This window comes from Lepidochelys kempii, chromosome 7 (assembly GCF_965140265.1).
Source record: "Lepidochelys kempii isolate rLepKem1 chromosome 7, rLepKem1.hap2, whole genome shotgun sequence".
In the NCBI taxonomy this organism is placed as follows: Eukaryota; Metazoa; Chordata; order Testudines; family Cheloniidae; genus Lepidochelys; species Lepidochelys kempii.
Genome location: NC_133262.1, coordinates 73,501,867 through 73,790,224, shown reverse-complemented (window position 1 = coordinate 73,790,224; position 288,358 = coordinate 73,501,867). Strand labels below are relative to the sequence as shown.

Sequence of the window (288,358 nt, the reverse complement as noted above, 5' to 3'; positions counted from 1 at the left end):
TGCTGATTTCTATAGAACAGCCAAACCAGAGTAACCATTCTCAGGTTTTGATTTTTTGCCAGCTATTTACAATGAACATGTTTTTTTCTCTCAGTTAACACTAATTGTCATAGGCATAAAGACCATACTCCAGAAAGTGGCATTCCAGTACATGAGCACAAATATAAAATCAAGTCCTATTTTATATATACATGAAAGACACCAGATTTCATTGTTATGTCATACTTTTCCGCTGCCCACATTTGATTGTTTCATCCACTTGTTGCATCTTGTTATAAAACTAGATTGTGAGTTCTGTGGAGCAGGGACTGTTTCTTTACTGCTTGTTTGCACAACCCTTAGCACAATGAGGCCTTGACCATTGGCAACTAGGCACAACTGTAATACAAATTATTACTGAGTCATAAGAGGAAGTTTTCCCCACAAGATGCAAGCTGAACTACTTAGGGTCATGTTTTAGAACTAGGCTCCATGTTAACTGCTATGCTCAAGCATCTATAAACCCATTAGCATGGAATTCCACCTAAACAGAGAGAGAGAGAGACACACACACACAAATACTCAGCTCTCATTTACCTATTGCAGTTACCGGGCATTCACCATCACTGTATTCTGTTGAGCAAAGAAACCTATAAAAACCCTATAGCTTTTTCCAATGTCTAAGGTATATCTGTATATCTCCTAGTGTTGAAAATGGCTTGGTTTTGAAAAATAAAATACTTTAAGTAGGCCATTACTCCTGGAAGTGAACTGATCCTATCGAAAAAATACTGCTGCTTTTCAAATTTTTTTGCTACCCCTGCAAAAAAATCTTATACTAAATACCAACCCAAGTGCATTGAAAAAATATTATCAGTAATTAAATTCTTGTTACAGTGTAATAAACCTTGTCACATGGAGTGTTTACTTTTCATAATATTACCTTAGTACCACTGAAATGAAGTGCCTGCTTGCACCATTGATTTAAGTAGGAATAATTCACAGTGCTACTGGGTAATGCTGTTTATAAAGGTACTTGAAACAAAAAATAATATTGTGTGCCTTGTTTGATTCTGTGAGCTACTCTGGCCGTAGTATCACACTGGACTATTTCTACTCCAAAGTGTTTTGTACTACACAGCGTCCCATTACAATGAGACTAACGTTTACAACACCGATTTCCATGGGACCGCTTAGAAAGACATTACACAGGAAGAATAATGTGGGTGTCAGTGCATTTTATATAGTAATAGCAACATTATGTGAGCAGTTAGAGCAGCTGATTTGCTCCAGGTTATTTTGACTACTGTAAACAAAGTCCTAGTGAAATGAGTAGGGCATCTGCATAACTGATTGCAACAAAACTTTGAATAGTAAGAATGACACCATGTAATTTTGTGCAGAAAGATACTGCACAGTACAAATAGCATGGTTACTAGTGCATCCCATGCATCATTCTGTCAGCATATTGAATAACAGTTGCAAATGAAAGAAATTCAAACCCCAAAAAGGGGGGGAGGGTCTGACTTGAACCAATAAAGCTACCACTCTGTTTTTTACTCACCCATTGTGGCAAGATACGATCATTTTGAGGTCCCAGAGAGAAGAGGATGACATAAGCCTTAACAGCTAGGTGAAAAAGGGTGATTTTTCAATGTAATTGTAACGTTTATTCCATATTCCCTCTGGTCTCCAGTGTGTGATCAGAACTGCAGGAAATTATTCTAAATTTAGGTGCCCACTGCCCATCAGTGGGCATCTCCAAGAAAATCTGGGTCCTACACTTTTTTCAGGCACTGAAGATATGCTGTGGTGCCTAATGATCTGTACCAAATAGATTAAAGTCTGACCAGAATCCTTCCTGTGGTTTCAACACAGTTTTCACAGTGAATTATTACTTTGGAAATATTCTTTCCTGGAGGTACTGCTATTCCTGCAGGATTAAAAGGGAAAAAAAGAAAACTACCAAGTCAAGAAGTATTCTCTAGTTTGGTCAAGTTCCTCAGAACAATCTGAGCCATTGGACTTGCTGTCCACAAGACTGTCAGCTTATATCCCAATGTGATCAAAGTAGTTTAAAGCTTTTACTTTTGAGAAGAGGAGACACTGTTGGAAGCACTTGTTCAGCCAGCCAACTACTGTCATTTCCATGAATATGAATAAACTTCAATATAGGATATTGACATTTTGAAAATGTAGGAAGAGCTGATCCTTCAGTTAGTCTTTGACAATAATAAACCCTTCTATTCCATAGTTTGTGACTATGTATTTTTCCCCAGTCACAAGCACCTTTCTTGCCCCATTTTCAAGAATGTCAGGCCTGATCCAAAGCCTACTGAATGAACGTCATCTATGTCAATGGGCTTTGGATCAGTTCCCCAGACAGGTTTATTTTGTTGCTGTCTTGGATTTATGTGACAGCAAAGAAGCAGGCATGGTGGCAAAAAGATGTCAGAAGGAATTGTTTGGGGTTTATGAAAATGAATATTTGATGCAATTTTGTAACCATAATTTGCATGTACACAAGTTACACATAAATACATATGTATGAATGCAAATTTTCACAGAGGAAAAGATTATTTTCCCTGTTCTGTAATATTAAGGGTAAGACTAGTGATGAATCATTTTTTAAAATATTGTTGGGGTATATAAATAGCTCTCTTTTCTAGAATAATTATTACTCAAAAACCCTGCTGCTGAAATAACCCAGGCAATAATCAACCTTGGCTTCTTCATCAAACCCCAATAACATCTTTTTAAAGTCTTATTTGTAAAGGCAAGCTGATTAATCTCAAACATTTTCCTTTGCAATAAAAGCTAATTGAAATGATTTACCGATGTAACTACTTGTCAGATCTTATAAACGCTAGGAAAATGCTCAGCCAGTTACTTAGCTACCCCATTTAATCCACATGTAAAACCTCAGTGGAATCAAAGACTGTGAAATAAAACAGCTGTTTTTCAAACCACTTTCCCAGTTTTCTCCCTACTTTCAAAACTTACTTCTCCATTCATCCACACAATAGGGGGTTAACATGATAATAAAGTATTAAACACAACAGCAAACTACAAGGACAGCATCCTCGCCATTCTGAATAGACTTCTCACCCAGTCCTTATTTTAGTCTAGCTGTATTTGATCCTATCTGTGACTGGGAAAATCTAAACATATGTAAATCAAACTATCCCTCACTCTGTGAATCAAAACTCGCTTGGGGGGGGGGGGTAGAGAAGCCTGAAGCCTCTGCCTGGGGTGGGGGGGAAAGCCTAAGCCCCTTTTAAAGTGGGGGCTTCAAAGCCCCTGCCATTGCACAACTTCTCACATTTATTGCAGTCCCCGCACATTGCAGCACTAAGCCTCTTTATTGATGGATGTTTAATATTTCCTTCCATTTTCAGCCCTCTCTCTCCCAGCAACAAGTTAGGACAGACCTTAGAGATGGCACAAGGTGGCTACGGGCCAGCCTAAACGTTTGGGCACCAATAACGTGTTTTGGTTTAAAGAAAAGGAGGACTTGTGGCACCTTAGAGACTAACCAATTTATTTGAGCATAAGCTTTGGTGTAGCTCAAGAAAGCTTATGCTCAAATAAATTGGTTAGTCTCTAAGGTGCCACAAGTCCTCCTTTTCTTTTTGCGAATACAGACTAACACGGCTGCTACTCTGAAACCTGTGTTTTGGTTTCTTACCGAAGACTGCTCAGACTGTGTCTCACCATTCACATTCTTTGAAGCAATCTTTTGAGTTACTAGACCTCACGCACACACAAGCACCCCTGCTCTGCGCCAGTCCAAGGCGGTCTGCGGGCATGGGGAGTTCAAGTCAGGAGACAAACGAAACGAGAATGCAAAACTAGCCCAACCCACACTCACTCTGAATCCTGCGGGGACATCGCACAGTAACTACCAGGGCCCTTTAATTCCCGTAGAAAGGAATTGTTCCCTTACACACTTGCAGGCTCCACTTCCGACCATTCTCTCATCGGTGGCTTAGACTTCCCTGTACCGCACTGAACTGCCTTTACATCACAGAGTTATGGGAGGGTAGTTTGGCCCCTCGCTCTCCCCCTCCCCCCCCCAATAAATAACATCCGAAGCACCTGCCAGTGAGCGGGGCTTTCAGGTGCCCTTCGCTCTGGCACCTGTTGCAACTCCAAGCCCCGTGCTCACATTCTCCCTTCCCCACGGAAGGGCTCCTCAGCCGGATCGCCCTTCCCCAGAGCGCAGGTTGCGAGGCCGAGAGAGGTCGCCTCTGTGCAGCGCCTGAGCTGCCTTCCTTCCCCCAGCACACCCCACAACGCCTGACATCCGCCACTGCTCTGGCCCTGCGGCCAAAGACCAGGCGCCGCCGCCCGGACCTGCCCAGCGAGACACGGGGCACCAGGCCAGATGCCCGTGTTGCGTGCACCGCCGGACACACGTGCGCTGCCCTGCCCTGCCTGGCCGCTCACACGCGCTAGCGAGCGGCTGCTGCTCGGGAAGGAGTTTCACAGGAATGACAGCTCTCCGCGAGCAGGCACCTCAGCGCCGGGCAGCCTCCCGCTCCGGGCTCTTTCCTTGTGAAACAGCGCCAACCTTCGGCCGCCGGAAAGTTTCCAGCCCCAGCAGAGCTGCCCGCGCCTCGGGAAGAGAACCGCCTGGGCCACAGGGCTCCCGGCGCCCGCCTCCAGCCCGATCGTGCACCCAGCGCACGGGGCTCCAGCAGCCCTGTCAAGCTTGACAGTAAAAGACAGGAGCGGGGGGGGGGGCGACAGTAAAAGACAGGAGCTGGGGGGTCCTCAGCTGCTCTTTGGCGCCAACACCCCTCCCCCCTTCCCGCGTATTATTAGAGGGGGAAATAACGCCCACGGGCGGGAAGGCGAGTCAGCCCGGGCATACCGCCCCTGACAAACACCTGCAACAGACGCGCGAAGCAGAACTACCGTCTCCCCCGGCCCAGCAGCCGGGGCTCTGCGAAGCCCTCGCCGCGGGTCTGAGCCGAGCCGAGCCGAGCCAAGCGGAGCCCCCGCCGGGGCGCTTACCTTCCTGCACCGCATGGAAGGGGTTGTTGGCCTCTATGAGCTTGATGGAGTACGTGATTTTCTCGCTCTGTAAAATGTCGTCATTGAGGTTCAGATCGGACACCGCCTGCTTGAAGACTTCGTCGTCCTTGGCAGCATTTCCTTCAAAAATGGCACCTGTTGACATGACCACATCAAAATTTGATCTTTCTCAGGAGGACAGAGGGGTGGGGGACTTAATGGAGAGACGGGGAAAGTTAAGGCTCCCTAGCCTTGTTTATTTTCCCCTGCCTAAAGTTTCATTTATATACATTTATATAAATCAGCTACCTCTCTCCCCCCTGGAGTGCAGTGTTTTAACACGGCCAGTTCAGTGTGGCCCTGAGAACGTTGTTGAGCTCGGGTCCATGGGAGAATTTGAAAACAAGTTAACAGAAAACAGCTTCCTTGCTCCCAGGTTTATCGGTGACCGTACAGAGGCATTTGTTGTTCAGGCGCATTAAATCACACACACACGCAAAGTCTTCATGAAGCCTTTTCTTGCCCAATAGGTTAAGTATGCTTCACCAACCATCACTTACTGGTTTTTAACCAAATCCCCTAGAAAAAAAATTGCTTTGTGAGTTTGAATGTAATAGAAAAGGAGAGGTGTTAGAAAAACAACCAACTTTTGCTCTGGGTTTTTTCTGCTGTTCGCCTGGTTTGTCATTGTTTTGGGTTTTGAATCTCTGCTGCATACACAAACACACACTGATTTAGAGTCAGCCTGTGTGTTCAGTAACCTGAAAGCTTCTAATTTCAAGCCGTGTTTATGCAGTTAAGGTGAAAACATCTGGCGAGCTGGGTTACGTAACATACTCTGACTACGGGAGCGTGTGTGTGCACTTTAGATTTACTATTTTGTTATGCAGATCAAGGATTTTTTAGGTTAAAGGATTAAAAAAAGGTCACTTCCCTCCCTGGTACAATATTGCTTATTCACACTAGTTCTGTGTCCTGAAGTCTTACAAAGATTCGCGTGTAAATTCACAAATCCAGGTTCAGGGGGCTCCTCCCCTTCAATCTTTTGAAGCCCTTATTTCGGAAGAGGCGCTAAAATATCACTAAGGCTGAAGTGTGGGGCAGGTATACGAGCCACGAATCTATAGCTGGCCTTCACCTTGTCCATTGGCAGGCAAAGAGGCAGAGAGGCTTTGTGGACGTCTGGCCGCCATCAGCTGCTGTGTCTCTGGACTCCCCGCTCTCCAGCTCCACTGATGAGAAATGGGGCGCGCTTTCCTCCTCTTCAGCAAAGCGCGAAAAAAGTCAGAAATCTCCAGTTTGCATCCAAGGTGAACAACGTGCTCCTGGTGCAGCTGAAATCCTGTAAGTGTGTCCAGCGCCTGAGAGGATGAGACGCAACCAGGGCTTCCCCGCCGCCCTCCCGCCTCGCCCCCTCGGAATTCGCGGGTAGCTCAGAGCTTTCCTCGCACAGCGGGCAAAGTTGACTCGGTCTCTTTTCTCGGCTAGATCCGCAATGCTGTGGGCTCTGGCCCTGGCCTCAGCCTCCTGGTTGTTTTACAGGGCTGGTGTCTGAGCATCCTCGTTCTCCCCGCCGCCACCACATCAGCTGGTGCAAAATCGGTCCCCCACCCCCAGAGACATTCCCCCACATGCTCGCCCCCGCGCCCTCACGCGTGGCGCCTGGAGGGAGCAAACTTGTTACATTTCGTGTCCATCAGGGCACAGGCGCGCGCTCTGTAGCTCCGGACTGAACTCCCACCCAGCCTCTCTTGCTCCATGGCTTCTCTCTCTCCTCCCTGAGGATTTTCCTCCTCCTCCTCTAAAGGCGGATGGGAATCATTGCTCTTCATTTCTCCGCCACTCTCCATCTCCTCCCCTCTCATCTGCCAGAAGCCCGAGGGGTTTGTGGAGGATTTTGTCCCTCTCTTTCCCCCACCCCCATCTTTATTCGATACCCGCCAAAAGGTGACTGCAGAGCCTTTGCCTTTTGCTGGCCAGACTTTCCCTGGACATTCCTCTACCCTGCTCCTAGAAGCCACAAAAGTTATCTGTCCAGCATGCGCCATTGCCCCAGCCTCTCCTTCTCCCTCCTCCTCCTAGCCAGGTTTCTCCTCGCTGGAGATTTCAAGCCTTGCAGCCCAAAGGTTTTAATGAGCCCTTATTCAAACCACAACAGTTGTGCGCGCACACACACACACACACAGCTACTGCGCATCTAGCATCTCCTAACCCTTTCCCAGCCAACTTGTCCCTCCTGCATTCCCGTTATAGTAGCATCTGCTATGACTGGGGAAGGGGACGGTGGGGGGATTTTTGGAAAGTTTCCCCTACAGGATGGTTCCTATTCTGTCTTGCCTTGTTTACTGAGGGTGGCGGCGGACGAGAGAAAACCTCGCACGCAAACAGGTCTGAGCCCAGCATCTAGTACAACCAGAGAAACGGCAGCAGCAAACCTGCGTCCTGTCTCCAGAGAAACCCCTGCAGCGATTCAGTACTAACGTGCTTGCAGCATCCTTGCAACCAAAAGGGACCCCAGCGTCGCTTCCTCATCTCGCTGCTAACTTTGCAATTCGGAGGATTCGGGTGGCTTTTGTGCCCCCCTCTCTGGGGAGTTAATGGGGCTCGCTCGCCCTCTGCCCGTGACATGATGGGGTTTTAAGGAGACACCATCCCTTTCTTGTATTTGTTGCTTTCTCCCCCCTTCACCCCCCCCCTTCTTACCAATGTGGATGATGGAGTCCGCCCGCACTGAAACGCACTGAAATATCCAGGGGAAAAGCCAGAGCATCACCACTTCCATTTCCAGCCTCTCGCGGAGCACATCAGCCCGGATTTGATGGAGAGACAGAGATGGGGGGAAAAGAAGAAGGGGGGAAAGGTACCCAGATTAAAAAAAAATCAAAAAATCCCAGACCCCGAAACCCCAAGGATTTTCCAAGATTGAGACGATGGAGAGAACGGGGAAGCAGGGGGACGACAGCAAGAAAAAGGTGGGGGCTAAAAATGTGTGCAGATGGATAGATCCTGGGTGTCTGCGAGGAAGCAGCAGCAGGGCAGAGACTTCAGCAGCAGCTCCTCACCACTCCGTGTGTGTCTGAGCCCCAGCGCACAGCAAACTGCGGAGGACCGCCCCCCCCCCCCAGCACCACGTGATTGCAGAGACTCACCACTCAATATAGTCTGGGCGAAACACACAAGGAGATGGAGAGAAGAGCGTAGAGCAGGGAAACAGTGGAGCCCAGTTCCACCCAGGAGCCTAGCCAAAAACGGGGGCTGGAGGGGGTGGCACGAGGAGATGGGGAGAGAAGAGCGAGGATGGCACAGGATGGGAGAAAAGGTCTGTGGCGACAGGGGGGGCTAAGGAGGCTTTCAACAGGAAGGGGAGTTTGAGATATGAGAGGAAGATCTCTGCCAATCAGTGAAACTGACTACAATCTGACCGGCAGAGAGCAGAGTGGGACGAAGAGGCGCTCTGACACAAAGGGGGGAATCTTAGCTGATCCCAGCAGCTCCACGGTTGCCATCACTTGCGGGGAACAGCTTCCCCCCCACAGGCTAGTGCGGATTCTATGGAGATGCCCGTATCCAGCAGCTGCCCAGGCTTGCTTTACTCCCAGCAGACGCTATCCACTCGTGCTCCTCCATTCAATCCAGCTTTCCCAGTGCTGAAGAGGATGCTGGCTCTAATCTTCCCCCAGGACTCTTGTGTCCCCCTCTCCCCGGCAGCACTGTGGAGGGGACCGAAGTTCAGAGCGCCGTTAACAAAGATTTGGGAGCCTCCATAGAGGGAGTTTAATTCCTTGAACTACCTGGAAATCTTACCGACCTTTTCCCTGGCCAGTCTGGAAACTTAGCCTCTGAATCTCAGCCCTGCTGCTTTATTTGGTTTCGGCATTTGCCCCCACCCGCCCTCTCGCAAGGGAAGCGCTGGCTAAAAGTTTGACGCTGGAGTGATCGGCTGCATTAAAAATTGGGGGGTTCTGCTTCACCTCAAAGGGGGGGGGACTTATTCATCAATGACGTCATTAGTGTCAAAAATAAACAGCCCAGGGGGAAGGGTAAGGGTGAATGGAAGCCGCAGATTTAGAAAATCTTAACACTTGGTTCCAGGTTTTTAAACTTCAGTGACAAAATTGTATCGTGTTGCAAAGTAAAAAGGAACAAGAACGCGCGTGGCTGGTGTAATAAAGATGCTGCTGAGGAGGGTATGAAATTCCAACGTTCCTGTTCCAATCTCAAGTCCAGGATTTTATTTTCCGTTGACGATCGAAGTGAAAACGTGATATTTACCCCCACCCTGGGAAAGTGGCACCACAAAGCTGTCCTCTCTCTCGCTTTAAGCTTTCAATGGAATCTAATTCCTAAATTGGACATGCTCAGAAGACTAATTCATCCCCTAAAACAAATGCATCAGTGATTGCAGGCATCCAAACGTGATAAGAGTTTAAATATGACAAGGATCCCGGGGAAACAAATTCATTCAGGAGCCTGAAACGTAATTAAAACTACTGCCAGGAAAATGAGTTGAGAGCAGGATGTTACTAAGATGATTAAATCGCTCTGGGGCTGAAGCCTAGACTGCTTTAGCAATGGATACATGTAATGGCAGTGTTTGGACATTTTGAGGCGGGACCAAGGATGGTCAGTCATCCTGCAAGTGCAGAGACTAGGAGTAAAGCGTTAAAGTTAGATCTTTCTTCCACTGAAGTCAATGACACTTCACTGGGAGCAGGATCTGGCCTCTGCTTGTTTGCTATCATGGAATCTGTCTACAGCCTACCTAAAATAGGGGCTTTTCTACATAATATTTGGGTGGTCCATTTCCCTCATCCTTTATTGCACCAGTAATTTCAAATCAATGGAGCATACATTTTATAACCAACACCTTGTTCAGTGTAGAGAGCATTCTTCATGCAGAGCGTAGTACCATGAAAACGCTTGACACAAAGGGGTAGCTAAAACAGGTAAGCTTTACTGTCCTGGATGAGGGAGGAAAAACGAATGGATGGAGTAGAGTAAAGGAAAAGGAAGATGAAATTGAAATCGTGCCAGGGAGGATCCCTGTTCATTGATCTGGGTCAGCTTGCTATTGAGTTTGTTATAGTCACAGCTTTTGATCAGGAAGAGACAGGGGGTAAATGAAACAAGATACACTTTTTTAAATAAATCACATTCTATCTTACAGTGTTTTGGTTTTACACATGCAATTTCCCATTGATCAGTGCAAAATGATTAAATACCATACTCAGTAATCCATGGAATAAAAACATTTAATCCAGATCATTGGCTTCTAGGACAAAGATCAATAGAAACTTTCCTTATCTGACTACTTTAGCAAGTAAAAATTCATTCTAATTTACATTTGTTTCAAATCAATATGCACTTACTGACCGATACTGTGAAGAAGGGCACAGAGCTATTCTTCTGGTCACTTATGAAATTAAACACCGATATTCACTGCAGTCATGTGTACTACTACACTGTAGTATGTGTACGGGATTTATGAGAAGAAAATAATTCCATCTTATAACCTCTTTGCCTTAGTCCCTCTATCTGGAAAATGGGGTTAACAACATAGCATTGTGTGGGAGGTAGTTCACTCAAGTTTGTAAAGTGCCATGGGATCCTCAGACAGAAGGCCCTACAGAATTACAAATGTCATCCTATGTATTTATGAAGGCATCCCAACACCATTCATTTAGACTTCAAGCTGTTTGGAGCAGGTTTGTCTCCTATTGTGTGTTTGCACAGTAGGTCCCTGACCTCAGCTGGGGTCTCTAGGCACTACTGTAATAAGTAAGTAATAAAACAGTAATGCATAACTTTGCAACTATAACTAATGAAGAATCCACCAGCCAAATAAATTAGAAGGGAAATCAAAGTGCAAGCTACTTCATCCACATAAAGGATTGATTCCCAACAGGGAAGAGTAGGGAAAGAAAAGAAGGGAGCTCAAACTATACAAAAATAGGCCAACTGAAGAGATACCAATATGAATGTACTTTTGTCTCTGCTAACTGACAATGTGAAAGAAAGACAAATAACTTCCATAAAAAAGAGCTTTACAATTTAAGTAAATGTACAACCTCAGCTAATAAAGGAAACCAGAACTCAAACTGAAATTGTGCTCAGACTGCTAATTGTGCCCCCAAGCCAGCACCTGTATTTCAGTGCCCCAGTCTTCCCTTTGAAAACTGGTCAGCCTACAAGGAGAGGGCAGAGGGAAATAAGAAGAGGCAAAACCTGCAGCCACATCACTTGCAGTCAATAGGACTCTGCATGGGTGCCGGGGCCTATCCTCACAGAGCTCAATGCAGGTTTGGGGTCTGTATGTAGACTCATTCAGTCTTCCCAAAGCCCTCCAAAGCTACCCATGAAAGAGGAGAAGCATGAATGTTTGGTCCAATCCTGCTAGCCCATCACATGCAGGAGCATGATTGATTTAATAGGACTTCTGCACTTGGAGGACTTGTAAGATCAACACCTTAATGTTGGATTTTTTTTTTCTCGCTTTAAGTCAAACACTTACGATTATTGACCAACCGCTTGTATTTAACTTCTGTTTGGATGGCTTTGCTTTCACAATGCTCTTTACAAAGGGTAACAAAATAGGATTAGAATTATGTACATCAGAATTTGAATTCTTTAAGCACCATATAAATGGAAGGTCATTTCAGTTCCTCCATTCATCATCTGATCAGAAGAGCACTCGCATTTTGCTACGGCTATCCATAGTTCAGACACAGCACTATGTACTAAAAAGCGAATCCATTTGCAGGCATTTTGCATAGTAAGAATATTATTACTCACCATAATATTCCATCATCATTGTGTAGGGGCTGAGCCATTACATGAGACACCACAGAATTTTCTGTGTCAGTGGAAGATTAATGTATCATTAGAAATAGGTAATGTAGCTACTGCACTATTCAAAGTTCAATACGCTGGCAACAGAGGTGAGGCTGAGTGCCATTATAAAGTTCACCTGCCTCTGCAAACCACCTTGGTGATTTTAAGCTAACCCATCATAAGATATTGCTGTACAGAGTTCTGTTGTCGGAATGAATGTGAAATGAAATGTATGCTGATGGGCTAGCCTACTCTACAGGCACAGTTTGAATGAAGCTCTGCAAAATTCATTGAAGTAGAATTCTTGAACGTCTCAGAAAGGTGAACTGAAAGGCTTACCAGCCGCAGAGGTCTAGACTTCAGAACTCTCTCTCCCTCTCTCCTGCCACAGCAAATGCCATCACTGGACTTTACAGCTAGTTCCAACAGTGCTGCCAAACCTGCAACTGCCCAAGGTGCCTATACCATGGGGGGCCCACCGATCTCAGCATGATGAAAATGCTCCACAGTGTGCACAAAGCTGTTGATGAAAGAGAGCTCTGCAACAGGGGCCCTTGCTAAAAAAGGCAGCTAACACCTAAAAGTAAATGGTGTGGCTGCAACTTCCAACTTTTCTTCCTCCTCCCCCTACCTTCCATCCTCCCCTTGTGGCTAAACCATATTCTCCCAAGTGAAAATGGGGATGCTGTTCAATGTGGGGTGTTTGGGGGGAAATTATGAAAGTTGATTGGGAAGTGGGGGGAAGGGGAGAGAGATGCACCAACTCTCCCCTCTCTGACTACCCTCCCCTTTGCAGAATGAATAACTGCAACACTTTAAAATAAAAGGCAGGGGTGGGAGAATACACGATTGATCCCCCTCTTGTTCCTTCACAGCTCTGTCCCAGTCCTCACTTTTTCTCACCCTTCCCCTGCCACCATTCAATCTAGTGCTTATCGTCCTAACTCCCCCTGTTGTCTACCACCCACAAGTTACCTCTGATTCCTGCATCCCACCAATTCCCCCACATTCACTCGACCTTATTCACCAATTTGCTTGTTCTTCCATTGATCCACACACTCAACTCTATTGTTCACGATCAGGGAAATTAATGCGCTTCCCCAGCTGTCATCGGGGTGCTTCTGGCCAACAGAGCATTTGCCAGCTCTAGTACAGATACTGGGCAGAGGTGGGGAGGGGCTGCTCAGTCCCCTCATTGTCTGTTGAGCTCTCACTTAGCTGGGGAGACTGGCGAGGCATCATCTTCCCCAGTGACATGCCCTGGCAATCCCACTCCAACATATGGAAGGGGGCAGAGTCAGGAATTCTAGCTGAAGGAAAACGGCAGCTCAGCTGTAGAGTAGCCCCAAAGCTATTGGGGGGAGGTGGGAGTTAGCGGGAGTGGCTGTCCTTTGGGATTTCCTCCCACAGTGGAGGCACAGACCATGGCTAGGCTATGGAGCTATCACTGGGACCTCAGGATCTGACCCATAAAAAGTTTATATTTTTTATCCCACTCTGCCCCATCAAAAGAGATAGGAATTGCTACTACTAGCTCCTCTTGAGTTTCCTATAATGTGAAGCAAGTATCCCAGCATATTAGCTGTTTGTTCTAGGGAGTATAAATCCTCCTAGATCTGTGCTAATTAAAAAAAAAAGAAATCAAGATTATTTTGTTTACTGCATTTTAATTTATTTTTGCAAACAACAGAAAGTAGGTTTTTTTTAACTATTTCGCAAATTAGAATTTTATTGTGTTTTCCAGTAAAAGCTTTATTCCTAGGTGGGAACAGTACTGCAGAAACCAAATCCCATTATATAGCCTCAAGTTTGATGGACAGGATTCCTGGAATTTTTTTAGATCCACCTCCCCCTTTCCCGATTTCCCCAATTTTAAATTGCTTTGTTGCCGCTTCCTTTATTTTGGTGAACCCCACTTTTCTTTTTCCAAGGTTGTTCACGTAGTGAGATAAATCTTGCAGGAGGAATAATGGACTGGATTTTCTCTGTGAGGAAGGGCTTCTGAATCAGATTTTTCATACAATGCTTGATGTTCTTGATTAAATTTGTTGTGTGTGTACTAACCAAATGAAAGTTTGCTACAGCTGCTATGATGCTCAAGATGATGTCTTTTAACATGATAGCAGTTTGCCTACCTTATTTCCAGATTTCTAACTGGTTTGATTCAACAGAATGCACACTTGCCTTTAGCATGTATTTGATTTAATTCACATTATGTTTGGTTAATTCCATCAGTTCAATATTTGTTAACTCAGGCTTGGAAGTATTTTTCGTTCTCCCCCACCTCAAGCTGTGCCACTTGATGCCCTATTTTTTATTTATTTATGTTTTTGAAGCAGACTTTTTTGCAACAGGCCCTCTCATGTAGGCTTTTCCAGCCTCCCACATTTTTCTAGGAGCATACATAGATGCTTAATTTAGTCCAGGGAGAAATATGGCTTTATGTGGTATATTTAATCTCCATCTAGGCATTTGTGTTTTAGAAACACTTAGGTTCAGAAGAAACTCAAAAGGAGCATGGTTATTCACAACTGTTTCCTATCTAATCTATCTATCTATCTATGGTGTTTTGCAGAGCTTTCAACAAAATACATTTGATAGCCTTTATTTAATTGTCATTAAATAATCAAAATTGACAGTATGTTTTATGTAGAGCTACAGCAAGTATAGCCCTTATCTGCAGACTTATGCCTGCCAGGCCCTAAATTACAACCCTGATATTGCTGTCTTTTTAGCTTGTATAGTACCATTAATGGCACTGGGTGTTGATCTGTCCAGAAGGTTAAAGGTCAACCATATATTAACATAGTAGAGGTTATCCTTGTTTTTCATGTGGACAGGCGGCCAAAGAATCATCTGTCATTTCCTTAGGCACATTAATATTACTTATAACTGCTGGATAGAGCTTCTGCTTTCACTATCAGCATATTGATCTTTATTGTTTTGTTTGGACAGAGAACCTACATGGCATGTTTCTGGTCTCTGATTAGAAAATCCTTAAAATCAATTTTCTACTGCAAATATCTATTTTTGAATACCTGGGTTTTGAATTGTTATGCGGGTAGGGGTGGTGGGAAGAGTGTGGTGGGAGAAGGGTACAGTTGCCATTTTTAATCCAGAGAAATACATGAGGATCAAAAACTAAATAATGAAAGTATTTTAATTTTATATTAAAATGTTTTCTGAATTAATCCCATGGTACTCAAAATTTTGAAAAGGAAGAAATATATATAATTCCTCTGTTTCCCCCCTCCCCAAGATATTCAGAATTTTATCAAGGGGAACTATCACGCACAACCATTCAGAAGTGCTGAAATATCTGCTCTCATCTGTCATACTAATCACACCATCTAGTATTTAAAAGTGTTAAAACCTTTTTTAAAAAAAACAATATAGGTGCCTCAAGCTATGTAACTAACTCCATATTTAAGGGCTGAAGAACTTGATCCAAATCCCATTCAAGTTAATAGACAGACTCTCACTGCTTTCAATGGGTTTTGGATTACACCCTAAATGAGCAGCCTGATTATCGGATGTGCAGAGTACCCACAGCCCCTGGAGTCTAAACAGATGGGGCAAACAAAGAGAGAAGTCATGCTTTATTACATATTCATAACTCTAGAACAGGCAGAGGTTCATACTAGAGAAGGGGGGACAATTTCTAAATAATAGTTTATTTCCCCAAAAAGTGCAGTTTTGGGTTGACCAAAAGTATTTGCAAATACATGTTGATTTGGTCAATGGTTTTGGACAAAGGAAAATTTTTTTCCCCATTTTTGGTTCAGCAACTAAACCAAAAACAAAAAAACATTTGTTCTCTGAGGTCTAACTTATATCAACCAATTTCACATGGGACTGTTATTTCTACGTAAGGGAGAACATGTTATGTTTGACACCTACATCACTTCATCACAAATATTTTCTTCCTATAGAAAGGACGCCATCCACCTTAGAAATCATAGTGTTCAAATCCACTTCTGTGTTTATTTTTAAAAACAGTTATTACCTTAAGATTGATCTAAATTATAGGGTGGCTGTGTTGTCTAAAGGCAAACAGCAGGCCACGAATAGTGCTCCTACATTTATTTTGATTTATTCATTCATTCGGATTTATCCTGGGACCATGGGCAAGTCCCAACATTGCTACTTTGTTTGCACACTTATAAACTGGATATACTGCCACATTGTGTTACCACCAAGTCCTTGAAAACTTCACATGAAAGATACAGAAGGGTAAAGTAGTTTTACCTCCACTTCAGGAAAATCTGATCCTTTCCTACCGTCAAATCAAAATACATTGTTTTTACTGACTACTAGAATGGACCAATTTTTCAATCTGACAAGGTCTCTCTTTGCACTGGTAGTGCCATGTTGTGTAGTCTTCTCTGTTCAGTAAGTTTTTGCAGCACCTACTTTACAGATGTTGTACAAACAGGATATTTGCCTTTCCGTGCCCACATGTAATTCTACTAATATTAATGGCAGTCACCATGTGGCTCAAGAGAAGAATATCTGTCTTGCTAATTTTTAGAGGTGACCTAGATCACATGGAGTGTTTCTGCTACCTGATTGGAAGAGCAACATTCCTAGTCTGGTTTGCTGTGCTGATAAATTCACTAATTCAAAATTGCTTTTTCACATGTATACTATGCTACTCACTTAAAATTAGCTGTTTCCACAGACACTCCTGCTGTGAACTCATTCAAGCATTCACATGTTTTTCATAGTTCGGACCACATCTTAGGAGAAAGGTTGTCTCCCCATCCATTCACAACCATGCAGAACCTCTCCTTTCCCATTCATGATCATATAAGCTCATCCTTTACATGGAAATGTATAAGTATTTAAACGACTTTTCAAGTACAGCTTAGCACGTAGACACAAGAGGAGAACCAGCACCATATGACCACCTAGCTCCACTCAGGCCCCTGACTGGATACCATTGCCTTAGAATATCCAGAGTGAACACATGCACACGCACACCCCTGAAGAAGCAAGTCCATTTAAAAATTCAAAAGACTATTCAGACATTGTTTGTAGGGTTTATCCAGCTGTGGTGTGCTGTGCCTGAGGATTCTTGATTACACTTCCCTCGGGGACTGATGCCCATTCACCTCTTATTTACTGTATTTTGGGTAGCATCTTGAAGTGGAGCTAGAGGTATTACTCCACACACAACATAGTCGAATCCACCTACTCTTGGAGAGAAGGTATAAGAGGCCCAAGATAAGCCGACTCAGAGGCCCAGTAAAACTTAAGTGAACCTGGGGTAACAGGACGGGTGGAAATGGAGCAGGAGGTAAAATACACTTGGAAAAAACCTGTCGCACTATGATTGAAAGCAGGTTGTACTTCAAGGCTCTGGGGCTCACTGTGTAAACTTTTAAAATAAAAACCATGTGGTTCATAAACCTTAACTCTGCAGCAGAGTGTGACAAGTCAATGCAATGGGCAGCACTCCTACACTGACCGGCACAAGTCACTGAATTGTTTCATTTACCCAGTCTTTAATGGAGCTAGTACTTGCCCATCTCAATGGGAGGCTGTGGGGCCTCTGTGATTACCATTTTTGAAAGCTCAAAGATTTTATTTTATCTTTAAGATTCACTAATATTTAGCAAAAAAAATGTAAGCTTTAACCATACTATTTGTGACCCAGAGTGCCTGAAAATGACACTGAAAATGCCAATGTCAGGGCAGGCTGCAAAAGGGAGAGCAGCCCATATTCCATACAGCGTCACACCAATATTATAAAATTGCAAGGAATCTGACCAGATATGCCATGTTAGGTGTCAGGGAAAATGATTTGCCAAGTATGATGATCTTGTTTATATATTTGTATCACTTTTGTATTGCGAATTATAGATATGTATGGTATATCTGTATTGCAAACTTGTGCTGTGTCTCTGAGTGACACCGCCAGACAGATTGGTATCAGCATTGCCTAGCCTGTTTGATGGCCCATCAAGGGTCATCAACAATACAATGAACCCATGGAAAGGAGCCAGGGGATACATCTTATGAGTAAGCAGGACTAGCAGGGGCATACCTATGGACAGCGGACACCAAGGCTTTTACATGCCATGTTCTGGGCAGCTTGTGTTTGGGACAAAGGAAGTATAGGCCACCTGGCAAAAGATTATTAAAGGCAGCTGCATCTCCTCCATTTTGTCTTCATTCCTGCTTCTTCCCTCTGGAGTAACTTTTCTACATACTGAAGCGCTGAACAAAGCACTGAACGACCCATCCAAGCCATGGATGTGTTCCAGAGGACTTTTCAAACCAGCAAACTCTACAATACTGATAAGAACCTGATATATGGACTTTGTAGTCTTATGTATGTATCTGACTGCTTGACCATTTAACAACTCCCTTCTTTCTTTTAAAATAAACCTTTCGTGTTACATACTAAAAGATTGGCTGGCAGCATGGTATTTTGGGTAAGATTCAAACTAATATTGACCTGGTAACGTGACTGGCCCTTTGGGATCAGAAGAACATTTTGTATAAGTGAGCAGAATTTTTAAATAATTGCTGGACATATGTGCTGACTGGGAGCCGAGAACAACATCCGGACAAACAGTAAGAGAAAAAAATGGTTGCCCAAGTATTCACTTACTCCAGCTTTCTCAAAGTTAGGTAAAGCAAAATAAAGACCCTATTTCAGGGCAGCATTTAAGTATGTTTTTATGTCCCCTTGACTTCAATTAGAGTTAAGCACATGTTTAACTGATTTCCTGAATAGGAGCCATAGTTTGATGGCCCAGCTCAGTCATTTTAAAATACAGCAAATTCATCTTGTACTTCAGGAGTGACATCCTTGGATAAATCTGCAGTTCACACATAGGAAAGTTCCCATACTCATACTTTCCTTTTCCAGCATACAAGGGAAGTCGCTGATCTCGTGAATTGAAGCTTTGTGGATTTAACATAGCAGTTGTCATGATGTTCCCTTGAGGGTCAAACCAAACCCCAGTTCTGAATGCAAAAATGCTCCAACAAGTCCATGTACAGTTCAATTCCTTGTGCAAAATTGGAGGAAAAATAACTTTCAAGCACTACTTGATGGCAATGTGTCCTTCACCCTACCTTAAAGACATAAGTCTATCTGCTGGACTACAACATATCACTGATGCCTATTTGTGCACATTCTAACCTGTCCTGGAGGCTGAATATCAGCTAGCACTAGCAGATCCAGTAGAGTTTCAGGGCTGGTCTTCACTACCGCGCTAAATCAGTGCTGCTACAATCAATGCAGCAGCATCAATTTAGAGGGTCTTGCGAAGAGGCGATAAGTTGACAGGAGAGCGCTCTCCCATTGACGTAATTAATCCACTTCAATGAGAGGCGGAAGCTATGTTGACTGGAGAGCATCTCCTGCCAACATAGTGCGGTATAGACACAATACATTAAGTTGATGTAAGTTACGTAGATCCTGGGGTTGTGTTTTTTACACCCATGAACAACATAACTTACGTCGACTTAAGCAGTAGTGTAGACAAGGTCTCAGTCTGGTAAATTAGGATAATTGTTCCAAAAGAATGTGAGCCACTAATTTATATGAACTAGATGAAATTAATTGCCTAGAATTAGCCAGCATTAATGTCTTCATTGACTATCTAAATAACTGTCTGTTTGGGGATTGAAAGGAGAAGGATGTTGAGCTGGTCACTCCTTAAATCCCTCTGGACCTTCTGGAAATATAGTTCAATCCTCATTGTCCAAATGTTATCTGGGATATCAAATAAATTCCTATAATCAAGGTTTTGGACAATGGAGTGAATTTTCAGTGTAAGTGATGGACATTGCGAGACACACCCATGTTTCAGCTAACAGAGTTTTGGATACTTCAAGTTTGGCTAATCAGAGTTCTAGCCACATTACTAGCCAAGTACATTACAATGTGCCAGTGTTTAGTCTGGAAGGCCAAATGTCACTTTCTGATACAAACATGTTAAATTCACTCTCATCACTAATTTAGAAGTTGACAAGTTCTTGGGGGGAGAAATGGTTGCAGGCAGCATGCTCTTCTTTCTTTCATTATAGAAACTACTTTCTTTTGCTTGTTACTAAGCTCTCAGTTGCTAGGCATCACACCTTCAGAAAACAGGCTTGTTTTGTTATGAGGTAAGTTTATTAAATTGAGTTCTGACCTTTTAGAGCATATGCAAGCAGCGTCTTCCACTTTCTGGAAGCACAAGCAAGATCACATATTGCTCTGACTCTTGCAAAACCTAACCTGTTCTTAAAGGCACAGCTCCTATTAACCACATTAAAGACCAAAAAAAACAAATTTTCAAACTGATCTCTAAATACCATATTTTAAACTATAAAACCATTACAACAGTTAGTTATTCTAGGTTCCCCTTATTTAATCAGCCTCATTAGATGTCATGCTTCCTCCATTCCAAAAAAATTTAAATTCTTTCCTTTACTTTCAGCCCCCTGGTGATTTGTGGCTTGTGATTTAGCCATAGTGTACTCACCTGGTTTCTACGTTGATGGAAATTTCCTAGTTTACTCCTATGTAGGCCAACAATGTTGGCAGCTTTGCATGCAACCTTCAAAGTTCGTGGGGAAAGGAAGCATTTACTCCATAGAAAGAATAGCTCTATAGCAATGCTGAGCTTTTCTCTGACGTCAGGCTCTCCTTTAAAGCCATGCTGCCATTAATTACCCTTGTGGTACTCCCCTCTTCAAGAGTGTGCAGACATGGAATAGAAACTAATGCCATTCCTGATAGCATCAACTCCAAATGGAATTCTGCTTATACAGCTATGGGATTGAAACCTACTTCAAGTTCCCAACCCTGTCTTGTGCCCATCCTTTCCACAGAGAGCTGACTGGGTTGAGGGGCAAATGGCTTTTGTGAGCTGCTCCTCTGCACATTTGACCATTTTTGCTCCCCTGCACACAGGGAGGGAGCTTCAGGCCCTATATTTACTTTACTCAGCATGATTCCCTTCACCTTCCCCTGAACCCTAAGCATCTTAATTTAGTGCATCAAAAAAAATCACTCTACTTTTCCTGTCACACAACTATTTTCATTCTCAAAACTTATAAGCTATAAGTACCAAGAACATGAATACCTCAAGTACACAGTGACCTTTATGGTAATATGTTACAATAAATTTAGATTCCGTTTCAAGCCCTGTTTGGAGTGCTGCCTCTCAGTGAGGATTCTTATTAATCACTTGCACTTCTAATGGACTTACCCTTTATAAACCATTTCTGTTTTATCTTCCACAGCTGATTTGCAGTCTAAGAATTTCAACTTCACCACTTAGGACTGGGCACACACACATTTAGCTGATGCAGGCTCCCTTCAAAGAAGTGGCTCACCTAAGATCAGGACCCAGAGAAATAAACCAGTGATAATATGTTGGTGCGACAAAGTCATTAAAAACCAGATACTGACTTTTTAGGAATATGCAGATTGAATATTAAACCAATTCCTGAAGTTCCCAAGGCTATGTCTGGAGTCAGCCCTTCATTCTTTGGGCCAGATGGTGGCTGATCCCTGAGCTGGGAGGTAAGGAACATTCTCTACCCTTAACCTTCCACACACTGGCCAGCCACAATTTCAGCCTTCTCTCTGTCTCACCTGAGCTCACAGGCTGTTCCTCCAGACAAATGCTGATCAGCCGAAAGAGACAAGCAAGGCTGTAGTCACATCCCCACTACAGCTATTACACAGGCCAGCTGAGCTGGATGGCCACAGCAAGGAGCATAGGGTGCACCACACTGTAAACAAGATCCGCAGTGGGCAGGATTCCCCCGAACATTGGAGGCCTCTTGGAGACAGCGAACCTGCTTTAGGCACAGTCCATCCTAGAGCTCACAGTAGCAGTGTAGTTCTGCACTCTTGAGTATTGGGGACAGCCTACAGGGGTGATTGAGCCTTACATAATGACATAACATATGTTACATAAAAGAACGACAAAAGACTAAGATCAAAGTAGGCCTGTGCTACCATGTAATTTCCTGGGGGAATCCCCATTCTAGTGCATTGACTGTCCCAAGTCCTGCACCCTGTGAGAACTGTAAACCAGTCTGATTGCCATCTCAGCACCACCAGATGCTGGAGAGCAACTCCTGGCTTGATTTGCTATGGTCATTTGATAACTGACATTCAGCCTCCAGGACAGGTTAGAATGTGCACAGTTAAAAAATTAAATGATTTTCCCTAACATACAGCAAACAAGTTATCACTTAGGGAGGAAAAGAAGATCCTTTACACCAATAGATACCTATGAAACACATGCATCCCCCATTTAAGTCCATTTGACTTATCTAAAAGTCAAGAATTAATTTGGCTCAGTAGATTTAGCATCGAAATGCCTTTCCAGTTTTGTTTTCACCCAGCTGTAACGTAAAGCTATATTATAAAATTTTCAAGTAAACCCCCCCTTTTTTTTAAACTACCCCCAGACAAACTCATCCTGCTAGCTGAAAATGGAGTTGTGCGCTCTCTCTCCTGCATCATCATCAACAATAATAAGATTTGGATGGCTCTAGCGGGGCTGCACTGGTGACAAAATTTGACACTGCCATTGGAACCATATTAACAATTCTTTGGATGATGCATAAGACAGAATAGAATTCAGCTTCCTGTCCAATAGTTAATGCTTGCTCCATTAAGACAACAGAAGCTTAAAAGACAACCCTTCCTTTGGAGCTTGATTATCAGCTCCACAGATAGATGTAAAAAAAAAAACCAAAAGCAGATCCAAGTAGGCTGAAAACAGTGTGGCTTTTGTGGGCTCATTCCTCCTCTTCCCCATGGACACCTCCTTGGGAAAATGTATAGTCAGAATCTATGGCTGGGCATTGTTTCCCTTCTTCCACAAACATTATTGGACTTGTATGGTTAAGTTAATGCTGAAACTCCTTCCCATCTATAATGTGGAACCCCTACCCAGAGTTGGCTTCCAGAGGACCCAAACAATCTGAGAAAGCCCCTGGCTGCATAGCTCCCACAGGAGAGACATACTCCAGAGGCTGCCAGCAGGGGTTCAGCTGGGAAGGAAAGTAGAAGTGGAATTCTCAAAGATTCCACCCGTAAGTTTCCCTCTATCCGCTCAATATGCCACTCATGGTAGTCAGTGCAAAGCCTCATAATATGATCATCTGTCAGGTGCTTTGTCTAGCAGTGAAATAGCAAGCAATTAAATTGTCATTAAGCTTCAGCGTTAACACCCCATTGATACAAATGAGGCAGTTTGCTCGTCTCTCACAGAAAACAGAAGCGTACAATACTGTGTTCACACTGTACTCAGAGCCAGTTTACGGATATATTCTAATAATGCTGATTATGATTTGGCCTTTTTTTAAAACTCTCCACTTACTCCCAATATAAAAAAAGAGTCATAAGATTAATTATGGGTGCTAGGGACTTGACCAATGGAAAGCCACTGATTGACTTGATTCAGGCCATGTATTTGATATGTCTTGTCACATCTGAAACTGAATAGACTTTGGGATTACACCCGTTATCTAAAGTCTCTACTCTGAACAGGGTCAATTGCTTGAACGCCATTCCTCCTGCATCCCCATGGCCACATCTTGTAGAACAGCATTTCAGAATGCATATGTTAGGTCATGCATCGGGATTGCTTTCAAGCTATCTGCAGACTGAGGCAAACATCACTGCACAGCTTTGCATTAGGTTCACAATCTGGAAAGTCTCTTTGTGCCTCTTAAACAATATAGGCTTAAATTTAAATGTTACTGTATATGTATTTCTGGAGTACAAGATGGCAGCCTTCAAAACAAGTACCACCTCATCAAGTGGCAACAATTCAACCCTTGAGAGACCCACACAGAGCTTTTGGGAAACAGATGACCTGCTTATTTTGGGGGGCTGATTCCTTGCTAAGGAATCACCAAGAATTGCTGAGTGCGCAAACTTGAAGTATCTACAGAGCCTGATGTAAGCAGACGGGACTATGAATGCAGAGGGAGGTGATGTACTGAGTAGAGGGGGAGGAGGAATCATTTTTACCTCACTTCTATGCTCACAAGCACACTTTTGACTTGCCATTCTATTGCCTTTTAATGGGATGGTTTAGTCAATTACATCTTACCTGACTAAAAAAGCATGTTACTCTCTCCTTACTAGAAACTATAAATAATTGTAATATAGTTAAATATAGTGAAGGAAGGTAGAGTAGCTTTATACCAAAGTACCTCATAATGACAGAATATAAGATAATTTTCTTAAAGCTACAACATAATATGTACAAATTTTGTATCTTAACATCCTTTTAGACTGGTATTTCTACATTCCAAGTATTCCCAATACAATCTTTTGACATTTCTACTGCACAGCTGGTTACACCATCCATAAGCAATCTCTATCTACCTGGCATTATTATTATTATTTTAAAAGCAATCTCTTTCCCTGCATTTCAACTAAGACCTATGTTAAACTTGATTGCCAGTTACCACCCTCCTTTCTAGAAATAAAAAGCATGGATTTCCAGCTGCTTGAAATTCATCCTTCATGTCAAATCATAGTGAGAAACAAAATAATCATAATTCCAGTCTCCATACATTATAGGAACATAATCATCAGAAGGCAAAAATGTATTTGCATTCTTGGTGTCCAACTTAGATGTGAAGTCACAAAGGAACACAGCTCTGTAATAATACTGTGTATGTTACACACAGAATTACCACTAAGAGACAAAAAAAGATATTACTTGCCTACTTATGATTAATAGATGTAACTAGCAGTCAAAGAATATTATTCCTACAGTGTGTTCATTTTGCACTTGATAATCTCTATTTGTAGGACAATGAAGTGTGGGATTTATAAAATGCCATCTGTTGGTTTCTTTTCAATGTATAGGATTTCTGATCGCTCAAGAGCTGCAATTCAGTACCAAGAATGCTACAACATGTAATACGAAAGCATTCTTTGGTTAGGAATATGGGAGTCATTAAACATCAAGAGGCATATTAGATAGAAGATAGATGTACTTCTGCATCTAACCTATTTAAAAGATAGATGTATCTTCTGCACCTAACCTATTTAAAAGCAATTTACCATTTGCACATAATTGATTTTGAACAGCTATTCAAATATACAGGACAATTCCTTAGCACGACAGACATGACATGATATATTTCAATGACCCACAAATGTGACAGAAGTGGATTTGCTCTTTGATCTCTGAAAGAGAATGGGTCTCTTGAGAAAAGCTTACATATCAGATGTAAAACTGCCACAGGCAAAATGGTGACAATTCCCATTGGTATCCTAAGTCCTTACCAAAAAAAAAAACAGGAAAGAAAAAAAAGTGTATTTCTTAAAGCATAAATACCTTATGAGCAAGACCTCTCTGCTCTAAGTACTAACTCTATTGAGTGTAATTTGTCAATACCTTGATGACACATGACTATCCTGTTCTCAAATATTAGCTATTAAAACAAGGAGATTATAATGAAGGTGAATGCTACAGAGTATCAAAACTAATAAGTGTGATCGTCATTGACTTCTGTATTTGATAATGTTATCAGAAAGTCCCCATTTTCACAGCTTACTTTCCCTTGAACATAAACTGCTCTTCTAATGCAGTAATGAAATTGTGATGGATTCTTTTTTTTCCCCATGTCACAGTGTATTCGTATCATCATAAAACTGGAGTGGGTTATTTCTCTCACTAAGGGTCTGATTCTGATCATCAATTTCAAGAGGAGTTGCAGGTGCTCAGCCCTCCTCAAGGAAAGCATCAACTCTGGAAAGAGATGTCCCTCTAATGCATCAGTTCCCAGACTGGGGAGGGGAGCTCCCCCCTGCGGGGGTGTGAGGCTGTAAAATTTTCATAACGAAAAAAATGTTATCAGCGTAAAAACAATTTATTGATTTATTTATTTAATAGACCAACAATAAATTATACATATTCTGTATACATAATAACTATTCATAAAATTGTCCCATTACAGGCCTATATTAACTAAAATAAAGTATTAACAATCTTCTCATTTTTGATTACGAATATAGGTAGACAAGAATAAAGGTATAACAAAGTACAATAATAATAAAAATACAACTATAAATAAAAGTATATAACTGCAATGTTTTCAAATTTCATACCACAAAATATGAATAGTTTTTATTTTTTTGCCTTTCGGCATGTAGGAGTGCTGTTTGGGTTGGTGGGGAGGCCGAAGAACAATGTAGAAAGCAATGGAACTTTTTAAAACTTCCTAGCTCGCTCGCGAGAGTGTTTGAGACTGTTCTATCATGGGAGTGGTTACCTCCACCACTCACTGCGCAAGACCAGCTACTTGCCAGACTGGTGGTGGGGTAAATATAGGGCAGCACACATCCATACATAATAGTAGTAGTAAATAAATGTTTGCAATAACTCAAATTAACTTCCGCCCGTTATTATTCACGAATCAGGAAAATTATTTTTATAGATTTTTTATTAGTATATTATGGCCGCGATTAAGAAAAGGAAGTACAATGAAGACTACATTATGGTTTCACCATCATGGAAAAAAATGGGATTGATCATCCTCCATGCGTAGTACGCCATACAGTTCTCAGCAATGATGCCTTGAGACCTAGTCATCTTGAGTGACACTTGACAAAGAACCACAGAGCTTTGAAAGACAAACCAAAAGAGTTTTTTGCTGCTAAAATTCCAAATTTAAAACGCACAAAGCTGGACACTACTGGAGCTTTTCATCAAGCGTTGGCCAAAGTGGTAGAAGCATCTTATGAACGGTCATTGCTCATCGCTAAAGCCAAAAAAGCGCACATAATAGGAGAAACTCTTATGAAGCTTTGCTTGTTGAAAGCAGCTGATATTGTGCTTGGTGCTGAAAGCAAGAAAAAAATATTGGAAATTTCACTTTCCAACAATTCCATGAAACACCGCGTCAATGATATGGTGAAAGATCTAAAACTTCAAGTTGGGGAGGCAGTGAAAGTTTCTCCTTTTTTTGCAATTCAATGCAACGATACCACTGATGTAGCACAATGCTGTCAGTTGCTTGTGATATGTTCGATTAATTAATGATGGAACTGTGAAAGACGAACTGCTTTTTTCGAAGGAATTGATGACCATATCAAAGACTTCTGATGTTATGAAAACAGTTTCCGACTTTTTTGAAGAAAATGGACTTTCATGGGAAAAACTGGTTGGTGTATGCACAGACGGCGCTCCAGCGATGCTTGGCTCTCGCTCTGGATTTGTGACATTAGTGAAAGAAAAAAACCCAGCCGTAACCATGACTCACTGCGTCATACACAGACAAGTGTTAGCTGCTAAAACCCTTCCAGATGACCTATGTAACTCATTGAATTTGGCCATCAAAGTTGTTTAGTATGTGAAGAACAGCACTTTTTGCAGCTCTTTGTGTGGGTTTGGGAGCAGACCATAAAATTCTTTTGTTTCACATGGTGGTACATGGCTTTCCAAAGGGAACATGCTTTCGAGATTAATTGAACTGAAAGATGAAGTGGAAATTTTCCTCAAGCTACAGAAAAAAGAAGAGTTATATCGTGAGTTATATACAGACCAAACATTTCAACTTTCACTGGCATACCTCGTGGACATTTTTGAATCTTTGAACAATCTCAGTTTGAAGCTACGAGGAAACAATGCTGCAAACACTATAGCACACCACGATGCCATCAAAGCTTTTACAGGGGAAAAAATCAAGCTTTGGATGCCTAACTTTTCATCTTTTCCAACATTTTCATCACTCACTGAAAATGAAGGTTTCCAAGAACTTTGTAAAGAGGATGCGACGAACAAAATGGTGTCATCTGGACTGCCTTGCTGATGAATTCATCCGCTATTTTCCAGACAGCTTTTCTGGAAACCCCATTCATAAATTAGCATGTAGTCCATTCAACATTGATGTTGATTCATTGCCAGAAGTATTGCAAGAACAAGCACTCAAAATGAAATATGATTCAAGTGCGAAAGATATTTTAGAAAACTTAAGGCTGGAGGAATTTTGGATAAAATATTTTCCAATTTACCCGAAAGTTGGAGAAGAAGCGCTATGTATTATTCTTCCGTTTTCGTCGAAATACCTCTGTGAAAAAAGCTTTTCAAGTTTAGTCATAATAAAAACGAAACAAAGGAATCAACTGGATGTTGAAAATGATTTGCGTTGCGCACTTTCATCTTTCAAACCTAGGATTCCCCAACTCGTGAAAAAATGCAGCATCATCCTTCACATTAAATTTGTTTTGTTTATGCTATTTCTTATTTTAAATTACATTTTTATTAAATTTTTGTGCCAAGAAAAACTATGTGCTTATTTTTAATTTTAAATAAAAAAAATACCAAGTTTTTGTTTATTTTTAATTTTACATTATGAATTTAATTTGTTAAAAGGAGGTTGGATATGGTAAAGGAGAGGTGGGGAAGTGAGGGTTTCTCGAAAATTGAAAAGGGGGCGTGATGCTGAAAAGTTTGGGAACCAATGCTCTAATGCATTGTATTGGATCATTTTCCTTTGCCAGTTTCTTAGTGGTATAGAATTGTGTCTTCTGCTTTCTGTTAAAGTCTCTTCATTTTGTTGTTACCTCATCCTTCCAACCAATCCCTACCATATTTGACATTCTGTCTGACACCTAGATGGTCAACTCTGAGACTATTATTCATCTGTACAGCATGTAGCACAAAAGGGCCCTGGTCACTGAGCTGCTATGAGAATATAGATAATCATGCCTTCCATCCCAAAAAGGTTCCAAAGTATTACAAGTACACGATTCATTTCGCCCCTGGTAGAGATTCAGCCATATTATTCTAGAGTAAAGTCTAGTCACTGTTTAATAGTTCCCAACTGTCCCCAGTGCTGAGGGCAGGAAGTGAAGAAAAAAGTAATCAGTGAAAAGTGGAAGGATAATTTCTGAACATAAATTTCACCTTTACCTTCCTCCCTTCCCCCCCCTTCCCCCCCCCAAAAAAAGAGCAGCATGGGCTTTCAATCTGAACTCATTCAGTTTAAGGAAAACAGACAAGAAGGAACAAAAATACTTCATGACAGAGCATATGACTCACTAACAGCAACCACACTGAGCCACCTCGGATAGGTGCCCACAAAGCAGACACACACTTCCCACATTTAGAGAATACAGTTCACAGGAAAAACTAGAATTTGGCCAGCACACTTATTTGATGTGAAAGGAGTGGTTGATAATTTTCTATTTAAGTTCACATCCTTGGGATGAACCCAAAAATTTAAGTCTTCAAAAAACAATATGTTTCCTCTCCTTTTCTGTCAAATCCTGGTAAACCTACAAGAGTTTAATGAAACCATAAATTCCTCCATGGACTCTATGAAAATTGAAAGGGTTCTCCTGAAACTTAGAGAGCTTTTTATGAATATAAGCCAAATCTGGAGTTTGTAACTCACTCATTTTATTTTAAGTTTTAATTGCCAAAATGCACAGATGGAGCCAACTCACAGATTTAATAGATTTTACAGACTTCTACTCTTGTGAAAGGCACCACAGAATCTTTATGATCACAAGTGGCTAGGGTATGGTTCTAACCCAGAAAGGTACCACTGCAGCAAAACACTTCCCTCCACAAAACCATAATGGAACAATGACTTGGGATGCCACTTTCTGAATCATTAAAGTCAGTGCTTTAATTTATCTTCATCTCCCATCCAAGCACTGAAGAGACCCAACTTTACTTTGCATGCGATATTTGACAGGGTAAAAACAAGAGGTAGTACAACCGAGGTAATGATAAGAGGGGGATGTGGGAACCAGGACAAAAAACACTTTCAGGAGGCACGACTAATTCTAAGATGCAAATTGAAAGACATTACCTGTAATTGGCCAATGTGCCCATACTTTTAAATTAATTTGAACAAAATTTAATGAACGGTGATTGGTTTTAGGTGTTGTAAATAAGCAACAAATCCTCTGCCTTAAGTGGAAACACAAACAATAATAGATCCTGTTTCCACTTCTTTGGAAAGAATATAGCCATGATTCAACTTAGCCTTGGTAATATTTGTTATGTTTATTCTCATATTCCTTGTCAAATTAAGGCAGGCTATTACCTCTGCTATTTAAGCAGGGGGGTGTTGGTGTGGTTTTGCCTAAGTTAAAAGTGTTTTGTCAAGAACAAATCATGCCAAACCAACCTAATTTCTTTATTTAAGAGGGTTACTAGCCTAGCGGGTAGGAGAAAAGCAGTAGACATGATAGAACTTGATTTCAGTAAGAGTTTTGACACAGTCCCGCATGACATTCTCATAAGCAAAGTAGGGAAATGCAGTCTAGACTAAACTACTATAAGGCGGATGCACAACTGACTGAAAGGCCACACTCAAAGAGTAGTTATCAGTGTTTTGCTGTCAAACAAAGGTGTATCCATTCGGGTCCCACAGGTCTTAGTCCTGGGTCTGGCGCTATTCAGTATTTTCATTAATTACTTGGGTAATGGACCAGAGAGTATGCTTATAAAATCTGCATATGACACCAACCTGGGAGGAGTTGCAAGCACTTTGGAAGACAGGCTTAAAATTCAAAACGACCTTAATAAATTAGAGAATTGGTCTGAATCCAACAAGATGAAATTCAAGACAAGTACAATGTATTTCACTTAGGAAGGAAAAATCAAATGCACAACTACAAAATGGGAAAAAACTGGCTAGGTAGTAGTACTGCTGAAAAAAATCCAGGCATTATAGTGGATCACAGATAGAATAAGAGTCAACAGTGTGATGCAGTTGTGAAAAAAGCTAATATCATTCAGAGGGGTATTAACAAGAGTGTCGTATGTAAGACATGGAAGTAACTGTCCTGTTCTACTCAGCACTGATGAAGCCTCAGCTGGAGTACTGTGTCGAGTTCTAGGCACCACATTTAAGGAAAGATGTGGACAAATTGGAAAGAGTCCAGAGGATATCAACAAAAATTATACAAGGTTTAGAAAAGTTGACCTATGAGGAAAGGTTAAAACAACTGAGCATGTTTAGTCTTGAGATAAGAAGATGACTGAGGGAGGATCTGATAAGAGTCTTCAAATACGTTATAAAGAGTACTGTGGTCAATTGTTCTCCATGTCCACTGAAGGTTGGACAAGAAATAATGAACTTAATCGGCAGCAAGGGAGATTTAGGTTAGATATGAGGAAAACTTTCCAATTATAAGGATAGTTAAATTCTGGAATAGGCTTTCAAGAGAGGTTGTGGAATCTCCATCACTGGGATTTTTCAAAAACAGGTTGGACAAACACCTGTCAGAGCTGGTCTAAGTTTACTAGGTGCTGACTCAACACAGGGGGCTGGACTTGACTTCTTGAGGTTCCTTCGAGCCCTCCATTTCTATGGTTGTTACAGTATTTTCCAGTCCTGTATTTTCTTTCATTCCTTTCGGCTGCCAGTGCCTAGAATTCTAATCCACAGATTTACTGATACATTGTTAAATATTATAACATCCTGTTTAAAGTTAAAGTTGGACAAGGTTAGAAGAAGCAAAGAATAGTGCATTCTACTCTCCATTGGGAGAGCCAGCTTTTTAACTAGACCAATCTCAAAGGTGGGAGGGAGGGAACTACTCTAGAGCTCAGGCAAGAGGCTCACTGACTTCAGGGAGTCCAATTTTGAGCAGTACTGAGTACCTGCCACCTGCAGTGAAGGCAATGAAAATCTTGACATTAAACTTCACTGGAAATATAATCAAGTCTATTTACCTAAATGCAAGCTGAAGGTACTTGACATTAAACTTCACTGGAAATATAATCAAGTCTATTTACCTAAATGCAAGCTGAAGGTACTTAGGAATTCTCTGCATATGGCCAAAGGGGAAGAGGCAGAATGAGTCTATATCCTGATGGCTAAGGCAAACACCTAAGGCAGGAGATGTAGATTGAAATTCCTCCTCTGAAGCAGGCAGATAAAATATTTGAAACCACATCTTCCAGGTGAGTGCCTTAGCCGCCAGGATCTGGAGTCATTCTCCCTCTCCCCCTTTGGCCCAATAAATATTCAAGTACACATACACAAAATGGAACAACTTCAGCAAGAGAGATTGAGAGCATAATAGCCTATAGCCTGCAGTTAGGATGCTCAGCTGGATGCCTTTTTATTCCGAATTCTCTTCCTATCCATATTCCTCCCTTTTATTTTACCCAAATCGACAACATGTTCAGGTCCTTCTTGGGGGTTGCTGGTAACAAACCCAGAATCTCCTTCCAAAGATAACAGCTGTCTATCAAAACAACTGATTTTAGATTTCTCAGCTTTAGAATATTACCATCAGGCAATAATTCTTAGCCAACCAGCAGAGTGGCTCATTCCCCTCATGCCACAGAGCTCTGAATTGGCTCCAGCTAGAAGCAGAATTGATTGCTCTTTTACCCCTTTCCAATGCACTGCACACTATGTCTACTAAATTTAAATATCACTCCCTTCTACATACTAAGGCTACTATCTGAGGCAACTCAAAACTGTGTATTGCAGGCAACGCCATCATTTGGCCAGATTGGATTAGGAAAGGAATTTTGACCACCATTCAGTTTATTGAAAGGTGATACTTTCCTCCCTTTTACAATATTAAAAAAGAGGTTCAATCTAGAGACTAAGAAGGAGTGGCAATCTATCCAATTTAAATATGCAGACTTCCCTCCGTTTGGCCCTGACACTTTCGCTACCCCGATCCACCTGCACTGCTTTCATTTCTCCAAATATTACCCAGATTGCCAAAACCTCTGGCAACACTATATGCACACTCGGCCAGCAAATTTGAACTAAACACGGATCCCCTAAAAAAGAAATGGGTTGAAGAACTAGGCCAATTATTGTCTGCTAACCAATGGAAACAAATTTTAGCCGATGCTCTGAACTGCTCCTGGGACCTCCGTTTAATTTAGCGGAAAAATCATATGGAGGATGCATTGGACTCCTCTCTGACTATTTAAAACAGGTGCCGCTAAGTGAGACCAGTGTTGGCACTGTGATTTGGCAGGTGCTAACTTAACCCATGTGCTGTGGGAATGCTGCTATGTGCATAGGTTTTGGGCAGAACTGGACTGCAGAGTTAATTTTTTCCTATCAAATAAAATTGTGTTACAAGCTAAACATGTAATTTTAAACCTAATGGATGTTAATTGGAAGCTGAAGAAAGTCTTTCAGCACTAGTAATTCTAAAAGACTAGTACTACAAAAATGGAAATTGAAAAAGTAACCAACAATTGAGGACTGGAGCATAATCATCATAAGCATGGCCACCCTGGAAAGAAGTGTATACTGGAACAAAAACACCTAAGAAAAATTCTCAGATATGAGATGCTTTCCTGGAAGTATCTGACTGCTCCTAGTAAGTTCATGGCCCATCCCCACCTCACCTCCTCCCTACCCACTTCTTTCCATTCCCATCTCTATTCCCCGCTCAGAATTTTGCTTCTATTCTTTATCATATTTTAATATTTTTTTCTTTAACTAGTTGGATTTTTATCAACAAAAATTGTTTGTTTGTAACTTGTGTAATGCAACTAATAGATTTATATTTTAACCATTTCCTATAATTAAATGTTTAAAGTGTGGCTAGGGATAGGTATCAAATGGTTCATATATCATGAGATGTTTACGTATATTTTGTCATGTCATAGATGTGTTTAAAAATTAATACAAAGTTAAGAAAAAAAAAGGATGTTCAGCTAGGAAATCCGATTTCAAGCCCCTGCTCCAAAGCAAGGACTCAGATATGCCATGTCCCAGGCAAGTGCCAAAATCACTAAGCTAAAGGTTGCAAGGGGGAACTTATATTTTTCTGCAGTTGGCCCTGGAAACTGTTTCCCAGACAAAACTAAATCAGGTCAAGTTCATGATTAGTTTCAGGTCAACCAAAAACCATATTTTTTGGTGAATAAACTATTAGTCCAAAAAAATTGTGTCCTGTTCCAACTATAATACTCTTTTGTCCTCTACCATTGGTGAAGTGGCCCCTACCGGTCCTCTTCACTACCTTGTTCTCACAGATCACACTGGTTTATGGATGATATGTGGCAAATCAAGCAAGAGTGCTGGTGGCAGAAGTCTTTTGTTGAGGCTGATCAGTTGCAGTATTTCATTTGTGTTTTTGTTGTTGGTTTGTTTTTTTTAAGTTATGTTGTGGGTGTGTGAGAGGCAAAGAAACAATGTTATCTTCCTACACCATAGCATTTGCAAAATCTTGGACATCAGATTTGTTTTGGACAGTAAATAGCCTGGTAAATCCAGAGTGTCTCAGTTTTACAGCTGGCCACTCCTGTTGTGAGGAAATTGATTTATTTGTGGTCAGGCTTCATCAGACTATGGATGGGCTGTCTGTTATTGTAGTGGCAGAGCAAAAAGTCTTGAGGGAAACAAGAGCCTCAGCTTCTCTGCTAAAGTTTCAGCCACGGATACTGTCAAGGTTCCTCCCCCACTCTGAACTCTAGGGTACAGATGTGGGGACCTGCATGAAAAACCTCCTAAGCTTATCTTTACCAGCTTAGGTCAAAACTTCCCCAAGGTACAAAATATTCCACCCGTTGTCCTTGGACTGGCCGCTACCACCACCAAACTAATACTGGTTACTGGGGAAGAGCTGTTTGGACGCGTCCTTCCCCCCAAAATACTTCCCAAAACCTTGCACCCCACTTCCTGGACAAGGTTTGGTAAAAAGCCTCACCAATTTGCCTAGGTGACTACAGACCCAGGCCCTTGGATCTTAAGAACAATGAACAATCCTCCCAACACTTGCACCCCCCCTTTCCTGGGAAATGTTGGATAAAAAGCCTCACCAATTTGCATAGGTGACCACAGACCCAAACCCTTGGATCTGAGAACAATGAAAAAGCATTCAGTTTCTTACAAGAAGACTTTTAATAAAAATAGAAGTAAATAGAAATGAAGAAATCCCCCCTGTAAAATCAGGATGGTAGATATCTTACAGGGTAATTAGATTCAAAAACATAGAGAACCCCTCAAGGCAAACCCTTAAGTTACAAAAAAGATACACAGACAGAAATAGTTATTCTATTCAGCACAATTCTTTTCTCAGCCATTTAAAGAAATCATAATCTAACACATACCTAGCTAGATTACTTACTAAAAGTTCTAAGACTCCATTCCTGGTCTATCCCCGACAAAGACAGACTATAGACAGACACACAGACCCTTTGTTTCTCCCCCTCCTCCCAGCTTTTGAAAGTATCTTGTCTCCTCATTGGTCATTTTGGTCATGTGCCAGCGAGGTTACCTTTAGCTTCTTAACCCTTTACAGGTGAGAGGAGCTTTCCCCTGGCCAGGAGGGATTTCAAAGGGGTTTACCCTTCCCTTTATATTTATGACAGATACTCACTGAGGTACTGGAAGTGTTGAGAAAACTTGGTCCACAACAGTCCTTTGGATCGAGGGTGAAAGCCACTAGGGAAAGTACTGAATCCTTTGCTTGTGGAAACTGTCAACACTTCTCAGTGGAGGACAAGCTGCTTATTGCTTTGAAGGAAGCATTAGTGCAGCCTTTGCTCCATAAGTCATCACTTGGCACTGACAGTCTATTGATCTAGCTATATCATGGCGTCTCGCCACAATCTTTGCCAAGAAGGGATAGCTCTCACAGTAGCTACATGCCTTTGGTCTTCCTGATCCTGACCAATCTGTGCATAGAGCTGGATTTGGAAGAGAGACCTCATTGGTTGAGGATCTCCTTGCAAGGGATGAAGATCAGGTGGTCCATGCTGGTATTTTTAGATGAGCTGCCTTTGATAGTTTATACGCTGAGTCACCTACAGGCCCTGGCTGGTGTGGAGGGCCCTCAGTGGCTTCAATCTTATCTCTCAGATCTCAACTGGTAGTTGTGGGCAGTTGTTCCTCTTCCTAAAGAGCTCTCAAAGACTGAGGTGCTGCGGGGTGTGTCACCCTGTTACTCATTCTGGTCAATGAATGTGTAGGGCTCACAGGTGTGTTAAATAGGAGGAATGAGGCCTAGTGTTTTTGGTAGGCTGATGACTCAGCTGTATGTCTGTCTCATCCAGCATGGATGATGCAGTTCAGCACATCAGACAGTTTCTAGCTGAGATTGTGGCATGGATTGGAGCAAGCTAATTGAAGGTCAATTTAGACATGAATGGAAATGGTGGCTGTGGGAAGCCGCTATAGGAAATGCAGAAGTAACCTCAGTCACTTTTCTACAGGGAGTACAGCTGCTACTAGTTACTAGGGTTCATAATTTGGAGAAGGGTGTATTTTAACACCCTCATTGCTGCTTGGCAAATCATACAACAGCAGTTGCCCAGTCAGCTTTTTACCACCTGCATCTGGCTAGAAGGGTGAGACCTCCTTTACCTAACACAAGACTCTGGAGTCATCCAATGAAATTAATAGGCAGCAGGTTTAAAACAAAATTAAAGTACGTCTTCACACAATGCACAGTCAACCCGTGGAACTTCTTGTGATGAGGTGTTGTGAAAGTCAAAGCCATAACTGGGTTCAAAAAAAGAAATAAATGAGTTCATTGAGGTCCATCAGTGATTATTAGCCAAGACAGTCAGGGACACAACCCCATGCTCTGGGTGTCCCTAAACCTCTGACTGTTATAAGCTGGGATGGGATGACAGGGGAAGGATCATTTAATAATTTCTCTCTTTTGTTCATTCCCTCTGAAGCATATGACACTGGCCACTGGGCTAGATGGACCATTGATCTGACCCATTATGGCCATGCTTATGTTCTTATAACCTATCCTTTCAGATGTGGACCTTGCCACTCTTATCTATGCCTTTTTTACCTCAAGATTAGACTCCTGCTATGCACTCTCCATAGGGCTACATCTTAAAACCATGCTGAGACTGAAACTGGTACAGAAAGCAGCAGTTCACTTACTAAATGGAAACACATGACACCAGTGCTCTGGGACCTGCACTGCCTGCCCATCAGTCTTCGGGTGGAGTTTAAGGTATTAGTTATGACATATAAAGCCCTGAACAGCCCAATACAAGGGAGCAGCACCTCATGCCATACTGCCATAGCTGTGGTCAGAGATGCTCGAACTGGATCCCCCTGTAAAAAAAAGGAAGGCCCATCCAACAGGGCACTCTCTGGAGCTTGCTTCCTCCTGAATTTGGTGGCCTTCCAGGCACTCTGCAAAAGACACCTGTTTGATAGGCTTTTTGGAGAGGGCAGAGAGTTATGCTTCCCAGAATTATTAAGGGGTGCAAAGGAGTTTCTATAAACGCCTGGCTCGTTCAGTTCCCACTGAGATAAATTATTTCAGTGTTGCTGGCATTGTGTTGCATTATTAATGTGTGTTAGGATGCCTAGAGCCTTGGACAGGCATCTTTTTATTATTTTAAATCTAAATAAATAGAGACGTAAACCAAGTCACCTGCTAACATTCAATTCCCAATGCATGTTGACGCCTTCCTTTTGAGTTTTTAGCAAAATACCTAATCTTCCTGGTAACCTAGATTTGATATTTTATGCAAAAAAATTCAAGAATAATTTTCAAGAATACAACTGGCTTGTCAGCTCCCTTCCTGGCAAGTACTGAACCCTTTCATAGAGACATTTTGAATGGAAGGCTAAGAAGCAGCAGTGCAACAGTGCCATCCCCTGTCCACAGAAATCATTGTCTCTCTCAAAAAGGCAGAGGTTTAAAATCCTCTTCAGAAACCTGCTCAGTCTGTACAGAACAGCAGCATAAAAGCAATTGTGTGAGCATCTTATTCAATGAATGTGGCAGGGAGTGTTGTGATATTCGCTGCACATATGGAATGCTGATTGTAAATGAATTTCTTTGTGATTAGCAACCAAGGGCAAGTTGCATAAAAACCTATAAGAGCCACTTCAAAAGTCTGGAGGTGATACTCAGTTTCCAAGGAATCATCCAGTATAAAAGTTGGATGGGAGGCTGCATCCCTCTTTTCCAAAGAGTGGAAAGGTGTGGTACTCCAAACTCATGGGATGTTCTAAAATCCACAAAGAGTGAATTAACCATTAGAGTGGATGAAGAAAAACTAGAAGCAAGTCATTTTACCGATCTAAAGAGTGAGATGTGCAGTGATGGTCACACCATGCTAGATGTCAAGCACCAAATATCAAAAGCATCAAACAACTTTCATAAACTTGAAAAGATGTGGAGAAAGTAGCATGATTGTCCCTGACACAAAAATATAAATTTGTCACACCGGCATCATGAATGTCCTCCTTTACCAAGCAGAGTTATAGAAATCTACAACTGAAATTGATAAGATCTATTCATTCCAAAGTAAATGCTTATGGAAGATCTCAGAGTCCATTGGATAGGGTTTCTTGCATCAGAAATTCTAAGCAGAGCAAACCAATCTGAAGCATCAAGTACGGTAAGATGACGACAATGGACTTATTTAAGACAACGCTCAAAAACTTTTCCCTTCAGCAAACAGAAGTTGGTCCAAAAAGGGATATTACCTCATGTACTTTGTCTCTCTCATATTTAGGTCATGTGTTATGGATGCCACCAAACACAGTTTCCAAGTGATAATATTGACACCACCTGGAAAGAGAAAAAAAGAGGGCAACCTAGAGAAACATTATGCAGAACAATAGAGAAAGAAGCCAGATCCACCAACATGACACTCAGAAGCCTGAACAGACCAGTGCAAGACCAAAATAAATAGCAGAATCTGGTAGATGCCATATGTGCCTGATGATGCAGAGGATAATAAAAAACTTCTCTGCAGGCTTGTTAGGAGATGCTGCTGCACGGGGCCATATCTCCAGATCTATGGAGCCCTAGAATTCACAAAGGGGTTTCATGGGGTTAGAGGAAAGGGCGGGATCTCACTGTCAGGCAGACAACTCCTTTTTCTGACAGATTTTTGACTAGGAGAGGAAGAAAGTAATGGAAAATCAGCTAAAATCAGACAGGCAATCAAATCCAAAAGTAGTAATGCAATTTATTGATCATGCACAGTTAGCAATTCCTCAGGTTTGGCAATGGAATTGCAAGCTGATTCTCTGTTTCAGGGGGAATGTCGCTACAGTTAGGAACAACTCGGATATCAGCATAAATTGCCTCCTCCACTGGAGGAAGTGAAGAGCGGAGGAAGAGAAAAGAGCAGGTGGAAGGAAACAATGGAAGTGTTTATAAACATAACACTAAAAAACAATACAAAAACATGTAAAATACTGTACTAGTGAACACTGATATCCCAAGCCACTACAACATTAAGTGCATCTGAAACTAGATTTATTTTTCATAGCTCCCTCCAGCCTTCTCTACTTTCAATACAACGTTAGACTGGAAAGCTTGATTAATAACAAACCTCCTTTCCAAGGAGCTCCAGTCTTCTCCTTCCTCCAGGATAGTGAAATCTTGGTGCCTCAAACATTTGCTATTACATGGCAACTTTAATGGAACCCTAAAACTTTGTAGCCCATCAAGCTCCTATACACCCATTGCTGTGATCATCTTGACTCAGCAGAATCTAAATACCTTTCTTTAAAAGCAGCCAAAAGATTTTTGTTTTGTTATTTTAAACACTTAGCAAAAAGAAAAGGAGTACTTGTGGCACCTTAGAGACTAACCAATTTATTTGAGCATGAGCTTTCGTGAGCTACAGCTCACTTCATCGGCATCCGATGAAGTGAGCTGTAGCTCACGAAAGCTCATGCTCAAATAAATTGGTTAGTCTCTAAGGTGCCACAAGTACTCCTTTTCTTTTTGCGAATACAGACTAACACGGCTGTTACTCTGAAACCTGTCATTAAACACTTAGGTTTTTTTTCAATGTACATCTTCTTCTGATCTGGTATGGGGGTGCAACCCCTTAAAGCACAGACACACTGGAATTCAGAAATGATGGCTCTTTCAATTTTCATTAGGTAAGTGCTGGTGTAGTAAGATGGAAGACTTTGCTGCTTTCATGCAATTACTCCACAATTCTCTCGTGTCTTCCCTGAGAAGAGAAGGCAGCAGATGCATGGAAAGCAATGGGAGAGAAGCATTTAAGGAACTCCAGGAAAAAAAGCCAAACTTTTGTTTCACTCCACTGTCTCAGCTTTCCTTAAGCATTCTTCCAAGAGGCCTCAGACCTCCCATTTCTGGTTTTGGGACACTACTATAATCTAGAATAGTAGATACCCATTCAGCACATGAGTTTCGATTTTTTTAAATGCTCTAATTCCAATGTGCAGTTATGATTAGCATAAAGCTCATAGAGAAGTGATTTCTTGCGGGGAGGGGTAACTGAAAAGATAACAAGACACATGTCGCAGGGCCAGTACATCCCATCACCCTGGGGGTGGGGCAAGGGCATGATATCCCCACAAAAAAGCCAATAGGGTTTTGCCTAGCCTCGGGGTTGCATAATCCAATGGCCAGAGTCCATAGGACTCCCCTCAGATGCAGGATAGTGTATTGACTCTGGTCATTGGACCACAACCCCCCTCGGATGCAGGGTAGTGTTGCCTAGTGGCCAGAGTCAATACAACAGCCCTCAACTGTAGGGTAGTGTGGCCTAGTGGCCAGTACCTGGGATCCGTCACCGGGGTGGGGTGGCCCCAGTAGGGGTCCCGTGCCCATCCAACTCCAACGGGCCCCAACCCAGGACCCTAACAGCGGCAGAGCAGTCCACCACTGGGTCAGCAGGGAACCCCAACAAAAATGCTGATCACATGAGAGTGGGAGGTACCAAGCCCTGACCCTCCCTAGGTCACTTCCTACTGGCTTTCCTGCAGCAGTGGTCCATAGGGTATCGGGGTGTCTAGGCTCCTCCACGTAGGATGCTCCCTGGGGTTCCGATGGCAGCAGGCCTCTGGTGTAGGTCTCGGGCTCTTTGGCTCCCGTAGGTAAGGGCTGTAACAGCTCCTGGACTGGAGCCTCTACCAAGCATCCTTTCTCCTTGGCAGTCAGCCCAGACTGAGCTGGGCTTCTCCCTTTTATACTGCAGCAGCAGTTGGAGCATGCCCAGCACGGTCAAGGGGGCGTGTCTTCGGCTGCTAAAAGCACTGCCTTAACCCCTTCTGCTCCAGTGTGGGGCAAGTTCATCCCATCACAATACATTAAAACACATTCTAGATACAGAAGCTAGATGGGTTAGGATTGACAGGAGGATATCTAGACTAAGTAGTTGAGTTTTACTCAAATCCAGCCTGGTCTGGGAACAAACAGGAGTTGTCACCAGCTTATAGATACCCAACAGCTGAATGTATATTAAACAAATTGGACTCCATTTTGTAATGGACAGGTGGCCACATCACGATTAGCTCTAAGAGTATGTCCACAAAACTTTACCTGAAATTAATTAACTCCTCAAATATTTGAGTTTTACTGTTGGATTAACAAACATTAACTACCTTGAACTTACTGGCAATCCATTAACCCAAGGTAAAATGTCTAGTGTAGACAGACCCTTTGTTGAAAGTCTCAGCAATGTGGGTAAGAATTTAACGGGCATGGAGAATAAATTACCCACTTATCCACAGTCGAAGTAGCTCTTCCAAAAGGCTGAGTATACTGGTGGGAAAGTTGGCACAGCATCCACAGAGTGGAAAAAGACATTTCAGGTTTGTAAATCCATTTTTATGACACATCAAGGGGGGAGGAAAGATTGCTAGGAGTCACCAGGCAGTGCTGGTAAAGTTGTTGATCTCACCAGGTGAGCATATGTTGTTCATAGCTTTCATGATTTAGTTTATTTGGTTGGGACCTGTGGCAAGCAGCAAGGGAGTTTGATTTCTGCCTTAATCTCTTTAACTAGATAGAATCTTGAAGCTGAATTGCTCTTTGGGGACCAGACATTGGTTTCATTGCATGCTCTTTGTGACCACCTCTGTTCAGAACTGGGTATAATGGTACAATTCATTTATTTTACATTAAGAATATACCTAAATTCTGTGTCACACATTTCTCCTCCAACAGGAAGTCAACCTGAAAGGCCCAACAAACTGCTATTGCTCAGTGGAGGGGCAGTAGTCAGTTATTCAAGACCATACCCCATGAAGCATATTGTATCACAAACATGAGAACAAACGAACAAACTGCATTACAAAGTAAGGTATATGTCATGGGTTATGTCTCCAATCAGATGTTGAAGATATGTCTGGACCTGAGAAATAGCCACCAGATTATTACAATTTCCAGCAGGTCAATCTCATAGGTTATTCTGTGTGATACAAAAGGAACTCTGAATATAGTGTTTTCCCCATGGGAAACATTTGACTGTGGGGGTCATTAGATAGCAGAGAGACCACATTTGGGGACATCCAGGGAAACGCTTTTCCCTTAACACAAACTGTGAAGTTTTTAAAGGTTACAGAGTAAATATATGCCACCTGCATGTCTACCTTTGCCAATATCTTTTGTGTTTTAAGTTCCATCCATGAGTAGTACAATGTATTTTGCTGTACTGGCTCAATGCCAAACAGAGGTCTACGTGGAACTAATGAAATTTCCCTTATTTGAAATGACTCATCCTGTGCATAAAATTGACTACGAGAAACCAGTCAGAGACATTGGATTAACATTTATAAATTCATAAAAAGATGAAACAGCAGCTTCAGTGAAATAATCTCAGTTTCTGAAAATCATAGAAAATATTCCAGTAGTGAGAGGATACATGATTATATTTTCAAACAGCAGTAATCAGAAGACCTTGATATACCTCTTTTGTTTGCTCTCTGCACTTTTAGAGAGAAGGACATATCAGATCAGGATAGAGTGAAATAAAGAAATGTAGTGCCAAATCAGATCAGTATGGAAATTAAATTTGGTAATGTGATGACCAAATTTATCTTTGCTCTCTTCTGTAGATATCATATAAATAATATTAAATATAATATAATAAATAATAATAATAAATTCTAACTTTTATATGGTGTGATGGGTTCCCCCAGGGTGCCACCTGCAACTGGGGTAACACTGAGCCTGCCTCACCCACCAGCCTGGGCTCCCTCTCACATTGTGCTGCTGTGACAAGTTGCTAAGCTCTCCAAGCTTGCTCTTTCACCCACATACACACAGGTAGGATATACCGAAGTTCTTTAACCAGCCCTGCATGGGAGGGCGCAGCTAAGGTACCTTCCAGTTCCTAAGGCATGCACCCCCCTTTAGAGGGTAAATCCAAAATTATACAGTCTTGCACTGCACAGGGAACTGTACAGCGTAAGCTCATAACATTCGCCCCCTCCCTAAATGTGGAGAGAGATATGCAACAGCTTTCTGCTCCAAGTTATAATTTACACACACTGGTTTTAGACAAAACAAAAACAAGTTTATTAACTACAAAAGATAGATTTTAAGTGATAGCAAACAGGTCAAACCAGATTACCTAGTAAATAAACAAAACCGCAAACTGAACTTAACATACTAGATAGGTAGGATATGAATTAGCAAATTCTCACCCTGAGTAATAAACAGGCTGGCAGATTATTAAGGCACAAGCTGCCTTGGCTTTCCCAGGTTTTCATACACAAGCTAGCAATTCCTTAGCCTGGGACCATCACTTCCCACAGTTCAGTCTTTGTTCCTCAGATGTTTCCAGGTGTGTTGGTGTAGGGAGAATGAGGTCCCATCATGATGTCATTGTCCCCCTTTTATATATTCTTCCAACTTGCTGAAAAGCTCTTTTGCTGTCACCTGGGTCAAACAGTTCCCATTGTGTAATGCTCTCTGAGAGATTTCTGTTGTACACAGTTCCGAGGGTAATCCTTGTGCTTGAGTGCATTTCCTCAATGAGCCATTAACATTGTTTGGCCTTTTTACTGTTGTACCTGAAAGGCTGTTGTGGGCGTTTTCAACCTCACAACATGTTTCAGTGGCACATACACAGCCAAACTTCAAAACTTCACGTACAATGATAGCACATACAATCCAACGAGATATTAATGTCTAGCAGATCAAGACTTTTAGAATGATACCTCACAAGGCACACTTTGTACAAAACATATCTTAATTACGTGACAGTGGTGAATATTGGGGTGCTAGGGTGTCACATATGGTACCACTCAAAGATGTTATGGCATTCAGACAGTTTAGCAATCTGCAAATACAAGAATCACCTGGACAGTCAGAGGTGAAATGCAGAAGCTTTTTCAACAACTCACTTGCTGTGAGGAAACAAAATAGTATTTCCTGACAAAATCTTGGTGTAAATTTTAGATGGATAATTCATTTCAATAGTAAATTCAATTTGGACAGGACATTCTTAGGTTTTATTGTTTGTGAAAATGAACCTAGTTTGGGTCCAGTTCTCTGCTGGCAGGTTCACTGAAAGTTGATGGGGTTATGCTAGTAGAGAATTTGGCCCCTCAAATCTAAAAAGTGACATTTTAGTTCAAGGGAAATCCAATGAGATTGACAAAGAGAGTAAAATATCCAGCGGAGCATAGTGAGCCTATCTCCTTTGTGGTTTTGATTAATTATTTGAATTGCTGTAACATCCACAGGCCCTAATCAAGAACAGGGTCCCCGTTGTGTTAAGTGCTATGTACACATGTAATAAAAAGACAATAGTCCCTGCCCCAGAGAGCCTACAAGCAAAACAGGCTGCAGCAACTCAAAGGGCAAAATGGCTGCAGCCAAGCAGAGCTTTTAGGAATTTTAAAAAGTTCAGTACAAGCCTTACAAAAAACAAGCCTTTCACTTTCAAAACCAACACGTCAAAACCAACAAGGCCCACACACACATCCCTTGCTAGAAGTGCCATGGGATCTTTCAAGGCTTGATGGGACGGAGGGGTATCAATATTTTAGTTTACATCTCATCTAATACACAATCACGTGGGTTCAAAAGGCAATGAGCCTACTCTGTTTCTGCAGTTTGTCCAATGTATTTTATAAGGATTCAACTAATTTACATACATGAAAGTATCCTTAAGAGTCACAGCACCTGAGTAATAGAACATTTAGGTTTCATTACTGTAAATATTTAAGCACTTGCCTAACATTATGCTTGAGGAGTTCCATTAAAGTCACTGGAAACTATGTGCACAAAATTATACTCATACATACGTCTTCACATGATTGGGATCTTAGTTTGGATTGTGAACAATTGACCTCAGTCAGCGGCATTATCTTCAATTTATCATCTCCCTTTCTATGTCAATATTCTGGAATAGTAGCTGTTTTAGACTTCCTTTCCCTTCAGCATCAGGAAAGACCAAGTCAGCCCCACTTCTCAGTGATAGTAGTTAATAAGGGAATTGGGTAGAAATGAGTTTTTAAATTCTGCCATGTAGCTAAGCAAGAGGATCCCAGAGAAGAACACAAAAACCAACTACTTATTCACCGTTGGAAGGGTTTTAAAACAAAATCCAACACCTCTTACTGTCTGCAGTAGTCCACTCCCTCCCATCTGATCAATGTCAGAAAGTTTAATCAATGTATCTTACAAGTCATTTCTTGCACTTCTCAGCGAGTCATGTTTTTACTTTAAGTCCCAATTGATGCCCCTCTCCGCTGCCCTACCACCTTTTATGTCAGCAACAGCTCTCCTTCTCACAAATTACAGAACTATAAAAGGTGGGAGGCAGTGGAGAACCAGGCCCCTTGTGCCTAGGAGTGAACTCCATTTTTCACATGTTTTATTAAAAACATAAACACACACACACACACACAGCTAGACCCAATAGTGAGTTCCAAACCAAGGCACCTCCCACATCTAAGTTCCCTACAGCTGGGGCTAAAAATACCATTTCAGTCATTTGGAACCTATCAAAAAGAACAATGGGCCAGATTCTCAGTGGCTGTAAATCCACACAGCTATCTATTGAGCTACACTAATTTATATATGGCCCAGTATTTCTACTGGGCTGAGCTGGGATATTGGAGGATTGTGACACCCTGCTGATCAAGTACCAAAAACAAAGGAGTAAGATTTTAAAGCCAAACAAATTGTGTTAGGAAAGTATTTATATCTGTTTGGTGAAGTCAACATCTTTCCCTATGTTGTATTTCAAGTCGTCCCAGTATTTCTACCTATTTGATATAAGAGAGGATTTTAAATGGCATGGAGGGAGACCAAGAATCAGCTAGTTGAGGTTCCAAACAGTCAGAAAATAAAAGGCAGTATTAATCAGAAATTCTATAACTGGGCATCTGTAATTCAATACATTTGAAAGTGGTTACATTTTACAGAAACACAAAGCATGGAAATAGCATATTGCTCTTTCCCCCTACCCCACTCTGCCCTGATTTATGGACAGAGCACTTTTGGTCTCTCTGGAGATCAAATGACCTATACTAGTGATCACTCTGCAAAAGTAGATATTGGCAATCCAGAATTTTCACTGACTCTCCAGATATGCAGGTTACCAGCTTTTCTTCCAATGACAGGAAGACACTTTTAAAAAATGACAGGCCAAAGATTAATCAACTATTAAAGACTTTTTACATTACTGGACTATAAATAACTCCGAGTGTACATTTAATCTAACTTCTCATAATTCCAAAAGCTGTCTACAGGTTAAACACTTGACAAAGTTACTAAACAAAGACAAGTCCTAGACAAAGTCCTAAAGTCCTAGACAAAGTTACTAAAGAACAAACACTCAGACAATGAGCAAACCCAAATTAGCTCCTATCCAACCTCTTCCTAGCGAAACACCTGCAATCATATGCCCCAAATCCCATATCCTGGAATAGAGCTCCTAAAACTGTTTCTGAGAATAATCAATAGCAGAAAGCACTTGAATACCCCTTGAAGCCTCTATAAGCACATGAGAAAACAGAGTGCTACATAGATATTTTTCTTCCATATAAACAAAATTAACCTTGAGTTTTTCTTAAGAGGCCCTAAATGTGATTATCAACCACCATACTTTATGGAGCTATCATTACACCTGCTGATTTTTCACATTGATCTACCATTTCATACATCCCAAGATGGCAACTTATTCAGTGTTCAATCCTTTACCATATGTCCTAGAAATCGACTCACAGAAGCAACTCTTTGACATGGAATTAGAGTATAGAACATAACAACCAATAATTAAAATAAAATTGTGGTGGGAAAAAAACAACCTTCAATTCCCTGTGTATTATTATAGGTGGTCTTCATAAACTGGGATTCCTGAGCGTGACTACTGGTGGCTTTCCTCTTTGTTACTTTCCTTTGTTGCACTATATAATGAACAAAATAAAGACAACCATTGTCTGTGTTCCACATTCTCCACACACCTATCTTCTCTTTAGTTTTCCAAAGGACATTAGTATGCAAGTTAAGTGTTTGAGAATTTTATGAACTCTTGAAGAATCATGTCAGCCTAGTCAATGCCCCCCCCCCCGAAAAACCCCACCCCACCCAACAACAAACAGTGTTCTACCAAATGCTATGTAGGATTCCCACAAAATTCATTCTGCCAATCTGTGAACAAGCTCCCCTAATCCACTCCTGCAGGGAGCAGCTGTAAGAGAGAAAAGCATGAAGGAGTCAGGCCCTTGGGGAAATAAAACAAACAATGGCAGAGGTGGAGTGTCCCTGAGCCTACTCAGAACCGAGAGAGTCTTTGATCAGTTTGGATTCTATTCCTCATCCTCCTCAGGTGGTGGAAAAGTGAGAATTAAGTGGATGAAATATTCAGGGAGATCCTCCTAAAATGTTCAGGACTCTTTGACTTAGCTGTCAACTATGCTCTTCTCATCTCAGGGTCCCTTTAATTCCCCAGAACTCCTATGTGGTATGTCCTTGGACAGCCACACGAATTTAGTAAACCACATAAGCACCTCCTTAAGTTTAAGCATGTGAGTGGAGGGGAAATAGAATTGCTAAGTAACCAACCCCATATTATTTGCAACCTATCTCAAGAATGAGCCCCTGACCTGAACTCTAGGATTTTAGGATGTGAGGGATAGAAAGTTTTTGCTTCTTGAGTGTTTGAGTCTATACATCAAGAGATTAGACCCACTAAGAAAGACTCAAGCACCTTCACTCCCGCTGCTTTATCTTCCTTCCCCAAATGCACACTTCTAACTAGTTTGTTTGTAGGCTACAATAAAAAATACATTTAACACAGAGCAAATCCACCTAACGCATTTTAGCACGTCATCTACAGAAACACTGATTTAAACTTACAATAAAGAGTCATAGTTATTAGAAGTTTGGCTACGCCAGAAGACAGGCAAGGAACAATGGTAAGTAAGGTTAAAAAATTAAACAAGCTCACTCAGCTGCTCACAAATGGGTCAAATCAGGTGATAGCAAATTGAATGTTCATAGGTTGTTTTCTAGTCTCTAGGGAGAAGAGAAGTAGAGACAGTACAGCACTGGTTAGTTTCCATGCAATTTATTTTATGCCACAATTATTATGTCAACAAAATGTTCATAGCAGCACCACTCCATTCCTTCTGAATAGATCGTTAAGCAATTCTTGTGTATCTGCTGCATTTAGACTGTCACTTAAGAAATTGCCTTTGCTAGGGACTTTCAGATCTATGCAAAAGTCGTGATGATCAAGTTACCAAAATTGAGCACACACTTTCATCAGTAAATGCAGAAAGAAGATTGAGTATCCAGGCAACGATTCTTCTGCTGCTGAGACTCACAGCTGCTAGAGCAAGAGGGAAAGGAAATTGCTAAATTCTACAGATGGTGGCAGGAAGCTCCTAGATAAGGAGCTATAAACTGTGTGCTTCTGTAAAATAAAAGCAGAATTTGAGCTCCATTTTACACCTCTACCAATTTATTTAGTGTTTTTACCTTTTTGATGTGCATTTTAGTTCACTGGAAAAGTGCCAGACTGACAGTCCTGAAAACTGAAGTCTTATTTAGCCACAGAACAGACACCACATGGGCAAAAGCAGCGCAAGCTTCCCCACATCATCTAATTATCCTTCACCCTAAGGATCATGGCTAGGATGATCAGATATTCCACCTTCTGAACCTATTAGTTTCTCAGCTTCTTTAAAGAGGCTGTCAATAGGGACACCCCACCCCACTTTTATAGTTCCCTATGATGTGAATAACTTAGAGTCATGATTTGATAGGTGCACATTTAATGTGTCGTTCAGTATAAAAGTTCTACCCATGTAAATATGGGTTGCTGCATCTCATCTCAGGCCCCTCAAATGCAGCCCTCATCTTGGTCCTCTGCTAAAATCAAACAGGCACTATCTGCAGCTCCTATTGGAACACACCACCCAACTGAACACTTGAACTGGTGCCTTTTGCCTTCAGCTAGATGTTCACTTCCTTAGAGCAGCTGACAGTAATTATTCCCAGTAACAGTAGATATATTAAAGTTCATTTTAAAAAGCTTGGTTTATTTAACATAAATAGAGAGAATGCTTGCAAATAAGAATTAAATGGCATACATGTGGCTGAATTTAGGATCAAGCATAAGCCAAGTTGATCAAGCTACAAGCACTGAATAGTACCTACAGCATCTGTGTGAAATGCTCTCTGTCATGACCTGAACCTGGAAAACCTGCCTAACCAGTATCGTCCCATCCAGGAACTGTGTGTTATTTCTCCATCCTCACACAGCCACAAGTCCTATCATATAGCCCCTTTCCCACCATCCATCTTTTTGGCTGAGTTCAGATGATCTGACATACACATTACATTTTTGTCCTTCCTACTCACCTCAAACTGATTTTGTAAAGGCTCTCCACACCCTCCCCTGCTCCAGGAAGTCCCATCCATCCCCCCCCACCCCTGTCCCCAATTTGTGCAAATGATTTTGGCATATCTGCCTTTCACAGCTCGATCTCACTTGGCATTCAGGACAATAGACTTTCTTTGTTCATCTTTTTCCAGCAGTGGGTTAGGCAGGAAAACGAGAATTCAGGGGTGGTATGGACTATGGTACATTGAATTTTATGCTCAAAAGACTAACCTCCAAGTTCACTTTGTGTAACAGACTCAGAAAGGAAACAGAATGTCTAAGTAAGGATAGCTAGAGGGAAAGACGGGGCTGAAAACACCCACTTTCCATAAATGTATATCTGAAATGTTTTAAGCATTTTAACTAGTCAATGATCATTTAGTCACTGCTCTCCAGCCATGAAAGACCCATATTCACTTTATATTTAATTCAGTTCAAAGACATCTGGTTTTGGATATTTTTCTATTTTATGATGCTGCAACAATTTTAATTAGTTACTGAATTTATTTAATGTGAGAACATGCAACTCCCTGGTAGGAGTTGTTGCAGGGAAGGTGGAAGGCCTGGTGGAGTTAAGTCACACTTGTCAATGAGGTACATAAGATGCAATAGTTAGAAGGAGAAAGCATTTCCTTTCCTTTGATGCCTGCCTTTAATGGCCTTTTGCCCATGGAATCTTTCTTGCTTGTTAGGAGAGGGAGAGTTTTCGTTCCCCCATCACTGCTCAGTTTTGTCCGCCCACCTCTCAACATCCTACTGAATGGTGCATGGAGCTGTTGTATTAGCTGCATTTTGTTCCGTCTTCCTGAGCCCAAGAGTCATAGAATCGTAGGACTAGAAGGGACTCCAGTCAGCTTCTTTGGGTTCAGTTGTGGAGGGAGTGTTGTATTTGGGGCTGTGGATGGCCCTTCCCCAGCATCTTCCATCACACTGGCATCAGCTCCAGCATCTGTGGTCTCTATAATGCCTACAGAGGGGATGGCCTCTCTCAGCTCCCACTCTTTCCTTTCTATCCATTTTTCTTTCTGGGATTTACTTTTCTTTGGCTGGGAGATAAGAATATCCCCAACATCTCTTTTGGGGGGTCTTCCTCAGGCTCCTCTGTTAAAGGAAGTCTCTCTGCAAGAGCTTGGGGAAATATGACCAGTCTCAGCCCAATATTGTGGGGTAGGGAAACTGGAGAAATGCATACTCTCATCCAGTCTTGGTTCCTATCAACAGTTAGTCTTATTGTCATGCTAGGACAATCAAATAACTCCATGAATATATTTAGTTGGGATTGGGTTGGGTTTTTTTGCTTCCGTTTTCCGCAGTGATCGTTAACTGCACTTCTGGTACCACATTATCACCACAGAACCCCACTTCTGGTACCACATTATCGCCTTCTCTTAGCATGGTCTCTCAAGGGGCGGGGGAGGTCTTATCTTCTTCTGACTGACCCTCCTTAGTTTGCTCTGTCAGGTCAGTTCCTGGACCATCATCTCCAAGTCTATCAGCCCTTCAATTTTAGGGCTTGCAGTCTCTTTCAGTGCAGGGATGTTATCCCTTTGCTGTTCCAGGCCTTTGTGCCTCCCTTTCCTTCTGTGTACTCTCCCCTTTATAGCAGGCCTTGTTTCTCCTATTGGGTGCAGCTGTGTGTGCCTGCATCCATGATTGGCAGCTCTGGCAGCTGCGCTGGGGGTGTGATCAAGCTGCTTGGTTGTAAACAGAGGAGACTCTCCTCCCCCATCTCTGTCTATACTCAGTATGGGATTGGTAGTCCCTATTACAGATGGTTATACTCTAGAGCAGTGGTTCCCAACCAAGGTATGTGTACCCCTGGGGTTACGCAGAGATCTTTCAGGGCACATCAACTCATCTAGATATTTGCCTAGTTTTACAAACAAGCTACATAAAAAGCACTAGCAAAGTCAGTACAAACTAAAATTTCATACAGACAATGACTTGTTTATACTGCTGTATATACTGTACATTGAAATGTAAGTACAATATTTATAACTATTTTATAACTATATGGTAAAAATGAGACAGTAAGCATTTTTTCAGTAATAGCGTGCTATGACACTTTTGTATTTTTATGTCTAATTTTGTAAGCAAGTAGTTTGTAAGTTTTTAGTTTGTAAGCAAGTAGTTTTAAGTTTTTAAACTTGGTGGTACGTAAGACAAATCAGACTCCAGAAAGGGGTACAGTAGTCTTGAAAGGTTGAGAGCCACTGCTTTAGAGGAGATTTTCTATTAATTTCTACATACATTTCTAGAGACAGGGTAATTTCTGTGAAATACTATTGGTTTCATCCCTATAAAAGTTGTACAGACAGAGAGCAGGGATCAGTAGCCAGGTTCAGAGCTCTAAAATAACCCAAAAGTTTGGTTGTACTGGGATGCGGGGTCTTGTTTGGGTAACAGGTCCCTCTCTGGTGGAAATAAAGGGGGGAAAACCAATAACCCCATAACCACTACCTTCTCTCTCACCCAAACAAACTGGATATTTTTCCAGATTCAAATGCTCACTTTGAGGCTGGTACAAATATTTGCCCTGAAGGAAAGGATTCTTATTCTATTATACAAATTGGTGAGCCCATCCATACTATTAAAAAGAAAAATCTATTCTAATTTGACTAAGTAGCTTTTTTAAAAGGGACAAGATACCCAGAAGACATTTTAAGATGTTAAAATTCAGTTTAGTTGCAGACTTATTCATGTCTAGACTAGGTGATGTTTACCTTAATGTTGAGTGCCCTCATTCTTTTCAAAGAAGATGCCTGAGATTTTGTAAAACTGACTGCTGTTCATGGGAGGGATGAGACATCATGAGGAACACTTGATGCAATCCAGTTTACTGCACCCTGAGTCAGCTGGGAACAGCAGTTTCTGTGCAGCATTTTGCTGCGTGAAGCCAATAATCTTCTGTTATCTGCCAATCTATTTTGGCTATGTATTTTACAAAATAAACTGTTTTCTCATTCTGAAGCTGTAGTGGAATTTGACCTATTTATTTGCTCAGCAACCAAGAGGCTGACAGAATGTCTGGCCACCCAAATACATATATTTTGTAGCAGATATGGATACAGCATATTCTCTCTCTCTCCACTGATAGATACCACAGATGTAGGAAAAAAGGTTCCTGAATTTTGTACCCTGTCCCATATTGCTCCTAAATTATCTTGCATCGAAGCCTCTCAAAACTCTGTTTTGGATTTTATTAGCGCCGCCATGCAATTAAAATGATTAATCGCACTGTTAAACAATAATAGAATCCCATTTATTTAAATATTTTGGATGTTTTCTACATTTTCAAATATACTGATTTGAATTACAACATGGAATACAAAGTGTACAGTGCTCACTTAATATTTATTTTTGATTACAAGTATTTGCACTTTAAAAAAACAAGAATAGCATTTTTCAATTCACCTAATACAAGTACTGTAGTGCAATCTCTTTATCATGAAAGTTGAACTTACAAATGTAGAATTAGGTACAAAAAAACTTGCATTCAAAACTAAAACAATGTAAAATTTTAGAACCCGCAAGTCCACTCAGTCCTACTTCTTGTTCAGCCAACTGTTCAGAAAAAAACAAGTTTGTTTACATTTGCAGGAGATAATGGTACCCTCTTCTTGCTTACAGTGTCACCTGAAATTGAGAACAGGCGTTCTCATGGCACTGTTGTAGCCAGCGTTGCAGGATATTTACGTGACTGATGCGCTAAAGATTCACATGTCCCTTCATGCTTCAACCACTATTCCAGAACACATGTATCCATGCTGATGACGGGCTGTGCTTGATAACAGTCCAAAGCAGTGCGGGCCGACGCATGTTCATTTTCATCATCTGAGTCAGATGCCACCAGCAGAAGATTGATTTTCTTTTTTGGTGGTTTGGGTTTCCGCATCAGAGTGTTACTCTTTTAAGACTTCTGAAAGCGTCTTCCTCACCTGGTCCCTCTCAGAATTCGGAAGGCACTTCAGATTCTTAAACCTTGGGTCAGGTGCTGTAGCTATCTTTAGAAATCTCACATTGGTGCCTTCTTTGCGTTTTGTGAAATCTGCAGTGAAAGTGTTCTTAAAATGAACATGTGCTGGGTCATCATCTGAGACCGCTGTAACAGGAAATATATGGTAGAAGGCAGGTAAATCAGAGCATGGGACATACAATTTTCCCCAAGTTCAGTCAGAAATGTAATTAACGCTTATTTTTTTAATGAGCCTCATCAGCATGGAAAGTGTCCTCTGGAATGGTGGCCGAAGCATGAAGGAGCATATGAATGTTTAGCATATCTGGCACATAAATACTTTGCAATACCGGCTACAGAAGTGCCACACAAATGCCTGTTCTCGCTTTCTGGTGACATTGTAAATAAGAAGAGGGCAGCATTATCTCCCTTAAATCTACACAAACTTGTTTGTCTTAGCGATTGACTGAACAAAAAGTAGGACTGAGTGGACTTGTAGGCGCTAAAGTTTTACACTGTTTTGTCTTTGAGTGCAGTCATGTAATAAAAAAAAAATCTACATTTGTAAGTTGCACTTTTAAGACAAAGATTGCACTAAGTACTTATATGAGGTGAATTGAAAAACACTTTCTTTTGTTTATAATTTTTACATTGCAAATATTTGTAAGCAAAAATAATACACACTTTGATTTCAGTTACAACACAGAATACAATATAAATGAAAATGTAGAAAAACATTCAAAATACTTAACACATTTCAATTGGTATTCTATTATTTAACAGTGCAATTAAAACTTCAATTAATCACAATTCATTTTTTTTAGTTAATTGTGTGAGTTAACTGCGATGAATCAATAGCCCTAGTTTTCATACCTGCTCCAGAACTATGCAAAGAAACCAAAGTTAAAGAGAACAGTTCAGCAACATTTGATTCTGAAGTCAGGGCCTCATTGTCCTAGGCACTGTACAAACATACAGTGACAGTCCCTGCCTCACTGAGTTTACAATCTAAGGCCCCAGTCCTACAATGAGCTACTTGGAGCCCCAGGTATCTCATTGCAGGATCAGGGACCAAAGATATGCAATAGCAATGAAGCCCAGCATGTTGGAAGAGGGATACCATGTAAAATAGTCAAGTTAAGGAGGACAGTGTTAGAGCTACCTTGATCTACCCACCCCGTTTCAGAGCTCCCATGGCCCCAAGGAGGGCAAACAATTTAACAAATTGTTTATATTCTAGTTTTCTTTTTTGCCTTTAGAAAAGCACAAGTAGTTTATAATGAACAGAGGTGAGAATAAAAGCGCACACTGCAATGTTCCTGAAACTACAAGATACACAAGATTTGAACGCTCAATCTTTGAAATACAAAGTATTCACTGCCAGCTGTTGTAATTACCATGTGTTAAATTAGCTACTGTAGGAGGGTTTCTCTAATGTCTCAGGAATACACGTGTATTGGGAATTACAAGGAAAAAAAATCAAATAAAGCTACAGAGTGTTCAAGCAAAGCCTGTCTCCTCAGCCTAGGACTGGAATGGCATATAGATTATCTTGGTAACAGCTATTGCAGGTTAATGCTGGTTACTTGAGAAACTAATGGGAAGAAGTTTGCATAGTGCTTCCTTACCATTATGCCTATGTGCAGCCAACAGTAAGTCTCACTTTCATCAGCACCAAATTTAGCTCAGTAGTTTAATGAGCAAGGGGAAAAAATACAAACTGAAAAGACATGACTTTTTGGCCAAGAGCACAGACTGTGTTTGTTATTCAGTACATGTGGGAGACTGCCTGTAAGGTCTAGAGCTTCAGCTACAAGAGAAGCTATTGCAACGTTAACACTTGCTAACTATTGCAACAGATCTCCAGTTCTAAGAATAAGAAAAAAAACCACACCTATGGCACATCCAACACTTCTGGTTGGCAGCTCTTGACAAGTGCCAACCGTTAACAATGGAGAAGACTGCATTATGAGCTTATGTTTTCTTCCAGGTTTCAGTCACATTTTGATAGTGTAACCCAGAATAGTGTCTTACACTGCATATGGTTATTGTACTGAAACTGCCAGAGTGTCACATTCATTTTAAAATGAAAGGCTCACATTTTCTCTGTAAGCGGGAATTAAATGATCCCGTGTGCTCAGCATCTTTGCATAAATAAATACAAAACAACTCCGCATTTTGGAGGGTCATAATAGCAAATCTCAATTGTTTTTCTGGAGCATGCATATGTGCATACACAGATATAGGAATTACCCTTGCAATACCCTTAAAAGAAAAAAGAAAAGCCTGAAGAAGCAACAGCATTTTCAATGCTAAAAATATTTTGTCCCCTCTTTCCATTGTTCCAGCATGCAGTGTGACTTGTTAGTCCTTCAGCATTCCTTAACTTTTTACAGGATCAAAAATACAGGAAATCTTTACTGGAACTAATGGAACTTATGATTACTGCAATATCAGTTTTTATTTTGCATCCAATAAATATTTGTTTTAGTTAATGGCACTGGCCAAGTTACATTTGATAAACAATGAATACTCCAACATAGTTTTCTCATCAATCAAGCAATATAAAAGGTCGATCCAGTGATTTAATCTCCTTTTGCTGCAAGCTGTCCAAAACACAGTGCTTTTTAACAAGACATTTTTGTTCTAAGAGTACACACTCCATCCAAGTCTTGTCATTAATTTGAAAAATTACATGCATGATACCCAGTTCCTGGGAAACATGAAGCTATCTTACAACTATTCTTTAGAAGTGAATTTCTTTTAAACAGAGTTAGGATGCACATTGGCACAATAGCTGCCAGAGCAGGAAAATGGATCCCCCAAATAACTTGTAGTTTCTTGAGAGATTTTTCTTTAAAAAAAGTTTCATTTCTAATTTTAAATTTAAACAGAGTGAACAATTCCTATTATTTGATCACATCTATTACAAAAAATATAGTATTTCTCAAAGCTTGTGTTTTTCCACTTTCCAATTAATTCAAGAAAATCAGGAGGCATTTTTCCTTTACTGATAAAAAACACACACACCACCCCCAGTCTATTCAATGGTTTAGTGGTCAGTCTGGCATCTTTTGTCATAACAGAAATTTGTGTTCTCTGTTCATCCACCATCACAGCATGGCGAGTAGCCATGCGTGCATCCCAGTTCTGCCCCGCTCCAAGTTTACATCAGCCCTATTTGGAGAACCCCCTCTAGAGAAAAGATACAGTTTTGTCAACAGGCCAGTTCAGTTCTTGGCTTCTTCTGCTAATCAAAGGCCCAACTGCACAATCTTTTCTGACGCAGGACTCCTGCTGAAATCAAAATTTTGTCTATCTCAAAGATGGCAGCATCTTTTGTCATCACTGATGTCCATTAGATGGTTTAGTCCTTTCCCCTGTCAGTGCAGGATTATACCTTGAAACCAAATAATCTCTATTTATGTGAACAGAAGGGAGCAGAAGGCAAGAGGACATGGCCTGGGCTTACCATTTCCTCCCTGTATGCCTATGGAAGCCCCTCTTCTGGCCTACCATCCAGCTTGAGCTCTGCAGAGCCGAAGTTGTGAGTAGTTGGGAAATGGATCCAGGAAGCAACCAAGTTACATGGTCTCTTCCCCTAAACTGGGGGATTGCTCACTGGAAATTTACACAGGAGATTATATTCCTTCAGGCTTGATGAGCAGTGGTGTGAGATAGGGAAATGAGACCTTTGCTCTTCAACCTGCATGCATGCGGGCTTTCAACCAGTGAGCAACAGACATTTTTAATACTTTTGTTTTCCCCACATGGCTGGAATCATTGGAGATGGAACAGACAGAAAGTAAGTTAAATCTTTGCCAAAAATGGACCAAGTCAAGCCACCTGAATCTCTTAGTCTGGAAGGGAACCTGGTAGAGAAGTAGGGAGAAAGGCTACAGTGCTTCCAAGTTTTCTTGGAAGCAAGTAGTATTAGAAAGAAAGTCAGAGTGAGAGAAACCCTCCACATCACTACATGTGGCAGTCCCAAAGGCATTGTAGGTCTACCAGTGGGAGTGTAAAAGGAATGAAAAACTGCTCAATGAAATCGTTCCAAAGTTTCAAGAATAGGTTGATCCCTGCCAAAAGGTCACATGTGTAAGGTACATTTCCTTGACCAGGGGAGAGGATAGTCCATTATATTACAGACCTACATAAAGCTAAAGCCACATGAATTTGAACAGCTAACAGATGGACCAATCAGAGACTGGATTGTCTGTGTTACAACTGCTAACCAAGTCAAAGCAAAGTTATTGCAAGAAAGAACTTGACTTTACAAAGAGCAGATATTTGCAAGGTTACTGAAATCTGTACTTCTCAAAGTCAAACTAAAGTGCATCTAATTAAAAATAAAGGCATGAAGATAGAACAGAAGAGTAAACAAAAAGCAGAGATCAAGTTTATTCATAGTAAACATGGAAGCAATCATAAAACGTAATGGCATCCAGTAGAGAGGGTGCAAATTACACAATGCAGGGAAAAAAACAGCCATTTTGTAAGAGTAACATTCATAGTACAAATGGAAAACAAACACAAAAGCAAGATACATTCATGAATGTACCACTGGAGGGCAAAGCTCTGATGATGATTGATAAGAGAGTTCTTTGCTGGCACTTTTAATAAATTTACAAAGTACGGTTCAATAACAGATTAGTTTCTGACACTGGAAATAAGTATATTTTAGAGTAGATACTGATCCTAGTGCACACTATAGAATAGCTGGGATTACAAAGAGATTAGCTATAGCCCGTAAGAGCTGGTAAATAACTAATTTTTTTGTTTGATAGCCAAACCTCCAAACAAAAACAAAATAAAACCCTAATGTGTTTTTGTTTAGAGTCAAATGAAACATTTTGTTTGAGGTGCTTTTCAAGTTAAATCTAGCTGCCTTTCTAAACAAATGTCATTTCAAAACAAAATGTTTTGACTCTCAAAAAATAATACTTTGACTGAAACTATTTGCTGAGTTTGATCCAAATTCGTGAACAAGTTTGGCTGACCCAAAACTGAACTTTTTGGTGAACAAACAATTCATTAAAAAAATTTACCCAGCTCTACAGCCATTGTTAAAATACAAAAAGTGAAGCTTGTTTCATACAGTAAACACAAAAATTAGCCCCTTAAGCAAAGCCATGGTGCCAGGTCAGTATAAAAGCAGATAATCCTGATAGTTTGAAACAGTGGCTCAGGAAGTCCCATCTGTGACTGAGTTCAAGAGCAATCTGCAAATGCAGATTATCAAATGAATGCACACATTTTCTATTAAGAGGATGCAAAAGGTTTTCTTAGAGTTTGATGTAGTACTCATTGGGCTGGAATGCCTTAAGGATATGATACCATTTATCACAGATATAAAAACCAATGTGTTGCCAGTTACATGCACCATATTCGGTCCAGTTAGCACTGAATGAATATGTAAAAGCTGAACTTAATTGTAAAATTAAATGTTAATATGCAAATACAGAGCAACTGATCAAGTTCATAGACGGACACCATAGTAAGACCAAACCAGCTCAGGATTTTAGTGATACCAGGCAAGTGCCACTTTGTGAGAACAGCTGAGAAGGTCATGTCTGCATTTCAAAATAGACAGCATGCTCACTCTTGCACAAAATCTGCAAGTCAGAATCTCAGCTAGTGCAAATCAGGTTAGCTCTACTGACGTTAGGGGAGCTATAATGGTCTACACCAGTAGTCACTAACCGGTTGATCGCGATCTACTGTTCGATCCTAGAGGATCTCCCTGTCAATTTTGATCTCCAGTGGTGTAGCGTGGCTGCACTAAGGCAGACTCCCTGCCTACCCCAGTGCCACGCCGCTCCTGGAAGCGGCCAGGGCAGCCCCTCAGCCCTGGGGACGAGGTGGCAGGGGTGTCCCTCCACACGCTGCTCCTGCTTGCAAGCACTGTCCCCACAGCTCCCATTGGCTGGGAGAGCTGTGGGGGTGGTGCTTGCAAAGAGGGGCAATGTGCACAGTTATGTGCTTCTTGCCCCCGCCAGGGGCCACAGGGGCGCATTGACCCCTTCCGGGAACGGTGTGGGCCCGGGATAGGCAGGGAAACTGTCTTAGCTTCACTGCACCCACCGCCAACTGGGAGCCGCCGGAGGTAAGTGCTGCCTGGTGGGAGGCTGCACCCCAACTCGCATCCCTGAGCCCCCTCCCGAGCCAGCATCCTATATTACCTCCTGCACCCCAAGCCCCACCCTGAGCCCCCTCCCAGAGCCAGGATCCCAAACCCCCTCCTGCACCCCAACACTCTGCCCCAGCTCTGACCCCCCTTCCAAAGCCAGCACTATGTGCCCCCCCACACCCTAACCCCCTGCCCCAGCCCTGACCCCCCTCGCAGAGCCAGCACCCTACACCCCCGTCTGTATCCCAATACTGTGCCCCAGCCGGGAGCCCACTCCTGCACCCAAACTCTCTCCCAGAGCTTGCACACTCCTCATCCCCTCCTGCACCCCAACCCCCTGCCCCAGGCTCAGCCCAGAACCCCCTCCCACACTACAAACCCCTTGACCCCAGCCCAGAGCCCGCACCTCCTTCCGAACCCCAATCCCCTGCCCCAGCCCATTGAAAGTGAGTGTGGGTGGGGGAGAGCAAGCAATGGAGAGGGGAGGATGGAGTGAGCAGGGCGGGGCTTTGAGGAAGGGGCAGGGCCTCAGGGAAGGGTAGATCCTGGGTTGCCCTTAGATTCAAAAAGTGATCTTGGGTGTAAAAAGATTGGAGACCACTGATTTACACCAAGAATCTGGTCCTGAATCTTCAATTCCACTTTTGATAACTATAGATTTAAGGGACTCCTTGCCCCTTTTCAGAAGAGCCTTAGTACCAGAGGTGAACCAAACCATCATGTCCTGGATCCTTGAGGATCCAGGGTAGAAGAACACAATGTTCTGCCTCCAAGAAATCTCCAGAAGCGGGGGGCAAACCATTGTCTGGAATGGGAAGACTGGGTGTGAAACAGAAGACAGTAGATAGATTAAAATAAACTGATATGGTGACTGATAAAGTGAGAGAGACTGTTTGGTGTTCTACTGCTTCCCTTGGGAGGCTATTCCACAGCTTGGATAGATCTCAGAATATTCCTGATATTCACCCCAAATTTTTGTTCCCATCCCAAATCCAGATCAGTGTTTGTTGTGATGCCATTATGTTCTCACTAGGAAAAGAACTTAAAACACCAATAAAACCTTTGACCAGCCAGCTGATTATAAGGAGTTCTGGTGGATTCAGAGTAATGACCTATTGTGGAAATGAACACTTTGTATTGCTTTAGAAGTCCTCCCAGCAATCCAGTTCCCCTATTCCCTATCTCCCACCCCCATAAGAAGGATTTGGGCAAGAACAGAGGAAGACATAGCCCTAGGAAAGTTTTCTTTGAAGTCATGCACAAATCATGCATTATGTAGGAATCCTTTTATTTTAATTTCAATATTCAAACTCTCACCTGACCTGAAAAGCTCAGTAGAAGACTTTGAAGTTGTCCATCATGAAAATCTGTTGTAACAAATTAACCCATTTGCCTTTCATGAGCAAATTTTAAAGGGTCATGTACTTTATACAGTATGTACCTCCATACATTTGTATCCAAGAGAGCTCATAGAATATAGAAGTATAGGACTGGAAGGGACCTCAATGGGTCAACTAGTCCAGTCAAAGCAGAATTAAGTAATAACTACACCAGGTATTTGTTTAACCTGTTCTTAAAACCCTCCAATCACAGAGATTCCACAATCTCCCTGGCAATTTGTTCTAGTGCTTAATTACCTTGACAGTTAGGAAGTTTTTCCTAATGTCCAACCTAAACCTACCTTGCTGCAATTTAAACCCATTGCTTCTTGTCCTACCCTCAGAGGCTAAGGAGAACCATTTATCAGCCTTCTCCTGACAACTACTGTACATAAAAGGTTATCATATCCCCCTGTCAGTCTTCTCTTTTCCAAAGTAAACAAACCCAGTATTTTCAATCTTTCCTCATAGGTCATGTTTTCTAGACCTTTAAATCATTTGGGTTGCTCCCCTCTACTTTCTCCAATTTGTCCACACCTTTCCTGAAATGTTGCACACAGAACTGGACACAAACTCCAGATGAGGCCTAATCGGAATGGTGTAGAGTGGAAGAATTACTTGCAACACTTATTTTTGTTATCTTATTTATTATTGTCTTGCTTACAACACTTTATTTATTTATTTAGTATGAATGGAATTTGGCCTGTGTATAACATTTGCTTTTGCCCCTACATGTCTCATCAATAAATAAGACTTTGTAACCACAGTTAGTATTGTTGCTTTCTGTTGGCCTCAGAAAGCTTCGCTAGTTACTTTTCTGTCACAGAACACAACTGGAATTTTGGCCTGCCCCACTCTTTGTTCCTGGATGTGTTTCGGAGCAGTGGAAGCTCATACAATTAAATGATAGCAGTGGTAAAATTTGAAAATTGGCATGCATTTGCAAGACTCTCTAGGCACGGTTGCCAGCTATTTCTGAAGTATAGGAGGACTCCCTTCCTTCTTTGAGGAGGGGAGGGAAATCTAATTGGCTCTTTCATTATTTCCTTTTTAAAAGCCCAATTAGCAATTGTCCTAAATCTTATTATAGAAGAGGAAGTCATAAGGCATTTTTTAAATTAACCCCCTGAGACACTGGGACTGTACAGTATTCAGCACAGTATGCTTATAGCCTGCTGGCTACACTGTATCTGATTACTTCATAGATCATAAGAAACAGAACCCATACACTAGTGGCCTTATATTGCACTCCCGGGTGTTCAATATCAAGTGATTCTTCTTTGGAAATGAAAATTCTTTTTCATTAGTAAAATCACAAGTGTTGGGAGCTTTTGCTTTTCTACTTTCTCCTCCCCCATGTGTGCTATTCCAGGCACACCCTTTGACAATGAATCATTGACAAGAGAAGCCATGAAATCAACTGCCTGCCTTGACACACGTGCCACATTTGGGTTCAGTGTGAGGAGTTAACGCAACAATTTTTGCGCCCTACACAGGTGCAGTTCAGATGGTGCTGTCATCATCTGATTTTAGAAATAGAAACAAAACAAGTGATAGGAAGTGTCAGTGAGAATTCAGGCACCAACAATCCACAAGAGAGATCAAAGGAGAAGAATTATACCCTTACCAGCCATTTTATTGACTTCAGAGATTTGAGGAGTCTGTTACTCACCCAGCACGCAAATTCAATGATCCTATGAGAAGAGATTAATATTTAGCATGAATTGCATTCTGTTAGTAACAATTTTACAAAATTTTAGTCTAAGGTCATATTACCATTCTCACAGAATTCATCTTTGGTAAAACCATGATAGTGTTCACTCTAATAGTCCCGCTGTTTAGATACAGCAGCTTTTGCTAGTGCTTCTAAATACCTGGAGTGCATTTTATATTTTTGTTTCTGCAGTACTCTGTACAGCTAACTCATCTGAGATCTCTGTGCACCTTTTATTATTCCCTCAACTTTCTCAGGTTCCCTCAGAGATAGCAGATATCTAGAATTAGCTTGAAGTGTGGTTACACTCTGAAAAGTTATTCAAAACGACATCATTAGATTCCACTTTTATTATGTCTCATCAGTTTGCATATCATATTTGTTTTGTTTATAGTCTTTTTTCGAACAATCAGCCATGTAAACTCAACTTGACTTGCAGATCTCAGGCTATGTTCTTTCTTGCTCATCACCCATAAACCTGACCCTATTGACATATAGTTAAGGAGCACTGAGCTCTACAACTTGAGGTAAACATACTGCAGTTGGACCTCAGTTAACAATGCAATTGATTATGCAATAAGCCAAAGAGAATCCTGCTCGTTCTCCAATAGCTATTTGAGTTCTGAAATGCAGAAAGTAAAAATAGCAAAACTCAAAACCCCATGTTTGGCATCTCTCAGGTAAGCAGATCTGCCACGTATGGAAGTGCCATATTTATATATTCCCTGGGGTGTTCCTACACTTGAATTTTTAACATTCAGACTAGATTGATTTATTCTGTGGGTAAAGCAATACCCTTCTAAGAATTCCAAAAGAATGTGTATTCTAAGCCTTGTCCCTACAACATTCAGATCACAGACAAATTATGTTCACAGCCTGACAAAGCAAAAACTTGAAAGTTATTCATATCCTGGGCAAGGGTCTCTGTCAGGCAGTGATGATTTTACACACTCCATTTGCTGAAATATCCAAGCATGTCATAAAAAATTAAGGTGAAAGCTCCTCTTTAACTCTGGCTTTTGACAGCCCCAAGCAAGACCCTTAGCAATATTTTGAAGGTGATTTTTGCCTGTGACCGTAATAGAAACATGTTATAGAGACACTCTGATGTTGATTTACTGAATGCAAAAAAACTAGGTTAACACAGTGCTACCATGGCACAGTTAAGGAAGCAAACACATTTTGAGAGAAATTTGAACATGAAACTCTTCCTTGATTATTACAGTGGTTTTTATGTGAGCATGTTTCTAAAATATCATAATAGTCACCATTTTTCTGCCATCTCGGGTACACACCATGCATTTAACCTAACACAAGTAAGAACTTGAAGACTACTGCAAAGAACACATGCAAAGGGGCAGAGTTAAGTCACAAATCCAGCATTAGGAGACAAAATTGGAGGGAATATCTTTTATTGGACCAACTTCTGTTGGAGAGAGAGACACGCTTTTGAGCTACACAGCTCTTCACTCCCAGCATCTCAGCAAAATGGAAGGTGGAACACATTGTTTAGCTTAGATCATTCAAGGTAGAGTGGCCTGTTCACACCTCAGCAGTCACTCTACCTTGAATGGTCCCTTACCATATGTGCTCACTAATTATGGTAAGCAATCTGTTCCACGTTGTATTTTTCTGTGATGCTGGGAGTACCTTTCTCAGACCCGAAGAAGAGCTCTGTGTGGCTCGAAAGCTTGTCTCTCTCACCAACAGAAACTGGTCCAATAAAAGATATCACCTCTCCTATCTTGTCTCTCTATTATCCTGGGACCAACATGGCTACAACGACACCGCATACAAATTCAGCCTGATGCATTCCTACCATCTAAGCATTTAACCATGCAAATTCACACTTGATTAAATAAAACGTTGTATTAATATCAAAGGTTTTCTCTTTTTTTTATTAAAGGAATAGGGGAGGAAATTGGAGTCCCTAGTCTTCTAGGCACTAGTTATCCAGTTAGCACCTAAAAACATCCTTCCTGAACCAGGCACTTGTAGATTTCACATGCTCTAGCTGGCGAGAAGAAACTAGTGCTTTCATATTGCAGGTATCAGGGCTACTACCGGATCCACATGGAGCTCCATTGAAGTTACTGGAGCGTCACATGGGTACAAGGGTCCACGTACATGGATCTGAATTGCAGAATGAGAACCTATGTATACATTTCCATGCAGCCTTAAGTTTAATAAACCAACCACCATCCAAACCCCTTGTGCTCCCCACATATTGGACATGCCTTGATAAGGATTTGCAGTTTAAACACATCTACTGCTTTATGCTATCTTGGACTTCTTAAATCACTTTAATCTCTTAGATCTTTTAAACATGTACAAAGCTTTCTATAAAGAACCTGGAGTTCTCCACTAGACGCAGGCACAGCTTTAGCAGACTAGGACTGAAAACAAAGCTTTCCTTCTCAATAGGTTTTAAATGAGCATTCAGCAAAATACTCACACTGTCATTTTTTTTAACCTTGTGTCACAGATCAGATGCTCATTTCACTGCAAACCAACTGTAGAAATCAGCCAAGTTCAGCCACCTCTCCCCATACCTCTTGCAACAAGAGTTCTTCACACAACTGCTCCTGCTTAGCAGCAGATTACAGAACTCATGCTGGGTTAATTAACAGGCCACCTGTGTCATGAAAGACACTGGCTACTTCTTAGCCCCTTAATACAGCCCTACAGTGTGTAATGGAATGGGGTTCATCTCTAATGCCACTCATTCTAGTGAGCCCGAAATGAGCAATGTGATGCTGGCAGATCAGGTGCCTGCTCATGCCAAGGCCCTAGGCTTCAGCTGAACACTAACAAATACATAGGTAAAATCAAATCGGTCTCTCCTGTGTGTTAATGTTATTAAAACAGGTATTTGAGTTATAAAAATGTGTCTGCAAAAAGAAAAGGAGTACTTGTGGCACCTTAGAGACTAACCAATTTATTTGAGCATAAGCTTTCATGAGCTACAACTCACTTCATCGGATGCATACTGTGGAAACTGCAGCAGACTTTATATATACACAGAGAATATGAAACAATACCTCCTCCCACCCCACTGTCCTGCTGGTAATAAGCTGTCATGCTCAAATAAATTGGTTAGTCTCTAAGGTGCCACAAGTACTCCTTTTCTTTTTGCGAATACAGACTAACACGGCTGTTACTCTGAAACCTGTCAAAAATGTGTCTGGTTTTCAGTCTTTATGGAATGCCTGTAAAATGCTGCATGCATTAATCTCAAATATCTATATCCCATGTAATAAGGTAATATTTAAAGCCATGTCTACACTACCAGTTATGTCTGCAAAATTGATGTGACTCAGAGGTGTGAAAAAACCACACCCCTGAGCAACATAAGTTGCACCAGCATAAGCGTAGGATGCACAGTGTTATGTCAATGGGAGAGCTTCTCCTGCCGACATGGCTACCACCGCTCGCTTGGGGGTGGTTTAATTATGTCGCTAGAGCTACACAAGACCTTACAGCGGCACAGATCCATCGGCACAGCTGTGTCACTATAAGGTCTCTAGGGTAACCATAGCCCTGGCTATATCTACACTGCACTTTTGCTGGTGAAACTTTTGTTGGTCAAGGGTGTGGAAAAAAAACACCCTTGACCGACAAAAGTTGACGGACAAAAAGTGCTGGTGTGGAGAAGACATTCCAAACAAAAATATTGAAAAGTTATCTTCGTTGTTGGCCATACTATGTAGAAATTCACTAAAAGTCCCCTCTCTTTCAGGCAGTTCTCAGAAGAAGCGAAGAAAAACAAAAGCTACTCCACCCCTCGATATTTAATTCCTTCACAAGACACAGTCATTTCCTTCTAGAAGTTGTATCGGACAAACTTAGCTATATCACTTTAAGTTCCCTCTGAACGCTGACCTTGCATTTACAGAGCCATTCAAATCTTCCATCTCTGGTTTGCCATGTATTCCATATCAGCTGAACTGGAATCCCGGGAGATATTCATTAATGAGCACGGACAGCCTCAGATATGGTCACCAGGAGAGACTAGACAGCAGAGGCTAATGCCAGGTGTAGTGTTAGGCAGGAAAGGGGAGCATTCCCCTGCATACAGCACTGCCATTGTGTCGCAGATATGATCAGCGACACCCTATTTTTCTCTAGTGCTGGACTTTCCCCAGTAGAGGAGGTGGTTTCTTCTCTTAACCACCCATCCATTAGAAAGCTTGGTCACCGGCTGCTCAGTACAATGAAACAACTGCGAGTGTAAAAAAGGAATTGCTCCTGGAACCATAGGGCTGCGCAAAGTATTGTCCATCCCCAGTCTTGTCAAAAATAAGAGTATTCACATGCATTAGAATAAAAATCAGTTAGACTAATAGAAGGTAGAAAGGACACATGGTTGTAATTCTCATACTGTTTGAGCAGTTTGGGCATTTTTTTAATTGATGCTTTGGCTGAGCTTTTAGCCAGTCATCTCCTAGGGATGTAAGTCAGGGCTATTAAGTGCTGCTCAGTTACAGGCTGATTCATGTTCAGAGGGTTTTCTTTTCCACAATGCTGTAGTCTCTCATCTTGAATTGGCATTGCACTAGGGAGATCAGAGTGTGTAATCTACAGCAGCAGCATCTGAGTGATGTCTTCATGTTTACCTCTATGAATGTCAGTCACTCTGCATGAACAGTATTCAGACTTTATCACCAGTTCAGACACACTGAAATTGAGCTCTGAATAAATGCTAGGAAGAGGAAGCCTGTAATATGTGAGAACAGTTAACTCAAAGAAAGCACAGCTTTTTGTCAATTGCAAAGCTAGCATTTGCTATCCATTTGAGTCTGCTTCCTCCGTAGAAAAAACAATGGCATGACGGCAGCTTATATGATTACAGTGTGTGTGTGTGTGTGTGTGTAATCTATGCTGTAGCTCAGTGATTCTCATACTTACATCCATGCACCACATGTGGTCACCATAAGTCCCTCTATCAAAATGGGGAAACATCTGTCAGTTTTCAAACAAAAAACACTTTCTGCTAGTAGCGGCCAGTCCAAAACTCTCTATAGAGCCCTTTTCATCTAGCTCTACTCAAAAATAAGTGTCTTTCTCTGCACTTTGATCAGATCAGATGATCAGATTTGTGAATAACTCTAAAATTGCCGGGATAGCATATACTGGTGGACAAAACCAAAGTACAAAGTGTCGTGGATAGGCTAGAGCCATGGCAGCTGCCAAGCATTAGGAGAGATTTGGCATTAATAAATACAAAGGTCTATAAATCAGTGGTAAGAGAGAGCACAGATACAAACTGGAGGGATGTAATCAAACAAGGTATTTTAATTTTAACTGCTTAAAGGCAACTTATAAAAGGGGAAAAAATAGGTTTGTGCCCCTTGTCCTCCCATGATGTAGGAAAAAATCCCAAAAGGTTTTCTTTAAAAAAAAAGAAAAATCTGCTTTTTTTTACATTAAAATATTAGGAACATCAGGTCTGCTCTTCCCTGATTTGGCTGAAGATTTTCTTTGGACAACCCAGAGATATGGAGCAGGATGCTTCTCAGCTCTTAAGTGAAGAAGTGGAGGTGTTGAATATTTAACAAAGATGCCCTTTTCTCCCTACTGTTATCTGGTATTGGAGTTTAAAGGGGTTAACAAAAACAAATAGAAGGATTTCTCAGTGTCAGATACTGAGTATAAGAAATATGTTCTGTGGACCAGGTTGTGTACCCAGGCTCATCCTGCTGCTATCTTCTAATTAAGAAGGAGAGAGAGAGAATGAATGCAATTAGGCTACAACTTTCTTCCCCACACTCTTCAAAATAAAAGAAGAAGAAATTTACACACAGAGGAAACTGCAACATCCTGGACTTAAATGAAATGTTTGTGAAAGAAATATGAATGGCAGTTATATATTGAAGACCATATCATGCTTAGAGATGAGATCAGAAAAGAACAGGAAGAAATAGCCTTAAATGAAAAGGAAGGAATGAAAGTAATTGACAGAGGAGGCTTAAGAGAAAGCACAAGTGGGATCATTAAACTGAAAGTGAACAAAATAATATGTAAATTAGTTATCACTAGAATTAGATGCTACAGTACATGCAAAGGACAAGCGGCCTAATAATGTACTCTGGGACTGTAGAATTAAGGTTCATGATTCAATATGAACGAGCCAATTTTTTTTAAATTTACAGCCTAGATATCTTTAAAATGTCATTGGACTTAGACAAACATTGACATCCTCATGCATGGTATTTGGAAGAAATAATGATCTGATCACAAATAAGAGATCAATAAGGAGCTGAAGTGCTGCACTGATGTGTCAGAAAGAACCTACATAGAAGTTTGGAAGAGATAGGAGTCATCATGGATTCATAAGAGGCAGATTAAAACTAATAAAAGTGAATACTGGGAGGACGTGAGAGAAGGGGTTAAGTGGGGGTCAGACCTGACATGATGTACTTGTGTTTTTAAGCAAAGTTCCTGTACAGGAGCACACAAAAGATTCACTGACAGAATTGACTTTAGCATAGCTCTAGGGTACCTCATGGGAAGTAGTAAGGGGCTAGTGGAGTGCCACAAACAGGAGAGTAATAGTCTCCAAAAATCAACAGGCTGTCCTACTCATTGCTAGCCCATGTGTTCCTAGTGGGTTAAGATACTGGAGGAGGTTTGAATATATATCCTTCTTATCTACTGAGGTATTTATACAACCCTCACCCCCATTGTAGTTAAGCACTTCAAATACCCCTGTCAAGCTTGGAATTATTATCCCCCTTTTACAGATGAAGAACTGAGGCACATGGTAGCTTAAGCAATTTGCCGAAATGTGTGGCTGAGCTGGGAATCGAAATCTGGTTTCCTAAATCCCAGTCCAGTCCCTTACGCACTAAAACAGTGATTCTCAACCAGGGGTACATGTACCCCTGGGGGTACATAGAGGTCTTCCAGAGGGTACATCAACTCATCTAGATATTTGCCTCGTTTTACAATGGGCTACATATAAAGCACTAGTGAAGTCAGTACAAACTAAAATTTCATACAGACAATGACTTGTTTATACTGCTCAAGATACTATACACTAAAATGTAAGTACAATATTCATATTCCAATTGATTTATTGTATAATTATATGGTAAAATGAGAAAGGAAGCAATTTTTCCAGTAACAGTGGGCTGTGACATGTTTGTATTTTTAGGTCTGATTTTGTAAGCAAGTACTTTTTAAGTGAGGTGGTACGCAAGATAAATCAACCTCTTGAAAGGGGTACAGTAGTCTGGAAAGGTTGAGTCGCTGCACAAAAACATTCCTCCGACTTTCTATGAGGCTCAAAAGGGATCCATTGTCCCCACATAATATATCAGTGACCTGGAGCAAGAAACAAACTCCAAACAAATCTGCTGACCATACCACTGTGGGGAGAGAGTCAGTGTAATAACATTCACAATAGCCACACCAGGTGCATTGGCAGTAATTCAGTTTAGAGCAATGTGAGGCAATGAGAATAGATTCCAACAGTTTAAGTTAGGTCACACTGTGGGACAAACGTACAGGGCTAAATCTTCATTTAAAGAAGCACCCAGCAATAATGCACGCAAACCCTTTTTGTTGTTGTTCCACGTATTTTCCCCTGACAACTGGAAATTAATACTGTTCAAGATGTAGTCAATATGTTGCAACTAGTTAGAGGACTATTGTCACATTAATTCTAAAATCAGTGATGCAAGATATTTGCTAATTGGACACAGCGGATACCACGTTAAAGGAGCCCTTCCAGAACTATTTTAATTACTTTATTTACAATGAACATGTGGCTGGGGAAGGTGGAGTATCTCCATAGTAGAATATGTTCTGCCCAAGAATGCATGTGAAGATATTGCAAAGGTTTCTCCCCTGTTGCGATTAATTCAATGGAGGTTCTGCAGAATGCTTTGCTGTCTTGTTAAAGCCATCATTTGGTTTCCTTGTAATCAAAGCTGAAGTGTCTGGTATTCTGCAATCATTTTGTTCCTCCTTTTTTACTGCATTATGTGATGATACTCTGCTAACAGATTTATATAATTATTACACCAATGCCTACTGATATCTCCAGCAGGATTCACAGAGTAACACATTGCTAGAGAAAGTGAATAAGGAAGTGTTATGTACCCCTTCACATAACATGAAATTCAGGGATAACCCAATTAAATTAGCAGGCAGCAGGTTTAAAATGAACATAAGGAAGTACTTCTTTACACAATGCATAGTCAACTTGTACAACTGGATGCCAAGGGGATGTTGTGAAGGCCAGAAGTATAACTGGGTTTAGAAAAGAATTAGAAAAGTTCATGGAGGATAGGTCCATCACTAATTATTAGCCAAGATGAACAGGGACAGGGACAGAAGCTGGGACTGGACAACAGGACATGGATCACTTGGTAATTTCCTGGTTCTGTTCATTCCTTCTGACACATCTGGCACTGGCCACTGTTGGAAGACAGGATACTGGGCTAGACTGACCATTGGTATGACCCAGCATGGCCGTTCTTATGTTCTAAATAATCTATGTTCTGTATGTCTTACACGAGGTTACAAAAAAATCAAAATCACTCTCACATGTAGCATAAAATAAAAAGCTAAGTAAAACCTATAATATACATAATTAAAAATGCTTCTTTACTTGTCTACCAATTAACAATTTAACTATCAAATTAATAAAAACCTTAAAGAGTACCTGATACTGAACAGAAAGCTTTGAGATGAGAAACGAGTCTGCTTCTCTTCTGAGAGGAGGGGAGAATTTTCTATAGTGTTGATGCAGGTAAACAGAGTTCACCCACTTCTAACTTGGGGAATATGGAGTTTAGGTTAGGTTAGTTTACTAAAAAATAATTTACCACTACACCACTGGTATAAGTTTTGTTTATATTATGAAGGCAGTTAGCATGAAAACAGTGTAATTATTTAACATTTCATCTGCTCTGACTGCTTATTCTCCCAACTGAAGTCAGAATCATCTTGTGACACAACCATTTCCACACCAACTATTCGTGATATCACACATTGATTAGGACTTCAGATTGGGAATTAGCAGCAGAAACAGATAAACTCTTAAAAACTAAGATCCTGTTTTCAAAAAATAAACAGAGAGAAGAGAAATTAAGGGAACATAGGATACTTCAGCAGAATGGCCTCTAAAAAGAGTGCTTTTCAAAGCTTCCCAAGAGGCATCAGCGGCTCCTTAAGAACATTCATGGTTGTATGATGAAATAGGATTTTTTACAGAAGTGAAATTCTTGTGACAAGGTGTTTATTGCTAGCAGTAATGTGCTCAGCAATTTAATTGGTTTCTTTTATGTCTGAGGCTAACATACTATTTTGCTAGGGAAACTTTTTAAAAGTTTGCCTAAACTCTGCTGGATATACTCACACTCAGCCCCTCCTCTGCAAATAAATGGGCACAAGAGCTTCAGAAGTATGCTGAACATATGCCAACACATTAATGCAATCTTGTCTCTGGAAAGCTGCTTTATTCCTATTAGAGAAGCAGGTGCTGTAATAAGAAACACTGTTTTAAACACTTGCTTTGAAAAGTCTGTTGCTGTGGCAGAGAACATGGACTGAAGGGGAGTGGAGGGGAGGGGAGGAGGAGGAGGGCAATGAAATCACACAAGGAGGGAGAGGAGTCAACTTAGAAAGCATATTCCACCTCCTGCAGGAGTACATCCCTGCGCCTAATTAGAAAGCTAACATAAAGTAATCATTTGGCCACAAGCATTTGACAAAGAAGGGAAGAGCAAGGGGAGTATGGTTTAGTGGTTAGAACACAGCACTGAGAATAAGAGTCCCGCCACTAATTCACTGTGTGATCACGGGCAAGTCACTTAAACTTTGTGCCTCAGTTTCCTCTGTGACAGTTCGGGGATATGTCTGTTTCAGATTGTGAATTCCATTTTGTTTTGTGAATCATTGTAACCCTCACTCTGGATTGGAGGATCCATTCTATAGCAGAGATTTTATACCTAGTGGACAGACCACATCAGAGTAATCAAGGCCCTCAACATTAAATGACTCTTCCCTACTGGATCAATATATTTTCTACTAGCAGGACTGTTGACTTTGAATGTCTCTATACTTAGAAGTCTGGGGGAGCATGGTCCTGGCCCCTCCTCTCACACAGACTATAGCACCTGTGCAAACAGGGAACAGAGTTGGTTTTAATAGGAATGCGTGTCTAAGCAAGGGAGGTCATTCCACTGCCACAAGCAAGATGTCTGTGTCAAGAAGTTGCTAGACACTGGGTCTGCACCTGTGAGTGCTCCTGAGAGATCCAGAGGTAAGAACCATGATCAGTCACTATCCAGATCTTGGGAATATAAGTGCACGGAATTCAGCAGTTGGATCCCATTACAACAGACTTGTGTTCATCCAGAAAGCAGATCTAAACCAGGTTGTGACATCCCCGTCTGTAAAATGGGGAATCATAATACTTTCCTACTCCCCAGAAGTAGGAATATTTGGGAAGCATTTTGAGATCCTTGAGCCTTGATGCTCTAGGAATACAAAGCATCACTGTTATAAAGAAAGAATCCATTTTAAGTGCTGCCAGACAGGTGCATTGGAGTATCACTGAGGGTGTGGTGATGTTTCCTTAAGGAAAGTGTACTTAAGGAAAGTAACCTTAACTAACATTAAAGCAAGGGTTTTGTTTTTGAAGTTCCTTACTCTTTTAACTTCATTTTTATTGGTTTTATATAAAATATAAATACATAACAAAATAAGACATATATAAATACATACACCAGATGGAAATAGCATATAAATAACAAAATGCAAAGCTCATTATTTGTAAACCCAGGAAAAAACAAAACAAAAAGCCTGAACCCATAGTGGTCATGCAGTTCATCAATTATTAGAATGACTAAATAGCTAAATAAGTGAGAACATAACCTTTGAGTATTGGGGACTACTGTATACTAACTGCAAAAATATGCAACAGTTTCATGTGTAACCAGACATCCCCATATTTTTTCCTGGCATTTCTATTAGACAGATTCGTTTTTTCCATTAATGCTGTAGTAGAGAGATCACTAAACCAGTGTGCGTATGAGGCGGGATTGCACATTTCCATTTTTTCAAAATAACTTTTGGCCACTAAAATAGTAACTGCAATCCATTTCTTAATGTTAACTGGACATACCAATTCTCACCCAACCTTAACTATGATCTTACTACTGCAAGACCGTAATTTGAGGCCCCAGATCTATCCGATATGGCCCCATTACCACAGTATCTGAGCACCTCACAATCTTTAAAGTATTTATCCCTACAACAACTTTGAGGTAGGGAAGTGCTCTTATCTCCATTTTAAAGCTAGTGAACTGAGACAAAGAGGCAACTGACTTGCTTAAAGTCATATAGGAAGTAAACTCAGGTCTCTCAAATCCTAGGCTAGTGCCTTAATCACTGGATGGTCTTTCCTCTCTGGTCATACAAGTGGCATAGATGGGGTTTCAACATCAAAGTGTGTTTCTAGAGGTAAAAGATTGTTGGAGAAGATCCATTTTCAAAGCCTCTCTCTAGATCCATAGATACATCACCTCAAGCTGCATCCTCATGCAACACCCTGGATGTGGCATCAGAGCACACGAGAGAGTGTTCTGGGACCTGTCTTTCAGTTCACTGCTGGTACTCAACTGTTTGGCTTGTATGATGGTTGTACTACCAAGCTGATGACCTCGGGAAAGAACTTTTAGATAAATGTATGACAAACAGGCCATAAAAGATGTCTCAGATTTGACAAGTGAAAATCTCAGGAGCAATCAATTACTTGTCATGGCAAAACTTTCACAGTTTAGAACACTTTAAACAACATCTTCCTCAAACACAACAGCAACTCTTACATATTAACACAAAGAGCAGCAGTTCAACACTATTGGTTTTCTGTTGCTATAACAGCTACAGTAGCCAGCTGTGATGATATTCTATCAGTTCTAGAAGCTATAAAGTGAATCCATATCAGTAACTGGCTCAGATATGCCAAGCTACAGAAAATACTTACTCTTTTATAAGTTAAATGGAAATCACTCTCCTTACAATGTGTTAATTGTATCCTAAGTTAATTGTATCCAATTTGCAAATGAATTCCAATTCAACAGTTTCCCGGAAGTCACCTACTACAGGACAGGCCTAACAAAGAAAATAACAGAACGCCACTAGCCGTCACCTTCAGCCCCCAACTAAAACCCTTCCAACGCATTATTAAGGATCTACAACCTATCCTGAAGGATGACCCAATGCTCTCACAAATCTTGGGAGACAGGCTGGTCCTTGCCTACAGACAGCCCCCCAGCCTGAAGCAAATACTCACCAGCAACCACATACCACACAACAGAACCACTAACCCAGGAACCTATCCTTGCAACAAAGCCCGTTGCCAACTGTGTCCACATATTTATTCAGGGGACACCATCACAGGGCCTAATAACATCAGCCACACTGTCAGAGGCTCGTTCACCTGCACATCCACCAATGTGATATATGCCATCATGTGCCAGCAATGCCCCTCTGCCATGTACATTGGTCAAACTGGACAGTCTCTACGTAAAAGAATAAATGGACACAAATCAGATGTCAAGAATTATAACATTCATAAACCAGTCGGAGAACACTTCAATCTCTCTGGTCACGCGATTACAGACATGAAAGTTGCAATATTACAACAAAAAAAACTTCAAAACCAGACTCCAGCGAGAAACTGTTGAATTGGAATTCATTTGCAAATTGGATACAATTAACTTAGGCTTGAATAGAGACTGGGAATGGCTGGGTCATTATGCGAGGTAACCTATTTCCCCTTGTTTTTTCCTACACCCCCCCCACCCCCAGACGTTCTTGTTAAACCCTGGATTTGTGCTGGAAATGGCCCACCTTGATTATCATACACATTGTAAGGAGAGTGATCACTTTAGATAAGCTATTACCAGCAGGACAGTGGGGTGGGGGTAGGTATTTTTTCATGCTTTGTGTGTATAAAAAGGTCTTCTACACTATCCACAGTATGCATCCGATGAATTGAGCTGTAGCTCACGAAAGCTTATGCTCAAATAAATTGGTTAGTCTCTAAGGTGCCACAAGTACTCCTTTTCTTTTTGTGAATACAGACTAACACGGCTGCTACTCTGATACTTGACGTTAGTGTTCTGAAAATCTAGCCAATGAGTATTGCTATAGTTCAGTCCACTGCTGGCTCTATTCAAGCCCCACCAATAGGGTCAGCTTCTAACTCAGAGGAGCAAAGGAGTGACTAGGTGGCAGAGAGTGGGAGCCTATATGTGCAGTTTTAAAGCAACTTGTATGTGGTGCAGTAAACTAGGGAATATGAATGGGTACAAACCGTTTACTTTTTAAAAGGGAAGTAAACTTCTGAGGATGGATGTTCAGAAGTAATGATGCATTTTCTCTCATGCACTTCTTTCTCTGCCATGCACTGTGTATGTTGCAGGAGCCTGCAGATATCAGGGTTATAAAACTACAGTGTATCACAAGCACAAAGATAATGGTATAGACTTTGCCTTAGGCAAAGGATGATAAATGACCCCAGCAAAACACTTTTGTTGCAGACTATTACACAACAAATATATATATGTACACACACATACACAAAACAACAGAGATTAAAATTCTGAAAGAAACATCTTGGCAAAAGGAAGCTTAATGAACTACCTCATTTCAGGTTTCAGAGTAACAGCCGTGTTAGTCTGTATCCGCAAAAAGAAAAGGAGGACTTGTGGCACCTTAGAGACTAACACATTTATTTGAGCATAAGCTTTCATGAGCTACAGCTCACTTCATCGGATGCATTCAGTGGAAAATACAGTGGGGAGATTTATATACACAGAGAACATGAAAAAATGGGTGTTACCATACACACTGTAACGAGAGTGGTCAGGTAAGGTGAGCTATTACCAGCAGGAGACCCCGCGGGGAGGTGGGGGAGGAACCTTTTGTAGTGATAATCAAGGTGGGCCATTTCCAGCAGTTGACAAGAACGTCTGAGGAACAGTGGGGGGCAGGGGGGAATAAACATAGGGAAATAGTTTTACTTTGTGTAAAGACCCATCCACTCCCAGTCTTTATTCAACCCTAAGTTAATTGTATCCAGTTTGCAAATTAATTCCAGTTCAGTAGTCTCTCGTTGGAGTCTGTTTTTGAAGTTTTTTTTGTTGAAGAATTGCCACTTTTAGATCTGTAATCGAGTGACCAAAGAGATTGAAGTGTTCTCCGACTGGTTTTTGAATGTTATAATTCTTGACATCTGATTTGTGTCCATTTATTCTTTTACGTAGAGACTGTCCGGTTTGACCAATGTATATGGCAGATGGGCATTGCTGGCACATGATGGCATATATCACCTTGGTAGATGTCCTGGTGAACGAGCCTCTGATAGCGTGGCTGATGTGATTAGGCCCTATGATGGTGTCCTCTGAATAGATATGTGGACACAGTTGGCAACAGGCTTTGTTGCAAGGATAGGTTCCTGGGTTAGTGGTTCTGTTGTGTGGTGTGTGGTTGCTGGCGAGTATTTGCTTCAGGTTGGGGGGCTGTCTGTAAGCAAGGACTGGCCTGTTTCCCAAGATCTGTGAGAGTGATGAGTCGTCCTTTAGGATAGGTTGTAGATCCATGATGATGCATTGGAGAGGTTTTAGTTGGGGGCTGAAGGTGATGGCTAGTGGCATTCTGTTATTTTCTTTGTTGGGCCTGTCCTGTAGTAGGTAACTTCTGGGTACTCTTAACACCACTTTCTACAAGCCATTACTCTCTGATTCCACTGAGGACTACCAAAAGAAACTACACCATTTGCTCAAGAAACTCCCTGAAAAAGCACAAGAACAAATCCGCACAGACACATTCCTGGAACCCCGACCAGGGATATTCTATCTGCTACCCAAGATCCATAAACCTGGAAATCCTGGACGCCCCATCATCTCAGGCATTGGCACCCTGACAGCAGGATTGTCTGGCTATGTAGACTCCCTCCTCAGGCCCTACGCTACCAGCACTCCTAGCTACCTTCGAGACACCACTGACTTCCTGAGGAAACTTCAATCCATCGGTGATCTTCCTGATAACACCATCCTGGCCACTATGGATGTAGAAGCCCTCTACACCAACATTCCACACAAAGATGGACTACAAGCCGTCAGGAACACTATCCCCGATAATGTCACGGCAAACCTGGTGGCTGAACTTTGTCCTCACCCATAACTATTTCACATTTGGGGACAATGTATACCTTCAAATCAACAGCACTGCCATGGGTACCCGCATGGCCCCACTGTATGCCAACATTTTTATGGCTGACTTAGAACAACACTTTCCTTTGCTTCGTCCCCTAATGCCCCTACTCTACTTGAGCTACATTGATGACATCTTCATCATCTGAACCCATGGAAAAGAAGCCCTTGAGGAATTCCACCATCAACCTCATCCTGGACCACTCCACACAGGAGATCCACTTCCTGGACACTACGGTGCTAATAAGCGATGGTCACATAAACACCACCCTATACCAGAAACCTACTGACCGCTATGCCTACCTACATGCCTCCAGCTTTCATCCAGACCACACCACACGATCCATTGTCTACAGCCAAGCTCTACGTTACAACCGCATTTGCTCCAAACCCTCAGACAGAGACAAATACCTACAAGATCTCTATCAAGCATTCTTACAACTACAAGACACAGATTGACAGAGCCAGAAGAGTACCCAGAAGTCACCTACTACAGGACAGGCCCAACAAAGAAAATAACAGAATGCTACTACCCATCACCTTCAGCCCCCAACTAAAACCTCTCCAACGCATCATCAGGGATCTACAACCTATCCTGAAGGATGACCCATCACTCTCACAGATCTTGGGAGACAGGCCAGTCCTTGCTTACAGACAGCCCCCCAACCTGAAGCAAATACTCACCAGCAACCATACACCACACAACAGAACCACTAACCCAGGAACCTATCCTTGCAACAAAGCCCGTTGCCAACTGTGTCCACATATCTATTCAGAGGACACCATCATAGGGCCTAATCACATCAGCCACACTATCAGAGGCTCGTTCACCAGGACATCTACCAAGGTGATATGTGCCATCATGTGCCAGCAATGCCCCTCTGCCATGTACATTGGCCAAACTGGACAGTCTCTACGTAAGAGAATAAATGGACACAAATCAGACGTCAAGAATTGTAACATTCAAAAACCAGTCGGAGAACACTTCAATCTCTTCGGTCACTCCATTACAGACCTAAAAGTGGCAATTCTTCAACAAAAAAACTTCAAAAACAGACTCCAACGAGAGATGCTGAACTGGAATTAATTTGCAAACTGGATACAATTAACTTAGGGTTGAATAAAGACTGGGAGTGGATGGGTCTTTACACAAAGTAAAACTATTTCCCCATGTTTATTCACTCCCCTCCCTCCCTCCCACTGTTCCTCAGACATTCTTGTGAACTGCTGGAAGTGGCCCACCTTGATTATCACTACAAAAGGTTTTTCCCCCCTCCGCTGTCCTGCTCATAATAGCTCACCTTACCTGATCACTCTCGTTACAGTGTGTATGGTAACACCCATTGTTTCATGTTCTCTGTGTATATAAATCTCCCCACTGTATTTTCCACTGAATGCATCTGATGAAGTGAGCTGTAGCTCACGAAAGCTTATGCTCAAATAAATTTTTTAGTCTCTAAGGTTCCACAAGCCCTCCTTTTCTTTTTACCTCATTTCAGGCATCCTGTGTATCTATGACAAATTCAATGTTTCTTTTTTATTTTATTTTAGCAAGAAGAAAAAAGGGAAAAAAAGACTGTAACTAACTTTCTTAGAGATGAACAGCAAAGCTTTAAAAACAAAGCTGTTTCAGATCCCAGATCACTAACAGAATGTGTGCATGTGTGTGGGGGGGAATAAGAAATATGTTTTAAAAACAGAGGCCAAGATTTTCAAAAGTGACTTTCTTTTGTTAAAGGGGGGGTGGGTCTCCTCCTCCCCACCCAATTCTGGTGCCACTGACGTGTGTTAGGATATAGATATTCAGGCCTGTCTGTAAAGGCCTATACTCTAAGAATTTAGGTGTATTCTTATCACTTGGCTAGTGATAGAGGTATAAAAGAAAGAATCAAAATCACTGTCTGTTGGCGTAAGGGCCTTCTCTTACTGTGACAGTCTGAGGCCCTGTTCTTAGGCTAAGGCCTTTGGCTAAGCAGCAGAGGCAGCCATAAGCTGGGAAGCAAACAGTCACATCCTCACATTCCAAACTAGTCACACTAAAATAAGGTGCTATTCGGCTGTTAGGAATACAATCCTGTCCTGATAGTTCCTATCACCTCCAGAGAAAGGGAAGTGCCTAGAAAATGTAAAAGGAAACTTAGTTTGATAGCATCCTGTCTGGCAAGAACTCACTTATCAATGGCTGGGATGTGAAATCCTCACTTCTGTATTGTCTTGTCATTATAGTTCCCACTTTGCTGTTGTTTGTCTGTATAATCTCTGTCTGCTCTGTGATTGTTCCTGTCTGCTGTATAATTAATTTTGCTGGGTGTAAACTAATTAAGGTGGTGGGATATAACTGGTTACATAATCATGTTACAATATGTTAGGATTGGTTAGTTAAATTTCAGGAAAATGATTGGTTAAGGTATAGCTAAGCAGAACTCAAGTTTTACTATATAATCTGTAGTCACTGAGGAAGTGACTGGGTGTGGGTGGGGGTGGGCATGTGGGCGTGTGAGATGGGAACAGGGAATGGGGGTAAGAAAATTGGAATCATGTTTTGCTAAAGGGTAGGAATGGGAACAGGGACACAGGTGTAAGGCTTTGTGGTGTCAGAGCTGGGAAGGAGGATACTAAGGAAGGAAACTGGAATCATGCTTGCTGGAAGTTCACCCCAATAAACATTGAATTGTTTGCACCTTTGGACTTCGGGTATTGTTGCTCTCTGTTCATGCGAGAAGGACCAGGGAAGTAAGTGGGTGAAGGAATAAGCCCTCTAACAATGTGCAACCCCCAATACTGTCATTATGAGCTGCATTCCCAGAACAAGAGCAGCATCTGGGCCCAAGGAGTTACCTGCAAAGGGAAAGACAGCTGTCTGTACATTTCATAAGAAGCCAGTGCATTAGTGTACAGGTAATTAAGTTGGCGGAAGCACTTATTAAAATAAATGTGATTTGAAATAAGCATTGTAGCTAACCTTTATGTCCCTCTCTCTTAAACACACACACACTCTAAACTGCTAGATACATTGTTTGCTACATCTAGTTATTTGAGGGAAATTCTCATGGGATATTTCAGTTTTGAATCTCTGGTCACTTCTGTCTTTCAAAGTTCCTGCAGAACTGTGAATCGACACAGCTTTCCTCAACAGGTTCAGTCAACAGTACAAGGCATCAACCAGCATAGTTATGTTGCGGCAGTGTTGACTAGGTTATCAGGAGACATGGATTATATTCCCAACTCTGCTGCTGGTTTATTGGGTGATCATGGGCAAATCACTTTTCCCCTCTGTGCCTCAGTTTCTCTATCTGTAAAATGGGGATAATGATGCTTGCTTCCTTTGCAAAGCTCTCGAGATCTACAATGAAACGTTCTGCATAAGAGCTAGGTATTGTTATTACTTTCAAATGTCTTTTTCATACGGCATGTCATTTCAAACACTAATTTCAATGATCTGCTCTTTTTACTAGTCTGGGGTATGACAGTACAGGCTTCCTTAACATGTAAATATTGCCTTGCTTTCAGGGGAAAATAGCATTATTGCTCCAGCTTTCTAACAACTATGCAGCCTCACACAATAGGGTCCTAGTTCGTGACTACAGCTCATAAGCACTATGGAAATATAAACAAATAAATAAATAAATATTAGAAGTCTGATTCCGGTGGCAAGTGTGTTATAATCTAATAAATCTTGTATCCTATATCAGGGGACTATATCCATCTCATGCAGGGGAATGAACTCAATTAATAGGCTCTCTCCATTTCAGACTTCTGTGATCAGGAGAGTGATACTGCATTGTTAAAAAAATTGCAGCTCCAAAATGACATATTACTGCTTTTTTTTTTACCTTTTAAAAAAGGTCACTTATTTCCCAGCTACTCGCAATGCATCTTCCTCACTTCGATTTAAAGAGGACAAACTGGTTGAATTTCTCTTTAATTTTTGCCAGGAGCTTTATATTTTGTGTTTGATGCCTCAGTATAGGGCCTGCTAACTAATTTCACAAAATTATGGTGCAGCTGCTTTGATTTGGCTGAGCAATAGCTCTCACAAAAATAATTGGTGTGATCATGACCGTAGCAAATGGATAGGAATAGAATAAGAGGTCTGATATACATGCCCAAGTGCCTCTCCCTATCCTTAATCCTGCTTCCTCCTTGGCACAGCACCTCGATTTTCCCATCCTGTGCAAAGAGTAAACTAGAACTGGGAAAACAAAGTAATCATCAGCTGTTGACTACTGGGTGGAGAGTGTAGGTGGCTCTAGTTGGCACCATGCTGGCCCAGGGTAGTGTAGGCTTAAAGACAAACTACATTTTCACCTCTAGGGAGGATCTTACTGTCTAAACTAGGATAAAGGCACACTGATGGACTAATTCAGTTGAGCTTGTGCTGCATCCTGTGCGGTTTCTGTTCTTCTACAGATAAACATGATTTCAGGCTTGAGAGCTGTCAAATTAACCACCTTTCACAAGAAAATAAAATTTAAAATAAACTTTTTTCCCATTTCAAAGCCTACTTCATAAATCCATCATTTTTTTTACTAACTGCCGTAGAGTCACATGGGTGCAGAATTTGGCTCTTTCAATCAGATCTGTCCTCCAGCTCATATGCACCTTAAACACTGATCAGAGAATCGCAGAATATCAGGGTTGAAAGGGACCTCAGGGGGTCATCTAGTCCAACCCCCTGCTCAAAGCAGGACCATTCCCAACTAAATCATCCCAGCCAGGGCTTTGTCAAGCCTGACCTTAAAAACTTCTAAGGAAAGAGATTCCACCACCTCCCTAGGTAACGCATTCCAATGTTTCACCACCCTCCTAGTGAAAAAGTTTTTCCTAATATCCAACCTAAACCTCCCCCACTGCAACTTGAGACCATTACTCCTTGTTCTGTCATCTGCCACCACGGAGAACAGTCTAGATCCATCCTCTTTGGAACCCCGCTTTCAGGTAGTTGAAAGCAGCTATCAAATCCCCCCTCATTCTTCTCTTCTGCAGACTAAACAATCCCAGTTCCCTCAGACTCTCCTCATAAGTCATGTGTTCCAATCCCCTAATCATTTTTGTTGTCCTCCGCTGGATGTTTTCCAATTTTTCCACATCCTTCTTGTAGTGTGGGGCCCAAAACTGGACACAGGACTCCAGATGAGGCCTCACCAATGTCGAATAGAGGGGAACGATCACGCCCCTCGATCTGCTGGCAATACCCTTACGTATACATCCCAAAATGCCATTGGCCTTCTTGGCAACAAGGGCACACTGTTGACTCATATCCAGCTTCTCATCCACTGTCACCCCTAGGTCCTTTTCTGCAGAACTGCTGCCTAGCCATTTGGTCCCTAGTCTGTAGCTGTGCATGGGATTCTTCTGTCCTAAGTGCAGGACTCTGCATTTGTCTTTGTTGAACCTCATCAGATTTCTTTTGGCCCAATCCTCTAATTTGTCTAGGTCCCTCTATATCCTATCCCTACCCTCCAGCGTATCTACCACTCCTCCCAGTTTAGTGTCATCTGCAAAGTTGCTGAGGGTGCAATCCACGCCATCCTCCAGATCATTAATGAAGATATTGAACAAAACCGGCCCCAGGACCGACCCTTGGGGCACTCCGCTTGATACCGGCTGCCAACTAGACATGGAGCCTTTGATCATTACCCGTTGAGCCCGACGATCTAGCCAGCTTTCTATCCACCTTATAGACCATTCATCCAGCTCATACTTCTTTAACTTGCTGGCAAGAATACTGTGGGAGACCGTATCAAAAGCTTTGCTAAAGTCAAGGAATAACACGTCCACTGCTTTCCCCTCATCCACAGAGCCAGTTATCTCGTCATAGCCTCTCGTCTAAGTGCTTCAGAATTGATTTAGCACTCTCGGATGCAGTGCATCCGGCCTCATGGACTTAGGAACCACTTCATTCTCCACAGAGGGCTGGTCACCTCCTCCCAATGCTGTGCTGCCCAGTGCAGTACACAGATCACTTCTGTTGGTCTCTTTGCTTTGAATTAGGGGCCTGTTGCAGCACAGTGAACATTTATAAACTCAGATCTCCTGAAAAGTAATCTGCTTTTCCAAACAAACATCAATAAAGGGATACATTAAGGACTGTGGTACATGGATAGCAGGACCTCTGTACCAGTCTGTTTACCGTTATTCGTGTGGCTGGAGCTGCTACCTCAATTTTCCTCTTCTGGATAAACAGAAAAGAATTACACATCTTCTGGGGTAAACAAAAGTCTAAACTAGTCTCACAGATTCTGAAACTTTCACCCACTCTTCCCTAGAGAGTCAGGGATATAGCAATAGTGGCCATTACTGGTTCAGAGAGTCAGGAGGGAGCTCACAAGCTCCAGTCTTGGGAGCCCCTAAAAGAATAGCTGGCATCAGGTCTGACAACCGCTCTCCCCAATGCTACTTCCTCTGCTCTGTCAGTCTCTTAATTCCGTTGCAGGAATTGGCTGTCTGGTTCTCTACCCGAACTAACATCGCCTCTCCCAGGGTCCCTTACTTAACCACCCGGTTGTCTTTTTAGGCCTCTTTCTGCATCCTCTCCATCCTTTCTGCTGAAAAGACACAGATCCTGCTCACAAATATTTTTTCTTCTTTCCCCAGTCTCTCATCCCAAAAGGGAGTTTATTTATAGTCCTGCCCCCTTTCCCAGCATTCCTTACAGCTCTCATGATCTTTCTATGAACTACAAGCCCCAGAATGCCTTGGTGCTTGACTGGACTAAGACCAAGTCTGTCCTGGGTCTGTAGCCTGCCTTAAAGCATCTGCAGACACTGTTAAAGCCTCCTGTCAAGGTTCCTTCCCCACTCTGAACTCTAGGGTACAGATGTGAGGACCTGCATGAAAGACCCCCCAAGCTTATTCTTACCAGCTTAGGTTAAAAACTTCCTCAAGGTACAGACTTTGCCTTGTCCTTGAACCCTATGCTGCCACCACCAAGCGTGTTAAACAAAGAACAGGGAAAGAGCCCACTTGGAGACATCTTTTCCCCAAAATATCCCCCCAAGCCCTACACCTCCTTTCCTGGGGAAGGCTTGATAAAAATCCTCACCAATTTGCATAGGTGAACACAGACCCAAACCCTTGGATCTTAAGAACAATGAAAAAGCAATCAGGTTCTTAAAAGAAGAATTTTAAATTAAAGAAAAAGTAAAAGAATCACCTCTGTAAAAATCAGGATAGTAAATACCTTACAGGGTAATCAGATTCAAAACATAGAGACTCCCTCTAGGCAAAGCCTTAAGTTACAAAAAGACACAAAAACAGGAATATACATCCCATTAAGCACAACTTATTTACCAGCCATTTAAACAAAACAGAAATCTAACATTTCTAGCTAGATTACTTACTAAATTCTAAGACTCCATTCCATTCAGCACAACCTATTTTACCAGCCATTTAACAAAAGGAAATCTAATGCATTTCTAGCTAGATTACTTACTAACTTAACAGAAGTTCTGAAGAACATTCCTGACCTGGTCCCCGCAAAAGCATCACACAGACAGACAGACCCTTTGTCCCTCCCACCTTCCAGCTTTGAGAGTATCTTGTCTCCTCATTAGTCATTTTGGTCAGGTGCCAGCAAGGTTATCTTAGCTTCTTTACCCTTTACAGGTGAAGGGATTTTGCCTTTGGCCAGGAGGGATTTTATAGTTCTGTATACAGAAAGGTGGTTACCCTTCCTGTATATTTATGACACCTCCTTATCTTGGTGAAAAAAGCCCCTCCGTCCTCTCATCTTTCCAGTTCTTCCTAGAAAATTCACTTGCTCCGCAAGGGCCATAAACATTAGATGCTCTAATTCTGCTGCCCTTTGTACCTCAACATTTTAGACTAAGGTGACAAAATGAAATTGTGCAAAGTTAATACTTTCCTCTGGGTCTCCCAGTGCCTACTGTTTTATCTGCACCTAACTTTTGGTGTCAGCCTTTTTTGGCAGGCTATATCTTTATGGGGGTCTTGAAAGGTACAGTGACCACTGAACCATCTGTCACTGCTGTGTATAAATAATTAAATATGCATTGGAGCAGGAGGACTGGCACCAGGGTCTGTCACCTCACAAGTGAATCCCCAAACCACTCACAGAATATCAGGGTTGGAAGGGACCTCAGGAAGTCACCTAGTCCAACCCCCTGCTCAAAGCAGGGCCAATCCCCAACTAAATCATCCCAGCCAGAGCTTTGTCAAGCCTGACCTTAAAAATATCTAAGGAAGGAGATTCCACCACCTCCCTAGGTAACCCAATTACCACTGTACTAAGTCATCAGTCTCTCTTTCTTCCTCTTGGCCAATGACTATTTAAGCATGTATATATAAATACATAAAAAGTGGAACAGCTTCAACAATTGAGATTGAGAGAACCCTGCCCCATATACCCCATAGCCCTGTGGTTAGAACACTCACTTGCAAGAGGGAGACCCCGTTCTAGGGTGACCAGATGTCCCGGTTTTATAGGGACAGTCCCGATTTTTGGTCTTTTTCTTATATAGGCTCCTATTACCCCCCATCCCGTCCCGATTTTTCACACTTGCTGTCTGGTCACCCTACCCAGTTCATATCCCTTTTCCCCATGAGGTGAAGGAGAGAAATTGAACTTGGGTTTCTCGCACCCTGTAGGAGTGCTCTAACCACTGAGCTAAGACTTATAGGGGAGGGCAACATCTTCACATGCTCCTGTGTTGTTTTCTGCAGCACCCCATCCAGTAGACTTCTTCTGAGACTGCCCACTGGATCGGGCCCCACAGGTGAGATAGGCAAGGGAACACCTCGTCTGAGGATCCTGCTGGGGCATAGGCATGAGATAGCTACCTCAGTGTAGGTGCATGGGGGCCTGTGTGCATGCACACTGGCAAATTTTTAGGTGCCCAGAGGAATTTGCCAGCAGAAATTTAGGGAGTTAGGGATTTTAGGCACCTAGAGCGTTAGATAGTAGCTGAGAGAAGGGTTCGAGAATCAAAATTTTGGATTTAGGCACCCAAAACTACATGTTAGGCACCTAAATCTCTTTGTGCCCTACATTTCTAGTCCTCCTGATTGTGGAGAAAAGCTTGAAATTGTGAAGCAAGTGCACCCTACAAAACCTTACAGAAACCAGCAGGCAAAGGAAAAGAACCCAACGCTTATTTATTTTTTAGTTTTATGAATTTGGCCCTTAGCCATCATATAGGACCAATTTACGAGAGGTGTGGTTAAAAGTATTTTTCAGTTTTCTCTTCCTGCTGTTTAGAATTATCCTGTGTCAGCCTGAAAGAGAAATCTACCTATTTCTGGAACTTGTTTTCCATCCATTGACGTATTATTACAGGACTTCAGGACTGCTTGTTATCAAAGGTTTGCTTAGGAACATTGGTTTGTAATTGAAATATTGCTCAGAAGAAAAAGTAGGCTGAATGCTCAACTTTTTAACTATTCACTTAGGGGGAGATTTTCAAAAGCACCTAGCGGATTTAGGCACATAAGTCCCATTGACTTTCAATGCCGTATGTGCTCCTAAGTTCCATAGGTGCTTTTAAAAATCTTTTTTTTAGTTTTTCAGTAAATCTGCGTTGACGGGGTTCGTGCCCCTATTGTGTTTCCTTTTCAGACATTCTATTGAACAAGAATATTTGCAGCAACAGCACTTTTTACTGACTAGTGGAGAATATTCATGGAATTCATAGAATGTTGACTTAATAAACGTGAGAATTCACACTGGAAACAATTCCAAAAGTTACGCGCCTCCAAATCAGGAGGCTGAAACACACTACGTGACCTAAGTATCCAGTCAAAACTCTTTGAATGTCTCCTTGTGTACTCACCACAAATTGATCATGAACACACCACAGGCCAAGACTTAGTGGTCAAAATAATACGTCAGGTAATTTCAAATCGTTACCAATAACAAATTTTAGATCACTGTGATCTGTAACCAGAAAGTTCAGGAACGGACCAAGAGCCAAAATAAAACAAATGATTCATCCACTTCCATTGAGGAGGGTGGGCAACACTGTGAGTCAAATTCACACTTGTGGCTGTCAAGGGGTCTAATTAGTACTCTCCTGAGCCAGTGGGGCACTCTGCTGGAACACAGTGGAAAAAGGCAGCTCCAAATCCTAGCTAAGGCTCCTGGTGGTGTTCTGATTCAGCAGATGGAGCTGGGACTACTAGCAGGAGGGGAAGAGTGGAAGTCTATCAGGTGCATGTACCCAGGTGCCCCTCAGTACGTCAATCACTGTTCTAACAATCCTTTGTTGAACAGCAGAATGCATCCAGGATGTCTCAGTGAATCAAAAAAGAACTAGATAAGTTCTTGGAGGATGGGTCCATCAATGGCTATTAGCCAGGATGGACAGGGATGGTGTTCCTAGCCTCTGTTTGCCAGAAGCTGAGAGTGGATCATTGTTGATGATTACCTGTTCTATTCATTCCCTCTGGGGCACCTGGCATTGGCCACTGTCAGAAGACAGGATATTGGTCTAGATGGACCATTGGTCTGACCCAGTATGGCCACTCTTATGTTCTTAAACCAGTATCCCCGACTCACTGAGGTGGGGATCTTCCCATATGAGTGGGCATAGGAGAGCAGGGATTGGTCATTGTTTATGAAGCTGCCATTGGTATATTGCTTGTGAAGTTGCCCACTTAGCCAGCCCATCTCTAGGCATCCATTAATGCAACATTCACCCAACTATGTTGTAGTCTGTATTAGTGGGGTGGCAGATTACAGTCTATCACAGACAACATGGCCCTCGTACATTACAATCACTGTACGAGATTGACGTGTATTACAGGGGCTAATCTGCCAGCACCCTGATGTGAATGCCTTCTCCACGGTCTCTGACACATAACCATGTCCAATACATCAAGTTCTCCCCCAACTGGCTGATTCTCCCTCTGCACTCTCTGACATACAACCCAATGGTCTGCAATGAAACTATCAATGATTCTTAGTCATTATTTTTAGATAACATTCACAGCCACCTAAAATATCCACCAAATTACAGTGGGCTGTGGGGCAGGCCTAGCCCCATCTCCATGAATGCTACAGTCCCCAGACAGTGGAGTCCTGGTGTACAAGGGATGGGGCTTAGCACACCTTGAGAGTGCAGAACCCAGCTGTGCACAGGGGTCTGGTGGTAGTGAATCATGAATGAGTTGGGAAAGGGCCAGGGGATCTGCCACTGACCTTATGTTGCAGTCCTCCCGGGCCCACAGCGAGGCTGCAGTAGGGGTCCACAAAGCTACTCTAGCCCCGTGGCCAAAGTAGCAATGGAGTCACTGTGTGCAACCCCACCCTTTTACCTTGCTTCTCCCCAACACCTAGCTCAGCTACTCAGGCTTGCTTCTGGGTTTAAGGTTTGCCTCTATGTTCAGAACAGGTTTGAGCCAGCCAGCTTCATGTTATATCTTTATTACATTTTGCACAAGGAACAGAAATGTGTTAAATATTCAGAGCCCCAAAATAATAGTATTGTTATTATTTAGCATTTTTACATAGTGGTTTTCATCCATAGAGCTCAAATCACTTTACAAAGGAGATAAGTATTATTATCCCATAGGTGGTCTCTTCACTTCTCACTTTCAAAAATAAAAATCACTGCTGGCCTGAGAGTTGTCAGGCCAAAAATCAGTTATTTTTACAACCTGTAGGATAGATCTTCAGCTAGTGTATATTGGAAGAGCTCCACTGAAGTCGAATGAGTTATGTTAATTTAACCTGAGAATCTGGCCCATCATGATCCCATGATGTTTCCCAAATACAACATAAAAACATGTAGGTTTTTTCCCCACACACATGTGGAGCATATTAAGCACACACCAGAGTCAGTGAAAATTTGCTGGGAAAAATACACCGCTTAAATATGTAGCTAAATTAGCTACATCAACCCTGATTCAGCAAGCTATTTCAGCACATGAATATTCCCTTTGACTTCTTGATGTCAATAGGTCTACTGATGTGATTAAAGTTAGGCATGTGTTTAAGTACCCTACTGAATCAGGGCCACAGTCAGAGACTAGAATTCAAATAAAAGGCTTGTAACTAAAAATATTCTGAGCCATACAATAATTAAATTTGTGTTCAGTATACATAAAGAATGAAAAGATAATACAACATGCTACACATAGGTATATAAGGTTGTAGAAAAAAAAAGTGGTATATTTTAACATTTGTGAAACAGCATGTGATTCTGTAATTATAACGAATATCATCGTGAATATACACACAGGGACAGAGTTAAGGTCATGAGCGTGCTAACTTACCTGTGGCATTTCCTACTTTGCGTGATTGACCACATGATCAAATTTGTAACTGTCTTTTAATGTGGTTTTCTACAGGAAATACAGAATCCATCAGCCAGAAACATCAGCAAAAGAAATTCAGCTGCCTGCGTCAAAAACACAAACAAGTCTTAAATGATTTCAGCAATTTATGATGGTTGAACAAAAAAATCACCCATTATTTTGGAACACAGTTTGTAGAATGGTTTTTACAGCTTATATGGGAAGTGTTTCTTTTCTCCTCCTCCTAATTATCATTAAGGATTTAAGATGCAATTTGGCCTCTGATCTGCTAATTTAAACTAAAGCCATGGAAATTAGTAACAATGGCCCAAGGAAATTGAACGATTGAAATAAACAAGCAACTGACTGAGACGAATGCCAACCTCCCCCTGGTCAGCTAACCATGATCAAAGAGGAAACAGATCAATTGTAAGGTCATTAAAGGACAAGAGAAACACAATGGATATTGATGTAAGAGAAAACAAGCTTGGAAAAGTCTAATTGCAATACAACCACTTTAATAGAAAGCTGTTCAAGTGGGACAAGGCCCATCACATGCCCTTGGATACAGAGGTCTCCTATTATTAGTGTACATGCCTGATTAACTACTTACTCACCCACTTGGCTGCAAACAGCTATCATTCTGTAACTGATCCCAGTGGGACCACCGGGGTTCATCTAATTCAGTGCAGTTATTGAATGTTTCATTATGGCGATCAGCAGTCATCCATGTGCCGAAGAAACTCATCGTATGTCGCAGAAATGCTTTGTGGCCCTTGCTTTAAAATGCTTTCAAGTGGGAGAGTGTTTTGTGAAATAGGGTTCCTTTGAAAAAAAAAACAACTGATTGATGAGTGATTTCATCTGTTTCAATAGGTAGCCATTAGGACTACAAAAGCAGCTGGGCCTGCTATACATCTTTTCATTGATCCGCCTTCATTTTGTGGGAGAGGTAAAGAATGGAATGCATTTCAAATTATGTTATTTTCTATCTGATTGCAGAAGGGGGATAGAAAGAGAGGATGCCTTGTGTTGTACATTGGCTTCAGTAAATTAGTGTTGTTGATCGAAAAATATTAAAAGAACAAAATGTAACAAAATTCTAAGAATCATTTATCCCAGGAAATGAACCTCTAATGTCTGTATTCTGTTCCACTAAGAAGTCCAGAAGAGACGGAATTGAGGTAGATTCTGGAATTCAATTTACTAGTTAATTTGTTGGGGCAAGTTTACATTATGGCTGGGAGGCCTGTCACCATTCCTGCCATCTGAGATTTGTGCTTTAATACGACAGGCTATTTTGATTTAAATTGTATCACTGATGTTGTTCACAGTGGCTAGAGTATAGCTGTAACTTAGATATAAAGGTTTCTTTGTGATAGATTTACCCATTTGGATGGGGGGTGGGGGGAGGGAGGGGGCGGGAAGTGTAATGATCCAACCTTTCAAAACAGAATCCCAATCTTAATTTCCTTTGTTAGATTCTCCCTGATTTGATATTAGCAGCATTATTAATAAACCAAGTCCTGAAACTACGTGTTCTGTAAATGTTAACACAGAATCAGTAAGATAAATACATTTTCACTGTTTCAGGGAAGATTGCAATGGAAAAAGCCCTATGATGAATATCTGGCAGGAATGGGATAATGCAGCCAATATAGAGTAGCCTAAGGATTGAAAGTGACCAGGGAATAAATAGCAATAGACTAGTTCTCATTTTCCTTGCCTGTGGTCTACATGATAATAAATCTTTCTTGAAAGAGAAATTGCACCTACCCATTTTCCCCCAAAAAAGGATGAGTCACTCAAGGTGACGCAAGGTCAACAGTAATTTATCTACATAACTGTCAGGCATCCGAATGACACATTTTATCAGCCTGTTTGCTTAATGGTGCAACATGATAGATCTGGTTATTTCCATTTGTACTTTTCGTTTTTCTTGTATGCCAACAGGCAGCTTTTGTAAAAACACAAAACACATACCAATAGTATGTGGAGAGTTTAAAAAATAAGCACATAAGGATTTCATTACCCACCTAGAGGGTAAAGGAAAACCTGGCCTAAAGGAAACCTCCAGCCAGCTGATTTCTAAGCCCTTTGGGGAAGTGACCACATGCTATTCAAGTCCAAAAGAAAGAATAATATGGACAAATCCATCTGGTAGACATTAACCTTGATTAAACAAAAATGTTGATTTTCAATGCTCTTCTGGGGAGTTATAGCACTAGAACATCCTGTGCTACCAGACACATCACACTTCAATGTACTCCTGCTTAGAGCCTCCTCTTAGTTTATTTTCCTGCTTCACCCCATTCCTCTCGCCTCTCACCATTGTGATTTACACCAGGTTAGATTCTGTTAGACTCGATGGGCAAATGAGGAGGCAGTGGATAAGACAGCGTAAACTGCACTTGGGTAAGTGGTTTAGGGAGTGTGGGTGAAATCCTGGCACTACTGAAATCAATGGGAGCGTTGATGGGGCCAAGATTTCACCCAGTGAATCCAAGTTTATGTAAATTACATGCTGAAGTGCCCAGAAAGTGTAAGTCACAGTCACAAGCTGTACTCATTAGTGGACCCTCCTGCTAGCCATTTTCAGGATTAGCTCCAGCCAGCCATTGCACCCTCCCCAGCAGGGTCTCTCCCATCACCCTCTCACTCTGCAGCCGTTCTCACTCCAGGAACTGCAGCCTCCACTTTGTGACTCAGCCCTCTGGCCAGGTCACGATGTGGTTTCCCCCTTCTAGGGGGATTGTAACAAAGTCTATCCCAGAACAAATCACTCAAGGCAGTCCACTGTCCTCTGCCTGGTATGTGTCACGTCCCTGGTGGCTGACAGGGGAATCCAGGCATGCCCTCTACTCTAGGTTGCAGCTCAGGGGCCCTCTGGTTAGTAGCCAAGGCCTACTCTCTTCAGAAAGAACAACTATTTTCCAGTGAGACACTGGCACTGTGAGATCACCACTGAGTTTTGGTGGAATAATATAGCAGCAGAGCCACCACAACTGATCTGATCAAGCTATTTTTTTTTTAAATCCTCTCGATATTTTCCCCTGCCCAGGGATCTCTCTGTCTTGAAGGCCCTGTCTCAGGTGTCACCTTGTCACTTGTGTTTGTTCTCAGATCATCAAAAGATTTTTGCAACAATTCACATGTCAGACCTGACTGATTTGCAGAGGAGGGTAGAGAACAAAAATTCCAAAGGGATCTGAGAGTTGCAAGGTTCGATGATGAAAAACAGCTGCAGGATGATATGCATGTGCTTTGGATTTTGAAATTAAGCTAGTAGGAATATTTTAGGTCTCTTTAAAAAAATACCACCACCTTAGCTGTATGTGCAAGAATGCTTTCTAATGCCTGATTCACTGGCCCCTCAAATTACCAAAGATTTCAACAGCTAACATTCTTCACCACTGAGAGTCGCAGACAAACACCAGTCTGGACTCTTAATGCTTCTGGGAATCCATTCTGGTCCACCATGTCCCATGTGCATGTGGAATGCAGGCTTCCTTGTCAGTTATGTATGGATATGGGGCCTGAAGGATAATACCTGGCACTTATCAAATGCCTCTCGTCCAAAGATCTCACAGTGCCTTATGAAAGGGTTGTATTTTAATACAGAGAAGGACGGCGATAGGCTAAGGGTAAGGTTTGTGTATAAGGACCATGTTGACCAACTCATCTACACCCCAAGAATATCCCAGGAGAGAGTCACCTGCCTGAGGAAGGGATTGGTGTTTGGGGAGGAGGTCAGACAGCAGTAGCGTAAAGGGAACCCTTTCCCTCAGCTCCAGAAATGAACAGTTTATTCTCACTCAAGCTTTAGACCCACCAAGGGACAAGGAGGCCAATGATAGCTCCTTTTCAATCTCCTGTGGTGCTCCCCTTTCCTAGGCAGTCTATTAATTGAATAAGCAAAGCATGCCACAGCTATCATAGCCCCCTCCTGCCTTCCTGCATTTCTGAAACAGACCACGCTTCCCCCCACCTTGTGCTCATTTCCATTCAAAAGCAGGTGGAAATGAGAGACAGCAGAAGGGTGGGGAGGTGGTATCTTTACAACTGATTCTCACTGGATTAATCAAAGTGGATGTTGGCTGTCTCTTGTTTTCTTCCTGAACAGCGTCTAATAGGATTAATTTGAAGGCTGCGGATGCAAGTTGCCATTCTTTTTCCAAGTGAGGCACAGAGGGGCATGGGGCAGGCTGATGAAAGGCAACCTGCCAGCCAGTTCTGCTTCATGCTTCTCCACCAATTAGTCTTTCAATGTCTGTTCAAAACAGGCAGGTTACCAATAAGCTTGTTAGTTTAGCATCATTTTCTATGTATTTTCTCTGCAAAAAGTCACTCAATTTGATGCTCAGGAGCTGACAGTTGAGAGTCAGAGATGGAAGGGAGGGGAAACACAGGCATAAATATCACACATACATATACACACGCACACACATGGGCCAGTTTTGTTCACATCAATATCAATAACAAAATTCCCCATTGACTACCACTGGAACAAGTCCACATAAAGAAGGTGTATATCACAGATAAAGTCAGCAAGGAGCTGTCCAAATTCTCTCTGTGACTGCGCGTAGGCAGCTGAAGAGCCTCTTCATGCAGCTGGAAGGAAGAAATTACCTTGAATAAAATCTATTGATGTTAAAAAAGCTTTTGTTTGAGGAGAGAGGTCTGGGTAAACTTGCTCTGAACGTGGACATTGCTCCACACTTGAATCCCAAGAGACACTTTCCACCGTTGATACATTAGAAACACTGACTCTAATCCCAAAACTGTATTTTTAGAAACCAATATGATTGTGATCATCAGTCCACTATAATTATAGAAATGTTTAAATACACTTATAAGGGTGTTAGTTCCTTCTCCAATCCCCAAAATGTTACTGTTTATAATAATTTTACTGTTTTGTACTAATACCTTGGAAGTTGGACACTGAAATTTATGTCCTTAGTACAGTTTTCCACTTGCACGGTGAAGACTCTGCTATGGAAGGATTGCTCTCTACCACTGGGTGTTGATTTTATTTATTTAAGACTTGAAGTATTTGCTTTGAACAAAATAACTACACACATGGGGCAGATCATCAATGGGTGTAAATCAAAGTAAATGGAATTGCACAGATTTACACCTGCTGAGAATATGGCCCAAAGACTAGCAGGGATCCTGCAACAAGAATGTCAGAGAGGGAAGCAGCTTGCAAGAGGGGCAACAAATCAGATGTCAAGCCTAATAATTCTGGCAGCGTCACTTTAACACAGAAAAAAATCTCTAAAAAGATTCTGAGCTAAGTGCACAGAACTCAGGAAATTCTGAGTTAAGGCTCCTTATTCCAGCATTCTGCCTCCGTATTGTAATAAAATCATACATACCATGAGGCCAGCTCATCAGAACTGGAAAATATTGCTAGACATGTCTCTCCTAAACAGCTACACCGTGTCATAACACTTCAGTTGTAAAGAGATGGCACTGAAAGGCTAAAAAAAAAACCAAAACAAAAAAAAAAACAGCAACCTTGCTGTGGTGGACGGATATTAATATCTTTCATAGGTTCTGCAGAATTTTCCTACCTGGTGTGCTTCATTTCAGAATCTATGGCTATCATTCAAAAACATCTGCTTCTTCTTTCTATGGTGCACTCCACGTCACAAAAGCAATTGCAAAGCTTTTCTGGGGAAATATTTACTTTTTCCATTCCCCACCACTCCCAAAGAAATCTCAAATGTTGGATCTTTGATGTCTGTTGCAAGAGTAATGAAGCATTTGCCTTCATGTAAGACATTGAATAAAACTGTAGGGGTGGGCTGCAGTACAGATCACAAAATGCAGTCTTTAAATCTGCCCTTAGGGCACCTCTATTTTACAAGAGGATCCTGTGATGGATGGATGTAGCTAAGAAACTCTGCTGCCTTAGTTTTCAGCATAGGGAACTTTTCCATTTCTAAGAACTCTGCCTGTGTGCAAAGACAACAGCCATTTTGTTTTCAGAGTAGTCACAGTCTCTTCTGGAGGTTACATGCACTCTTTGCTCTCTCATAGAGACTTCAGTTGTTACTTTTAATTTTAAAAAGCCATTTTAGAGCAATTTAATTATATGGAAAGGGTGAAAAGGTAGTAACAAGCTGTTTGTTAGCTAGATACACAGGAAAAATGTGAGATTCATCAGAAAAAGAAAATGTCTATTTTTAATTATTGTTAACGACCTAACAGATTTACCTTAAAATCCTTGGAAAATTCAGTCTTCACTCATATCTGGGCTGCAAACTTGGTTAAGATACTCTGTCTTCATAAAAAACAAAGATGAAATTCCTACCTTAAGTGGAAAAATTCATTGCAACCTGAACTACAGTGTTACAACTGGCACTTCTATAAGAAGTGAATTATAGGGCTATTATGCTACTGAGTTGTTCTGGTCTATCTGCTTACCCCCATCAAGACCAATTTTAATCTGCACCTTCACTGAAAGAAAGACTAAATTAGGAGCATATTTCTGTTTAGATACAGTTTTCTTTAAAATAGAACATTAGAGTTCAAAGCAGCCTGGGCAGAGGACGAAGAACTATGTATAACTGCAGCCAAGTCAGCAGTATTACAGTGTAAAAGATCCCACACACTTCTAATCTAAAAACAGAAATGCATGCCTAAATTTTAGCAGCAATTCACCCACAGTCAGGGTCGTTTTCATTCTCTAGTAAATGTGCCAGGTGACAGAGGAAACAACAACAAACCAAGTCATGTATCCCACTGAGTTACTCAATAATAGACATTAGAAAATGATGCAGGTGAGGGTGAAACCTGTTTAAATGTCAAAAGCCTTTAGTGTTACAATATTTCAGCAAACTTCATGAGAAAGAAAACACAATTTCACTCTTCTCTTTGTTCTGCCCTTCCATGGCTCTGATTGTGACTCAGAAAATTATAAACATTTGCAGTCTCATTTATTTAGAAATCAAAATACAGTAAGATGATGCTCCTATACATATGACACGTTGCACCTTTCATTCCTAAGAATTCCAAATAGTGTACAAATTATAGTCCTAATGCTGCCCCCACTAAAGTCAGAGAGAGTTTTGCCACTGACTCCAGCAGAGCAGAAACAGGCACAAGCACATGAATCAGTTTGCCCACCCCTCAAGAAAGACAAGCTGTTTAGTACACCGTAGTTTAGGGCAGGAAGGAGGAGTGGATGTCTCCTATTGACTTATGGAGGAAATGACAGTAGTTTAATGGAATTATCCTGTTTAGGAATTTGCCAGGACACCAGAGCCAGCTAGTACTTCTGTTCTTGCAAAAAGTCCCATGAGATGTTTAATTGCAAGTCAAGAGCTGTGAGGGTAATTGTAGGAGGGAAGGAAACACATCCACTCCAGAAAAACCAACAACCCTTCCAGCCTGCAAAGGGTGAAGCACAGCAAAATGGGGAGATCGGCTGGCCAGCCCAGGAAGCCCCGTGATCAGCTGTGCCCCACAGAGGCTGCAGAAGCTTCCCTGCAATGCTTCTCCTCAGGCACCTAGGGCTAATATGGAGACAACTGGCCAGGTTAGCCTGGCTGCCTCTACTCCTGCCTTCACTATCTCTGCTGGCTCCCAGGCAGCAGCAAACACTCAACACTAAAAAGATGGGGGAAAAGATGGCAACGGTTGGTCTCTCACTCTCCAGAGGTCTAGCCCGAGTGTCTATTCTCCTCCAGCCCTCACTTCCCCAAGTCAGACCACAGACCCTTCAGGCCCCCAGAAATTTCCCTATTCCCCCCACCCCAACACCTCAGGCTCCAGGTTTTCCCATGTGCCTCACAAACATCGACAAAACCCCTGCATCTAAACTCCCTCTCTGCTTCCCATGGTACCCTAATCCACCAATGGCCCAGGCTTCCCAGCCCCCTCCACTACCTCCAAGCTGCTCCTTGCACCAAAATTCCTAGACACAGATACTCTGAGATGGAAGAGACAGGATTGGTTATGAAAGCCTTTAATAGAAGGGGGGGTAGTTGGTTTGTTTTGGGGGATGAGTTATGCGTAAACACCTTTGAGGAAATACATCTGCCATTAGCTACTGAGATTTATAACTTGGGGGGGGTGACTTTAGACCCTCAGCTGCTGGAAGATCATATTACCACAGTGACCCATTCATTTTTTTACCATCTGTGTCTGGTTAAGAGGTTGCAACCTTTCCTTTCAGATGTAATCATTACCACCATTATCCATAATCTTGTTACTTCAAGATTAGACTGTTGCAATGTGCCCTCCATGGGACAACACCTTCCAACCATTCAGAGACTGAGGTTATGCGGAAGGCAGCAGTTCACCTACTAAGTGGGGTGTGTTGCTGGGAGCACGTGACACCAGTGCTCTGGGGTCTGCACTGGCTGCCCACTGGTCTCTGTGCAGAGTTTAAGATGTTGGTTATGACCTATAAATCTCTCAATGGCTTGGGACAGACCCGCTCCAGGGATCACCTCTCTCCAGGCAGACTGCCACAGCTGCGGTCAGCAGCAGTGCTCTGGCTGGATCCCCCTTGTTACAAAAGCTAGGTAGCTGGCAGGGTGTGCTCTGTAAGGAATTTCAGACTCTGGAACTTGCTCCCTCACCCCTTAGACTGAAATGGCTCACATTTGATGAGCTTCTGGGCTCTCTGCAAAAGACACCTGTTTGATCAGGTTTCCAGAAAGCATGGAGGGTGTGCTTCCTACAATGAGAAAAGAAAAGGAGTTTTTGTAGGTGGCTGGCTGAGTTCCTGTTGAGATGATTACTGGTATGATCCAAGACTGGGATACAGTAGGTTTTTGTGGAGGATGGTAGCCATGTTAGAGAGAAAGATGAGCCTGGAGGTGTGAGCATGCGGAGGGGATGGTGGACGACTAAAGGAATAAAAGAAATAATATCAATGCCACTACATCAGAACGTGCTGGCACCCAAGGATCTCTGCACTCCTTCACAAGAGATAACTACAAATAACATCTCTCCAAAAGGAGGTGTGAGCCCTCCATAAACTCCTGCGCAGCAGCATTAATTCCTCACACACCAACTCAACTCCCATAACCAGAGGCAGATTTACAGTGAAACACAGGATGCCCTGGCATGGGGCCCCCCAATGCCCCAGGGCCGGGCAGCTGCAGGGGCAGAAGCTTGGTCCTGCCGGCTCCTGAGGCACCTGCTGCAGGCTCTGCCCCCACTGGCAACGAAGCTCGCCCCTCCCCCGCCTCTTCCCCCGAGCATGCCTTGTTCCTGCCCTGCCCCTCTCCTCCCAGCACTTCCCCTGGTGCCAAACAGCTCTTTGCCAGTGCTCAGGTCGCTCCAAGAGGAAGGAGGAGGAGCGAGGCCACAGCACAGTCGGGGAAGGAGGCGGAGAAGGGGCGGGGCCTTGGGGAAGGGGGTGGAATCGGGGAAGGACAGAGCAAAGGCAGGGCCCCTGCACTCCCCCTACACATACCCCCCCCCCGCCCCTTGCCATGAGCCGCTCAGGGCAGGGGGCTGGGAGCACCCCCATGACCCCAGCCCCCTGTCCTGACTCCTGCACCTCCCTCACACACCCCAGCCCCCTGCCCTCCCTGATTCCTGTACCCCCCTACATCCTCCCCCACCCTGAGCACCAAATGGGAGCTCCTGCACATACACCCCACATTCCCACCAACACCCCTCACACCAAAGGGGAGCTGCCCAGGTAAGCACTCCACACCCCAACCTCCTGCCCCAACCCTAACTCCTGGCCAGACCCTGCACCCCAACCCCCGGCCCGCTCCTGCACCCTAACTCCCTCCCCGACCCTGCACCCCGAGCCCTGACTCCTGCACTGCCTCACATACCCCCAGCCCCCTGCCCACCCTGACTCCTGCACCCTTCCCACATCCCCACCTGCACCCCTCGCATCAAATGGGAGCTGCCCCAGGTAAACGCTCCACACCACAACCCCCTGTCCCAGCCCTGAGCCCCCTCCTGCACCCTAACTCCTGGCCATACCCTGCACCCCAGCCTGCTCCTGCATGCTAATTTCCTCCCAGCTCCTACACCCCCAGCCCCCTCCCGCACCATAAGTCCCAGCCAGACCCTGTACCCCGACACTTTTTTACAAAGCACTCTTATCCAAAGCTCTTTACAGTAGTTAGCTAACGGTACAAACAATATTTGGAAAGTTCATTAAGCGGTCTGCCGAGACCCTCAGCGATTTTCAGGTGGTCAATGCAAATATAAGTTAGACTACAAAAACAATCAAGGTACCTCACTTTATTTTCATTTACTTCCTATTACTTATAGGAGGAGGAGGAGGAAGAAAAAAAGAATGAAAAACAGGGGCGGGAGGGAGATGAGAGAGAATGTTCTTTTTCTTGGCTGGGTCCCAAGGAGGGGCCCCAAAAATGAAGCTGAGCACAGGGCCCCACTAACTCTAAATCCGCCACTGCCCATAACAGACAGACAGACAAAGAAAAAATCCTGGTCTTAGCCATAAAAAGATACTACAGATAAACTGTGCTGTGTATGGAGGGAAAGAATCCTAGTTACAAGCTTTTAGTGATAAAGGCTGTATCTGCTGTAGAGGCTCAGTCTTCCCAGGTGGAACACAGAGGAGATGAGGGCCTCAGGGTAATATTAGGTAATATTTGCTGTGGGCCAGAAAGGATTTTCCCATAATACAAGAGTTTTCAAGATTTCAAATATTTTTCCTATCCTGAATTGGGATGAAAAGCCAAAATCTTGAAAATTTTCATGAACCAATCAGTTAAAAAAAATTAAAATCAGGTCAATCTAAATGATTTGTTTTCTATTTTGTTAACTCTTTTTTATTTTTTAAAGTATCAATTAACTAAAATTTCATAATGAAATTCAAACCAAAAAACAAAACTCAGTTTTGAAAATGTTGAAATGGGACATTTTGATAATTTTGAAGCTTTTTTCCCTCAACTTTTTTTTTTGTCCTCCAAATCAGGAGTGTAACAGGGTGCTTGCCTCTTCAACGCTAGAGGCCTGGGGCCAGCCAATCCTAGCTACTAAGGAGTCAGTCTTGAACAGAGAGCCCCTGATTCCCCTACAAAAGGCAGTGGGGTGGGGTCGGGGGGATGTTCAGAAAGCTCTACAAAGCCTGAAGAGAGAGTGAGAAAAGCTTCTGCAGGGAAGATCCTGAGACCAGGGGAGTTTCAGGCTGTGCCAAATTGTGCAGAAAGACATCAGACCACAAGGGGGTGCGCAGGTGAAGCCCAGCCCATTGGCAGGCAGATTCATGAAAACTGACCCCTTCCCTGAGAACAATTTGAATTTCAACGAATTGCAGTTTTCCAACCAAAAAGAAAAAAAAAAAATCATCAAAAAATCCCTCATCAGCTCTAATGAATATACCTGAAGTGCCAGCCCTATTGTGCAAAAAATCTTGATACATCTCTCTGGTGAATTACATGAACAGCAACAGTGAATGAAGTCAATCCTTCTAGCCTTTTATATCCGATAACACCTTAAAGAACAAAAGAGGTGAACACACTTCAGTATTGCCAATTCTCACAATTTTAATCACAAATCTTGCAATTTTGGTAATTCCCAGCTCTTTGAGTCATATTATTACATGAGAACTTAAGGTTTAATTTAAAATGTAATATAAGTCTCTAGCTCTCATGGTTGCAGAGAAATGTTGATAAATACAAAGTAATGCATATTAGAAAACATAATCCCAACTATACATACAAAATGATGGGGTCTAAATTAGCTATTACCACTCTAGAAAGATCTTAGAGTCATCAGGGATAGTTCTCTGAAAATATCTACTCTTTGTGCAGAAGCTAACCAAAAAAGCTAACTGTTAGGAAAGGAAAGAAAAAATAGTGGTACTATATAAATCCATGGTACACCCACACTTTGAATTCTGGTTGCCCCATTTCAAAAAAGATATATTAGAATTGGGAAAAGTACAGAGAAGGGGGTGGAACAGCTTCCATGTGAGGAGAACTGGTAAAGACTGGTTCTGTTCAGTTTAGAAAAAGAGACAACTAAGGGGGGATATGATAGAGGTCTACAAAATCATGAATGGTGTGGAGAAAGTGAATAGGGAAGTGTTATTTATCCCTTTACATAACATTAGACCCAGGGGTCATCCGTTGAAATTAATCTCAGCATATGTGCGATGTGCCCAGCCCTTTGATAGCTTCATCATCAGCCAGGTGAAATTAATAGGCGGCAGGTTTAAAACAGTTAAAAGGAAGTACTTCTTCACACAATGAACATGCTTTGTTTCCAGTTAGCTCCAGATAGAGTTCAAACAAGGTACAAGCACTGTTAATTCTCATCAATGAGGAAAGGCTCCTGATACCCACAAGGTCAGTTCTCCTACCCTCAGCAAGCAGTAATGTTCAGCAGTCGGCAAAAGACAATGTATAGAACACATGCAAAAATTGCTACACTAAATAAATGTTAAATAAATGTCCTACTTGTGTGTGGTTTATTTTCATTTCTGCATTCACTAAACTGTCCCTGGGCTAGATCCAGCCCTGGCTGATGTCAACAGTCAGTCTGTGAAATTCTTGGCCTTCACAACATCCACTGGCAAGAAGTATAACTGGGTTCAAAAAAAGAATGAGAAAAGTTCATGGAGAATAGGATCTTTACTGGCTAACAGCCAAGATGGTCAGGGACGTAACCACGTGCTGTTGGTGTCTAAACATCTAACTACAAGAAGCTGGGACTGGACAACAGGGGATGGATCACTTGATAAATGCCCTGTTCTGGGCATTCCCTCTGAAGCATCTGGCAGAGGCCATACTGGGCTAGATGGATCATTGGTCTGATCCAGTATTGCCATTCTTATGTTCTTAAGCTCGAAAACATGAGTCCTAATGGCTCAAACACCATGAGGCAAATAAAAAGAACAGAACACTTATTATTCTAAGGTTGGTATGCATATGTATGTCTTCGATGGCTCAGAGAATGATCATAAGGTGTTAAGTATATCACTACTGAATCCCTGACCAAATGTTATCATGTACAGATATTCTCTGAACTTAGGGGGATCAGTCTTAGTCCAGGTCCCCGTGGACAGGTGTAAACACCTGCACAAATGAAATGGCATCAAAGACACACATTCAACAAAAAGGAGTGCCTATCTTTTGCTTTATGTGCACTTGACACCCCTTAAAAATACAGGTTTCAGAGTAACAGCCGTGTTAGTCTGTATTCGCAAAAAGAAAAGGAGTACTTGTGGCACCTTAGAGACTAACCAATTTATTTGAGCATGAGCTTTCGTGAGCTACAGCTCACTTCATGTAGCTCACGAAAGCTTATGCTCAAATAAATTGGTTAGTCTCTGAGGTGCCACAAGTCCTCCTTTTCTTCTTAAAAATACAGTTACACAAACAGATTATGCTAGGAGCACCTATTCTCCAAAGAAGTTACATAAATCACCCAGCAGTTAAAATTATATCTGATGATCTCTCACCAGAGTCCTCCCAGTCTCTCCCCGTCCCAGAAAACAAATGCGTGTTGCAGAGTGCCCTGAAGGTCATTAAAGGAGCTCTACTAAACTGGCACGGAAAGATCTAGGCTGACACGATGATGTGGGAGAAGCTTGCACTGTCATACCTAAACTACACCCAGTCTGTGGAAAGAGGGACTTCAGGACTCTCAGTCCGTGACCTTTCCTGCTCACTACCCAAACGGCTCCACCTGGCTTGCTTTGTGTACTATTATTGTACCGTACCGACTTCAGTTATTAAACCCCCAGCCAACTGTATGGCGCCCCGCAGCGAGCAGTCACCAGGAGTCCCGCCAGCCCGTAGGGCTGCGTGTTACCTGCCCGGCATGGTTTTACGGCTTCAGGAACACTCAGCAGCGCTCCAACATGGCTTGTAAAGCCACGCGGATCATTGAAAACTCCCTGACGCTATTTCATCCGTTCCCAGACCCCAGCCAACGCGAGTCCCCCGCGCTGAAGGCGAGGTGCCGCTTCCAGCAGAAGGGGAGCCCAGCAGCGCGCTCTCGCGGTCCCGGGGCGGGGCTACTTTTCAATGGTCGCACGGCGGGGCCGGAGTGTGCGCGCCTTTCCAGTGGAAAAAATACCCCCGGATCTAATTGCATTTTGGATTATTAGGATTAACGTCTCTTTGATTCCTGGGGTCACGCTTCAAGGGCTCACTGGAGAGAAACTAATCCCCACTGACTGAATGCGTTTAATAGACTTTCTTTCTGTTATAAGTGACAAATTATTCACGGTTTAGCTTTGAGCACGAGCTTCGTTTTCAACCCCTTCTCCCCGCCCCGGGAGGGAACCTTTTCTGCCTCTCCACGCGTCCCATTTGCAATATAAACAAACCCACCCGTCCAGGTTTCTGGATACACTTTCACGTGTCTCCGAGAAAGGAGCGGGCGGGCGGGCGGATCTAAACTCTCTGTTTGAAGCGCTCGGGCCTAGGATGAAAGCCCGCTGCACTCCGGAGCCGGTAAGGGCGGGCGGCCACTTTCCCAGCTACCCTTTCTCAGCGCTGCCGCCCTGCCACTGCAGAGCCCGGGTGCAAAGGGAGGCGGCGGCGGCGGAGGAGGGGAGAGGTTTCCAGGGAAATGCAAGGGATTTCCAGCCCGCCGGTGCTGCACGCTGGACAGTGACCGATGGCCGATTTCCCCAGGGCTCCGTGAGCCCGCATCCCGCGGGACTGGCCCTAGTGCGCACCACAGCCTGGGGGGCCCCGCCTGGGCTCCAGAGGAAGAGAGCGCTGGCGGGCTGGGGATACGATCCTTTCGCGGGGCCATGGAGCAGACGGCGCCGGCGGCTGGCAGCCAATGCCCGGGAAAGGAGGCGGATGCTGGCTTTGAACGTGGCCTTTGATCGTCTGCGGAGCGTCATCCCGGCGCTGCGTAACGAAAAGAAACTATCCAAAGCGGAGACTCTGCAGATGGCCAAGATCTACATCTCCATGCTGAGCGAGCTGCTGCAGAGGGGAGAAGGCGCGGGCGGCCCGCGGGAGACGCTGGCCCTGCAGAAGGGGGGAAGCACCCAGCGCCCAGGCACGGTTGCGCCCCCATCCACGGAGAAATGCAGCCCTATGCTTCCGCCAGCCAGGAACTCATCCCGGGCGCTTAATTCACGCCGGAGTGCTGCCAGGGAGCCGAGAGCCACACAGTCCTGACCCCACCTGCAGCGCCAAGGAGAGCAGCCCATGCCCACGGGTCTGGGAAGCGCCGGAGGCCCGGGTTTCAGAGACAGGGGCTAGCTCACCCCACCCGCCCCCGAAAACCGTGGAACTGCCTCCAGGAAACGAAGCTAGGCAGCCTTTCCAGGGCAAAACCCTACCTTGAAATAAGGCAATTAGAGAAAGTAAATAACTGGACGAATAAAACAGTTCAGGGCGACCTACAACATTGGCAAAAAGTGAAAGGCGGCTGCAAAGAAAAGGACTGGGCTGGATGGAGAGAGACTGACAGGAGGTAGCTGTCCACAACCTTGTTAGAGGCTATTTATCGTCTCTGGGGGCTGATTCCAACTGTACTTTTCTATAGAGAAAGGCAGGAGACAAAGCAGGCGACTATGGCAACAGCTCTGAAGGATGGTTTTGCTACACTGAAGAGAAACACTTCAGTACGTCGGCACACTTCGTGCTGTTTTCATGTCCAGTGCTGCTTTTCTGGAGGTATGGTCTAACTTTTTAACTCCTTTAGTAGTAGTAGCCCAGCAGCGTTTCAGTGGCCATGCAGCTGTCTTCCATAGACGCTTTCCAGAGACTTGTCCTTCACCTCTTCCTTTCACTTGAGAATTCCCTAAATAGATGCAGCGATTTGGTACAGCAGGAGAGAGAAAATGTTTTGTTTCCAGTTAGCTCCAGGTAGAGTTCAAACAGGGTGCAAGCACTGTTAATTCTCATCAGTGAGGAAAGGCTCCAGTTCTCCTACCCTCAGCAAGCAGTAATGTTCAGCAGTCAGCAAAAGACAATGCCTAGAACACGTGCAAAAATTGCTACACTCAATAAATGTTACTTCATCCTACTTGTGTGTGGTTTATTTTCATTTCTGCATTCATTGAACTGTCCCTGGGCTAGATCCAGCCCTGGCTGATATCAACTGCCACTTGTGGAATCCAGGTTCCAGGAGCTCTGGCCTCAGGAAAGTCATCTGGGAGAAAACCAGAGGTGGCACACAGTGCCTGTAATTGCCATTGTAGCACAACTGGAGCTGGCCTGTGCAGGAGCCTCTGTCACTGAGGAGGGAAAAGAGGCATGTGCAGATGCAGCACATCCTAGGTAGGCCCCACTAACAGCACTTTTAAAGCAGCCCTACCCCCACCCCGGCACAAAACACTAAAGGATAGCAACACAGCAAATGTAGTCAACCCTTCCCCAGCAGTAAGGCCCCCATGTTGGGCAGGCACAGGAGGGTACAATTTGCATATCCTTCAAGAAGGGTGAATTGACTGAACAAGCACGAAAGCAATGACAACCAGCACAGCTCATGTTCAGAGAGGAAGAGTAAAGCACAGCTGTCCTCGACTTGAAATGGAACTGGTAGGGATCTGGTATGCATTGCCGGTTGTACAGTTATTGTCATATTTACAGTTCAGTTATGTGCTGCCTTTAGTTTAGTGAGGATCTCCCACATTCCTGCATAGCCTGTGACAAACTCCATGTGGCAGAGTGAATGTGCTCATAGGGATAAAGGGAGAAGGACTGTCCCACTTTACCATAGTATCTGACCACCTCACAGTCTTTTAATATATTTAATCCACCACCTTTTGAGGTAGATAAGTATAATCATCCAGTTTTACAGATAGTCCCTGTGTGTAGCCATTGCCTAAGATTCTTACCCAAGGATCACAAAGGACTCAAGGGCAGAGAGGAAAGTTGGGTCTCCCACATCCCAGGCTAACCCTTGCACTATCATTCTTGTGACTAGCTAAGAGGAGCTTTTAATTTGTTACCCTAGTTAAAAGTAAACGTCTCACAACTGAAGGAGGCACTCCTACGACAGTGCATTTTCAAGTGCTTTTGGGGGAAGTGCTTGCACGCTCTTCCTGAAAATATATTAACAATAGTCCACTGTTTCAGAGCTATAATTTAAAATACAGAGGTAGGAGCCAAGGCTGTGAAGACCTTTTTGCAAAAATCTAGACCCAGCCTGTATCAGGAATTAATTTTTAAAATCTTAGCACTTGATACTATGTGGTCCGTCCTAAAGGCAAAATATTTGCTCTTCCCCAGTACTTGTATAAGCTCAAGCTCTGGCACAGCAGGATAAGCCAATCTGTTAGCAGAACCCCCAGTAAATGATCAGGAACAATTTAGACAACTCCCTCAGAAAAAAGAAAACAATCCCATCCCACCCTTCAGTTTTAATAAGTAGCTGTCCCTCATCACGCTCCAGATTAAATTTATGGGCCTAACATCTGAACACTTCCCCCTCTCCCCAAAAAGCCTGCCCTGAACTCAGAGCAGGATCTGAACATCAAGCTGGCTTCTTTCATGTATCATTAGCAGTAATCCCTTCTCCCAGTACAGAGGGGTACTTGAACCACATGCTACATGAGTACCCCAACCACTGGGCTAAATGGAGGTCCACCTCCCTGCTGTTTTGGGCCCCATGTGTGACTTAGGCACCCAAACACTCATCTTTTCTCTGGTTCATCAGGGAATGCTTTGGGGCTTAGGTGGGAGATAGGCTTCTGGGTGCCTACAGTAAAGCAGTAGACAGGTAGAAACGTAGGTGCCTAGGAAACTTTTACTGCAAAAACTTAGGTGTCTACGGGGTTGGGCAGCAGCCAAGTAGGAGTTTTGTGGATCACAGTGGCACCTAAAAGTAGGACAGCAACACTTAAGTACCTTCATGAATCCCACCAACTGTAACTTAGTTAATTTGGTTCATGCAAGAGTTCTCTACTTAATACACAAGAGTACCAAGCCCTTATTATTGCAGTGGCACCGAAAAGGCATGAAGCACTTATCAAACAGGAAGATAGTCCCCGCCCTGAAGAAACTTTCAGACTTAAAGTTACAGCTCTAAAGGCAGTTACTGCAAGAAGATTGGGGAGGCAGGGGGAGGAGACTTTAACACAACATAAGGATGGCTTAATATCTTGCCACCAGATGAATCATAGCTGTTCAAGCTCACTGATTACTTTTTAAAAAACCCCTAAAAGTGGGTAGAAGGCCACTACGAATATGTAGAATGCCTATGAATTTTTTGTTGAAGAAACTTAACACCTATGCAAAAGCTGCATTTCTTTACAAGAATACAAGCGGAGCAAAATTTTCAAACTTCCATTTAAAAACCAAGTAAACTCTGAATAGTGTGACAAAGTTCCTGCTCTACCTTAGTGGGTCTTGCACTTATTGGCGGATTTGCTCGCCTTGGAGCTTCACAGCAGCCCTCAGTTTGGCTATTTTTCTGAATTCACAGTCCAGGTCGACTCCTCCTGTGTCTGACCAGGAGTTGGGAGGATTTGGGGGGGAACACCAGCCCACCCTCTACTCCAGGTTCCAGCCCAGGGCCCTGTGGAATGCAGCTGCGTGACAGCTACAACTCCCTGGGCTACTTCCCCATGGCCTCCCAACACCTTCTTTATCCTCACCATAGGACCTTCCTCCTGGTGCACGGTAATGCTTGTACACCTAAGTCCTCCAACAGTCCGCATTCTCGCTCCCAGTACCTCTTGCTCCCAGCTCCTCACACGCACACCACAAACTGAAGTGAGCTCCTTTTTTAAAACCCAGGTGCCCTGATTAACCTGCCTTAATTGATTCTAGCAGCTTCTTGATTGACTGCAGGTGTTCTAATCCACCTGTCTTAATTATCTCCAGAAGGTTCCTGATTGTTCTGGAACCTTCCCTGTTACCTTACCCAGGGAGAAGGGACCTACTTAGCCTGGGGCTAATATACTATCCTATAGGCATCTAGCCCGATGCTCTCACAATAGCAAAATTGCAAAATAGCCAATTATTTTTGCTTTTAACTTAATTGAACACTTTTAATTTGGGGGAGATAGAGACATGTTCTTGTGGATTGATTTCCTTCCTATTGTGACTCCAGTGACTGTGGATTTATACTAGGGATAAAATTAATCCTGTATGTCACATTTCTGTTTACAGCAAAGCTTATGGATGGATTTCAGAGATGTTGAATTCCTGTAGCTTCCATTCACTGCAAGGGGAACAGCATTAATATGCTCAGCACTAATATGGCTTACTATGAAATGCAGGAATAGTCACAGAATACTTTAATTCTTCACCAAAATTTTGCAACTAACTATTATTTGTGTTACCACCTTAAAAAAAAAGATTACAGTTCAGTTAAAAAACTCTGACAGTATTACTATGACTACTTTAATCCTGACTGTAGACTTGTATGGTGGGCAGGGGGTACAACCATATGGATTCATTTCAAGTTTGCAGTTTGCAGTTTACATATATGCCCCTATTGTATCAACAGATAATAAAAAGTTAATTAATGCTCAACACCCCAGTCCAAGTTATAATGCACCATGCTACATTTAAGCCAGTGGTCCTTGACTGGTCATTTCTCTAGGGATACAGATAGTGTATTGTAATACCATATATAGATGACTGTCTCTCTAAAATCCAGCAGTGTCCTTGTTTTCATGTTCCAGCTTCTGTGCCAGTTTTACAAAAACTGGCACCATGTCTTAGCTTTTGTAAGCAACTGCAAATTGTGCTTAACACACAGGTACCTCCAAATAAGCTAGTGATTGGCAACAGGCTTACTGATTGCATAATTATCTTGAGGGTCCTTTCCTATCAGGGCAGTCTCCTTGTTGGAGCTCACTAACATGAGACTGATTCAGCCCTCATCTGGGAACAGTCAAGTCCCCTGCCTGACTCAGGTCAATGACAACAATTGTGAACCACTACATACAAGTAGCTACTGATCCAGACAAATGATGCAAGCACTTCTGCTCACCTATGTGCCAGGGCACATATGGCAACCAAAAGGTTAATTAAAGAGCAGTACTGATGGGATTCAAAGAAAATTGTGTGTGGTAGAATTGAACCAGAATTTCATAGGTCAGAATGTTAAAGCAATGAATCAGGATGGGACGTTAAAAGTTCAAGAAGCAGAATACAGTAGACCTGGTGAATGTAAGCAAGCTTCGAGGAATACTATACTAGGAAATTGTTAGTCCTATACTGTAGATCAGGACAGCAAAACAGTGCCCCATGATATATTTATGTGGCCCATATAGTACAAGTAAATATTGCAGAATTTAAGTTTTCATCTTTAAAAAGGTTTAGCCCTCATGGTTGTGAAAATAGCCTTCCAAAAATGAGCTAATCGTAAACTAATGCAGCATTGTCCAAGTCAGCAGGCAGCTTCAAACAATGCCTGAGAGTAGCAAACTCCCCCAGCTCCATTAACTTCCATCATGAGAATGTTCAAGTCTAATGGTGATTTGACAAGTCAGCATTAACTATTTCCTTACTGACCATTTTAGCAGATGGGATGAGGAAGAGGGCTGGAGCGAATCCCACAACAGGGAAATGGAGAGGAAAATTGGGTATTGCTGAAGGGAAGAAAATGAAGGAACACCCAAAGGCACAGAAGGCATGGACACCGAAAAGTGGATGGAGAAGGAAGAAACAGAGTAGAAATAGTGATGGCCCTAAAATGAGCCAGTTTTCCCTACAGTGCTATTGAATGTGACAATACAATACTAAACAAATACAATTTAAGTTGAGATATACTTGATCTTCGTGAAAACATTCTATGGAGGTCTTTCTGTGGCTCGAGAATAGTAGATATTTCTAAAATTTATACCCTGCCCAACAGACCATAATTAAAAATAGGATTTAGCCGCCTCCATAGGATGAGTTTGACACCTCTGGCCTAAGAGTGTAGAAATAAATTAGGATATTCTTCTAAAGGAATGAAGACATACCCACATTAAATTGCATTCTACTAAAAGGTGTAGGTGTAAAAGGCGAATGCAACATGATAGTCACATTTACCTACGATTCAGTCATATTTAAAGAGCATAAGAACAGCCATACTGTGTCAGACCAATGGTCCCTCTAGCCCAGAATCCTGTCTTTCAACAGTGGCCAATGCCAGGTGCTTCAGAGGGAATGAACAGAACAAGCAATCAAGTGACTCATGCCCTGTCGTCCACTCCCAGCTTCTGGCAAACAGAGCTACAGGACTCAGATTATGGTGTTACATCCCTGCCTATCCTGACTAATAGCCAGTGATGGACTGTTCTCCAGGAATTTATCTAGTTCTTTTTTTGAACTCTATTATAGTTTTCTACCTCTTTGTTAAACTAAACCTACAGTGAATGGGAAGATGGAAAGATTCTGTAGCATTTTGTTTTGCCTACAGCTAAGGACATGAGCTTGCAAACAGTCACCCATTGTGTCTCTTACTCATGTGAGAAGTCCCAGGGTATGTCTACACTATGGAATAAGGTCAAATTTATAGAAGTCGGTTTTTTAGAAATCGATTTTATATATTCGAGTGTGTGTGTCCCCACAGAAAATGCTCTAAGTGCATTAAGTGCATTAACTTGGCAGAGCGCTTCCACAGTACCGAGGCAAGCGTCGACTTTCGGAGCGTTGCACTGTGGGTAGCTATCCCACAGTTCCCGCAGTCTCCGCTGCCCATTGGAATTCTGGGTTGAGATCCCAATGCCTGATGGGGCTAAAACATTGTCGCGGGTGGTTCTGGGTACATATCGTCAGGCCCCCGTTCCCTCCCTCCCTTCCTCCGTGAAAGCAAGGGCAGACAATCATTTTGCGCCTTTTTTCCTGAGTTACCTGTGCAGACGCCATACCACGGCAAGCATGGAGCCCGCTCAGGTAACCGTCACCCTATGTCTCCTGGGTGCTGGCAGACGCGGTACGGCTTTGCTGCACAGTAGCAGCAACCCATTGCCTTCTGGCAGCAGACGGTGCAATACGACTGGTAGTCGTCCTCGTCGTGTCCGAGGTGCTCCTGGCCACGTCGGCTGGGAGCGCCTAGGCAGACATGGGCGCAGAGACTAAATTTGGAGTGACTTGACCAGGTCATTCTCTTTAGTCCTGCAGTCAGTCCTATTGAACCGTCTTATGGTGAGCGGGCAGGCGATACGGACTGCTAGCAGTCGTACTGTACCATCTGCTGCCAGGCAGGCAAGAGATGAGGATTGCTAGTAGTCGTATTGTACCATCTTCTGCCAGGCAGGCAAGAGATGAGGATGGCTAGCAGTCGTACTGTACCATCTTCTGCCGAGCAGCCATGAGATGTGGATGGCATGCAGTCCTTCTGCACAGTCTGCTGCCAGCCAAAGATGTAAAAGATAGATGGAGTGGATCAAAACAAGAAATACACCAGATTTGTTTTGTACTCATTTGCTTCCCCCCCTCCCCTGTCTAGGGGACTCATTCCTCTAGGTCACACTGCAGTCACTCACAGAGAAGGTGCAGCGAGGTAAATCTAGCCATGTAAGAGGCCAGGCTAACCTCCTTGTTCCAATAAGAACGATAACTTAGGTGCACCATTTCTTATTGGAACCCTCCGTGAAGTCCTGCCTGAAATACTCCTTGATGTACAGCCACCCCCTTTGTTGATTTTAGCTCCCTGAAGCCAACCCTGTAAGCCGTGTCGTCAGTCGCCCCTCCCTCCGTCAGAGCAACGGCAGACAATCGTTCCGCGCCTTTTTTCTGTGCGGACGCCATACCAAGGCAAGCATGGAGGCCGCTCAGCTCACTTTGGCAATTAGGAGCACATTAAACACCACACGCATTATCCAGCAGTATATGCAGCACCAGAACCTGGCAAAGCGATACCGGGCGAGGACGCGACGTCAGCGCGGTCACGTGAGTGATCAGGACATAGACACAGATTTCTCTGAAAGCATGGGCCCTGCCAATGCATGCATCATGGTGCTAATGGGGCAGGTTCATGCTGTGGAACGCCGATTCTGGGCTCGGGAAACAAGCAGAGACTGGTGGGACCGCATAGCGTTGCGGGTCTGGGACGATTCCCAGTGGCTGCGAAACTTTCGCATGCGTAAGGGCACTTTCATGGAACTTTGTGACTTGCTTTCCCCTGCCCTGAGGCGCATGAATACCAAGATGAGAGCAGCCCTCACAGTTGAGAAGTGAGTGGCGATAGCCCTTTGGAAGCTTGCAACGCCAGACAGCTACCGGTCAGTTGGGAATCAATTTGGAGTGGGCAAATCTACTGTGGGGGCTGCTGTGATGCAAGTAGCCCACGCAATCAAAGATCTGCTGATATCAAGGGTAGTGACCCTGGGAAATGTGCAGGTCATAGTGGATGGCTTTGCTGCAATGGGATTCCCTAACTGTGGTGGGGCTATAGACGGAACCCATATCCCTATCTTGGCACCGGAGCACCAAGCCGCCGAGTACATAAACCGCAAGGGGTACTTTTCGATAGTGCTGCAAGCTCTGGTGGATCACAAGGGACGTTTCACCAACATCAACGTGGGATGGCCGGGAAAGGTGCATGATGCTCGCATCTTCAGGAACTCTGGTCTGTTTCAAAAGCTGCAGGAAGGGACTTTATTCCCAGACCAGAAAATAACTGTTGGGGATGTTGAAATGCCTATATGTATCCTTGGGGACCCAGCCTACCCCTTAATGCCATGGCTCATGAAGCCGTACACAGGCAGCCTGGACAGTAGTCAGGAGCTGTTCAACTACAGGCTGAGCAAGTGCAGAATGGTGGTAGAATGTGCATTTGGACGTTTAAAGGCGCGCTGGCGCAGTTTACTGACTCGCTTAGACCTCAGCGAAACCAATATTCCCACTGTTATTACTGCTTGCTGTGTGCTCCACAATATCTGTGAGAGTAAGGGGGAGACGTTTATGGCGGGCTGGGAGGTTGAGGCAAATCGCCTAGCTGCTGGTTACGCGCAGCCAGACACCAGGGCGGTTAGAAGAGCGCAGGAGGGCGCGGTACGCATCAGAGAAGCTTTGAAAACCAGTTTCATGACTGGCCAGGCTACGGTGTGAAAGTTCTCTTTGTTTCTCCTTGATGAAACCCCCTGCCCCTTGGTTCACTCTACTTCCCTGTAAGCTAACCACCCACCCCTCCTCCCTTCAATCACCGCTTGCAGAGGCAATAAAGTCATTGTTGCTTCACATTCATGCATTCTTTATTCATTCATCACACAAATAGGGGGATGACTACCAAGGTAGCCCAGGAGGGGTGGTGGAGGAGGGAAGGAAAATGCCACACAGCACTTTAAGCACAGCACTTTAAAAGTTTACAAGTTTAAAACTTATTGAATGACAGCCTTCTTTTTTTTAGGCAATCCTCTGTGGTGGAGTGGCTGGTTGGCCGGAGGCCCCCCCACCGCGTTCTTGGGCATCTGGGTGTGGAGGCTATGGAACTTGGGGAGGAGGGCGGTTGGTTACAGAGGGGCAGCAGTGGCAGTCTGTGCTCCAGCTGCTTTTGCTGCAGCTCAACCATACACTGGAGCATACTGGTTTGGTCCTGCAGCAGCCTCAGCATTGAATCCTGCCTCCTCTCATCACGCTGCCGCCACATTTGAGCTTCAGCCCTGTCTTCAGCCCGCCACCTCTCCTCCCGGTCATTTTGTGCTTTCCTGTACTCTGACATTATTTGCCTCCACGCATTCGTCTGTGCTCTGTCAGTGTGGGAGGACAGCATGAGCTCAGAGAGCATTTCATCGCGAGTGCGTTTTTTTTTCTTTCTAAGCTTCACTAGCCTCTGGGAAGGAGAAGATCCTGTGATCATTGAAACACATGCAGCTGGTGGAGAAAAAAAAAGGGACAGCGGTATTTAAAAAGACACATTTTATAAAACAGTGGCTACACTCTTTCAGGGTAAACCTTGCTGTTAACATTACATACATAGCACATGTGCTTTCGTTAGAAGGTCGCATTTTGCCTCCTCCCACCGCGTGACTACCCCCTCAACCTTCCCCCCTCCCTGTGGCTAACAGCGGGGAACATTTCTGTTTAGCCACAGGCAAACAGCCCAGCAGGAATGGGCTCCTCTGAGTGTCCCCTGAAGAAAAGCACTCTATTTCAACCAGGTGACCATGAATTATATCTCACTCTCCTGAGGATAACACAGAGAGATAAAGAACGGATGTTTGAATGCCAGCAAACATACACTGCAATGCTTTGTTCTACAATGATTCCCGAGTACGTGTTACTGGCCTGGAGTGGTAAAGTGTCCTACCATGAAGGACGCAATAAGGCTGCCCTCCCCAGAAACCTTTTGCAAAGGCTTTAGGACTACATCTAGGAGAACCGCAAATGCCAGGGCAAAGTAATCCTTTCACATGCTTGCTTTTAAACCATGTATAGTATTTTAAAAGGTACACTCACCAGAGGTCCCTTCTCCGCCTGCTGGGTCCAGGAGGCAGCCTTGGGTGGGTTCGGGGGGTACTGGCTCCAGGTCTAGGGTGAGAAACAGTTCCTGGCTGTCGGGAAAACCGGTTTCTCTGCTTGCTTGCTGTGAGCTATCTTCTTCGTCCCCAAAACCTGCTTCCGTATTGCCTCCATCTCCATTGAAGGAGTCAAACAACACGGCTGGGGTAGTGGAGGGGTAGTGGTGGCTGAACCCCCTAACATGGCATGCAGCTCATCATAGAAGCGGCATGTTTGGGGCTCTGACCCAGAGCAGCTGTTCGCCTCTCTGGTTTTCTGGTAGGCTTGCCTCAGCTCCTTCAGTTTCACGCGGCACTGCTTCGGGTCCCTGTTATGGCCTCTGCCCTTCATGCCCTGGGAGATTTTGACAAAGGTTTTGGCATTTCGAAAACTGGAATGGAGTTCTGATAGCACGGATTCCGCTCCCCAAACAGCGATCAGATCCCGTACCTCCCGTTCGGTCCATGCTGGAGCTCTTTTGCGATTCTGGGACTCCATCATGGTCACCTGTGCGGATGAGCTCTGCATGGTCACCTGCAGCTTGCCACGCTGGCCAAACAGGAAATGAGATTCAAAAGTTCGCAGTTCTTTTCCTGTCTACCTGGCCAGTGCATCTGAGTTGAGAGTGCTGTCCAGAGCGGTAATAGAGCACTCTGGGATAGCTCCCGGAAGCCAATACCATCGAATTGTGTCCACAGTACCCCAAATTCGAGCCAGCAATGTCGATTTAAGCGCTGATCCACTTGTCAGGGGTGGAGTAAGGAAATCGATTTTAAGAGCCCTTTAAGTTGAAATAAAGGGCTTCATTGTGTGGATGGGTGCAGGTTTACATCGATTTAACGCTGCTAAATTCGACCTAAGGTCCTAGTGTAGACCAGGGCCCACTGTAGTTAATCATAAGTTTCACTAGTGGCATAGGTAAGGATTACTTTGTAGGATGAGACTCCAATTTAAGTTCAGCTGTAGAAACTCATCGGCCTCTTCAGCATATAGGAATTCTAGTTCAAATTTTATATTAGCAGCAAACCTTTCATGTTAAAAACAACTTTGCCAGGTTTTTAATGTATTTATAGCAAAGATGTTCATAGAAGACCCTAAGATTTTTGAATTGTTTATTAAGACAGTTTTGCCTAAAGGTTTGTGGGTTCGTTTGTTTTTTCCATCAGAATATAACTTCACAATAGCATTTTTATCTGGACAGATGTATAATGGTGTTTTCAATTTGGATCAGATATTTTCAGCCTCAAAAACAACCCTGTCTGAAACCCAGAGGATGAAATAATATGGAAACTTGGGAGCTGAGTCCACTAAAACTACATCAGATTTTACATAACAGGTTATACAATAGCCTTACTAAACTATTTAATAAGTTATAGCTCAGTGTGCTCATGGCAAAATGTTTAGGAACTCAGATGCACAAGCTGAGTAAAGTTACAGCACAAATCACTTCCTACAATAAGTTTGTCCTTCTGATTTCCATTTGAATTCCATTCACTCAGCTACAACTATGAAGTAAATGGCATGTTGGAAAACAAATGGCACAAACTGGTTACTTTACCAGTTGTTTTTGTCTCAAACGAAACCTTTGGTCTGGAAGAGCCAAACACACCTGACAACATGCCAGTGGCATCACATCCACAAAAGATAGCCAACTACCTCAGCAGTCAGACTATTCTCAGGGGAAATGAGGTAGGTGTTCATGGGCCCATAGCTGAGCCAGAAGTCATCAATTCTGCAAAGCAGCAAGTCAACCCCTTCCCCACACTCCCATTCCCACTCCCCAAATGCCCTGTACCTTGATTTCCATTGAATACCTTTATTACATTGATAACAGCATTCAAATAGCTAAAAATGATCAAATATGCATTATTTCTCAGGCTTGTTTACTTAATCCCTAAATCACATTCCCTTGCTGGCCATGGTAAGCAGATTTCTTACCAACTATAGGGCTGGAATGCTAAAAGGAATCAAATGGCAGGTAAACCCATTGTTTGTCAGCAGGATTACAGCATAATGCTTTCATGCTTGTTGCCCATCATGCAAGGCAGTCTGCTAATAATTATATTTTTTCAATATCAGCTGAAAAGTCATGATCAGTTAATTAAGGTATTTGCAAAATCTAATTTTTCAAAAACTTACCACATCTTGTTAAGTTTCACAGTTTAATTAATTTCCATGGGTCATGTTAAAACAGCAAAAAGCAATCAGTATGCCAAGAAAATTAAACTTGTTACTGAAAGGGCTGGAGCTCAGAGGTTTGATCCTGCAACAGAGAGAGGATGTTTCTTTTTAAGGTGATATCCCATACTGAAGTTTTATTGCAGTAAGTGATATTTGATCCAGCCTTAACTATTTTACTCCAAGGTATTGTTCCATTAGTGCTTCCTTTCATCCACCTGGTTAGCCTTGGTTCTCAGATGTACAGACACTTACATTGTCACCTATCTCAAAAAGGGCAGACTGCTGCATTTACCAAGGTACACATGCTGGGAACATATGAACATGGTGTGGAAAGGAATCTTGAGACCCTGTGGAGTCAATCACCTAACATCTATTAATCCTTCCTGTTAAGTGCCTACTAGGTTAGTTTTGCTACCATGTTTGTGCTAGTTCCATTTGATAATTTATCAACTTCATGCTCACTTAATATGTCAAACCATGGTTTCTAAACCTAGGGATCACGACACTCCCTTCTTATGGCTTGTGGAAGGGGTGCCCCAAAACTTTTCTTGTTGTAATTGAGAAATGCTGTGTTCAACAATAGAAACAATACTGGACCTAATACCAGGCTCCCTGTGAAGACTCCATTAATCCTTCCATTGAGGAAAGCAGCCATTCACCACATAACAATACTGTTTCCAATCACGTATGCAGTTTTTAAAATTTGCTACAAGACTTCACCATACCATTAATGGTTTTGTTTGATGCATCTTATACATTTTAGTCTGGAAGTTCAATTGCCATGTCTGGGGTCAAAGCTGCTGTTCTAGATTTCTTCTATTCGGTAGGTAGCTCCATGATTTGTGGTTATTAGTGTCCATGCACCTTGTGCACAACGTTAGGAGGTGAAGGTTTGACACTGGATCTGAGCCAGGACTCACTTCAATATCCTTATGAACGGACAACCATACTTACCATTTATCACTCTTGGAACCTCTTCCTTTATTTAGGGAGAAAACCCTAGTATGGGCTAATGTATATTGTTTAGCACCAAACATGTGCTTGGTGCTGTAAAGTAACTACAAAGACAAGGACCTCCTGTCCTAAAAAGCTGTCTAAAATAATTCCATGGATGTGGTTCTCTCCATGCCATTCCAGGCAAACACACTAGTTTTGGTCAGGAGAAGGAGAGAAAGTGTCAGAAGAGCATTCTCACCTCTTCACAGGTACAGGAGAACACCTTAATCTTCCCCCTCAGGATAGCACAGGCAGAGTCACTTAACACAAAAGGAGCAGGGGATGGAGGAAGTCCTCACAATTAAACCAAGACTCAAGAAAAGGAGGTACATGACTGCTGAGACCATGTGGCTAAGATGAGATGGGTGATCCCTGTGTAAAAAATGCCACCAGAGTTTCCCATGGAGGAGAGGAGGAGCAGGAGGATTTGGAAATTGGCCTGCTATTAAGAGGGTTTGGCTAGTAAATTGCAAAGGGATGAGTATTTGAGTCCAGCAGAGAAACAACTCAGATGAGGGAAAATGGGAGAGGTTGCTGATGAACTGGATATGAAAAAAATGTTTTTTCCTCAGTTGGAGGAGTTATGAGCCTCAACACACCTGTACAGTCCAGAATGAGAATGCCCTAATCAGAACTTCACTACTATTCCAACTGTTCTTACCACAGATGTTAAGCATATGGCAAAAACTAAAACCTTTGACAGTGTTGTGATCACTGTCCAGTTTCTGATTCCATGTGGTTTAGGCTGCTGGCAGCATACAAAATAAACCCATTAGATGAGCTTGGAAATATATATCCACTGCTGTTTTTACATTTAAGCTTTTGATATATCAAGTTTTCACAGAGTGTTCCAGTTTACTTTTTCAGGATATAAATCAAATGTTGCAAAGCTGTCAACCTCAATCTTGAAACAATCTTATTCTCCTATAAGATCCTCACAACTGTTCTATTAATTTGAAAAACTCCTCAAGGTTATTTCAGAGATCTACTGCTCCCATTACACGTCTAAATATAAAGCAACCAGAATGGAAATATTTCTCCTACTGAATCTGCTCAGAATTTCTAGAGTCACATTTATGAGTACATAATGATATGACTGCCTTTTACAGTACTGCCTATGAATGATTTATGACTCCAGCACTTGGAACTCTTATTAACCACTCTTTACAGCACAAAGAGAAAATTCCATTATAATGATGCTAGTTAATAGAATAGAGTGGTAATGAGAGGACACCACCATTTTCACATTCTCTCAAGCTTTTGACTTTTACTGCACTTTGCACCTGTTTGACAGAAAAGATTTAGCTGCATCATTTAACAGAAGAGGTGTTGGAGAAAATCCACCCGGAACAGATTAGAATACCATCATCATTCAGACTAAAACACAGCAAAATTTATTTTAATTTCCTTACTTCCCACTGAAGAGAGAAGAGGAAGTCAGTTAACATCCATGGAGTTATAGTGAGGACTGCCCCATTTTCCCCATGCTTTAATGAGTTTTCATTGTTCTGGCTACAATTCCCTCAGCTGTCCTGTTCCCCAATCAGCTGCAGAGTTGCTGTTGAGTTGCCTGGGGAACTCCATAACTCCTGTCAAGATGCCAATGTGGGATGTGTCCAGAGTACTTCAGTCCCTGCTGGTTTGGGTAATGATTGGCTAGGACCTTCAACTGAATGCTGGTATCTCACATGCAAATGCACAATGGAGCACTAACATCAGGCCTCATCATCAACTTCCTTTTTTTACTGTTCACCTGATACAGCCCTTCTTCTTTTGCAATTTCTCATGGAGAAAGTATGCTTTATTACATGTTAAAAGACAACATGTGTATTGAAAGTAGCAATTTTATTTGAGTTAAAATTATTTACAAAAACCCAAAGACATACTTCATGAAACTGGTACAAACTATTTTTTCCTGCCGTTGGCTTTTGCTCCAAAGATCACAGCTGAGAAATACTGTATAAAATAAAAATAGGATTGGATTCAGAAAAGTACTCTACCATTCTAATTTCCAATTGAGAGTATTTACACAAATATTTACAATGGAAAAAAGTTACTTTAAAATTTTAATTTGCAAGTTGGCCTCAAGTACCCTTTAATGCAGTTATTTGAGGGTTTAACACACAAAAAATGCACTGCAGTTCACAGGGTTATTTCTCCCCGCACCCTCAAAAAAAAAAAAATCATCAGTGCTTGACAATTAGTTATCTAAAAAAACTGTTAAACACTGAAGTAAATCAATTCCAATTCAAACAATTACCAGTGTAACAGAGAAACATAGTTCCCCCACTTTTTTTTTCGCATTACATCTATATTTTATTATCTCTTGCCATCTGTCCACAGAAACTTAACTGTTTAATCATTTTGAATTCTAACTACAAATGAAAACCCATTAATTTAAAATCATAAGACTAAATGGGCAAAACATATCCAATAAATTCATCCTGCCAGAAATAATTTACATATTTCATTTTACTAAGTTTCTCTTTCTATACTGAGATTTTTATCCAAAGGGAAAACACTTCAAAATCCCTTCTAAGTTACACTGGTACACTAAAATTTTAGAAGGTGATGAGAGAAAATGCAAAAAAGTTATGACCAACATAGGATTTTTGCCTCTAATCAGTTACTTCCTTACAGAATTCCCAACAATCTGCATTATCAAAAATAGGAAGACATAGAAGGCAGCCACTGTATGTAAAAAATTTTTTACAGCTGGCACTGATACAAAAGCACGGGTTTGTAACTTTATACATGAAAATAACACAAGATCTAAAAGCAGGTTAGATTTCCTGTTATTTCCTCCATCATTATACATAGAGCTAATATTTTTATGGCTTCAAGTTTTACAAATTCAGTGGAGTAACATGATGTAATTACCCATACAGGTATTTAGAAAATGTTGATGATGCAGAACTCCTAAGAGTCTGCAAATATTCAAGACCAGCATAATAAAAATAATTACCAATTTTGTTGGTCTGAATAATGAGTGCAAGAAAAAAACACCTATATTTAAAAAAAAAACTAAATGTATTTTCTGGGATTTTTTTGTTCCACTAAAGTCTTCAAACACAATGCTTTGTGAACTAGACCTCAACCTGAACAAAATCTTAACTATATCAGCATTTTAAGGCTTTGTATTGTATGCATTTAACTTTGCCATACTACAGAAGAATGAAATAGAAAGATTATGTCAGCTGGAAACATTAATCCCCATTGGTGTTTTAGCTTCTTTACTGAATTGACCCTAAAACATCCAATTTCTTTGTATTGAGTATTATAAAATATATCTTAAATGCTCCCTTGTAACAAATCAAAACAGCATTTCAAAGTTTTTGCTTAGTATGAAGTGTAAACTACCCTGGGATTGAACATTATTTCACTATGTCCTTTAACAGGGCACAACTCTTTACAGTTACTGCATTTTTTGATAATACACCCTTAAACTGCTTGATGTGTTTATGTTTTTGTATGTCTTTTAGAACTATGAAGCGTTATGGTTTATCAGCTTACAGTATATGGGCCATGACAGTTTTAGAACTGAGAAGTAGTTCAACCACCTAATTTCAATCAAAACAGTATAAAAATATAAACAATCCAATCCTTGCCTCTTTGGATTCCAACAATTTTAAATATAGACAGTAGTTAAAATCACCAAAGTATTTAAAAATTTATATTTTATGATTTTGGAATAATCGCGTAACAAAAAAGCAAGAGCAAATTAAACTCAAATAGGAGCGATACTGCTGTCCAGAACTTCTTTATTAGAACATTTGTTTGATACCTCAGTAGCTAAGCTGCCTTGCACCTGGCTGGCATGAAACAGTGGCTCAACAGTAAACAGCAGTTGCACTATCAGCAGCAAGTTTTTCCCCTTTAAACTTGTCATGAACGAAGCAGGAAAAAAAAGGGAGGGTAAACCCTGCCAAAAATATTTAAATACTGCACTGCATCGATTCTATATTTATTTTCTTCAGAACCTTTCCCCCTCATTTTTGATAGTTGCAGATTGATGTAGTAACTGTCTTTTAGAAAATGCTGAATGCATGGTTAAGAGACCAGGTAGCCTTAAAAATCTGAACACGAATGACACAGATGAATGGTCTTGGTGTATCTTCAAGGACTTCTTTCATGATTCCTTCCTTTGTCTAAGGGTAGCTCCAGCATTAGAGTGCCTGCAGCGGAAGTTAAGTATCTAGCAGTGTTCCAAGTATTCAATCACCCTAGAGATAGATTTCTGGCCTGTTGTTCCAACAGCACACTGAAAACAAGCAATAGAAAAACAAGAACAACAAAAAAAGCATTTATGACATTATAAAAAGCTCAAAAAGCTCTTCTCAATTTAGAACGCACATATTAGTAATACAAAATGTACTTTATTTAGGCTGTGGTTCTGAAATATTTTCCGTTGACTGGTCATATTCAAAGGGGAACAAGGAAGTGTTTTCCTTTCCATGTACTAGCACAATAAAGGGTTGGCAAATGGACATTCTATACTAAAAATGAAGATATCACCTTCCCCGCCCCCCGCCCAGCGACAGAGCTGAGTAGCAGAAATGCTGGAAAGCTTTCATCAATATTAATATCACTAGTGTATGAGATAGGAAATGAAAGAGCAGTTTAAAGTATGAAAAGTAACTACATCTGGCAATCTTAAAAATATGCAATACTTACAGTAAGATTCATGAAACTGAGAAATTTTTTGAGCATTTCAGTCATTATTGAGAAGTCTCCTTCAGGTAAGTATTCCCTCACAGTAGTCACATTGATCTGAGGAAGTCAAACATCTCTTAAGTTTCGAAACATTTTTCAAGCATTGCAATTAACATTAGAGGTCTGTATGTATGGTGTAATAGTATCTCTCTCCCCCCGCCCCCCATGTTTTCCTGAGCTGCTTATTGCTGTAGTTTCTACACTTCAAGTCTCTCACTACACATAAGATTTCCCCACAATCCCCACTGGCAATGGAGTCCCAAGGATGACTTCTCATGACTCATAGATATTAAAGTCAGACGGGACCATTATGGATCATCTAGTCTGACCTCCTGCACAATGCAGGCCATGGAATCTCACCCACCCACTCCTGCAATAAACCTCTCACCTATGTCTGAGCTATTGAAGTCCTCAAGTCATGTCCTCAAGTTTAAAGATTTCAAGGTGCAGAGAATCCTCCAGGAAGTGACCAACCCCTCTAGCCAACAGAAGTTGCTACAGGTTTTTATACATAACATTTTAAATCAAGTCAGACTGCCAAGGATTCTTGAAGGCTAAACAGACAGACAAAAGTATCCTACTGACAGGGTGAGACCTGTCCTTTCCAGTGGAATAATATTTCTATTCCTTAAGGGCTGAGAAATACTGACCTTGCACTTGTCACTGTTCCAGAACTGATAATTATATAATAAATCAGCAAGAAGCTGCAGAACAGTGCTCTTCAGACCATATCTAAACTCATTGTATATCTTGACAAGTCTGATACCTCGTCAAAAAAAATCACCCACTTTTCTTTCTGAACACAACTGAACATATGCAGTACTAAATTTTTATTTATATTTAGAACTCTGAATTCCTAAATTTTAAATTTCAGCTCTGAAGAATGTTTCCCAATCTGATAGAGGTGATCATCTTCAAAGAATGCGGGCATGTACAAATTTGGCATTCTAAAAATCACTGACAAAAATGAAATTCCTTGGATTATGATGGAATAATATGAAAAACTTAACTCATATTGAAACTATTGAAACACAGCGAGTTTATAATTATAAACATTTTCGCCAATTTCCTTCTTTTCCAGAATAAATTCAGCTATGAGACTAATCACAAGAAAAACCAGCCTGCAATACTGTCAATTATTATTGCATTAAAAATATATAGTAAGTGAAGACCAGTTTAGAATGGAATACTTCTGCAAACCTTGCACTGAGCTATATATGCGTCAACATGACCCTCCCAATATAGTAAACTTACACAAAATTCTAACTCAACAAAAACACTTCATGACTGCAAGTGGCTACTTCAATGAACATTTACAACCATTTTAGAATGAGTCATTGACTCATTTCCTTACTGGACTCTCCTGGCAGAGACAGCCCAGAAGCAATGCTGTGTACGAGGCCACGATGCAGTCTTCCATGTGCTTCCCAGCATGTTGAAGGGCTGCAGAAATAAGAAAAATTGCTTACATAGTATATATGATTTACGAAGTAGTTTGTTTTCTTATTAGAAATATCTCTAAATTGTTCAGTGTCACTTCAAAGCATTACATTATTGTAGAACAAAAGTAAATTCCTTCCACAGCTAAGGTATCTCAAAGGACTTTACAAAACTAAGTTATATGCAAAGTATAACATACAGTAACTTCTCGCTTAACGTTGTAGTTATGTTCCTGAAAAACGTGACTTTAAGCGAAGCGATGTTAAGCAAATCCAATTTTCCCATAAGAATAAATATAAATGGGGGGGGGGGGGTTAGGTTCCAGGGAAACTTTTTTCATGGGCCAAAAAACATTTTTATACACACACACACACACACCTAAGTTTTAAACAAAAAATTTAATACTGTACACAGCAATGATGATTGTGAAGCTTGGTTGAGGTGGTGAAGTTAGATGGTGGGGTATTTCCCAGGGAATGCCTTACTGCTAAATGATGAACTAGCACTTGGCTGAGCCCTCAAGGGTTAACACATTGTTGTTAATGTAGCCTCACACTCTAAAAGGCAGCACAAATGGAGGGAGGGGCGATAGCATGACACACACCCTGTATGTGTGTGTGTGTGTGTGTAGGTGGGGGAGAGAGAGAGATGGGCATTGCCCCTTTAAGTACGCTGACACCACATTCTAAGTACATTGCCTTTAAAAGGATCAGGAAGTTGAGACAGCAGCTGTGGCCAGCTCTCTCCATCCTGAGCCCTGTTGTGTCTCCCCCCGCTCTATATGGAGAAGGGGTAATCAGGGGCCAGGAGTAGGGGGGAGGGGACACCCTGACATTAGTTCCCCTCTTCCCCCCTCCCCTGCACAGGGAGCAGGAGGCTCTGGGGAGCAGTTCCAAGGCAGAGGGCAGGAGCAGCACATGGCATTTGGGGGAGAGAGAGCTGAACTGCCAACAATTGGTAACCTGCTGGGCAGCTGCTAAACAGGGAACTTAGGAGAGCAGGGAGCTGATGGTGGGCTGCTGGTCCACCCTGGTTCCAAGCCCCCACCAGCTAAGCTGCAGCAGGCTGCTTTTCCTACAAGCAGTGGACAAAGCAGGCGGCTGCCAAACAAAGTTATTAGGGAGCATTGCACAACTGTAAACGAGCATGTCCCCTAATTGATCAGCCACGTTAACATTAACCAGGACCACTTTAAGTGAGGAGTTACTGTACTTAAACATGGCAGCCATTACATAGGCGCAATCTCATGGGATATTGGAACTAATTACCAAGAGGGAATATTGGCTCAAACATCAGGGTTATTCACTATGCACTCTAAATAGCTTTATTATAAAAACTTAGTACTACTACAAGTAAGGTGCACACACAATACAAAATAACACAATATCAATATAGGAATACATGTGAATCTGGAAGGATATACCATCCTCCCTCCAACTCATCTAAATGTCAGTTATCCTTCATGTATTTTCTTTAATATTACTAATATAGTATCTTCCAGCTAGTGACCAGAGAAGACTTTTCGGTACACCTTGGACCAAGCACTAGAAGACAAACTATAAATGGGGAGAAGGGAGGAAGAGGACAGACGAAGGTCAGGTGGTGAGAAAAGAATTCAGGCAGAGAGTGGAGTTGAAAAGCGAGAAAGGAAATCTATTTGGAGGGGAAGGAATGTGCTGGAGGGGGACAGGCAAATGAAAGGAGATGGTGCATCTGAAGATCTTCATTCTCCAGAGATGGAGCAGGTACATGGCCACCTGGCCCTGCAGATACCAGAGCTCCTGGGAGTCATTCCCCAAGGGTGGAGGGCACCAAGCCTTGAAACATTTCCATATACAAATTTTAGCTGCATCTGGAAGTGGATGGAGATTGGAAGGGTGGGGAGAGATAAAGACTGTCTGGTGTGTGACCCAGGGAAAAAAAGTGAGCAGGGATGAGGAAAGATTCTGAGGGACATACAGAAATATTGTGGGAATAGAAAGGAATCGAGGAAAAGGGAAATGGGGAGATGCAAGACAGTGGAAGAGAAATAAACATGGGACTTAAGGAAGAGGCAAAGAGATTAGCAGAAAAACTAAACCAAATGAGAAAACCAAAAAGGAGAGAGAATAGGGGAAACGAGAAGGAAAAGAGAGACTATTAAGTAAAGGGAAAAGACAGACAGACCAATTTCAAGTTTAACAGTAAGCTCAGGCAAGTGTACAAATGGCCACCAGAACGTTATGTAGGAAACTTTACTGTATTAATGTGTCAATGAAACAAAGTCTTTAGAAAAGAATCTGAATTGAGGTCAGGATCCAACAAAGTGAAAAGGGTATTATTGCTTCCTTCACTCCTCATATTCCACAGCAACTGAAATGCTTTTGTTCAAAACTTTTCAGAAGTTTCACATGTGGACAGACACCAAGCTGAGGACACTTCAGCCCAAGGGGTTATACGTCACTGGAAAGTGGAGATTAGAATGGAAGCACTTACGCAATTTTCACTACAGAGGCAGCTATACTGCAATCACACAGCTACTCCCCTCCCTTCATCTGACCAAAGCCAACTGATATACCTTTATTAAGGTCAAGTTCTTCATCATCCTCTTCCTTCTTATCTTTCTCTTCAGTATTATCTGCCTTTTCTGTGGAGACCCACTGAATCTCTCCACTTGTCTCTTGCCATTCTCCACTCTTATCATGCTGTGCTGTAGGAGCTTCTTTGATCAACTCATCTGTCTGGCTCTCTGCCAGCTGTGCTGCTCGTTCACGCTCAAGGAACAGCTGGTAGGAAAATTTGAGGAGCCATTCAGTTATAGGCCAAACTCAAAACAATACACTAATATTTTGAAATGTAATTTCCCCTTCCTATGCATACACCTTCCCATAGTTTTATTCTTCAGTATTAGTCTTATTAATGACACTGGAGGAAAGGATTAGAATTCAAAACTATCTTGACAGAAGTAGTCAGACAGAAGTCGTCTAAATTAGAAGTAGTCTAAATTAAACAGAATGAAATTCAGTAAGGACAAATGCAAAGTACTACACTTAGGAAAGAATACTCAATTGCACACACACACACACACACACACACTCACTCACACACACAACGGGAAATGACTGCCTAGCAAGGAGAACTGCAGAAAAGGATCTGTGTGGGATACTGGATCAAACTAAATATGGGTCAACAATCCAATACTGTTGCAAAAAAGCAAACATCATTCTGGGATTTCAATAGGAGTGTTGTAAGCAAGACAGGAGAGAAGTAACTCTCCCACTCCACTTAGCACTGAAAGCGTTCAAGTGCATAAAAGGCTGTTACAAAGAAAAGGATGACAAACTGTTCTTAACTATGAGGACAGGACAAGAAGCAATAGGCTTAAATTGCAGCAAGAGAGATTTAAGTTCGACATTAGGAAAAACTTCCTAACTGCAAGAGTAGTTAAGCACTGGAACAAAATCACTGGAGGTTTTTAAGAACACGTTAGACAAAGATATCAAGGATGATCTAGAGAATAGTTAGTCCTGCCTCAGTGCAGGGGCCTGCACTAAATGACCTATTGAGATCCCATTAAGTCCCACATTTCTATGATCATTATCCTCTTTTTAAAAGGATTATACACATACATGACAAATAAGGGTGGAATGCCCCATGGTAAAGATCAAAGGCAACCTGATTCACCGCTTTGAAGAATAAAAACACAAGTTAACATAATTGTTTGAGTCAGAAACTTTCTCCTGAATAACAAATACAAAATTTTCTTTGACACTCTGGAATACCCAAACAGCACTTTTCATTTGTAAAACGTTCAGGATGATATTACTCTTATAGGAATCTCTGCATTTAACTTATTTTCCTGTTCTCCTCCACCCTTCCTTTTATGTCCTACAAATTCATAGTCTTTTTCCTGTAAGCTCTATTTTTTGTGTCCTCCTAATTCCTGTTTTAGTTTATTTTTATGCCAGTTTTTTGCCCTTCCCCTAAGTTGCTCCAGCTCTCCAAAATGATCCACTCCATGCATGAGTAGGGCAACAAAGTTCAAACAACAAGTTCTGTACTGGCGCTGCTGGATAAGCGGTAAGCTCCCTGTTTGTACTTCAGTTCCGAGTTTAACTTCTAGAACACCTTTTTGAGCAGCCCTTTGCAAACAGATGTATATTTAAGCATTGTTCTTTTCTATTACTCTGTGTAGTACTTTGATAACTGATGTCTTTTGTATCTGTAGTATACCCACACATATGAGACACTACATGTTTCTGAATAAAACAAAATTGTGACTTCAGTTTCACAACTGGGATAAAATATCAGCCTACAAAAAACAGCAAAAATCTGAAAGTGACCTCAAACTATCACAACATATATACACCTCACTTTGTACAGGTCTTATCTATGCACAAATTGGAGCTGAAGTTGCTAAATGGGTTTTAATTCATACCTGTAGTAATTTCAGGAGAAGTCTCTATACAGACATTTATTTCAGATTGAGTGGTTGTAATTAAACTGAAACAGGACACTCAATCCAAAATAAGAGCATCCACACACAGACTAGCATTGAAATAATTAAAGGTGTGAATTAAAATCCATTTAGCTACTTCAACTCCAGTTTGTGCCTGATAAGCCAATATAGAGTGTCAGCCTGTTCATTCTTCATGGCTTTTTTGTTTTTATGATTTGGTCAATCTGAACATCCTGATTCATTGAAACTGATATGATTCATGCTATATATTGGTAAATAACATGTTATGTCAAAGTAAATTTCTTAACATTCAATAAAGATGTAATTTTGAAAAGCCATTCATGAAAGGGGGTATGCAAGACAAATGTAGCTCATGATACTGTACTAGAACTACAGCGGGTTTGAACAATTCTAGAAATAAATTGGACAAAAAAAAAAACTTTAGTGTGAATAAAAGCACTTTCAGTGTCAGAAATAATGGTACTACTGTCCTTTATATGGAAAACAGCTTCTGCAATAGAGGGTACTGAAAAAAGAAAAAGTATTGTCACTGGATAACTAAGTGAAAGCTCTGGGGGGAAAACCACAATAGGTTCTGCATTTTGTAAGGTTCACAGGAATAAAAAACCTTTGACATGATACTGTCTCTTGTTAACTCACATCTCCTCCATAATTAAGTAACTTCAGTATTACATGGAGAACTGTTTTGTGACTAAAGTTGCTACTTACCTGTACTAAAGCCTGAACAGCGTCAATCTGACCAGTTATCTTTATGCTCTCATCCCCTTCTCCTGAGCAGAATGAATCAAAAGAACATGATGTTTCCATATTGACAAGACAGTGTCTATTCCGAGCACTATACTCTACCAGATTGATCAGCAGACCCAAGCCCTGGAAGAATCAAAGTCAAAGAAGATTATCCACAATGAAGAAAAAAAGAATCCAGATGCACTGATAAATACCATTTTTATACTTTAGCTGTATGGTGCTCACCAAGGTATGGGTACTCCTTTATCAAATGGAGTGACGTACAGAATATGGCCAAATTAAAAAAAAATTAGAATCAGAAGTTAAGTTCCCACATCCATATTTAGGCACCTGAATAAGTGGCCAGATTTTCAAGAATGATGAGTACACAAAGCTTCTCTCAGCACTTCCAAAGCTCTGGCCCCTTATTTATAATAGAGATATAGGAGCCTAACTTTTGGCTCGTTTTTTTGAAAAACTTGGCTGATACATTTTATCTTTTGCCATTTATGCCACGTAGATTTACTTCACTACTGTCAAAAGAGAAGCAAAGCAGATTCGGCAAACAAAACCTGTCCCAAACTGACTACATATACTGTACTTCTAAACTTGAATGGACACTGAAATGAGAGTTTTTTTCTTCTAAAGTGAGTCTAAGGTGATGTCTCCTGTTCACCCAATTAATAGTGGACTTTTACCACATTAAATATATATGGATTACTTCATCAACAAAGATTGTGTACTGTACAGCTCCCATTTCATTCTAAATTCTCATTTTGTAATGTCAAACATCTGTAAAGAAACATTTCTAGGCATTCTATGTGCACACAGTTTGACCTAATTTTTAAAACCTTTGTTACAGACTGTAGTCACATAATGGCACCTTAAAAATCCTTGTACAGTGCCAAGTTTATTCCTTCAAATGCAGTGTTGGTTACTCCTGAAATTCTTATTTTTCATGATTTGGGTAATGCTTAGGCAACAAATCCTTAAGTAATTAAACGGTGTTTCCTCAGACCATACAGAGGTAATGCTTCCATTGACTTCAGTGTGACATTTTCTTGAGAAAAAGCTCAGTAAAAACTTTAGAATATGGAAGTCATCATGAAAAACTGAAGTAGTTCAATACACATAAGGCTGGGGCAAACTCATTCTTTATATTAATAAAACAAAGGGTCTTTTTACTACTCTTAGTTTAAAGAATGGTATCTTACCAACACCCGAATATCAAATCTCTGTTCTTGAGGTAGGAACTTTGGAACCTGAAGCACACAATTCATAGCTGTGCCTATCAGACCATCTTGTTCACCCGTTTTTGTGCTGCCCCACTCTGTTTAAAAAAAAAAAGTGGTCAAGCTTCTAAATTTTTAAACGATTTTTTAATAGCATGCAAACATTAACAAAACAAATCTTTTCTAAAAAACAATTAGTTTGTCCAAGACACTTTTCTTATTAACAATCTATTTCCCAGTCCCCATCCAATTTCTGGTGACAATTACTGGTTACTGTATTGCTAAGATCCAGCATACATGAGCAAATTACTATAGAATTTAGGAGGCTAAACGTGGTTGGTAGGAATGGCCTACCTTATACTGTTTGATATACAAGTGCAAGCTCTGGAAAGATCCCTTACCATTATCATTTGTTAAGTTAAGTAAGACACCAATGATGGCCCTCATGCAATCTTCCACTGCTTTACCCACATGGTTAGTTACATTCTGGTGAGGCAAAGGCTTGCTGTATGGTAAACAGATGCTGTCTTCAGCACGGTTATATCGCTGGATCAATTCCTCACAATGCTGCAATGCTCTGAAGATAGAAAATGCAGAGAAGACATAATTAAGTAACAGTACCAGGGCATTTTATCTTTCATTATATGTGCATGATGAAAAAAATGATATAAATGTGATGTCTACGCAAAATGTGTTCTAAATTATCTAAATGTACTCTAAAATTAATTTTTTGTTCTGTATGTGCCAGAGTTAATTACCTCCATTTCACAATAATTAAATAAATGCCAACTGACTTTCCACCAAGATACAATACACTTCATCGGAACCCTAGACTATGAGCTTGATTCTTTACTTTAGATCAAGTTTATGTTGGCATATGTGACAAAGTGGAGGTGGCGTGGGGGGTGTTCTTGGTTTTTTTTCCAATTATTTGCATGCAGTAGGGGTGGGACGCAGTTTCCCTGGGTGTTACTGGTTTAACAAGGTGATGGGAGAGGGAGTTTGTTGTTACAGAGGACCAGCGAGGGAACCTGGGATCCCAGCCAATGGCCTGGAGAATGAGTACCCCAGTGACTGATGACCGGGAGGCTCAGCTCGGGAGCCACAGCCAATTCTGGCCAGTGGGAGGACAATGGGCTGCGAAGAGAGGACCCCAGTGACCTGACCAGCAGGTTCCAGCCAGAGGGGGCCAGAGGACAGCTGAGGAGAGGAGGCCTGGGTGACCCTGTTTAACTGGAAAGAAGACAATGGATACAGGTGGGGTTTGGAGGAGGTGATATCAGATGCCCAGCTGGGCAGCAGGGGGGCTTGGGGCTGAAGAGAGAGAGAAGGCAGAGCCCACTTGGATGCTGGGGAGACTTAGATGTGATGTGCTGAGGGAGGCCAGGCCTAAGGGCCCTGAGAGTTTCCTATGCTGTGTTCAGACACTCAATAAACCCTCCTGTTTTACGCTGAGAGTCACTCTGGTCTAGAGAACAGGGTTGCTTTATTCCCTCTAGGAGCGGAGGCCCCGAAGATCCAGAGCGAGTGGACTCTCTGAGGGGACCCATGGCGAGAGACAGACATGCTAAGGCTCAGAGAAGTGTGGATCCAGGAGGCAGAGAGGCTTAGCCCCTGAGAGAGAGTAGATCCCCGAGAAGGGCTGTCACACTGAAGGGGGCTCCCCCCAGGGACCACACAGGGCCAAGAGTGAGTCCGTGACAGCATAACATACAATTTCATGGATTTCGGCAGTTACATATAAAACTGGGAAAATGCAGCTGAGAACCAGGATTTAAATCACAAATACACAAAGGTCTAAATAGAACACTACATAGGAGATTTTTTTTTTTTTTGTTGAAGTACTCACTCAAAATGTCTGATTTACCTGCCAATCATGCTTGAGATACTAATACCAAAGCATGCTTCCATTGGCTAGGTAGGGTCAGATTCTCAGCCCAGTTTTATCTCCTTTTTATCCTCCGAGTGGTACAAAAGGGATGCAATCTAGTACCAACTGGCTAGTTGAGAATTCCTCCAAATTCCACAGATGGCCAAGTGTACAGAAGAACAGAATTCCACTATGCCAATTCTAAGCCAATTCTTTGGAACACAGCCAGCTTCTCTCACTTGTATCAGAACCCAGGCAGCTTGCAAATCAGGTAACCAGCATTAGCTTCCTAATGGTCCACACTTCATATGCCCAGAAAAAGTCTTGGCACAGAATATTCACTACTTTTCTCATGAAGAGAAAATAGTAGCAACATAATAGTTTTATTCTAAACTATTTTAACAATAGTAAAGCATTACTGATTTTATGTTAGCTATGTTTACACTGGCCTTTTCCTCCCCACTTCAATTTCCCACCATTGCGAGCACTTGTGTAGAGAGTGTGCTCCAGGCAAGTGATAGTATTTTGTCTATATTCACTTAGCTACCACCATTTCCATTCCACTGGTTGTAGCAATATTTGGAAATTCTAGGAGAATAAGCATACATTGGAACCATGGCCTGTGCTTACTTTTGTCATACCATGTACAAAAATATCGTCTTATGAGAACTTACTTAGCTGATGAGACTATGAGCTGAGAGTCTTTGTATGCTATCAAGTAGCTTTGATTCTCTGGGTTATGCACGGTTACCTAAAAAGGAAAAACACAAAAAACAACAACAGTATTAGGACTGACCTTTTGTTGGAAGAAGGAAGGAACAGTGAACACACAATATTTCTGTTCTTTACTCACCACTTTATTTCCTCATCAATATTTACAAAAACCAGTCAGAAGGCAATACTGAAATTGCCACTTGAAAACCTTATTCTCCATGTGTATTTTTACTTTTTTGTGACAATATTCTCCTAAGATTTTATCTTGTACCTGGCCCCACAGAAATCCACAGAATGCCCATCTCAGTTAGGTCCTACAGAACCCCATCGTCTCATACGAATCCATCTCTGGTACCATAAACAGAGGAACTATGTGCAATAATACAGCAGAAAAAAATTAATCAATTATCCCATCAGGAAGAAAGTATACCTGCTCATACTTACGCTTTCTAAGACCCGTAAACATCTTTCTGCTCCCCATAATGAAGCAACCAATTTTTCTTCGTTTTCGTCACTGCTTAGGTGATCCACACATTCTTTGACTAAGTAATAAAGAGAGCAGCATTAAAGAGGTCTTTCTGAAACCTGTACTTATAAAAGTATAAAGAGCAATGCATACAGTAACAGCAATTCTCCCAATACCTCATCAACCCTATTTGCCACACTTTTACAAAGTTGCTTTATTAATAGGAGTGTGGTGATCATAAAATGAATTAGCATTTCAAAAAGTGTTCTATTTATCACAGTAAAATCCTTTTAAAGAATCCTTTTAGCATGGTCTCAGATATTTTATGTATGCCAAAGTAACACAAAACATCAGCTGCCAAACAATAATGATGTGAATAAAGACTCCTCCATACTATTATTTAAAAGATGGAAAACACTTAAATAGGTTTGTCAAGAGGAGAGAAAAAAGTTTATTTTTCTATTGACCAAGAAGAGATTCTGCAGCAAACTCCCATGGCACAGAGCTGTAGATGACTCAGCACATTTTTGGACGAGTAAAGAAGCAGAGAGATCTAGCACTGTACAATACAAACCTTTTGAAGTGAAACCAAAGACAGACATAAGGAATTGGCAAACTTGCATTTCAAAACACTCAGCACCAGCTCATTGCTTTTTTACTTTCTTTTACTCAATTTCAAGAGCTAGCCTTCTCCAACTCATTGATATTTGTTTCAACAGAGGCCTTCCTTCCCATATTTTCACCACACTTCGAGCAAAGTGCACCTACAAGTATCTCAAAGGAGCTCAAACTTATGTCTTCTTGAAGAGCTAGCTTTCTCTGGAGTGTCTTGGAAAGAAAATGAGTCCAGAAAAGGACACAATATTCTAGAAGGGGTATCACTGGCGCTTTGTGAAGTAACAGAATTCCAATACCCATACATGGTATATGGGTAAGACAACTCCTCAAAACCCAAACTCCTAAGTTGCCCAACTGGCATCCTATTATCCACCTGAAACCACACACACACACACACACACACACACAATCTATTTAGAATTCAATCTGTTTTCAATGCAACATGCTACACTTTAACGAGGCATTAATTTTTCCCAACAATCTGATGTGGAAGTACGTACTTTTTGGTTTAAGTACAAGATGCACATTTTTTCTTTCCCTTACCATAATAGAAATTAAGAAAAGCTGACAAATTAAGGGAAAATCTTCCCCTCATAAATCTGTGTCTAATTCATTTATACTTTTCAATACATCAGAAACTAAACGTATTCAATATACCTTTATCTACAATATGATCAAGACCACCTAGAAGTCGCAGCTCTTCTTTAAACCAGTCCCCTGCTCGTTTTGAGGTGAGAGACAGTAGCGTCTCCATTGCCAAATGCCCAGTCTGAAAAAGTCAGAATCTAGAATTAGTAAAGTAATTCCATTGACAACTGCATCACAGCATATAAAAATACGTTATATTAAAAAAAAATAAACTTAGGGACTTTAAAATATGCAATAATTCTGAATCCATGAACTAACAAGAAATTGTACTACTGTTTAGCTACAGAAATCATTTCACGAGTGAACAATAGTTTGACAAGCATTACAGATGCCTCTCCTGTGCTGAAAGACATCCACACCACAAGTCTATTGAAAGCACAGCGAATCCAGTAGTTAAAAGTCCATATTTCTATGTTTCGGGGAACTTAAGAGTCATGGCTACTGTCAAAATAAAGTCATTTCAGTGTTTAACTCAAAGAACTCCATAAGCTCACTGGAAGTTCATCATCCCATTACCTAACTGAACAAAAGTTCTCCGTGTAGAACAGCCACCAGAGGGAGCAAGCCAAACTGGCAAGTGTTTAAAAGAAGCTTAACCGAATACTGACAAGGGAAGAACAAAAAAACTTTTGCACTTTCATTTTTATATTTCTCAATTTTGCCAATATTTTAGAAGAGTCAAACTGTCTCCTTTCATTTGTGCTTCCTGTTATCAAACACCAAACTGAGGAAGGAAATGGCCAAATCAGCCAGGCAGCAGAAAATAAGGAGAGCCACAGAAAATACTGCTTCTCTGTCTTCTAGATATGTTAGCTTTCTCCTCTTGCTAAAAATGTTTTGACTTTACATATTTTTTTTTTTTTTTTTTTTTTGGTAAATTGGCAGGACAACAACTTTTCACTGGGGAAAAACCTTCAGTATTTACTATAAAGAATACTTAGGACACACCAGAAATACTGCGAACATTTAGAAGTTTGAGGGCATTTACCAAATAATTACTCCCTGCCATGTTCTTACCAAAACATGTGCATCCATGAGCTGACCCATTTTAGATTTTATTTTGATGATTGCTTTAGTAAGGTTAATGCCAATGCAGCAACCATGGACAGAAACAAAAGATAGGTTACATATCTTGCACAGATAATTTAAAGCTATAGAGAACTGCACAACAATACAATACAGATATTTTCATCATACACTAAGGATACAGGTAAATCAAACCCTAGGCCATAAACAAATCTAGTAATTTCATGTGTACTACATAAATACAACAAATAAAAGAGCAGATAAAAGAGGAAAGGTTTTCAGTAGAGATAACTGAAGACCACCCCACTCCTAGGCTTCACGCCTGAGCCACAACTTCGAAGCACGGTTTATGCAGCTATGGAATTGATGGATGGATACAGCTATGGACCCTTCAATGGAGCGATCTGGGGCCACATAGGGTATTGTTGTGCACAGCATTTTGGGGGCACTACAGTGAGCACGGCTAGCCCAAGACTGTCAACCCAGCTGGGAGATTATGGCTCCCACATGCTCCAAAACACTGTAAACATATCCTATGGGGCCTCAGACACTTCCACTGAAGGTCAACATTCTTAAAGTGTTAAATTGCTTTTCAAGGAAGAGGGGAAAGTAGAAGATTGGAGTAAATGTGCACAATCATCCCGCCCAAAGAACTGGTTATAGGCAGATAAATGTCTTTTCATCTTTGATGTAGCCTCCATACACTCTCAGTGGTGAGAGTTTAGTTAGCAACACAATATTTTGGGAGATGAATTAATGAATTCTATTTTAACAAAGAACATAGAACTGCCCTTCCAAAGCAAGCCAAGTCCACAAACAAATGGAGTGAGTAATGCTGCGTAAAATAGTGAACAGAACTTCACATAGCAGTCCTGCAGACTGCTATGATGGAAGTGTTCCAGAGACATGTTATCAAGGTTTCCTCCTTCACCCTAGAAGAATGAGTTCTAAATTGACGTACACCTGAAACAAGCCATCACATATTCAGTGCAAAATCTAATCCATTTTGATAACTCTTAAGTGGAAATGACACTACCCTTACGCTGATCCCAAAGGCTATACATTCAGGTAACTTCCTAAATATCTGAGCCTGTGCAATGAAAACTCAAAGACCACCTAATATCTACAATGAGGATTTGGGAAGGCAAAACAGAAGATTAATTGTCTAGTCAGAATTTGCACTATTTTGGATAAAAATTACATCAACCAAGTCAGTCTCCTTGGTGCCAGAACAGACATGGAATAGGACTCTGAGAATGCCACCAATTTGTAGCTGGACATTTCAGGACTAGATGTTGCCTGGAAACGCAATTTATTTGGCAATATATCTTAAGGTTGTTTGTTTAGCTGTGAACTAAACAGCCAAATTAAAACAAATAAAATTGACCTCCAATTCAGCCTCAGGACATCTGAAGACCAGAACATTCTTAGGTCCATAACCATGTGTTAAAAAGCTTAAGAAATACTAATCACCTAAAACTGAAATGCCAACCATATTGTGTTAGGTCACCATAAACCCCTTAGCTGTAGCTAGGAGCCATATGGTCATATTATTTTCCTTAAAACAAGTCAACTCCTTTCACTGACATAGAATACTGTCTTCTAATGCCAATTTCAATTTGTTCCATAACTGAAAGTTTGAGAAAACTAAGAGGAAGAATGACAGAATTACCAAAAAAAACATGCAAATGGAAAAGCCAAGGCAAGGCATGTTTTCTTTTAATCTGTGTAAAATGGAACACATAATGTAACTTGGGGATTACTGCTAACAGCTGAAGATGTTATGTCCAGAGATAACACCTCTAAGAACGTCAATCCACAGATTTTTGACAAAAACTGATTTTAAAAAAGTATCAGACTGATAAAAAATTGTGGTAAAATTCAAAACAAAAAACCTAAAAAGCATTAAGGAAAATGCATTACACAACTTAACACTGAGGAAAAACTAAAGCTTACAGTAACATTTGTTACACTGAAAAATAGGTTATATTAGTCATACCATCTAGTGGTAACATACTACAGTATCAGTTGTACTGTTCCAGATCAGACCAGTGGTCCAGCTAGTCCAAGGTCCTACTCAGTGTGTTTGCATTTCTTTTAAACACAGAATTTTGAAAGACTTATAACCTATCCATTATTATTTGTGCTAGGATGAAACTAGCAAGGAAAGTCTCATGCCAGCAGCTTTAAACTAGGGCTGTCAAGGGATTAAAAAAATTAATCGCACTGTTAAACAATAACAGAACACCATTTAAATATTTTCATGTTTTCTACATTTTCAAATATATTGATTTCTATTACAACACAGGATACTAACTGTATAGTGCTCATTTTATATTTATTTTTATTACAGATATTTGCACTCTAAAAAACAAAAGAAATAGTATTTTTCAATTCCCCCACTGCAAGTACATTGCAAGTCTCTATGATGAAAATTGAATTTACAAAGGTAGAAATATGTTTCAAAAACCCTGCATTCAAAAATAAAACAATGTAAAGCTTCAGAACCTACAACTCCACTCAGTCCTACTTCTTGTTCAGCCAATTGCTCAGACAAACACGTTTGTTTACATTTGCAGGAGATAATGCTGCCCACTTCTTGTTCACAATGTCACCTGAAAGTGAGAACAGGCATTCATGGCACTGTTGTAGCCAACGTCACAAGATATCTATGTGCCAAATGCCCTAAAGAGTCCTATGTCCCTTCATGCGTCAACCACCAATCCCGAAGACATGTGACCATTCTGATGACTGGTTCTGCTCAATAACTATCCAAAGCAGTGTGGACCAACACACGTTCATTTTCGTCATCTGAGTCAAATGCCTCCAGCAGAAAGCTGATTTTCTTTTTTTGGTGGTTTGGGTTCTGTAGTTTCCACATTGGAGTGTTTCTCTTAAGACTTCTGAAAGCATGCTCCACACCTAGTCCCTCTCAGTTTTTGGAAGGCACTTCAGATTCTTAAACCTTGGGTTGAGTGCCATAGCTATCTTCTGAAATCTCACATTCGTACCTTCTTTGAGTTTTGTCAAATCTGCAGCGAAAGTGTTCTCAAAAAAAAACATGTGCTGGATCATCATCCGAGACTGCTATAACATGAAATATAGGGCAGAATGTGGGTAAAACAGAGCAGGAGACATACACTTCTCCCCCAAGGAGTTCAGTCATAAATTTAATTAAATGCATTATTTTTTTTAATGAGCATCATCTGCATGGAAGCATGTCCTCTGGAATGATGGCTGAAGCATGAAGGGGCATACGAATGTTTAGCATATCTGGTATGTAAATACCTTGTAATGACGGCTACTGAAGTGCCATGCCAATGCCTGTTCTCACTTTTAGGTGACATTGTAAATAATCATTTTTACAGTGTAGATATTTAATCAAGAGTCAAAGTGAGGACTGTATATTTTGCATTTTGTGTTGTAACTGAAATCAAAATATTTGAAAATGTATAACACCTTACTTCAGTAATGGTATACACCTTACAATAAGTAAGGTGTATACCATTGTTTACCATTGTTTACTGTAAGGTGTATAGCAAAATGGTATATAGACGCTCCATTTCAGAGTGTTAGAAATGTGTATTAGTAGTACAAAAGGGTTGGTTGAAGTTTAGTCAAGCAATCCATTGACAAAACGTATTTGAACAGTACTCAAACAGGAAAAGAATTTCCCCCTCCTCTTTTTTCAGTATCTTTTTGGGCTTTCCATCCCCACTGTATGACACAGGAAAGCACCTAAGTAAACTGGTACTGGTCACTGTTGGAAGGCAAGATTTTGGAATAATTGGACTGCTGGCCCGATCTGGGATGACAGTTCTTATGTAAGAACTTTAAAAGACCCAGAAAAGCAAGGATATTTAGAAGAATCAAAATCTTTACCTCATCACATTACACTTGGATATTGCAGAACTATTTAACTGCTTGTTGATACAATACACCTGGAGCAGCTTGAGAATAATTTCAGCTTTAACTGTGAATTTTACCCTTCTACAGACAAACCATTAGTGTTATTTTTACTTAATTTTGATGCATCACATATTAATCATATATAGTAAATCAAAACTCGGACACAGTCCGGAAGAAATACTGCTACCAAAACTTTGTAAGCTCATGTTTATTTCTTAAATAATTATAAACCTGTTACTAGCTAAAATAGGACTATAATTTGGTGAACTGCAGACAACTGCAGAACTATTGTAGCTTATTGTATAGGTTTAGAGTAGCCTTGGTCTAGAAAAGAATTTGTAAATTTAAAGATGAAAAAGTATGTACTGCACATAAGAAGATTTTCTATAAAGAAAACAGATGAAAATTCAGACTACTCTTGGCCCGCTAATAGGGCATCACAACGTAAACACTTAGTTATAACTAGCATTGAAAGATAGCTGCTGCTAATAAGTTTTGTTTTACCAAGCATTTCACTTTAGTTTTAAAACAGATCCTTCAAACACAATCATGAAACTCACCGTGATGTTTTCGAGATCAAGATGTTTGTTGTGAACAGTTTCACAGAGCCTCCGGATTTTTTCCTTAATTTTGTTCATGTCCTTTTCATTAAGCAGCTTGGCAGAAGAAGCATCTTGCTCTAGCTCCAAAAGCCGAATCATCAGATCTAGACTAGCTCTGTCTAGATCCATGTTCAAACGATCTCTACTCAGGATGTACATAAGAGCTGCTGTACAAAGTGACAGATTCTTGAAAACAAAAAGACAATATAAAATTGTAGCAGCACCTGTGTTAGATGAAGAATGTATAGCACTTAAACGAAGATTTTTTTAATAGACAAAGCTGGTGATTTGGGGGAAGAAATCTGTCAGACTTTGCCTATGTCAGCACTGAAGCTAATAACTAACAGTGTCCAAACACTGTTTTTTCTAGCAAGATACTAACACAGTTTTCCTGGCCAATGTAAGCAAAGCACATATTACTTCTTGATTCATTTTACAAAATCCTGCTAAAGCAGCAAAGCATTTGAAAGTTACCCCAAAGCAGTCAGTGGTGCAGAGAGAAAAAGCAGGCAGAAACTTCATGAGGTGGTGGCAATGCAGAAGGGAATTATGGGTGATATAAGCGAAAAGGGGAAGCAGCAGGGTGCTGGGGATATTATTTGCAGGGAGTGAAATTTTGGTTAGCTAGGAGGAAGACAAGAGAGAGGAGATAGAAATGAAGGTGGAAGAGGCTGCAGGGATGAGGGCTGGGCCATATAAACATCAACCCAGTGAGCAGGAAATCACTATCTATAGTTGGTTAGGGATTCCTAACACAGAGCCTCATATTCTTAGCGAGGTCTGCCGTGGGGATTCCCCAAACCCAGGAAAACTTTACCCATTGAGGTAAGGCTTCCCCAGTCTTGCCCACGAGAGGCTAGGTAAGAACCCATCCTCCACTAAGTTAGCAAAGAGCTGAGGTTTTTCCCCTAATGTTTTCATCCTCTGGAGATTTGGGAGATGAAGAGTGTCCTCTCCTTGTTAAAAAGAGGGGGACACCACCTCACCCTTCCTCAAGAACAATGCAAGAGTAAATCCTCATGGAGATTCAAAAAAAGCAGAGGGAGGTTACAGGGCTCAGATGCACAAAGATATTTAGTTTCCTAACTTCCACTGAAATCAATGGAAGTTGGAAGCCTAAATATTATTTTGGATCTGGGCCTGGGTGCCAGAGGTGGGAGGGCAGGCAGAGAGTAAACATGAAAAGGGTCAGTCTATTGGTTACCAACCCCACCTGCTAGTCTTTGTGCAAGGTCAGCACTTTTCTTGAATTTGTAATTAGTTGTCCACCATTCCAGTGGACCTCCAAGCAGTGAGCAGAACTTCCATGAAGCTCAGAGCTTTGCTGGGCAGACACCCTCCAGAAACCCTGACCTTGTTGACATCTGAAGGGAAAGGAACTGATTAACAGTAGGCTGGTCAGATGGAACAGAAATAGAGAGGAATAGGCACTTGTTGAAATTAAAGGCTTGGTTGTTCGTATGCAGACATCAAAAGATCATCAGGGTGACTGCCTTTACACCACAACCTAAAGGCAACTGCTCCACAGACATGCTAAGATCTCTGTGAGGACAGTCACTTCTAACTTCAAAAGCTTTCTTGCTAACCCCCGCAGGCTTTTGCTGCCCATCTCCTCCAGTGTACTCCTACTATTCAGCTTGTTCTGCATTCATACTGCACCAGTTCCCTCCCTCCATTCTCCAACCCCTATTTCCTGCCACTTCCATACACACCCCAATCCAGTTTTAAATGTTTAATCCGGACCACAACAAGGGACATAGCCTGGAGGAGTGGGGGGGAAGGGGAAGGGAGAAGGAGAGAGATGGCAGAGACTGTGTTGGAGTGGTTATGTTGGGGGGTGTCAATGAGTAGCACAGAAGTAGAGTTTGGAGGAGGGGGTTAAAGAAGATAGGGGAAATGGAAGAGCTCAAAGTTTCTGTACATGTGCACACAGAAAACCACTGAATCTGTTAAGGGAGCTGATAAGCCTCCCAAAGGCAAGTGAAGTAGGCAAGCAGAGAGGCTGGGAGCTTTGTGGGAAGCAGAGAGGTAGGTGAGATGGCAGGGGCCAGGTGGGAAATACGCAAAATGATAACATGGGTGCCAGGGAGCCCTAGGACAGCAGGACCCTCCTTAAGACACTCTAAGCAAGTAAAGGAGTGTTATTTTATACCTCAGAAAGATTATAAATCCCTAGCTCATTTAAGCAGCTTGGTCATGTCATGTGTACACATCTTTACACAGTGGGCTGTCTGCCTGACAGGGGTTTGGTTCATACTGAATATTTGCTTAAAAGGTTTAGCTCAACACCAGAAAAATAATACGTGCGCATGCAAATCTACATGCGTCAGTTTAGGAGTTCTAAACACAAGCCTGTGATGAGAAGAGATGCTGAGGAACAGGGTGAGGGGGTCAGTGATGCAAGATTTTATAAAATCCTCATTTTGGATTCATCACAATATAAAGTTTTGAATGTTAGGGTTAAGAAGTTTTCCCAGAAAATATTCCTCCAAACAAACACTGGAATGGGGAGGGGGGAAAAGAGAAGAGATGGTTAAAAAAAAATAGGGATTATGACAGAAGTCTGAAGGCAACCTTGACTATGGAATTGCAACTGATGCCGCCATAATAGGGTTTTCTTTGGGGGGGGGGGGGGAGGAAGACGACAAAAAACAAAAACAACTCAACTCTTGTTACATACACACCAAAAACTGCAGGCCAATTACTCCCACTCAGAAGAATTTTGATCTTTGTCATTCTATTTATATTCCAGCTTGTGGGAACAGATGGTAATTTTCAAAGGTTCAGCATTATATTTTAATTTATTCTATATTTCTGAATTATTCACATATTCAAGATATTAAAAACACGTTTTTGTAACTGACAATTTTCATGAAAACAGTTTTTGTTTTAAAAATTAATCTACTACTCTGAAGCATTTACAGCATATTCTGAAAAAAGATAGTTAATCAAGAAACTGCAGTTTAAATACCAGTTTACCAATTAGGTGGAACAAGTATTTTTCAAAGATGACAATTTGTATTTGGGAATAACTCTGAGATAACTGGTAATTTTATTGTGTCTACAGGGCACCAAAGAATTTATTCATTGCAGCTACTGTTTCAAACCCTCATCAAGTAAACTAACAATCTTACTCTCTCAAATCCATTATAGAACATAGTTGCAGTGCAGGTAATAACTGATCATCAACATTTATTTCCAATTATGTTGTCATTTGGGGCAAAGCCTTTTCTCTCTTTCCCAAACTAAATATAGTTACAAAAATATGCATATATACGATGTTTCCCTTTTCAAAATCTTTCTAAGTCCAAGTGAAGCTAGCACTGCTAATGTCATGAAATCAACACAATGCCATATGGTAGGAGAAGTCCATTTTTCTATTTTCAAGTAACTGTTTCCCCATTTCCTTTTGGACGGGCTCGAGTTCTGTGATGCTCTTGTTGAGACTTAGGGGCAAAATCTATTTCTAATCATTTGAACAAACTTAAAAATGTTAGTGAAACACAGATGTTAAACGCAACAGCAGTGAGGAAGTATACAGCGGTATAATTTCACGTAAAGCATAAAATATGTATCTCCAATTACAGAATATCACACAATTATTGACAAAGACAAACTTAGCTTTTCAGAATGTCTTCGTTCCTATATCTAAAATATATTTAAAAAACATTATATGAAAACCTAACTTTCTTTTCAACATATTGGAAGTGGATGTTTTTACTAAAGTCAAACTGGAAAGAAGAACAGAAAAGTTAACTCTAATATTCTAAGTACTACTTTTAAACTAAATGTAATGAATAAAAGTAGTATGAAACTTAAAATGGATAAAGATTTGAAATCATAAACCTAAACTCAGCACCAAAACGTTTAAGGCTATGAGTTTTAAAAAAGCTTTAATCAAGCCTCAAAAAAAAAAAGGGGGGGGGAGAAGAGAGAGAGTGAGAGAGAGAGAGTGTGTGGGGAAATCAAGAGTTTCTGCCACCTTTGATTGCACGCAAGAGAACGCATGCGCTCTCTTGAATTTCCCAAGTCACGTTTCTGTGTCTACTTCTAAAGTCAGGACATTATTTCCAGAAAAATGCTAAACAAATACAATCAACCTATACTAAAAACCTAATAAGTGCATTTCTGTATTTCCATTATCTCCATTCATTTACATATATCAATCCCATTTGAATACCTGGTGGTGTTGGGAGTCATCCAGTGTTTTGAAGACCATGGCTACCATTCCATGTGCTCTCAGGTGCATTCGGAAACTGGGCATGGCGCACTTTGTCGCCAAGCTAATAACACTGGAAAAAAACAGACAGGCATTAACGTGTTTTAAAGTCACTACATTTATTTTTAAAAAAGGCTAGTTAAGTAAACTAGTCTAATGAATATGAGTATGTGTCCATCAGAAAATTCAACTGTTTGTGGGCTGATAAAAAGGCTTGTTATATATATTCTTGTAAGATTTACCGCCCATCTCAAATGGTGAAGATATGCAGCATTCTATTTTAGGATTGCTTACTCATACCGGGCTAAAGTCTGGTTTCTTCTTTTAATGTTAGCTACAACAGGGTTGCAAATGGGTAACATTAAGTGTTTTAGGAACAACTTTTAGTTGAAAGAAAAACCTTCACTAGTAACACCAACTTGGTGAAGAGGATCAAGAAAAGTGTATTGTGAACTGACACCCTCACTATCTGTAATCCCTCCTTCACATACAATATTGTGAAATATCCGTTTAGCCTGCAGTTTCACATAGCTAACCTGAGGCCAGGAGGAGGATTGGATTTTGGCAGGGAAAGTTTGGAATAACCCAAAAAGGCACTTTTGAACTAGAGGAAAAAGCGTACCCTGCCCACCAAACCATCAGGTATGCACACACCTCTTCCTTCAGATCCTTCCCATCTCCGTTAATGTTCAAAATACCTGCTTAGAATGGGTAGTCATGGATTTGGGTGTGTTTTTGTTCCTTCTCTTCCCCCACATACAATAATTTTTTTTAAAAAAAAAAGAAGTGTGCTTTTCATAGCTCTAGTTCGGATTGTCTGAGAGTTTTCATGTGTACCCAGCACTGCCTACCTTCTGGGTTTTACAAAAGTGTTCCTTTAAAATTTGTGAAGTTTCTTAGTGTTATACTCAACTTTGTTTTAAGGAGGCTATATTTCCTTACCTTTGTTATTAAAAATTAAAAAGTTAAAATGTCTCCAATGGTGCAAGAGGAATAAAAAAAAATCAGGACTATAATGGAATATTACATTACAAAAAAATCCTCTATGATACCAGAGTAACCTTTAAAAATCATATGAGAATGTCATGTTTAGATCTTTTACAGTCTCCAACCACAGCACAGCATTCAAAGAGGATCAGCTTGCCAACAAGGCTTCTAATTCACCTAAGTCTACTGCTATCCTTACCCCCTATATATCATTTTCTTTGGAAAACACACACCTTGCAATTCATAGATTGGAGGAAAGTTCAACGAGTACAAGTTAGACCCAGTTTCCTATATAATTTTAGAAGTAGAGAACAAAATTTAAAAGAATTTTGAAAGTTTACAGAGACTCAGTGTATTGAATGTGAATTAGGAATGTAAATACAGTTTAAAAAGTTAACCATTTAAATGATTTAAAAATATTTAGTTTAAATGGTTACCTGATTAAGCGGCTGCTCGGGGGTCAGCCGGCTGGCCAGCCAGCCCAGTGGTTAACAGTTAAGGAGGGTTAACCAGTAAGACTAATGCTTACTGGTTAATTGGTTAACATTTTCCATCCCTAAAGTGAATAACTTAATTCTAAAATTCTTAGTTATATTGATTATTTACATAATTGCATATATAAATAACTCAAACAGGATGATTGAGATTTCTGCAAATTATGTTAAATCAGTCAACATTACTGCAATTTGTTGAGCTACCTGGAGGAAACTGTTGATTTAATATCTGCTTTTTAAAGTTCTACAGCTGTTTTTGTTACACGTCAGGACACCAAATAAAATTTCACTGCCATCTAAATCTACAGTTCAAGGTTTTTTCTACAATAATTGTAGTTTTGCCACATCTGTACACAGAAAGAAGTATACCAGTATGGAAGATAAAAGGGATTTTTATATTGCTATAGAACTATTCTCCTTGGTATTTTTAGGTCCACAAACTATACAAAACAAACAGTGATCATGAATAAACATTTTCAGCATGAAAATGTATACATCTAATTCCATTTTTGTTAACAGGATTTAATTGTACAATGCAAGATGCAAATCTAGAGATGACCAAAATTTAACAAAAGACTGACTATAACCTAATGTTCATGTTTTACATCCTCAGAATTCTAACAAGGATTGCTAGTTAACCCCAGGCCTGCAAAAGTTGCAGTGAACATCAGTGTTGGCTATGGCATTCTCAATAGGAAATAAAGAATAGACTGTTGGCAGAATGAAGGAAACCTCAGCATGATATTATGTTATCACTGTCAGTGAGTGTCTGGGGATATTTTCCACATATATATTAATAATTCTTTAAAAACTGAATTTTCTATTAAAGAGCAGTGGATAGATGCTTCCTCACTTACAATCGTATCCAAACAAAGAAAAGTTAACGAAGTATAATTTTTGCTTTGAAGCAGTACAATAGTAAATTTGGGGTTGTAATTTTATTGCACAAAATCCTCTTTTATCCTTCCCCACATTATACATTCACACTCATAATACACTGTAAATGTCATCTCCAATATTCTCAGATTTCCCCCAGGCAGCAGAAACTCCAGGTAACTACTAACAACATTTTAAAGTTGGATCACATATTTAATAGAAATATTTAAACCCCACTTTTTTCCTTTGAATAAAAGAAATAGATACAAGATATTTTATGTTAAAATATCTCACCTAAGGCAACGTGTGTTTAGGGGCTGATTGCTCTTCAGTCCGCTTAGCAAGTACTCAATATCATCTGTGAACTCTTGATTTTCACCAAATTCCACTACATCATTGAAGTGCTTTACATGCTGAACAACAGTGTATAACTGGAAGATACAAACATATTCTGAATTCAATAAATTGCTGTTGGGATGGATTATAAAATTAACACATTTAATGTTATCTTTAAAAAACTAAACAGATTTTAACTGATATTTTGTTGAAGACCACTCAGGTCATTCAACTCATCCAACATAAACCATTAACTTTAATGGTGAAAGCTAAAGCCTCACTTTGACACTGTTCCTTCAGTATATATTAGAAATACCAATAATTACCTTAAAAATGTCTTGAAAATACTTACTTCTTTGTCTTCTTTCCTACATTTCAATGCAGTTACTATCTCTTGATAGGGCTGAGTAGGTATTGTCACAGTTTTTATCACTTTGGGAGGTGGTGCAGGAGCCTTAAAAACTCCATCATCTTTATGAACTGCCTCCTTTGAAGATAGCCTTACCTATCAATAAGAAAGTGCTTAAATGGGCAGATGTTTTCAGTGTGCAAACATACACCAAATACATACGGAAACAGAGCAGGGTGTGCATTTTTCAAATTCAAATTTTGGGCTGAGACAGAGGTGTACCTGTACCATTCATCAAATTTGGAATATGTCAGATCATTTAAATGGTGTTTTAAATATAAAAAACTTTGTTTAAAAAAAAGAGACAGGTCTGGTGGGACTTCAAAATCAAAAGAGCAGATGGAATCTTTTGCACTGATTAACTTTAACTGATCACCAGAGTAGGTAAAATTACCAAGTTTGGTCTTTAAAAAAAAGTTAAAATTCTTTGTTGCCTCTTACTGCACTGACTATCTTACTTCCTGGAGGCTCTAAGCATTAATGAGCTGCTTGTTATATCCAGTCATTAGCACACTTTCCACTAGTCCTGATACGGAGTCTGCTGTTCTAGCTGTGGCTGCAGCTAGCAGAAGATTTGTCTCTTGCCATTTGACCACTGAAAATGCTTCCCATCTGCAGGTAGCAGGCTTTCCAGCTTCTTCCCTAGCATAAGAGAACATCTACAGAGGAAGTGTTGTGGGGCACTATGGATGCTTCTGTAAATTAATGGCATTCTTCCTGCACTGGTTTTATATGTACTCACTTTTATATTTTATGTACAACCATTTTACAACATGCACTACGACAAAACTTACCCTTGCCGCACACTTGCAAAAGTAAAAAGTAATGGGGAGCTGACTGTCTGTTTCACTGTAGCTATCTGGCAAATCCCCAGCCTCCTGGCTGTCTCACTGGGATGGTATTACAGGTTTTCTCCTCACCTACTCCTCTGTATATATTAATAGGATGCTGCTTTAAGCAACAGTACCAGCCTGTCTTCAATTTGCTTCTGTCAGCCTCACCCCCAACTTTTGAGATAACAAAGACGACGGGAAACATTATCCAAGGAAGAAGAGCCAGAGATCCGTAAATATTTCAAGTTAAATACAAAAAAAATCCCAACACAATGGTTGTTTACGCTTATTCTCAACCTCACCTTTTTAAATTGAGGTAATCTTAAGACCTATTAAGTGAAAACTTAAAAATATATATATATATTTTTTAAGACTGTACTAAGCTCATGGCACTGAGTGTGCATAAATCCCAAGAGTAGAAACCCTGCAAAGGAAAAAGAAAATTTCTGCTACTGTACGCTGAAGGCAGAAAGCCTAAATTCATGTAAGATGTTTCATAATCAAAATTAAAGCATCAACCAAACTACCAAACTGGACAAAATGAGTTTTCACATGCTGCCCAAATCAGCACATAACACTATCAATTCACCTTAAACCCCAGTGACATAAATAACTCAGCAAGCCTCTCGCCCGAGTCAAGTTGAGCACGGCCCCGATGAATTCTGTCCTTTGAACTGGAACTAACGTGGACTTTTTGTGGTTGACCAGTAGAGTCCCAAGGAGTGGCATGTGGCTTGTAGTACAACTATGTTGCATTGGACCTGAGCCTTGGACCTGCCTTTGACCAACCAGTCATGGAGGTACAAGTAAATCTGGATACCCGACACCTGAGGTAGGCCGCGACTACTGCTGTGCACTTAGTAAACACTCTTGGTGCTGTAGCCAGGGCAAACAGAAGGCCCGCAATCTAGTAGTGGGCCAAACCAACTGTAAAATGGAGAAAACGTCCGTGTCCTGGGAAGATCACTATATAAAAGTATGCGTCTTTCAGGTCAAGGGCGGCAGAACGGTCTCCCGGATCCAGGGAGGAGATAGCTTCTTTAGGTATCTGTTGAGGTCTCGCAGGTCCAGAACAGGATGCAAACCACCCTTGGCCTTTGGGATCAGAAAATACTGGGAATAGAAACCCTTGTTCCTGTAAGATGGTAGGACCTCCTCCACTGCCCCCAGCTGCAAGAGCCCCTGAACCTTCTGCTTGAGAAGACTCTCGTGAGAAGGGTCCCTGAAGAGGGAAGGGGTGGGGTGGAAATAAATTGGAGGGTGTAGCTGTGCGCCACCATACTGAGGACCCAGCGGTCCAAAGTTATCGCCAACCACGCAGGGAGGAAAAAGGAAAGGTGGTGGCCAAAAATTGGGAAAAATTGGATCCAGGGAATAGACTGGTAGGTACTCAGGCATACCCTCAAAACGACTTTTTAGCTCCTTGCTTGGAGCAGGCTGAGCCTGACTGGGCAGAGGGTGGGAGTGGGTGACTCACGCGTGGTGATACAGCCCTTGGGCTTTTTCTGCGGCGGGTCCTGCCAGGGCTAGCTCCTTTGCCTCTGGGGTAGTTGCAGTTTGAACTGCTTATGTGCCGGACCCGGAACGTAGAACACCAAGGTTTTTAGGGTAGTTCGGGAGTCCTTCAGCCCATGTAATTTGTTGTCCGCCTGCTCTGCAAACAGAGCCTGGACATCGAAGGGGAGGTCCTGAATCAACTGCTAAGCCTTGGAGGACAACCCAGAGAGGAGCAGCCAGGACCCTCGGTGCATGTAGATGGTAGATGCCATGGTGCGAGTGGTGGAGTCTGCCACGTCAGACGCCGCTTGAAGGGCCGCCCTAGCAGCAGATGTGCCTTCGTCGAGGATCACCCGGAATTCTTTAAGGGAACCTTCCGGGAGGGCATTCTCGAACTCGGTCATGGTTTGCCACATATTAAAGTCACAGCGGCCCAGAAGGGCCTGGTGCTTAGCCACCCTCAACTGCAGGCTAGACAAGGAATAAATTTTCTGTCGAACAAGCCCAGTCTCCTGGAGTCTATGTTTCGGGGGTAGCTCCAGGGAGCCCCTGGCATTCCCTGTGGTTAACTGTCTCAACCACCAGGGAATTTTGGGGAGGATGGGAGTAAAGGTATTCGTGCCCTTTCGTCGGGAGAGAGTACTTATCTTTTACCCATTTGGAAATGGGGGGCAGAGAGGAGGTTTGCCCCAAGGCGCTGGATGTCTTCAGTACCCCTTCATGAAGGGGAAGGGCCACCTTAGCAGGGCCTGTGGAGGAGAGGATGTTGAACAGGAGTCTGCTTGCTCCTCTAACTCCTCCACCTGCAGGCCAAGGCTGGACGTAACCCCCTTAACAGCTCCTGGTGCGCCTTAGCATCATCCTGAGGAACCCCGTGAGGGTGTTCCATGATGGCTTCATCCAGTGATGACACAGAGGAGGCCAGTACCGTGAGTTCCACAGCACTCACTGGTGGTCCAGCAGGCTGTTTCCCTTGGTCCACATGAACTTGCAGGGCCTTATCCCCTGGGGCCTCAAGCACCAGAGGGGGTTGGGTCGTCGAGGCCACAGGCCTGTCCAAGGCTGTCGACACAGAGGGGGCAGGCTGGGAGGGCTGGGTGAACCCCCACGGTTTTCAGGAGTACCACGGGGCCGGCCACTGGGCCTGGGACCACAGAGCAGTTTTCGTTACCAACTATGCAGGTGGGCACCAAGGATCTGGGAGGCTGCCCTGCCGATGTGGAGCCTTGCTCCGTACTGGAGTCATATGCATAACGATTGCTACCCGGTGACCCAAATTCACTGACGTGTCAACTCCGTGCCTGCCAATAATCTCAGTAGCACCTAGAGAAGGACCGGTCCGAGCGGAACGCACGCTTCCGTGGGGACCTCGGTGACTGGTGGCACTTGGCAGATCTGCAACAGGAGACCAACGATCCATGTCTTGAGCTTCGAAACCGGTACCGGGACGAGGAGTGGGACCTTTAGGTATTGCGGGCTGGGTGGAATCTCCCTGAATATGGTGATACCTGTCTCAGGGATCATTGGAGGACGGTAACCACGGGCCCTGCCAATCATTCCCGGGATCTGTAATGGCATTCCAGCGATAATGGCTGGTCCCAACATTCCTGCCAACGAGCGCATGCCTCCATGGGTCTGCGCCAGGTAACCGGTGAGGTCTACCTTGAATCCCGTTGCCAGTGCCCAAGGTCTGGTGACCATAGAGGACTGCAATGCATCTGCCTCTCTAACTCCGAGGCATGACAGCTTCGAGTGGGTGAGCGGTGGCAGGATGTCCCCCGGGATGGGAAACGGTGCTATTGGGGCAAAGGTGGATGGAAAGGTCCCAAGGCGGGCTTACTTGAGGTCTGGGCACCGGGAGCATCAGGAGCTCCTGCGCAACCTGGAGCACTTCAGTTGTCAATGACACCTGAAGCTGATGAAGGCCGGCCTCTACGTCCAGGTTTCCAGGCAAGAAACTGCATCACTCGACATGAGCGGAAGTCCGATTTCACGACGGAGGAGATGAGCTGCCTACCACGGCTCTTAACTTGTCCCCAGCCCTGTCCTTCCCCTTGTGGGGAGTAGGAGACTGTCCCCTGCTGACCTTCTTTATCTTCTTGGTTGGGGATGTGGATCGGTGCCAGCTCATTGATGGCACCAGTGGGGTACTACGGACTGATGCCGCAGTGCTGGGTGCCAAGTCGGACCTTTAGTCCGGGGACGGAGTGAGCGCTGGCTCCATCAGGAATGCTTTGAATCTCATCTCACACTCTCTCTTAGTCCTGGATTTAAAGGACATGCAGATTCGACACGTATCACTTATGTGCCCTTCACTGAGACACCTTAGACAGTTACTATGCAGATCGCTCATGGGCATGGGCCATTTGCAACGATCGCAGGGCTTAAAGCCTGGGGACCGGGACGTGACCTGTCCCCCGGCTAAGTACCCAAACGGAACTAACAGAACTTGTAACTACTGCTAAGGACTAAATCACTCAACTACTAACTATGTACTCTAACTTTACAAGAACTCTAGTTTGTATGAACGAAGACTAAGCAACGCCAGTAAGAGCAGCGAACATTCATAGAATAGGGTATCAGGGTTGGAAGGGACCTAAGGAGGTCATCTAGTCCAACCCCCTGTTCAAAGCAGGACCAATCCCCAATTTTTGCCCTGAAACCCTAAATGGCACCCTCAAGGATTGAACTCACAACCCTGGGTTTAGCATGCCAATACTCAAACCACTGAGCTATCCCTCCCCCCATTCCATGCACCATCACTGGTGGCAAGAAGGAACTGAGGTATGGGGGGAGCTGGGAGCACCTCTTATATCACACCATGTGGGCGCCACTCCAGAGGGCGCCAGAGCTGCTCCCTTACGGATACTGCTGAGGGAAAAACTTCCGGCATTGGTGCATGTGGCGAGCACACACACCTGATGTGGAATGGACATGAGCAAGCACTCGAACAAGAACTTATGATTGTTTTTGCTATAAATATATCTCAGGGCTGTGATATTAAGTGCTGATCCTGAGTTGGACCAAGTAAGCTGGTATGTATATTGCCTCCTTGGGGACAGCAGACCTGAAATTACTGTGAGTGTGTAGTGGATATGGGGCTGATCGCTACAGAGGGAATGCTCCAAAATGCTCTGGGGCTGAAGTGTACCTACTGTTAATCGGCAAGGCAAAGTAAGGGCTGACACAGTTTTGAAGAGATTGTTTGGGTGGCTAACAGACTAGAAGTATCAGGCAGCGGATACCCAGTTAAGCACAAGCAAGTCTCCCTCTTGTTTGAGGCAAGAGGGTAGCAATGTGACTTGCAATCCTGGGCATCCCAAAGACTATCATACTGAGGTAGCTGGGGGATGGGTGGAAAGGCATACCTTAGATGGTCTGTTCATTATAATAGAAGGGGTCCCTGGACAACCTTTCTAACACCGCTGTGGAGCATCATAGATACAATTTCTTGATCATCTGTGAGGCAAACAGGTCCCAGGACGGCATTTCCCACTGGGCAAAGATGACATTCAGGATGGAATTGAATATTTCCTACTCATGGTCAGTGGAAAACTCCCTGCTGAGATTTCCTGAGAATTCTGTGCACCTGGTAGGTCTGCTGCTGAGAGCATGATGCAGATGCTGATGCACCAGTTTCATAAACTGACTGCCTCCATACAGAGAGGAAGAAGATTTTGCTCCACCTTGTTTGCTCCACTTTGTTGTCTGACATTATCAGGATATAATAAAACCCTGTAAGTGGGAAGGAACCTACCGCACACTTCGTAGACTGCTCTCAGCTCCAGGAGGTCAATATGCATCCTGACCTCCTGAAGAGACCATATGCCTTGGGCAGTGTGACTGTCCATGTAGGCTCCCCATCCTATGAGGATGCACCTGTGATTATGGTTGTGTCCCATGCAGGTGGAAGGAAACATGCACCTGATCCTTTTTTGTACACCAGCGTCACCTTGGTATTTATGTTCTCTGTCTGGTGAGTAAAGAGATCACAGCCAGGCCCGCAGGCAACAGAGATGAATCCTGGCTAATGTCATTACATAGGTATACGCAGCCATGTCTGTCTTTCCCTACTAGGAAAGACGGACTTTGACTACAGTCCTTGGTTTAATGGTTAGCTATTTTATCAGGCTGTGTGTGGCCTGGAATCTGTTGACGGAAAGGTAGACCATTGCTAGCACTGAGTTCAGGGAACTCCTACAAAGTCTGTGGCTTTTGTGGGAATGAAAGTGAGCTTTTCATTGTTCATACACCCCAAGGATGCCAGAAAATGAAGCAAGAATAGTATCATTGACTGGACCTCCTGGCTAGATATGGTCATCAGGAACCAATCGTCCAGATACAAAAAACGGCACAGCCATTCAGAGAAGACCTTTGTGAAGACCCTGGTGCTGTTGACAAACTGATAGTGCTCCAGTCCTACCCAGAATCTGAGGAACCTCACTGAGAGCATGAGGGAAGCAACTTCACAGGCATGGACCAACTGACACAAATCTCCAGACTCAGGTGCTTGCACACCCGTGTGTGGAATAGACGTAAGGACATGCACTTTGAGAAACTGTCATTTCTCCACCACTCTAAGGAATCAATAGAAGCATTCCAAGTAGGTACCAAAATTAAGGGGGCAGTCTCATCCAATCCAGGAATCACCTATGAACTTTTGGACCAAAGGGGAATCCCACAGCAATTCTTAAACCTTGGTCATATAAAACTATAAAAATAAAGCCAATAACTTTGTTGCTAAAAATACCTTTGAGAGCACATTTTCTCATCCAGTGACTCAACGTATACACAGACCTCTTAGGCAATGGAAGACATATTTGTTTTCTTGTCACAATAACAATTCCTTTAGAGGACTGAGGCTAACCAGATCTCTACCATATTCCTGAAGTAATATTTTGTTGGCCAGAGTCCCAAATATTAAGTGAAAATTTGATGAAAATGAAAAGCCTTTTCCATATACCAAGAGGCCTCTGTCCCTAATCTAGAGAGGATAGATTAAACATTTAATTAATTTATTTTAAAAAAATAAACAAGATTTGGAGGCCTCCAAGATTTTGTATCTATGAAGAGCTATGAGCAAAAAAGAAACCAGTTTTTGCTGTTATGTGAGTAGCTGACTTGAACGCTGACCTTGTTAATTTATGCAGTGCTATCATGGCGCTTCATTAAATAAAAAAATGACTCGAACAAAGATTTAGCGTATTCAGTGAAGCGTAACAAGATTCAATTTAAATTTATGACCGTTGTGCCTCACTACAGTTTTTGTTGAAGGGATCATGGCCCTGAGACCTTTCCTCTCCCCTCCCCCCCCCATAATGCTAATAACTAAGAATTATTTTTCAAAAGTGACTTAAAATTCCCAGGCAATATAGTTAACATTTCAGGGAGGCTCCATTATAAAAGGCAATGGGGGACTGTGAAGTAATCAAGAAGGGTCCGGATCCAACAGACTAAAGCTGTCAATCTCAAAACAGAAGGGTGGAGAAAGTCAGGCTCATGTGGAAAATAACTGAAGAATTATGACAATGGATGCTAAGAGTGTAGCAGTATTAAATTATTTACACTTTGATTACTTCAGCTGTCTGAATATAAAACAAAGGCAGAGTCACTAAAACAGAATTCTTTTCACATAAGTGACAGCTTCCAGACACACATATAGGCCAAAAGTATTGAATTCTGTTTAATGTAACTGTTGACTAACACTGAAAATTGACGAGTCTGGCTGGCCAGCAACCAACCCCTTTTCCCTCTCAATGACAATCCACTGATACAATCCTGCTCAGAAAGCACCTCACACTTTTGAATGGACTGTATTCAGAATGATTCATGGCATTTAGCCTTCTCCTCTCGCAATAATGCTAACAACATAATTTTTGTGGGCATTTTTGTTGTATGTTTGATTTGTTCAGCTGATATATCCTAGATATCAGAGCAGAAAATTTGTTTCTTAAAACTGTTTTACACAACTCTAGTTAGAACAATTAACACAGGTAATTTAAAATATTTGATTTTCATATTTAAAAAGGACAATGAAATCAAGTTTTTAATTCTAGTAAAGTTCTTCCTTTAGCATTTACTAGAGGATTCCCCCTCCAATTCAATTTCTTTTGGCTCTTACACCCAATGGTTAACACGACCATTTGGACTTCATTCTGAGTTACTACTATATTTGCTAGCCTGTCTTCATCATTTCCAAATATTCTTCAGAGTTTAGGGAGAATTTATAAAGTTTTGGAAAAAACAGCCTACTCACTGGGATGGTTGGAGTTTTCAGTACTGGTTGTGCCGGTAGAGCCTCTGACTCTGGCTGGTTCCAGTGCCTAGCATTATACACAGCTTTTGTTGGAGACTGAAAAATAAAATAATTGCTTGTTATGTCTTAATAGAAATGTTAGTACTATTAGTGCATATTTTACCAACAAAAATAAATCTCATTTCTTAACATTTTATACCTGTTAATATCATTTAGGTTTTTTTTTTAAAAAGTGTTTCAAAATTAACTTACCTCTTTTCCTCGTATTCTCATTGCTACATCACAGGAATTTTACTTTAAGTTCCCTTACAATACAAGTTACCTGACACAGCTTTAACTTGATTGGATCCCTGACCATTCTAATTTTAAGAATGACAGGTAACATTCATTATATGTTTTCAGGTGTAAAACCATGAATTTACAAAAAACATAATATACATATTTCAAAGTGAATATCCTCATGATGTCAAAATTAAAGCTTCTTTTAATTAAAATAATTTTCAGCATTCCTACTGACTTATATTAGACAAACCCATCTGTTATACCTTGCCATCAGAAATATACACTGAAGATTTTATTAAAAAAGTGTAACGCCAGCATACTTGTCACTTCTCTTAAATTGATAGAAATTCTCAAATGAAATGCCTCATCCCACTGGTACAGCCATGTGTTAAAATAGTTAGCAGAACTGCTGTCCATACATGTGTCAGAACAAACCAAAAAAAAGATACATAAAAATGAAATTTTCCTCAATAGTTTAATGAAAACAGCTTAACACATGACATAGCAGTTAAGGATAAACATACTAATATGATTTACACATATGCCTGGAAATCTGATTCATAAACATAATTCAAGCAGTTAACTACATATTCTATTTTTCTGTTAGATATCCCCCACTAATCATGTGAAGTAGCTTTTTCCTCTTGTATTAAAACTATTTTCAAAATTTTAAAATGAGCAAAAAGGGAAGCTGTGCACAAGAAAAAAAAGTCTTGTGCCAAAAAGTAATGTAAACCTATGCCTAAATCCCCTATTCTTATTGGGCTATGCATGCTCTCTTTGAAGGTGCAGTAAACATGACATTATGTTCATTGGTAGGTTTCCTACTATCATAAACTTAGAGAGTTTTGGGGAGGTCAGAAATAATGTTAACTTCATGTCTGAAGTGGAATTTCTATTGTGTGGCATGGACATCAATTAGCAGTATTACTGTTAAACATTTGTATAGCACCACAATTTTTCACTGCTTTTTAGAGAAGAGAAAGATGGCTCCTGCCCCACAGAGCTTACAAATGAAACACAAAATGAAGACGGGGGGGTTAAGTAAAAAGAGGAACAATAGTTGAAACTAGGGCTCCACTTATGTGATTGAAGGTATGTCTACACTGCAATTAGACACACGCAGCTGGCCCGTGCCAGCTGACTCAGGCTCACAGGGCTCAGGCTGCAGGGTTATTTAATTGTGTGTACATGTTCCGACTCAAGCTGCAGCATGAGCTCTGGGACTTGAACATCTACGCCGCAATTAAACAGCCATTTCTGCTTCCTAAACTACCTCCCACCTCAACCTCTAAATAATCCCATTTGTGTTGACATACCTTCCCTGTACTCTACTACTTCATTAATCTGTGCATTTATCAAACTAATTTCTTCACCCCCAGCTCCCCAGATTCCTTCAGTTCCTGGTCCAGATTACTGTGCGCCATGTTAGCTCTACACAGTTCAGCAGAAGCACAGATCCATGTACATTCACTCCTGCATAGCTTCAACTCTCTTCTCCAGAGCCCCATTTTCGAGTGAAATACTTTTTGTCAACTGTTGATTCCAGTTCTGCTGGTGCTTTAGATCCTCTCTTAACCCTTATATAAAACTCAAGCAATGCTAGTGGAAGCTACCATATTTTCTCCCGCTTAGCCACTGCTTCTACAGGCATGTGGGCTCTTCCTTGTAACAGAGCAAGGATAACTTAAGAATCAGCTGTGAAGAAGTTATGAGCCATCACCAAGTGACCAGTAAGTACCAGGCCGACTACCATTTTGGAGATTTGTTTTATGTAACTCTATAGCAAAACTGGAGTTGTGAAACAGACCACTTAAATATAAACGATGTTGCTAAGGCAAGTCTATTTTAAAAGGGTTGATCAAGGAAAGAAAATGTTCACCTGCTGAAACAGTTCAAAACACCAGATTTCTCAGAAAAGTCTTGTTATAACACTGACTTTTTTTTGTGCAGTGGTCATTTGTGAATTTGTTCTAATTTCTCCCAAAAATAGAACATGCAACCTTTATAACAAATCCATAGGGATTACAGGATTACAAAGTGATTAACCTATCATTTTTTCAGTTTTCTTACATTAAGGATACTACAAAAATCTATTGATATCTAAAATGAGTTAAAGTGATAGCATTGTAATATATTTCCTATCTCACGGATTTCATCTGCATTCCTGACTGAGTTTGTCTCGTGTATAAAAACCAGATTGGGATTTTGGGGTTCTGTAAAATAATGATCTCGACTGAAATTTACAAAGAAAGCTTAGTGTTGCATAACAGAGGAAATTCACCGTTTCACTGTCATTTTTGCAATGTCATATATTGTAAAATATAGTTAGCTGTATCTTTTGCTGAAGAGCAGAGTGGAGAGATCTTTACTCTCCTTCATCCATTAAATGTGTAAAACTCTGCTTATAAAAATGATAGCTGTTGAAACTATGACTGCCTCAGTGAGAATGTGAAGAACACAATATTCGGGGGGGAGGGGGTGGTTTGGTTTTTTGGATGCGTTGGTATGCAAAAGCAAAACTAATACCAATGATTTCATAATATGCACAGTTGTGGCTGTCATTTTGAAAAGATCATTTCCCAGTGGCATACACTATGGGGTCATGCTTAATTTCTATCTCCCAAAAGCTTCAAAGCAGAAATGTCAAGAGCTGGCACTCTAATATATCCTGGTGAAGCACAGCCTGTCATTCACATATGTAACAGAAAATAAAAGCCAGTGACATGAGCTACGATGAAAATGCTGGCAAAACAAGAAAGGTAAGAACTATTGGCAAACAAAAACGCTGTCCAACATAGAGGGGACAACCATTGCCATGGTCTACACAAAGGGGAAAAAAAACATAGTATTTAATTTGCCTGGCTTCTGTTAAAAGCAACTGATAAGATTATACGAACCATTTATCAACATTTTATATTTAATATCTAAAACTCAAGAGATTTCATAAGCTAACATGCTAAATTATTTGAAAGTTAGGATTTTATAATCGTGTCTGTATTTTCTCTCTTTTTTTTTTTTGCATTAAAGAGACATCTTGTGTGCATCCACCACCCTGAAGACAAAGAAGAAATTTTACAAATTTATTAAGAAATATGCAAACTCATTCCCCACTTCCACTGAACAGTTTTCTCTTTGTGAGGTGAACAAATGTTTAGACAATGCAAAGAAAACGAATGTCACCTGAAAGCACAAAAGGAGTACACTGACACAGGATGAAGAGTTGTGCTACGATATATGCTGTGAATTCTTCAGCCAATTTCCTTTGGGCTAGGATCTTCCAGCAATGGTGTAAAAACAAAGTTTGAGTCATAGAATCATAGAATATCAGGGTTGGAAGGGACCTCAGGAGGTCATCTAGTCCAACCCCCTGCTCAAAGCAGGACCAATCCCCAACTAAATTATCCCAGCCAGGGCTTTGTCAAACCTGCCCTTAAAAACTTCAAAGGAAGGAGATTCCACCACCTCCCTAGATAACGCATTCCAGTGCTTCACCACCCTCCATACTTAGTTCAGATTGTACTGGCTCTCTTTTTACTGACCATTTCCCTGACTCCCTTCAAAGCTCCCCTCAGTTAGCCTGAGGCTGGCCTCAGAGTATCTGCTCTCCATGTGTCTCCCTTTATTCCATCTTCTCAGTCTTTCCTACTAGTTCATTGCCTGTTGCCTTCCCTTCTCCCCATACATATTTTATGCCCCAAACCATACCACTATTTAAACCAGTGCAAGTTTGTGTTTAGACAAGGCCTAAGAGAAGCAGTCTGTACAGTGGGTGCTAGGGAGAAGCCCAGCTATTACTAGGGAAGCTCTACCCACATCAGAAATGTTCTGAGGGACTGTCAAATACTTCCTTTTGTTGGAAATTGCAAGGACAAAGGAGCATAGTAGCAAGAATGGTCAGGCCTGGCTGATTTTCCCAGTGAAGACTATGAACTAAACTAGAAGAGTCAGGGAATTTCAGTAAATGCAGGCCTCATTCCTCACAAAACACTCCCTTTTAAACAACTTCTGGAGGAATTCCTGCCAGCTTCGATGCTGCATGGAATAGGACTCTTTTGGCCAATCCTGATCTACTCCCTTACTGTGGGATTATTTCTTGGCAACTGCAGTTAGGATGAAGCAGATTCCGTGACTCCAAAAGCTACAGACTAAGCAGTAAATGAGCCAAAGTGCTCAGTGGATGGTTTTCTGGAGCCCTGAAAACACATCTAACTGATCTGTAAGGAGTCCATTTTGTACATTCATCTGTCCTGTTAAGTAAGCCTAGAACAAGACTCACTACAGGAACAGCAAGAAATTTTTGGCCTTCTCCTTAGTTTGTTTGCCATTTTGGCATTCCCAACTTAAGGGGAGGCCGAATGCAGTAGAAGATTTTTCCCAAGCAGTTAACCTCATGTTGCCCAAAATTATTTAACTCTGCCAGAGGTAAACACTCTGCACTGCTAGTCACAAGCTCAGACTACAATTTATAGTAAGGCAAAAGTAATATTTCTATTCACATTATGAGCTATGAACTGCTGGCTCCCTCTCTATGGAAGCAGAAAGTCTGGTCACATGAGTGACAAGAGCCTGCAGTGCTGAGTCTCTGGCAACAGCATGACAATCGTCAGTTAGGCACTTGGGAAAAGAAGGCCACAACTTCACTCCCCCTCCCCCTGTGCAGGTCACCTTTAAATCATTTTAAATGAAAAACATTAACACTATTCAAGGGCATTAATCTTATTTTGTCTTTGGAAGAGGTGTGGTGAAGCATCTCCTCTCCTAACCACACACTTTCAAATATACAGGAAAAGTTTGAGGGGTTTTTTAAGCTACTCATCCAGAAAGGTTAATTTTATTAACAGCTGAAAGACAGAGACAGAGACACAGACAATCCCACCAGAACATAACCCCTTTCCATTTTACCTTACTGCCATCTTTCCCTTGTCCTGCAGGTATTTTTTTTTTTTTTGCTGGGGCTGAGGGAGTTTCCATGTCTCTGTAATTTTCTTTGCTCCCTCTCTCCATGTGTGACCTTTGCTTCTGCCACACTTGTTAGCTTTCCCAGCCCCACCTCTCTGTACATCCAGAAATACTGCAACTAATAATGTCTTTGTCTCAAGAGTGGGAAAACAAAGACAACACTCCCCTTAGGATTGCTGCGATTCTGAGCAATAGTTGCTTATGAAGATTGTGGGAGGGAACCAGTTCAACATGTAGAGCTGGGAGGACCTCAACTCTGCCTCCACTCAGCCAATGGAATGTGGGGCAAATGGCAACACATCACACCCTGCTCGCCACCAATTTAACAAGAGAAAGTGAGAAAGAATACAATCTATGAGCAGAACCACTAAAACACTATCTAGTCTAAAGAAAAGGAGTACTTGTGGCACCTTAGAGACTAACCAATTTATTAGAGCATAAGCTTTCGTGAGCTACAGCAAAGCTTATGCCTTAATAAATTGGTTAGTCTCTAAGGTGCCACAAGTACTCCTTTTCTTTTTTTCTTTTTTTTTTTTTTTGCGAATACAGACTAACACGGCTGTTACTCTGAAAACTATCTAGTCTGTTACTAGGCCCTTTGGCCCCCACTTTCATTCTGTGACGGCTCCCAGGTATTACTCTCCAGCTCCATATATTAAAAGTGCAGGGTTACTTTCACATTACACAACCTTCAAATAGTTATTTTAAAATCCAACCAATTAATCCTGATTACAATCCTGTTCAATCCCAGTCCTAAAAAGAAATTAAAACTATACAAGTTGTTTATTTTGGTTGCTTTAGGTCCATTTATACGTATAATTAAAATAAAATCATCACATGATCACAAATAGTCAAGCCATTAAGTAATCAATGTAATGGAGTTTCCATACAAAGGCATCTGGATTAGCAAAGGATATAGAACTAGCTAAATCAATATGATTTCTTGGTTATACCAAATTATTGTAAAGACAGCCTTCATTTTAATCAGGCAATAGAAAAGGTGCTCACTGAACACAGGCTATACAGGATATGAACTGATAAATAACTGAATAAATCAGAAGGCCACAAGCCAAAAGTTTAGCTGTGGGAAACATCCTACCAGTCATCTAACCAACTATGACAAATGCTTTCCACATGAAGTCCAAAACTCTCAATCTAATGCAGCGGTTCTTAAACTGTGGGTCAGGACCCCATTTTAAAGGCATCGCCAGGACTGGTTTAGACTTGCCGGAGCCGAGGGGGCCAAGGCCACCACCCGAGGCTGAAGCTGAAACCTGAGCCCCACCACTCAGAGCCAAAGCTGAAGCCTAAGGGCTTCAGCCCTGGGTGGCGGGGCTCAGTTTATAGGCCCCCTGTTTGGGGCTGAAGCCCTTGGGCTTTGGCTTTGCCCCACCGCCCGCCCAGGACTGTGGGGTTCAGGTGGGCTCAGGCTTCAGTCCCCCTTCCTGGAGTCATGTAGTAATTTTAGCTGTCTGAAGGGGGTTGCCGTGCAATGAAGTTTGAGAACCCCTGATCTAATGATTGGCCACGCCATTTGTCAGAAGCATAGTTAGGACATGAAAGTGATGTACTGTAAACAAGCAGTGCACTGTCACCAACTGCCAGATCTGACTACCACATCTCTCTCTTTCACTGTCAGACTGCTGATAAAGTACCCTGCTGGCTTAATGCCATCCTCCAGCAACAAAAGAGCTAAAGAGCTTACAGTGTTGAGAGCACTTTGCCTGACAGAATTCCTTGCGGAGTCAAAATAACAGTAGTCAACCAGCAATCCTCCCCATCAATCAAAATTTACTATAATTTTTTTAAAGTATGACAAAACAGTTGTCTGAAATGTAGTATTCCAGCTCTTTACAGTATAGAAAGAAAAAGGTTAAAGTTGTACATTATTTTGATTCTAGAACAATTTTTCCCTGATTGTTACACAAATTAGAGTGTGTCTACACAGGGATAAAAGACCTGCAGCATGGCTGCAGCTGGCCTGGGTCAGCTGACTCAGGTTTACAGGACTCAGGCTGCAAGGCTAAAAATAACTGTGTACACATTCAGGAGATCTTCCACTCTCACAGGGTCCCAGAGCTAGGTCTCCAGCCCAAGCGCTTACACAGCCATTTTTCAGCCCAGGAGCCTGAGCCCTGCAAGCCTCAGTCAGCTGACTCAGGTCAGCTACGGGTTTTTATCCCTTTATAGACATACCCTTCCAGACTCCGCAAATGGTTTTAAGAAGTTACACATTTAAGAAAAAAAAAAAGATACAGTATCACTTACAGGAGTTACAATAATAAAAAATTTGAAACTATTTAAGTAACGGGTTTGCAACTTTGAAGCAAATAAAAAAAAACAGTTACTGACCTTTCATACCTGTTCCTCACACATTACACACACATCCATTCTACTCTTGGTGCGTACACATGCCATGCACAACCACTGAAAATTTTTCCCTCAGTGGTACCCATCAGGATGGCCTGAACACCCTCTGCTGCCCAATGCTGCTAGCGCTGGCACAAAGGAACCAGCCGACCCCATGGCCCCTCATTTCCTTCCTTCTGGAAACTCTGATGTAGAGAGGTAGGAGAGCAAGTCACGGAATGGACATGTGCAATGCATCTCGAAGACAAGTTATAACACAGCCCAACAAAATTTGACATAGTCTCTAGAGTAGTTAGTGACGGTGTAATGGGAGGAGAACATGTACACCAAGTTGCTGCTTTGCAAAATGTCCTGAATAGAGATTTACACCAAAAACACTGCTGAAGATGCTTGTGATCTTGTGGAATGAGCAGTCAGGTTAATTGGCAAAACACCTGCCTGATCGTAACAAACACATGACGCTATCCAGGATGCTTCATCGGATGCATCCGATGAAGTGAGCTGTAGCTCACGAAAGCTTATGCTCAAATAAATTTGTTAGTTTCTAAGGTGCCACAAGTACTCCTTTTCTTTTTGCGAATACAGACTAAACACGGCTGCTACTCTGAAACCTATCCAGGATGAAATCCCTTGTGAAAAGATTGGAAGACCTCTCATTCTGTCAGCTATAGCCATGAACACTTGGCTGGACTGTTGAAACTGTTTAGTCCTTTCTATATAGAATACTAGTGCCCATCTAATATGCAATGAAGTCCTTGCTCATCCTTATTTGCATGAGGTTTTGGGTAAAATACAGGTAGGCAAATTGCCGGATTCCTTTTAAATTGCAAAACTACTTTGGGAAGGAAACTGGGGTGAAGGAGCTACAGACAAGCCGAGCAGAAGCATCATGAAATGGTAGCGTGCCAGGTTCACTATGAATCTGAGTAACCTTATATGCCCTTGGTATAAGTAGGTGCCTCTTAAATCAAGGACAGCACACCAGTCTCCGGTATCCAGAGAGGGAATAACGGATGCCAGGGTGACCATGCAGAACTTTATCTTTTTGAGATAGTTGTTGAGTTGGCACAAGTCTAGAATAGGCCTAACACTGCCCAGGGCCTTCAGAATTAGAAAATAGTGGGAGTAGAAACTCTTCCCCTCTTAACTTTTGCGGCACCTCTTGTTCAGCTCGCAGCGGAAGAAGGGATTGAACCTCGTGGTGCAGAAGTGTCTTGTTGGAGGGTTCCCTGAGGAGGCACGTGGAGGGAAGGTGTGAATGAGAGGTAGAAATGACTGGATGGTGCATCCCACCTCTACAAATCTCAAAATCCAGTGGTCCTTGGTGATACGGGATCAAACACTGGGGAACTGGGAAAGGTGGTTTGCAAATAAAGGAAAAACATGGTCTGGCACCATGGAAACTGGTAGAGTGTCCTCAAGTGTCCCATCAAAACATCTGCTTAGAACCCTTAGACATCTGAGTGGGACAGGCACTGATGTTATGGTAGAAGCGAGTAGTGACCAACCCCTATTCCTCTTCCTCTGCAGGTCCTGATGGGTAGCCATGGCAGAGTACTGAAGAGACTGTTGAGGCCTCTAGTGCTTCCTTGAAGGAGCTGGGGTGTACAACCCAAGGGAATTCAGGGTCGCTCTGAGTCTTTTAGTCCATGAAGCTTTGCGTCCATCTACTGTGATCCTGAACAGACTGTTGGACTTCCTGTGGCAACCCAGAGGACTGTAATCATGAATTCCTATACGTGGTCACTGCAGAAGCCATAGACCTGGCAGCCGAATCAACAGCATCCAGAGCAGTCTGTAAAGCAGCCCTTGTCACAGATTTCTCCTTGTCTAGAAGCAAAGAGAACTCCTGTCTAGCCCCTTGTGGTAGCAGTTCTTTGAACTTTTTCATGGAGTTCCACACGTTGAAATAGTACCTGTGCAGTTGCACCTGCTGCTTTGCAATTCTGAACTGTCACACACACACACACGGTAAAGTAAACTTTCCTACCAAACAGACTTTTCTGAGTCCTTTGATTTCAGGGTTGTGCTCAGATGTCCCTGCCTTTCTTGCTCACTGGCAGCAGACCCTACAAGGGACCCCAGGGTGGGTGTGTAGAGGAACACAATCTTGGGCATATACATAATATTTTATTTCAGCCCTTTTTGAAGTGAGGGGAAGGGATGTGGGGGTCTGCCACAAAGTCATAATTGGGTCCACAATGGCCTCATTGAGAGACAGGGCTACTTTGGAAGGGCTCGCAGCAGCCAAAATGTCAGCCAAGCTATGGGAGGACTCTTACTAACTCCATCTGTACGTCCAGATTTAAGGCTACCTTCTAACAACTTTTGGTGAGCCTTACAGTCATCTAGGGGAGGTGACATACAGTCAGAGGAGCAGGAAGGGGAGACCAGCACAAGCTGCACATGCTCTTCCTCCCTTTCTGTATCAGCAGGATCCTGTTGAGCCGGCTCTTTGGAGACTGGTATTGGACTCTGTACCAGAGTCGAGACCAAATGCCATGTGGTGGGATGGTGCTGTACGTCTTTTTGAAGCCACAGAACATGAGTGCCTGGAATAAGCCCTAGAAACTTGGGGAAAGCTCCACGGGTTCCTATAGGGCCACTGGACTGGTGCAGGTCCCCAGTACTTGATGGTACTCCTGTGCCTGGACCCACGGAAGAAGTGGTGACAGTGGCTTTGGAGGACAGGAAGAGTAAGACCCGATCTCAAATTCAGAAGGAGGAGTCTCCCTCCAGGGACTACAGAGGTGCAATTCCCAACAGTGCTGGCAATTGGTGCTTGGGCACTAGGAAGATAACCGAGTGGAGCCCTAAGCCTTCTTGTTCCCTGAAGACCAATTACACCAGTTTGAAACAGATAATATACTGCAATTTTCATATCTGGTTATTTACATTCGTTGGAAGATGCAGAGGATGCCATAATCTTGGTTTTGGAATTGCATTTAATTCTGAGGCTTAAACCAGAATTAATTTTGTGGCTTAAGTTTCATTCTTCTGACATAGTACTGATCCAACACTTTGAAATTTTCTGCCACTTGCTCTGTATTTGAGGATCATCATCATACATGGTCAGCCTATAGTTATGCTTGTTTGCAAGTGTTAGCATAACTTTCTCTCTATGGAAAATTGCATAAGATGGATCAGTCATGAGGACAACTGGTTCATCAACCCAGCTAGCAGACATGATGCTAAGGCAATCTTCAGAGAAGGCAACCTTCAGGACATGTGGGAGAGTAGCCATGCTATCAAAGGTTCAAAGGGGAACTTGGTTAATGCCAAAATGACCAAATTAAGATACTATGCCAGAGCAGGAATTCTGTTATTTGACAAAGTTCTAACTAGAACCTTTAGAAAAATGTACAGCCACTAGATGGGATAAAACAGAGGTCTATTGATTGGAGGGTGGCAGGCACCAATTGACATCAAGTGCACTGGTAGGGAGCCAAAAGGAGAGACTGGAGGTTTTCAGGCTGATCAGAAAATCTAAACAGCACAAACATCCAATTCTTTGAGGACATCCAAAGATGTTGGGGCTATCTAAGTTGACTGATTAAACTGTTTGAAATCCGTCTGGGGTACATAAACTCTGGCTCTGAGTCCAGAGCTGCTCCAATAAATTCTGTGGCTGTGAAGGAACCAAAATGGACTTTTCTGCATACACCCAGGTTCCCATTGACACCAGAAGACTGAGGAGGGATGAGGTTGATGCCAGTACCTCCAGATGAGATCTCCCTGTCAACAGATAGACTATCAAGCCACAGAGTCAGAAGCATGGACTAGCCATTGCTAGTCCAAAGAGGAGCACCCTGTACTGACAATTTGGACCTATAGTGAACTCCAGGAATCATCTGTGAGGGGATGATGCTTATATGAAAATGGGCATGGTTCATGGCTGGGACAAAGTACCTCTCTTCTGCCCTCTTAGGAGTAAATGTACATGTTGCTAAAGTATGCCACATAATAATGGCAGGTTCCAGGATGGCCCCATTAACAGGGAGTGCCACTCTACTAAGTTCTGCATTCCATAAAATATCTAGGAGTCTGGGAGTTGTCTCCTGAATTTCCTCCAGAGGACTCTGGAGCTCATCCACAACTGTCCTTAACAGATGTTAAAACTGGTTAGGGTCATCTGTAGGAGACGGCGAGGACAGGCAACCACCTCTTCAGAAGATGACGATGATATGCCCGTTAGAACTGTGCTAGGACTGGATCTTGTCCTCCTTGCCTCCTCTTCTTCCCTGGGCTCTTGCAGGAGCTCTGGCTAATTGTGTGTGGGCAGAGGATATGAGGGAGGGGAGAGAGGATTGTGTAATTCTCAGTGAGATCACACAGATTCCAGATATAGCATGTACAGGTCCCACAGTCCCCAATAAGGCCAATGAGAGGAACCCAACATGGACTGAGGAGATCCTAAAGGCACAGGGGTACCAGTAATTCGAGCTGGGGATCCCATCTTATGATGTTATGGTAGGGCCCAGGAAATTCTGGATGCTCTATCTGGGTTCACCACTCTTGGTGGTGGTGGTGGTGGTGATGTCAGTCCTTACATCATGTCCGACTCCCCTGAAAAGGGAAATGTGGGCTCCAGTTACAATGGTGGTGCTGTCTGTACCATCAATGTAAAAAAGCATTTGTCAGATGCCACCAGGGGATGGGGATGAAGAGTCTTTTCCCTGTGCACCTTGGAAGCCACTATGTCCTTATAAGCTTGCACAGGTATTGGTGGTGCATGGTGTTCGGGCATCCTTTGTTGGTACTGGCGGTTGCCCCAGCCTTGGCTCACATCTGTCTTTGCTCAGTTCCAATGGTGCCGATGTGGAGGCACTGTCACTCTTTGGAGACTGCAGGTCAGTGCTGTAACCCTTACGGGCTCTAGAGCAGTTGCCCACAAACTTTTAACATCGTGCCCATCCTTACCCTTGTCCATGTCCCCAAACCCAGCCGAGGCTGGGGGGACAGTACTGTGAGCAGGGCCGCAGCCTGGGGCTGAGGCTGGGATTGGGGCTGTAGCCGAGGCTGGGGGGCGGAGTTGGGGCCATGAGCAGAGCAGTGGCCAGGCCTTGAAGCTGGGAGTTGGGGTCGGGAACGGAGCTGTGGTTTGGTCCTGCAGCTGGGTGTTAGGGCTGGGAGCAGAGCCACGACCAGGCCTCAGTCAGGGCTGTGACTGGGTGCAGGGCTGGGGCCATGCCTGGGGGCAGAGCAGAGCTGAGGCCAAAGCAGGGCTGGGGGGTTCTCCCTCCCTACCTCCCTCCCTGTGCGGGCTGGCCCGCCACACACCCCTCCCCCCCAGGGGACACACACCCTACATTTTGGAGACCACTTCTCTTTTGCTTCATTGGAACCTGATGCAAAGAGTCACCAGACTTAGGCGTCACGAAAGCAGACCTCATCTTCAAGGTGGTTCTGGAGGGCGATTTCTCTTTAGACTTTTGAGAGAGCTTTTTACCCTCACAGCGAGCTTGGAAAGGGGAGTCCTTCGTTCTGCCTTTGCTTGCCCCTATATCTGAGGTAGTGGTGCTGGGCAGAATGCTCGGATGCCTCTGCCTGGGGTACATAGAGTTTGCCTGACCTAGATTGGACTGGGACCTCAAAGCATTCTTCACTGGATGTTTTCCAAATTTCTGTTCCCATGCTTGCTGGGTTTGGCTGGGCAAGGAGCCACAGATATGGCACTCAGTGGAAACATGAACTTTTCCAAGGATGCACGGGCATATCTGATGGTCATAGATGACTGGGAAGGATTGGGGGCAGGAGACAGCTCTTTAAGCCTGAAATCGTGGACATAATCTGAGTCCCATACCAGAAGGGAGGCAGTCTGAAATCTAACTAATACCTAATTAGCTTATTTTAGAATATTTATAGATTCAAAGTTTAAGGGGGATCACTGGACACTGGAGGGTTGAGCCTCAGACCATGTGGCAACTGGAGAGGTCTGTACCACTCTATGTCCTCGGTTCAGAGCATGAGGTGAGGAGGGACAGAGGTGCTGACCAAGAGAAACTATTAGCAAAAGTCTTCCCATCTCAGATGCATGAACATCCATGGTAGAATACATACAGGAACCAGTACTCGACTAACCATAATTTCTCCCTAGGGAGGCATCCCCCTACCCAGACCACCTAACAAAAACTTGCTTCTGCAAGGATCGTCACGGAAGGAGCTACTCAGAAGTTCAGGTTCCAAGTTCTAACATCATGATGTTCTCTTCACTCTAATACCAGCCACAAAGTTGTATGAGAAGCTTATGAATGAAACAGTCTCAGCACTTTTCCATGCTGTTTCCTTCTTCCTGAATGCCCTTCTGAACTGGTCTACAAGTCCATGCTCTTCTCCACATTCAAGCCACTCTTCACGTACTCACTTTGACATATACAAGAAGTAAGCCAAACAACAGTGGACAAGTAGATGGACATTTGGCTGCAGTTTATAAACAGAGTATGCACAGATGGCCAATCACAGTATCCATTTTTTCAACTGTTGTGATAACTGGGGACTAGTAGGCCTACCTCAGTTATGAGTTTAATGTGGGGAAGTTGGTGGAAGTTTATGAAATGGTCCAGTCTCACGTAAGAAAAAATGGTAACTGGAAAAGGTAAGTCCAACTTGGCCTATTACATAACATTGATTATAAAATCAGTAAGAATGAAAAACAAAGACTAAGTTAGTCCAAACAAAAAGGCTTTACCAATGTAACTCAAGGACTGTGTTAACAAGTAAGGGATCAGAAATTAACAGATCAAACTTGCATTGTCCGAAATTAGGCCTAATTCAAGAACAAAAGGAGAGGATGGACTATTCCGCCCATCAGCCCTTAAAGAGACTTTGATGGGTGGGACTTTGAGGGATTCCAGGAGGGGGAAGGCTGATAGGACTCTGCACCCGAGACTTCATCTTTCTCCCACGGATCACAGAAGTCACTACATCATTGGAAGTCTGGCTTTCACTGCTGCATCAGTGTGTTCTTTTCTGCTCCACTATCTTTCCTCCTGTCCACTATCTCACAGCTTTCCATTTGATCCTGAGGTCAACTGTACCATACATCATCAACACAATGAGATGAGATGGCACATTTAGCTCTGGCCATCCTAGGGACCAGCCAGACAACGTTGCACATTCCAGACTGGAAGATAAGTCTGAAGCAGGGCAATTGCTGTCATGGATGACCTGTCACCTCAGAGTATCCATTTGTGACTGACCAGCATCCAGAATTCTGCCATCAACCAACACTGTATTTCCCCAACCTTTGCTCTCCTGTCTCTTCTTCCCCTTGTGTCGGTTTGTCAAAACCAGGAAAAGGAGGCACTCTTCAAATCTTGGAACTGAATAACAAAAAACCATCCCTTTGCTTCACACCAGGTTTTCAAAAAAACCGAACAAACCTGTATATACTCGTTCATAAGTCAAATATTTTTGGTAAAAAAGTGACGCATCGAAGAGCGGGGGTCAGCTTATAAACAGGTCTGCACCAAAATTTATCGATTTTAAACTCTGTGAAATCATTGAATTGAATATCTAATACACTGTTTTGTTTACCTGGAACGTCTGCAGGCATGGAGCACCTCAGTTCCCTGCAGCTGCAATTTACCGTTCCCTGCAAATGGGAGCTGTGGGAAGTGGCGGCGAACCAAGGCCACTGGGAGCTATGGGGCTCCATGTCTGCAGACACTCCAGGTAAACAAAACATCCCGACCCGCCAGCAGCTTACCCTAATGGGCCAGGAGCCAAAGCTTGCCAACCCCTAAAATATAGGGTCGGCTTATGAAAGGGTCATACGGTTTTTACTATTTTTACCTATCCATATTGGGGGGTCGGCTTATAAACGAACTGGCTAATGAACGAGTATATATGGTACTCTAGCTGATATCCTCTAGTTTAAACAAAAGACTTTGACAGAATGATTATTTAAAAACTTAGCCAAAACTTATTTCAGTTTTGAAGTGCTTCATGACTTTAGCTCCTTTTCTCTTGGGTATACTAATTAACAAATTTCCAAACTTTAGCATAAATTTTTTTAGTGCATTTGCCACGGAACTACACAATCCAAAGTCTCTCTGTATGCCAAACTCCAAACCTTGTTTAAAACTCTTTAATGTTGGACAGTTTCAGAGTTATGCTAACATCTTTGACACTTTGGGCTTATATATTCCACCTAAACTAATATACTACCATCCCTGTTGTACCATGACAGCCCAAGTACAGGAAGTGTGCCTTGTTGGTAAACCACATAGCATACCTTAATGCTACTGTATTCCAAACAAGGTACACTGGACAGATTTCACTGAACTTAACTATCTAGATACCAGATATAATGTAGTTAAATTCTGAAATTCAGTAAAAACGTAAGCACTGCTTCTAAATGTAACTATTTCATGAAGCACCACTAAGTTTCATTTTTAGATATACAGTTTTTCATTTGAAAGAGTTAATGTTTATAGCCAATGTAGGGGTACATGGTAAACACACTTCAAACCTGTCCCTCAGACTTTGCTCATCAATTTCCTAAGGTATTAATAGAAGCTAAACAAAACAAAACCATCCAGTGATCTAAATGCTGGTGAACCTGAGAAGAAACATGTCTTCTGGAAAGAACCACTTCTAAAGTGTCATTTTATTGTACAAATCATCATTTTTTATATTTGTCACACTACAGTTTTCTTGCTGAAACTATAATCTTGACAGCATAGGTGAAATTTTACAAGTTTTTATATGTCAGTTTGTTACTCAGGCTCAGTGCTGAGATCCTTATATTACATTAAAGTTACATTAAAATGGAGTTAAGATTATGTGTACATTTCAGTAATTTAAGGTAAAATACATTAGAGATACAATTGTCCTCAAAACAAACACTATAAGCTTTTTCATGACACCATGCAATAACCAAATTGGTAGCATTACTCTAAGGCAGGGGTCGGCAACCTATGGCACACGTCCCAAAGACGGCACGCGAGCCAATTTTTAATGGCACGCTGCTGTCTGCTGGACCCCAGCAGACAGCAGCGTGCCATTAAAATTCCTGCCCCGCTGGCCTGCTCTTTTCCACCTCCCCGCCCACCGCTCTCTCCTTGCGGGGCAGGCAAGCTTCCCCCTCCCCGCACCTCTTCCCCTGGCATGCTGGGTTCCTGTCCCTCCTCTTCTCTCTCCCTGCGGCCCGATCAGCCAATGGCCCTTGCTACGAAGTGGGAGAGAGAAAAGCAGAACCACAGCACGCTCTCTGCTCCGGGACCTTGGGGAGGGGGGTGGAATCAGGGCTTGTCCCCTCCAGCCATGAGCACATGGGAGCTGGGAGCACCCCCACACCCCCAGCCCTCTGCCCTGACTCCTGCATCCCCTCACACACACCCCAGCCCCCTGCACCCTCCTAGACCTCTGCCCTGACCCCTGCACCCTCCTAGACCTCTCCCTGCACCCTCCTCACACACACCCAGCCCTCTGCCCTCACCCCTGCACACACACCCCCCGCCCCGTGCCCTGACCCCTGCACACACACACCCCCCAACCCCAGCCCTGACTCCGGCATCCCCCACACATACCCAGCCCCCTGCCCTGACTCCTGTACCCTCCTCACATACCCCCAGCCCCGAGCACCAAACGGGAGCTCCTGCACACGCACACCCTACATTCCCACCTGCACCTCTCGCACCAAATGGGAGCCGCCCAGATAAGCGCTCCACACCCAAACCTCCTGCCCCAACCCTGAGCCCCCTCCCTGATTCTAGCTCCTGGTCAGACCCTGCACCCCAACCTGCTCCTTCACCCCCAACCCTAGTCTCAGTGCACTCCCACCCTCATCTCAGTGCAGAGACCGGAAGAGAATGGCTAGAATCAGGGAGAAGGTAGGTACCGACTATGTGAGCAGGGCTGGGACCCCAGACCGGCAGCCGGCTGAGCGGGGCCGGCAGCCGGGACCCAGGCTGGCAGGAGCCAGCGGATGGAACCCCAGACCGGCAGCAGACTGAGCGGCAGTGGGCTGAGCCGCTCAGCCCACTGCCCGTCTGGGGTTCTGGCTGCCGGCCCCTTGCCAGCTCGCTGCCGGCCTAGGTGAATGGCCAGGCTGGCAACAGGCTGAGCAGGCCGGCGGTGTAAGATCAGCATTTTAATTTAATTTTAAATGAAGTTTAAACATTTTGAAAACCTTGTTTACATACGACAATAGTTTAGCTATATAATATATAGACTTATAGAGCGAGACCTTCTAAAAAAACATTAAAATGTGGTATTGGCACGCGAAACCTTAAATTAAAGTGAATAAATGAAGACTCGGCACACCACTTCTAAAAGGTTGCCGACCCCTGCTCTAAGGTATTACAATGCAATGGTAGTAGGAAATGCAATGGTAGTAGGAAATTCATTCGAACTATAGGAGTGGGCATGTAGTGTTCTGCGACCTGCAATGTGCAGGAGGTCAAACTAGATGATCATGATAGTCCTTCTGACCTTAAAGTCAGAGTCTATGAGTAGTGATACCATGGTGGTTATGGAGGGAGTCAGCATAAACGGTTGTTTCCATACTTTAAAATTATGGATTTCTATTGAATTTATTCCTGACTCTAAATTACCTGGGTTTTATAAACACAATACATTTACAACATCCCTGTAATGTATTCTACCCTAAATTACTGATAGGTACTCACTCAATGTACTTGTTGAGCATTTTTTAAATTACTTTTAAAAAAATTCAAATTGTAATTAAGAAAACATACACCGACAGTAAACAAGAAGCCACAAGGGAATGTTACCATGCAGTATTTCTAATGAAGTTATGCAATATCCAATAATTTAATTTAACTTAACTTTTAGGGACAGATTCACCACTATGCTCTGGCTGCTTTATACCACTATGGAGCAGTGCAACGTAGCTGTGCATGTACTCCAGCTTTCCAGTCCTTCTTGCTCTCCACATTCCCTTGTGTGTACTTCCTTCCCAGGTTTGCTGTCTCCTGTGCTCCTTATTGAGCACATCTGGGGTAGTGGGTAGCCCATGAAGACAAATATTTTTTTTCATAAATTTGTCAGTTGAGGCGTAAGAATAAAATCTTTGGATAAACTCCAGTTTCTCCCTGCTTTAAAAATTGCCACAACCCTGTTTTTCCTCAATGAGAGGAATCAAGCTACCCTCAGACGGAGGCTCTCCAATCCTGTCAGAAATCTAAGAGGAATAGGTGAATGGAAGCTGTGACTCTCTCTGCTAAGAACAACCTGTGCCCTCACTCCAACTAAAAACAGGAGTGGGGTTAGTTTTAAGAAGGGCCTATTAACTAAGGAGAGTCAGTGGCCTCAGTCCTACTGCGAATAGGAAATGGCAGCCACTTAGAAAAAAGGCAGTTCTTCACAGTTGTTTTTTAAAAAAATAAAAGAAAAAAGTATGCATCAACACTGCTGAAAAATAAGCTTTTAGCTATAGAGAACATTTGCACAAATAATCTACTCCTTAGCATGAAAGGACGACTAGTAATGGACGACACCAAGAATGCTGAGGTGTTTAATGCCTATTTTGCTTCAGTCTTCAATAAAAAGTTTAATTGTGACCAGATGCTTCGCACAAACATGATGTTAATATTAACAAGGGGGAAGGAAACAAAGACAGATTAGGGAAAGAACATGTGAAAGAATATTTACGTAAGTTAAATATTTTCAAATCAGTAGGGTCTGATGGAATTCATTCTCAGGCAAACACCTAGAAGATCATAAGGTGATAAGTAACAGTCAGCATGATTTATCAAGAACAGGGTAACAAGCCTTGTGGATGGGGGAAGCGGAAGATGTAGTATATCTTGACTTTAGTAAGGCTTTTGATATAGTCTCAGATGACCTCAAACAAACTAGAAAATAAGGTGATAAGTAACAGTTAGCATGGATTTGTCAAGAACAAATCATGTCGAACCATGATTCTACACTTAATGAAGCAAATATCTGAACTGTTAACAATTATCTTCAACAACTTGTGGATGATGGGTGAGGACCCAGACAACCGAAGAACTGCAAACATAGTACTTATTTTTTAAAAGGGGAACAAAGAGGACCCAGGGAAATTATATACCAGTCAGCCTAACTTCTAAACCTGGAAAGATACTGGAACAAGTTATTAAACAATCAATTTGTAAGCATTATAGAGGATAATGTTTAAGTAATAGCTAGTATGGATGTGTCAAGAACAAATCATGCTAAAAGAAGCTAGTTTCCTTCTTTGACAGGGTTACCGGTATAGTGAATGGGAGAGGGCAGAGAAATAGCAGATGTGATATACATTAACTTCACCAAGGCTTCTGACAGTCCCATATAGCAGTCTCATAATCAAACTACGGAAATGAGCTCTAAAAATTAATATAAAGGTGGGTGCACAACTAGTCGAAAGACTATACTTAAGGAGTAGTTATCAATGGTTTGCTGTTAAACTGGGGGGAATGTATCCAATAGACTCCACAGGGATCTGTTCTGGATCAGGTACTATCCAATATTTTCACTAATGACTTGGATAATGGAGTGGAGAGTATGCTTACAAAATTTGCAGATGACACCAAGATAGGAGAGGTTGCAAGCAGTTGAGAGGGGGGACAGGATCAGAATTCAAAGTGACCTTGACAAATTGGGAGAACTGGTGTGAAATCAACAAAATGAAATTCAATGAAGACAAGTTCACAACACATTTGGGAAGAAAAAAATCAAATGCACAGGTACAAAATGAGGAACAACTGTGTAGGCAGTAGTATTGCTGAAAAGAATCTGGAGATTATAGTTGAGCACACATTGAATACAAGCAGTTAATGTGGTGCAGCTGAAAAAAAGGCTCAGAGAAGAGCAACAAATATGATAAAAATTTTAGAAAACCTGGCCTCTGAGGAAAGGTTAAAAACTAGGTATGCTTAGTCTTGAAAAAAAGGAGACTGAGGTGGTGACCTGATAAATACTTTTCAAATATGTTACAGACTGTTATAAAGAAAATGGTAATCAATTGTTCTCTATGTTCACTGAAAATGTAGTATTAGGCTTAATCAGCAGCCAGGGAGATTTAGGTTAGATATTAGGACAAACTTTCCAACTATAAACAATAGTTAAATACTGAAATAGGGTTACCATGGGAGGTTGTGGAATCCCAGTCAGTGGAGACTTTTAACAACAGGTTAGATAAACACCTGTCAGGGATGGTCTAAGTATACTAGGTCCTACCTCATGAGGGGGTGGGTGGCAGGGGTGGGGGGCGGGGTCGACTAGTTGACCTCTTGAGGTTCCTTCCAGCCCAACATTTCTATTAATATAATAGGAACTCTTCAGGAAAAAGAAAAAGGGAGAAGGAAAAAAAAAAAGCACATGGCAACAGATCTAGGCCTTAGAAAGAGACACCTTGGACAGTCAGGAGATATGGGACCCTTCATTTAATGGAAGCTACAAACTCTCATCTATTCATACAGGTGAGCCCCATTCCAGGTGTATTTTCAAAAACCAAATACTCAATACACTAACTGACCAGACAAGAAAAACTTACACAGCATTGCAAAAGGATCTGGGTTTTATTAGATTCTGCTAGAAGACAAGATCCCTACTAAGAATTCTGAGTAGTCATTTTTCCATGAAATGACAAATAAAACTCAAACACACAAATGAAACAGGAAACAATGAGGACTATATCTATGCCACATTCCAAGCTTCTGTCCTGATTTCTGTAGCCCTGATCTGAAAATCAAGACTAGAATTATTATTTCTTTTTTAAATATACACACACCAACAGGGAAAGCATATTCTCTTCTCCACTCCCCAAAACCCATAACACTAAAGTTTTGCTGTAGCCTTCTGAAATGGAAGAATATCTTTAAGCAACAATCAAGCATGGAAGATTGCCACCCAAAAACTAAAAATCTTAAGCCATGAGTACATGAAAAATGGCATTATAATGGAAACAGTTTTGTACTCTTAAATACAGATTTGGCTTCCAGGTGCCAATTGTAATATTAAAGTTGAAGCAAGTCGATTAAAACAAACACAGTGACACATCAATCCAGGGGCGGAAAAGACCTCAAAAAAGAGTGCCAGAATATCCAGGTAATCAAACCGTTTATTAACTGAATAGTCCTGGGTGCTTTATAATAATTTTAAGATGGGTTAAATATTGCATCCATATCAAATGGGATAAGACAGAGGTAATCAATAAGCAGACCACTAGACACTTCTGAACAGACCCCGAAACCTCTTTATTTACTTATTATCATGATTATAATATTTTGCTATTTTCTCTAGAGTCTGGACCTTGACAAAGAAATTTGGACATTGACAAAAAATAACTGACTACCCTGGGATAACAGAGATATATATACTACAAGAGCCTCAACTCTACAGCGCTGAATAAAATAAGAAAGTATTACCACTTACCCTCTTTGGCCCACTAAAAATCTTCCTGGTATTTTCTTTAGATTTATCGCCTTGTTTATTTGTGGACTTCTTATTGCCTTCAGGCACACCAGATGAATCCTCTGAAAAATCTAGTAGATCTGTAAAGGTAAATATAATGAAAAGATATTCTAACAGTCAGCCACTTTCCACAAAATTCTGTTCTTGTATCTAATCTGCTACATTTTTAGGTGCTGAAATTATAGATTAGTTAATGATAGGTTTCAGAGTAGAAGCCGTGTTAGCCTGTATCCGCAAAAAGAAAAGGAGGACTTGTGGCACCTTAGAGACTAACAAATTTATTTGAGCATAAGCTTTCGTGAGCTACAGCTCACTTCATCGGATGCATTCAGTGGTGAGCTGTAGCTCACGAAAGCTTATGCTCAAATAAATTTGTTAGTCTCTCAGGTGCCACAAGTCCTTCTTTTAGGTTAGCTAATGACATTCTCAAATTTACAATTATTTTTTGAAATTGCTCGAGACGACAATGCAGCATTTAAACATTTGCCAAAAACCTGATGTTAAGGTTTTAGTTTATACTTGTTATAGCTTGAGAAATCAAATTTCTACCCAAACACTCGCTCAAGATCTATACTTGAAAAGGTTAACTGATCTTGAAAGAATTTATACTGTTTTTAACTGGTTGCTAGGATAGCAGAACTAAGTTCTTTATAAATCTAATATTTCACAAGATAAATGGAAGTTATATTGGAAAAGAAATGGAGTAAATCAAGATGGAAGTCAATGTTTTTAAAGTACATTACCTTGTAATGGGTAAAGGTTGGAAACAAAAATGTATACTACTGGATTAAGAGTGACCATTTCCAGCCCTCAGAGTTCACACACCAGACCTTAAAACTGACAGTGGCCTTTTATATTGACAGCTTTTTTGGCACAGGTATGTACTGTATAGTAATCTCACACCTCAGGATCATGCAACTTTATAAGTTAGTCATCAGTCTGAAGCTTTGTATAAAATTGCTTTAATTAAATTCACCTTTGTACAAATTTATGTTCATACCTCACTTCTGAGAGGAATGTAAATATTAGAAGTATAGTGGATATACTTTTGAATCTTTTAACTATTTCTAGTGGCATTCCCACTTAATATATACCTTGCTGGAAATAGGTGAGTAGTTTGCAGATGAAAGGAACCAGTTGGCAGTGGTCCCAGGGGTTCTCTTTTCAGTACATCCAGTCTCTGCTGCCCAGATCCCTCTGGTACTCAAAGTTTTGGTTGTAGATCTCCAAAATTAATTCATGTGACCCTGCCTTCTCTCCAAGATGGAGTCGACAGGAGAAAATAATTTTCATTTGTGTTGCAGGGTCCTAAGCATAAAGGCTTGGAAACTAGTCTGCATGTTCTTTGATTTGGTGCTACTCAGATGTTATCACAAACTTTATTTGGGAAGTGGAGGCAGGAACGCAACGCAAAATTAAACTCATGTTTAAATAAAAAACAAAACAAAAACTGATCATGGGTGTACTCCTAGTGAGCTACCCATATTTTAGAACTGTAATACATGTACATGCTAGATCAGTTGCTCTATAAAGTTATTTTTGCTTTTCCACACCCACACACCAACAAATATTGAACACTAGGCAACATGTTTTTCACAGTACAGGTATCTGAACTCATTATGCCTGTAGAAACCATTAACATTTTCAGATGCTTTTTGTTACAATTTGAAAATTGTTAGGTTGATACATACAATAGTTTCTTTAAACGTAATTTTATTTGAAACAGTTCTAGACTAGAGATCAAAGTCCTACAGTAATATAATATGCTTTCATTATGGGGTAATAATCCAAAATCTAAAAATTTAGTAGTAGCCCAAGGGAATCAATGTGCCTAATGTGCCATTAAAAAACTGTACAATTGCCTAACAAGTGACAAATCATAGCTACAGTCATAGAAACAAAAAAGTGGGCATGAAGCCTGCAGTGCTGCTGCTATGGCTGGCTCACCGAGCATGCACTGGATTTCATGCAGCAGCATTCCATGATAAGATATGTAAGGCTTTTTATTATGGTCAGGCCTTCTTACCTTCTCTGTGAAATTACATAACCAGTAAATGGATCTGAAATCGTGTCAATTTCTTCGGTAATCCCACAATCTAACATTCAAAAGCAAGACAAGTACTGCCAAATTAGGTCATCTTAAAGATCCAACGTAGCTTCAAACTGCATTTAGTTGAACAGCAAGAAAAACTGACTGCTCTGCATTTCAGATCCCTTTCTCCAATTATCAAAAATCCAGCATATTAGTTTTGTATTGGTGCTCCATTATGAGCATTTTGAAATTTGTGATTTTTTTCACCCCACACTTCAAGATGACTTAATTTGATAGTATTCGGGGAGCCCACCAAGCTAGTGCCTGTCAGTGTCAGCAAATATAAGGAAACTTTTTCTGATCCGTCCACTGAAAGTTACTCTACATTTCTGACACCCGACTATCTATATTCAATATCTAAAACTGTGCATGTATACAGTGTGTTACACAAATCAGACTCACATTATGAATTATTTTAGCTGTGCACTGCAAAAATATCACACGTTTATTGATGTCTCAACTTCCTTTTCCCAAGGTGACCAAGTTTAGGGTTTAAGAAATGTCCGACTTTCCGCAGGTCATTTGACACCAAAGGCAAAAAACTTCCTTTGCTCTGCCCTTAGTTCTTATAGTTTGCAAACTGTTTATTTAGTAGCGCATCACCTCTCCCCCAGGTCTTCAGACAAATCAGGCACAATGCCTATCTTGGAACCATCCAAATCAAATTTAAATTAGGTCATCTTTACCCAGGAAAAGTCTCATCTTAGATATTAATTTTAAAAATATTCAGGGTTTTATAAACCAGAGACTGGACACCCGCGCCCCCCCAAGCTCCAAATATCAAACACCTAGCCATGAAACAATCTCTGAGAAAGCTGACAATGTTCTGAAGGTAAAAGGTCTTGAAGCGATTGGTGACCAATTTATGGAAAAGTCAGTATTTAAAAAAATCCTTAGCAACCACCCACCCAGCAAGCAACAAATTTTATTTTTTAATTGAACAAATTTGCAATAATTTTCCTGTTTTAGAGGAAGATTACAACTTTACAGTAACATTTAGAACTGGACTATCGGTCAAACAGCTTATTTCCTGAAGTTTCATCTTGATAGAAGGAAGTTTCTTCAAAGCATCTCACGTAGAAACATATTTATAATGTATGATTTCAATGTTACGTAAGGTCTATTTTCATAGGCTGTTTCCCTCACACTTCCTTGGAGAACTGTCCCGGGGAAAAGCGTGTCTTCCTAAATCCTGTGAAAGTGTGTTTCTCTTATTTTTTTGGTGGTCTGCAGGACCACTGCAATAGACAAATTTTCATAAGATAATTGGGAAACTGGAGTATGGGGAAAGAGAAAAAAGGATCTATAAAGGGGAACTCTTACAAAATATGGAAAATAAAAATTGAAAAATACTGCTGTAGCAGGATTAGAACTTCCAAAACCTAAGAATTTTTCTTTTGTAGGACCTTGGGAAGGACAGAAGAAAATGAATAGAATAGGCATCATTTTCATCGTTTTCTACAGCATACTTAGTTTCATTTTACTCTTAATCTCAGAATCTGAAATGCTCCTTGATTAAGGCCTGCCTATCCTTGTGATTAATTGAAATTCTTCTTGGTTGAGAGACCATTCCCTTTGATTTTCAACCTGTGTAGCCAGTCTGTCCTGGTATTCAGCATTTTCTGTGCACAGCCTTGACAGAATCATGTTGTACTTTGGCCACTGAAATATTGTTGGGGTTTTGTTTGTTTTTTAACGTAGTGGAGTTTTGGTTCTAGTAGATGCAAACAATTTGCTTACTTTCTTGTAGGGGAAGTTAGTCAGGTAGTATCTTTGTTTTGCAATTTTGTAGGACTGCAGTTGGGAGTTGTCAGGGTTCCTTCCCCACTCTAGGGTACAGATGTGGGGACCCGCATGAAAGACCCCCTAAGCTTATTCTTACCAGCTTCGGTTAAAAGCTTCCCCAAGGTACAAACTTTGCCTTGACCTTGAACAGTATGCTGCCACCACCAAGGATTTTAAACAAAGAACACGGAAAGAGATCACTTGGAGACTTCTTTCCCCAAAATATCCCCCCAAGCCCTACACCCCCCTTCCTGGGGAAGGCTTGATAATCATCCTCACCAATTTGTACAGGTGAACACAGACCCAAACCCTTGGATCTTAAGAACAATGAAAAAATCCATCAGGTTCTTAAGGAAGAATTGTAATTAAAGAAAAGGCAAAAGAATCACCTCTGCAAAATCAGGATGGAAAATACTTTACAGGGTATTTAGATTCATAACACAGAGGCTCCCTCTCTGGGCAAAACCTTAAAGTGACAGAAAACAGGAATAAACCTCCCTCTTAACACAGGGAACATTCACATAAAACAAAAGAAACTAATCCGCCTTGCCTGGTTTACCTATACTGGTTGCAATACTGGAGACTTGGATTAGGATGGGTTGGAGAAGATGGATTTCTGTCTGGCCCCCCTCAGTCCCAAGAGAGAACAAACAACGAGCACAAACAAAAGCCTTTCTCCCCCCTCCCCCTACGATTTGAAAGTATCTTGTCCCCTTATTGGTCCTTTGGGTCAGGTGCCAGCCAGGTTAGCTGAGCTTCTTAACCCTTTACAGGTAACAGGATGTTGCCTCTAGCCAGGAGGGATTTTATAGCACTGTATACAGAAAGGTGGTTACCCTTCCCTTTATATTTATGACAGGAGTGAAAAAGTTTTTCTCCATCCTGATGTTAGACTGCCTTTTAATCAGACTATTTTGGGCTGCAACTGAAGACCTGGACACAAGGGAATTCTTATTTGGGAGTGAAAGCACAGATACAAGATTCCAGGCTTAGAGCAACTGTGGAGTGCCTCAGGGTTTGGAAAATGTTGCTATGGAAAAGACAAGAATTTGGAGCCTGGAAGATTTTTATCCCTTTTTGTGTTTTTGCCCTTAGGTGGACCAATTCTTCAGGTACACAGGTGAACAAGAGTAACATCTGGAAGGGACTTGATTCAGGGAACTTTCTGATTCACTTTGAATCCTTTTTGGAATAATATGGCCTGCTTATAGTCTTTTGTACACTGGAAATCTGATTTAAGGTAGGAGGAATTTTAGAAACCTTTAAATTTGTTTGACTGAATGTAAGCTTTTTTCTTCCCATCTGTCAACATTCAGAATAAATTGAAAGGAATAGTGCATTTCCACTTAGCCTAAATGTTATTCTAAGAATATTTTCTAGGGTTCTGTAATTTGCCACAGATTTTTGTTTGACGTCTTACAAAAACAATGGGATATATGTTTAGACAGATCAGGAACCAAGTTGGAGCATGGCAGAGGTGTTGCATGGGTTCTGTATTGAGCCAGATTCCATTTTTAAATATGCTGTAAACTTGGGTATAAATTCAACACTGCTGTGAACTGATGGTAGTATTTAAACTCTCACTGATGCCAATGGGAGTTTTGCACCAAGACAGGATGGAATAGAGCCTTTATGCAGTAAAAGGACATTTTCCCCCAGTACCTTATTCTTTATCAGTGGCAAAATATGTTCACCTTTAGGGCAGAAACACCAGTGGTCCTATCTTTCTTCCTCTTTCACCTTCCTGTTTATCTCCCTTATATTCTTCCCTCTGCATTTCATTCCCTGTAACAATATTCAGTTCCCATGTCCCACTGGGATTCACTCCCATCTGCTTCTCTCTACTAAAATGATCAGTAATGGAAGTGCTAAAGCTCACAAAGTAACACTAGGCATTAGAGTTAATATCTTTATAAGATGATAGTGCTAAGCAGTGCAGTTCATATTTAGTGCTTGAAGGAAAAACTAAACCAAATTCTTGTGAAATTCCAAGGGTTCTGGGATCTTATGTTGTCTCCTTCTGTGGGTTGGAGGTGAAAGACACTCCACTCCCACCCACATTTGCTAAAATGTTTGACATCTCTAGGAGATTATGACCCTGAAGATTCAGGAAGGAAAAGGCTAACTGCTCTGAGTTCTGGAAAATGCATATAAATGTCTTAGGGTCTGCCGGATGCCAAGCTTTCTGAAACATGTCAGATCTCAACTGTGCTTCTCATTCTGTCAAAGTCTATTTTTAAGAGAGATGAAATAACATCCCTTGATTATATTCTGTGGATGAGTCCTCCTTTTCTGAGGGCTGTCTAAACAGTAAGGGTGCATCTGATTGTCCATGTCTTTGGAATTTTTCAACCTATCAGCAAAAAACTTTAAGCTTGACGAATTTAAGCTTGTTCATCAGATGAGGCCATAGACTATCACAGAGACAGCCTGGTTTTCAAAAAATGACCGACACCAGGGAGTGCTCTCCAAATCATAACACAAACAATGAAACTATTTTTTTTTTGTATGTGGGGAAAAGGGAGATACCAGCTCAGGCACAGAAACTGGGAACAGAAGCATGAGCCCTTTGATCTCCAGTAGGATGATCTGAACAGATTGCTCAAACATGAAAAAAACAAGCTGTTGATACTAAGGACCTTCCCTTACTACTCCCTCAAGTCTCCCTCCCTTATTTCTCAATGTAGCATGAGTCTGGTAGGAGGAAAGAACAAGAAAATTCAAGTTTTTTGGTTCGGAGCTCAAAATTTGAACCTAGATTCATAAATTTTAAGTCCAGTAGTGACCATTTAAATGGACCTCCTGTGTAGCACAGGCCACAGAATTTTACCCAGAACATTTTGCCTCGAGTCCAATAACTTGCAGCTGAATCAGGTAATTCAAGAGATTAAGAATCTTAAGGATATCATAATTAGGTTACAACAATTAAAAATTAAGTAGACTTAAGCCTTGAAATCTTATCAAATCCAGAAGAATATTGCTTACCTGCATTAGTGCTCAACTGGGTGTCCTGGGAAAAATTCTCATTGCCATCAGAACTGGACTGAAATGAGGAAGATGGTGCTGTTCTATTTCGTTTTTTGTTAGATTTCCTTTCTGCTAACTGCCAGTCATCTTCATCATCCTCACTTTCACTCAAGTCATCAAACCCAAAGTATTTAATTTTATAATTGGAGCGTCCAGAGCTTTTAGAGCCTCCTTCATCTCCCCCACCCTCATCATGGTCTTCAAACCCAAAAAACTCCAGTTTGACATCCTTTTTGGATTTTGTATTGCTAGGTCGAAACCTAGTTGTAGTCTTGGTAGTAGCAATGTCTGCTTTCTTTCTTAGACGTCCAGCCTCTCCCAAGTCAGTAGGAGCTGCTGTAGTGAATTCGTCAATACGTTCCATTGTATCCTGTATAGTAACATTACAAACTGACAAGCAAGATGGATGGAGAACAGTGTAGTCTCTAGTACGCCCAACTGTCCCTCTAAAACTGGTCCCACTACTCAAAACAGCTTTTCTTGCTGGGTTCACACCATCATTATTTGATTCATTATTTGCTTTGGATAAAGACTGACTACTGCCATCCATTAGCTTATCAAAATTTGTTGTCCCCTGTTTTGCCTTGTTGGATCTACAATATGTCCTGCAGTTGCTTGGCCTAAGAACAGTTTGCACAAGTTCTTCACTAATGGCTTCCTTTGGATTTTCCATATCTTCTTTATCAAACTCTTCATCCTTGTTCTTAATTTCTGAGAAATGTTCACTATCAAAATCTAACATATACTCTCCAGTTGTGGAGTCTTCAACTTCATCCTCCCATTCATACAAATGAGTTCTTAATGGCCCCTTAGTCTGAGATATTTCTGATAGAGAGTCTGAGCTTTTCCCAATACGGGAGTCCCAAGAGTCAAGAAAGTCCTTGGTTTCTATGTTGTACCCAGAAATGTCTGTGGTTTCAGCATTGGTTTCACTACTGTCTTCGGCATTCTTGTAGATGAAGTGACTGTTCTTATTATCGTCACTAAAATTCTGTATTTTATCTACAAAAAAAAGAGGGAAATTAATATAAGTAATACAAATAGAGCCATGTTATAACCATCAACTCCAATACTACCTTAAATCAGACTTGTCTCAGTTCAACAGAGAGAATTCTCAATGCTCACTGGCACATAAAAAAAGTAATAGTCTCAATGAAATTATCCAAAAATTGATTTGTAAGAATTTAAAGCAAACTTAAGATTTAAAATATATTTCAGAACTTAAACATACATATATACAAACTTTTCCGTTTTTCTGCAGCAAAATCCTTTCCCCATGACACTGATCTAATGAGCAGTTTCCTAATAGAATAATTTTGCCAACTTCAAGGTTAGCTCTCTGCCTAAGGCTCTTGTAATTAAAACAATGTTTAAAAATCCTCTTTGTAACTACTCAACCATTTCTACAACCTAAAGAAAAAAAGGAAAATCAGTAATAAATCAAGTTAAACACAGTTAACGATGAATGCTCAATCTCACTATTTTAAATTAAACTAAACTCAAACATTAGAAACAGAATTTCATTTACAGTAGAACCTCAGAATTACAAACACCAGAGTTATGAACTGACGAGTCAACAACACACCTCATTTGGAACCGGAAGTACATAATCAGGGAGCAGCAGAGACAAAAAAGGAAAATACAGTACAGTGCTATATTAAACAAACTGCTAAAAAATAAATAAACAAAAGGAAAGCAGCATTTTTCTTCTGCATATTAAAGTTTCAAAGCTGTATTAAGTCAATGTTCAGTTGTAAACTTTTGAAAGAAACACCATCATGTTTTGTTCAGAGTTAAGAACAAGCTCCATTCCAGAGGTGTTCGTACCAGAGGTTCTACTGTCGAATCAACTTAGTTTTGCACATGAACATGTTTCTGTCCATATACCACTGAACTATCTTATGAAGATAAATAAGGGATTAAGAGTAGAGAAAGGGAACAATCCTAGAGGAGTTTCTAACAATGTTACAAAAAACCACCTTCATCCAACTCCATGAAGATAAACAAGAGAAGATTCATAATTTGTTCTTCAGAAGTTTAAACTTTGATTATAGGAATTCACCTCTATGTATCTTGAAGAGAATTTAAAATACATGAGAAGATATGTTGGGTCCTAGACTTAACACTGACCAGATGACACTATTCAAAACACACACAAACAGTCTTTGTCTACACTGAATGTTGAGGTGTGACAAATTTTGTATTAGTTAACATCTTGTTTATGATACATGCTCTCTGAAGTGTGGACAAGCTCTATGTATGGTAAAGCCGAGCAAAATGAGGCTCCAATCGTGGCTGTAGCCTTTAAGTGATATTGTAATGAAGTGGGAGAAGAAAGAAAGTTACTTTTGGTTAAAGAACTGCCAAGTTATAATTATAGTAGGGCACCTGTGGCCATAATCTTCCTAATATACTATTTCCCCTCCTCCTCCCAGTTTGATCAAATACAAGCTTTCACTTTATAATACAATAGCATACACATAACTGCAGTTAATTCAAATTCTGATAGAAGCGATACTTAGTATATTAAATGCCTTTAGATTTCAAGTTCTATAGAAGAACATTCATAATTTTGTTTCTACACTCCTCTGAGAAATGTATTCTCTCCATTTTACAGTCTGTGAAGCTGAAACATGAGTTGCCTAGAGTAGTACTGGACATATGAACAGGATGCACTCTATGCCCCAGAACTATACATTTGAAAGCTTCCGGAGCAGGTCCATATTTTACTGAAACCCTTGTTTTCTGAAGATTTGCAGTGTTCTTTCAGTCACCGTGAGAAAACTGTGATCGCACTATAAAAATCAGTATTCAGCCAGCTTCTCACTCCTGGTTACTTTAACATAAAATTAACCTAAGGAGCTGATGAAGATGCTGGAACAAAATTGTGGGCATGGCAAGGTTTTGCTTCAAAGGGGATGATGAGCATTAACAAGGGTGGGGACAAAGGAGTAAATCTGGGCAGCTGCAAGCAAGAGGGGGGCATATTGCAAGGAGCAAGAGGAAATGAGACAACACGGCACAGAAGAGGAACAAAACAACAGTATTAAAACCTTTGTACATTTTCTACTTTTGAATTAATCTACTATTTATGGTGCACTGCTCCATATTTTGGATTTAGACTATGATAAAGGTCACCTAGTTGAAAAGAGGTCTGAACTGTGCAATAGTGTTAACTAACCACAGTGCCATAAGACTAAAGTAGCCTAGATTGTGATTAAACTAAACCCACTTGAATTCCTATTAAAAATCCAAGATATTCATAGAATAAAAATCAAACTTTTAAAATACTCTTGTAAAAAATTCAGGTCAACTGGACTTTCCTTAAAAGATTAGTATTAAATCTGCTCAAATGAAAGATATAAGAAATCTATAGTTTGATGTATGTGGAGCTCTCTTTGGACTTCAGGGTTTCCAATGACGAACACAGATGTAGTAAAGGCAGGGTCCACCTTATATCTTCATACACTGCTTCCAACCACTCGTCTTCAGCTTGTCTTTCCCTTCATACATCCTTTGTAAAATACTGTCAACTTAAAAAGAAATTTATCATTTCTCTCTGATTTCAATGATACTTGCAGTATAAGATTAAGAAGAAGGTATTTTCTAGAAAGATTTGTTGTTAATTCTCAAGTCACTGATGAATTCTGATGCTCTTAGCATATAAGTGGGTCAAAGCTTCTGGTTCTTCTGTGGGGACGGAAGGGTTGTTTTAAGTGAAACCTTAACTTTGGTTTTACAGGTTTTCCAAAGCTGAATTTTTCAAGGTGTTTTTCCAAGAAGAAAAGTAGTATATCTGCTCAACCTTACTTCAACTTTAAGTTGCTTGAGAACTTCATTTTTAAGTGTTTGAATTGATCAATGATAGAAAACCTCCTAGTCCTTACCTAGATGGTCTAGACCAGCATTTCTCAAACTGGGGTCTGTGGACCCCTGGGAATCCCTGAGGGACTCCAAGGGGTTCACAGGCCTCACTGAACAACTCCTCCCCCTCCCTATATCTCCCGGAGGCTACTGAAGCCAAACCGGGAGATCTTTAGGCACCGTAAGTCCAGTCGGGTTAAGGTAGGCTCCCTACCTGCCCTGGCTCCGTGCCACTCCCAGAAACATGCCCCTGCAGCTCCTGGGGGGCACAAAATCTCTGCACACTGTCCCCGCCCCAGTGCCGACTCTGCAGCTCCCATTGGCCAAGAACTGCAGCCAATGGGAGCTGCGGGAGCATGGAGACCCCCTGATCCTTCCGCTTAGGAGCTGCTGCCAGAGAGATGTGCCAGTGGCTTCCAGGAGCCACCCAAGATAAGCACATTCCAGCTGGAGCCTGCACCCTCTACCACACCCCGACCCCAACTCCCTCCCAGAGCCTGCACCCCCTCCTGCAGCCAAACTCCCTCCGAGTCCTCACCCTACACCCCAATCGCCTGCCCCAGCCTAGGAAAGTGAGTGAGGGTTGGGCAGAGTGAGTGACTGAGGAAGGGGGGATGCAGTGAGTTGGAAGAGGTGGGGTGAGGACGGGGTTTTGGGGGAAAGGGTGGAGTGGGGGCGGGGCCTGGAGCTGAGCAGAGGGGCTTGAGGGTCCCTGAAAATTTTTAAATCAAAATGGGGGTCCTTGAGTTGCTAAAGGTTGAGAACCGCAGGTCTAGACCACATGGTCGTGTAAAGTTAAAATGTTTGCATTTTGTAAATTAGAAACAAAGAAAATATTTATGACAAGCAGACAAAGGGGTAGCTAATAAAAGAGGCAGGAATTAGTACATTACATATTTGTAATAAGTACTGAAAAAATTTCAGAACTAAACTTCCAAGATGGGGGTCCTCAACCAAAAGCATTCTTTCCTCCAGAGCCATACAAAACTAGGGACTCAATGTGAGATTTCCTGTAAGCCATGGGTGCTGTTTTAAACACACACTCTGGCTAGTGGGAAGGCACTGTTTTCACCCCCCTCCCCAACAGAAGGGGGATGCACTGTTTCCACTACCACCCCCTCGTTTCCCTGCCAGGAGAGGAGCACAAGCTTGGCCGGCCAGGAAAGCCGCCACCTGCAACGAAGCTGCCTAGCTACCTCTGGAACCTGGCCTGGAGCATGAACTGCTGGAGCCAGAGTTGCGCTTAGTTCAGAGTTACAAACATTTCAGAATTATGTACAAGCTCCATTCCTGAGGTGTCTGAGGTTCTACTGTACTTTCCAGATAGGAAGAGTAACTTCAGATAGGCCTCAGATTTCAGAGCACAGGCTCTCAACATGAAGCCTCCCCCACCCTAATATTAATTAAAAGGAATTCCCCAAAGAGGTTTTCTTGTAAGTGGCTCCTCACCTTGGTACACCAGAGCCTGCCCGTGATCCCATCCTAACTGCTGCAAAGACCATTTTTTCCACATCACTGGAAAGACAGAGAGCCACCGCAATTATATTTAGACAGTTCTGTATTATAGCATTTTTACTCATGGGATAGTCACTGACAGCTATATTCTGCCACCTGTTGGTTAAGGTTGCTCAACACTTCCCATTAGAAGACCTTGTTTTCAGTTTACTCCTGGGGGGGAATTCTGCACCATTGTACGCACGCAGAATTCATGTTTCCTGCAGATTTCTTTGCTTCCCCGCAGAAAAATGACTTCTAACAAGGAAGCAAAGGGAAGCTGCGAAAGCGGTCACACGCCCCTTCCCAGCAGTGCGGGCATGTCGTTTTGCACACCTACTGCAGCCGGTAGAGAGGTAAACCACTGCGGAGTCCCTGCACCTGAACCACTCTGATGAGCCCCCCGTACTCCCACTCCACCACACACCACTCCCCCAGCACCCAGAGCCCTCCAATGAGCCCCAGATATCCAGACTCCCCCTGCTGAGCCCCAGCCACCTTCACTGGACCCCCCTGCCAAGTGCTATTCCCCTTGCACTGAGGAACCCCCCCCCCCATAAGCCCCTGTGCATCCAGATCCCCCATACACCCAGAACCGCCACTATGCTGCCTGCACCCAGATTACCCCACACAGAACCCTCTCACTCCATACCTGGATCCCCGCACCCTAAGCCTCTCCACACTTGGATCCTGCCAGGCTGAGCCTGCCTGACTCCTGTATAAGGAGCCAGGGCTGGGCTTGCGCGTGACACTCTGAACTCTTGCTTGCTATCTTGGTTGGCCTGGCGGTGCACGGTCCCAAGGTGTTTTTGGGGAGGCCCAGCCCTTGCACTGTGTCAAAGTTGAGTGCAGCCTCACTGCCAAGTCTGTGTCTGGAGGAGGGGCTGCAGGGTGATCACCCACCTCCATGCAGCCAGTGGTCTGTGCTCCCCACTGCCACGCTGGAGCTTCCATATTGATTTATTGACAAAATATGCAGAAATTTGCAGAATTTTAAAATATTGTGTGCAGCATTTTTTTTTAAACAGAATTTTTAATTTTTTGGAGCAGAATTCCCTCAGGACTATCAGTTGCTCCTAACTTGCCAAACTTTAGCCATTCAAGCTGAAATCTGCAAGGGTGGGGGTATGTCTCTGGCTGAATATTTCTGAAAGTTTTGGCAAATAATTTAGACATGACAGATAATGAGATTAGTAGCATATACATGGTTTTGTCCATGTTAAAAAAATATGTACAGCCGTTTTGTTCAGAAACCGTAGTAGCTTCATGCTTTTGGACGAGGACTTGAAATCTGACAAGGGAGTATCTCCGGAGTCAAGGAGTACATTTTGTTATTCTCATAACTGCCATAAATGATCCTTATGGGGGGAAAAACCGATATATGCTTAGTAGAATCTTGATAAGAGTTTGGAAGCAAAACTCAAAAAAATCCATCTGCAATGACCACACAGCTCTTGCATACCGATCAGATTACACAAGCATCACCGCTAGAGTGACTGGGCATACTATATACTGGCGATGCACAGGCTGAGCAGGATTATCCTCACAATTGTTGCTCCCAACTGTGGACTACTGTGGCACCAGAGACAGGAAGTGGGGGCAAGAAGACTCACCTGGGCTCTAATGCTTTCCCTACTGGTGCCCAGACATCAAGGAGGCAGAAGAAGCCTGAACTGAATGCCAAGAGGACAAGATCTAGGCCTGAGGGAAGATGGGGTTTGTGTGTGAACAGTGCTGGTGGGAGTATGTTGGGACAATGAGCTTAAGGCCAGAAGTAGAGAAGACTGATCAGATGAGAAATAGAAGGGAGCGGGGTAGAGAACTGGGTTAGGCTGGAGGGGATGAGAGCACAAGAGTCTGGAACGGAACTTAAGATCTCACTATTCCACTGCTGTCAGCAAATATCTATGTAACCCACTAGCAAAGTGTCTCTCTCACCCCCTTCTTGTGCTGGTCCAATTTACAATTACTATCAATGACTCCATTAGCTCAACCAGCCGAGATGTGTGTGGTGGATCCAAAGGTTCCACACCTGCTGATGACTCAGCTGTATGTCAATGGAGCTCACATATCTACATAATGAAACTTGCTATTTCAGTTTGCTTTTTCATCATGGAATTTGATATTTCAGTTTGCTTTTTCTAAAGGTTAGGATACTATACACAAAATTTATATTAAAAGAATATTAAGGTCACAAAGTCAAGCATTCAAAAATTAAGAAAAGCCAGAATTAAGGCTGCTGTGCAACTTGTGACCCTAGTCTCTGATCTAAAGAGGTGCAGATTACTCACTGCAAGAACTGTTCAGAGAGCTGCGCTTTCAACATTTAAAAAAAGAAGAAGAGCAATAGCATGCTAAATACTCTGAAAAAAAATCATGTCCTTGGCTCAAATTGGTGGAAACTTGACTTGAGTCTTCGTGCCTCAGATCCCCGTTGTAAAATGGCACTAGCATCAAACTTGACTGTAGTGGAAATAATTTAATGTTTGTGAAGCACTTGATCATTACAGTAGTGAGTGCCTCAGAAAAGCCTATGAGAAAAATCAATTGTTTTGTATTCAGGGGAGGCCTGAGTGGTGTGCAGTCTGTAAAAGCATAGAAAAGAGATGTGAGCATGTTAATTAAACACCACAATAATCCATACATATACAAGGGTTGAATTATGGTTGCACAAGCAACTTTAATTCTAGCATTTTCTAACTTTCCAGTGCTTGATTTGCAACCTTAACATTCTCTCAATTTAGCGGGGTGTGTGACTCAAAGAAATAAATTAAGTGCTTAGAATTAGCAAGTCTTGTCTTAAAAAATGATATTTAACATAACCCTGATTTAGCCCTCATCCACATTTCTGGGGTAATATTGTATCCAATGAACATATATGTAGCTGTGTCTCATGAACTAGTGCCCCTCAACCATGCTATTTTGGGGGACAGTCATATAGGTACAGGTACACAGTTGGCCAAAAAATAATCTAATTTAGCATAAAACATTTTTTCCTGTATCAAAGAAGTATGTGGGATTCCAATGAACCCAAAGATGTTCTGTTATCCTGTATTTTTAGTAATTCTATGTACACATTTACTGATAGGGAGTATCTTATATTGTAATAGTTAGCATATGCTAAATTGACAATAGATTGCAATGACAGTGGCTGCTACATAAAGCAAGGTAGAAGGTATTCCACAGACGCTGATCCTTTGAAGTCTGGTCTTGTTAGGTATGAAAACAGATGGTTTTATTGGCCTAACGTTCTTGAGGGGATTTTCTGTCTAACTGTTATGCTCCAAACATTGCAGACTCAAGAGGCACTTGAGTGGATTGTGTGTGTTGTGCAATCTAAGATGGCGAACAGGCACAACATTCTGCTTCTGACCTTATAAAAGTGATTTGCAAGTCTCAACGTATGTTGCCGTATGTTGAAAACATATTAGATGATAGTGACTTTGTGCCAGATCATGTCAAGAGTTGCTCTGAGAAGGAAGACTATAATTCCATTGATTGCTCATCAAGTTTGTTTTCAGACAATGAGGAGTCCGCGTTTAGCCCTGTTAAAGAACTGGAATAACCATAGCTGGGAATAACTTCACCAGTATTCAGCTTGCTGAAGATCTACTCAACGAAAGTTTAACCTATGCAGGAACAATCCAATAAAAAAAGCCAGATATACCCAGTAAGATGCAACCTCATCACAGCAGGGAAAAACTCATCAGTGTTTGGTTTTCCTTGGCCACTCACTCTGGTTTCCTAAATTCCAAAGGACAAAAATCGGTAATTATGCATTTGACAATGCATCATGCCAAGACTACAGGAGACAAAAACCCCACAATTCTCCACTACAATGACATTAAAAGTGGTCTTGATAACATTGATCATCTTGCAAGGATGTATTCCTGCAGATGCAAGGGAAGTAGATGGTTCTTTTCTTCAACATGCTTGATGTTGCTGACATTACCAGGTTTCATAATTTGGGTCAGCAACAACCCTGCCTGGCATCATATTCGATCAAGACAAAGAAGCAGCTTGTTCCTGTCTATCAAGGAGAATGACTTTAGATGCACATATAAAGAGAAGAACCCTTTATATCCATCTTCTCACCATGCCCATCAAAGCAGCACTTTCTTCCTTTGGCTACCATCGAAAGCCAGACACCATGGTAAGGTTAATCCTGTCTCGCATATCCTTTTCATTAACAAACTAGGGAAATACAACCTAGATGGTGTTACCAGATTTGCCAGTTACTTTGGGGTACGCTCATTTATTAGGGTTACTCCTCCGGGGGGGGGAAGGGGGGTCCTGTAATTATATCAATGTACTCCTGTCACTTGTGTTTTCATATGGAGCTCTACTTCTCCCTTCTGCAAGTCTCCTCTCAATGGAGCTATCTTGCAAGACTTAGGTTCCCCAGGGATGGTTTCCTCCAGGCCCAGAATGAACGAACGAACGAAGCAACCAGCTTAAACATAAAAGTTACTGAATAATAGTGATAACCACACAAGGAGAGCCTAAACATACATAACAGTTACATTATTAAAAGGTTACAAAAGTCATATATAGAAAACTATACCTACCTGCGGTAGAAAAGAAAACAGAAAGAGAGAGAAAGCATGCTGGGATCTCACCACTCCGTGAAACTTCAACTTTCAGGATTCCCAGGTGATGGTGGTAGCTCAGGGTTCTAAGCACTGGAGACAGGCAGAGCCCCCAGCACGATCAGACAGGAGAAGACGAAATCCCAGTGGAACTAATGCAGAGTTGGATCCATGCATCAGAACACTTACTTGAGCATGGGCAGGGGTTTTTTGTAGGGAAACATCAATGGTTCAAGGGAGAACACTAGATTTGTTTTTTGGGAAACTGACGACTCAAGGGTTTTCTGTAGGCTAGAATAGGGGTGGCCAACCTGTGGGTCCAGAGCCATATGTGGCTCTTCAGAAGTTAATATGTGGATCCTTGTATAGGCGCCGACTCCAGGGCTGGAGCTACAGGCGCCAACTTTCCAATGCGTTGGGAGGGTGCTCACTGCTCAACCCCTGGCTCTGCCACAGGCCCTGCCCCCACTCCACCCCCTCCCCAGAGCCTGCCATGCCCTCGCTCCTCTCCCTCCCCTGCCAGAGCCTCCTGCACACCACAAAACAGCTGATCGGAGGGTGGGGGGAGGCGCTGATTGGCAGGACAGCCAGTGGGCAGGAGGCGCTGGGAGCAGGCCAATGCTCAAACCACTGAGCTATCCCTCCCCCCCAACCAAGTTGGTAACAGGGGAGTGAGTTTGTAAGGGAAATTTAGGGAATGGTGCGGTGGGGAGGGCCCTCCCACTCGAATTTTTTTTTTCCCTTAACAGGAACTTAGGAGGGAAGGATATGACAGCTACAGAGGCACCACAGCAGTAGTGACCAGAAGAATGGAAGAGACAGTGAAGATGACTGGATGCAGAGGCTACACGGCGTGCATTCTGTTGAGTTCAGAGAAGGATTTTGAGTGGATAATGAAGGAAAGAAAAGAGAAGGCTGAAGGAAAAACCTGAGACTTGCAGATGAACACTGGACAAGAGAACTATAAGGGTGAACTGCTGGATGAAGAAAGTGGCCTGGGGAAGCATATGATAAGAACAAGACAGAGGAAGTGACCAGCTAGTGAATGAGAAATATATCTGAGGAAGAGGTTTGTCAAGTTGGAAGATGAAGAGGAGAGGTAGGCAGCAACAGAAGATGATAGAACAAGGAAAAAGGAAAGAGCAGCTAGTCCTAGAAGAAGCAGGGAAGAGAATGGAGATAGCCAAAGTTCAGAGTCCTGAAAGAATAGAGGATGACTCTCAGAAGACTACAAGTAAGAACAGAACAGAAGACAAGATGACTTGCAATCAGAAAGAGCAGAAGGAGGAAGGCCTGAGAATCGTACCAACACCAAGAAAAGTCTGATCTCTATGACTGCAGACTCCCAGGACAGGCAAATCTGTCACCAGAGTTGATTCTGAGAACAGATGGGTGTGTTATCAAGTGGAAGCTAATATATAGGATGTGACCCTGAGGCTGAAGACCATCCTAATGGGAACAGGAAAGAATTCACAGACGGTTTCAGAGTAACAGCCATGTTAGTCTGTATTCGCAAAAAGAAAAGGAGTTGAAGTGAGCTGTAGCTCATGAAAGCTTATGCTCAAATAAACTGGTTAGTCTCTAAGGTGCTACAAGTACTCCTTTTCAATTCACAGACGGTTGTTCATGTGGGAACAATGACACTGCTGGAGTCTCACCAGGATGCATCAAGGGAGACTATGCCAGGCTGGAGTACATACTTAAAAGAAATGGAGGCTCAGATCTTCACTGGAATTCTACCTGTTTCTAGAACAAGTGAACAAAGATGGAGACAATATTATGAAGATCAACAGATGGCTCGGGCACTGGTGCTAGAAGATGGGCTTTGAGATGTTTAACGACTTGGAGGCATTCACGGACGGAGGACTGCTCTCATGGATGGACTCAACCTGAGTTGGGAGGGTTAACAGACTTCTGTGAGGTAGATTGACCCAACTGATTAAAAGGAATTCAGGAGAGATGATTGAGAGATGCTCATGTAATCTCTATGCCAGATTCGAATACTGAGCAGGAAGAATATCAAGTAAGAGAGGATACAAAAACAGAGGAAGCAACAGAGGATAGGCAAATGGACAACAAGAGGAAAGATAGTGCCAATATCAGTTTCAGAGTAACAGCCGTATTAGTCTGTATTCGCAAAAAGAAAAAAGAAAAGGAGTACTTGTGGCACGTTAGAGACTAACCAATTTATTTGAGCATAAGCTTTCGTGAGTTTGCAAATTGGATACAGTTAACTTAGGCTTGAATAGAGACTGGGAGTGGCTAAGTCATTATGCAAGGTAACCTATTTCCCCTTGATTTTTCTTGTTAAACCCTGGATTTGTGCTGGAAATGGCCCAACTTGATTATCATACACATTGTAAGGAGAGTGGTCACTTTAGATAAGCTATTGCCAGCAGGAGAGTGGGGTGGGGGGAGGTATTTTTTCATGCTGTGTGTGTATAAAAATCTTCTACACTTTCCACAGGATGCATCCGCTGAAGTGAGCTGTAGCTCATGAAAGCTTATGCTCAAATAAATTGGTTAGTCTCTAAGGTGCCACAAGTACTCCTTTTCTTTTTGCCAATATCAGTGATAGTAACAATCAACTAGGCAATACTGGCAGTAAAATGTACCTAATCTGGCGAGGAATCTGGGTGAGAAGAAGCACAAACTAAAATGGCTGTTCATTGGGAGAAACCTGGGTAACAAAATGAAGGCATTAGAACTACTGCTGCATGAAGTGAAACCAAACAACAGAAACATGGTAGAATAGTAATCATGCTTGGAATACAGGTACTGAAGGATATGTGTTGTTCTGAAATGAGACAAAAGGTAAAAGTGCTGAAATAGCATTGTATATTAATGATGAGGTAGACTGTGGGAAAAAAAAACAATCCATTTGGGTCAAAATCACTCTGGAGAAGAGTTGTAACACAGTTTCCACTGGGATAGTGCTTGAGGTCTGCTATAGACCCCCAAGATTGAAACTAAACACAGCTAGAGACCTTTTATATTTTTAATTAAATAAATAGTACCACAAATTGTGAAATTATGGAAGACTAATTTCCCAGATACAGATTGGAAGACAAATGCTACTAATAATGCTAGGGATCAGATATTCCTGGATGCGATAGTCAACAGACATCTTCACCAAATAAAAAGTCACCAAACCAACAAGAAGTGATAACAATACTAAATCTAAAATTCTAAGTAATGAGGACCTCATAAAAGAACTGATTGTTGAGGACAATCTTGGTTCAAATGAGCATGACCTATTCAGTTCGAACTAAATGGAGGAACAAACATAGATCTCAAGTAGGATCCTTGATTTCAAAAGTGCAAATTGAAAAAAGAAACAGTTAAAGGAATTTGTTAGGGAAGTTGTCTGGACTGAAGAACTCAAGGATCTCAATGTGGAGGAGGCTTGGATTTACATCAAAGTTGCACAAACTTTCTGGAGCCTGTATCCCAAACAAGAGGGTGGGAAATGGTAGGGAAGGGCTCGCAGACCAAACTGGTTGAACAAGCCTCTCAAACAGATTAAAAGAAATCAGAAAGCCTACAAGGAATAGAAGAAGGAATCTATTAGCAAGGAAAGCTACCTCTTGGAGGTCAGAAAGTGTAGGGGAAAGTGAGAACTGTCAAAAGACAAGCAGAGTTGGACCTAATGAAATTAAAACCAACAGTAAAAGTGTCTTTAGCCACACAAATAAAAAGCAAACGGGGGGGGGGGGGGGGGGGAGGTTGGAACTGGTAGGCACTAAGAACAGGGTGAAGATTAATGACAGTCTAGGTATGACCCAATACCTAAAATCAATACTTTGCTTCAGTTTTTAGTAATGGTAATGCGACGCTATGGGACAGTGGCAAAGATTTTTTTAATGAATCTGTAACATCTGGGGTTGTACCTTATGACTGGAGTACTGCAAACAATAACCAAATGAAAAATAGTAACCCAGGAAACTACAGACCTGTAAACTTGACTTCAAATGTATACCAGGTCTTAGAACAGATTTTGAAAGGGAGCACTTAATAAGACAGAGGTAAACAGTAATTGGGATAAAATATAATAAGATTTTACAGAAGGTAGATTGTGACAGACCAACCTGATCTCTTTCTTTGAGAAGACAGCTGGTTTTGTAGACAGACAGTATATGGAATCTACTTGGGTTTCAGTAGAGCAATTGATACAGTTCCACACAGGACATTTAGTTAAACTGAAGACCACAGGGTGTGATTTTGCACTACATATGCTTATGAATGTGAATATGATGTAACTGCAATATGCTTTATGCAAAAGATCCTTTGTAAGGTGTCATTACAAAGCTTATAATCTACTAAGTGTGTTCATCCTATTTGTTTGCAAGTATTATTTCTGTGTCTGAAGTTAGGAGAATAAGATATAAACTTGCATTAGTGACTAAACATATAAAATGGAAGCCATTAAGGGTGCTTCAGAAATCAATGAATTGTAAATGGCTCTGTTTACTTGCAAACTTTCCTGTGTACATGTGGGCCAGCCCAGGAAGAAGGGAGGCTGGGGTCTTACAGTGACATGTGACCATGTCACCTGATAATTAATTCCATCTTAAATCTGGTACTTTTCCATTTAGAAGGAAGGCTGGGGACTCAGAGACACAAAAGATTCCCGCCTTGTGCCAAAAGCTATAAAAGGGGATAGAGAAGGACAAAGGGAGGCCAGTCATGAGAAAGCCCCTGCTTAACACCTAAGATGTGTGCTGGAAATAACAAGGACTGTACTGGGGAAAGGATGGGGCCCAGACTAGGAATGAGTCTAGTCTGTGAAAGATGCTTATTAGAACATCTCTGAGGGAGAGATTTTACCTGTAATCAGTTTCTTAATGTATTAGGCTTAAACTTGCCTGTTTTTGCTTTATTTTGCTTGGTGACTTACTTTGGTCTGGCTGTTATTACTTGAAATCACTTAAATCCTACTTTTTATACTTAATAAAATCACTTTTGTTTATTAATGAACCCAAATAAGTGATTAATACCTGGCGGAGGAAACAGTTGTGCATATCGCTGTATCAGTGATATAGAGGGTGAACAATTTATGAGTTTACCCGGTATAAGCTTTATACAGAGTAAAACGGATTTGGATCCCATTGGAGGCTGGGTGTCTGGGTGCTGGAGCTAGGTGACCTGCTGAGCTGTTTTCAGTTAATTCTGAAGCTTTGGGAGCGTGGATCAGATCCTGGGTCTGTGTTGCAGCAGGCTAGCATGTTTGGCTCAACAAGACAGGGTTCTGGAGTCCCAAGATAGCAGGGAAAACGTGCTCAGAGGTGATCTCAGCACCGCAGGTGACAGTCCCAAGGGGATCTCTGGTGCCGAACCCGTCACACAGGGATTAATTAATATGAGAATTGAAAGGTAGGTAAGGAACTAGTTAAAGGGGAGATTACAACAGATCATGCTGAAAAGTGAACTGTCAGCCTGAAAGCAGGTTACTAGTGATGCTCCTCAAGGGTCAGTTTTTGGATCAAATCTTACTTAACATCTTCATTATTGTCCTTGGCATGAAAAGTGGGTGTGCGCTAATAATTTGTGGAGTACAAAGTTTGGAGGTTTTGCCAATACAGCATACAAGATCTGGATGATCTCGCAAACTGGAACAACAGAAATGTTCAGTAGTCCAAAGTGCCAGGTTATGCACCTCAGGACAAAGAAGAATTTTTGCTATAAGCTGGGGACTTACAATTGGAAGTGAGAGAGGAGGAGAAAGACCTAGATGTACTGATTGAACACAGGATGACTCAGCTGCAAATGTGATATGGCCATGAAAAAAATTACTGCAATCCTAGGAAGCATCAGGTGATGTATTCCCAGTAGAGATTGGGAAGTGTTATTACTCGGGCTGTCAAGCGATTAAAAAAATTATTCACGATGATTCAAGATTAAAAAAAAATCAATCCTCATTAATCACACTGTTAAACAATACTAGAACACCATTTATTTAAATATTTTTGGATGTTTTCTCTATTTTCAAATATAAGCTCAAGGCTGCGGGTTCTGGGCTTCAGCCCCCTGTGGAGCTGCAGGCTGGGGCTTCAGATCCCCCACTGCCAATGCCTCCCTTCTCACTCAGAGGTCTGCCATTAACACATTAAAAATGTGTTCATTCGATTTTCAGTTAATCACAGGCATTAACTGCGATTGACAGCTCTAATTATTACCATTAGACAGGGCACTGGAGATACCTCACCTAGAATACTATATGCAATTCTGGTCTCCCATGTTTAAGAAAGAAGAATTCAAACTGGAACAGGTGCAGAAAAGGGCCATTAGGATGATGAGAGGAATAGAGAACCGCTCTTAAAAAGAGAAGACTTAAGGAGCTTGGCACGTTTAGACTAACAAAAAAGGCAGAAGAGATATACGACTGTGCTCTGTAAATACATTAGAGCAGTGGTTCCCCAAACTGGGGTTCATGAACCCCTGGGGGTTCACCAAATGTTACAGGGGGTTCTCAAGAAAAAATTCCCTAATGGCAGATAGAGCTGTCCATAGGGACCCTGGACAGCACGAGGCCAGCAGCCCGGAGCCTTGGGGACTTCCAAGAGCTAAGCAGATCAAAGCAAGCACATCTATCACACTGAGGAGATTTAAACTTCAAGACTCCTTTTACGAAATAGAAAGGGAGGTGGATTTTTTTTGCTGTTTTTAAAATTAAATCGGCTGCTAGTGTTGTTTTTAAATTATTATGAAGAACAAGTTTAAGCTTTGTTGTAATGTGCATTGTTTGCCCGGACTGCTCAAGACCTGAATGCTTGGGTAGGAGGAACTCTGAATTGGCTTCATGATGTTTCACATTTGATACTCCTTGATGAAACATAGGAGTCAGAGGTGCCAGTACAGGGGAGAAAACGAGGGTCACATGCTGCCCCCACCTCAGCGGTGCCCCCCACAGTGGGCCCTCCCCTTTTTTCCCCCAGCAGCGCCCCACTACACCCCTTTTTTCTACTGGCAACTCTGACAGGAGTCTTGTCTTATAACAGACTTAATCAAAAGTGACACAAGCTACAAAAGTGAGATCTTGGAAGAGTTTTGCTATTTTCATAATATAATAAAAATACTGTAATAATAAATAATTAATAGTGTGTAATAAACATGTCATAAAAACAAATGTTATATTTCCAAGATCACTGCTTTTATAATTTATGTTGAGGTATGGGAGAAAATCCCTGGAAATATTCATTTTTAGGAAGGGGTTCATGAGACTTAACATTTTAGTGAAAGGGGTTCACGAGTTATTAAAGTTTGGGAACCACTGCATTAGAGGGACAAACACCAGGGAGGGAGAGGAGTTATTTAAGTTAAGAGCCATTGCTGGCACAAGAACAAATGGATACAAGCTGGCCATCAAAAAGTTTAGATTTGAAATTAGATGAAGGTTTCTATCCATCCCAGGAGTCAAGTACTGGAACAGCATTCCAAGGGAAGTAGGTTTTGCATCTGCTAACTGGCTTCAAACTGAGCTTGGTAAATTTAGGACCGTGATGGTATGAGGAGGTTGCCTACATTAAAATGTGGCCCATCCATGACTTTGAGTAGCAAATATCTCCAATAGCCAGAGACGAGGAGGGCTCTAAGTTACTACAGAGAACGCTTTCCCACATGTCTGGCTGGTGGGTCTAACTGATGACAGTATTTGGGATAGGGAAGGAATTTCCCCTCACATCAGACTGCCAGAAACCCTTGGGTTTGTTCACCTTTGTCTGAAGCAGGGGGCACAGGTTACTTGGTGGTTTGAACTACAGTAAATGGTGGATGCTCTGTAACTGGAAGTCTTTAAATCAAAGATTTGAGAACTTAAGTAACTCAGCCAAAGGTTATGGGCCTGTTACAGGAGTGGATGGGTGAAGTTCTGTAGCCTGTGACGCGCAGGTCAGACTAGATGATCATGATGGTCCCTTCTGGACTTTTAAAGCTATGAGCTCTCAAACAGGGCAACATGATTAAGGAATTTGATAATGGAAGCTTACACTATAAACATGTTTTAATTATTAATTTTTCCATACTTCACTACCCTTTAATTCCTCCTACTTATCCAGTTATTCTGCATTTGACAATTTTGTCAAAAGCCAAAGATGCAGAAACAGTTATGAGTACAAGAGCAAAAAGATGGTATATAAGAAATATCTGCAATTAAAAAGGAGTTCGAAAGCTAATGCATCACAGAAGTGAGGCAGCTTAGCTCTTAGCACGCATTTTAATATTTTTGAACACAAAAGCCATTCCCCTCTTTAGACCAGATACTGCATATTTGTGATCCACGTGTGGAAGGTCTATCCTGCAACACCAAGGTAAAGTACAGTAGTGCCTAGGAATCGCGAACAAGATCAGAATCCCATTGTGCTAGGCACTGTAGAAACAGAGTAAAAAGCAGTCTCTGACCAAATAAGCTTATAATCTAAATACACAAGGGGGCAAAGGATTGAGGAGGAAGGGCTATAACATACAAGCAAAATAAATGACTGTTGAGAAACTTCATGATAGTGCTATGTTTGTTGGTTTGGTTGAACAGTAATTAGCTAAACAAAGAGGAAGTGGGGGGGCGGGGTGGGGAGAGAGGTGATCATAGTGTGTGTGTTTTGGGAACAGTTAAAGCAAACAGCCAATCAATAAAGAGGAGAAAATGTCCTGGGAAAAGACTGTAAAAGGTACAGTGCAGCTACCTGTCATTCCTGCTAGCTGAGTTTCTGGGCAGTTCCTCTCAGCAGTCTTTGTCCCTGTGCTCACATGGCAGAGGCCCTGAGTTGGGGCGGGGCGCTCTCCCATGCATAATTCTGAGTCTCAGAGTGCTGGAGAAGAGGGAGGTCTCAGCTACCCGCCCACCATACATTCTGCAGCTGCTTCTCTCTGCTTCTGCTGGCTGAGTTTCAGGGTGGTCCCTTGGAAACAGTTTATCCCCAAGCTCACATTTCTAGGAGCCTCAAAATTTTTCTACAGTCATGCTTAATTCAGGATACAAGATAAATACCAATATTCAAACCACTTAAAAATTGTATTTTTATTTTTTTCTTCCTTATCCTCTTACAAGCATATTGCCCCATTGATCTACCTCTAAAATCACTCTGTAGTTTAAATCCTTGTTTTGCAGCTTGCAATCCTTCTTTCAGAAAACTGGCTTAGATCTAACCTGAGAATTTTAAGTGAAACTGATTGTGAAGATGACCTGGAGACTAAACTTTAGAGGTCAAGAAAGCAAAAAGCAGTTTAAGCTTCTCTAATCTACTCCAGTGTGACTCAACACGCATTGTGAGCAAATCATCCCTAGAAAAAATTGTTCCTTTTCAGTGACGCTGCAATCTTTAGTCTTCCTATTGAGAAAAGTATCCATAGGACAGTTGGCAAACTACTAGGAACAGGACTGAGATTAACTAAGACCAAAGAGCCAGTAACCAGTTGTTATGAATCTCAATTTGAATCAAACATTTAACCTGGAAAGTCTCTATTGCTGCTCCTGAGGCATTCAGACTCCTCATTTCTGACAACATTTTAAGATACCTTCCTGACCAGTGATTTTTAAATTAACAGTTTTTAAAGCAAATGTCGCTGTATAAATTTAACTCCGAGAATTTTTCACACATATGGTACATGGTCTTGGTAAGATTGGGAGCCAGAAACAAGTAGGAAACTTTGGAACATTTCCCACGTGTAAGTAAGCCTTCAGTAAGCATGCAATGTATAAGGACACAAGCTGCAAGTCAAAACTCTCAATTCATACATTAAGTCCTGCAAGGCAATAGATCTATGCTTCCAGATCAAGTGTACAAGAAGCATGTATTCATCCATACAAAACAGGAATTCCTGCATATCAGGAAAATAAGATGTACACCCTTAACTTGTAAGACTAAAGTCCTTGGGGCAGTTTAGCTTTTTGAAGTGTTACCTAAAAAGCCTATGGATGATTTCAGCTAAAGAAATTAATATGAAACCGTTAATCACAAATTAATATGGTTATTCATGTACAAGCTTATCAAAAGTCAAACAAGCAGATATTAAAAGGAGTTTTGTAAAAAAACAGTGCTAAAAACAGAAAACTAACAAAAGGCTGCCTGATCCCAGAAAAAGTAATGGAATATCAAGCTGATCTGTAACAGTTGACTTAGTTGCACATGCTCTTGATTCAGTGGCCAGCACACACACAGATGAGCAGTCCTATATGGCCTGTTGCTATAATCCATCAAAGCTCCACTATGGACATAATGGACTTTATCATCCCTAATTTCTCAGGCCTGAAGACATGAAAAAAGTCGGTTGTCAGTAAAAGAAACAAACAGGCAAAACATTCACGTTTACTTTTTTCAAGACAGGTTGACAGCCAATCCCAACTTCTAAAACCTTATTTTTATTAAAGGACGAAAGAAGAGGAGGTTGTTTTTGTTTTTAAAAGGGCAAGGGAAAACTGCTTTTCTGAACGTATCTTGTAAGGATACTCATCTCCCTAGTTCAAGACAGACAAGTATCCTAAGGTTATTTGGTCTTCAAGGACAGTATTAGCATGTTGGACTTGCAGCCATCTCTCCACCCTCCCCTTTCCTCACCCCAACTAGCAATCTGGAATAACTCTCTGAGTTTAACCCCTATCTTTGGAACTTTCTCTTCTGAAGGGAAGAAGGTGGGCCAGTGACAACCCTACAAGAGAATATCTTCAGAGAAACAAAGTAAGTTCTCCTCTACATATAACATCTGTGCAAGACTGTCACTTCTGTAAGGTCAGTTGCTTGGGGAATTTGCCAAAAAAGATAAACTGCACAAAGCAGCATAAGGGCAATGCCACAAAACAACATACTTCCTCATTCCCTACGTGTAGACTTAAAATACCTCCCAGCAATATCAAGATTGATGTATCCAAACAGGATGTATCCAAAAATACAATACTCCTCCACCCCCTGCCACAGTAAGTTTAGCTAACTCACATATGGGATATTCTGAAAGAAATAAAACTTTAGGAAGAAGGATATATTAGTTTCCACTGCTTCAGAAAAGAGATTCCACAGGAATTAAACTCTAAAGATGAGATTCCTCACTTGAAGCTCAATCAAAACACCACCACTTGATAAACATATGGAGTAAGAACCATATGGCTACACTGTACGTGTCAGATGGAAAAATCCAGTATTGCTCTTCAAATAGTGTGTGCCTTGTATGGACTTCCAATTTAAGGCCATCCATTCTCTGAGAAATAAAGGGCAATTGAGGAGTTTTCTGAAAACCGGATTTGGTGGATCTAAACAATGTTAAGGACCATGTATCCAAAGCATCCAGGAATATGATCTGGGGTGGGGGTGGGGAGAAGAGAAAGTTACAGGGAAGACTGCACGGTGCCCCAAGCTCGTGGATTCTTTTAAGGGCATAGCAGAGAGCATGGGGATAAAAAGCTCCTACTCTGTTTGACAAGTAGGTATAGACATGCTCCTAGTAGAGGTTGTCTATCAATTCATAGTTTGGTGCTTGCAGAAAGGGAGCTTAGGATCCTTCAAGCTTCTTATGGTGTTGACATGAAGCTCCCGTACATGGGCAACAAAGGCTTCTAGCAGTCTATCAGCCACTGATGTGAAAGCTAGTTTCCATATGAAGCCTTTCCCTTCTCTTCCTTTCAGGGAGCATTAAAGAGATAGGACAAAAATCCAAGAGGAGACTGATTTTCACCTTGAGACCCTGTGACAGGTTGGATCACAGAAACCCCATTGGGACTGCCAACTGACGTGCTGAGTACCTCTAAACCCGTTTTCCCTGGCAGCTTGTGACTTCAGTGCCCTGCCTGATTCGAGCCAGACACGCTAGCCTGCGACACAAACAGACCCAGGTCTGAACAACGTCCCCCAAAAGCTGCAGGCTTAACTGAAAACAGCTTAAGAAGGGTTCCTGTCTACAGCACTCAGATGCCCAGCTCTCAAAGGGGTCCAAACCCCAAATAAATCCGTTTTAAGCTGTATAAAGCTTACACAGGATAAACTCATAAATTGTTCGCCCTCTATAACACTGATAGAGAGATATGCACAGCTGTTTCCTCCCTCCGGTATTAATACACACTCTGGGTTAATTAATAAGTAAAAAGTGATTTTATTAAATACAAAAGGTAGGATTTAAGTGGTTTCAAGTAATAACAGACAAAGTGAATTACCAAGCAAAATAAAATAAAACATGCAAATCTAAGCCTGATACAGTAAGAAAGCTGAATACAGATAAAATCTCACCCTCAGAGAGGTTTCAAAAAGCTTCTATCACAGACTGGACACCTTCCTAGTCTAGGCACAATTCTTTTCCCCGGTACAGCCCTTGTTCCAGCTCAGGTGGTAACTAGGGGATTTTTCATGCCTGCAGCCCCCTTTGTTCTGTTCCGCCCCCTTATATATATCTTTTGCACAAGGTGGAAATCATTTGTCCTTCTCTGGGTTTCCACCACTCCTTCTAAATGGAAAAGATGAATTCCAGTTCAGCTGACATGATCACATGGTATACAGGAAGACCAAGTAGTAAAGAGCCATCTACAGTCAATTGTCCCGGTTAATGGGAGCAATCAAGATTCCAAACCATCGTTAATGGCCCACACTTCACATAATTACAATAGGACCTCAGCTATATTTCATATTTCTAGTTTCAGATACAAGAGTGATACATTTATACAAATAGGATGACCACACTCAGTGGATTATAAGCTTTGTAATGATACCTTACAAGAGACCTTTTGCATGAAGCACATTCCAGTTACATTATATTCACACTCAATATATTTTCATAAAATCATATAGAGTGCAATGTCACAGACCCCTCATCTGTTCCCCAAAGAGACTCTTCCCAGGGCAAAGCAGGTCCCTCAAACTTTTTCTAGAGTTCTTCATGAAACCTGGAGAATGGCAGCCAGGCAGACATTTATAATACAGGTTTCAGAGTAACAGCCGTGTTAGTCTGTATTCGCAAAAAGAAAAGGAGTACTTGTGGCACCTTAGAGACTAACCAATTTATTTGAGCATGAGCTTTCGTGAGCCAAGGTAAGGTGCCAGGGCACAAGGCCTTTTCTGAATGTGGGATTCTGGCCTAGATCTTTGCTTAAAAAGATTCCATCGCCCACTCAAAATGTAACTAAGCCAACATCATGTAACTGAAAACATTTATTCTTTTCATAGAGTTGATGTCTTGTTTCTACTCTTCATAACAGATGTATTTGATAAACAAAAACTCGCCAGGTTCAGAGACTACATAGCAGACACTGTCACCCTTACTATCATCCTGTTACCATTCAAACTGCTGAACCTGATTGACTAGCTGAGGAGACCAAGAGCATTCACTATACCTAGAAGACAGTGGAGTCATTTGCCTTTTTCATGTGGGTCTGGGTGCAGACTTCATGTACTACACTTTCCCATGTAGGTTCTTATACCACCCCACCACCACCACTACCACGGTATCCAACCGTCTTAAGCAGCGTGACTAACATCTGTCACGTTAGGCTGTTCTCTACACTGAACAAGCAGTTCTGCCTGCAAGTCTTACATGCAGATAGATCTAGTGTATTCTTACATGCAGATAGATCTAGATCTAGAAGTTTCAGCTGCATGAGTTAAGTGCCTAGTCCTTAATGAGGACTATTCTCCTGGCCAACTTGCAAAAAATATTAGCAAATCTGAAAAATTGTGTCGTTATACAGTATAAAAGCACCACTGACCTTAAAGTTATATACTGCATTAGAGATTCAACTCACAAATATGTAGTACAGTAGTTCCACAGTTCTCTAGATAGGAAAGAGCATATACAGCAGAAAAAGCTGAATAATTATTCAAGTACTCGGCAAAAAGATATTTTGTTTTTTGTTTTCCTTCTTTATTCTATTATTTCTTTTAAAATAATATGAGAAAGTTTCTTACAACAACTGGAAATTCTTTGAAGCATGTTGTCCCTATCTGTATTTCACTGTGAGCATGCATGGGCTCCATGGACTCAGAGCTGGAGAATTCTGAAAGCAATGTCCATTAATCCACACATATGCCCAAACTCACCTCATGCCTCCAATCTAAAGAGATAAAGGGCGGAGTAGACCAATCATCTCTCTAGTTCCTTCTCCACCGTGAATCAGAATACCCAAAAGCAGAGTGGAATACAGACAGGGACCACATATCTCAAAAAGCCTCCCGTTAGTATAAGGCAGGGGTTCTCAAACAGGGGTCGGGACCCCTCAAGGGGTCGCAACGCTATTACATGGGGGGGGTGTCTCACGCTGTCAGCCTCCACCCCAAACCCTGCTTTGCCTCCAGCATTTATAATGGTGTTAAATATATATAAAAAAGTGTTTTTAATGTATTGGGGGGATGGGGGGGAAAGGTTTTCGCACTCAGTGGCTTACTGTGTGAAAGGGGTCACCGGTACAAAGAAGTCCGAGAACCTCTGGTATAAGGTAACTCGCTTTCTCTTCAACTGCTAGTCCCTGGGTGTATTCCACTATGAGTGACTGACAAGCAATACTCAAATAGGAGAAAAGCGTGCTAGGTTGGATATGGCAAAGCCAAACGAAGGATTGCCATTCCAAAAGATGCATCGGCAGAAGAGTCCTGTATCAAGACAGTGTCTAGCATAAGCATGGACTGAGATCCAAGTAGCTGCCTTACAAATATCAAGTAGGGGCACCTCTTGAACCGATGCCATAGATGTTGCTTGCACTCTTGGGGAATGAGCTCTTACCCCAAGAGGAGGGAAAAGATTCGACAGCTGATACTGCAAAATACAGCCTGAGACCCATTTTGAGATTCTTTGAGAGAAGATAGCCTTGACCTGTGACCCCTTCCGCTATGGCGACGAATACTCCAGGGGATTTCCAGATGGTTTTCATTCTCAGCAGGTAAAAAGCTAATGCCCACCAAACGTCAAGGGAATGGAGCCTCCTTTCTTCTGAGGATGTGTGAGGTTTTGGGAAGAACAGAGGTAAAGTGGATACACTGGTTCAGCTGAAACTCAGCCTATAGGATGTATATGTAATGAAACCTTGTCCACAAGGAATGTACCATTAGGAGGATCTGCATTAAATGCCCCAAGCTCATCAATCCTCCTGGCTGAGGGGAAGGCTAATTGAAATGCGACCTTCCTGGATAAGACACATAGCAAGAAGCTAACTGCTCAAAAGAAGGCTTGGTGAGTAATGAGAAAACAAGGTTCAAGTCTCATTGAGTAGGGATATTTTTTTTTTAATTAAATAAAAAAAGGGACAAAGGTTCTGATTAGGCCTTTCTAAAATTGGCCAGTCAGAGGGAGTGGGAAGATCAAGCAGCCCAGTGAAGACTGATAGTATGCACTGCATGCTAACAGGTTGACCTGTATGGAACCAACAGGCAAACCTGCTGTCTTCAGGGACTGTCTGTGGCTTTTGAAAAAATGGGTCTTTGATGCACCCAGATAAAGAAATGCTTCCACTTGGCTAAGGAACATTTACTATTGGAATCCTTCCTATACAGAAGAGTTTTCTGTACAGCTTCAGAACATGATTATTCCAAGGACAATGCCCATCCAAAAACCAGACTCTGAGATGAAATGGCCATGGGTTGGGATGCCTGATCTTGCCATTTGTCTGATTCAGAACATTGGGAAATGGAACAACAAGATATGCATAGGAGGTTCGGGGAAAGAAGAGTGAGCCAGTTGGGGGCAATAAGAGTAACTCGTGCCTTGTCCCACAGAATCTTGGGCAAAACTTGGGGCAGGAGTGGTAGTGGAGGGCAGGCATAAACCATGGAAGAAGTAGAGCATCATCACCCCTATGTGTGTGGTAACCCAAGGATCCTCTGGAACAGCATACGTTGCACTTTCCCATTTGTTTAGGAGGCAAACAAGTCCCTTGTGGGAGTCCCTCACAAAGAAAAAATATTGTTTACTACAGTTATGAAGTTCCCATTCACGATCAACTTCAAATGTCTGCTGAGAGAGTCTACTAGCACATTCTGGTTTCCTGGGAGGTAGACTGCCAACAGGGTGATTGGATTGCTGATGCACCAGTTCCACAGGGGGGCAGCTCTTGCTCTTCTCTGTTTGCTGATGTAAAAAAGACAGTCATTATGTTGTCTGACATTATGAGGGCAGGTGACCTTGAGTGAACAGGAGAAAGGTTTTGCAACCCCTTTGAACTGCTCATAGTTCTAAAACATTGATTGCACTGTCATTTTGGCAAGTACACAGTTTGAAGCCACACGTGTAGGCAAGATGGAGTCTTGCAAAAGATGCAGCATAAGTGCATGAGGCCACATGGCTTGAGAGAGAAAAACAAGTCTTGACAGGCACTCTGGGGTTGGTTATGATTTAGTCTAGGATATGTTCATAGCCTGAAACCAGTCTCTCCGCAAGTAAGCCCTTGCCACAATGAAATTTAAGGATGCCCCAATGAAGTCCAAAGTCTGTGCAGGTGTGAGAAAGGATTTTTCTGTGTTTGTGCTGACCCTACAGAAGGAAAAGGAGTTGTAGCATTGTCTAAGTCAAAACCTGGGCTCTTGGCATTACCCATCAACTAGGAACCAACAGTCAAGGTAGGGAGAAGACTGTAAAACCAGAATGCTATTAGAGAGAACACCTTGGCAAAGACAATGGGGGAGGCAGCAATACAGAAAGGGAGTACTCTGTACTGAAAGTGTTCAAAGCCAACTATGAACCTGACAGCGCACTGGTGAATGGGGTGAATGTCCACCTAAAAATACGTATCCTTCATGTCGAGGGCTGTAAATCATGTCTTTTTTCAGGGATGAAATTATAGATGTGACCATGTGAAACTTGAGTTTGTGAGTAAAGCAGTTGAGATGGGTTTCCAACTGCCTTTCTTTTGGGGGGGACTAGGAAATAGGTACAGTAAAACCCCCTCCCTTGGTAATGAAGAGGAACCCACAATCATCATTCCTTGCTGTAAGAGATTCCACTTTTTAAAAAAATTTTTGGGAGAGTGGCCTCTGAGAAAGGGTGAAGAAGGGGCTAGGGATGCAAACTATCACAGTTGGAATGGATGACACCGAGCACCCATATGAAAAAAGTGTTAGATGACCCCCAAAGAGTGCCTGGGAACTGAGATGTGTTGGACTCAGTGGTTTGAAGCTCTTAAGCTCTCATGAAAAGTAATGTTTAACTGAGGGCTAGAATTGGAATGAGGAACTGCTGCAAAAGTTTGGGTCTTTTGAGCTCTCTGCTTTTTATGGGGTGGCTCATAAAATCTCTGATGGAAAAAACTGCTGAGCCATTGGTCTAGACTTGTATTGTTGCCAGTGGAATTATCTCTTTGGAGCAGGTATATATATTCCCAGGGAATGGTTGATGCTCCTGGTTGATGCTTCATAGTTGGCTTTAAAGCAAGCACTCATCAGTCTTCAAATTAAACAGATGAGGGTTTAAGGAGAGGGTCCTCAGTGGTGTTCTGGGACTCACTGGGAAACCGTAAAGCATGAAGCCACAACTCCCTGTGCATTGCCATGGCAGTAGCCATTGCCCTGGAAGATGTATCAACTGCATCTACTGCTGACTGAAAAGCAGTCCTGACAACCATTTTGCCTTCCTCTACAAGAGCTGGAAACAAGCTCTCTCCTGCTGTGGTAGAGACTGTCAAAGTCTTCAAATTGTGAACAGTTCAGGAAGTCATGCTTAGCCAATTATCAAGCACTACTGGCTATCAAACTGGAGGCTAGAAGAAAAGACCTTCTTTCTCAGTAAGTCGAGACACTTGCCCTCCTTATCACTCAGGGTAGATCAGGGATGTTGCTGCCTAATCTGATGCAGCTTGGACAGCTAAAGAATAAGGAACAGGATGAGAACAGAAATTCCACCCTCGTGGCTGGGACATACTACTATTACTCTTCCCTCAAAGGGGTAGGGGCACAGGTAGCTGAGATATGAGAGCCCCCTCTAGCTCGATGGCTCCAGGAAGGCTTGGTTAACCAGGAGCACTCTTCAACTGCAGTTGGAAGACTGAAGGATGTCCAGGAGCTTGTGTTTAGGACCCCAAACCTTCTGAAGAGCAATCTGCAACTCCCCTTCAATTCTGCGAAGGAGTTCCTGGGGAGAGGGAAGGGGGGGGGGGGGGAAATGGAAACAGAGGCACTGCCTCATCTGGCAATGAAGATTGCAGTCTCATTGGATCCAGCAGAGCCACCAGATCCAGCATGTACTCCTTCTCACTAAGGGTATGTTTATACTACCCGCCAAATCGGTGGGTCGTGATTGATCCAGCAGGGGTCAATTTATCGTGTCTAGTCTAGATGAGCTAAGTCAACCCCCGAGAGCTCTCCTGTCGACTCCGGTACTCCACCAGGGCGAGAGGTGTAGGTGGAGTCGACGGGAGAGCGTCAGCAGTCGACTCACCGCAGTGAGTAGATCTAAGTACGTCAACTTCAGCTATTCAGTTATTCAAGTAGCTGAAGTTGCATAACTTAAATCGATCCCGCCCCCCAAGAGTTGACCAGGCCTTAGACCCAGGAGCAGCTGCCCTCCAAAAAAGGAGGGAAAGGCAACTCCCCTTAGACTGAATAGACTCTGCAAGATGATACTGATCCCTCAACCCCCAATACGGCCAATAGGAGAGGTTGAAAGGGGTTTGTGATGGTCCCCAAAGCATGGGATATCCATGGTTCCAAGGTGGATGAGGCTGTGGTGGTTAGTCCCAAGCAGGCCCAGATCTTCTGACTGGGAAGGTGTGTCTTATAGGAAGAGGACATAACGATTCATTGAACCATTCAGAATCTCCTGATGAGGAGAAAACAGATTCTGGTTCCAACAGTACTGCTGGAGGAAAATCACAGACTGAAGGTGGAATGGGAGACAAACTCCTTCCAAAAGGACAGCTCTCATGGTAGAGTCAACCTCTCTCAAAGAGAGGACCCGAAAATGGGGGGGTGGGGGGAGAAAGGAGAGGGGGAGAGAGAGAGAGACTTTAAAACTCTGGAATATAAACATCTAATTACCAGTATCTAAATATATTGTCAGGCAGAAAGGAAAAAGCCAAAGCTCTGGACACTGGAGGTTCCAATGCAGATCATGAAGCAGTGAGAAGGAACTGGAAAGGCAGTTCGTTCACTCTGCCCTTTATCTCCTTTGTCAGAGACACAACATAAGCCAGAAAATGCAGATATTTAACAATATTTACAATGTTACTACATGTAGATAGTGTTTCTATTCCAGTTTCTTTTTAAATGTATATCTGCTATGAGCTTTTATGGTGCTCCAGGTTTTCAAAAAAACATACAGGATATGCACGATGGCTCCAGTAATGTAGCTATGGGAACCTAACATTCATTTCCTGAGATGAATATTTTCATTTGTAACTAAGATGATATGCAAAGGAAAAAGGGTGGGGTTACACCTTGGCTCTTTAAGATAAAGTCCTGACATTTAATGAAAGCTTTCTGGTTGTTTACCTTAAAACTACTGGAGATGTTAAGCCCATCTTCTCTGGTTTTGCTGGACATCCGATTAATTGGGATGGCTCTGATGTCATCTGGAGAAAGGGGTGCTGAATTTTTAAAGACGACAACTTTTCTGCTTCAGATGTTAGAGTTTAAGTGAGTTAAAAATCTATTTAAGTCCAAATAAAATTATATCCCCTTTTTAGCAGGTTCCAATGCTTTTGTACCTAATGCCAATGCTATTAGTTCTCCAGTTGGCCAAAGTCGTCCCCCAGAAAAGTATCCATTGATATTCTAGTCGCAACCAGATGTCCCAAACTATCACAGCCCTATTGTGCTAGAAGCTGTAGTGAGCTGTAGCTCACAAAAGCTTATGCTCAAATAAATTGGTTAGTCTCTAAGGTGCCACAAGTACTCCTTTTCTTTTTGCGAATACAGACTAACACGGCTGCTACTCTGAAACCAAGTATTCTACTGTCATTGACTGTAAACTATTCAGGTCAGTGATTGTGTTCACAAAACCTGAATTTCTACTGCAAGATACAAATAAAAAAAGCCGTTAAAGCTTTTCAACAGTTTTTAATACATTATAAATACAACAAAAACATTTTATCTTCCTTTGCAGGTCACCCATACTATAGGGTGATATACTGTTATTAAACTATCTGCTGATTTGTTTTTCTTGCAACACTAAAGGCTTTAACTTCAGGCATGACGACAACTTACAATGTGCAACTAAATTTGTATTTGTATTTTTATTTATGTTACAAATGTTAAGTCTACTGTATTATTTTTAAGACTGAACATGCGAGTCTATTAGTTCTTCAGGAAAGCAAAGCAGGCTGACCTGAAAGATATGACCAGGACTATTGATCTTAATACAGGCTTTTTTCCAACATGGAGAAAATCCCTAAAGGAATTATAGTCAGGCATCGGAAAGGAATGCTGAAGGAAAGATCATCAAGAGAGCTAACCTTCTGGTTTCTGGCTATTAAGTTACCTTTACAAAAGGTATACAACTGGAGCTGAAATATGGAGATGAAAAAAGTTCTCCAAATTGTTCCAAAGCAAAACTTGTTTTAGAACCCCAAAACATAGGAATCTCAAAAAACTTGTACAACACAACTACTTCCCTCTTGCTTTTTGTCTTGCAGATGAGAACCATACCACCACCTTCAACACGTCATGGCGGAGAGAGCGCGCCATGGCATCCGGTCACGGCTGTTTGGTTTGGTAGATCATAGGGATGGCAAGTAAACAGATTCCCAAGACCTAGTGTTGGGTCATATTAAAGAAGTTCTGTATTAAAATCACAAATGAGTTTGATTCCCCATAGTTTAAATTCCAGGGTATTACTAATTAAGAGGTCTCTTGGTTTTTGGTACTGTTTCTCTCCCTCTATGTGTGAAACTTGCAAGCTGCTAATTGTGTTAGTACATTCTAAGACAGAGTCTGTTCTCAAGGCAATTCTTTGTAACAACAACAACTACTCACACAGAGAGAGTGACTCAAAGCAATACTCTAACAACAGAAACAGCACCCAGAGACTCCCCGCCCTTTTGTTGTATTCATCTCGCTTTGTTAACAATTGTGATTAAAATAGAGAGAGAGAGGATGTATGTGGATGGATGCTTGGTGTGGATAATAACTGAATGATAAGGGAGGTGCCAGCTTAAGAATCCAGTGTCCGTCAGCTGAAGAAGGCGTCAAGTGGAAATAACCAGAGGACCCCTGGAGGGCAGACTGGAATCCACCCAACAGCCTCGAGAATGGGAGAACCAAAGAACAAGATAACATCTGGCAGCACAGAGCCGTCAACCATCTGCTGATTGATTCAGCAACAGCATGATGAAGCAATTCCCATAGATTGGCATAGGAAGAAATTCCTGTAAAAATGGACTCTAGAAAGTGAAAACTTTGGGGGTTTGATTCTGCAAACCAGCTTCCAGGAGCATCAGATGAGCATCGGACAAGGCCCTGCTCCCTCCTCATGTCCAGGCCACCTGGCCAGTGGCACAGCATGAGCAACTCTAAGGCTGGTAACTATAACAGCCTTGCAGATCCTGTGTGTGTGTATGAATGAATTTGTGAATAAATATGAAATTGAATGGAATGTTATAGCTATAACTAACTGCTTACAATGATTCTTTCTGTATTCACAATAAATGTGGCATTTTGCCTTTTCCCCTTTAAGATCCTGCTGGTTTTTATTTTATTGGTATAACACTAGTCACACTTCAGAAGATAAGAATTCACCACAACTCAGGTCCCCAGACACAGCCTACAGAGTGGAGCCCAATGTGACATTACCCAGAGTACAATCTGCACTAATTAACAGCTGTATCACCTCAGTTCTCCAACTTGAGATGCTTTTTACATTACTCCCAGCTATAGGTGCCATGGCCAGCCACTCTTTAATTATACTGCAGAGAAACACCTGCAATTTCCCAGTCCCAGATTTTCCCCCAGAAATGTGAGTCTTGTACTGTCCAGCTCTCTTGTGGACAATACAAACTCAAAGTCATTTTATTAATAAAAAATGATATGCACAAATCCAGTTACCCCAAACAATTTACGAAACACTTCAATCCCAACAGATTTAGATTACAGCTGTCCACCACAGTTAATTCATGCGATTAAAAAAAAATTGTAATTAAAAAATCACAATGAAAATTTTAATCACACTGTTAATAGAATACTAATTGAAAGTTATTAAATATTTTGGATATTTTCTACATTTTCAAAATATTGATTACACTTTGTATTCTGTTGTAATTGAACAGTTCTCACTTTATATTATTTTTATTACCAATATTTGCACTGTAAAAAAATAGTATTTTTCAATTCACCTTATACAAGTACTGTAGAGCAATCTCTTTACTGTGCAAGTGCAACTTACAAACAGATTTTTTTTATTATATAACTACATACAAAAAACAAAACAATGTAAACTTTAGCATCTACAAGTCCACTCAGTCCTACTTCTTGTTCAGCCAATCGCTAAGACAAACAAGTTAGTTTACATTTATGGGAGATAATGCTGTCCGCTTCTTATTTACAAAAAGTCACCTGAAAATGAGAACAGGTGTTTGCATGGCACTTTTGTCGCCAGTGTTGCAAGCTATTCCAGGTCCTCTGGAACAGTGGTCGAAGCATGAAAGGACATGACATATGACTCTTTAGCACATCTGGTACATAAATAACTGGCGACACCGACTACAACAGTGCCATGCAAAGGAAAGAGCATTTGGGGTATCTGCTCCCCCTCCTTATAGCTCTCTCTTTTTTTTGAGAATCATCTCCAGCTGGAGCTCAAGAGACAGAAGGTTGGTGTGGATGGGAACCCGCAGTCGTTTCTTTGCCAATATGTAGATTTTCACCCACAACTCCTGCCTGCCAAAGAATGGCCACTTAACCAGGTTGTGTCATTTTGTTGACATCTGGCTGAGGTGTTTTGTCTCTGGGGAATTGGTTTGTGGCTGCTCCCCCAGACTTGGAATATGTCTTAGTAATACCATACAGAGAAATCTTATACCTTTATGTGTGTATAACACCTTATACCTTTATGTGTGTATAACACACTGCGTATTTTACCAGGATCATAATGATCAGCAAATTATGAGTTTCCAAATGTTACCTCACAAGCAATACTTTCACAAAACTATGATCAAATTTGTACAAAGGGGTGAACATAGGGATATAGACTGTCACACCCACCATAACCAAACTAATGTGGTAGGAGTCTAACAATCCAACCAATGACTTGTGCCATGTACCAAGTCTTAAGAAAATTGGAAAAATTCTGGAATTTTTCCATCTATAAAAGCTCTCAAATTCCCCAGCACTTTGAGTCCAGCTTGAAGGCTTTGGTCTTGTAACTTTAGTTATTCATTTGCTAATTAAGTCAACTGGAAATTCAACCACAGAGTAAACTATGACCTGGAACAAATGTTTGGGGAGTGCAAAATACAAATAAACAGTCAAAATATTTGTCCTACAAACATTGGTTCCTGCTCATAGTTATGCCTATGTGGCATTTACAACTGTGGAATTTAAATGTGTTCAAGATCTCTATTCTAGAAGGGCCTCCAAGCAACAGTACAGAAGTTAATCACAGGAGAGAAAGACCCGAAAATGCGGGGGGGGGGGGGGGGGAAGAGGAGCAGTAGAGACCTCTTTTCTTTCCACTTCTCACAGAAAAGAAGGGAGGCTCTGGAAGAGAGGTAAAACAATGGAGACCCTCCCTCCAAACCAATGAAGCAGCTGAAATTCAAAGACAATATTCCTTCTTTCCAATATCAAGTAGTGGACTTAGATTCAAGTGTCGGACACCTACAATTCCGAGAATGATATACAAGATGGAGCCCCAAGTAAGGTCATGGGTAGCATGCTGCAAGAAAACCCAGCATTATTCTTCCTTGAACATAGGATGGTAGGACATCACCACAAACCTTGCTGGAGAGTGCCTTCCTTCTGCCCACCCCATTTGTTTCATATATACACCTCTACTCCAATATAACGTGACCCGATATAACACGAATTCGGATATAATGTGGTAAAGCAGCACTCTGGGTGGCGGGGCTGCGTGCTCTGGCAGATCAGCGTGTCAGGATCTGACACGCTGCTCTGAGCGGCGTTCAGGGTGCTGCGCTGGGGCCAAGGGGTTGGATAAAGGACAGAGGGTCTTGGGGGGCGGTCAGGAGACGGGGGGGTTAGATGGTTCGGAGGTTCTGGGGGCAGGATGGTCAGGAGATGAGCATGTTGGATAGGGATTGGGAGTCCCAGGGGGGCCTGTCGGGGACGGGGGGTATGGATAGGGGTTGGATGGGTCAGGGGTTCGGAGGGATCAGTCGGAGGCGGGAAGTGACTATTAATAACGGAAATGCTTGAGGGCAAAATAAGTTTGATATAACACGGTTTCACCTATAACGCAGTAAGATTTTTTGGCTCCAGAGGACCACGTTATATCGGGGTAGAGGTGTAGTTCTTCCTAACCTGTGAACAGACCTTGACTTAGCACCAGAGAACTTTCTAGAGCAGGGGTCTCAAACATGCGGCCCATGGGGCTATTTCCTGCGGCCCCCCCAAGCAGCCTGCCCCTGGCCTATCTCCAGGCCAGGGGAGGGCAAACTACAGCCCATAGGCTGTATGGCCCACAGGATTGCCCCCCGTGGCCTCACAAGCTCCGCGCCACTCTCTGAAGCGGCCGACAAAATGTCCCTGTGGCCCGGAGAGGGAGGGAGGTGGGCCAGAGGGCTCCGTGCATTGCTATGGCTTCCAGACACTGCCTCCCGCATCTCCCATTGGCCGGAAATGGGGAACCGCGGCCAATGGGAGCTTCGGGGGAGGTACCTGGAGTGGCGAGGCAGCGCACAGAGCCCTCTGCCCTCGCGCCGCCCCCCTGAGCCGTAGAGACATGGTTCTGGCTGCATCCCAGAGCAGAGCGGCGCAGGGCCCCGGAGAGTGGCGCTGCCACCCTGCACCCCACACCCAAACTCCCTGCCCTGAGCCCCCTGCTACACCTCTACCCCGATATAACGCTGATCATTATGAACCCTGAACCCCAACCCTATGCCCTGAGCCCCCTGCCGCACCCTGAGCCCCCTGCCGCACCCCAACTCCCTGCCCCGAGCCCCCTGCCGCACCCCGCACCCCAACTCCCTGCCCCACCCTGCTGCACCCCACACTCCTACACCCTGCACCCCAACTCCCTGCCCCGAGCCCCCTGCCGCACCCCGCACCCCAACCCCCTGCCATGAGCCCCCGCCGCACCCTGCACCCCTCGGGGGGTGGAGTTGGGGTGGGAACTTTGGGGAAGGGGTGGGAAGAGGCGGGGCAGGGCCTCATGGAAGGAGTGGAGTGGGGGCTCGGCCAGGGGCAGCAAGTGGCAGGTGTTAGTGATGCAGCCCTCAGGTCAATGCACTAGTCCTCATGTGGCCCTCGTGGTCATTTGAGTTTGAGACCCCTGTTCTAGAGGCTTTTCTATGAGGCACAGTGCGGGGCTTCGAAATGCTCCAAACACTTGTTGTCAGAGAGTTTGACACAGTTGAAGAGGCCGCTGAGGATAATGAGGAGCAGAATTTCTCTCTGGATTTAGGCCTCAGAGCTGAAGGGGCACTCTTTGTGGACAAAGTCTGTTCTCTTGTGGTCAGGGTCCGCTTCCAACGAGGGACATCACTCCTCCAGAAGGTGGACTTTGAGGCAGAAATCCGCGCTCTCTTTTTTTCTGGTAGACAAGTTACAGAATCTAGAGGAACAGCTTTTGTGCCTGTTTGTGACAGCAAGCAGAACGCTGAAAGTGGCACCTTGTTTAAACCCTGGGGATGTTTTCATCTTCAATCCATCAGGTCTTGAAACACATAGTAACAACACCTATATACAATAAGACATTCTTATAGAGGCTGGGGAAATAAAGCTAAACAGCAATAAGGGAGCTCCAAGTCTAACCACTAGCAGTTGGGAGGAAGAGAGAGGGAGGCATCAGCCACGCCCCTTTTATGCCCTCAGCTCGGCACATCAGTGTGTGTATGTCACCTAGTGGTACTGCTGGCCAAAGTCTGACTCCATTGTATTAGGTATATATACGTTGTGGAATGAATGTATACATGCACAATCACTTAGGGAACTAAACTAAGTAATAAGTAAGTGTCTAGAAAAAAAATGGACATAAATTAGAACTGCTGGAAATCAGGGTGGCTCTGAATAGCCAGGGTTACAGAGATACAGAAGCAGCTAAATGCATAAACATTCTATTACTCTGCTCCCAGTTCAGTCACAGAGCTCTCTTATAGTATCATGAGCATTACTATTATTATGAGCATTACGTATTACTTCTTAAAGTGAAGTTCTACTCTGAAAATTTATTAAGAGTTGCATTATGAATTTTGCATACGTCAGTTTAGTTTTCACATTGAATTTACTGTTTACCAATAAAGGATTTTTCTACTTGAACTGCCAATCCTATTAACTCAACCTTCGGTCAAAATCTAGCTTTATTTCTGGTAGCACCTTCTATAAATGCCATCCTCATTTACATGTGCCCTCAAAGTATATTCCTATACAGGCCTATAGCCCTCTGTGGGATGGAAACAAAGACATCGTGGTTACACATATGGCCCATTAATGAAATCTATGTTGATGTGAGCCAGAAAAGAATCTAATTCACTCAATGCACCTGTGTTTCTGCACAAGTGACAGCATAACAAGTAGTAAAGTCTTCCTTTTTATTACTGAAGTCAACATAAATAACTGAATATATACTGGAAGGCAATCTGCTGAGAGGGGCCTAAATCCTATAGAATTCAAGGAGATATGCACAGAGTTAATCTAAGTGCTTCATCTTCGAAGGATCAGTGCCTATGACGGTGCCATCTTTTCAGACCCCTTTTTAGGGCACTCCTTTCTTTCAAAGAAAAGGCCTATCCTCTCCCTGATACCCAGGACTAGAGGCAGAAGGCAGAAGCCAGAGCAGAGGGAATGGTAATGTCTTGAAATAAGTGAAGGTACAGAAACTATCAGTCATCACTTTCAGAGTCCCCCTACTAAGAGCACACATTCATCTCTTGCCTGGAGGTTAGTGGAGAACCACTATGACCTTGAAAAGAAAAGGAATACTTGTGGCACCTTAGAGACTAACAAATATGACAGTGGTTCTCAACCAGGGGTAGTGTATCCCCGGATGTACGTGGAGGTATTCCAGGAGGTAGATCAACTATCTAGATATTTGCCTAGTTTTACAACAGGCTACATAAAAAGAACTAGTGAAATCAGTACAAACTAAAAATTTTATACAGACATTGACTTGTTTATATAGCTCTATATAGTATACACTGAAATGTAACTACAATATTGAATTATTTTATAATTGTATGGTAAAAGTGAGAAAGTAAGCAATTTTTCAGTAATAGTGTGCTGACACTTTTTTGTATTTTTGTCTGATTTTTTAAACAAGTACTTTTTAAGTGAGGTGAAACCTGGGGGAACGCAAGACAAATCAGACTCCTAAAAGGGATACAGCAGTCTGGAAAGTTGAGACACTGCACTAGGACATAACACACCTACACCATTACCTGAGTTATCAGGGTATTCTTCTGCCTGTGGTTCTAGAATGAACTGGGACTTGTTCTACATAGACTCAGAGTGCCCCTCATTACCATCGCTGATCCTCTTCTGTGCAAACTATGGCCACTGTGACATTCCCCCCGCCCCCCGAAAAAGGGGTGGGGGGAAATCAGGGTACTAGACCCACTAAGGAGAAGCCAGTTCAGACCTATCCTCAAGTAGGAGATGTCTCTCCATTAGGTGCTTGTGTTCTGCTCACTCCTGAAGAGGAAATGGCATAAGTAAAAGATGAACACAACCTTCTGAGATGTGGAGAAACAACTCCTTCTCCCACTAAGGAAATCAGTGGCTTCTTTCCCAGGGAAGAGGAGGAGCCCACTGTAGCTGATTGTAAAGAGAACAGACCCCATACATCCAAATCTCCGACACCCCCCAAGCCGTGGCTGAAAGTGCACAACTAGGGATCCTGGGAAAGTAAACTAACAGTAAGCCACTATTACTCTGAGTAGTAAACAAAATTCACCAATCTCTTTGCTTGATTGTTGCCCATAGACCCTTATAAATATCAGGAAGTGAAAAACTGCCTGTAAAAAAAAAAAAAAAGAAGAGGCAGAAATAGATAAACACTTGAGAGCTTCAAAAGATTAGTTCTAAAGGCCAAGACTACTCTTATGGCCTACTTGAACTTTCATAATAGCTAGAATATTAATTACAACATAGCCACATAGCGATGAATAAAAAAAGCTTTTAAAATAGCCAGTCATTATTAAAATAAAATGATTCCCCTCACGTTTACATGCAATGTAGTTCTGCACAGGTTACCGTTTGTTATTTCACAAAAGGAAGTTCTTAATTCCTATCAATCTTGCTTCATATAAGAGTTCTATGGGTAATTCCGAAGTCACCGAGATTCAATTTTTACTCTTCTTAGAGCTTTTTAAAATGTACCTCTTGTAAAAATGTGTGTTCAACTACTATGATCCAAAAAAACCCACCTGTACTTCTAAAGGAATTGTATTTTAGAAAAGCCTGTGTCACAACCTCAGGGGTTCCCCTGGGGAAGGCAGATCAGCACTGCATGTTGCAAGTATCTCAAAGCATTTTGGGGAGGGTCAAAGGTGTGAGTGGAAGATTCTTTTGCAGGCTGCAAGAGGCCAAAGGGGGAAGGAGAAAGAGTAGAGAATGGGTTAACTCAACACTGCAGCTAGCAAGCTCTGTCCAACGATAAGACGCTGGCCCCAGTCCAAGGTCACAGCGCTAGACGAGAAGTTTCTCTCTCATCCAGCCACAGCCAGCCATGAGAAAACCAGGGCTGTAGAGATGGAAAACACAGGCAAGACGATGAGGGGGGAGCAGAGCTTCGTGTCCCTGGAGATGCTGTGTTTTGGGAAAGTGAAGACGGACCACAGAAAACCGGTTTGGACTGGCACAAAGAGCACCAGGAACAGAGATTGCAGAATGGAACACCCCCAAAGGAACCCAGAACTTAAAACCCTCCTAAGAGCTAGAGTAATTCGGAGACCACAGCGGACCCTGGACGACCTGGGCCAAGGACCAGAACTTCCGTCCACCCCTCCCCCTCTTCTTACATTACACCCAGGCTTGGCCAGTCTCAGGTCATGTGTGCGAGTATGAAAGTGGATTAGGGCTTGGGGTACTAACGCTTTCTTCCTTCCTCTGAGTGACGTGGGGAGCACCCATCACTCTCCGCTGTTATGTTATTTTATCAATAAAGCTTTAAAATTTAGACACTTGGTACGTTCTGTCATCTCCTCCCTTAACGATCCTGTGACCTCAGACTGATCACCTGACACCTCAGGCACATTGGTAACAGAAATCTGCCACACCTGAACTTACTGTTTAGAAAAATTTATCAATCTGAAATAAAGCCTCAACCCCACTGTATCTTCCAATTCCAGTATATCCTTACACAGTCTGTGGTGTAAGAGATGCTATGTAAACGTAAAATGACGTCCCACTCAAAAAGAGTGAACAGCTTTTACTGGGATTTTCCAAATTCACTCTATCAAAAAGAATTCTCTGACACAATTAATAGGTTTAAACACTGTTAAACACGGCTTTTCACTACACTGTCAGTCTTAGTATTTTGGTGTTTCCTCAAAATTTATTTACTTCCTTTCTAAACAAAAACTATTTTATCTCCGGTCCCTGGACTTAATACAAATCATTTCAGAATCTCCAGTCCTCCTTTCACATTCTTACTCCAAACGTCAGCAACCCAGCTGAACCTTCCAAATAGAAAAACTGCAAATTAAGTTGGAGCTCAGTCCATTTAACTGGCAGCACTGAAGTTTCCACAGAGAGTCATGATGATAACCAAACAGCATAAAATGCACCCCAAGAAGATGTGGCAATTCTTGTCAAGATCCAATTTCTGAACTCAAAGCAACCATTTCTTCTAGCTCCCAGAAATAAAAAACATAGATTAGGAGTGATTTAAAAAAAACTGGTTGTTGGATGATAATACAGCCTTTTAATTTGATTGTGTGCAGTGTTTCAAGCCCACAGTAAAGATTTATTTCATTCCACATGGCTGAAATTGATTTTTCTGAGCTGCTGGCATAAGCTGGGGTGCTAGTATTGGTGAATCCATTAGCTGCTGAGCTTTCAAATCCTTGATTAATATTACATGCCCTCATTAAATGGGAAATCTTACATGAGGAAAAAAATCAGAATTCTGACTATAAGACAAGATTGCATTTTCTCTTATTTATCGAAGTATAAATGCATTTTTAGCTTGGTACTAGGTGAATGATGAAAACCTCTGAATACATTTTTTCATTACACAATTAAAATTGAAAATATGACTAAGTAGAGCTACTTTACAAAGATTAGCTATCACAGGCAGTATAAGATTTCTATAAATCTCAAAAATCAAATGCATTAAGACAAACATTACTCATCCAACATACAGCTGTAAAGAGAATCCTGGCTAGCCTACTATTGGCTGCATCCAGCCCCTTTGGATACCTTCACTGGCTTACCCTCCAACTTCAAATTCAAGATCTTTATCCTCTGCTTACAAGATCCTGCATACCTTAATACTTGCCTATCTCTATGCTGCATGCCTCACCTCTCCCATGGTTTCTCTTTCCCTATGCTTAGAACATTGAGTGACCCTGTCAGCCATGCCTCCATCTCTCTCCCTTCTATTCTCGCTTTAACCCTTCTATGATGCCTTAAAATCCTAGTTTTACCCCCATATGTCTGCACAAGTATTTTTTTTTAATTCATCTGAACATTAAAATGCACATTTACTTAACCAAATGATCCATAGGCTCTCAGTTTAACCTGGTGTCTTCCCCTTCCTGATTCATCTTACCAAAGTTGTACCTTAAGGACATCGTAACAGATATGAAGTACATAATGTACAGTCCCTAACAATATTTATTATCTGTAAGAAAGCGCAGAGTAACATAGAATCATAGAAGATTGGAGTTGGAAGAGACCTCAGGAGGTCATCTAGTCCAACCCCCTGCTCAAAGCAGGACCAACCCCAACTAAATCATCCCAGCCAGGGCTTTGTCAAGAGGGGCCTTAAAAACCTCTAAGGATGGAGATTCCACCTCCTCCCTAGGTAACCCATTCCAGTGCTTCATCACCCTCCTATCTTGAAATATAGTGAAATAGTGTTTCCTAATATCCAACCTAGACCTCCCCTACTGCAACTTGAGACCACTGCTCCTTATTCTGTCATCTGCCACCACTGAGAACAGCTGAGCTCCATCCTCTTTGAAACCCCCCTTCAGGTAGTTGAAGGCTGCTATCAAATCCCCCCTCACTCTTCTCTTCTGCAGACTAATCAAGCCCACTTCCCTCAGCCTCTCCTCGTAAGTCATGGGTCCCAACCCCGATCATTTTTGTTGCCCTCCACCCGACTGTCCAATTTGTCCACATCCTTTCTGTAGTGGGGAGCCCAAAACTGGACGCAATACTCCAGATGCGGCCTCACCAGTCCCGAATAGAGGGGAATAATCACTTCCCTCGATCTGCTGGCAATGCTCCTACTAATGCAGCCCAATATGCCATTAGACTTCTTGGCAACAAGGGCGCACTGTTGACTCATATCTAGCTTCTCATCCACTGTAATCCCCAGGTTCTTTTCTGCAGAACTGCTGCTTAGCCATGTGGCACATTAGCCCTATATTATGCATAAAGGTAGCCAATTCCAGTTTATACAAAGAGCTACACTGAATTCTTAGGAAAGTACATAGTAACATTATTAACCATTAAATAAAACAATAACTTTTATTGACTAAAAATACACCAAAGTGAAAATAACTAATCAAGTTTTGCATTATAGCAAAATATAAACCTTGAAAAACCAACCACTTCCTAAGCAACAGGGCTCCTGCATGACTTAAGATTAGAAGATGTGCTGCAAGAAAGACAGCTCTGTTTGGCAGAGCTACTACATTCCACAAAAGTTTAGCTTCACTTTAATAGTTTAGGGGCTCCAGTTTAACTTTGTCCCCCAACCACCTCCAATGGAAAAATCTAGTAGGGCCAGATACATTAGTCCTTACTGCTGTTCTGAATCTCAGAGGGACACCTTACAAGTAGAGTGATTCTAACCACTATCTGTACAGCACTGTGGAACCATATCCCCCATGATTCTGTACTTTAGAAAATTTTTTCCATTAGATTTTTTTTTTTAAACTTAAAGCTGGTCCCCAAGAGCCACACAAACTAATGAAGTCTGAATTTTAGAACACATTTTTAATATAGTTGATAAAATCCTAACAACCTGAAGCTGAAAAGATTTCTTTGCCAAGATGTTTTTCCTCTACTGTGTGCATACTGGCCTGTTACTGTAAACTACTTTTTTTCTAGAAGCACCATTTAACTGTTTTGAAAACAAAGCCATAACTTCTAAACACAAGTATGTAGAGAGAAAATTAGAAAGGCACAAAGGCCAAGGCACAAAACAAGATTAAACTAGCTAGAGATATAAAAGGTGTAACAAAACATTCTACAAATACATTAGAAGCAAGAGGAATACCAAGGACAAGGTAGGCCCATTATTCAATGGAGCAAGCGAAGAAAACAACAAAAGAAAATGTGGAAATGGCAGAAGTGCTAAATGGCTTCCGTTTCAGGTTTTCACCAGAGAGGTTAGTAGCAATTGGACATCTAAGATACTGAATGCCAGTGAGGAAGGATCAGAAAAGAAAATACGGAAAGAACAAGTTAAAAATTACTTGTGTGTATAAAAACATCCTCACTGCATTTTCCACTTTTATGCATCTGATGAAGTGAGCTGTAGCTCATGAAAGCTTATGCTCAAATAAATTGGTTAATCCCTCAGGTGCCACAAGTACTCCTTTTCTTTTTGCAAATACAGACTAACACGGCTGCTACTCTGAAACAAAATTAGGCAAGTTAAAGGTCTTCAGTACCAGGACCTGATGAAACATCCTAGAATACTCAAAGAGCTGACTGAGGAGATATCTGAACCATTAGGGATTATCTTCAAAAAGTCAAAGAAGAATGGAAAGATTTCAGGGGTCTGGAAAAGGGCAAGCATAGTGTCCATCTATAAAAAGGGAAATAAGGACAACCTGGGGAATTACAGACCACACATCTTAACTTCAGTAGATAGGTAATGGAGCAAATAATTAAGCAATCAATTTGCAAACAGCTAGAAGATAAGGTGAGAAATAACTGTCAGCATGGATTTATCAAGAAATCATGTCAAATCAATCTAATAGCTTTCTTTGACAGGGTAACAAGCCTTGTGGGGGAGGGCGGGGCTCACGATGCAGGAAGAAGTGGGCAATGCGGTATATCTTGCCTTAAGTAAGGCTTTTGATACGGTCTCGCATGACCGTCTTATAAAGAAGCTTGAGAAATACAACCTAGATGGACCTACCATAAGCTGGGTACATAACTGGTTAGAACACCATTCCCAGAGAGTAATCATCGGTGGTTCACAGTCAAGCTGGAAGGGCATATTGAGTGGGGTCCCGCAAGGATCAGTTCTGGATCCATTTCTGTTCAATATCTTCATCAATGATTTCGATAATGGCATAGAGTGTACAGTTAAGTTTGAAGATGGGGAGGGATTGCAAGTGCTTTGGAGGATAGGATTAAAATTCAAAATGATCTGGACGAATCTAAAAAAAGATATACTAGAAATGAAAAAGGTTCAGAAAAGGGCATCAAAAATTACTAGGGGTATGGATCAGATTGGGACTTTTCATCTTGGAAGAGAGACTACTGGGGGGGGGGGGGGGGAGAAGATATGATAGGTCTATAAAATCATGACTGTTACGGAGGAAGTAAATAAGGAAGTGTTATTTACTCCTCCTCATAACACAAGAACTAGGGGTCACCAAATAAAATTAATAGGCAGGTTTAAAAAACAAACGCTCAGTCAACCTGTGGAACTCTTTGCCAGAGGACATTGTGAAGGCCAAAACCATAACAGGCTTCAAAAAAGAACGAGATAAATTCATGGAGGATAGGTCCAATCAATAGCTATTAGCCAAGATGGGTAGGGATGGTGTCCCCAGTGTCAGTTTGCCAGAAGCTGGGAATGTGCGACAGGGAATTGGATCATTACCTGCTCTGTTCATTCCCTCTGGGGCACCTGGCATTGGCCACTGTTGGAAGACAGGATACCGGGCTAGATGGACCTCTGGTCTGACCCAGTATGGCCATTCTTATGTGACAAACTGTAGAAATAGTCTCAAGTAAATAGGATGACATTCAGTAAGGACAAATGCAAAGTACTCCAATAAGAAAGAAACCATCAATCAGTTGCACACATACAAAATAGGAAAAAGCTTCCCAGGAAGGGGTAGTGCAGAAAGGGATCTGGGGATCATAGTGGATCACAAGCTAAATATGAGTCAACATTGTAACACTATCACAAAAAAAAGGCAAACATCATTCTGGGTTGTATTAGCAAGAGTGTTGTAAGCAAGACACGAGAAGTAATTCTTCCACTCCACTCTGATAAGGCCTCAACTGGAGTCCTATGTCCAATTCTGGGCGCAACATTTCAGGAAAGATGTGGATGAACTGGAGAGAGTCCAAAGGAGAGCAATAAAAATGGTTAAAGGTCTAGAAAACATTACTTCTGAGGAAAGATAGGAAAAATGAGGTTTGTTTAGTCTGGAGAAGAGAAGACAGAGGGGACACGATAATAATTTTCCAGTACATAAAAGGTTGTTACAAGGAAGAAGGAGAAAAATTGTTCTCCTTAACCTTGGAGGATAAGACAAAAAGCAATGGGCTTAAATTGCAACAAGGGTGGTTTGGACATAAGAAAAAATTTCCCGTCAGGGTGGTTAAGCACTGGAATAAATTGCCTAGGAACGTTGTGGAATCTCCATCATTGGAGATTTTTAACAGCAGGTTACACAAACACCTCTCAGGGATGGTCTAGATAATACTTCTCACACATGGCAGGACTGCAGGTGACTGGACTAGATGACCTCTCGAGGTCCCTTCCAGTTCTACAATTTTATGATTCTTAAACATAAAAGCAGCTAGGAAGCAGTCAAATATTTGGCTTTCCAAAACTTAAAATTAACGGTCTTACAATACAGGTTTTGAAAAAGGAAGAGAGTCTCAATACCAGTAGAAAAAGAAAAAGGCTTAGATGAGCTCTGAACAGGGGAGTAACAGCAACTTGCTAAAGAATCTCTTCTGCAACATTTAGCATTAATTTAAACCACTAAACAAAGCAACCATATTTGAGATAAAGGAGTTTCCATGATATGTTGTACAGAGCAAATAATGGCCAAAGTTATGCCAATTTATTAAAAAGTAAACATTAACCTAGCAAAAAAGGTAACACTAAATTTTAAGAACAGGTGTTTAAAATTGAGTATTGCCATTACCCCATTCTCAGAACCCTTTGGAAAAAAAAAACCTACAAAGGGAATGATCATAGAAGCCTCAGAGTGAAATTGAGCACGAGTCAGTTTCATTTTATAGTAGCCTGAACTTGGGATGTTAGTGGAGAAGGAAAGTGGTGAAGGAAAGAGGGGAAAACCCACCAAAAGAGGAAAGTAAACACAAAACAAATGGAGGTGGTGATTTAAAAAAATCCCCAGACAGGAACGTTGATTCTACTACAAATCTAACCACTTAGTTCTAACTAAAATAGTACACTGGGAACAGCTCCCAGAGCACCAAAATCCTTTGAGGCTAGAAAGTTGGCTAGCTCTGATGGTATTCCCGCAGAATACCTTGCTCCACCCGCACCCCACCAGGGAACTTTTCTCATGCTTTGTACCAGCCAGTGCATAGCTGCAGTTCCCTTCTTTAACTGTGGCAGCTGTAGCAGTCATCAGAACAGCCAATCCCATTCTGCCCACATCTCTCAAATTTCTGCTTCTGTTTTTCCTTCCCCATACTCCCAGCTGCTGTGGTTCTTACATTTTAAAACTTTAGTTCCTGAAATTTTTAGGGTTAACTGCTATGTAACATAGTTAGTGGCCAAGAGCACACTTAAAACAAAGACTGCTCCGACCTTCAAGAGTGAGAAGAAATCTTAAAACCCCATAAAGAATGTGGATTAATTAGATGGCATAATAGGAAAACGTAGGCCCTCCAGGTATTCAGCCTTCACAACCGTAATATCTATTACACTATGCAATAGTCTCCTAAATTAAACAGCTTTCAACTCTACATTTCACATTTAAAAGAAAAAATTAGACAAAGCATTATATGACATAATAGATCTAATTACCTACTTCTATGAACCCATATGCCCATGCCGCAATTAAAAAACAAAAATAGAGCACTGAAGATATGAAGCAATTTGAAACTAAGAATCTAATGAAGCTTATATTGCCAAGGGAGTTATGAAACAATACTGAGTTTCATCTGCTGAGTTTAAACAAACACCAAATATAGGAGCTCCCCAACCCACACCATCAGAATGCAGAAGGCAGTGCCCTGGTAAATGCATGCATTATCAGGGGAACCAGTAGGGAACAGAACTGACTTTCAACAGCCTCCTCTTCAGAGCTACCCATTTCCTGTGAAGTATTCACCACTGAAATTAACTCAAACACTCTTTTTGAGCTAAAGGTGTATTCAGAGCATAAGCACTAGGTGCAAAAACAGTTAAGCACAGCTGTGCCATTTTATTTATGTTCATAGACAGGGTCGTTCCTAGGCATACGAAGCTGTATAGGGCACCATGAAATTTGGGGCAATTTTTCATGGTGCCCTAGACAACTGCATGCTGCAAATGCAGCAGCACCAGCCCTGGCGACCAGCCCTATCCCTTGGCCAGCCCCCCTGCGGGCTGCACCCATTACAAGGGGCAGGGCTGTCACTAGGGGTTGTGGGGTCCCAGACAACTCCCTCTGCCCCACCTCTTACCTTTCCCCCTGCTCCGCCCCCATTCCACCTCTTCCCCAAGTGACCCAGCACTCACCGGCAGCAGCGAGAAGCGGAGCAACCACACCCCAGCCCGCTCTACTCCGCCAGCTCCCAGCCGCTGGTGAGAGTGAGGGAAGGTTGGGGAAAGCGGCACGGCTGGGGCCAGGGCGAGGGAAGCGCAGTGGGCTGCTCCCGGCCCCCTGCTAATCCCCTGAGCCCCCCAAAAGTGGCCCCCACCGCTCCTGCCTCCCAGACCCTGGTGGGGGGAGGGGGAGGTCTGGGGCCCCACACAGCAGGGCTGCATAGAGCACCCAAATGGCTTGGGATGGCCCTGTTTATAGGCCAGGGGTGGGCAAACTACAGCCTGCAGGCCAGATCCAGCCTCCCTGCCATTTTAAGCTGGCCCTCGAGCTCCCACTAGGGAGCAGGGTCTGGGGCTTGCCCTGCTCCGGCATTCCAGCTGGGGAACAGAGTCGAGGGCCACTCCATGCAGCTCCTAGAAGCACCCACAAGGCCACGCTTCAAGTCCTACACACTCCAATGGCCCCCTCCGGCACTCCAACGGGAGCTGCAGGGGTGGTGCCTGCGGACGGGGCAGCGTTCAGAGCCGCCTGACTGTGACTCCACGTAGGAGAAGGGACATGTTGCTGCTTCCAGGAGCCGCTTGAGATAAGTGCTGTCCGGAGCCTCGCCCCAAGCCCCTGCCCCAGCCCTGATCCCCCCTCCCACCCTCCAAACCCCTCGGTCCCAAACCGGAGCACCCTCCTACACCCCAAACTCCTCCTCCCCAGCCCCACCCTAGAACCCACCCACCCAGAGCCCTCACCCCCCCACTCCGCACCCACTCCCCCGCCCCAGCCCGGAGCTCCCTCCTGCACCCTGAACTCCTCATTTCTGGCCCTACCCTGGAGCCCGCACCCCCAACCAGAGCCCTCACTCTCTCCTGCACCCCAACCCCAATTTTGTGAGCATTCATAGCCAATTTCTATTCCCAGACGTGGCCCTCAGGCCAAAAAGTTTGCCCACCCTGGCATAGGTAGTGCAGAGGAGGCAGCGATGAACTACTAGGCAGGACTCCATGAGCCCTCCGTGATAAATGGGGACATTAAAAAGTAACTGCCCAGAAATTTAAGATTTCTTAGCAACTTGATCTTTGTTGAATATCCCAGGTAGAATATCTGCTGTACTACAAGTGATTACAGGCCACCAACAAAATATTTTCTTATACAATCAAGAATGGAAATATTTACAGAACTGGAACCCATTACAGAGCACCTAATAACGAAAGCAATTTATGGAAAATGAGAAAAAAAAATATCACACATTTCAAGAATACTGCATGTGCATGCATCCATCACTCTGTACTCATACTAACTCAATCAAAAGACACTGCCTGGACAACAGCTTCAATTTCAACAACTCCAGGAGCTACAATAGTTAAATATTACAAGATAAGTAGAGGAGGTATATACTACTACATTTCTGTAGATTCTGAAAACACTACTTTTTTTTCCATCTTATTTTTCTATTTTTATAATCTGGAAGATTTTAAACCCATTAGCTTTGAAGTAGACCAGACAGACCTAGACTAGGTCTAAATTCTATTAAAATAGTTCAACTGAAATATTTTCAAAACAACTGACATTTAAAAAACAAAACAAAACAAAACACACTTGACTATTTCTAAGTTAAAGATCTCTTCAGTATTAATTCTATTACATACTACAGAGACAAATGTAAGGTAGGACAATGTCTCTAGAACTTCTATCACATTTTAAAAGATTCATCTCTTGATCAGCTTGCACAAATATAGTTTGCATTTTTTACTCAGGTTACAGCTGCAGAAAAGTAATTTACTTTAAACAGAACTTAAAATGGAAACTGGCTGGCCACAACATTTTGCAAAGGACATACTCAACAACTCTTAATGGAATCCCTTAAGAAATGGCCCTGTCATATGCTGAGTTATCAAAATAGCAAGATCTCATTACAGAAGTGGGTAACTAAAAGAAAAGGACACGTATCAGACACTGCTCCAAAAAAAAAAAAAGGGGCTTTATAAATTGATTTACTTACTCTCTCAGTCCAGGGCAACTGCACCTATACTCACCCTCTATGGTTCAGCAATGGCATCCCTTCTAAGTTTCCAGCTACCCAGCTGTCGCCTCTCTTAGGTGGAAACCAAATCTCTCTCCATTCTTAGTGGGGTATTTCTAGTCTGAACAGTTCCCTACCTTCAGTGTTATTCTCAAAAGCAGGCCTGTTTTGCTTCTCTCCTTAGACATGGTACAGTGTAATTGCCCAGTTACCACATAGTTCTCTCTCAGCAAGCATATTTTACTCTTAAAGTAAAAGCAATACAGGAAAAAAAAAAATCTTTAAAATAGAAGAATCTACATGCACGCTAGCAAGCTTACCCAGAGATCACCCCAACTATAAAATGGCACTTTGGCACAAGCAGACCTCCAACCCCTAGCCACACATTTTCGTGTGGTTTCAATTCATCACACCCTTTGCTCTGAACAACGACAAGCATGACTAAGAGTAACTCATTTATCCAGTTTGGCTCTTTACCTTTCATAGTTTCTTCGATGTGTCTTTGCTCAAAGTGCAGCTTCAAAAAGGATTGTCCTGAGCTAGGTCATTTGTATTTTTCTCACCACTCAACTATTTCCTAGGAAATCTATTTCACACTTATTGTCCCAAAAAGTGTTCCTAATATCTCCAGCAGATTGCATTTATCTTGCCTTCCTCTTAGATTAGGTCTACACTGCTCACCTTACAGCAGCACAGCTATGCTGCTACAGCCATGCCTCCGTAAGGTACGCAGTATAGCCCCTCTTTGTTGGCAGAGAGCGCTCTCTCCTGCCGACAAAATAAAACCACCACCAATGAGGACTGGAAGCTTTGTCAGCAGAAGAGCGTGTCCTGCCGACAAAGCTCTGTCCAGACCAGCGCTTTTCCTCTGTAAAACTTTTGTCTGTCAGGGGTGTGTTTTTTCCACACCCCTGACTGACGAAAGTTTTAGCGACACAAGCACAGTGTGGACATAGCCTTAAAGAAGTTGGGACAATCCCACAATATCATACAACATTTTCATTTTCATTCAATACAATGAATTTCCTCATTACTTAAAATTAAACCTTATTGAATCAAGTTTAATTCCCTAAGTAGGGTCTACAATTTCACAGCCATGAAAAATGTATCACGGACTGTGAAATAAACCCTTCCCCGTGATGTCTGTTGTCCCCTTGTTCTTAGGAGCGCCACAGCCAAGGGGGCTCCTAGCTCTGGCTGGGCAGGGACAGGTCTTGTCCATCCCCTGCACAGCTGCACTGGAGGGGAGACTAGACCCACCTCCTGGTGCCTCCCTCTGCTGCAGGACGCTCTAGGACTGGGCAACAGCCCCAGACGTTCCTGCAGCTGGCGGAGGCTTGTGGATGTAGGTCCAACCTCCCCTTGTTCCTATGAGCAAAGCGGGCTCCTAGCTCTGGTTTAGCTGGGGAAGGTCAGGACTTGTCCATCTCCCGCACAGCTGCTCTTTGGGGGGGATGAGGTTGGAGATCAGACCCACTTCCACGAACTTCCTGCGGCTGCAGGATACTCTGAAGGCAGCACAGAAGTGAGAGTAGCAATCCCATGACCCTTTGTGATAAATGAAGGAGGGGTAGCTCCTTTTTATGGGCACCCGGCCAGCCAGCTAGCTATGAAGTCCCTCTTAGTGGCTGTTCTCTTCTTGCTTTACCTGTAAAGGGTTAACAAAGTTCCAAATAAAAGAAAAGGAGTGGGCACCTGACCAAAAGAGCCAATAGGAAGGCTAGAAATTTCAAAATGGGGGGAAAAAATCCTCCCTTTGTCCGTGTGTTGTGGTTCTCCAGGACAGAGCGGAGACACAGAGCAGCAATGCTGTAAGCAGCTTTAAAACCAGATATGAAAAAACATCAAATCATACCTCAACCCTACTTATCTGAAAGTCCAAATGTGTAAGTAGATCAGAAATGTTTAAAAAGATGCAATTAGGGTTATTTCTGTTTATTTCTTATAGCTAATGGACTCCTCTGTGCTAACCCCAGATGCTTTTGTTTAACTTGTAACCTTTAAGCTGAACCTCGAGAGCTATCTTGATGCTTAATTTTTGTAATTGTTTTTCTTTTAAGAAAAAGCCTAAGTTCCAAATGTGTGGGGGTTTTTTTTTTGTTTGTTTGTTTTTTTTAAGAACAGGATTGGATTTGTGTGTCCCTAAGAGGTTTGTGTACATGTTGTTTAATTAGCTGGTGGCAACAGCTAATTTCCTTTGTTTTCTTTTGCAGCTCTTCCCCGGAGGGGGGGGTGAAAGGGTTTGAGGGTACCGCACAGGAAGGAATTCCCAAGTGCTCCTTCTCGGGTTCAAGGGGGTTTTTTGCATTTGAGTGGTGGCAGTGTTTACCAAGCCAAAGTCAGAGAAAAGCTGTAACCTTGGGAGTGTAATACAAGCCTGGAGTGGCAAGTATTAATTTTTAAACTCAAAAGTGCCAGAGTGGGGATTCAGCCTTGACACCCCCTACAAACAATGCCCCCCCAATCCCCTTTTGGGGTCAAAACACCATGAAATTTTAGATTTAAATTTCTGAAAATGTGAAATTTACCAATTTTCAAATCCTATGGCCATGAAATTGACCATAATGGACTGGTGAATTTGGTGGTATTCCTTAAGGATAGGGCCCTAATTCCTTAAAGTTTGTTCAAGATATTGTCATAGTTGTCACTCTTACCATAAAGAATCTCTTCAGCCACTAGTGAAATGCAAAGTTACCAAACATGACAACAATGTAAAGGTAGAAAGTAATACTTTGTTTGTTTCAAGCTCCAGGAATATTTAAGAAAGGTATAAATTTAGTTACCTAAATTGGAATTTACCCAATATACATATACTAAAAATACCACCCCATCCTCTTGTGAAATGTGTGACACAGAATCTTTAATGATGACAAATGATCAGGATCTCATTTTTAATCTCATCTGAAAATCTAATATTTTAACATGCAAGATGTAATATGTAAGCACATTAATGAGCTTCATTTACAGCCTTCAATAAAAATGGTCATGCCAAGATTTTTGAAAACAGGCACCAAAAGATTTTGCAAGAATGCTAAATGTAAAAAGTTATTAATATTCTGCATACATGTACATTTTATGTTCAATACCTATTTTGAATTTGTGCCCTAAAGAAGGTGGTGATTAATTGTTATTCTATCAAGTATGTCAGGAACCCAGATAAGTACTGCTCCATGGGATTTTATTTGATCCCAGTACAGGTTTACCTTTGGACTATCATTGAGCAGCTGTTTTTTTTCCTTAGTATAGATTAGTGTTTTATATCAAGTCACTTAAAAACTAAATCCCTACTTATAGCTTCTTCCCCAGCTAATTTTCTCAAGCATAAGTATATTTTGACAAACTTATACCTATTACAGAATAGCAACTTTTACCTATGAGTCTTCTGTTACAATCCCTCTATTATATTTCAGCATATTGAACTCTTAATGAACATTCCTCGAGCAGGATTAAGTCATCCCATCTTTACATCAATCGACCATAACAAGGGGATTTACCACATTAGTTGCCCTCAAAAACCTTTTAATTTGAAGGTCACGAAGTCAGAACAAGTAAAATATGAGTTACATTGCAACTAATTTGTGAGCAGACAACTTTAAAGCAAGCAAAAGCACGTGTGTTAGCTCAACCAAGTTACATATGTTTGAAGTGCTCTCAACATTCATTAAGAGTAACATGGAGCCATGTTAGCTGTTTTAGATTAGACATTATATCATGGTTTCAAATGTGTTAGCCTGTGTTTTAGGTCATCTAGAGACTTAAGTTTTAAGATGTGATACTCACACACGCTAACATTACACCTTTAAATCCTAGTCTAGCCAAACCTTAAAAAACATTAAGAGGGATTTCCAATTGTGCTAAACCCAGTTGCCCTAACTCCGAACACGACTGAAAAACACCCTTATTGCACATTAAGATGAGGTCTCAAGTGTGATCATAGGTTAGTCACCAGCGATAAAGCAAGCTTCTTTTCTTTAGTGTCCCAAAATGACTAAAATGAACTCTCTGGGTTTGAAAAATAGCCTTACATTTCAAGGTTTACGTAAGTAGTTATCATTGTAACAAGGAAGTCTCTGAAGTAGTCATATTTACACTGGCTGCCAACACTCTCCCCTGCCCACTGGCTCAGTGCTCTGATTGATGTTTTCATAGTGTGCTTTGCTTTGAATAAACCTCGATACAAACATAATGGCTACCCAACTATCTCAGTTTCATTTGCAGTAACTGGCCAAAATAAACACTACCTCTGAAAAGTCAAACTGCTTCTACTGTCTTGGTTTCCTCAAACTTGTTTAATACCCCTATGATAGGATATTGTGTGAAAGTGCATACAATATTGACTTAGATTTCTAAAAATACAAATATCAGAGGGGTAGCCATGTTTGCCACTTTTACAGATCCAGACTAAGAGTCTTGTGGCACCTTATAGACTAACAGACGTATTGGAGCATAAGCTTTCGTGGGATGCAGAGTTGAAGGGGGTTAGCCCATTCACACAGTTAACTACTGGTGTGATTAGGCCTGCATTGTTTGTTGTAATTAACAGCCAATAAAACAAGATAAATTCAGAATTTTCACAGTTTATCCACAGCCCATGTTTTCAACATTAGGTTAACAAGTGGATTTTTCCCTACAGTAATAAACTCCTATTGTAAGTCCAAACTTCAAATTATTTTAGTATTGTGTCATTGCAAATATAAGATATTAGATATAGTCTACTTAAAGAAAGTTTACTGCTTCTTGCCAAGCAGTTTTCTCCCTCAGAAAATAGTAGATATTAATCAGCAGAAAACCCAATGAGACAATAGTGGAAGTCTTTTCAACTGTACTTTCATTTCTGGCACTCAAAGAAGTGATTTAGTTTCCAAATATTTTCAGTTTAATCAATAGCTATGTTTTTTTAAATTTATTTTCTATCTATCCATTACTACTACTGCCTTACTTGTAACTCCTCAGCTACACTCATCTTAAGCCATTAAAGACCATTTTGGTCTATGGTACGTCAAGCAGATTGGGGTCCACTTATTTTTCTGGTCAGTTAATTACATACTGAGACTCAATTTTTTTTTAAAACAGAAATTTAATGTGATATTCCAAGCAAAGACAATATAGCAAGGCTGCAAGGTGTCATCTTGACAGGGTTTGGTGCAGTATGGCCCACTACATTTTAAGAACCACCACTGTCCAAAACTTGAACAGTTAAAAGAAAGTTGCAGTTTTAGTAGTTATGATATCAGCTATTTATGTCAAAACTCTAAAGTAAATGGAAATGAAATCAAAGATCATTTTAAAAACATTTTAAAAGTGAATATAGTGCTTAACAACAGTGCTCCAAAGAATTAAGTGTATTCATTCATTCAAAAAAAAAAAAAAAAAAGCATAGGTGAGAACAGTACCAGATCCTCAACCCTGAACTGAAAACAGCTAGAAGCCAGAGGAGGGAACTTTAATCTACATCTCTCTTTAATTATTTGATTTGCATTACACTAATGTGCCAATTATGAAGGTTTTTGTGATGTACACATCTGTGCAGTAGGAAATTAAGCGCACTCACTCATTTTACACAAGTCAATAGCCAGGACAGATGTTAATCCTATCACTCACTACCTGTCTGCACTGGATTTGAACCACCTACATAAGAACAGACTATCATCAATCCCTTGAATTACTTGGTCTTCATAATACCACATATGCAAGAAACCATAGAACCACTAACTGTACTTGAGGGCAGGGGATATGTGGAAGTATACATGCATAGTGAAGGAAGAATAAACCACAGAAGTGCTTGCAACGTTAGTCTTTGTAGAGCAGTGATGGGCAACCTGCGGCCCGCAGGTTGCCCACCACTGTTGTAGAGAGTGCTAGCTGGTCCCTTAACCAAATTATTACTGTAAAGACAGAGTCTTCTTTTTTCATTAACACTGAATAAATAAAATATAGTATGCGTCTTTGTATCCACAGTTAGCTTTTGCTCTCGATAGGCAAGATTATTTGGTCCTAGGTTTGATTATAACATTTAACCCAACCTCAGGCGATGCAGCAGTTTAAAAAAGGCTGTACACAGATTACTAAAAATCACGGTAGGTTTAACTGTTTAAATAATACTCTTAGATGTTTAATCTAAATTTACCTGTTATGAGTTTAGTTCTGCTGCTTTTGCTTTCCCCATCCTCTATGTTTCTGTTTGTGCTCTCTTCTTTTAAACCATGAACAATATTGTCAAAAGATATGCTCTTGCTGGACACAATGTTGTCTCCGCTGATTGGCTGATTAATTCTGCTATTAGCTTCAAGTAGAGAAATGAAGTCCTCAGACTGAGCAGCTTCAATGGGTTCCAGCTGAGAGCAGCTTTTAGCCTGCGACACATTCTTTGAAGACACTGGCAGAGATTCTTCATCACTATCAAATCCAAATGGATCCTCTGTTACCTCATCTTCAACTTTGGGTTTTTTAGGAATTTCTGAAATATCTGGTTTGACATTGGGCCTCTTCTGTCCTAATTTGGCCATAAATGTGGTTTCTCCCCATTTTGTGCTAAGGGTGGTCCGTTTGTTAGAAAAGACTTCATCAAACTTTGAGTTGCCATTTCCCCCTTTCCTGCTGTATGTCTTTCCAAATCTGGATGTCATTTTGACAACTGTTTCATATTCTCTGTGGGAAGAGAAAGAATTAGATAAACTAGTTTCTGTATATTGTTACTTTTTAGTGCAAGTGATTATTTTTCCACCCTATTAGAGAACTTTAGTTAGTACTGTACACAGTATTGCCTGTTTATTTTTGACAGGCATAATTCACTTCATTTACACGTGTATTTTTTAAAGTGAATTCTGCAACAAGCGTCACTTACTTCTCCCCATTTATTTAGCAGAAATTCGCCACCCCATAGTTTATAAAAACTTATCTGCTATGAATAAATATTTGGAGTGTTCGATTCTCATGTCATAACTCCTATATAATACCTTTATTTCCAAGGTTTGAGGCCATTACTTTTATGAAAAATTAGAAAGGCTGTATTTTGTCTAACTTTAGACCATTTTCATTCTGCATTTGTATGTGCAGCTCATGTTAAATAGTTAGACTCTATAATCCAGTCTGGTTTTTAAAAGGTGTTTTTTTGTAGTAAAAGAAAAGTGTTAAAGTATTTCACAATTCTGTAGTTGCCCCAGATCTCAAGTCATTATAAACCGTAAAGACAACTTCACTTTTATGCTCTTCTCACAAGGCTGAAGTAGGTTTAGTTAGTAATATTGCTGTGATGTGTTCTGCCCCATCTGTGCATGCAAGGGCAAATAATGTTATTAACCGGAAAAAGACGACTGTCATAATACTCAAATGTATTAAGCCCAACTTGTAAATAAGCTTTTGCACAATTCATAGCCCAAAACAAAGTATATAGTTCCAGCTAAATCCATTTCTAAGTCTTTTCAGGATACCCAGTGCAACCACAGCCAAACCTCAGTCTTCAATAGAAAGTTTAATTGTGATCAGATGCTTAACACAACATTAACAAGAGGGAAGGAACACAAGCCAGAATACGGAAAAAACATTTTGAAGAATGGTCAGGTAAGTAAGCATGGCCTGACAAAATTCACCCTAGGGTACTTATGCAACTAGCTGAAGCAATCTCAGAACCATTAATGATCATCTTTGACAACTCATGGAGGACAGGTGAGGTCCCAGACAATTTAAGAAGGGCAAACAGAGTCCCTATCTTTAAAAAGGGCGGGGAGGGACCCAGGGAATTATAGACAAATCAGCCTAATTTCTAAACCTGGAAAGATATTGGAACAAGTTATTAAACCACCAATTTGTAAGCACCTCAAGGATAATAGGGTTATAAGTAATAGCCAATATGAATTTGTCAAGAACAAATCATGTCAAACCAATCTAATTTCCTTCCTTGACAGGGTTCCTGGCCTGGTGAATGCTGGGGGGGCGGCATGTTGTGTTTGGACCAGAGATGATATCCTTGGATTTTAGTAAGGCTTCTGACGTATTTCCACAGGACATTCTCATACGCAAACTAGAGAAATGTGGACGAGATGAAACTACTGTGAGGTGGATGCACAACAGATTGAAGGCCCATACTCCAGCAGTAGTTATTAATGGTTGGGTGTCACACGGAAGATGTACCTAGTGGGGTCGCAAAGGGGTCTGACCTGAATTCTGATATTCATATTTTCAATAATTACTTGGATAATGGCATGTGCGGAGCATATGCTTATAAAATCTGAGGATGACACCAAACTGGGAGGCGTGGCAAGCATTCTGGAGGACAGGATTAGAATTCAAAATAACCTTGACAAATTGGAGAATTGCTCTGAATTCAACAAGATGAAATTCAGTAAATTCCATATAGTGCAGAGTAATCCCACACGAAGGAAAAATCAAATGCACAAATACAAAATGGGGAATAACTGGCCATATGATAGTAATTCTAAAAAGAATCAGTTGGTTATACTGGTTAAACTGAACATGAGCCAACAACGTGATGCAGTTGCAAGAAAGGCAAATAGCATTCTGGGGTGTATTCATAGGAACATAAGACACAGAAGGTAACTCTCCCACTCAGCACTGGTGAGGCCTCTGCTGGAGTACTGCGTCCAGGTTTAATCACCACGCTTTAAGAAAGATGTGGACAAACTGGAGAGAGACTGAGGGGGAACATCGTAACAGTTTCAAATATGTAAAGGGCTGTTATAAAAGGATGGTGATCAGTTGTTCTCCATATCCACTGAAGACAGGAAAGAATCAATGGGCTTACTCTGCAACAAGGGAGACAGATGTTAGGAAAAGCCATCTAACCATAAGGATAATTAAGTTCTGGAACAAGTTACCAGGAGAAGTTTTGGAATCCCCATCACTGGAGGTTTTTAAGAACACATTGGACAAACACCTATGAGGGATGGTCTAGGTATACTTGGCCCTGCCCCAACACAGGAAAATGAACTAGATGACCTCTCAGGGTCCCTTCTAACCTAAATGTTCTTGCTATCCGATACGTAAGAGTAGTTGAAACAGGTTAGCCACATCCAAAATGTCCAGTGAACAAAGTTTAAAACAAACATAAAACTACAATCACAGGTTAAATGGAAACATGTCTGAACAATTCTTTACCTCTGTTTCACTGCTGCCCTTATTTTAATTTGAAGAGGAAGACCGGTTCAAAAAAACAAAAAAACAAATACCTTGTCTATATTTTAACATTATTAAAACTGTAAAACATTTATTTTCCCTATATATGCTGTTTACTTTTAGATTTTCTCAGCCCGGGCACTGATAATGGATCAAGTTATATTTTGTTACAGTAAATTTCAACTGAAGTCCATCTTCCGGTCTGCAAACACAGATATGGAGTGGCAAATGCTATGGGGGATAGGATTAGATGTCTCAGTGATTTTTTTTATTTAAACTTATGGAAAATTGCCATTGATTTTAGGTAAAAATCTGTTCCTATAAATCCTAAATTGGGGTACAAAGTTGCCTTGAGAAGAATTTTCCTTTCTTAATAGTTACAAATTTGAAATCCTTTACCACACTGAAAGCTACCACTTATACATACCCGTATTATGGCCAGAAAAATTAATAAGTAACTTTTTATGTGTGTCCTGTACCTGCAAAAATTCTACTCACCTTACTATTCTTTTCCTTTGGAAAGTTGCATCATTTTGCTTTCTCTTGAAATTTTTCTTTTTATTTTGGTCTAAATAATTTCTCAACTTAAAATATTTAACTAAGCTTGACCACAGGACCAAACGGTCTTCCAACCACGTTGTTTCAATAGTCATCTCTAGCAAGAATCCTATTTATATTAATCTCCCTTTCCTGAGGGGGCCAAGTTTTATTTGCCCTTAGAACAACCAAATTTTCAGTCTTTGGTCCTGGGCATAAGAAGACTAGAAATACACCATGCTAGGACTTAAAAAGTTTACACTGTTAATGTCACATCTTACAACAACATCCCCTTGAGAATTCCACCTTTACAGTAGTTAATACAGAGGATGACGCAGGATTTACAGATGTTGCTCCTGAACTCTGCTCCATCTTTCATTTCTACTATTTTGCAGGATTAATTTGAAACTGACACCTCTGGCTACTGGTAGAATTAGCATGCTCTGCGATTCTCTCTCCCCCTTCACACCCAACTAGAATCTCCTGGCTGTTGAGCCGTAGCTACTCTCCTTTCACTCTCTAACTCTCATTTTTGTTTCTCCTATATAAATAGTTCAATATTTGCCTCTAATGTTTCATTTTCCCCTCAAGGAGCTGAGTGAATCTGAGGGTTATCCTTATTGCTCCACATGTTTTAAAACAGCAGCAGCAAAGCTTACCAAAATGATTAGTTTTACTATGTTGCTGCTCAGGAACAAGTAACAGCAGAGAAAACTGATCTGTGTCTGAAGACTCAAAGAGACAGTACAGGAACAGTTCATATTTGAAATGCCATATTTACAACCATAAAGGCTAGAAATAAGATACTAAACTGAATTTTGTAGTAATTGATAACCTACACAGCTCCTACACTCAGGGGGAAAAAATTTTATTCACCAACACGCAAGTTTTGTCCAACCCTGATTCAAAGACTTATAGCACTTCACATTTTCAGCACCCTGCAAAAATATTGTCACGTCTAAATAATCACAAAAAAACGCTTTAAAAAAAAAAGCAGCAAGTTACCAAAAGTCATTTAATTGCAGCTACAAAGCTGTACCATATGGTCTAACCTCCTTATATTCCTAATAAAATATACTGGTATTTTCACAGATGCTCTACTGTTTTATCTGAAATTTCTAATAAAAATTTCTAAGTCTATACAAGAATATAGAAATTAAAAATCTGTGTTGTGCTACTTGATAAGTTAAATATGAGCTAGTAAACAGTTGAGCATTAAGTGATTACTATTACATGATCAATTCATGACCCATCTTTAAGATACATAATCAGATTTAAAATATTTTAAACGCTTCATAGAATATTTAAAAACTAATTTAACTTCCACTTATTAATGCTGATTCTCTTTTTGCTTTTCCACTCAGCTTCAACAATATATTTATTAGTTTCACTTTCTGGTTTCTATACCCTAGCACTTTCTAGCTCTCCTACTCTAGCACAATGGTGCAATGTTTGGGCACCAAACAATGCAGACAGTATAAATACAAACTGTTCACTGCACTCTGTTCATTGAAACCCATTTTAAGAACCTTATTCCTGGTTATTTTAAATACTGCTTTCTGAAAAGCTAAGGCCCAACCAGACCTGACTGACTGTCCGTTTTAAAGGAGGAAAGTAGCCCACTTCTCTTTACTTTCTACCCATCGTTTCCCTTCCATAATCAAAGGGAAGAAAAATAGTTTAAACGAGACATACGAAGCGGATGAAATCCCAGGGGAGACACCATCATCCTATGCCTCCATATAGACTCAGTGTGTGATGCGGTGTCCCTCCCTTCCCTGCCCTCGCACCTCCGGCCCTTCCACCTCCAAGCAGTAAGAACCGAAGTAGCTGCCCAGAGTGTTTAGTGACGAAGGAGGCTCCCACCCAGCGAACAGGAAGCAGCAGGCTCCGCACCCAACCCGGATTAAGCGCCACCTGCTCCTCTGCACACCCGACAGCAGCGCCTGAAGCCAGCCTCCGACCTACCGGGGGAGGTGGAGAAAGTTCCCTCAACTCCCCTTCCCCCCTCCCCGCAAACTTCCGGGCCCGGCTCGCAGGGAGCTGCGTTGAGCGAAAGTTGCCCCCCTCCTCCCGCGCCCGGACTTCCTAGGCCGCTGGAACTTTCCAGCCTCCTCCGCACTCGCGGTGCGGCCCCCCCGCCCCGACAGAGAACCGGCGGCACGGGGTGGGGGGCAGCCGCGCTGGAAGGAGCAACAGGGCCTTTTCCCAGGGCTGGAGGCCTCACAGGCCTAGGGAGCCGGGTAGCCGCCCCGGTCTCTCCCTGCCGCTCGGTACCTACCTCAGTCTCACCCAGGGAGGAAGGAGGCGGCGGGGGACCCCTCTCCTGCTCTCGGCACTTTCCGAACTCGCCCCCGAGAACGCGGCTACCTGGGCTTCCTCGGCCCCGAGTCTCCGCCCGCGGACACGCTCGCCAACGCGACTCCTCCGCGTCCCTCCCCCCAGCGGAGCCTCCCTCGCCGGGGTGGGGGGTGGGCGCTGGCGCTAGGACCCCCGGCGCCGCCTCCTCCGGCGCCGCTTTCTCCGCACCAGGATTATCGCTGCTCTTTGAACAGGGCCCTGGACCATCTCTCCGCCATTTGCCCCCCGCTCCTTCCGTCACTGCGCTTCCCACACTCGGCCGCCTCCCCGCAGCCAATCACATCTCGCCTTACTCAACCGACCCGCACGCTGCGGCGCATGCGCCCCGAAAGGGCGCTGGGACGTCACTGCGCACGCGCGCTCGGGGTGTGCTGGGAGCTGTAGTTTTATAAATTGCTGGGGGAGTTAGGGGAATCTCTTCCCAGCCCCCACCAGTCTCCTGTGCTTTTTCCCCTTGTCATGGGGAGAGCTGGAGGACTGAGCAATGCTCCTATCAATGCTGCCCAAGTCTATCTGTGTGCATGCTGCCGCTCTGGGCATTGCATCAGGCTAAAAGGGAGAGCGGCAGGGTGCTGTGACAAGGCAGGGCTGCTTGATGGCTGGTGACATTGCAAAAAGAAAAGGAGTACTTGTGGCACCTTAGAGACTAACCAATTTATTAGAGCATAAGCTTTCGTGAGCTACAGCGCACTTCATCGGATGCATACCGTGGAAACTGCAGCAGACTTTATATACACACAGAGAACATGAAACAATACCTCCTCCCACCCCACTGTCCTGCTGCTAATAGCTTATCTAAAGTGATCATCAAATTGGGCCATTTCCAGCACAAATCCAGGTTTTCTCACCCTCCACCCCCCCCACACACAAACTCACTCTCCTGCTGGTGATAGCCCATCCAAAGTGACAACTCTCTACACAATGTGCGTGATAATCAAGGTGGGCCATTTCCTGCACAAATCCAGGTTCTCTCACCCCCTCACCCCCCTCCAAAAAACACACACACAAACTCACTATCCTGCTGGTAATAGTTCATCCAAAGTGACCACTCTCCCTACAATGTGCATGATAATCAAGGTGGGCCATTTTCAGCACAAATCCAGGTTTTCCCACCCCCACCCCCCATACACACACAAACTCACTCTCCTGCTGGCAATAGCTCATCCAAACTGACCACTCTCCAAGTTTAAATCCAAGTTTAACCAGAACGTCCGGGGGGGTGGGGGGGTAGGAAAAAACAAGGGGAAATAGGCTACCTTGCATAATGACTTAGCCACTCCCAGTCTCTATTTAAGCCTAAATTAATAGTGTCCAATTTGCAAATGAATTCCAATTCAGCAGTTTCTCGCTGGAGTCTGGATTTGAAGTTTTTTTGTTTTAAGATAGCGACCTTCATGTCTGTGATTGCATGACCAGACAGATTGAAGTGTTCTCCGACTGGTTTATGAATGTTATAATTCTTGACATCTGATTTGTGTCCATTTATTCTTTTACGTAGAGACTGTCCAGTTTGACCAATGTAAATGGCAGAGGGGCATTGCTGGCACATGATGGCATATATCACATTGGTGGATGTGCAGGTGAACGAGCCTCTGATAGTGTGGCTGATGTTATTAGGCCCTGTGATGGTGTCCCCTGAATAGATATGTGGGCACAGTTGGCAACGGGCTTTGTTGCAAGGATAAGTTCCTGGGTTAGTGGTTCTGTTGTGTGGTATGTGGTTGTTGGTGAGTATTTGCTTCAGGTTGCGGGGCTGTCTGTAGGCAAGGACTGGCCTGTCTCCCAAGATTTGTGAGAGTGTTGGGTCAATTTGGGAGAGTGTTGGGTCAACGCTTCCTCAGCTCTCGTCCCCTAAAGCCCCTACTCTTCTTGCGCTATATTGATGACATCTTCATCATCTGGACCCATGGAAAAGAAGCCCTTGAGGAATTCCACCATGATTTCAACAATTTCCATCCCACCATCAACCTCAGCCTGCTCCAGTCCACACAAGAAATCCACTTCCTGGACACTACAGTGCTAATAAACAATGGTCACATAAACACCTCCCTATACCGGAAACCTACTGACCGCTATTCCTACCTACATGCCTCCAGCTTTCACCCTGACCACACCACACGATCCATCGTCTACAGCCAAGCTCTGCGATACAACCGCATTTGCTCCAACCCCTCAGACAGAGACAAACACCTACAAGATCTCTATCAAGCATTCTTACAACTACAATACCCACCTGCGGAAGTGAAGAAACAGATTGATAGAGCCAGAAGAGTTCCCAGAAGTTACCTACTACAGGACAGGCCTAACAAAGAAAATAACAGAACGCCACTAGCCGTCACCTTCAGCCCCCAACTAAAACCCCTCCAACGCATTATTAAGGATCTACAACCTATCCTAAAGGATGACCCAACACTCTCACAAATCTTGGGAGACAGGCCAAGGGGGTGAGGGGGTGAGAGAACCTGGATTTGTGCAGGAAATGGCCCACCTTGATTATCATGCACATTGTGTAGAGAGTTGTCACTTTGGATGGGCTATTACCAGCAGGAGAGTGAGTTTGTGTGTGGGGGGGTGGAGGGTGAGAAAACCTGGATTTGTGCTGGAAATGGCCCAACTTGATGATCACTTTAGATAAGCTATTACCAGCAGGACAGTGGGGTGGGAGGAAGTATTGTTTTATGATCTCTGTGTATATATAAAGTCTGCTGCAGTTTCCACGGTATGCATCCGATGAAGTGAGCTGTAGCTCACGAAAGCTCATGCTCAAATAAATTGGTTAGTCTCTAAGATGCCACAAGTACTCCTTTTCTTTTTGCGAATACAGACTAACACGGCTGTTACTCTGAAAGGTGACATTGCAGTATGCAAGTGTGTTGTTTGCTTGGTTGGTTTGTTTCTGGAAAGGTGGGCGACGTTTTAGTGAGACGCTGCATGTGACTTATCCAGCCTCAAGGTTCAGTGCGGTAGAGACTAACAATCTGGATTGCCTGCCCATGGCAGTTATTTGGCACTGAGGATTGCAATACAAAGTTCTCAACCCACTGGGTTGAATAACTGAAACTCAAGTTCCTTCCTTCTCTGAAGGCCTTTGAGTGGTTTGGAGCATCCTACTAATGCTTCTCCTGGATCCTGCTCAAGTTTGTGAAATTTGTAAAAGCAACAAGTTCCAGTGTGGAGCTCTGCTGCACTGGCTTGATATTAAAGGGACTTAGACAAGTTAAAAATCATATGTTTGGACTACGGGTAAGTAATAATACATGGCTCTTAGATGGTCTTTTTCATCAGTAGATTTGAGAGTGCTTTACAAAGGAGGTAAGTACTATTCCCATTTTACACATGAAGAAACTGAGCACAGGGAGGTCAAGTGACTTATCCAAGACTACCCAGCAGACAAGTGGTACAGCTGGAAATAGAGTCCCAGGCCGGTGGCCTATCCAGTAGGTCAGTGGTTCTCAACCAGGGGTACATGTAGGGTTGCCAGGCGTCCGTTTTCTATCAGAACGCCCGGTCAAAAAGTGATCCTCGCGGCTCCGATTGGCGCTGCCAACCAGACCATTAAAAGTCCTGTTGGGGGCCTTGGGCTAACTCTGCACAGCTCCTGGAAGCAGCCACCAGTTCCCTGCAGCACCTAGACACACGGGTGGCCGGGGAGGCTCTGCTCGCTGCCCCTGCCCAAAGGGCCAGCTCCGCAGCTCCCATTGGCCAGAAACCGTGACGAATGGGAGCTGCGGGGGCAGTGCCTGCAGGTGCGAAAGCAGCGTGCGGAGCTTCCCCTGGCCACCTGTGCACGCAGGGGCTGCAAGGACCTGGCCGCCAATTTCTGGAAGCCGCAGTAAGCACCTCTGGGACTCTGCGCCCCCTCCTGCACCCCAACCCCCTGCCACCTCCCGCACCAAAACTCCCTCCAACACCCCAAACCCCTTGTCCCCAGCCCCACCCCAGAGCCCAAACCCCCAGGTGGAGCCCTCACCCCCCTTCTGCACTCCTGCCTCAGCCCAGAGTCCCCTCCCGCACCCATACTCCTTCCCAGAGCTCACCCCCAACACCCTGCCCCCTCCTGTACCCCAAACCCCTCATCCCAGCCCCATCCCAGAACCTGCACCCCCAGCTGGAGCCCTCACTCCCTCCTACACCCCAACCCCCTGTCTCAGCCCAGAGCCCTCTCCTGTAACCTGAACAACTCATTTCTGGCCCCACCCAGAGCCCGCACCCCATCCCGGAGCCCTCTCCCACACCCCAAACCCCTCATCTCTGGCCCCACCCCAGATCTCTCAACCCCCTCCCGCACCCTAACCCCCTTCCCCAGCCTGATGAAAGTGAGTGGGGGTGGGGAAGAGCAAGTGACGGAGGGAGTGGGGATGGAGCGAGCAGAGGTGGGGCGTCAGGGAAGTGACGGGGGTCTCCGGTTTTGTGCAAGTAGAAAGTTGGCAACCCTATGTACATGTACCTCTGGGGATACAGAAGCCTTCAAGGGGACACATCAACTCATCTAGATATTTGCCTACTTTTACAATAGACTACATAAAAAGCACTAGCAAAGTCAATACAAACTAAAATCTCATATAGACAAAATGAGAAAGTAAGCAATTTTTCAATAATAGTGTGCTGTGACACTTTTCTATTTTTATGTCTGGTTTTTGAAAGCAAGTAGTTTTTAAGTTAAACTTGGGGTACGTAAGACAAATCAGACTCCTTAAAGGGGTACAGTAGTCTGGAAAGGTTGAGAGTCGCTGCAATAGGCCACACTGCCTCTTCCAAAGTTTGTGAAATTGCCTTAAACTTAGGTCATTAAAACTGAAAAAAGTTAAGTTAAGCACTAAAGTAACTTTCCACAGTGTCTTGGCTTTAATCGGTTTCCACTGTTTGCATAGATCTTTCACACAGCAATAGGACAAAAAAAATCACTTTTAAAAATAGGAAATTGCAGTTGCAAAATGAACAACTAGCAGGAGGACTCAGACGGTGGCACTCAGAAGTTTCTGAGCCTAATTTTAAATAATCTTCAGATGTCAACTATATTTCAAGTTGATGGTGTCTCTTGAAGGCTGTAGCAAATAGTGCAAACTTTAAGATTTTATGTTTGTCAGTCTTTCTTCATTGCTCAAGCTGTTGCAGAAACAACTTAATGGCATCAATTAATAGAGCAGTTGAGCCACATACCTCTGTGCACTATGTTAAATGTATGTATAGTAGTATTTACAAGATGTGCAGCAATGTGAAATCATGTATTTGAGGGAAAGGGTTGGTTTCCCAGTCTAAGACTAAATTTAAATTTGGTTAATCTGGAGTTACAATTTAGAGTACATAACAGTCATTTAAGGGTAAATAATCTTACAATAATTTTATAGTTATCAAAAAATAGCATTAGAAACCCAGTATATTCAGAGTTAAGACTAAAGTTAAAAAAAAACAATCTTTGAAAGTATGGAAATGCAGGACTTGTCTACACTACTGTGCAGGGTCGATCTAAGTTACACAACTTCAGCTACGTGAATAACGTAGCTAAAGTCGATGTATATAGATCAACTTACCACGGTGTTTTCACTGCGATAAGTCGACAGCTGCCACTCTCCCGTTGACTCCACTTGAGCTTCTCGTTCTGGTGGAGTACCGGATCGCAGTGGGAGAGTGCTCAGCAGTAGATTTATCGCGTCTATGACGAGATAAATTGACCCCTGCTGGATCGATCGCTGCCCACTGATCCGGCAGGTAGTGTAGACAAGCCCACAGTTAAGGCACCCAAACAACCTTAACTCTACCTCCAGAGTGGTGACCTGAGAAAAAAATAAGGAGATGGTCTTATAGATCCATAACAAATTCATCTAATTAATTAAAATATTGTAATGCTTGATTCTTAATTATGCAGTGATTGTACAAACTCCAACTGTACGTACAACTACACACACAGTCCACAGAAGCAAAGTTCCAGTGAGAAAAAAAGCATGACAAAGGTCATCACTGCACATTCTTCATCAAAACTCCATTTGCCACTAATACCACAAGTACCAATAAAAACGGAGCATAGGTATTGATGTATATGTATCGCTAAGGTCTAGCTCATGATACTAAAACACTGTAGAGCAAACATCAGTGTGGTGACAACAAATTGTCAGCAATGGAGAATCCATCACAACCCTGTATACATTGATTACTATCACGGTTAAAAAAATTGCACCTTATTTCCAGTCTGAGTTTGTCTAGCTTGAGCTTCCAGCCATTGGATCATGTTATACCTTTCTCAGCTAGATGGAAGAGCCCATTATTAAATATTTTTGTCCCATGTAGATACTTGCAGACTGTAATCAAGTCAGCCCATAACCTTTTTGTTAAGCCAAATCGATTGAGCTCTTTACCACTATAAGGCATTTAAATAAAAAGGTTGTGGTCATTTATACCTATAAAGCGGGGGGGGGGGGGAAGAGCTCAGTGGTTTGAGCATTGGCCTGCTAAACCCAGGGTTGTGAGTTCAATCCTTGAGGGGACCATTTGGGATCTGGGGCAAAAATTGGGGATTAGTCCTGCTTTGAGCAGGGGGGTGGATTAGATGACCTCCTAAGGTCCCTTCCAGCCCTGGTATTCTGTGATTCATTTTTCTGGTTAGTAATCTTGTATCAAAGCTGCTAATTTATGTGCTTAAAATTCAAGGGCCTAATATTGACACCTGTTATGTGGTGACTGGCCCTTTAAGGGGAGATGGTTCCAGCCTAGGGTTGCCAGCTCTGACTGAAGCTATTCTGGGAGATTTTTTTTCCCCAACGCGACGTTATGTCATTTTCTTACAATATCCTATTAAAATCTCCCAGATTGCTTTCAATAGTCACTGGGAGAGTGATGCAGATTCGGAGAGACTCCCGGCCAATCCTGGAGGCAACCCTAATCCAGCCCCACCTGTCACACAAATAGCTCACCTCCCCAAGTGGAGAAAATGCGCAAACTCACATGACAGACAAGTTACGGGTGACTAAATCAGACCTTCTGTGGGTAGAAATAAGACAGAAAAGCCTGTGGGAAGTTAAGAGGGAGACTCTAGGTAGGAAGTGGGGTTGATATAGCAAGGAAAGATTTGAAAAGGCTGAGAAAAGATGATAGACCTTCTGGGAGGAGTGTTTGTGTGAGGTTGAAACGAGGGTGAAAGTTTTGTTTGTTTTGGAGTTGTATTACCTGGAAGGAGTGGACTTTTCTTTTATGATTTAGCTGAAGGACCAAGTCAGTGCCGCAACCAAACCAAACTGGAAGGTCCGGAGATGTAACCCGACTGAGTAGAAACTCTCCTAAAGCCAGACTGGGTAGGTGGTCTACGACAATATCTAACCTATAATTAATTTTAGAGACTGTTGAATGAGCTTTCTTTAAATACTAACGGTGAGTAATTAAAGTTAGTTTTATAACTGTATTTGATCATTACTTGCTCTAGTACTTATCAGGAGTGGAAGGACGCAGTATAAGTACCAAATAACAAATTACTCCTTGATCTTGTAATGAGCTCTATGCAGGAGGAGGCTGCTACCTCCAATGCAGATTCTCCTTGACTGTCATCTGGCTCCATACAGGCCTAGCAGGTATTGTAACATTAGGGCCTTACTTCTCTGAGCCAGAAAATGTAAGGAAAATATTCAGAGTACTAGAGATGATGCTGCCTAGGAAGCTGTTGTATGTCTGAAACCAAAGGTAGTGATTCTGGAGTCTCTTAGAAAGTGGTACGGCAGAAGAATTACAGATATAAGGAAGGTGATTGGCTATAAAATGTTTTAAAACAACCCCCTTTTTAAAGCTGCCATGTACTTGAGACCCTGTGAACTATGTCCATTTTTCCAATGGCATTTCTAGTCTCTGAAATCCCACACTTTGCATTCTAAGGCATCACAGCTTCATTATCTAGGCAGGCATTCGCATGACTGATGGAGGATAAATTTAGACTAAAATAAGATGACTGCCTTTTTTTTTTTAAGACATTCAGCAGATAAAGATAGGGCTAAATAATTAAAATAAGTTATCATTAAAGAATTTAAAGTTTTTTTTAAGAGTAAGGGTAAAATTTTCAAAAGCACCCAGTGACTCACTGACTTCCCATGGGACTTAAGTGCCAAGTTCGTAAAGTTACTTTGGGTAACATTTTCAGATATGCCAAAGTAACATAGGTCTGAACATACTAACCCATAATGTTTGCGTTATATCTGGGTAGTCTCAAAGAGGTGGGTACAAGCAGAAGGAAAATATAAACTATATCATATCTACTTTCTTTGGCAGTGAGGGGGAAAAGTGCCAGGATTTAACAGGGAGGGGGTATTGTTTCATGGTCTCTGTGTGTATATAATGTCTACTGCAGTTTCCACGGTATGCATCCGATGAAGTGAGCTGTAGCGCACAAAAGCTCATGCTCAAATAAATTGGTTAGTCTCTAAGGTGCCACAAGTACTCCTTTTCTTTTTGCAAAGACAGACTAACACGGCTGTTACTCTGAAACCAGGATTTAACATGTATCTTATTCCTTCTGCAGTTAGTGGAACTCCATGGCTGAAAGTAGTTGTCTCTCTTTATTGTAAGACATCTTGGCATTGAGTTTCCCCTCTATGAGGAAATGGATGGGAAGCAGGGAGCTCTTCCTGGCTCTTCCTCCATCAGAGGATCAGATGCTTTTCTTGGAAGGCCAACAGATGGTCTCTGTGTCACCCCCATGCTAAACTAGTGTCTCTAATGGTTATCATAAAGACAGAAACTAATGAAGAGAGAAGCTCAAATGTGGCTAATCCACCCTGGCACTCTCCAAAGGTCTTCAAACTCTGTGCCAAGATGTTTGCTCTGGGGTGCAATATGGTCTGTACAAAAATAAAATACAGCTGTTTCCAAATGTGGAGCCATTAACATAAGCTGAAAAGAGATCTTGTTTCAGTTTAAACTTTCCTCCAAAAGAAGAGGGAGGCAGTGCTGCTCTGTTGCTGGACAACAGCAGGGAGTTTTTTGGGGCGGGGAAAGATGGAGACCAAATATGCTTTTTGTTGCCATCAAAGATACATCGTTTGTAGATGTGTCTAGTAGTCAGAACTAGCATGTGACAGATAACAGCTGCTACTTCACAGGAGTGACAATTTAGGGGAGAGCAGATGACTATGTACAGTTCCCAAACTTTCTGGCTAGTAAGCAGAGTGCAAATTTAACTAGGGTTGGATAACCAGATGTCTCGTAGTTTGCTGGCTGTGAGCCCAGTAATCCTACCATATTGTCTAAAACTTCAGTATTAGTAGCATGAACAACTCCATATACACCCCCCAAAAAACCCTTCAAGGCAGGCATTCCCTCTGTGGTGAGGGACAAAAAATTACTCAGGAGACATTTCTCATTATTCCCAGTAGGTCAAACCTGTCAGCTCCCATTGGTTCAGAGATACCCTGTAGCTTCAGTCTCCCTCTCCTTTCTGTGTTTTTTTCCCCTCTTTTGTCTCTCTCATCCTGGCCACTGTTCATCTCTCATACAGTCTGCAGCTTCCTATGAACTGCCCCCCTCTGTGTTCTCCCCAAAAGGGATTGGGAGATGGGGAGGTTGGAAGGTCCTGTTGCTCTCGCTTTACTCCCAATTTTCACTCCCAACAATCTTCAGGGTCCAGTTATAGCTAGCTGAAAAAACAGGTAAAAAAATTCTATCAATTAAAAAAAAATTTTTTCTTTCTTTCTTTTTGACCAGCTCTAGTTCTAGCATTCTACCTCTTCTCCTGTGATCGGAATAATCCAAAACCCAGGGAAATCCTGGCCCCATTGAAGTCAATGAGAGTTCTACCATTGACTGACTCTCTCTCTCTGAAACAGTGTTGAAAATAGAGATGCCCTGTCTATGCTAGCATATTAATGACTTTCGGAACCAGTTGGGGGTCTCATTTTTAGCAACAATTCAATTTCCTATTGTCTGCAGTTCTTAATAATATGTTAGTTACTCTAGTTGAAAACATGCTAGAATAACAGGATCAAGCAGAATGATACTTAAATGGACAGCAGAATATTACAGTATGATTTGTGGATGCCGCAACCAACATATGAAAAAGGTTGATTTCTGGGAAGAAAGCAGTGGCATTGTGGAGAATTCTGCATATTGCCTTTGACCAAACCCCAGGAAAAGGGACTAATTGGGGTTGGAAAAGGGAGAGCTTGATACAGTTTTTGACGATGTACAGCCTAGTGTAGCTATTTCAGCATGTGAAAGAGCTGATCTGAGGCATTAACAACATAATACAGTAAAGCTTAATAATGTAATGCTTAAAATGAAGCATCACTGACTGGAATAAAGCATGAGTTACAGGGAACACAGCATGTGGCTACATCGCTGTGATAAATAAGTGATTCAAATCATGGCACTACTTAGTCAGATCCAGGCATCAAGCAGAGAAATATTGTGTTCCTCCACCTTCTTTCTGCAGCGTGCACACTCATCTGTTGCAAGCGTGCCAATGGCAGCATCCTTTCCACTAAAGAAAAGCCACTGGAAATTCTGGTTCTACTAGATGAGCCAACAGCAGTTGGCTAACATCTGAGGCTAACTTGCTATTGGGCATCAGATGTTTGTTCAGAACAGTCTTTTTCTAGGAGTTCAAGTCTACTGGAAAAAACAGGTGTCAAATCCTAGTGGAGAGAAGACACTGGTAGTTTTGACCTCAAAACACATCATTGAGGTCAACACTATACCCCCACCTGGGGTTTACCTCAACTTACTGCAGTGAGATTGAAAACTACCTGTCCTGTGTCTTCATTAGGATTTTACAGCAGTTAGTTACCTTGATGTAAAAATCATATCTATTTTTTCAGTGAAGACATAGGCTCCCTTAAGTGTGATCCTTCCAGGTTAGGGTTTAGGCTATTTAGCAGGGTAAAAGGGGAGGTTTCTCTGTATGTGTTGTGGAGTTAATAGAGGACTACGGTCTCTGATATAATCTGTTGCTTTTATCAGAAACAAATTTACTCTTAAAAACTCTTGGTATTCCTCTACAAGTGTGTGAGTCGGCGGGGGGAGCAGGTTTTGGCACTACTGAAATTCAGTCTTCACTGAGTCAATCCTTAATGCAAGCCGCAGAGATACATTTTCATATAAAGTTGAAAACAATATAGTGCACATGCAATAAGCAATTGCTTTTTAAACTTCATTCTTGTAATGAGCTAGCTGCTGTGTGTACCACTGCCTTGTTCTATTCTTCCACCTGTAACGAGGGAGCTGGACATGATGTTACTGACTGGAAACTGCTGTGTGTATTCCCTGTGTTTCCTTCTCTTTTTAATTAGAATGTATGTGCATGGCACATGCTAAACAACGTAGTTCTTTGTCCCCTTTGTCCTTTAGCATGGGTTATGTGTGTACATCTAGAGAGATACATGCCATATTCATTCAATTTCTTGCTGTTTTTCATAAAATATTGTCTTTTCCTTTGCATTTCTTCAGTATTTGCTTTTTCCTAAAAACTGTGTCCACTCGCAGTTCCTGAACAGTCATCTCCCAGCAGTCAGAAAACATTTGACCATAACTTGACTCGACATAGTGCAACAGAATTACTCCATTTAGAGCAATACATATGCTTCTGCAGGGGTGTGTGTGAAGTAACAAGTGGCAATGATATAAACTATAGCGAGAAAAGCAGTCCAGAAGCAGTTGAAATCTGAAGTGTTGAGGGTAGCTCGATGGCTTTGTGCCTCAGCCTCATGGCAAAATTAATCCACCAATTAGCAAATTAAGCTGATAAAATGAATATTAAAAAATAATTGCATCAAGATTTTCCGGCAATGAGGGAAGAGGCAGCAGAATAGAGCATGAACATTAGTCAGTGTCTTCATTAATGCCAGGCTAGAAAACAGGCCGAAACAAATTATGCATCTGGCTGCTTCACCCTTTATCCTAATTACAATGCCATTGCCACAAAGAAAGCTGCAACCTGTGCTGCATATTGCACAAGTGCCTAGTCAGCATAGCATGTTGGTGCCAATTCTGCAGTCACTCTGAATTTAACAAGGTTCACTGTGTATGCTCTTACCAACAGCATATATACTGGTCAAAGATCATCCCATTGTGTGCAGTATAAATATCCACTAATGGGTGCTGGCCGAATAATTTAGAATTGTATTGGAAGAAGATAGCAAAAGGTCAAAAAACAACCTGAAAGGATGAGATCACCATGTATTGATTGGCTGCTTGGACTTTCCGAACAAGCGAACCATTACTGGAGCAAGCTGCTTTCAGAGATGAAAGAACAGACAATGCATGTGATGGGTATCCTAATGGTATATTGTACACCTGAAATATTGCAATGGCCTGATCATACTTCAGATTTTCTAGTGTGTCTGTAATTCTGAATGCATGACACACATGGACCTACAACAATAAAGCAAAACGTTCACATTATAGTCATGTATACATAAACATTTTGAAAGGGGTTGCGGGGAATGTACAGTGCAAAGAATAAATATACTCGAACCATTGTAACCAACTAACGTCTACTTGGTGCTTTTCACAAAGTATAGACTTTTCACCTTGTCTGAAGAACCATAATCAGACCTGTTCCAGGAAGAGTTTAGGATACTGAACTGCCCTTTCTCTTCTGTCCTTCTATCTACAGTATGTTAACCTCCTTGAACGACATAACAGGTCTGTACAAAAGGACCACAAGGTTTTGCTTGGTGTTTGCTGTTTGAAAATTCTGTGTGACACATCGCTAGAACACAGGGACACAGCCATTCTTTTGATAGTCATAGTTAAACTTCAAAAGGGCAGTGAAGGAACTTAATTCATTTGAACAAGGAAAAGGTATTGCCCCACGTTCTTCCTCAGCATAGGCCCCAACAGTATTCAGCAAATTGAGATTAATGTTCTCCTTTTTATTTCTAGATATGATCCAAGATGTGAGACCAATCAAATACGTCCAGCTCTTTATTAAAGAAATATCTCTATGACAAAGGTACAATTAAGTTTTTTCCATGCCATGCCCTTCTTTTCAGGGTATTTTAGTTTTATTCTTTTAAAAATAAGCAACTTCTAATCTTTGGGAAAATTAGCACCTGACATCCTTGGAAAATAGGCATTTTCTGTTTATTCCCACAACCAGGTGCAGCAGCGATGCCAAGAGTGGAAGCTTTACTGTCAACATGTTTTATCTGTGGCTTCTAAGGATCAGGTCTCTGGGTGAGAGTGCAGCTCTCTGCTGCATTTCATCTTTGGCCTCTCTGCTGAAACTTTCAACCTGGGTACCAATGGACATGAAGGTTTTGGGGTGCGGTTTGTTTTGTTTTTAATATGTAAACACCTGACAATTGCGTGTTAGATAGGTCAGTGGTTCTCAACCAGGGGTCCGGGGCCTCCTGAGGGGCCATGAGCAGGTTTCAAGGGGCTGCCAACCAGGGCCAACATTACACTTGCTGGGGCCTACAGTAGAAAGCCAAAGCCCCACCGCATGGGTCTGAAGCCCAGGGCCTTGAGCCCCGCCACCCGGTGCTGAAGCTGAAGCATGAGCAGTATAACTTCATGGGGCCCCCTGTGGCATGGGGTCCCAGGCACCTGCCCTACTTGCTACCCCCTAACGCTAGCCCTGGCTTTTATACGCAGAAAACCAGTGGATTTGTAAACCTGTTAAAACTTCCTAAACAAAGATATAGGGTTTTTTTTAAAAAAAATCAGTGATTTGGAAGGCCAGAGGTTCTGGTTCTTAATTTTTCTGGTGTATCTTCTGTATCTTGATATACAAAGTTGCCCAGATGTTTCCCTATAAAATAAAGGGGCAACTGGCTTGAAATTTGTGTGTTTTGGGTAATAATATCCTCTTCTGGCCTGCAGTGACAGCTAGTGGTAAGTAAGGAGCATAGCAGACATTTCCTGAAATTGTAGAGCCTTTAATTCATGTAAAAAGAAAAGGAGTACTTGTGGCACCTTAGAGACTAACCAATTTATTTGAGCATGAGCTTTCGTGAGCTACAGCTCACTTCATCGGATGCATGCCGTGGAAACTGTAGCAGACTTTATATATACACAGAGAATATGAAAAAATACCTCCTTGCTACCAGCTGGACAGTGCTACAGTTTCCACGGCATGCATCCGATGAAGTGAGCTGTAGCTCACGAAAGCTCATGCTCAAATAAATTGGTTAGTCTCTAAGGTGCCACAAGTACTCCTTTTCTTTTTGCGAATACAGACTAACAGGGCTGTTACTCTGAAACCTTTAATTCATGTGTCTCTGCCCTTTGGATCATTAACAAACTTACTGTGACAGGTTTCAGAGTAGCAGCCCTGTTAGTCTGTATCCAGAAAAAGAACAGGAGTACTTGTGGCACCTTAGAGACTAACAAATTTATGAGAACATAAGCTTTCGTGAGTTACAGCCCACTTCATCGGATGCATAGAATGGAACATATAGTAAGTATATATATATATACACACACACACACACACACGCACACACACAGAAGTTGCCATACAAACTGTGAGTGGCTAATTAGTTAAGATGAACTACTATCAGCAGGAGAAAAAACTTTTGTCATGATAATCAAGATGGCCCATTTAGACAGTTGACAAGAAGGTGTGAGGATACTTAAGGAAATAGATTCAATATGTGGAATGACCCAGCCCCTCCCAGTCTCTATTCAAACCCAAGTTAATGGTATCAAGTTTGCATATTAATTCAAGCTCAGCAGTTTCTCGTTGGAGTCTGTTTTTGAAGCTTTTCTGTTGCAAAATTGCCACCCTTAAATCTTTTACTGAGTGGCCAGAGAGGTTGAAGGGTTCTCCTACCAGTTTTTGAATGTTATGATTCGTGATGTCAGATTTGTGTCGATTTATTCTTTTGAGTAGACACTGTCCGGTTTGGCCAATGTACATGGCAGAGGGGCATTGCTGGCACATGATGGCATATATCACATTGGTAGATGTGCAGGTGAACGAGCCCCTGATGGCGCGGCTAATGTGATTAGGTCCTGTGATGGTGTCACTTGAGTAAATATGTGGACAGAGTTGGCACCGGGCTTTGTTGCAAGGATAGTTTCCTGGGTTAATGTTTTTGTTGTGTGGTTGCTAGAGAGTATTTGCTTCAGGTTGGGGGCTGTCTGTACGCGAGGACTGGTCTGTCTCCCAAGATCTGTGAGAGTGAGGGATCATTTTTCAGGATAAGTTGTAAATCTTTGATGATGGGCTGGAGAGGTTTTAGTTGGAGGCTGAAGGTGACAGCTAGTGGCGTTCTGTTATTTTCTTTGTTGGGCCTGTCCTGTAGTAGGTGACTTCTGGGTACTCTCCTGGATCTGTCAAACTGTTTTTTCACTTCAGCAGGTGGGTATTGTAATTTTAAGAATGCTTGACGGATATCTTGTAGGTGTTTGTCTCTGTCTGAGGGATTGGAGCAAATGCGGTTGTATCTTAGAGCTTGGCTGTAGACAATGGATCATGTGGTGTGTCCTGGATGGAAGCTGGAGGCATGTAGGTAAGTATAGCGGTCAGTAGGTTTCCGGTATAGGGTGGTGTTTAAGTGACCATCGCTTATTCGCACAGTAGTGTCCAGGAAATGGACCGCTTGTGTGGACTGGTCTAGGCTGAGGTTGATGGTGGGATGGAAATTGTTGAAATTAGTGTGGCAACTCAAGTTGAAAATCATGTTATAAGCCTGGATTATACTTAATGAGAATCTGTGAATTTATTCTTCAAAACAGGGTGTGACTATCTGACTGCTAAACATATTTGAACTACATTTCTATCACTGTTCTTGTCAAGTTACAAAACTTTGGTCCAGATTTTCAGTGGGTGTTAACTGGTGTAGCTCCATTGGTTTCTGATTTTCTCCAGCCGACGACCTGACCCCCCCATATATTTTTTAAAAAGAAATTCCTTACCATGTTGTTAACATGATCTTGAATCAAAAGTGAAATAATTTTGAAACTAGTACATTTACTTTTTCTTATATATTCTCACTGAGACACTGAAGAGAACTCTCAGATGTCTCTCATTAAAATTCCACCACCAAACTGAAGGAAGGGTTGTGATGATTTCCCTGTTTATGATGAAATTTGGCCCCCTCTTTGGGAACTGCTAAATTATTCCTGCCACGGTTGCCTTTATCTCTCAGTTCATAAAAATACTTAAGGAGAGTGGGGGGGTAGGGGGGCGACACAGAGGGGTTGGGAAAGAACCCCCAGCAATGTATTGGGAGTCTAGTTAAGTCAATTTTTATAGTCTACAATCTTCTCTTCCTCCTGAAGAACAAGAATTCTAGCCGCTGTGGTGTCATGTAAAAATGTGGCAGATGGCCCCACCTAGAGGCAGAGAACGGCATGACTGCTTCTGGGAGATGTTAAGCTGAAACAGCTTAAATTGTTCCCATTGTTAACTGCTGTGCTCACAGATCATTACTTCATATAACCAAAAGTCTCACGAGCACGCATGGCTCACTCAAAGTATACGAAGACCAATTATTCAAGGATCATGCCTAGTTAAATATACTCAAGTATGTTCCATGCCGTATTCATGTGGGATCCTTTACTTTTCCTGGTATGGAAAAGTTACCCAATAAGTTCTAGCTCCCTCTAATTGCACAAAGAGAGTAGCAATATAACATCTCCCCTTACATGTAGATTGCATTCAACCCCAGCATCAGTATAAACAGCCAAAGATATAATAGCCTTTGTCAAAGTTTAAGGCCAAAAGGAAACACCAGATCATCTAGTTTGAGCCTCTGTTTATCATAGGCCACCAACACCACCAAGCACCAGCACACTAAATTCAAGAACTGAAATTAGACCTAAGAAATACTGCCCTCAAGAGACTAGACTATTCTATTCTACAGGGAGTGAGTAGGAGGGACTGAAGTTCACCAGTGCCTGAGGCCCCCGCAGTCAAGGTGGCCACTCTCATCTTCCCGGAATACCAAACATTCTGGTACTTTCAGGGACAGTGTGGGCCCACCCCCATCAACATGACCGTGGATGCGAAATCACACCGCACACGGAGTGCCATTTTTAAGAGCCATTGGGGGCAGAGTGGCATCCGCTGGCCAATACCAGACAAAACAATGTCTGGTTTTGTCCCAGTACCGGATGAGGGACAAACCTCTCAAAGAGAGAAATGTCTGGTCTAACACCTGAAGGCCCCCTCCCACCTGGCTGGAGGAGCCCCAGGCTAGGCGAAGCCCTGCACCCACTCCCCGTCAGCTGGAGGACCCCTGGGCTGGCTGAAGACCCAAGTTCCCCCCCGCCCTCCCACCTGCCTGGAGAAGCTTTGGGCCAGCCACAGCTTGGAGCGCCCCCGCCCCCCTCAGCTGGAGGAGCCCCGGGCTGGCTGCAGCTGCCCCGTGCTTCCCCTTGCTGGACCCAACCTGCCACGGGGAAAAGCGTCTGTTAGAAAATGCTTTTGATTTGCCCATGCAGGTTCTAGGGTGTCTGAGGCGGAACCTGCATGGGGCATAATAAAGCAAAAACTTCAGTGCCAAACCCCGCATCCTGTGGGTCCAGTGGCTGCGCTTACCACACTCTGCCCGATGTTAAACTCACCTTCTGGTTATTAGTACATCTTGTGCCCTGATTTATATTGTTTGTCTACTTAGTAAACTCTATGGGTCATCAACTGTGTTGTTCTTTATATTCTATATGGCACCGAGCACACTCTCAGTGTTTAAGTATTTCTAATATTGTTTATGGTTGGTTTGAAGTATAGTTCTACCCTGAAAAATGACTTTGTGTAAATCTTAATGGGAGGTTCCATACTTACCATGTTTTATTGATTTCAGACCAAATTTACTCAGTTTACAATTAAAAAGCTTTCTAAGTGTCAGCCTTGCCAACTCTGTCTGGGATCTGAAAGTCAAGCTGTTTTTCTCCTTTCTGGTTCATGTGTCATTGTCCTCAGTGATAAACATTTTGTAGTTCGTAAGCACATTCTGTTTGTAAATGCAGGAGTCATAGTAGACTCTAGCTCAGCCTCTCATAGCTGTGTTGGTTCTGCAGTACCAATAAGAATAAAACGTAATCAGATCTCCTTTTAATCACCAAAGAAAGCAGCCATACTCCCAGGGAACAGATCTGTTTAGCAAGAAGGTACCATATTTATGAAGCAGGACAGCGGGGTGGGAATAGGTATTGTTTCATATTCTCTGTGTATATATAAAGCCTGCTGCAGTTTCCACGATATGCATCTGAGGAAGTAAGCTGTAGCTCACGAAAGCTTATGCTCTAATAAATTGGACCAGCAGGAGAGTGAATTTGTGTGGGGGGGTGGAGGGTGAGAAAACCTGGATTTGTGCTGGAAATCACTTTAGATAAGCTATTACCAGCAGGACAGCGGGGTGGGAATAGGTATTGTTTCATATTCTCTGTGTATATATAAAGCCTGCTGCAGTTTCCACGATATGCATCTGAGGAAGTGAGCTGTAGCTCACGAAAGCTTATGCTCTAATAAATTGGTTAGTCTCTAAGGTGCCACAAGTCCTCCTTTTCTTTTTGCGAATACAGACTAACACGGCTGTTACTCTGAAACCTGTCATATTTATATTGTTACTCATCTGACAACAACAGCTTGTTGTTTTAAATACTACCCTTCAACAGATGGATGCATATTTAGTTTAGCAGCTGGTGAGGAAGCCTTTAGTGTTACTGGTGCAGATAGGAAGATGACCACTTGCACTTTGACTCCTGCTTTGCCTGAACTAGGTTGCATAGGTAGTTCATTCAGTTCCATTTTAAGTCTTTGTTCTTTTTTGTCCAAATGAGGTTTATCCTGAGGCCAAAAAAGTACAATAGGTAACTGGAGACCTACTTAACATAATAAAGGCGACCTACTGAGATACAGTAGAATGAATTTAGCATTAACTGGGGGATTAGTGAAGTACTTGCTGATATGAAATCCTTCTCCCAGTCGTACTGGAAGCTTAACAGGAACATTCTCACACGTAGCCAATTTCTGAGCATTCTTTTTTCAGAAACAAAGCTTCCCTGCTGGTTCCAGTGTGCACCTGTATGTTGGAAAATCCACATGGCTTTGACATCTTGTTCTACAAGACAAATTTTAAATAATCAATAAGAACTAGAATTAGCAGTAAAGTCAATTGTGGTGACCCAATGCAATTTAGTGCCAAGAGTCTGCCCGTGCATGAATTAGTATTTCATTTAATTGGCCATAATAGGAAATCCCAAGATTCTCACTTCACCCTGTCAGTTAATGTCAACTACAGGTTTCAGAAAGTGTTAAAATAATAGAATGGAAATTGAATCCCACTGAGGCAACATCAGCATTTCACAAGGAATGCAAATAGAGCTTAATTGGGGACTGTTGTACTGACATTGTTGATTCACACCAATGTAGGGCTTGCCCATCACACACTGGAAACAGTGCAATCCAATTAATTTGTAACATGTTGTTCAGTCAGCTCACAGCAAGTGACAGGAATGGAGGTGTTACCAAAAGAAAACAGGAAAGTAGGGAGAGGCGGAAGACACAGAGGTAGCATATGATGGCTGACCACCTATCCTGTTTTAAGGAACATCCTTTATTTGAGGTCTAATGTCCAACAGTCTGTATCCCATAAGGAGCAAATAAACACAGATAAAAAGGACCATTCGATCATGCAAAGGATCATAGCTTGTGATACAAATCTCTGATTCTGTGCCATGGATAAAATATTTTGGTGCCGTCCTTCAAAACAAGCTTTGTCTTGTCTCTTTCTTAAACTTATTCTTTACAGTCTTGCAACCTAGGAGTTATGGTCACCCTGTACACAAAAGTCTGGTAATAATATGCACTGATGTCAGGGGAACTCTTCCATCACTTACTGAATGCAAACAGCGAACAGGATAGGCAGTCAGAGAGAGAGCAGGCTTCTCCAATTGGCAAAGGGTTGGAAATTAGAATTTTTCTGTAAAGATTTCCTTCTGGGTGAAACTATGATAGATTTGTACACAGTTGGGGAGAGCTATTTCCCAATCTATAAGTGACAGAAGCCTAGACAGACTCCTTGAGTGCAGTAACCCCAGGGTCCACCAAGCATTTGCTGTTGTCAGCAAAGTGCTGGCACATCATTGTCTTTGCAAAGCAGAGCCTCACTGTCAGAACAAAACATTTCCATTTTGAAATTTTAAATAATTGTGTTTTAGTATATTGCACAATATAATACAAAATAAAAAATAGTTGAAGTTGAAACATGTTTCAAACAGCCCAAAACAAATTAAAAAAAAAAAAATTTCTCAGAGAGTTTCAAAATTTTCAGGTTTTGCTCCAATTCAGAATGAAGCCAAATGTCTAAATCTTGAAATCCTCCACAAAATGGAACTTCCACTTTCCACAAACCTCTAGAACCAGAGTGTAGACAAGGCCCTGCATTCCTACTACCATACTATTTAAACCTGTTGAAAGCTGGCCTACCTGATACAATAATAAAAATAAGTCCAGCATAGACCAAGTTTGAGTTTTCTAAGGTGAAGCTTTGCTGAGGATTCCTTTCAACAGGCAGCAGATTGCTTTTTAGGCTGACGGTTATACATTTTATAACAACACAGGGCAAGATTAATCAAAAATCTTTTTTGCAGCTTCCACCCCTCAGAAGCCCTCTTTTGCGAGGTAGTGGGGCTAACACAGTGTTGTTTCAAAAGGAAGCCCGGTTGATTCTTTTGCACTGAACTGTGTCAATAATGATTTAATTATAAACATGGATCGTAATGCGTTTTGCAATGGAAGCGCTGGATGTCTAATTTTACTGCTCATGTGTATTCCCAGCCTTCTCTGTTCTGTAGTCTATAACCTGAAAAGTGTCCAAGTAGTTCTGACATGATAAATCATAATAGCACCAAATGCCAGTGGGAATCACTCCAGTTCAATAGACCTCACTGGCTCCCTGTATTAGGTAGTGTTCCTAAGAATAATTCTTTAAATTGGCCTTGACAAGCCAGAGCATCACAGCTTCTACTTCTATTGTGGCAAATGTTTGCATTTATATAAACTGCTAGTACATTCAGTATTTACCTGATAGCTTTCAACACATCAGCAGGTAAATACATTAATAGGGTGTATTTAAGCCATGAATTAATTTTATCTTCTGGTATTCTGGTACAGCAATAAAAAGTATATACAGACTATGTCACTGATTTCTCCTGTGGGAACCTGACCTGGACATCGGCTACCACATGACAGAGGGGCATTCTGGTGTCAGTATGCAACACTTGTGTTAGAAGAAAGGGCAACAATATTTTTTCTAAGGAGTGCATTTAGTTTAGGCAATGGTACATCCAACACTTCCCTTGGAAGTCTATTCAACAGTCAAATAGGTCTCACCATTGTTATTATTTATTTATATTGCAGTAGCTTCCTGAGGCCACAAGTCAAGGGTCAGGGCTGCGCTGTTAGACGCTGTGGGGCTGAAACTTTGTGGGGCTGCAAGGTTGGGCCACTGCATCACCTTGGGAGGCTTAGGCTAGGATTCCACAGGAGGACCCTGTGAGCTGGGTTACCATATGTCCAGGTTTTCCTGGATAAAGCCTCTTTTTTGAGCATCCTCTCTCTGTCCGGGGTGGATTTTAAAAATAACAGGAAATGTCCTAGGTTTTTGTGTAGCAGACATGCTGCAGCTCAGAAACAGCCCTGATTGGTCCACTTCCCAATTGGTCCCTCCCCTGCATACACAGCTGATTGGTTTATTCCCCTGTAGCCCAGTTCCCAGCCCTGGAGGGAGATCCTGCAGGGAGTCACTGACTGAAGACTGGCACCAGGTCCTGGGCTTATATCAGCTGCATTTCCACCATGACAGGCAGTACCTCTGCTACAGGTACTCCCTCCAGCACACTCCAGGTCCCCTACTCATATACACACAGCCCTTCTGCACCTACAAGTATCCCCTCTGACACTTCCCAGATACCTCTCTCTGTACACACACACTCCTCCAGTACCCACCCCCAATGCCCCCTCCAGCACCCCCAACTATACCCCCACCACTCCAGCAGCCCCACCAGTGACTTCTTTTGAAATATGGTTACTCACAGTGCAAGGCAACTTGAAGTGTTGTTCATTTCCACCAAGGACTGGAAGTGTCTGCCTACATTTTGATAAAAATCCTTCTTCAAAACATGGTGTGGTTTTTTTTAAGCAGACTTCCTTTATGCGGAGCAAGGGGGCTATTTGGGTAAGTTACAAATATGTATTCTCAGTTGGTTATGTTCAAGGAAGAACACTGTATGTGCCACAGGCTCTCTTTCTTAATAGAGTGTTGGGATGAATATTGACACAGTTGCCTGACTGCACTGTTGCATTCCTAAATGAAAAGGCTAGGTACAAGAAAGTCCATCATTAATGACCACAGGTCTTAACACAAGGAATTAAGAATGTGAAGGAAAGATCTAAAGAAGATAAGGGAAGTGGCAAGGACTACATGCAGGCAAAGATCCAGAGAAACAATATTAGCTCAACAAGCTTAAAATGACTGGGGACTTGTTTGCTTAGCATAAACATTTCCTCTAACCTTGGGTTCATGATTTAGCATTTCTGATGTAAATAAAGTGGACTGTGAAAGAACAGCAACTCCCTCGAGGACGGAAGTGAATTTGCATCTAAACTGAAGGACATCCTTTCTAACAAGGGGCAATTACAAGGCCTGTAAGGAAAAACTAAGGCCTTGATCCTACAAGCACTACATATCAATGGGACTACTCAAGATGGTAAAAATTAAGTCGCTACAAGATGCAGATGTGTTTGCAAGGATCTGTGACCTGAGGTGGTATATTTGTCACAGTTGCTGTTGGAACCCAGATTACATTATGAAAACTCTGGATGCTAACCCATGAAAAGACCCCAAACAGATTTTGGGGAACTGCTCAACATCAGTGTTATGAGGTGATAATGTTTACACCTCCACTGCAACAAAATTGTAATGACATCAGGACATATGAGTAGTCCTTCAGGATAAACCATTACAACAACCCTAGGCTGCTTCCATATGACACTTTTTACACAGCTCTGAGCTTTCCTTTTTAAAAATTCATTTGTTACTGTTAAATAACAGAAACCACATTATACATCGGATCAGACTCTGATTTCCTGCCAGTTTTATACTAGTTTAACTCACTGGTTAAAAAAGTTATCACTAATTTATACCAATCTAAAAAGAAAAGGAGTACTTATGGCAGCTTAGAGACTAAGAAATTTATTTGAGCATAAGCTTTCGTGAGCTACAGGTCATTATGCTCAGATAAATTTGTTAGTCTCTAAGGTGCCACAAGTACTCCTTTTCTTTTTGCGGATACAGACTAACACAGCTGCTACTCTGATACCAATCTAAGTAAGGCCTCATATGCATATCACACATTCATATACACAATGCCTTCATTTTCCCTACACTTACTGTAGTGTGAAGCAAGAGTTACCCCACTGATGTCAACAGAGTTACACTGATGTAAATTGGGCTACCTTCTGGCCCAGTATGTATATATAACTATGCCTCCCCCACCCACATTCTTCAAGTTACTTCATCCTGCATGTAAATAGTCTGAACTGTTAACCAATGTATTCTACTGAAAGCAGATTCCTATCTGAATCTGCACCCCCACCCGCCACAAGACAAAGAAGGAAATGAAAGGAAACATCATCTTTCCTTCCTTTTCAGTGTGTCTGCCAGATTCTGCTCAGGTTGACTGGATCAGTGTCTCTTAACCTTTCCAGACTACTGTAGCCCTTTCAGGACTCAGAATAACAGCCGTGTTAGTCTGTATTCGCAAAAAGAAAAGGAGTACTTGTGGCACCTTAGAGACTAACCAATTTATTTGAACATAAGCTTTCATGAGCTACAGCTCACTTCATCAGATGCATACTGTGGAAAGTATAGAAGATGTTTTTATACACACAAAGCATGAAAAAATGGGCTCATTTCAGGACTGATTTGTCTTGTGTACATCCAAGTTTCACCTCATTTAAAAGCTACTTGCTTACAAAATCAGACATAAAAATACAGTAGTATCACAACTCACTATTACTGAAAAATTGCTTACTTTCTCATTTTTATGCTACAATTTTGAAATAAATCAATTGGAATAAAAATATTGTACTTACATTTCAGTGTATAGTATATAGAGCAGTATAAACAAGTCATTGTCTGTATGACATATTAGTTTGTACTGCCTTTGCTAGAGCTTTTTATGTAGCCTGTTGTAAAACTAGGCAAATATCTAGATAAGTTGATGTACCCTCTGGTTCATGAAGACCTCTGCATACCCCTGGTTGAGAGCCACTACATTAGATCATACTAAATACTTCCTATGATTATGCATAAGGACTATTGTCATTCAGATCTCCATGAACGTAGATAGTAAAGGATTTCCATATGTCATAAACAGTGTCTGGCCTGTTTTGCATAATTATTTCATGCTGCTGAGTTAATTACTAATGTCAAACAGTCTAGCTACTCTGCTTCTGAAGAGCATGGATCTTCTCAGCTGCTGATAGATTTGTCTTTCTGTCTCCCTTTCTAGAGACCTTGCCTCTTCAGTACAAATGAAGAACAGGAGAGTCCAAGGTGCTTTGGAAAATATAGCCTTGTGGTTACAATCCTGAACTAGGATTCATGAGCCTGGGGTTCAACTCCCAGCACTACCTCAGACTTTTCTGTGACCTTGGACAAGTAATTTATTGTCTTTGTGCCTCAGTTCCCAATCTCTAACCTAGCAATATTAATCCTACCTTTCTCCCATCTTTTGTCTGTCTTGTCTATGTAGATTGCAAATTCTTTTGGGCATGGACGGTTTCTTTTTTGGCTTGTACAGTGTGGCACAACAGGACCCTGCTCTAAGCTGTTACTGTAATACATATATATATAACATAAATATAAAATAAAATAATATTTTATATATATTACATATATATAAAATAAACTTCCAGACCATTTCTATTTTGTTTCACATAATAGCAAGTAGAAGCATCAAACTTTTGTATTCTATCAGTGCAGAATATTTTGGTCCCTCTCTCGCATCCCCGAAGGAGCTGCTTTAAAGGCATTACCTCCTCCCGGAGTTCCATTAGTTGTTGCCTCTTGGGTTATTAAAGAGGAACTGCAAGCCAAGAGCAAGCCTTCTCACAGATGGAGTTACAATGGAATGTTGATAATCCCATAATGCAACAGTGCTGGCTGTTGTCCTATTACACAGTATCTCCTTAAAGAGGAAGATGAACATTTATGTCCTGGCAAATGTTTTTTTGCGGGGGAAGATCAGCAACGTTATCCCTGGCATTTTTGGGAAACTCCATTACATTACTATAACATGCAGTTTTGCATTCCTATCTAATGGTGAGTACCACTTACTCATGTCAGTAGCCTCATTGACTTCAATGACTAGTTGCTTCAGAAAGTGTTGCAAAATCTGGCCTATAATCATAGAATATCAGGGTTGGAAGGGACCTCAGGAGGTATTCTAGTCCAACCCCCTGCACAAAGCAGGACCAATCCCCAACTAAATCATTCCAGCCAGGGCTTTGTCAAGCCTGACCTTAAAAACCTCTAAGGAAGGAGATTCCACCACCTCCCTAGGTAACACATTCCAGTGCTTCACCACCCTCCAAGTGAAAAAGATTTTCCTAATAGCCAACCTAAACATCCCCCACTGCAACTTGAGACAATTACTCCTTGTTCTGTCATCTGCTACACTGAGAACAATCTAGATCCATCCTCTCTGGAACCCCCTTTCAGGTAGTTGAAAGCAGCTATCAAATCCCCCCTCAATCTTCTCTTCTGCAGACTAAACAATCCCAGTTCCCTCAGCCTCTCCTCATAAGTCATGTGTTCCAGTCCCCTAATCATTTTTGTTGCCCTCCGCTGAACACTTTCCAATTTTTCCACGTCCTTCTTGTAGTGTGGGACCCAAAACTGGACACAGGACTCCAGATGAGGCCTCACCAATGTCAAATAGAGGGGAATGATCACGTCCCTCGAACTGCTGGCAGTGCCCCTACTTATACAGCCCAAAATGCTGTTAGCCTTCTTGGCAACAAGGGCACACTGTTGACTCATATCCAGCTTCTCATCCACTGTAACCCCTAGGTCCTTTTCTGCAGAACTGCTTCCTAGCCATTCGGTCCCGAGTCTGTAGCGGTGCATGGGATTCTTCCGTCTTAAGTACAGGACTCTGCACTTGTCTTTGTTGAACTTCATCAGATTTCTTTTGGCCCAATCCTCTAATTTGTCTAGGGCCCTCTGTATCCTATCCCTACCCTCCAGTGTATCTACCACTCCTCCCAGTTTAGTGTCATCTGCAAACTTGCTGAGGGTGCAGTCAACACCATCCTCCAGATCATTAATGAAGATATTGAACAAAACCAGCCTCAGGACCGACCCTTGGGGCACTCCGCTTGATACCGGCTGCCAACTAGACATGGAGCCATTGATCACTACCCGTTGAGCCCTACGATCTAGTCAGCTTTCTATCCACCTTATAGTCCATTCCTCCAGCCCATACTTCTTTAACTTGAGGGCAAGAATACTGTGGGAGACTGTTTCAAAAGTTTTGCTAAAGTCAAGGAATAACACGTCCACTGCTTTCCCCTCATCCATAGAGACAGTTATCTCATCATAGAAGGCAATTAGATTAGTTGGACATGATAATGTTTGCATAACAAACTTGCTCTTTCTCAGACACCTTCTGCTTGCCTCATCTTGAAGCAATGGCCAAGGGTATGTCTTCACTGCAGTTGGGACCATGCCTCCAAGCCCAGGCAGAGAGATGTGCTAGGTCTGCTGGAGCAAACACATTAAAAATAGTAGTGTGGCAGCCCATTGTTATTGTTAGCATGGTAGCTCAAACATAGCTAGTGCATTTCTGTGTACCCTTGTATGGCACTGATGCCACGTGGATTGTCATGTCACCAACTCTGAGTCCGCACTGTGTCTTCACTGCAGGACCTCTGTCCAGAGGAAGAAACTGACCAAAACCATACTACTGTACACCTGGTAGGGGAATACATGTATTTAAGACTGTTCCCTGTTCAAATTGTTCGTCAAGGAACAAGCTCAGTTTAATAAAGTGGGACAGGGTGACATCCCATTCATTCCTTGGGCTTGGTCTTCACACACTTAGTCGTATCATTTTAATGATATCATTGCCACACCCTAGTCTGGATGCAGTTGTACAGGTATAAAGATGCTTATATTTGTATAGCTTATTCCCCGAAGGCATTATAAGCACCTTTATACACAGACATAACTTGGTCCACACTAGGGGTTTTTACTACTTTATCATTCTCTAGAAAAAAGCTGCATTTAGACAAGCTCCTTGTTTAGTTCCTTTTTTACTTTAGCTATGTGTGTATAGGTGGGGTCATGGGGAGCAACAAGGCAACTTTGGCTTAGTCCACCAGCTGTTCTTCCTTTCACTGTGGGTGGAGACAAGAGGAAAATTAACATTTGTTGTGAGTAGCATTGACTCCTGTGAGATAGTTTGGCATTGACTGGAGGGCTAAACTGGAGAGCATTTGAAGACTGATAAGCACAGGAATCTGTGAAGTGAGTAACGTACCAGGCAAGTAAGTAATATTAAAAGGAGATTTATTTATAATACACTGCACATAACTAAAATGTAACAACTGAGGAAGCACAAATGCATTCCCTGGCTAGTAATAACCATTTACTCCTCTCATTATCGACAACAAAATGCAATGGCATTTTTCCACAAGATTCCCCAAAACACTGCATTTGTTCAAAATTGATTACTATAAAAGAAATGCTTCATAAGAATGACTTATGGCCTTTCTACACTACAACTTTTATAACTGTGTTTGTAAGCACTTGTGTGACAGCTGGCTCTAAATATGGCTTGTGTCTGCACAGCACATGGCTAAAACTCAGTTTGTAACTTGATCAGTTAAATTGTTTTGCCCTGCCAGTATCTTTGGTTGTAGCCAGTTCAGCATGCTTTTTTGAAAGATGACAGGAGCCCCATCCATGTTTATCTAACCACTTTGGCCAGTCCTCTTTCTTCCCAGTTTCTGTTCTGAAAAATATCCCATAGTGCTTTGCTGCATATGCTGAACACCCACTCTTTCACAAATCAAGCATTGTTAAGGTGTCTAGTTGAAAACTCTGAAACGGAGGCATGCAAAATCACGAGTCACTTTTGAAATCTTGGCCATTATCTGTCTTTTTTTCTCTAGACAAAAAGCAGAATTACCCCACCTGCTGTTTCTGATCTTTACCTGCTTCAGAGAACTCTTGGTTTGTTTGATAAAAATAACAAAAGATTCAGTGGCACGTTCATCCAATCTGGCAGCAGTTAAACTTCAAATTACAGAGAATAAAAGAAGCAGAAAACCACGTAACCATTGTTCAGTGCATCGGGAAATGGGATGACCTTAAATGCACAGAAAACACATTTAGGAATGCAGTTCTGTTTTATTTAACCAGAGTGTAATTTTCAAATATTCAGTTTTTATTATTATATATATTTTTGGGGTTTTTTTAGGTTTCAAATCTAACAAAAGGTTAAAAATAAAAACAAACAAACAAAAAAAAAGAGCTACACCCACATAAGTCACTCTTAAATGGAAATGTTTGTGTCCACACAGTTTTTCACCACTACAGTTTAAAAATCACACCTCAAGTTAAATTGGTGTAACTTTCTCATGTAGACAAGTTCTAAGTTTTAAAATGGACTTCGTTAAAACTTAGTTAAAGATTTCTCAGATAGCCCAGCCTTCCTTCAGGGTGCTAGCCCAAGAAATCAGTTGTCCCTTCCAGTCTTCTCTCAAGAGAGCTCTCTCTCTCTTTTTAATTGCCCCCTCCAAACCAGCCTGAACTCCTTCACAGAGTTCCATATCTAAAAATAGAAGTATGACACAATGCAATTGCTTATCATTTTTCTCTCTCTCATTAGGATTCTTTGCAGACTGTAATTCAGATTGTCACAGAAAGTTTTGGACAGATTGCTGATCATGTGTTAATTTAGGTCATATATGCAATTCTGTTACTGATTTCTCATAGCTAAAGGAACATTCTGACTTCAGATCCACAGAGATTTTATCCATGCTAGGAATCTGCTGCATATTCTGCACTTGATCCTTATGTGCAAATCCCATTGAAGTCAATCTCTAGCCTACACCTGAAAAAAAATACTCTTACAATAATCATCCAAGGCAACAATGACAGGTTTCAGAGTAGTTTGGGACCATTACTGTCCCATTTATTATTTGCATCACAATAACATCCCAATGATCCCATCTGATCCTTGGAGGAGATTCCAAAGCCCAAATGGTTCCATCTTAGTGGTGCTCCTATGAGGAAGTCCCACTGTGCTGGAGTTAATTCTCTGCCAGGGTTCAAAGAGGAAGGCATTACCTGCTGGGTGCTAATTACTTACAGATAAGCCTTTATAGACTCACGATCTTAAATAATGGGTATTGAGAAGGACCCACCAAAGGCAATCCTGGAGAGATATAGATGTTGGTTTTTCTTGGTTTATTGCTTCTAAAACTACCTGGGACAGGATGCAGCTAGGGACTGTTGCTAAACTGGCAGCAGTCTGGATTAGACCCAGACCCCTTGCAATAATTCTCTACTTGGGGAGAGTGATTTACTCAAACCTACATTTTCAATGAACGTTTCTCTCTTGCTGTTCCAGTCCTGGACCTATGTCAGGGCCTGTGAGTGACTGGGCTGGCTTAAGGCTTGTGACAAATCACTGCACTGCATGGACTCTGGTAGGGAGCAAACCAACAGAAGTTTATTTGGGAGTGGTCCTTCCCTTCAGGGGAGGCCCACTGACTGCAGTAGTTCCATTCAGACCATATGCGGGTCCCAGGCAGAACAGAAAACACAATACCCCAGGTCAAAAACGAAACACAATGATCCTACAACAGGCCTACCTGCCCTCAAGAAGGCACTGGCATGGAGCAGTCTTTGGTTGGCTCCAACTCCTAGCCTCAGCCCAGCCTTCCTTCAGGGAGCTAGCCCAAGAAATCTGTTGTCCCTCCCGTTCTTCTCTCAAGAGAGCTGGCTCTCTCTTTTTAACTTCTCCCCTCCAAATCTGACAGCTCTTGCAGGTGAAGTGGGGCAGGGCTGAGTGAGCTGACCGCAGCTGATTAACCCTTCTCTATCCAGTGTGGAGTTTGTACATCCCATCACAGGGCCCTATTGTCCTGGACAAACACACAAGTAGACACTGCCCTGTCCCACAGAGTTTAAAATCTAATTTGGTCGATACTGTGCAATTTTACTGTAAGGAGCAGGAGAAGATCAGTATAGAATTTATATGCTAATTATGGGATAGATCTATAGTTCTCCACTTTTCTGTACCTTGATCCCATGCCACAACAGAAAAACATTTTGAGACCCTTTCCCCATCTAGCCATAAAGAAAGGAAGGGTCCTGGCCATTTTCATAATCCCTTCCCCCAGGCTGAGAACACATGCAATAGGGATTCACTAAGAATGAGCTGCTGGCCCATGTTTGCTGTTGGGTATTCTGGACTCCTCTCATGTCCCAGGAATTCTCCTCACTGGGATTGTTGGAACATTGAACCTCTTTCTACTGGAGCGGTAAAAGATTATTCTGTCTGCTCCTGTTTACTTAGTTGAATAAAAATTATTTGAATTAATGATGTTACCTACTTTGAGGAAAATGTGCATGTACATGTGTTATCCTTTCATAACGACTGAACATTTTCAACTTCAGAACCGTCTGCTCCTTGGGGGAAGAAAACAAAGTGTTAACCAACCCTTGTAATGAGACCTACTAGAAATGTAAGCATTGTGTTATTATACATTGGGCCAAAGTGTTTCATTGTGAAATATTCTGTATTTTTCCACTGTTCAGAATACACTACTTCCACCTAGTTTAACAGCCGGTGGCAGAGCATTCAGGTGCGTGGCCAAGAGATTCTATAGCATGCATTCCCCGTGGAACCAAGGGGGAGAGGCAAGGCCAAAATGGACTTCCACAGTTTCTCTGAGGGAAAAAGACAGGACCAAAGGGAAGGTGTTAGCTTCTGAATATATTTATAGGACTCTTGTACATTTTTAATCAAAGATCATGGTAAAGAGGACTGAGTGAGGGTGAATACCAGAAAAAATGCACAGAACAAGAGAAACACGTAAACGGGGCAAGAGTCCCCTATGTCTTTTTAATGACTCTGTGGCCCACAAAGTTTCCTTGTAGGCCTTGGACACAGCCATTTTAGTTCCTTCTATATCAGAACACCCTTCTACTGATGCACCTTGTCAGTCAGTCATAATGGAAGTAAATGTATTCCATCAAAGATGATTATGATTCAGCTAGTAAATCATGTGGTAGCATATAATTTGTAGTGCTAAAGAATTCTTGAACACAAAATTAAAGGTGGGCAAAAAATCTGAATCATTCCATGTAATAGTTGTTTGCTTTCCACAGATTATTCTTCTGATGATCAGATCCACCTCTTTCCACAGGAAAATAAGAAAAATAGCTTTTTTTTGTGTAATATACAATATACAAATCCCTCTTCTTATAAAGCTAAGTCAGTTATTCTTCCATAGGGACAGGGAGAGCACAAAATGAAGGAAAGTTTGAGCGAGAGACAGGAAAGGAAGAAAAAGGGCTTATCTACATGACCATGTAGTTCGCAGCAAGCGGGGGTGTAAACCACACTAGCCTGCTGTACACTAAGGGCTAGTCTACGCTGGCAATGCTAAAGTGCTGCCATGGCAGCGCTTTAATGCGGCTTGTGTAGTTGCAGCAGAGTGCTGGGAGAGAGCTCTCCCAGCGCTCTAATAAACCCACCTCCACAAGGGGCGTAAGGCTGGGGCACTGTCTACACTGGCGCTTTACAGCGCTGAAACGTGCTGCACTCCGGGGCCTGTTTTTTCACACCCCTGAGCAAGAAAGTTGCAGTGCTGTAAAGTACCAGTGTAGACAAATCCTAAGTGTGGAATCTGCTGCCACACACTAAAATTTCTCTAGTGCGCACTTTGATCTACCCCAGGGGTCGGCAACCTTTCAGAAGTGGTGTGCCGAGTCATTTATTCACTCTAATTTAAGGTTTTGCGTGCCAGTAGTACATTTTAATGTTTTTAGAAGGTCTCTCTCTATAAGTCTATATTATATAACTAAACTATTGTTGTATGTAAAGTAAATAAGGTTTTAAGAAGCTTCATTTAAAATTAAATTAAAAGGCAGAGCCCCCCGGGCCGGTGGCCAGGACCCGGGCCGGTGGCTAGGACCCGGGCAGTGTGAGTGCCCCTGAAAATCAGCTCGCGTGCTGCCTTTGGCACGTGTGCCAGAGGTTGCCTACCCTGATCTACCCCCTTTGAAAATGGAGCAGATCAAAGCACACTTGAGAACTTTTAGTGCTTGGTTTTTTTCGAGTGCTGCCGTGACTACACAAGCCACGTTAAAGCGCAGCCGCCGCAGCAGTTTAACGTTGGTAGTGAAGACGTGGCCTTACTGCAGAACAGGGTCGCGCAGTTTATACCCCAGCTTGCCAGGAACGAAATGTTCAACATGTGTAGACAAGCCCTGAGAGATACCGCTTGGGGAAAAAAGGAAGAAAAAATGAAAGGCGGAGGGTGGCAACTAACAAAGGAGGAGAATCAAGTAGAACAATGAAAAAGATAAGAATAGAATAAAGTGAGAAGAATAAAGCTATTTTCTTATTAATGGGTTATTAATTGTAGCATAACAGGACAATTCTAAACCAGGTGAATCCTAGTTTGATCTCTTAATCACCTTCCACAGATCAAGCTCTTTTTGGAGGAACACTGAGCTACATATCCCCAGCACCACCATCACAACACACTCTTGTGAGTCTGACAATAGCTATTTCCATTCAAAAGACTCCTCTTTCCAAAGCTTATGGGTTCATATATTTTAAAATAATGGTTTGATGTGTATAATATTATGGAGGTAAAATGCCTTGTGTATACCAATCCGATAAGGAGCAGTAAGGTGGAAATACAAAGTGTGGCTACAGTTACCCGGTACTGTAAGACATTCATCCATTGAAGTACATTCTTCTGTGGGGGAGAAATGTGCTTCAGTTGATTACAGGAAGGACAGGGGACCAGGACTCCTAGGTTCTATGCCATGCTCGACCCTGGGGAAGCCCCCCCAGCCGGCAGGAAGGGCCAGGGTAAAAAGAAGGGTAAGGGCCCTGCAAAAAAGACCAAGCCTCCATGGCAGTGGCTGCCCCCACTGCTGTGGCCCCACCACCTCCCGCGGCGTCCCTCCCCGTGTTTCCCTCCACCAGCTCTGTGGGTGTCCCTCCCCTAGCCCCCAGGGCATACGCCCAGGTGGCAGCAGCCCCGCCGCCTGCCGCTACGTCATCTCTCCTACCCACCGCCTCTGCTACCATCTATAGCAGCCGGGGCCCCTTCCCAATCTTGACCAGGAAGCATGGCGTCCGTTGCCTCCTGGTGCCCGCCTCGCCCCACATGGAGACCTACCTGCAGGCGTTGGCGAGGGTGGTGGGGCCCACGGCCATTGTGGCGGCCTCCAAAATGTACGGAAAGGTCGTCTTCTTTTTAGCATCGGAGGCCGCTGACCCGGAGGCGGTGGAGAAGGGCCTGGTGGTGGGGGGCATGTTCATCCCCCTACAGCCGCTAGAGGTCCTGCCCTCTGTCCCTCCCTTTCTTCCCAACGTCGCCCTATTACCCACTCTCTCCACACTGGGGAAACCCATCTCCCGTTGGGCTGCAAAGACCCCACCCTCCGTCACGTCCTCTCGTTCCGCCGGCAGGTGCAGCTTCAACTGCCGCCGGTGGCGCTTGGTGGAGAGGCGCTCAAGGGGTCATTCTTGGTCCCCTACCAGAGGGCCCATTTCCAGGTGCACTACTCTACGCAGGAAGCTCGGTGCTGCTTCTGCCGGGCAATGGGGCATGCCCACCAGTAAATCCCCGGGCATGGACGGGCTGACCGTGGAGTTCTACCGTGTGTTCTGGGACGTCCTTGGCCCAGACCTAGTCACCGTCTGGGCCGAGCCTTTGCAGAGCGGGGTCCTCCCTCTTTCATGCAGGTAAGCCGTGCTCGCCTTATTGCCGAAGAAGGGGGACCTCCGCGATTTACGAAATTGGCGTCCCGTCTCGCTCCTCAGCACGGACTACAAAGTCGTAGCAAAAGCCATCTCGCTGCGGCTAGGGTCCGTACTGGCAGACATGGTCCACCCAGACCACACCCACACTGTCCCAGGCCGCAGCATCTTTGACAACCTATATCTGGTCCGGGACCTTTTGGAACTTGGGTGTAGGGATGGTCTGTCGTTCACCCTCCTGTCCTTGGATCAGGAGAAGGTGTTCGACAGGGTGGACCAGGGGTATCTCCTGAGCACTCTGCGAGCATTTGGCTTCGGACCCCAGTTTGTGGGTTTTCTCCAGGTGCTGTATGCCTCCGCAGAGTGTCTGGTCAGGCTCAACTGGACCCTGACTGAACCAGTCAGTTTCGGGTGAGGAGTACGGCAGGGGTGCCCCCTCTCAGGCCAGCTGTACGCTCTGGCGATGGAGCCCTTCCTTTGTCTTCTCCGCAGGAGTTGACAGGGTTGGTGCTGCGGGAGCCGGAGCTGAGGCTGGTCCTGTCGGCATACAGTGATGACGTGCTCCTCGTGGTCCAGGACCCGGGCAACTTGGTGCGGGTGGAGGCTTGCCAGGCCATCTATTCGGCAGCCTCCTCCGCCCAGGTCAACTGGGTCAAGAGCTCTGGCCTGGTGGTCGGGGATGGCTGGCAGGCGAGTTCCCTCCCACCCGCGCTTCAGGCCATCCGGTGGAGCACGGGTCCGCTGCTCTATCTCGGCGTTTACCTTTCTGCCACGCATCCCTCTCCGCCAGAGAACTGGCATGATTTAGAGGGCAGGGTGATAGAGCGGCTCCGGAAATGGACAGGACTACTCCGGTGCCTCTCCCTTCGAGAGAGAGCACTGGTGCTTAATCAACTAGTCCTGTCCATGCTCTGGTACCGGCTCAACACCCTGGTTCCTGGCCAACCTCCGGACATCGATTCTGGAGTTCTTTTGGTCAGGACTGCACTGGGTCCCTGCGGGGGTTCTCCATCTACCCCTGGAGGAATGAGGGTAGGGCCTGAAGTGTCTGCACACTCAGGTCCATGTCTTCCGCCTCCAGGCCCTGCAGAGGCTCCTTTATGATGCAGCTAGTCCAGCGTGGAGCATACTGGTGAATGCCTTCGTGCGCCGCTTCTGAGGGCTCAGATATGACCGGCAGCTCCTTTATCTCCATCCGAGAGGTCTTCCGCGAGACCTCTCCGGGCTGCCGGTCTTCTACCAGGACCTCCTCCGGACCTGGAAACTACTTTCAATGACCAGGTCAGTGGCAGCCACCAAGGGGGCAGATCTCTTCGCGGAACCCTGCTACACAAGCCCCAGCTTCGCGTGCAGGTGGCGGAGTCCCCCTTGATGCACCAGAGGTTGGTCCTGGTGGAAGTCACAAGAGTCGGAGACCTCCTGGACTACGACCGGGGAGACTGGCTGGATCCCCTGATGCTCGCTCAGCGCATGGGGCTCTCCAGACCTCGTACTCCCCGGCGTGTAGTTCAGGAAGTGATGGCTGCTTTGCCGCCTGCTGCTCGGGTTTACCTCGACTGGGTCCTGCACGAGGGTGTGCCCTGCCCACCCTCCATCCCAGGCCCGCCAGACCTTTTCATTTGGCCCGTGCCCCGTGGACCCAACCGACCCCCCCACCTCTTCACCGTGAGCCGGCTGCACGAGCTGCAGCCAGTCTGCTTCCAGACTGCGCCAAGGAAACATCTATACATGCTCATGCTCCATACCCTTCACGCCCTCACCCTCGTGTCCGGCCCCTATACAAAATGGCAGGACCTCCTGCCACCTTTGGAGGGTGAGGAGCCCTGGTGGGCCAGCCTATATTCCACCTTGGTCCTGAGGCCTGCTGGGGATATCAGTTGGCAGCTCCTTCATGTAGCCGTGAGCATGGGCGTGTACTTGGCGCGGTTCACCCCTATCCCAGACATCTTCCCCTTTTGCGGCGTGAGGGAAACCCTGGCACACATATATTTGGAGTGTGCCAGGCTGCAGCCCCTATTCCAGTTCCTCACCAATACTTTATTACGCTTTTGGTTGCACTTTTCCCCTCACCTTCTTATTTATACACTCCTTATCCACGGCCCCACAAAGTCACGGGATCTCCTGGTCAGCCTCCTCCTGGTCCTAGCTAAAATGGCCATCTATAAAACCAGAGTGAGGAGGTTGGCCGATGGAGTCTCCTGTGACTGTGGGGCCTATTTCTGATCCTCCGTCCGTTCATGTATCCGGCTTTCCTCTGGACGGCATCCACTGACTCCCTTGACACCTTTGAGGAGCAGTGGGCACTGTCCAGGGTTCTCTGCTCCGTGTCCCCATCCGGTTCCCTTCGTTTGACCTTTTGACCACGCTCCTGTTCTTGTTATTTCATTAGTTGTCCACCGCATTTATTTTGTGTCCAGGTCCTGTGGATCCCCCTCTTAGGCTGGGGGGGGATCGTTTAGCACTTCCCGGATCCCAATAGGATTACTCTCCTATAGCCATCTGGCCCGACCTTGTCACACTGGTGAATAACATTCTTCCCCCCTCCCACCCATTTGTTGAAGAAGACCACACTTAGAGGAAATGTCAGCTTTTCTGTACCTGCTTTTTGTACTAGCAATTGCTGAATGCTATTGAAAAGCGGAGAAACCACTCAAGTCTCTGGTAAAACATGACAGGCATCTACTGTCAACAAAAAATATTTGGGAGCCATCTAAATGTTATAAATCTAGGCTAAAGAAAGAATTCTCTGCCTTAAACCTGTATGGGAAAGGGTTATGACCCAAACAGGGGGAGTGCTGTACAACTGAGCAGCTGTCAATGTTGATCTCTCGGACTGAAGAGAGAGAGCAGGAAGAAGAGACTTGCTCTACTCAGGTCCCATTCTCACAGGACAAAGGCTGCAGGTGGTCAGGGATAGAGGTAGTCTAGGAAAGGCAGGAGAGTTTGGGAAGTGAAGTTGGACTGCTTCAGAGCCTGAGATGGGAACTGGAGTTCCTCTCTCCCATTAACACTGAGGGACTGCTAAGAGACTAACCTTGGATAGGCAGATATCAAACTCCCCCACTGAACACACTAACAATTTAAGTGTGAGATTCTAGACAGATTCTAAAGTCTTGAGTACAAGCTGTCACCAGAATAACAACATTAGTTTTAATTCACACTTTCAGTTATGCTGGTGCAATATTTGGGCACTCTTATTTGTTGTTTTTAATACTGTACCTTAAACTGATTTATTTTAAATGTTTTTTTCCTAATTTAAATCAAAACAGGATACTTGTAATCTCAAATAAGTGTGTCCAGACTTTCTACCAAAACGAAAAAAGGTGTGAATTTAAACTGATATCATTATTTTGGTGGCAGTTTGTACATAAATCAGCACCTAGTCTCTGACAAGAATAATCTTTTAACTTCCTAATGACAAACGAGCATACAAATGTTCCAGTTCCCATCTTCTAATGAGTTTCTTTTTGCAATCTCTGTTCACAATGTCCAGAATCTTCCTGTCCTTGAACACCACAGCATCTCTCATCCCCAACACTTAAACCATTATTAAAGGTTACATTTTCACTAACCACAAGCAAATTTCCCTCTTTAGCACCATCTATTAACGCTGAGAAGTGAACATAAGAACAAAGTGTCCTAAATTTTCACACTAACTCTGCTGCATTTCCAAAATTTTTAAAAAACATGCTTTTGCGTTTGCTTCAGAATTATTCTGGAACAGAATCTGAGCCCTGTCACGAACAAACAGCTCTCGCTGGTGTGTCTTACTGTGTGATTGGGATTTCATATTGGTAAGTATTGGCTGAATTATAAGACACAACTCCAGTCTGACCACCATTTACCCCCGTTTGTGATATTAGGGGTGTCAGATGATCTATGCCGCACTCAAGTCTTTTACACTGTGTTGGATAGAGAAATAGCTCTTGAATTGCCTTAATATTCAGCTCCATGGAGGCAGGTGATTCTTCCACCTTTTCAACTTTTTCCCATATTCAGTTTTTTAAAAAAACCTCTTTTCTTCCAACAATATAGTAACTAGAAGAAACAAATGGCATACACTTGTGTATAGCTAGGGGAAAGGATGATAGCAAAAGGGAAGACAAAACATTTCCCAAAGCAGGGGAAATCCCCGTAAAGAATTCTCAAAAGATTAGATACTATGGTAATGGGGGACATACAATATATGTATCAATCTCCCAAATAACCAGGGAGGGAGAGAGACATTAAAATGCAGACATTTAATGCACAACATTAAAATGCAAATAAAGGAACTCGTCTAAACGCAACAATGATAACATTTTGTAAGTGCTAAGAATCATCATAAACATTATTTCTATAAGATTCCTGTTAGTTAATCTTAGCTTACTGTTGAGTTAGGAATAGGGTTTTTTGTTTTGTTTGTTTGTTTTTTTCCAGCACAAATTGTCTTGTGTCCATAGACAAGATTTTATTTTATCTGGCATCTTATCCTGCTCTAATTAATCCACTTTGGAAGCAACAATTCTATTACAGAATGAGTGATATTCATATGAGGTTTATATGTGCATATCCCAATTTCAGCTTCACCATACAGCTTCAAGCAGTCTGTCCAATACTATTCTTTGCATTGCTGCACCTGGACCAGCCTGTTTTCTTACCTGTGTGCCCTCTACTGCTCCAGGGTCACTTTGAGCAGATGTCATCTCCTTGTTTAAATGCTGGAACCCAGTCAGGTGCACCACTTTAGGTTTCCAGAAGTGGCGAGCTCACCCACACAGAGTCCATTGTAGCAGCCAGGCCCCATGTTCCATCCAGAGGTCCTGGATTTCCTTATCCTCTGGGGAGAGGAACCTGACCAGTTCTTTTGTGAAGCTCTATGATCAGCTAGCAGAGCAAATGCAGGTAAAGGGATACTCTCAGTACTCCAGTACAACACCAAAGCAAAGGGGCTCTGGCAGCATTACAAGAAAACTGAGGCCAGAAACAAGACCTCCAGTAATGTTCCTATTATCTGCCCTTACTATGAGGAGCTGGACCTGAGTTTTGCCAAGTACGCCACCACCAAACCCCAGTATAGAGGGCATAGTTTGACCACAGCACTGGCAGGCATCCAAGTGACCACAGACCCCAGCCCCAGGAGGAGATCCTTCCAAACAACCAAGATCTCTTCACCAAGCACAGTCCTGAGCCAGAAACCCAAGCAAAGATAGCAGCCAAGATGGGCCTCTGAAACCCAGGCAGACAGCCAATATGACAGTGCTGCAGAGGGGACCTCGACTAGTAAGTATTAAAATACAACTATCAACAACTTTGTTCTGGATACTGTTTGGGTGCCACGTTGGGTGGATATGAGCAGTGAGCCTCTCTCCACCTGCTTAGCTTTTATTGCCTCCTTCCCTCCCCCCAAACACACACACTTCAGCATGCTCAAAACAGCATCCATACAAACGTCAAACTCAAAACAGTTAATTCCCCTGAAATATCAAATCCCATTATAATCAGGACAAAATATTCCTCCCTAGCCATTCCAATGCTGCTAAATGCTCCCTCCTAGAGGACCATGCCTCTCTCACACACCCCTTCTGCTTTGCCCCATCCCTTCCTATGCTGCTTGATGCTCTCTATCCGTCCTGGTGGACTGCTCAAGATGGTGGCGCTGTGGGGTTACAAAAACTATGCACCTTGCATAGCAGACATTGCCCTGATTATTTTAGCTCCCATTTTCGCTTTCAAACACATACTGGAATAGGAGGTAAGCTGTCCAAAGGAAGGTTTCAGAGTAACAGCCGTATTAGTCTGCATTTGCAAAAAGAAAAGGAGTACTTGTGGCACCTTAGAGACTAACCAATTTATTTGAGCATAAGCTTTCGTGAGCTACAGCTCACTTCATCGGATGCATACTGTGGAAAGTACAGAAGATGTTTTTATACACACAAACCATGAAAAAATGGGTGATTATCACTACAAAAGGTTTTCTCTCCCCCTACCCCACTCTCCTGCTGGTAAGAGCTTATGTAAAGTGATCACTCTCCTTACAATGTGTATGATAATCAAGGTGGGCCATTTCCAGCACAAATCCAGGTTTTCTCCCCCCACCCCCAAAAAAACCCCTCTCTCCTGTTGGTAATAGCTTATCTAAAGTGATCACTCTCCTTACAATGTGTATGATAACCAAGGTGGGCCATTTCCAGCACAAATCCAGGTTTTGTCCCCACCCCACCCCCCCAATACACACACAAACCCACTCTCCTGTTGGTAATAGCTTATCTAAAGTGATGACTCTCCTTACAATGTGTATGATAATCAAGGTGGGCCATTTCCAGCACAAATCCAGGGTTTAACAAGAACGTCTGAGGGGATGGGGGTAGGAAAAAACAAGGGGAAATAGGTTACCTTGCATAATGACTTAGCCACTCCCGAGACTGGGAGTGGCTAAGTCATTATGCAAGGTAACCTATTTCCCCTTGTTTTTTCCTACCTTCCTCCCCCCCCCCCCCCGACGTTCTTGTTAAACCCTGGATTTGTGCTGGAAATGGCCCACTTTGATTATCATACACATTGTAAGGAGAGTCATCACTTTAGATAAGCTATTACCAATAGGAGAGTGGGTTTGTGTGTGTATTGGGGGGGTGGGGTGGGGACAAAACCTGGATTTGTGCTGGAAATGGCCCACCTTGGTTATCATACACATTGTAAGGAGAGTGATCACTTTACATAAGCTCTTACCAGCAGGAGAGTGGGGTGGAGGGAGAGAAAACCTTTTGTAGTGATAATCACCCATTTTTTCATGGTTTGTGTGTATAAAAATGTCTTCTGTACTTCCCACAGTATGCATCCGATGAAGTGAGCTGTAGCTCACGAAAGCTTATGCTCAAATAAATTGGTTAGTCTCTAAGGTGCCACAAGTACTCCTTTTCTTTTTGTCCAAAGGAAGCTACACAGATATTTCAGTACACAGAAAGAAGACATTCAGAGCTAAACAGATTAGAGGACCACACTTATTTTCAATCAGACCTTAAGCACTGTTAAGCCCACTACAGAAAAAGAGTTCAGACCAATTACTCTGTCTATTTTGCAGTGCACTTTGTGCTGATCATCAAGTATTATAACAGAATTTAAGGCAAAGATAGTCCTTTATTTTGACATTCACATGGCATGCACTGCAGCCCTCTTGGGACTAAAGAGGCAGAACAAAAAATACAGAGGAGAGGGACAAAAATTCCACAAATTGAAAATTGAATTATTTTTGGTTTTCAAAAACCAAACCAAAACATTGTTTCATCTCAATATTCCAAACCTACATTAAAATTTTCATTTCAAAGTATTGTGTTGAAATGAACATTGTGTTTAGTTTCTATACAAATTTCCATGGACTAACTAAACAGACACTGGATTTATGGTTTATTACAACCATCTGTAACCCGCTAACCTCCTCTTTGTCCTATGACTGCAGAGGTGTTAATGGACCACTCTACCTTGAATGGTCCCTTATAATATGTGTTAACTGCTTATGCTAAACAACTTGTTCCACCTTGCATTTTGCTGTATGCTGCTGGGAGTACTTTTCCAGACCTGAAGAAGAACTCTGTGGCTCGAAAGTTTGTCTCTCTCACTAACATAAGTTGATTCAATGAAAGATATTACCTCACTCACCTTGTATCTCTAATATTCTGGAACTGACATGGTTACAACTACATGGCATGCATGGAAAACCTGAGGTTTTAAAATATCCCCCCCGCCAAAAAAGTGTATTTTCCAACCACTGTCCTCAGAC

The 288,358-nt window shown here is 42.2% G+C and overlaps 3 protein-coding genes and 1 pseudogene across 14 annotated transcripts in view; 2 read left to right on the top strand and 2 right to left on the bottom strand.

The window, feature by feature from the left end:
• GRID1 (glutamate ionotropic receptor delta type subunit 1) overlaps positions 1-8,071 on the bottom strand; it is an 825,719-nt gene extending 817,648 nt beyond the window's left edge. For 7 of the 8 annotated variants that reach the window (XM_073353352.1, XM_073353357.1, XM_073353358.1 and 4 more), the window contains exons 1-2: positions 7,702-8,071; positions 4,999-5,154 (exon numbers count right to left, since the gene is read on the bottom strand). In XM_073353352.1, coding sequence (XP_073209453.1) covers positions 4,999-5,154; positions 7,702-7,780 — 235 coding nt within the window. In that variant the 5' untranslated portion in view covers positions 7,781-8,071. Of the gene's footprint in view, positions 1-4,998; positions 5,155-6,136; positions 6,560-7,701 lie in introns of those variants that run through there. The other variant, XM_073353355.1, reaches the window with a different exon arrangement.
• Positions 8,072-26,277: 18,206 nt separating this feature from the next.
• LOC140915191 (protein FAM200C-like) lies at positions 26,278-35,357 on the top strand (annotated as a pseudogene).
• A 69,017-nt stretch (positions 35,358-104,374) lies between these two features.
• LOC140915330 (uncharacterized) lies at positions 104,375-105,986 on the top strand. The gene has a single exon (XM_073354917.1). It carries the CDS (start codon positions 104,430-104,432, stop codon positions 105,138-105,140), a length of 711 nt encoding a protein of 236 aa, XP_073211018.1. The 5' UTR covers positions 104,375-104,429; the 3' UTR covers positions 105,141-105,986.
• A 13,917-nt stretch (positions 105,987-119,903) lies between these two features.
• WAPL (WAPL cohesin release factor) lies at positions 119,904-246,914 on the bottom strand. 5 transcript variants are annotated; one of them, XM_073353327.1, is made up of 19 exons: positions 246,572-246,914; positions 240,749-241,269; positions 185,742-186,785; positions 178,841-178,959; positions 156,863-156,958; positions 148,220-148,372; positions 147,826-147,962; positions 145,136-145,247; positions 140,914-141,141; positions 135,428-135,539; positions 134,131-134,228; positions 133,647-133,723; positions 131,504-131,679; positions 131,085-131,200; positions 129,853-130,014; positions 127,243-127,450; positions 124,600-124,688; positions 123,207-123,302; positions 119,904-122,793 (listed from the first exon to the last, which is right to left on the bottom strand). In XM_073353327.1, the coding sequence occupies exons 2-19, from the start codon at positions 241,245-241,247 to the stop codon at positions 122,728-122,730; spliced, it is 3,588 nt and encodes a 1,195-aa protein (XP_073209428.1). In that variant the 5' UTR covers positions 241,248-241,269; positions 246,572-246,914; the 3' UTR covers positions 119,904-122,727. The 5 variants fall into 5 exon arrangements, with proteins under 5 accessions (XP_073209428.1, XP_073209430.1, XP_073209429.1 ...); XM_073353329.1 differs by having other exon boundaries at positions 119,904-120,488; XM_073353328.1 differs by having other exon boundaries at positions 246,661-246,914.
• Between the last annotated feature and the right edge of the window lie 41,444 nt (positions 246,915-288,358).

Coding starts and splice junctions, on each gene's coding strand:
- LOC140915330 (XM_073354917.1), top strand. CDS start 104,430: ATGAAAGCCCGCTGCACTCCGGAGCCGGTAAGGGCGGGCGGCCACTTT.
- WAPL (XM_073353327.1), bottom strand. CDS start 241,247: ATGACATCCAGATTTGGAAAGACATACAGCAGGAAAGGGGGAAATGGC. Junction 147,963..148,219: donor GTAGGAAAGAAGACAAAGAA/GTAAGTATTTTC, acceptor TGTATCTTCCAG/TTATACACTGTTGTTCAGCA. Junction 133,724..134,130: donor GTTTACGGGTCTTAGAAAGC/GTAAGTATGAGC, acceptor TTTCCTTTTTAG/GTAACCGTGCATAACCCAGA.